Source organism: Lemur catta, chromosome 1 (assembly GCF_020740605.2).
Source record: "Lemur catta isolate mLemCat1 chromosome 1, mLemCat1.pri, whole genome shotgun sequence".
Lineage (NCBI taxonomy): Eukaryota > Metazoa > Chordata > Mammalia > Primates > Lemuridae > Lemur > Lemur catta.
Genome location: NC_059128.1, coordinates 84,590,762 through 84,798,337, shown reverse-complemented (window position 1 = coordinate 84,798,337; position 207,576 = coordinate 84,590,762). Strand labels below are relative to the sequence as shown.

The following is a 207,576-nucleotide window of genomic DNA, read 5'->3' as shown; positions in this document are numbered from 1 at the left end:
GGTTAATTGGTATGTCTAAATTGTCCCATTCCAGGCCGGGCGCGGTGGCTCACGCCTGTAATCCTAGCCCTCTGGAAGGCCAAGGCGGGTGGATCGCTCGAGGTCAGGAGTTCGAGACCAGCCTGAGTGAGACCCCGTCTCTACTAAAAATAGAAAGAAATTATCTGGCCAACTAAAAATATATATAGCAAAAAAAAATTAGCCGGGCATGGTGGCACATGACTGTAGTCCCAGCTACTCGGGAGGCTGAGGCAGTAGGATCGCTTAAGCCCAGGAGTGTGAGGTTGCTGTGAGGTAGGCTGACGCCACGGCACTCACTCTAGCCTGGGCAACAAAGTGAGACTCTGTCTCAAAAAAAAAATAAAAAATAAATAAATTGTCCCATTCTGGTTGAGTATGAGGGTGTGCCCTGAGTTGTTGGGGCAGGCTCCAGCCACCTGCACCCCTGAACTGGAATAATTGGGTAAATAATGATCTTGTTTTTATTAATCTTTCTTAAATGTATGTATAGCTCACATTTATTTCAATGTTTAATATTAGAAATGTTTTGACCATTTAGAAGTTTTGTGATGTTTTAGAGACCAGAAATATGCCATAGGAATTTAACTCTTGTTTATATCAGTTAACCTACTGTGAAATTGGTTTTGTTACACATCATTTCACTTAAAGTTGCAGATTCCAAGAACCTACGAACAACATTAAGTGAAGACTTACTCTATGTATATAATTTAATGCAAGGTAGAAAATACTACATTCTTTAACAGAGGAAGAAATAGAGTTCCAGGAAGTCTAGAGGAATGAGTTACTCAACCTTATAGGATAAATAGAATGGTAGATCAGGAAGAGTTTTAGAGATGACTTTAAGAGATGGGTTGCTGTAAGGGTCGGGAGGGTGAGGGAGAAACGAGGAAGAAGAGCATTTTAGATAGAAGAAATGTTATTTTCAAAAAGGTAAGGGGTTGGGAAAATAAGACCTGTATAAGGAAGTTTGGTTGGAGAACATGGCATATCAGGAACTTGATTTTTCTCCCTTAAACCTGTTCTTTCCTCCATTCTTTCAACGCGGTGAATGATACCACCATGCATTCACCCACTCAGGTACTCAAACCAACCTTGGAGTCATCCTTAGTTCCTCCTGTTAGGAGGCAGTGACCAACATCCTCCAAAATATACTGGATTTGTCAATTTCTCTTCACTGCTGGCACCATATCCCAAACCACTAATATTCCTACCTGGACAACTGCTATAGCTCCTAACATCACTTTCCGCTCCTGCTCCCTTGTCCACATTGTGCAATATCTCCCCACCCTCTATTTCCGTTCTTAGTGTAGCAGCCACAGTGATTTTTTAAAAATATACATCATATATAACCTCTAAAACCCTTGAAGGTCATTCCTGCCTGTGTTCAATAGTTGTTTCTTCTCCATTAAGCACTTCCCCTGGTTCATAGCTTATGTAGCTCTTTTCCATTCTCATTTCAGCTCAACTTTTAGCTTCCTTGGAGCTCTAATTATTGCATTGCATCTCTAGCACCTAGAAACAGTTTCTACATACTCAAATACTTCTTGAATGAATAAAGTGAAATGGAATATTAAGTGGGAAACCAGATTAAGGACTTGGATACAGAGAGATATTTGATTTTGGGTCCAGGTCTTTATACTCAATGTTTCTGTGAATTAAAAAATGTCAAAGAGCTTTGCTCTCATAAGCCTCACACATCACTGAAATTGGTTTACCTGATTTTCTATCATAAGGACACACTAAGTGTTCACTGCTTTTCTGCTCTTGTTTGTGATCATAACCTTGCAAGTATTCTGTATCTGATTTCCAAGGCCTCTTACTGCCTCATTGCCAATAACTTAGTAAGGCTGATTGGAGTACTGTGGGCCCCAGCTTTTCGGCATCTATACAAGCTAATATTTCTAATAATCTTGTCCATAAATGCAAGTCATTAGTTGAGTTATTACAGAAATCACCATTATAGAGCCGCTAAATTTTAATTTAAGGATAAAGACCTGAGGCAGAGACACCAGTGGGCAGCTTTTCTCTCAGACCAAGCCTATAAGTTACAGAATAGTAATTATATCTTCCTTAATTCTCAAACACTTTAGTATCAATATGAGAAGCTGCAATCACTATAAATGTACTTGCTAAAAGAAAGACTTAATATGTTATCTTTAGAAAGTTGGCAGACACTACTGATTATAAACATCTGACTTGAATACCTGTGAGTTAGGTCTGTGGTACCAGTGTTACCAGCCAGGATAAGAGTGTGGTTATAGGCAAAACAAAAAGTATTAAAAAACAAAGACACAAAGGAGGCAGGAGGGCAAGAGCTGGTATGATCAGCCTTGGCATGTCTTTCAAAGAATCAGTGGTGAGTGTCTAGATGTCAGGTGAGCAAAAGGGACACTGAATGACGCCAGTCCTATCCACAGGAGAGGGGTGAATGAGGTCATTTTCCAGAAGAGTATGAAGGAAAGAGGGTAGAGGTTTGAGAAGTGTGCTTAATGGTTCAGGAGAATCTTTACAACTTTGTAAAAGCATATATGTACATTAACTGACCTAGAAGAATCTCAAAATTCAAAAGTGGTTTCTTTGGGATCATTGCTTAAATTCATAACTATTTTTATAAGAGAACCGAATGGAGCAAATGCTGTCAAGCAGAAGGCTCAACCACGGGGTGAAGAACAATAGAACTGAAACTTGGTTCTAAATTAAATTCCTACTAGACTTCTTTTCTTGCTCCTTCCATCTTTTTAGTCAAAATTATGCTTGTATGTGACTCTGAAGTAAAGCAGTACAGAAGGACATAGTGAAAAGCCAAGAATCACAAAATAACACCTCTCTGCCACCAAGTTTAGTTCCCTACAGGGAGAACTACTTGGAATACTCAATCTATCTGTGTTTTTCTGATAGTTGCCTCCATATATCTCAACAGCATTTTATACCACTGTTTCTTGTTTTCGTAATGTAACTTCAGACATAAATAAATGACTGATAGGTGAAGATTTAGCTCACAGCACTTCCCACCTCTCTTTCCCACCCTCCTTCTAGTATCATAATATCACTGCTTTTCATTCCTTTATAAGCTTCCTTTACAATGTTTAATAATACAATTTCAACTTTATTTCTTATTCCATTTGCTGTATTTCTTGGCTCTCCACTGTGTAAGATGGCAATACTAACACCCTTATCATTCCCCTTAACGCTATTCCTTTCTTTCAATTTTTGTCATCTGTTTTTTTACAATTACGTTGTCAAGGTGGATTACACTGTCATTCTATTTTATGATTATTAGTAGTGCTCTCAACTTTATAGATTAATAGTTCACTGAAGATCACAGTTGATACTATGATTACATTTCCCTATATAGCTTTTTGTTTTTCCTGGTGATTCCAGTTATTTTTCCTCTTGTACTTTTGGCCTCTGTCATAGCCACAATTATTTTAATCTTTTATCATATCAAATATCTATAGAGTCTTCCTTTTGCTATAGAAAACTTCTCTGGAGGCCACTTCTCCCTTGCTTTGATCTGAACTTGTTGCTTTCTTATCCTAATAAACAGCTGTCCTCTTGAGACTTGGCTGCTCTCCTGAACCGAGTCCATTATTTTCTGGATTCCATGTTTGGCAACCATTGCTTTTTGCCTATGCCTTAGGTCAGGTTTCCTAGAAGAAGTAGAAGTCCTTTATTTAAAATATATATCTGTATTTGTTAGTTATGTATGCATCCTGTCTTTCCCTAACCTGTGGCTTGTCTTAGCTTGTGATATCTGTTAATACACTACTACTTATATTTTAGCACTTAAACATTATCTTTGAGAAAAGTGAATATTCCCCTCCCCCACATCATGTTAATTGTTCCATCCTCCAAGACAATAACCATTTCCATATAACACTGTTTTAGCACTTAATCACAATGCATTTTAAATACCTTCATTCAGTTAACCTCCCTTATAAAACAGGTATTTTACTATTTTGCCCTAGCCCTTAGCCCAGTGCCTGGCCAATTAATATTTTCTGGGAAAAAAATCTATATTCTTGAGATTATAGTTCACCCCTACTATACCACTCTATAATGGTCAGGGTTCTTAATCACAAAAATTCTGGCTTATTTAAGCAGAAAATGAATTTATCAAAAGTTACCAGATCACTTCCAAGACTGTTGGAAAGGCTGGAGAAACAGTGCTGTAAATCTTCCAGGAGCAACCCCAGAAACATGTTACAGCAGTGGTCCGATAATGGAAACTGCTGCTGCTGCTGCTATTGCCACTAGCAAACATTGAAAGCCAGGAGCCCGACTTTTATGTAACCACTGTTGTCCCCAGAACTTGCCCATCTCTGCTGCTGTGCTTCTTGGCAAATGGAAGTTCTGGGCAGAGCCTGTTTCCCTCACATTTGCTCACTTTTCAGTCCTAAGTTTTTTGTTTGTTTGTTTGTTTTGAGACAGAATCTTGCTCTGTTGCCTGGGCTAGCGTGCCGTGGCATCAGCCTAGCTCACAGCAACCTCAAACTCCTGGGCTCAAGGAATCCTTTTGCCTCAGCCTCCCAAGTAGCTGGGACTACAGGCATGTGCCACCATGCCCGGCTAATTTTCTATATATACATTTTCAGTTGTACATATAATTTCTTTTTATTTTTAGTAGAGATGGGGTCTCACTCTTGCTCAGAGTTGGTCTCCAACTCCTGACCTTCGAGTGATCCACCCACCTCTGCCTCCCAGAGTGCTAGGATTACAGGCATGAGCCACTGCACACAGCCTTTGTTTTTGTTTTTGAGATGCGGTCTCACTCCGTCACTAGGGCTAGAGTGCAGTGGAGTCATCATAGCTCACTACAGTTGCCAACACCTGGGCTCAAGTAATCCTCTTGCTTCAGCCTCGTGAGTAGCTGGGACTATAGGCACATGCCATGGTGCCCAGCTAATTTTTTAATTTTTTGTAGAGACGGGGTCTTGCAATGTTGTTGCCCTTGATTTTTCTTTATCAGGGGGCAGGGCTAATGTGGAAATTTTCCAAAAATATAGAAAAGATGACAGACAAACATAAATATGACAGGTGTCATACCTTCCTATACACCTCTTCTATATAACACTGCAGTATCATCAATCAACTACTTTAGTGTGTGAGAACTCCTGAGAGTTATAAAAATCCAGTATCTCCTTATTCATTTTGATTTGACATGCCTTAATCATTAAAAGAGGCTCTACACAGCACTACCCAGCCAGGTAGTACTGTATACCCAAATAGGTCAATACATTTTTATAGTTCTAATCTTTGAGTTATTATCCTTTCTGGATGACATCTAAGTTCATTTTGTTATCCATCAAAAATGCTCTTTCAGAAGTTACTCAATTCTTGATACAGCTTTCATTGGATCCTACAACACAACAGAAACAGCCAGTCCAGGGCAGGGAGTAAGTTGGGAGAGGCAGGACTAAAAATTGGATTAATAATGTCTTAAAATTGTGTAGCACAGTCCAGTTTCCAATATACTTTCTCATTTATCTTATTTGAACCCCTCAATGACAATACACATAAAAGTTGACTTTTTGCTGATTAAAAAAGATAAGCTTGGCCAAATGTGGAGGGTCATGCCTATAATCCCAGTGCTTTTGGAGGCTAAGCTGGAAGGATTGCTTCAACTTGGGGATTCGAGGTTGCAGTGGGCTGTGATTGTTGCCACTGCACTCCAGCCTGGGCAACAGAGCGAGACCCTGTCTCTAAAAAATATTAATACATACATAAATAAAAAGGGTCAGTTATTTTACTGTTGGAGTGAGAGTTTACAGAAAGCAAAAGCAAGGGGAGGAGTCTAGAATGATCCATGTGGTAATAAATTAGAGTTGGAGACATCATTGTGAACTCATTTTTAGCTTAATATAGACACAGGTGGCTACATATGGATGTGTGTACATACACAGGTTGGTATACCACATTTCCTTGCTGAGAGGGCCTAAAAGCAACAATACCCCAGTAGCAATGAGGCCCAAATCTTGGTTTCTAATACCATTCTCCAATGAAAGGCTTCTTAGAGAAATGGTTGATTCTAGGATTGGGTGAGGAAATATACAAAATGAGCCTGGAGCATCTCATAGTGCTAGAAAGTAAGGAAGTAATCCAAAACAAAATACACACAATGGTGGGGGTACGTCAAAGGGACACAGGAGCCAACTCAAAGAGCTCCCAATGGCCAAAGTTTCAACAATTTGAGCAACAAAATAAAGTTGTACTGGATTATAACTCAAGGTATAAAATAAATATCCCTGAGTCCATACTGACATAAATGATCGAATGAATGAATACATGGGGGAGATGACAGATATCTCCCATGCAGAAGAATTCTAAGTAATTTATGTAGCTGCTCATCCTCAAGGAGGCAGAGCATAACTTCTTTCAAAAGAGTACAGTATGGAAAAGGGGACTATAGTATCAATTTGCTAGAGCTGTGGTTTAGACAACAGAAATTTATTTTCTTAAAGTTCTGGAGGCTAGAATTTCAAGGTCAAGGGGTTGGCAGAGTTGATTTTTTCTGAGGCCTCTTTCCTGGCTTGTAGATGGCCATCTTCTCCCTATATGTTCACACGGTCTTCCCTCTGTACATATCTGTGTCCTAACCGTGTCTCTCTCTCTCTCTCCTTTTTTTTTTTTTTTTTTTACAAAAGTGTATTCTTAAATGTACATCAGACTTCAAGACGACACTTCATTTTAGCTATAGATGGCAAAAGATGTTATGGCAGGGAATACAGATGTTTAAATAGGAATCAAGGGTCACTATTGCCTTAGGCACAAGGAACACCTTACTTTTTGCCAGATTTCTTAATTCCACCTGTGGCCAGGGGACCCTTCCCCATGGCCTTCATGTTTAGCTCCGAGTTTCTTCTGCTCCTCTTTTTGTTTCTGCTTGAGAGCCTTATCTTCCTCGTCCTTCTCCTTGGTCTGCTTCTTGGGTTGTTTCAGGGGCTTTTTCTTGCCGCCTTTGTGGCCAGACACGCCCCTTCCCCAGACCCTGCCACCACTAATCTCTTTTTATAAGGACACCAGTCATACTGAATTAAGTCGGTTGACCTCATTTTAACTCAATTACCTCTTGAAAAGACCTTGTCTCCAAGTACAGTCACATTCTAAGGTACTGGGAGTTAGGACTTCAACATATGATTTTGCGGGAGGGGAAAAACAACTTTACAATGAAGAAACCTGATAAACACCACCTGAACCAGATAATCAAGGTCAGTATCAACAGTGATAAGTCATATTGATTGTATGACCTTTGATATGATGTGATGAAAATGGTACTTTAACTCTGTGTTCTTCCTCACAAAAACTTATAACCCCAGTCTAGTCAAGACAAATCCCAGTTGAGCCACATTCTACAAAATACCTGGCCTACAAGTCCTCAAAATTATCATCAAAAACAAGGGAAGCCTGAGAAACTGTCAGCCAGGAAGATCCTAATGAGACATGATGACTAAAATCTAATGCAGTATCCTGGATAGGATCCTGAAACAGAAAAAGGACATTGGGTGAAACTACGGAAACCTGAATAAAGTACAGAGTTTAGTTAATGAATCACTGTTGGTTGATTCATTGTAACAAGTATATATACTATATTAATATAGGATGTTAATGATAGGGGAAATGCTTGCAGAGTATGTGGGACCACTCTGTGGGACCACCATCTTTGCAATTTTTCTGTAAATCTAAAACTGTTCTAAAATAAAAAGTTTATTTTTTAAAAAAAAGAGGTCACTTGACTTGCTGCAGGTTAGAACCGGGACTAGAATCTAAGTCATTTGAATCTAAGTCATTTTCACTACTCAAGAGCTTCCACCCATCATAGCATACAATGGAGAAAAACAGAACATTGCCACATGGAAGGCAAGTGTGTCTGTGGTTATTGGAAGTCCAGGATGAGAGGGGCTAGTAAGTACTAAAAAATTGAGTAATTCAGGAAGATCAAGGCAATGTAAAGTAGGTAAGTGCTATGGAGTTGGGCTGGAAGGATTTCAAGATCCAGAAAAATCAACTGATTGAAGAAAGCTAGTATTGTAGAGCTAGGCATAGAGCTACAGAAGCTGGTCAGGTAGCAGGTAGTCAGGACCTAGGCTAGAAGACTGGAAAACAAAGGACCAGAGATCAGACAGACATTTTGGAACACACAGGATTAGACTCTAGAATTAGAGTAATAGACACTTGGAATAAAAATAATAGCAATGATAATAGTTTACATTTATAATACAGTTTACATATAAAATTTTCACATATTTATTTGATAGTGAATTAAATATTGTACCTTTTAAGTACAGCACTTTTTTTAATCCCCCTAAGTTCAGAGGTGAGGGGAGCTGGGATAGCTGGCTGGAGTCGGGGCAGTGAGGAGGGACAATCCAAGCAGTTCCTGATACTTGTCTCCCATCTTTCAAAAGTCTTTCGGTCAGCCTTACTCTATTCGTGTTTTGTTTTTCTGCTTCATAGCTTAGTTTCCTCATGCTGCATCTCCACATGTCCTTCAATCATAAATGATCTCCCATCAATCACCATTTGGATCTCTCATTGAGCTATTTGGAATTCTTCCCCACCCACTCACATGTCACCTATGCCCAGTACCTAGTCCTCTGAAACATTAAATATTAGGATATGTAAATGTCGATTAATGTACTATAACCAGTAACACAGCAGTTTGCTTCTGCCTCTAGAACTGGGCCAATCTTACAGAATTAGAATTACTACTGTATATGCCCACACAGCATGGACCACCCCTTCCCCTACCCTTGCAGCCACCCCTTGGAGTGAGCTCCCCCAGGCCAGGGACCTGAGAACTTTATCAACTTAAAATAAAATACACTGTCCTCTAGCTACTCTTTGAGCTAAACCCTTGGAAGTTGTATCTATTGCTGGTTTTCATATTTCACGAATGACAAAGTGCTTGGGACTGTGAATATATACATGTAAGGTAGAAGAGGCCCCACCAGGGCTTCCTGTTGCTGCTTCTGCTTTTAAGTTTGCTCTTTTTCTGAATGAGGTAAGTAAGGTAAGGTCAAGACTACAAAACTCTTCTCCTCCTCCTCATCCCCACTACCTTCCTCTTACTAGGGCCCCAAATATTTGAGTGATTGAATGCATGTGTTCAGGAATTATAAAAGAATAGTACCAATTTCCTTTTCTCTCATCATTAAGAAAAAGCATGTACATGTTTAAGAATTCTTTCAGTTTTTTTGGCTTTTTTTCTCAGTATACTCGGCATTTGTCAAGTCCTCAGAGGTAAGTATTATCTGAAGGGTGAGAAAACGGAGTGGTTACTAGCTTACCCAAGGCATGAAGAAAGTGCAAGGGGTGGAAGCCAGGCCTCCAAAATCTCAGTTCAGTGCTCTTTCTGTTCCACTGGTCATGACTATACATGTGTTCTCTTTTTATGTATGGATGTAGAAAGGGTGAGCCCGAGAAACATGAAAGAAATTTGGTTTTAGAATGGGAAGGAACAGAGACAATTCTGTAGGACTTTAGAATCTGTAGCCATTCCCTCTGGCGTTTCTGAGGAGACTGTGGGCCCGTGAGCAAGAGGAGGAGAGGTCTGGCCCCTTCTCCCTTCTCCCTTTTAGTGAATAGTCTTTCTTCAAATACACATGCCCCAGCGCACACAGAACCAGGAGTCCCAGCTGTGACAGTTGTTCTTGATAGAAATGGTCCCAGATTACCATGACAGGCACTGGGCACGGCACCACTTACAGTTCAAAGAAATGAGAAGCGAGACAGTAAAAGGAGGCTGGGATTAAAAATATATATATACATACACACACACACACACATATATGAGGATTATTCAAGCAGAAGCAAAAGTGAGGGTGGGGAGGAGATAGAGGGTGAAGACAGCATAGGGTAGGGGGTAGAAAGACCACTCTGCTTGATGTGCAGGGATAACCACTAGGAGAGTGAGGGCTTTGACCTTTTAATATAGAGTTAAATTGCAGGTATAGATTTTCCACTTAGACCTGGCATTTTCAGCTGGCATCTGGATCAGCTTCAGGTGGCACCATGAAGCCGACAGTGACCAGGGGGGAGCAGGACTGGAAAGAGAGCTGGGACAGAAGGTTACCTGCACCTCTGCAAATGCACAGGTCTAGGAAAAAGACACCTGGGCTGTCCCCTGGGGGTATCTTGTTTCAAGGTCGCTTAAGTTTCTGTAGCTTAGAACCGGCCCCTAAGCTCTGGCATCATGAGACTGCTGCAGATGTGTGGTGTTGGGAGTGACCTTGATGATCCATCTTCACCTCAAATTCCCGGTCCTGCGCTGCCCAGCTTTCATGTCACTCCTGTTGACAAGGCTACTCTGGAGTTCTAGGTTATTTTCCAGCCCTAAATCCGCTTCCTAGAAATGCCTGGGAGGAAGGAGAAGCAGCCTAGCAGCTCCTCCTAGTCGTTCACCTGGACACAGTGACAGCCCTGCCGGTGCTGCCCTGCCCCTGCCCCTGCCTCGGGTCGGGCTCCTCTTTACGGTCCAGGGCTCGCTCGGGGTTGGGGGCGTCCGGGGTGCGCCCCGTCCCCGGGCGGGCGTCCCGGGCGGGTGTCTGAGCCGCGGCGGCGCCGGCTGGTAGGCTGCTGCCGCTCGGTGCCCGCAGCCGATGGGAGGCGGCGTGAGCCCGAGAGAGCCCGGAGCAGCCGCGGTGGCAGCGCTCGGGCGCAGCCTCCTCCCGTTCCCACAATGCACAGGGCGGCGGCGGCGGCAGCATCACGGGCCGCCGAGGTGGCTGCGGCGGCGGCGGCGACCCCGAGGAGCCGGGGCACGCGGAGCGCTCGCGGCGGCTCGCGGCGAGCCCGGGAGTGATGGCGAGGCCCCCGCGGGCCGCCCGCGCCTGAGGCGCCCCGCCCCGCCCCGCCCCGCGCGGCGCGCCCGGCCCGGCCCGGCCCGGCCCTGCCCTGCTCCCCGCCCGCGCTGCCGGGCGCTTCCTAGTCGGCGCGGGCGGCAGCCCAGGCGAGGTGCGGCCTCCGCACAGGCGGGGGCGTCGGCTCGAGGGGCCCGCCATGGCCGCGTCGGAGCTCTACACAAAGGTAACACGCCCCGAGGGCCGGCGCCCTGGGGAGGGGCCCGCGCCGCCCGCCGCTGTCAGGCTGGGGGGGGGGGCGGGAGAGCGAGGCCCGGCAGGCCCTGCCCGCGCCACCCCTTGCGAGCGTTTCAGAACGCTCGGCGCTGCCCGCCTGCCGTTCGCTCTGGCACCTTCCTCTTTTGGGCGTTGGTGATTAAGGCCGCCGAGGGAGGCCTGTCTCCGGGGTCTCTCAGACCCCCTGCCACGCTTCTCGAGCTGGGGGCAGAGCAGGTTTACCAGTGGAAAGGGGGCCACCGTGTGTATTCGGTAGGGCCGGCCTGGCCCGGATAGCCTAGTCCCCCGGTCTGGCTGAGGAAAAATCCCCGTTGGTGGGAGGTGATGACCTGGTGGATCCGATGGTCTCTCTCGTGGGGACGCGCGCTTAAAATAACGTCCTGTGTTGGCATGCGGTGCCACTTCCACCGCCAGCCAACCTTTCTGTGAGGTTATTTGGATTCCTGCAAACGGTGGCCAGTGGATTTTCACCTTTAGCTGCCCGGTTGCAGATTGCTGCCCGGGGGTGGTGAGCCCCTGGGGAAGATGCCGCCAGATAAATGCGAGCTGATTCACAGGCTGGGATGGTCGGGACTCATTTGTCGATGGGAGTTTGCAACCTGCGTGTAATTCCGTAGAGCCTTGTTAGGCTCCACGTCTTCACCGTCCTCTAGGGCAAGCCTTTTTCTTCTGGGTTTAGTTTAAGGGAAGTGGCAGCCTTTTCTTTCTTAGACTGACACTAATACTCTCAGGGTCTGATAATCTATGAATGGCATATTTTGGAGAACTGTCCCTTTGAAGACTGTTCTGAAAATTTGTCTTGGACAGTGTATGAATGTGTGTAATCATGGCATTTAATACGATAGCTCATGTGTAGGTAAGCTTTTTGCCAACTCTTGATTACCTCTAATTCCATTTAACAGAATTGCCTTAATTTTTCAAGTTAGCACTTGCAATAGAATCTTCATTTAGGTTCCTGGAATCATTGATTCCAAATGTGACTCAAGTAATCCCAGGGATCAAGCTGCAGCATGTTATAGAGAAAAGAGGTCGGGACTGGGCATCAAGAGACATGGATTCTAGCGTGGACATTTTCACATACTGTGTGACCCTTGGGCAAGTCACTTAACCTCTCTGGTTCAGTTTCCACATGTGTAAATGGAGTTAATTATACTTGCCTTGCATTCCTTACAAACTGTTGTGAGTATCAAACTTTATAATAGTTGTGAAAGCTTTTTGTAACCTATGAATTTCTCTACAAATACGAGGTATATGATTAATTCCTTCAACCATGAAATGAGAAGCTTGCATTAAACATTCCCTGGGACCTCTTTCTTTCAAGCCTTAGATTTAAGAACTGCACAATTGGAACTTCTCTCTAAAATTAGTAATTTCTTTAGGCTTTTGTAGATCTCTAAGGTATGAATGAATATAACTGGAAACTGATTAAAAGTTACTCTATTATTATAACAAACACTTATGTAGTGCTTACTTTGTGCTAGGTACTGTTGTTCCATGTGTTTTAAAAGTACTAACTCATTTAATCCTCATAATAAACTTACAAAGTAAATACTAAGAAATATCAGTTTTTTCACTTGAAGAAATATCAGTCTGTAAACATTCTTTACTTTTTGTAGCCACTGACTCTGCCCACCCCTCTAGTGAGCAGTCCGTCTTTGAGCTACCTAATAGTAGGCTGCTTAAGTAGAGACTGATTGGATAATAAACTGTCGTTGGATTTTGGATCAACTTTTTTCCTCCCAAGATAATTTGGAAGAAAAAAATTGAAAAGATATGGTGATTTTTAAACTGTAAGGTTCTGGCCTTCAGTCATAGCTTTATCACAGTCTGTTTTAAAATTTGCCGTTTAGTCCTTGTAAAGACAAACTGTTGTAGACATCAGGATTGAAGTTGGGACTTACCCTGCTTTCTCCTAAATATACTTATGCCTTAGAATAGTTTGGTCACTTGGTTATTTGTTGGTTGATTCTTTTTGTGATGTGCCTTAGCTTAATGGCAGGCAAAAATATTTATGAGACATACTGTGTACCAGGTACTCTACTTAATGTTGAGCAGTTCTAACAATGAACAAGACACAGTCCTATCTCTCAAGGGGCTTACAGTCTGCTTCTTATATTCTTGACCCACTTTGAATCTACAGAGGCACAAATAACCTACTGTTACCTCAACAGCAAGCAGACAGCTGGTATGGTATTTATTAGTAGAAGTTAGGGAATGGGTTGCGACATGGGGAAGATTGGAATGATTCCAGAGACAAAAGCTGGGGTAGTGATTATTAGGGTAAGAGGGAAATCATTAAATGCAGTATCAGTGGATAAACACAAGGATCTTTCCCTTGTAGAGGATTACAAGGAAGGAAGTTCTGGGGTAGATTACAAGGAAAGATGTGTTAGTGACATGCTATAATTATGGTATTCAACATTGTGGTTAAATCTGAAAAGTGCCCTTTTAAAAAATGTCATTCAGATCTTAAAGGCAGATTTTGATGTGTGATACAGATCAGCTCCTATTACAGTGAAGGACAAGAGACTGTTCAATTTTTTCTTTTTAGCTAGAATGATAATGGTTTTGTCACACCAATTTAGCAGGGCTTCCATTTTATAAAATTTTCCAGCAGTATAAATATTTTAAGGTCAATAGCTAAGTTCCTTGTGTATAACATTTCTGGAAACTAACATTTTGGTTAAAACATGTTTATTGATTTTTTTAAATAACAGTTTTATTAAGATATAATTCATATATGATATAATTCACCAGTAAAGTATATTATTTCTCAGCTACTTGGGAGGTTGAGGCAGGAGGATTGCTTGAGGATAGAAGTTTGAGACCAGCCTGGGTAGCATAGCGAGACGCCATCTCTAAAAAAATTAGCCAGGTGTGGTGGAACACACGTGTAGTCCCAACGACTTGGGAGGCTGAGGTGAGAGGATGCCTTGAGCCCGAGAATTTGAGGCTGCAGTGAGTTATGATTGTGCCACTGCACTCCAGCCTGGGCAACAGATTGAGACCCTGTCTCTTAAAAAAAAAAAACAAAAACCGTATTATTAAATGGTTTTTAGTATATTCACAGAGTTGTATGTTGATTTTGTTTTTAGGTCCACCTGCCTTGCTCCCAAAGGAATTAAAGGCAGCTATGATATCTCATTGCTTCTTATTTTGAAAGTATTTGCTAGTCTTGACTTGCCAATGCTGCCAGTGGATATCTGTCTCATATATTACCCATAGATGCTTTTAGCAACTGTAAGACAAGTCAGCATTTGTGGAGCAGGGTTTGTCAATTAACCTAGAAGGATCACCAGCAGCAAAGTAATGAGTGGCATGCTAGTCCTCTTCACACCAAGTTCCCAGACACAATGGATAGCACCATAAATTCTGTTGAATGGTCAAGATTACCTGAATCAGTTTAATTAGGAGGCCTCTCTCTGCTTGTGTAGTAGGCCAAAAACCAAAAAACAAAAAAAGAAAAAAGAAAAAAATGGAGGTCCTCATGATGTGTTAAGATGCTGAGTATTATAACAGTGCAAAAACAGTCTAAAACCCCACATTTGCAAAGCCATGTAAACTCTCCTAGATGAAACAGCTTTTAGGCCAATAGATTGTATATTTGTAACCTTCCTTTCCCACCATATTCCCTCATACCTACAGGAGCCACATGGCCTAGATTTTTTCTGGGATAGTTCCACTTTTATACTCAATGCCATTGTCCCTTCAAATCATCAGTTCTGGCAATTCTGCTATTTTGGTGTTGAAGCTATGTTTCCCAGACTGCGTCTACCATCTTAAAGCTGTACAGAAATCTCATCTCTGATCATGTGCTGTGTATGATGTGGAGTTTGGCAAGCCTATTAGCTGTGCCAAGTCTTCTGTCATGCCCCTTCCATTCATATTTCCTCCTGATGTACCTAGGCCTGTTAATGACACTGTTTCTGTCCTAGTCCCTCAGGTTGGAGACCTCAGCATCTTTTCTCTTGTCTCTCACATTCTATTTCTTCTATATCAATTCTAATTTCACTTGACGTCTAGCTGACAGTTCAGATTCTGAACCCCCACTATCATTTTTTTCTCTCTTATTGACTCATACAAATTTATGTCTTATTATAATTACTGTATTTGTGTGTATGTTTACCAATCCCACAATACCATAAACCCCCTGAGATGCCATTTTTTCACTTCCTGTAGAGCCTAATACAATGTCTTACATAGAATAGGTGTTCATTGAATATTTGTTGAATGAATGAATACTTAAGCAGGGGAGGGACAAATTGAAAAAAATGGTTTGAAATTATTCGTCCACTTATAGGAAAGAGGCAGGGTATAAAGAAGTGGTTAAACAAGTAAACACATTTTCAGGCGTGTTGAACAGGATGAGTAATAGAACGGGGAGCCAGGGAGAACAAGAGAGCTTTCAGGAAACAAAATGTGAAGTGATGAGAGTCTGGTAGACGGGCAGAAGGTGTGGGAGAGAGGGGCAAATCTGAGAGACAGTTCTCTGAGATAGATTAGCTATAGGATGGGAAGGAGAGGGAATATTATCTAATGCCAGTAGCTCCAGCCTTGGAAACTGAAAGTTAATTCCTGTTTCATCATGAATTTTTACTGACTCTGGAACTTGATTGAAAGCTACTAAAAAAATACTCCTTTAAACTGTTTGAGCAAAGCAGAACGCCCATGATTTCCTCTTGAAATTTTTTACTATCTCTTGAAGTATGAAAGTTCTGTGTGTTGCCCAGTGGTTAAAAGATTATAAAGAGGTTCTAATTCTAATGAGAGTTGCTACTGACAGATAAATGGTTTAAATCATCCTGGTGCTTTTAGCTTTTTGAAGTAAGAGAAAACTGAAGGAAGGTCAATGAATGGGCTTCCAGAGATTTTGCTACAACTTCGGGGCAGGGGTCATGGGAATGCTAACTTTTGTTTAGGAGAATGTGGCAGAGGAGAGATGATCCCTCTTACTTTATTTACTTCTTACCTCAGAAGGTAATTTAGCTTCTGTGTTTTTCATTTAATGCTGAATTTTAACTCCATTGAGAAAACTTAGGGGCATTTGGCCCACCAAGAATAGACTGGGATTTATTTGTCTCCACTTTAGGCAATTCCTAGTGAAGTATTAATACAAGGTATTATTGGAAGTATGAACTTCTGGCTATCTATGGAGTACGGTCTGGCCTTAGGCAAAATATTATGTGCGAAGTTCCACTTCTCATACCCTTTGCCCTTGGGCACGTCCTCCATCCTATAGTGGTCTTCTCAAATACCTTCCACTTGTCTGTCTGGGGAGTTTGTCCTTCTTTTCCCTCTAGCACTGCCCCCTAATCTCTCATCAACTTTATTGAGGCCTAATTTAACATGCAATAAAATATCCATTCTTTTTTTTTTTCAAAGGCTAGTCAAGTGAAGCAGTGGGCATGGAGAAGGAACAAAGGAATCTGTAACTGTTTGTGATCAATTAGTTGTAAACACCACTGTATTCCGACCAGTCAGAATTTCCTCATTTTAAGTGTATAGTTTGATGAGTTTTGACAAACATATTACCATGTAACCACCACCACAAACAAGGTATAGAACATTTCCATCACTCCCAAAAGTTCCCTTGTGCTTAGCTTCTTCAATTCTCCAACTTATTTGAAGAGTTAATCGGAGTTGCACTTGCCCATTATGGCAGAAGGACGAATTTTTTGTTTTTGTTTTTTCCAAAATGCATGCTATGGTTCCACCTTAACCCAACCAATAGAAATACTTAATACAAAGGTCTGGCCTTAGATATCACTCCTATGGAGTTTCATTTTCAAGTAGGAGGTGGGAGAGGATGGAAAAGGAGTTGAGGTGGTTTTTTATTGAATCTTTCCTTCACACACTTACCACTTTGCCTTTGTTAATGTTGTCTGGCTTTGATGCTTTGTTTTCTTAGGGGGTTTTTTGGTGCTAAAATACCCTTTGGTCAAATTTGCCCTTTAACAGTTCCTCTTCCCCATCTATCTTGGTTGTAATGTCAGTCTGAGTTTGTGCTGAAACAGCTTAAGCTTAGCAGAAACTTATCCGTCCTTCCTCATGCTTTGGGCATTCTCCATTTCTCTTCTAAGCCCTCTTCGCTTGGAACTCTCCTTAATCAGCAGACATTAGCATTAAACATCTTGTACAAGGGAGGCTTTTTGCCAGTTGTAGAACATAGGGGTGATGTAATTATGTTTTGATTTCAAAATAATGGCTCCAGACTTGATTGAAATCAAGGGAGAAGTACATTATACATTCCTAAGTGATCCTGAGGACCATCTATCTACCTCCTTTGGCTTGAGGTGCTGTTGTGGCCAAAAATGTGAGCAAAATGCTAGACTGGAGGGAGCCTGGACACGAAAAAGTTTTGTCTATCTTTGGTCACATGTACAAAAATATACATTGTTCTGGCTAGGAATCCTGCATGTGTGGTTAGCGTTTCTACTTCTTGATAAATACACACTAACTAGAGAAATTTTAGACTAGGAAAAATAAAATGATTAGGATAGTGAGGAGGATAGAGAGATTAAAAGGGCAGAACTCTAGTTTAGGAAGATGAAAGTGAGCTGAGGTTATGGTGGAGTATTTGACATCAATAGTAGTTTATAACATCAAATCTCAGTTTAGTAGGGATGCTTGTTAGATATTGAAATAAATAAATTATATGCATGTCATTTTAAATGAGTTTCTACTTTAAACATTAAGTTTTATATTTTTGAAACTCATTACCTGAAGTTACGGTATCAGCTGAGATGTAGTATGTAAATAGAAAGGGCCTTGGTAATTCACGGATGATAGTTCTGACATACTGACTTACCAGACCTCTGTTTAACAGTGTTAAACAGTTTACCAACCAGAGCTGTTTTAGTTGGAAGTAACAGAAACCCAACTCAAAGCCAAAAAGGGTCTTATTTGCTTATATGACCTAAAAGTCTAGGCATGGTTGGAATCAAGTCTCAGACATAGTCTTTGGGGCACTGTGTCACTGACTCTCATGTGCTGACATTGGTTTCATTCTCCGGACAGCTCTTTCAAGGATGAAAAGATGGCCAGTGGCACTTGCAGACCATGTGCTCTTTCAGCTCTGGGCCTGGAGGAAGAGAGCTTGATAGAGGAATTCTGGTTGCCCTTCCTGGGAAACATGTGCCCTCTCTTTTCACCATTCCCTGTAGGCAGTGGTGGTGGGGGGGTGGCGGGCAATACCATGAGTGGTCAAGTCTGTGCTCAACCACCTAGAGGCCAAGGGGAGGACAGGACACTGTAATTGACAGTCCCACTGCAACCTCTTGGGATGGAGATTGAAGAGCTGTTCCCCGTCAGAAGGAATAGTCCTGTGTAGACAAAATGAAACAACTACCCTCAATTGATGTTCACTGTGAATAGGTCACCAAAAATGACAGTGACTGAATCTACCCCTCCTTTTCTTCTGATCTTTGAGCAGAAGAATGGGAGAGTTTTGCATGACCAGGAGGGCATTAGGTATCTTTCCCCTAGAGAATCATTTTTAATTGGGGAGAAAAGGCAGGGGGATGGAGAATCTATACAAGCAAGTGTTACTAATAGCATGTCAGAGATTGAAGATTTGAAAATTATTTTTATTGGATCTAATAAAGGGGCTATAAATTCCATATCACTTTTCCTGCTGATCTCTTTCTACCATATTTCTTCAGTATTTTATTTCCTCTTATTTCCTTCACATTCTTGCTTACATGCATTATTCTCTTCCTTCATTTTCACTCAGAAATAAGTTGCACAATTTCTTTTTATTTTTAAATTAATTTATTTTATTTTTGAAGAGTTAGAGCCTTACTCTGTCACCCAGGCTGGAGTACAGTGGCATGATCATGAGTTTACTGTAACCTTGAACTCCTGGGCTCAAGTGATGCTCCTGCCTTAGCCTCCCAAGTAGCTGGACTACAAGCATGCACCACCACACCTGGCCTAAATTGCACAATTTCTTATTGCCTCTTTTTTTCTGTCTGAGTCATCCCTTGTTCATCTCTGGTGGTGTTCTGTCCTCTTCTCCTCTCATCTTTCTATCATGTCATCTTCTTTATCCCACTACTATTTTATCTACCCACCCTTTATGCTCTGTTGTAATTTGTTATAACCAAACATACATACACACTCATCCCTATAATGGAATAAAATAAATTATTATAGAGTGGATGGGTATTTAGTAACTTAGATTGGGGAGGGTACTTCATTTGTACTTTGGCTTTGTTACCACTCCCTGAATCTGACATGATAATAGGAAGTAATTTTGTATGAGTTTGCATAACTCATTTTCTGCATATGTGAGTATGTGTCTGTTTCATACAATTAAATGCTTTTATGCTGGACTAGTTTTTAGACTAGTTAGACTAGACTAGTTCCGCCTTAATTTTTCAGCTTACCATTGCTGGAGTACGTATAATAAGATGACTAGATACTCCTTTAAAGATATTTACGATCTTACTTTAAAACGTTTTTGTTACCAGTACTTAACTTTTACACAAGATTGGTCTCTGTATGCTTAAACTGAGAAAAATCTTACTTCTAGTTTGACAAGAGGCATGCATAGGTTAGAAGGAATTTCTGGAGATATTTTCCATAAAATTAGGAAATATGTTATCTTAATAAGGAAGTTGGGTCAAAACCTATATTAAATTTTCATCAACTCAGAATGTACATTTCTTATTTTAGAAATGAAAAAGTGAACGCCCTCAGAGTTAATACTGCATTTTAACCCACTCTTACTGTTATACTCATTTTTTTTATCCTAAACCAAAATTTCTCAACCTCTGCACTATTGATAGTAGGCTGGATAATTCTCTTTTTGTGGGGGGGCTGTCCTGTGTGTTGTAGGATGTTCAGCCAAATCCCTGACCTTTATCCACTAGATCCAGTAGCACTCTCCTCCCCCTGTTGTAACAACCAATATGGTCTGCAGAGTTTGCCAGATGTCCCCTGGCACCCCCTTGAGATCCCACTACCTTAAGGCTTAGACTAGGGTAAGAAAAAGTAGGAAAGTTAAAAATAGCAAGAAGGATTAATTGGGAAAACTTTAATAAAAAATGATTGACTTATAAGCAACATTTTTTTCTGCTTATAGAAATGATACATTGTAGGGAATTTGGATAACACAGAAACATATAAAGGAAGAAAGTTAAAACAAATTAATTATACCACCCGGAGATAATCATTGTCAACTATTGATTTACTTCCTTAAGTCTTTTACCTGTATTCATAAGTGGTAATGATTTTTAAAATGATTTTTTAAACTTAATGTGTATTGTGAGAATTTTTATATCAAATATTCATTGAAAATATTGTTAATGGCTGCATAAATGTACATCATTTGGTTGTACAAAGTTTATTTACTGCTGTGCATTTTTCACTGTTAGAAGCAATGTACTATGATGAGCATCTTTGTACATAAATCTTTGCTTAGTCAATTTTAGAATCTGAGTCTTCGTGGCAAGAATTGTCATTTATATTTATGCAGGATAGGGCATTAACATTCATTTCATTTTAAAAATAGCACTTTTTATGTGCATTGCCTCAAGGCTGGGGTGACCAGCTGTCCCATTTCTGGGAGCTGCTTTCTGCCATTTAGTATTATAATACCTTTATTCTGTTTTGAGAACTCTTCCTAGAGTAGAAATATATAAATTTATTTCAAAAATTTGACCTTTTGGAAATCTAAACTGTTTTTCCCCCTGACCATTTTCATTATTATTGTTCGTATCCACTCTTCTTTTTGATCATGTATGAATCTGTGCCAGAGAAAATAACGGAATTAGAAAGAATTTTTAAAAGAGAAAACAACGTGAAGCTTCTGTCTTAAGGGTATAAATGATATAATTTTAATTTGAAAATTACCTGATAATATGTTACCCTTTCATTGTGGACATATTCTTCTACTTAGAACAAACTAACATTTGTCTGGAGTAGGCCATGCATTTGCTTTCAGGGGACGGTCAAGAACCTGAGAGTCCTTCGGCATCAACCTGCTTTAAAACAATTAGAATGGGGCAAAATGCACCCAATGCTAGAGGTAGCACCCTAGAATGGGATCTTTATAGCACTCAGAAAGTGTTTTGGGATTAGTGAGGCCTTCAGAGCATTGCTGTGTGCAGCAGCCCTCACAAAGGATTTGGTTCATGGCGGTAGCCACAAACCTGGATGAGGATTGAAGTGTGGAGCATTAAAGGTGTAGGAAGCTGAGTTGAAGACTTAGCATCCTTTGCTTTTCTCCCTCTACTAAAATCTTGATTTTTACCTTATTTAGTTGTTATTTGTTTTCTTCTGAAAACTGTGGCTTGGGCAAATCCATGACGCCATGGCAGTATAATTATCAAATAATGATTACTATTTGCTGAGGTCATAGTGTGGGCCAGACACTATTCTGAGGGCCTTGTTACATTGTTTCATTTCTTGGCTTCCACCCCTCGCAGTGTCCTGAAAGAGAAGCAGTGCATCGTAGCAGTCAGGGGCATGGATTCTACACCTAGAAGTTGGATCCTGGGTTAATTCAAGTTTTGCTTATTCACGTTCCTTGTGTCCCTGAGAAAGTTACTTCACCTCTTTGTGCCTCAGTTTCCTCATCTTTATAATGCTGATAATACCTACTTCATGTGGTTAATGATGACTAAATTATTTACTATATTTTAAAAATGCTTAGAATATTGACCAGTATACAGTAAATTCTTAGAAATATTAGCTGTTGTTATTGCTGCTGTTAAAGCTGTCATTCTCCTTTCTCTCTGGCTGCCTGGTCTTCTTCAGAAGCTTACCTACTTCCTATTCCACCTTAGATGTTGGTGGTCCTGGGTTCTGACCTTGACTTACACTCCCTCCCACTGTGGCCTGGTCCATTCTTGAAGAGTTAGGTACCAGCCCTGTGCTGATGACTTCCGAATCTGATTTCAGCCTCGTTACTCTCCCTACAAACAACTGCCTTATGGACATCTTCACAAGCATCTCAAACTGAGCATATTCAAAATTGAACTTGTTGTCTCTTCCTTCCCTCTTCATACCACTCTACCTGATTAATTTCACTGTGTCTTAGTTTCCTCATCTGTACAAGGGGATGATAATATCTATTTTGTAGGGTTGTTATGAGGATTAAATGAGATAGTTCATACAAAGCATTTAGAATAATGCCTGACACATATTTAAGAAATATTAGCTACTGTAATTGTTGTTGTTACTTGTTTTACCTGTCTGATGAATGGTATCAATACCCCTCCATTAACCCAAACCAAAAGCTCAGAATCAGTTACATTTCCTAGTACTGTTACTACTCTATTTTGGGCCCTTATTATTTCTTTCCTGAATCCTGAAACAGCTTCTTAAGCAATCTTTGTCTTACTTCCTATAGTCTGTTTTTTCATTCTGTTACTAGGGTGATCTTTGTAATGCACGTATCTGATCATTCCACTCTCCAGCTTGAAGTTCCTCAATGATTCCCTGTAGGATTTTGTCCTAAGAATAAATTTGTTAGTGTAGTGCTTCCTGAACTTTGGTGTCCATCTGAATCACCTAGGATTCTTGTTAAAATGAAGATTCTGACTCAGCAGGTCTGTGGTGAGGCACAAGACTCTGCATTCTAACAACTCCCAGGTGATGCCTATGCTGCTGGATTGAGGACCACACCTTGAGTAGCAAGGCTATAATGCACAGGGCTCTTCATGACTTGCCTTACCTCGGCCCACCTCATCTCTTATGTTTTTCTCCTGGCATTCAGGTCCTTACTTTAGGAGCTCATCAGATTTGCTTCTGCCTGATTTCCAGCATTCCCCTTGCCTGGCTTCCTCTGCTCTTCATTCATGAATTATTTCTTCCAGACCCCAGTGTGGCTAAGGTGTTCCTTCTGTGTGTTCTTATAGCCCACCCTGTTTATCTCTGTCCTAACACTTACCACACTGCATTGCAATTGTCTGTCTCCCATTTGCTTCTCTGAGCTCCTTAAGGACAGGGAAAGTATTTCATTTGTTTTGTTTTAATGACAACTTTATTGAGATATAATTCACATGCCATAAAATTCATTGTATAAAGTGTGTAATTCAGTGGTTCTCATTTGTTTTTTGACTCAGCATCTAGACCAGTGTTTGGTCTGTAGTAAGTACCAAGTCAGTGGTTGAATGAATTGAATGAATTAAATGACATTAAAGTGTCATTGGAAGGTTTTCTCTCTGTATTTTTTGAATTTAACATTTCAGCATTCTCAAAAAAAAGAAAAAAATTAGCTGGGTCTGGTGGTGCACACCTGTAGTCCCAGGTACTTGGGTGGCTGAGCCAAGAGGATCACTTGAGCCTGGGAGTCAGAGGTTGCAGTGTGCCATGATCACACCACTGCATTCCAGTATGGGCAACAGAGTGAGACCTTGTGTCAAAACAAACAAACAAACAAGCAAAAAAAACCAAAAAAAAATTCATTCAAATCATCATACTTATTTATTAATAGCTTTTCATGAGTTTTCTCCCTTCTGCCCTTCTTTTTGGCACCAGGGAAGGAACCACTTTTTTCTTCTCTAGGCACATTTAATGAATCATTAGGGATTGCTTATCTTAATTCTCCAGTTCTTCCAGTTGTTCTCTTTTTCAACCCACACTGTGATGAGCAGTACTGACCCAAAGCACAGATCTCAACACTCCTGACTGGTACCCAATCCCTTCTTCTCCCACCCCAGTTATCTACTGTAGAGCTCATTCACTCCTTAGCCTAGCATTCAGGACTCAAGTTCTTTTTCTAACCCTACTCTCTTGGTTTGATCTTTCCCAACACTGAGGTTTCTCAAACTTTATTGTTTATAGCAATTATCTAGAATGCTTTTTAAAATGTAAATTTCTGGGTCTTGTCTCCAGAGACTCCAAACCAGTAGGTTCAGAGGCCCTAGGAATCTGCATTTTTAAGCAACTCCATAATGCTGTGGTCCCCAAACACCGGGCCTCGGACTAGTACCAGTCCATGGCCTGTTAGGAACCAGGCCGCACAGCAGGAGGTGAGCAGTGGGTGACCAAGCAAAGCTTCATCTGTATTTACAGCCTTTCCTCATTGCTGGCATCACCACCTTAGTTCCGCCTCCTGTCAGAGGCAGCATTGAATTCTGCATTATGGTGAGTTTGGTGAGTTGTATAATTATTTCATTATATATTACAATGTAATAATAATAGAAATAAAGTGTACAATGATTGTGATGTGCTTGAATCATCCTGAAATCCTCCCCCTTGCCCTGCCACGATGGAAAAATTGTCTTCCATGAAACTGTTTCCTGGTGCCAAAACGGTTGGGGACCGCTGCCATAAGAAATTCCAATGCAGCTAGTTTGTGGAACCCCATTCTGAGACACTGAACCAACCTTGCCTCTTAATCCTGTATTCGAGCTTTGCTTGACCCTATTCACCATGTTCCATCTTGCTAAGATCCCCCACCTAATAAGTCCTCAATAAAAGTTAGTTGAATTGAATTATGTATTAAGTGGTGGTGGTGTGTCTTTTTAGAATCATAAGATGATATTACCATAGACATACTGTCAGCCAGTTTTGAGTTTGTTTCCCCTGGCTATCCTTAAATGTTTCACTTTTAATAGAATATGTGAGAAGACCTGGCACATGGTAGTGACCCAGTAAATCTTTTTGCTATTTTTAAAGGCAACTGGAAAAACTGCCTCCCTTATACTAAAATATAATTTAGAGTCTTTTATGGTGAAAGATGTTCCATTTCCTTTACTAATAAAAAGTGTGAAATAGTATAGGAAATGACTTGCAAAGTTACTTTGGGAGCTATTTTCCTTTTTAAAAAAGCTATTTTAAAAAGTATAAAAATAATAAATGTCCAGTGCAGAATTTTGAACAATTTAGAAATGCAAAAGAAAAAAATCACATATAATCTCAAATACTCTTAATATTTTGATGTATATCATTCTAGTCTTCTTTTTTCCTGTATATATTTTCTTTCATAAAATAGTTTATTTTATAGCAAGACTGTTTTCTCTAAGTAGTATATTGTGAAGATTTTACCATGCCAATACATACTCTTCTACAATATGTTTTTTAATGGCTTCAGAGTTCTATATTGCATTTGTCATATGTTACTCAGCTAGTCCCTTATGATAAATACTTCTAATTTTTTGACAGTTTACATTTCAGTTAAAGAGAACCAAAAGCCTTCATGTATTTCTTTACAAAGAAATCATTTGTAGTTATTAATGAATTTGACTATAGTTGCAAAACTCCCATTTTTCTACAATATTGGTACAAAAACTTGGTGATTATGGTATCAGTGTTAAGAAGATTAGTTAGATCTCAGAAGACTAAAAAAAAACAGGAATATCAAGGTACTCAGGAATAAATCCTTAAATATAATTACATATTTGGGATCTCAATGTGTGCCAGCCACAACAGTTTACTAGAAGGAAATTCTCCAGACTGTAGAGGTAAATTTTATCAAGATTATTAATCAATGGGCCAAGCAGATCAAGCTGTAGGTTAGCTCCAACTTGAGAGGACAAAGAATCCCTTCCTCTTCCAGTATTTTGGAAGCCATATGGCAGGATGAATTATATTATCATCTACGTATTCTAATGTCAGCTGAGGAGACTATCCCTAACTAATGAAAGCCACTTAGGATTTGTAAAGCCCTTGCATTCATATTAATTGGCTGGATAACTTCATTGCTCAGAAGCTGTTGGCTTTTTAAATGGAAAGGCTGACTTGTGCTACAGGGAGGAGAAATGCAGCAGAGACAGTTATAAAGAAAAAACACATTTACTGAATCAAGAGAAGTAATGTGGGAAATAATCTATGAAACATAAGATTGAGATATTGGAAACTCTGAAAATGTGTTTTTCACATAAGCCCGCTTGGTTTGCAAATTCTATAATTAAATGTTTCTTATAACAAGTTGAGTTTACTACTGAAATGTGTCTCGGAACCTGGCCAGTGGTCTTAAGGGGCCTGATTCTTCAGAAGAAGTCCACTTCCCTTGAGTCAGAGATGGCATTTCCTTGGTTTTAAGAGTTTTCTGAGTCTGTGTTGGAGCAATGCCTTAGTCTCAGGAAAGTTAGAATAATCTGTGGACCATTTAGAAGTTGCTTCCTCAGTCACTGCCCATGGGAATTTTTGAGGTTCAGTTTGTGTTTTGGACCTGGGACCTCCACTAGGGTGTGTTTAAGAAGGATCTAGACAAAATGTGTAGAGTACAGATTAACTGGTTGGATTGAGAAATAGAAAGTCTCATCTGAATTCATGAAAAATATAAGTAATGGGGACATTTGAAAGAAAGTTGGTGCCTGTTTAGCAAATCTGTAAGACTCAGTTGTAATCTGTGCCATTCTATACATTTGACCTAGATTCTTAAAATAATTCTTTTTGTGTGTGTGTGTGTGTGTGACAAGGTCTCACTCTGTTGCCCCTGCTAGAGTGCAGTGGTGTCATTATAGCTCACTGCAACCTCATACTCTTGGGCTTAAGCGATCCTCCTGCTTCAGCCTCCCGAATAGCTGGGACTACAGGCATACACCACCAGGCCTGGCTCATTTTTTTATTTTTTTGTAGAGATGGGGTCTTGCTCTTGCTCAGGCCAGTCTCGAACTCCTGACCTCAAGTGATCCTCCTGTCTTGGCCTTCCAAAATGCTAGGATTATAGGCGTGAGCCACTGCACCTGGCCAATAGTTCTGGTAGAGTTAAACATTTCATTTCCTGTATTCTTATTTGACTTGCTTATCTATTGGCTATTTTCAGGATTTTCTAAGGTGATTGTCATAGACTGTGGTGAAATTTAAGAACACAATGAGTGGAGGCCAAATTAATTATTTTAAAATACATATGAGTGAAACAGGTGGAGAAGTTCATTGTATTAATACATGATTCCCACTTGAAAATGGCTGCAGTGGGGTAGCAGTTAAGATTTTGTAATTCTGAAATTGCATAGATTGAGTTTATTCAGAATGTGGTCAATATGTAGACAAATAGAGCCTCAGCCAGAGCACTGGAACTGCTTCTGTGAATGCTTTTCACTTTAGTCAGCTTAATTCCTTAAATAGCCAGTTGTCCTTTGGTTTTCATTCTTCACTGTCATAGCAGTGACATCAGATGCAGCTGGAGCTTAAAGCAGAAGGATTATGTTAATTAATTCCAGTGAAACAAAAACTGCTTCAAATAATTAATGGAATAACAGTCTCATTAAAAGACCTTAGAGCTTTATTTCTGCCCTTTTTTTTTTTCTTTTCCAAGAGACCAGAGAAGGGAGAATGGCACAGATTGTTCACTTGAGACCATTTTAAGCTATTGATCCATCTTACAATCCTCATCTGATGGTTCTGATTTCAACATGAATCATTCAGGCCATGTAGTGATTTTCTTTTATTTCCTCTTGAGGCTGCTCTATGTTTGCCTTTGGTGATAGTTTTCAAGGAGAAGTGCATGAACTTTGGCTTGTCAGAATCTAAAAATGCCTCTATTTTATTGTTTTATTTACAGCTATCATATTTTAGTTTGAATACAGTTGACCTAGCAAGCTAACATTTGTATGTACAAGTAGGTGAGCTGCTGGGTTATTGGAGGGAGGAAGAGGCTTTGTATGTTCCCATCACTGTTTTCTTAAGCTAATCATGTTGTCAGCTAGTCTTGCTATTACGGATTTTTTGTTTGTTTGTTTGTTTGTTTGTTTTCTTCCGGATAGTTAAAGAAAGAGGCATTATTGGACAGAGATAGCCAGAGTTAGGGAAAATTAGGTGAAGGGACAAGTAGGAAGATCTTTTCCTATATGTAATCATCTTGGTTTTTCAACCTAACCTGAAGATATTTGCCTTTGAACAAACTATAGAAGAGTTTAATCCACTTTAATTTTAATAATAGATGAAAAGAAAATAGGAGGAAATTAATGTATAACATATGGCTTGTAATGTTTTGGCAGATAGAAAGATATGGATTTCATTGTATTGTTGAGAATAGGCTCAGGATCTTATGAATGTTCAGGAGCTAAGTTTCTGGGAGCATAATAATAAAGGTGTAAAGAAAAAGAAAGTAAAATAAAAATAGAAACATAAAAACTAAAAAAATTAAAAGCTGAGGAAAGGGAAGTTTGAGACTGGAGATTTGGGTATAATTATCCAAATGTGTGTTACCAGCTATTGGAAGGGTAAACAGAGTTATGTCTGGGGGAGGTAAACAGCTCAATAACTCAGGGAACTGACAGCATGCCTACAAATAATACTGGCCAGCATGCTATAGAAGCAGCAAACTCAGAGTAGATCAAACAGAGGAGGGATTAGAACACACAGGACAAATATATATAGATCTATACTTATGTTTCTACTTTTGTTTTTTGTGTATTGTCTTTGTGCTGTGATGTCCTTTTTCTGGGCAGTTTGTTTTGTCAGTTTAGTTGTAATTTTTATCTAAGCTTTTCTAAAACTAGCTACAAAATCTGTTTGAATTACTTGACTCTAGGTTTTTGAAAGATGTGACTGAAACAGCTTTGCTGCTTTAGGATTTGTGTAAACTATATGTACTATGAAAATAAGGTAGAGAAAGACTATAATTTATAAATAAGAATTACATTTTATAACTTTGAATGATTAACAAATACATAAAATAAGTAAGAAATACCAAATAGAACAAATAAAATAACAACCAGTAATGTGATATGGTTAAGAGTATGATCTCTAGAGTTAAGGTTGAGCTTCTCCCTGTGTGACCATAAGCAAATTAGTGAACGTACTTGCCTCATGGAGCAGCTGAGAGTGTGTATGTATGTGTGTGTTTATATACATATACACACATTTATATATATATTATCAGTACTTGACACATCTAATGGAGTCCATTAATGTTAACTCTTTTTTTTTTTTTTTTTTTTTTGAGACACAGTCTAGTTCTGTTGCTTGGGCTAGAGTGCCGTGGCATCAGCCTAGCTCACAGCAACCTCAAACTCCTGGGCTCAAAGTGATCCTCCTGCCTCAGCCTCCCAAAAGTGCTAGGATTACAAGCGTGAGCTACCACGCCCAGCCCAATGTTAACTCTTAAGTATATTGTTGGCTTGTCTATTTTAAATGATTTGTAAAAATCTGTTCCTTATTTAAAAAATTGTAGCCCTACATATATCTCCACTTATCAATTCTTAAAGCTTCTAGGTTTCAGAACATCAGTTATGCACACTAGTACAATTTTCCCCTGATTCTAGATAGGGTTTGGCTAGAGATGCTCTTTCGGTTGTAATCTGTCTGCAACTCAGCATTGTCAGCACTGTCTGACATAGCTGTAGTTTTCATTCCAGTCCCTTTTTAATGTCTCCTTTGTCAGCATTTTCAACTTTTTTTCTGCTGGAAAGGGGAACTACATTAGCCTAAACCTGGACTCTTAGAGGTTTTGCACCCAGTTGTAATTAACTAGCATAACTACCATTTTATACCTAATATTGACATGTGTCATAAACTGTTGCTTAAATCCCCAAAGCCAGTCCCAACCCCCTTTCTCTTGCCATTATAGAGGTTAGAAAGACAAATATGCTTTTTTAACTTCCCTTGCAGCTAGGGCTAGCTGTATGATTCAATTCTGGCAAATGTGATATAACCAGAAATCTTCTGGAGGACCTCTACAAGGAAAAAAATTGCTTCTCTGATAAAAGGAACAGAAGCAAGAGAACATTTTTTATGCATATTCTCTTCTTTCTTCCATCCTTAAGTATAGAATATCATGTATGGAATTGTGGCAGCCAATTTGAACAAATTAGAGGATTTGTTCAATTTATCCAGTGTTATTTATGCACACACACAAAAATACAAGTAACATGGGACTATGGCAGAATTTAGGAGGTGAAAGATGAATTCAAGTCATGCTTTAGACATTGCAAAACATGGGCATTAATATCAAATAATCAAGTCCTGGTCATAATTTCTGGGTTCTCTGGCTACCTTCTGAGTTCTTTCCCACCATCCTTATGGCTTTTTGAAGTTTTGCTTTCCCCAGGCTTAGAAACCTGAACATGGCAGAGGCAAGGATTAAAGTTTCAATAACATGGGAAAGGCTGGGTATGAGTAAGACTGAGTGGGTAGAAGACCTCAATTAAAGGATGAATGTGTAGAGGCCATACCACTCTTCTAGCCGGGTTGTTTCTAGGATATCCTGAGTTTATGGTAGCTTCATGTTCTTAAATTTCAGTGGGGGAAGGAAGAGAACACAATGTTAAAAGGACAAAGAAGGAGAAACAGCAGCCGCAGCTTTTGAAGGCCTAGAAAAATTCCTTGCAAGCATTAAAAGCCCCTTCAACTTTGGGGTTCACTTCTACCTTGTCTCTGAATACTTATTTGAAGTTTATGGTAAAGCCAGGCCAACCATGTGCTTAACATAATCCTGTTAAATTTTAGATTATTTAATGATAAGATGGTAAATGTTTCTATTTGGCATGAAAATTTAAAGTAGAGGTAGGCAAGAAAGAGAATACAGGTAAAAAATAAAAATATAGAGGACCCTTGTAGAAAAAAATAGTTAAGAAATTAAGAAAATTTGACCATATCAGGAGATAAACATGATAATAACATTTCCACTTAAAAATTGCTCTTGCTTAAATTTTTTCTCAATTTGGTTTTTATTCCATTCAGTTTCTTTGTTGTTTTTAAAATTTTTTTAAATTGATATATAAATAGATGTACATATTTGGGGGGTATATGTGATAATTTAATACATTCATATAATTTGTAGAGATCAAGTCAGTGTAATTGGGATGTCCATCACCTTAAATATTTGTCTTTTCCTTATGCTAGAAACAAATTATTCTCTTCTAGCTATTTTGAAATATATGATAAATTATCATAAACTGTAGTCATCCTATTGATCTATCAAATACTAGGTCCTATTTCTTCTATCAAACTGTATATTTGTACTCATTAATCAACCTCTCTTCATCCTCACTTCACCTCTGCCCTTCCTGGCCTCTGATAACCACCAATCTACTCTCCATTTTCATGAGATCCAATTTTTTAGGTCTCATATATAAGTGAGAACATGTGATATTTGTCTTTTTGTGCTTGGCTTATTTTACTTAACATAAGGGCCTCCAGTTCCATTCATGTTGCTGCAAATGATGGAATTTCAACTCTTAAATTTTATCATTTGCTGAGACTCACAAGGCAATGTCTCTTTTATATCTTTTTCATCATAAAAGAAGACATTAATCCTTTGTATAACTGAATAAATAAATCAAATTATTGTTTACCGGTGACACAATAAAAGAATTATACTTTAATGGAGGCTGACACATGTGAACCCCTACACACGGTCATCTGCCTTTTACATTTATCAACTAGGTTGGTAACCTCTGTGTCCTCTCACTGGAAGTTTTGGAAATAGCCTTCCTGATCAGACATTGCTGTAGAAGAAACATGGTCAGACGATATATTATTTCTGGTTCAGAGTAAGAAAGAGAGTTTGTAAATATACCATAAGTAAATATGGGAGGGCTGTAACTGCAGCACTATTAAAGATTCAGATCTTTTGTACAAGTGATACAGAGTAATTATGAGCTATATTTTATGTTTTCTCTTCTCTTTCTATAATATTTATTGTTCAGTGTTAGACCCTAAAGTGCTTTTGATCTTATTAGAATCCATTTTGTCCTATGTTTTGTGAATTTTAAAAAATTTATATTGGTTTACATATATAAATACTATCTTGACTGCAATTAAAAAAGATAATTAACAGCATCTCATATTAATATGGATAGATGTCCAGGATATATTATTAAGTAGGAAAATATGAAATGCAATATGTATATATGATTGTGTGTCTATGTATGTATGCCTATGTTAAGGAAGTTTGTACTAGATGGTTTAGATTCTTTAAAAGAGTTTTTTTAGGGGGTGAGATTATGGGAAATTTTCATTTTCTAATTTATTCAGTTACATAATATCTAGATTTTTATAAGCAATATATATTACTCATATAATAAAAAAAGCCAATATTTTCTTTTTTTAAAGTAGTGCAAAGATGTTGCGAAAAGACATTTTTGAGTTAACAGTTTCCTGACTGTATGTACAATATATGTAATATATTAAAATATATTTTATAATGTATTTAAAGCATTCTTTGATGCTTTCTGAACTGAGATGCCTCCCTCCTGATCCATTTTTGGTGTTGAGATTAGCATCTTAGATTAGGCATGAACTAAGAATATTTTTCAAGAGAAGGGAGAGGAAGAGGAAGAGGAATAGGAAGGCTGCCTATATGGCCTGATTTAGAAGGTACTAAGAGAAGGCTACAAATTAAAAAAATCCATAAAGAATTTCTACAACTCAATAACAAAAACCCAAACAGCCCTATTAAAAAATGAGCAAAAGATTTTAATAGATGTTTTTTGAAAGAAGATATAAAAATAGCCAATAAGCACATGAAAAGTTGCTGAACGTCATTAATCATTAGAGAAATGCAAATCAAAACCATGAGATATCATTTCTCACCTATTAGGATGCCTACTATCACAAAAAAAACCCCAAATAACAAGTATTGCAGAGGATGTGGAGAAATTGGAACCCTTGTGCACTGTTGGTGGGAATGTAAAATGATGCAGGTGCTATGGAAAACAGTATGTTCAAAAAATTAAACATAGAATTATCATATGATCCAGCAATCCCATTTCTGGGTATATACCCCAAACAATTGAAAGCAAGGCCTCAAAGTGGTATTTGTAAACCCATGTTCATGGCAGCATTATTCACAATAGCCAAAGGGTGAAGCAGCCCACATGTCCTTTGATGGATTAATAGATAAAATGTGGTATATTCATACAATGGAATATTATTTAGCCTTTACAAGGAAGGAAATTCTTTTTTTTTTTTTTTGAAATGGATATCACTTTTGCCCAGGCTGGAGTGCAGTGCTACAATCATAGCTCACTGCAACCTTGCAGTCCTGAAATTAAGTGATCTTCCGCCTCAGCCTCTCGAGTAAATAGGACTACAGGTGTGTGCCACCACACCTAATTTTTAAATTTTAATTTTTGTAGAGATGAGGTATTGCTATATTGCCCAAGCTGGTCTCAAACTCCTGGCCTCAAGTGACCTTCCTGCCTGGGCCTCCCAGTGCTAGATTACAAGCATGAGCCACTGTGCCCAGCTTCAGGAAGGGAATCCTGACATATGCTACAACATGGATGAAACTTGAGGACATTATGCTACATGAAATAAGCCAGTCACAAAAAAACAAATACTGTATGATTCCACTTATGTGAGGTACGTAAAGTAGTCAGATTCATAGAGACAGAAAGTAGAATAGTGGTTCTCAACGTGGATGAGGAAAGGGAAAATGGGGAGTTGTTTATTCGATCCAGAGTTTCAGTTTTGGAAGATGCAAAAATTCTGTGGATAGATAGTGGTGAGGGTTGTACAACAATGTGACTGTACTTAATCCTGACACTAAACTATACTTAAAAGATGGTAAATATATGATTTGTACTTTAACACAATTAAAAATAATAATCAAAAAAGGAAAATCAATTAATGATTCCGAATCTTCCCTTATAAACTTTTCTTGGGCATCCTCTTTGCAAATTGTTATTTTAAGAGCATAAATATCATTAATGTCTTATGGTGAACAAGAATCAGTCCTTTCTTAAGTGAGAATGAGATAGGTAGCTAGAAGACATACCTGGGAGATGGAGATGGAGGAAGAGCTACTTCAGGAGTAAAAAGGGCCAAGAAAAAAGGAGATACTTTGGGCCACTGAAAACAATTTCAGTTTTATCACAATTATACCTTGCCCTGGCTATGCCCCTACAAAGCCTAGAATCAAATAATGTCTCCAGTGTTTTTAAGAATCTTAAATGATATCTTACCTTAGATATGCTTTATGGAATTCCAGACTACATTCCTGAGCCGGCAAGATGTTAGTAGGGATTCATCAAGTCTTTACGGCTGCTTTTCCATTAGGAGTTAAAATGGATGAGTGTGTATTCACATAATAATCTTGGTATAGGGCTGGTATTTCAAAACATCAAATGAAGGCAAACGATAAAGGAAAAAATTGATAAGAATATAAATGATTTCAACTTCTAGACAACAACAACAACAAAATGCTCTAAATAACATTAATAAACAACCTTACAAAATAGGAAACTATTTCAATTATTTGGTTAAGGGCTCAATATCAATATATAAAAAAGTAATAAAATCAGTGAGAAAGACTAACACCCTAATAAAAAAATAGACAACACTAATAGGCAATTCACAAAAGGAGAACCTTAGCCTGTAAACATGGAAAAGGTATTCAATTTCATAAGTAACCTAAGAAATGCAAACTAAAATGATGAGGTATTATTTTTTTAACCAAATAAATTAATAAATATTTAAAAAAATTATACTTAGTGAACATTATCATAAACTGCTAGTGAGAGCAAAATCGGTTCAATCTTTCTGTAAGGCAGTTTTGAAATATAAGTATTATGCGAATTTTTCACACCCTTTGAACTAACAGTCATACTTTTAAGAATTTACTTTAAGGAAATAAGCATGAATGAATCATTTCAGTGCTGTGAAATAGTGTATCCACTTGGAGATAATATGTCCAGCAATAGGGAATTGTTCACATAGGTTATATCTGGACAAACTAGTGTCTTATAATTTTATCAGTCTTTTCAAATAATCACTTTTTGGCTTTTTTCATTTTTCTTTATTGTATAGTTATTTTCTAATTTGTTGATTATGTGTATGTGTGGGGGTTGTTCGTTTGTTTCTTTGTTGCTATTTTCTTTCTTTTTCTTTTTCTTTCTTTTTTTTTTTTTGAGAGAGAGTCTCACTCTGTTGCCCAGGCTAGAGTGCCATGGCATCAGCCTAGCTCACAGCAGCCTCAAACTCCTGGGCTCAAGCAATCCTTCTGCCTCAGCCTCCCAAATAGCTGGAACTACAGGCGTGTACCACCATGCCCAGCTCATTTCTTCTATATATTTTTAGTTGTCCATATAATTTCTTTCTATTTTTAGTAGAGACGGGGTCTCGCTCTTGCTCAGACTGGTCTCAAAGTCCTGAGCTCAAACGATCCTCCCATCTCGGCCTCCCAGAGTGCTAGGATTACAGGCGTGAGCCACAGCACCCAGCCTTGTTGCTGTTTTCTTTCTTCCACTTTCTTTGAGTTTAATTTTCTTTTTCTAGCTTCTTGGGATGAATGTAGACATTGGTTTTCAGCCTTTTCTTTTAATATATGATGCAAGGGTATAAATTTCCCTTACAACACCACTTTGACTATATTCCTCAGGTTTTGATATGTGGAATTTTTATTATCATTCAGTTATTTATTCTAATTTCCCTTGAGTGTTTTTCTTTGTCTCGCAGGTATTTAGGAATATATTGCTTCATTTCCAAAAATTTGGCAATTTTTTAGTTATCTTTCTGCTCTCAATTTCTAGCATAATTCTACTGTGAACAGTGAATTTACTTCATCTTGTGTGTACTCTTTGAAATTCGTTGAGAGTTGACATCCCAACCTCTCATCCTGTGTGCTACCAGCTGCTTTTAAGATTTTTTTCCTTTGTTTTTGGTTTTCAGCAATTTTACTATGATGTGCCTAGATTTGGTTTTCTTTTCATTTATTCTATTATGGGTCATAGAGCTTCTTGGATCTATGGCTTATTGTCTTTCATCAGTTCTGGAAACTTTTTGGCCAGTATCTCTTCAAATATTAATTCTGCCCTATTCTTTCTCTCCTTTTTTTTTTCCCTAGAACTTGGTTATCCATAAGACTATTTACTTTATTTCATATGTCTCTGATCTTCTTTTCTCTATTACTTTATTTTTTCTATCTTTTGTTCAATATGGTTATTTTCTACTGATCTTTTACTAAACAAATTCTCTCTTCTGCTGTGCATAATCCATCTACTGAATTCTTAATTTTGGTTATTGTATTTTTTTGATTCTAAACATTCTACTTGCTTTTTAGAAATAATTCAAATTCTCTGATAACATTATCAAACTATTTGCATATTTTTTGAATATGTTAATAAGATATTTTGAAGTCTGTGTCTGATCACTCCAATATCTGGGTCACCTGTGGGTCCTTTTCTATTGTCATTTATTCTCTTGGTTTTTGGTCATTTTGTCCTTTTTGCTGGCATGCCTGCTAATTTTTGATTAAATGGAGCACATTCTATATGTAAAATTATAGAGACTCTGGATCATATATCTTCTTCCAGAAATGATTTAATTTTCTTCTGGCAGCTAGATAGATAACATTGTCCACTTAGGAGTTGTGATGTTTCACTGTGTTTCAAGCTTTGTAAGAGCTAGTCAATTTCCAGTTTGCCATTCCTCTTAGAGTATAATGTTTTCAGGATCTCAACTGAAAGGCTGGGTATATTCACCAGATCTTTCTTCCTTCCTGGCTCTCAACTCCGTTTTTTGTCACTTCAGCACTCAGTTACCAAAATCTCTTCTTAGCTGTTTAGCTTCTTAGTGGTTGCTTTCTGCTTGGTTTCTTAGTCACTTTCCCTGCACATCCGCAGTTTAGAAACTGACCAAATAAATGCTCAAAGGGGAAACTGTAGGCAACTGGGCTCATCTTTGAGATCTTAGTCCCTTTAGTCTTAGAGTTTAAGGCTAGTGGTTTTTGTCTTCTTAGACCAGTGAGATTGCCACAAGTTCTGGATTAACACTTTCTGCTCAGCCACCACATCCCACAGGGTGCTGTGGCAAATGACCTGAGGAGAAAATGTAGCAACAAATACAGAGCTCACCTCAGTGCCGTGCTCCTTGGGATCTTGGCCACTCAAATCATGCTTTTTCGATTGGTCTACAACACCTTTAGTCTGTTGGTTTTTTTTTTTTTTTTTGCATTTTATCCAGCCTTTATAGTTGTTCTCAGAGAGAATGTGAGTCTAATACATGTTACTCCATCACATCTAGAACCAGAAGTCCTTTGTTGAGCTATTATAAGGGTCTGTTTAACTACTTATCTTATTTAAATGCACTAAGTATTCAGATGATTTGATATACACTTTCTTTTGAGTCATTTTAAGGAATCTTTCTAGTAGGTAAAGTAACAATTTATGAGCCAGAGCAATGGCTTATGTCCATAATCCTAGCACTTTGGGAGGGAGAAGCTGGAGGATTGCTTGAGGCCAGGAGTTTTGAGACCAGCCTGAGCAACATAGTGAGACCACATCACTACAAAAAAAAAAAGAAAGAAAGAAAGAAAAAATTAGCCAGGTCTTGTGGTGCAGGCCTGTAGTCCCTACTACTCAGGAGGCTGTTGGAGGAAGATTGCTTGGGTCCATGAGTGTGAGGTTACAGTGAGCTATGATGATGCCTGGGCAACAGAGTAAGACATCATGAAAAATATTAAAAAATTAAAAAATTATGAAAATTTTATTTCAGATATCCTGTCAATCATTCTAAAAATGCTCAGGTAGATAAATTCAGCAGAATCATTAACACTTCCCTAGAGCTGGGCACCTAGTACCTAGATAACAGATAACAAGAAATAACATTCTATCTTTTATTTAATCAGAATGTTATGGTGAAGAAATTCTGTGACTAAATACTGTAGTATTTGTAATCTACCATTAAATGATTTCCATTGGTAAAAAACGTCTGTGTATGTTAGTATAGAACCAAGAAGCCCCTTGGTCCCTTGTGTGTCTGTATGCTTTGTTCTGGTCCCCAGCCAGAGATTTTAATCTTATGTTTTTGGTTATATTAGATAACAGAATGTGGATGGATTGGTGAAAAGACTTCCCCACTAATAGGGAATGTTTTGATGATAAGTCATTAATGCTTTTTGTTTGGAGACCAAAGATAACACCATTCAGTAATAAACGTGTTTTTGTCACATGATAGAGGGAAGATGTTTGATTCTGTACTGTTGATTTGATCTAGTCCTCCCTGCCTTATTCTTTTCTGTCTATTACAGGTTGAACTGTCATATTGTAGAGTGTTAACATGAGGGAGTAAGCAGGGAAGCTTATTATCCTGGTAGTTCACCCTTGGGCTTTTAGTTGTTATTTTCACTCTTGTATGACACAAGCTAAAACATGGTTTCATAATATTTGTGTTTCAGATAATGTATTATTAGATACAGATTATTTGTAATTTCATAGGAAAGGATATACTTTTGCCTGTATTTTCCCCACCTTTTTCAGTTCTGTATACCCCACCAAAGTAAACCAAAATTTAATGGCATCCATGGATGTTGTGTAGCAGTGACTCAGAATGCTCAGGATCTCTGGTGTTTGGAACTTGTTGTCAAGGTTTTAGTCATGTTGAGGCTAATGTCTTCTAGGGTATAATAATATTGTATGAGCATGAAACGGGGTTAAAGAACACATTTTTGAAATGGAGGAAACAGTCTCCATTCTTTGTTAGTACGCTATGGGAAAGAGTGGCTATGTATATATTTTCTAGCTCAGCAATTAATGATTCGAAGTATAATACATCTGATTTGCAATGCTCTATAGGTTGTTTAAGATCAAGCACCAGCTATTTAATCTGTGGCTATAATTAAATTACTCTCAAACTTCTGGCTCTGAAATATAGTTTGCTTTAGACAAAAGACTACCTTTTCTATTTCTATCCTTTAGAATATGTTAACTGACTCAAGGGTCAAGGTTGAAATCCTTTTTCACACGTGGTTTGGGACAACCTTTCTTCCCTCAGACCTTGGTAGCAGCCTTAGGGTTCTATAAACTCTGGTTATCCCCATCAGCCTGCAGGCCCTATTGATTCACACAGCCTAAGCACTAGTTCTGAGTTTTCTCCTATGATTAAAAACAAACAAACCTTTTTATTATATGAAAATCTAAAACATATGCTAAAATAGAATAGTATAATAAATACCCATATACCCATTCCTGAGCTTCCACAGTATCAACTCATGGTCAATCTTATGTCATCTATACCCTCACCCATTTTTGCCCTCCCATATTATTTTGAAGCAAATCCCAGACATACTGTTATGTCGTCTCAAATATTTCAGTATTTATCTGTGCAGAAAAGAATTAGTATAGCAGGTTTGATTGCTATCCTTTGAAAGATCTGTTTACAAGGTTGGCCTTTGGCTGGTATCTGGGAATTTGGATTTTGGGAGGGTTCTTACCACCCTGATGGTAGCTCACTGTGCCTACGCTTTGTGCCACATGGTTTATGCTGAACATGTGCTTTCTTTCAGGGAGTCTGAAGTCTTGGTATGTAACCAGGCCTCAATAAAAACTTTGAGCAATGAGGCTCTAATGAGTTTCTCTGGTAGAGAGCATTGTCGCAACTAGTTGGTAGGGAGATAAAGCCCATACTGTATGACTCCTTGGGAGAAGACCCTTGGAAGCTTGTATCTGGTTTCCTCTCAGATTTATTCATGCATCTTTTCCCTTTGCTGATGTTGCTCTGTGTCCTTTTGCTCTAATAGATCTTGGCCCTGAGCCCTGTGAGCCTTCCTACCAAATCTCTGAACCTGGGATTGGTTTCAGGAGTCCCTGACAGAACATTTCTAATATAAGCACTTAATAACAACAACAAAATATATATAAAATATATATTTATATAATCACAATACCATTATCATACCTAAAAATATTAATAATAATTGCTTAATATCATCAAATATCAAGCCAGTGTTTACATTTCCAATTGTCTCATAAATGTTATAATCTTTTTTTACAGTTTGTTTGAATTAGGTTGAGATATTGCAACTAGTTGATACTTTTTATTTTAAGTGACCAGGTCTCATTCTGTCACCCAGGCTGGAGTGCAGTGGCATGATCATAGCTCACTGTAACCTCAAACTCCTGGCTCAAGTGATCTTCCTGTCTCAGCCACCCGAGTAGCTGGGAGTACCAGCACACACCACCACACCCAGCTAATTTTTTATTTTTATAGAGACAGGGTCTTGCAATGTTGCCCAGGCTAGTCTTGAACTGGTCTCAAGTGATCCTCCTGCCTCAGCCTCCCAAAATGCTGGGATTACAAGCATGAGCCACCATGCCTAGCCCTGATACTTCATTTAAGTCTCTCTTTATCCATAAGTTCCATTTCTATCTCTTTTTCTTTTCTTGTATCCTTGAAATTAATTTTGTTGAAAACAGTAGGTAATTTTTCCTGTATGGTTTCCCACACTCTGGCTTTTGCTAATTATATTGCCATGGTGTAGTTTCATGTGTTGCTCTGTAAATTGGTAGTTGGATCTAGAGCCTTCGTGTATGAGTTTTTGAAAGCCTAATGCCTTCATGTATCCTGGGGATATGGCTTAATTTCCATTTGATTAATGTTTGCCAAGCACATTGATGTGCTTGGATAAAAGGGGCTCTAACAGTAAATATCTTTGTTTTCACTAGCATGAGACTAGATCTTCTGACACTTGGAGTCTGACTCATCATACTTTGGAGAATCCAATCAAAAGTACATGACTTAGTGTTAATTACCTGCCTTTCAGGTACCAACCCTGGCAGACATCTCTGAGCAAAAACAGGCTTTAATTATCTGGTTTTGGTACAAGGTATTATGATGTAGGTAGAAATGTAGGGTTTTTTTCTTAAAAAATATATATATACTTATTAAGACTCTAAAAACATAAAATAGAAGACATCAGAACTATACTAAAAACTGTAGATCCCAACATGCATTAATTTGCTGTGCAATGAAATCCTTCCATATCTCAGTAACAAAGTTCTAATTAATGAGTTACTAGATTCCTCTTAATTCAGCTCTGTAGGAATAATCTAACAGCAAAGGTCCAATGTAGTTATCAGAAGTCATTTTTGGAGATGTGCCTTTTTGAAATGGCTGGATAGTTGGGTATTTAATAAATGTTTAGAATATAATTGTATCCTTTAAAAAATTTTGTTTTTAATTGTGGTAAAATACATGTAAGTTTGCCCTTGTAAACCAATCTCCAGAACTCTTCATCTAGCAAAACTGTAACTCTATACCCATTAAACAACTCCTTATTCCCCTACCTCTAACCCTTGGCAACAACAATTCTACTTTCTGTGTCTATAAATTCGACTACTCTAGGTACCTCATGTAAGTGGAACCATATAGTATTTGTCTTTTTGTGACTTGCTTATTTCATGTAGCATAATATCCCCAAGGTTCATCCATGTTATAACGTGTATCAGAATTTCCTTCCTTTTTAAGGCTGAATAATATTCCATTGTATGAATATACCCCATTTTGTTTATGCATTAATCCACTGATTGACAATTGGGTTGCCCTTACCCTTTAGCTTTTGTGAATAATGCTGCTATGAGCATGTGTGTACAAATATCTCTTTGAGACCTTGCTTTTATTAATAATTCTTTTGGGTTTCTACCCAGAAGTGGGATTGCTAGATCATATGATAATTCCGTTTAATTTTTTGAGAAACCACCATACTGTTTTGCATAGTGTCTGTACCATTTTACATTCCCACTAACAGTGTGCAAGTGTTCCAGTTTCTCCACATGCTCTTCAACACTTGTTATTTTCTTTTTTCTTTTTTGTAGTAGGCATCCTAATAGGTGAGAGATGGTATCTTGTGGTTTTGATTTGCATTTGTCTAGTGATCAATGATGTTCAGCATTTGTCATGTGCTTATTGGCCATTTGTATATCTTCTTTATATACTGCTTAGAATGAGAACTCACAGGAAATATTACAAAAATATGTTTCATAGCTGGATGTGATGGCTCATGCCTGTAATCCCAGCACTTTGGGAGGCAGAGGCAGGAAGATTGCTTGAGGTCAGGAGTTCAGGACCAGCCTGGGGAACAAAGCAAGACCCCAGCTCTACAAAAAATTACCTGGGTGTGGTGGTGTGTGCCTATAGTCCCAGCTACTTGGAAGGCTGAGGCAGGAGGATCACTTGAATCCTAGGAGTTTGGAGCTGTAGTGAGCTATGATGCTATGATTGCACTCCAGCCTAGGTGACACAGTGAGACTGCATCTCCTAAAAAGAAAAAGGAGCTTCTTTTCTTTTACTCTCTCCCTCTGTCTTTTGGACCCTGGTGGATATTATGTAACAAGAGCATCTGCCTGATCCATAATTCTTCTACCTCTTAATGTTTTTTTTCCCCCTGGAGAATTTAATAAAGTTAAATAAAGCAAGGGACATTTTTGCTACAGAAGTACTATGTGGGAGTTAATAATTTGTAAATACATGACTGTTGAAATGACTGTAATCCAAGCTACTTGGAAGCTTGAGGCGGGAGGATCGCTTGAGCCCAGGAATTTGAGGCCAGCCTAGGCAATATAGTGAGACCCAGTCTCAAAAAAGGAAAAAAAAGAAAAGAAGGAAAGAGAAGAAAGAAAGAAATGAGAGGTAATCAGAGGCCTCACCCAAGGTTATAAAGTTTTCTTACTATTTGTATTGCCATTATCTAGTACTGCTAGAACCCAAAGGGTGGGCTTTTGGTAGATAGGTCATCTCTGGAGACTGTTTAAAGTAGAGCTGTTTAGAAACAAGGAAGTGAGGGGAACTCTTGCCATACAAGTAAGCTGGTTTCTTCAGTCGGCCAAGAATGATGGCCAAGGATAATACAAAACTGAAACCAAGAAATGTGGTAGTGTGTAGTGTAAACCTATTTTAGCACACTGGTCCATACATTCCCTAGGTAAATAGTTTTATGTCATATGACCTATTTCTCTTCTTTGAAAGCTCCTAAATTTTTAATATTGAGGTAAAACTCATATCACAGAGTCTTCTGAAAAGATATTTAAAAAGCATTCATACATAACACAAATACTGATTCGTTACTTTCTTAAGAAAGCCCACATCTCCCTGCTGACATTTGAGACTCTGTCTCCTTCACCTGTGTGTCTAAGGGTTGGTGTGTCTTTGTGGGGAATCTTCCACACAGCCTCGGTTGTAAACGTCTGATGACTCCAATGGGCATGACACTGGTCAGGTGTGTACCCTTGGCCTTTAGAATTGGCCCCCCCTCCTCTTAGCCTTTCAGTGAAGCAACAAACCGGAAAGTAAAATGCTGTTTTTCTTTATAACATCGTCCTTATTTTTACTTTCCTATGTGTCATTTCCTTTCCTTTTTTTCCTGCTTTTTGAGGAATTTTATCTATGTGACTACAGTATTTTTTTTAAAAATTTCCAAAAAGCTTTTGCTTGATTTCAACTGGAAAAAACTGATTTTTGGAATTTATTAATGGATCCAGTCTCTTTAAAACTGTGAAGAAAATAAAGCAACTAATTTAAAAAGATGGCCACCGTGAAAAGGTATTAACAGTATTTGAGCTGAGGTTTGAATTAGAAAGATATAATGCAGTGGAAAGAGAATGAAACTTGAGGCCAGACATTCTTGAGTCAAATCCCGCCTCTACTACTTAACTAACCATGTTTTCTTGGCCAGGCTACTTTAACTCACCCAACCTCAGTTTTTTCATCTATAAAACACAAGTAATAATGCTCAATGATAGGGCTATGAGGATTAAAATGGACATGGTTCTTTGACCTCCTTTTGCTGTGAATCAGGAAGAGGGTCCTGGATCTGGCAAGCAGAGAACAGACTATGCTGTTATCCTCCTTGTTTATCTGCCCCCAACTCCCAGTTTAATGCAGAACTTTGCTCATAAGAGAGACTCAATAAATACATACTGAGTTTGATTTGACAATGAACAAGATAAATACAGAAGAGGAATGGTATTTAAACAGCTTATAAAAATGAGCTGGGCGTGATGGTGCATGCCTGTAGTCCCAGCTACTTGCAAGGCCAAGGTGGAAAGATTGCTTGAGCCCAGGAATTCAAGGCCAGCTTGGCAAATAGCAAGACCCTGTCTCCCAAAGAATACAAACAAAAAATTAAAAACAATTTATAAAAATTAAAAAACAATTTACCACAGAACTGTTGATAGAACCATGTCCTTGTGACTGCTTGTTTATCGTGAGAAATAGTAGCTTAAAATAATTTTATGTAGTTGCTTAATGCCAGGGTCTTGAAATCATTTCTAAGGTTCAGCCTAAACAATTTATTATAGTGTTTCCAAAGGAGCAACATTTTGAGCTGACAAATAGGTTTGCTAGTTGTTAGAGGAAAAATTTAAGAAATTTAATTATTTATCATTAATTAGTTAGCATTATCATAATGCTATAAAACAGTGCAGCAATCTTTATTTTTGTCTTTTCTATTAAAGTTGTGGGGCTTTTTCAACCAAAAGTTTGTGTGTTATTTATTTTTTTATTTTTGATAGTCTACCTAAAACCCACTCCTGTTTCTGGCTATGATGTCTAAAATTACATTAATATAGTAGAAACATGTATAGTTAGTACCCATACAAGAGGTTACTTTATAAATCTAAAAAAATTAAAAGTGTAAAGATTATGCTGATTTATATTTTTCTTTTTATTTTCTTTCAATAACATTGGTCAGTACTAGCTAGGGTAACGATTTCTAAACAGACCTTGTTCTAGATTTCAGTATCTTATGATCTAATCAGAGGTCTCATGTAGAGATCAGCTGACTTCTTTTAAACAGGCCACTTAACTCATGTGACAGAAAACTTGAACTCTCTAGGATTCTAATTGTCCCCTTAATTTCCATAGTATCTGTGAATATGCACTACTTTGTTCAAATTCAACACCCTAAAACATTTTTTGACATTAGAAATGACTTATCACCTGATAGTCTTTTTTCACATAATGAATTCTTTATTCCCTTTTAAAGACTATCATTTACAGATCATCAGTAGAGAAGGGGTAATTTAAAGTATTAAGCACTTTAGTATCAGTTGAAGATTAATTAGAAATGAAAATCATAGCTTTCTAGCTATGAAAATTTCTGTAATTATTCAGCTGTGCTTCTCTGTTTTTTATAATCACTCAAAAAGAAGAGACAGTTTATTCAATTAAAAAAAATACTGAAATCAGAGGATATTTGGAGGAATAAGGAAATACTTGAAACTTACAGTTCTGTCTGCAAAGTTGTCTTGTCAATTTAGGAACATAAAAATGTACTCTGTATTCCCTGGTATCTCATGTTAGGATCACCTTGGAATATTTAGATCTGCTAAAGCCTGTGAACACTGAAACAGAGATCAGGATTAAAGTTGATTTCATCTCCCGCCTTGTCTTTTTCTGGTAATAAAAAGAACTAGAAGGGCAAAATGCTTTCCTCCACCCTCTCTGGCTACTAGAACAGATCCACATTCTTATTTTCAAAAAAAAAAAAAAAGGGTGTGTATATGTGTGTTTTTTGTCATGGCTACCCAACTAGCCAGGGCCTCTTGTGTTCTGCTTCTTTGCATTCTAATTTGAACATATTTTTCAGGAAAATGTAATGTGTAAAAATCAAGGCACACCTATAATATGTTCAACTAGCTGCAATTACCATAGAATATTTTTGGTTTTGCTTGTATAGTTATTTAGTGAATGAATCTAATCACCTTAATTTTTCTTAAAATGAGGCTCCAAAGATTACTTACCGTTTTTCCTGGCCCACTTAGAGCTCAGCAATTCTAGTGTTCACCAACATATATTTGAAAAGAGATCAAGAAAGTGGTCCCTCCAGTGCTTTTTGTTTTTGAGACGGGGTCTCCTGATGCCCAGGCTAGAGTGCAGTAGTGTGATCATAGCTCACTGCAGCCTCAAACTCCTGGGCTCAAGCAATCCTCCCACTGTAGCCTCCTGGGACTAACGGCATGCATGCCACCAGACCTAGCTAATTTAAAAATTTTTTTTTGTAGAGACAAGGTCTCACTATGTTGCTTAGGCTGGTCTCAAGCTCATGGCCTCAAGTGAGTTCAAGAACCACAAGTAGGGCTGTTATAAGGGTGTGAACACAGCCATAAGTTAAGGAAAAAAATTCGTCTATATAATAGATTCTTGCAATGATGTCTTTTAAGATCTCATTTGCTTGATTAATATACCTCAGTTCCTAGAATGTTGGGGAGTGGGACATGCTTTTCAAAATTGTGGATGGAGAAGGAATGCTGAGTGCTGAGAGTGGGTTTTTCAGGAATGTCTAGGTGTGTCCTGGCTGCTAATGGCCTTGCACACATACTTTTATATCGCTCAGTCTCTAATGCCACCCAGATGTCACTTTTTCCATTCCCTAGTCCTGAAACTTCTGAGCCATTTCTGCTATCATAGTGTATCATAAATGAATTCACAGAGCTTGCTGTCCACAGTCCCTTCTAAGGATGACTGTACTGCCCCCACTTGGGACTCCTACTGAGAATTCAAATAATACAGCCAAGCTGACTGGATCAGAGGAGCTCTTGACCCAACGACTGCCCACCCACAGGCTGGTGAGGGCCTTTTGATGTGGCCTGGTCTCAAAAGGGCAGACTAAACAGAGGTAATAGTATTAAACAGAGCCATCAGATGTTCTGTTTTGGGAATTGCAAATAAGGAGTATAGAAAAGATAAACCAGAGAAGATTGGTGTAGACACGTTGACAATAATGCCTCCATTAGCAGTGGTATATCAGAAAGGCCACGAATTCCTACTGCTGAGCTTCTGGGCCTGCCTTGCAACCAGTACTATGCTTCAGTTATTGCCTCTGTGAGACTTGACCCTTCTTTGGTTCCTCATTCTTTTGTTTCCCTAGTATTCTAGATATGTGCCCTGCTTATTCTTCACATGAGTGAGCTTAAGTGAGTCTCAGCCCCTTGCAACCACAGGAGTCCTTAGATATCGGGAGGAGCCAGGAACAGGTAGGTGGTCTAAGGGCACCAGGGACCAGAGTCACAATTTAGGGGCAAGGGATGAGGAACCTCTGGGCTTCAGGCTCTTAGTCTTAAGCTGCTACAACTTCTATACTAATGGATCAGTTTCACTTTTTTTTTTTAATAGACTTTATTTTTAGAACAGTTTTAGGTTCACAGCAAAATTGAGCAGAAAGTACTGAGTTCCCATATACCTCTGCCCTCCCCCACAGTCTCACTTTTTATTTAAAAAAAAAAAAAGATACAGCATGAACAGAAAATCAATGTTAGTGATATCAAAAGGATAAATTTTACCTTGTTGAGTTTTGATGTAAGTGTGATGAAAAGGTTTTAGAATTTATAGCCGGTAGTTATGGTATCTGCCTCCCTTATCAACCTCATTGCTTCTGTTTTCTTATAATTATTGAAAACCTACCCTAGCCCAGCATTCTTATGTGTTTCAGTATGTTCAATAAGGAGTTATTAGAGTATGGATAATGTTGACTCCTCTTTCTCCAAGCTCTGGGTATCTTCTTCCCGCTTTAGCAGCAGCAAAGAACTCAAGCCCACTCACAAAAAACATCCACTAGGAACATGAGTTCTATTCCCTCATAGCTCAGGGTTTCTCCCATGTGATGCCATGAGGAAGGCCAGGTAGAGTCACAGATACTTGGTTTATTTATGTTGGGAGAGAAAATATGGAGAGAAAAATATGGACAGTGGGAGAAAAAAGAGATGGTTGCTATGTCCAAGAAGTTCTGAGCTCACAGACCCTGAGCGCACCCCCTTTCATTTTTCTCCGTATGATCTTGGCCTGTGTCTTCCATGCAGACACCACCCTAGCTCTTTTCTCTCTTGTGATCATAAGGATATCACAACTGTCTAGCCACTTCGTCTTTATTATGCCTGGGTCTCCGAGTATCATGCTGAGTGAGCCGTATTCTTGCTGACTGACTTATGGTCTTATAATCCTACTGATGTAGAATAATGCTGATTATTTTCTGTTTCTACTAACAAAATGAATATATAAAATATGCCCAACATACATAGCCACATGCTTATCCCTTTTCCTTGATGAAAGATGTAGCCTATTCTTTCATCAATGACTATTGAGTACCTACTATGTGCCAATCCTTTCATGATCTGAGCTCTGGGAATCTCTCTAGCCTCTTCCCATTTCCTGCTACAGTGATTCTAAACTACTTGTTATTCCTCACACATATTTCATCCTGTTACACATCTTTATGCCTTTACTCATGTCTTTGTCTGGAATATGCATCCCCCATTTGCCTGGTTAGCTCCTATTTGTCCTTCTAGCCCCAATACAAGTATCTCTTCCTTTAGGAAGCCAGTGTGTGCCCCATTCCTTTGCTCAAGGTGGGCGAGGTTTGCCTCCACTGAGCTCTCATGGCACCTTGTGCATACCTCCATCACAACACTTCCTTCATCATATTGACAGTGTCTGTGTGAGTCCATCTCATCAGCAGAACTTTGAAGGGAGGGACAACATCTTACTCATTTTTGTTTCTGCAATTCTTAGAACATTGCATGGAATAGAATATACATATAATAACTACGTGTGCAACCAGACAGAATCAGTTACGGTATAAAGTCAAATATTAATAGAAAATCTTGTACAATCTCTAGGCAATTTTTGTTTGCATTAAAACTATTTCTCTTTTTTGTAGAGATATGGTATTGCTATGTTGCCCAGGCTGGTCTTGAACTTCTGGACTCAAGCAATCCTCCTGCTTTGGCCTCCCAAAGTGCTGGGATTACAGGCGTGAGCCACCATGCCCAGCCCAAAACCTATTTTTCATTTCTAGAAACCATTTGCCCAGATCTTCAGCAAGGACATTTCTAGCATCTGTTGCAGCAATATGTCAATCATGACTTATAGACACACCACCTGGTTTTTATAAGGGCTGACTGGGATTTTGGCAATGTGGATAAATGTACTTGAACCTAATGCTAGTCCTAACCTCTGAAGTTAGTCAGTGGACATGATTATGAAGACCCTACAATATCTTATAGATCTGTTAGCTTTGATTCTGAGTGGGGAGGGGAGCCAGAGAGGGCCTCAGGGGTCAGGGGATCCTAGATCTTGTATGGGCTCTGGTCTGAACCAGCTTTGCTCTTAGAGCTTTAGTTTCCTCTTGAATGAGGAGTTTGGACCAGATCATCTTTAAGCTCTCTTCTGATTCTGAGAATTTACACTCTCAACAACTGTAGGGTTTGAAATAGTTAGGGGTTTCCTGGATAGGTTAAAAGCTGAATATAAGTAGATCAAATTGTAGATGATATAGTTGAGGTGATTTGGGTTTTAGCTAAAGACTTTGTAGTTGTTTGGCAATCAAGTTTCCATGGTGATTGATATTTAGTTCTTATTTCACACATGAAAAATCAAATAGACATGCTGTAGAAAATTAAAGCTGAATTTCTTTTCAGCTTTATTGAGGTATTATTGACAAATAAAACCTGTATATATTCAAGGTGGTACTAGGTGAGGATGTGGGGTTTGGGAGAAAGGAGAGAGTATTGATTTAACAGTAACTTTCAGAGATCTCTTTACACAATCTTCACTTCCCTCACAGGTGCAAATAGGCCTTCTTTCATAGCTCTCTCCTACAAAGAAACAGTTTTTATCTCTTCAGGAGCAAAAATTCAGACCAGTGGAGAAGAGCAAAGCCATGCTGAGATGGAGTCCCGGCAAGGCCAGGCCCCCTGTCCAGCTCTGGTCTCCCTTTCCCAGAGAGATCATACAGAGGTGTGACTCATTCATGACTGGGCAGAATGATAAATGTTCATGGCTGGCTGTGGTGGCTCATGGCTGTAACCCCAGCACTTTGGGAGGCCTAGGTGGGAGGATCGCTTGAGGCCAAGAGTTTGAGATTATAAATGTTCAAAATGTCAGGGACTTTCAGCATTGTTCACAAAGAGTGGAAACTACAAATGATAATCTGTGAATTCCAAGCCACTATATTATGTGGGTATGTAAATATATTTTATGAATATATATTAAACAAAGATAGGATCATGCAATGATAATGTTTTGCAACTTGCTCTTTTTTAATTATAGTATCTTTCCATATTAGTACATATAGACTTACCTTTTTTTTAAGCATTCCATCGTATAGCTATACTAGAATCTATTAATTATACATTTGACCCATGAACAACATGGGTTTGTACTGTGTGGGTCCATTATGTGCAGACCTTTTTCATTAAACATTAATATATTGGAACATTTTTTAGAGATTTGCGACAATTTGAAAAAATTCACAGATGAACTGTGTAGCCTAGAAATATCAAAAAATTAGGAAAAAGGTATGTCATGAATTCATAAAATATGTGTAGGTATTAGTCTATTCTATCATTTATGGCCATAAAATATATACAAATCTATAAAAAGTTAAAATTTATCAAAACTTATATAAGCGTAGCTAGTACATGATGCCATTTATGGTTAAAAGAAATGTAAACAAACATCAAGCATTATTAAATCATAACTACATAAAATTAACTGTAGTACATACTGTACTACTGTAATAATTTTGTAGCCATCTCATGTTGCTATTGCAGTGTTGCTGAGTCTCCACTTACAATGCCATGTGATGCTAATCACCTCCACCTAGGCACTTCATCTCTCCAGTAAATTGCACATCACAGTAAAAAATGATCTCTCAAGGTTTTGATGTATTTTTCATTGTGCTTAGTGCAATACTGTAAACCTTGACTAACACTATGGTACCCATGTGAAGTGCCACTAGTGATGCTGGAAGTGCTCCCAAGAACCATAGAAAAGTCATGACATTACAAGAAAAAGTTGAATTGCTTGATATATTCTGTAGATTAAGGTCTGCGGCTATAGTTGCCTACCATTTCAAGATAAAGGAATCCAGTATAAGGACCAATGTAAAAAAAGGAAAGGAAAATTGGTGAAGCCATCACTGCAGCTATGCCAGCACTCATGAAAACCTTACACTTTTTGTAAATACCTGTTTATATCATATAAAATGCAGCTTTTATGTAGGTGCAAGATTACTATAAAAAATGTGTACCGGCTGGGCATGGTGGCTTACACCTGTAATCCCAGGACTTTGGAAGGCCAAAGCAGGAGGACTGCTTAAGGCCAGGAGTTCAAGACCAGCCTGGGCAACGTAGCGAGACCCTGCCTCTAAAAAAAAAAATTAAAACATTATCCAGGCATGGTGGCGTGCACCTGTAGTCCTAACTTCTTGGGAAGCTGAGGTGGGAGGATCGTTTGAGCCCGGAAGTTTGAGGTTGCAGTGAGCTATGATTGCACCACTGCACTCCAGCCTAAGCCACAGAACAAGACCCTGTCTCATAAAATAAAAAAAAGCATACCTGTAGACTATAATATGAAAAAGTGAAGTCATTATATGACAACTTAAGGTAAAAGGAAGGTGAAGGATCTAAAGGTGAAGAATTTTATGCTATCAAATGATGATTTGATAGTTTTAGAAAGAAGTTTTGCTTTAAAAATGTCAAGATAACAGGAGAAGCAGCTTCTGCTGACCAAGAGGCAGCAGATGAGTTCCCAGATGCCATTAAGAAAATAATTGAGTAGAAAGGATATCTGCCTGCACAGGTTTATGTTTTTTTTATTTTTGTTTTTTAAGAGAGTAGGCCTTGCTATATTGCCCAGGCTGGCCTTGAACTCCTGGACTCAAGTGATCCTCTTGCCTCAGCCTCTCAAGTAGCTAGGACTATAGGTACACACCACTGAACCTAGCTGAACAGGTTTTTAATGCAGATGAAAATACCTCATTCTGGCCCTTTCCATCTAGCGGCAGCCATCAGGTATGCCAAGATGGGCGTGTACAAGTACATCCAGGACCTATGGAGGAAGAAGCAGTCTGATGTGATGCACTTTCTTCTGAGGGTCCACTGCTGGCAATACCACCAGCTCTCTGTGCTCCACAGGGCTCCCGGCCCTACCCAGCCAGATAAAGTGTGCAGACTGGGATACAAGGCCAAGCAAGGTTATGTCATATATAGGAATCATGTGTGCCATAGTGGCTGCAAACACCCAGTTCCTAAGGGTGCAGCCTATGGCAAGCCTGTCCATCATGGTGTTAACTAGCTAAAGTTTGCTCGAAGCCTTCAGTCCGTTGCCCAGTATTGAGCTGGACGCCACTGTGGGGCTCTAAGAGTCCTGAGTTCTTACTGGGTTGGTGAAGATTCCATGTACAGATTTTTTGAGGTTATCCTCAATCCATCCTATAAAGCTATCAGAAGAAATCCTGACACCCAGTGCATCACCAAGCCGGTCCACAAGCACAGGGAGATGCGTGGGCTGACATCTGCAGGCCGTAAGTTCCACCACACTATTGGTGGTTCTCACCATGCAGCTTGGAGAAGGTACAACACTCTCCAGCTCCACCATTACCGCTGATGTAAGTAATGGTTGGGAAATTCATACCTAATAAACAATTTAGGATGGTTATATCTGCTTTTTGTCTGTTAAAACTAATCTGCAGATTGTTTTATGAATACTTTGTCAAATTATGAAGTTAAAAGTGCAATAATATTTGAAGACTCTAAGTAATGGTGTAACTTGTTTCTAATAAGATAAGCTTTTTTTGTCTTTGCTTTATCTTATTAGGGTGTTATATGTCAGTGTTTAAAACATGCTGTGTGGTATAAATAGGTGTAAAATGAATTATTTAAAAGAGAAGTGCTAAAAAAAAAAAGAAAATACCTTATTCTGGAAAATAATGCCACAAAGGACATATATTAGTAAGGAAGAGAAGCAAGCACCAGGATTTAAGGCAGAAGGGATAGGCTAACTTTACTGTTTTGTAAAATGTAGTCTGGTTTATAACCAGGACTGCCTTTACCTATAAAGCTGTTAACCCCTGAGTCTTGAAGGGAAAAGATAAACACCAGCTGCCAGTCTTTTGGATGTACAATAAGAAGGCATGGACAAAAAGAAAGCCTTTCTTGGATTGGTTCCTTTGATACTTTGTCCCTGAAGTCAGGAAGTACCTTGCCAGTAAGGGACTGCTTTAAAGTTCTTTTGATACTGGACAGTGCCCCTGGCCATAGAATCCCATGAGTTCAACACCAAAGGTGTCAAAGTAGCCTACTTGCCCCCAAACACAATGTTTATAATTCACCCTCAGATCACAGGGTCATAAGGACCTTTAAGCCTCATTAAACATAGGTATTCTATGGAAGGGATTGTCAATGCCATGGACGAGAACCCCAATAGAACATTACGAAAGTCTGGAAATACTACAACATTGAAGATGCCATTGTTATAGAAAAAGCTGTGAAAGCCATCAAGCCCAAAACAATGAATTTCTGCTGGAGAAAACTGTGTACAGATGCTGTGCATGTTGTAAATCACCAGATTTACAACACAGCAAATCATGGAAATCATGAAAAAGATTGTGAATATGACAAAAAAGATGGAGGGGTGAAGGGTTTCAAGATACGGATCTTGGAGAAATTTGGGAGCTAATAGACACCACACCAGAGGAATTAACAGAAGACAACTTGATAGAGATGAGTGCTTCTGAACCAGTGCCAGACGATGAGGAAGACGACCTAGAAGAAGCAGTGCCAGGAAACAAACTTACATTAGATAATCTGGCAGAAGGGTTTTGCTTATTCAAGACTGCTTTTGACTTCTTTTACGACATGGATCCTTCTTGATACAGGCACTGAAACTAAAGCAAACAGTGGCAGGATTGGTACTACATAGAAACATTGTTAGAGAAATGAAAAAAGTCAGACAGAAATTATGATGTATTTCCATAAAGATAAACTGAGAGTGCCTGCCTCTCCTACTTTCTCTTCCACCTCCACCTTTCCACCTCTGTCACCCCTAAGTCAACAAGACCAACTCCTCTTGCTCCTCCTCCTCAGCCTACTCAATGTGAAGGCAAAGAGGATGAGACCTTTATGATGATGCAATTCCACTTAATGAATAGTAAATATATTTTCTCTTCCTTATGATTTTCTTAATCACATTTTCTTTTCTCTAGCTTACCTTATTGTAAGAATACAGTATATAATACATGTAACACAAAATATGTGTTAATTGACTGTTAATGTTATCGGTAAGGCTTCCAGTTGCTATTAGTAGCTATTAGTAGTAGACTTCCAGTGGGCTATTAGTAATTAAGTTTTGGGGAAGTCAAAAGTTATATGCAAATTTTAGACTATACAGGGGGTTGGCACTCCTAATCCCTATGTTGTTCAAGGGTCAGCTGTATATTATTATAGTTATATTTAGCCTTTGTATTAATATATATGTATATACTAATTTAACCTTTGTGTAGTTTCCAATTTTTCACTTTTACAAATACTGCTGTAGAACATTTTTAGAAATAATTATTTGTATTTTTGACTATCTCATGGGAAAAAATTCTTTAATATGGACTTTCTGAGTCAGGATATGCATATCTTAAAAACTTTTGGTTTTATTATAAAATAGTACTTATTAAAAAATATAAAATATAGAAGTACTTTAAGTACATAAAGTACAAAATAAGAAAATTGGGAAAAAATGAGTATGGGGAAACTAACTCTATGATGTTTTATAATAAGAATTGAAAGTAATTTTAGGTGTGGTAATTTTGCAATATTTAAAAATTTTGGTTTTTTTGTGTTAAGAAAAATACATAAACTCATGGATGATTTTTTTTTAAAGTGAGAAGCCACTATAGAAGAATAAAAAGAAATAATATCCTTCCTTAGTCATTACAGAGAGAATGAAATTCTTTTTTCCAGAGAAGTCCATGTTGGCCTGCTAGAAGGGTGTGGTCAAGTCTCTGACAGGATGCCAGCTCAACATCTGGGGAAAAGGCTGAGGCACAAGTTCTTTTTGAACTTCTGTTTGCTAGTGCTGCATTTCTCTCTCAAAATACTCTTTCAGCATATACAGTTGGAATAACTCTTGCTCAAGAACAGATGTCCTTTAGTTCATAAACTATGAGATTTTTACAAGCTAAAATACACTTGACAGTCAATTTTGATTTTTCTGTTATGATCTCCATTGTCTTGTCAGTTTCTCTCAGTTCTAATGAGAACCTCTGACCTCTCAATTCAATTGATCTTCTCTATCAATTCAGTCATACTATTATATTTAACACCTTAGAGCTGTCGTAGTTGAGGGAGGCAAAGTATACTCTTGGTCTCTTCAGAAGTTTGGAAATAGCTGAGTAAGAATTTCATAACCTCAATATCTAATTATTTCTACTTCTTAGTTCTCTGTTAATTTGTCTCACCATGGCCAGCAGCTGGCTTGGGCCTAATACCACTTCCTCTGGGGTTCTCCTTTTCCTTTAGGATGCCTCCAGGGCGCCTTCCTCTTTGATACTTAGCATGCATCTAGTTGTGCTTTCAGTATATCAAATGAACAAATAGCCTTATATTTTTAGCCTAACCTGTTACATATATTTAAAACATTAATGCTACAAAGTAGAAATTGTGGGTTTTGTTTGAACAGTTTTTATGGGGTTTCTGCTGAACAAAGCACTGAGCAAAGAGATAGGTAGCATATAAAATGTAAATAAGCATTACTAACCTGGAGGACCTTCATGTGTATGTATGTTCTGTTCATCACCTTCAAAACAACCTCCTTTTGTGAAATGTTGTTTCGCTTGGGCAAACCAGCCTGTATTTTAAAGCTTCGGTGACTGGATTACTGTTTTTCACTCATGTTTGTGGTTGTTAGCTAATTAAATTATTATTTTAATATTATGATGATTTGTTATTTGTTAATAATTGCAAAAACAAAAATTAACCACTACTTAGATTTTAAGTATGTTCTTTGAATGTTATATTATTTTCCTTTTCACAAAACATACACATTGTTTTCACTTAGAAATATATTGTGAACACTTTCCTTTGACCATACATATTTTACTTGCATATATTTTATGATCACATGTACTTTATGATATTATTTCATTTTTAAACTGTGCTGTAATTTCCTTAGTTTCCTTTTGTTGGTCCTTTCAGTTGTTTTCTTTTTCTCTTTTCTTTTAGAGAAACAAATTCTGTTATTAAAATCTTTATATAGTTTAGATAACTTCTTTAGGCTATCATCCTATAAAAAATTACTTGTAAGACAGTTTGTACATTTTTAAGGTTTTTGAAAAAAATGTGCCAAGCTTGTTTCATAGCAGAAATGCCATGAAGATTTATACTCTGGAAGGCATTGCCTAAGATTTCCTAATTCCCCATCCCCTTGCCAATATTGTCAAATTTTTTATATTTTCTAATTTAATACTTGAAAATGGTACCTTTAAAATTTTTTTATAAATTTATTTATGGAAGGAAAGTTATGAAGTAAAGTTGGTGTTTTTTATTTTTTTAATTAATATTTTGTACATATATTGGGTACATGGGATATTTTGATACATGCATAATTGTAATGATCAAATCGGGGTATTTAGGATATCTATCACCTCAAATATTTAGCTTCTCTTTGTGTTGGGAACATGACAATTCTTCTCTTTCTAGTTATTTTGAAATGTACAAGTTATTGTTAACTATAATTTCCCTAATGTACTATCAAATACTAGAACTCATTACTTCTGTCTATATTTCCATACTCCTTAACCAACTTCTCTAATTTTTTGTTTCTATTTTTACTTGCCTAATTTTTTTTCTATTTTTTAATAGAGACGGGGGTCTCACTCTTGCTCAGGCTGGTCTTGAACTCCTGAGCTCAAGCAATCCACCCACCTCAGCCTCCCAGAGTGCTAGGATTACAGGTGTGAGCCATCGTGCCTGGCCTGTATGTCTTGTTTTTTTTTAATTTGTTTTTTTAAAAACTTTTTTGTAGAGACGGGGTCTCATTATATTGCCCAGGCTGGTCTTGAACTCCTGGTCTCAAGCAATCTTCCTGCTTCAGCCTCCCAAAGTGCTAAAATTACAGCTGTCATTCACTACACCTGGCCTGCTTCTTTTTTTGAGAAATGTCTGTTCGTATCTTTTGCCCAGTTTTTAATTGGATTATTTGGGGTTTTTTGGTTTGTTTGTTTTTGTTTTTGTTTCTTTGCAATTGACTTGAGCTCCTTGTATGTATTCTGGTTATTAATCCCTGGTCAGATAGATAGTTTGCAAATATTTTCTCCCATTCTGGGTTGTCTCTTCACTTTATTGATCGTTTCCTTTGCTGTACAAGTTTTTACCTTGATGTAGTCCCATCTGTCTATTTTTGCTTTTGTTGCCTGTGCTTTTGAGATCTTACACAAAAAAATCCTTGTCTAGAGCAATGTCTTGGAGCATTTCCCTGATATTTTCTTCTAGGAGTTTTGTAGTTTCAGGTCTTATATTTAAGTCTTTAATCCATTTTGATTTGATTTTTATATATGATAAGAGATAACGGTTCTAGTTTTATTTTTCTGCATATGCTTATCAAGTTTTCCCAGCACAATTTGTTGAAAAGAGTTTCCTTTCCCATGGTAAAATCTTGGCACTTTTGTCAAAAATGAGTTGGCTGTAAATGCTTGGATTTGTATCTGGTTCTCTATTCTATTCCATTGGTCTATATGTTTTTATGTGAGTACCATGCGAATTTGTTTACTATAGCTTCGCAGTATATTTTGAAGTCTGGTAAAGTGATGCCTCCAGCTTTTTCTTTTGCTCAGGACTTCTTTGGCTATTTGGGGTATTTTGTGGTTCCATATAAATTTTGGAATTGTTTTTTCTATTTCTGTGAAGAATGTCATTGGTGTTTTGATAGGAATTTCACTGAATCTGTAAATTGCTTTTAGTATTGACATTTTTACAATATTAATTCTTCCAATACACACACATGGAATATTTTTCATTTTTTGTATGTCCTTGTCAATTTCATTAGTGTTTTATAGTTTTCCTTGTATAGATCTTTCAGTTCTTCAGTTAAATTAATTTCTAAGTATTTTATGTTCTTTATAGCTATTATAAATGGAATTGCTTTCTTTATTTCTTTTTCAGATTGTTTTCTGTTGGCATATATAGATGCTATTGATTTCTGTATATTGATTTTATATCTTGCAACTTTACTGAATTTATTTATCAGTTCAAACAGTTTTTTGGCAGAATATTTAGGGCTTTCTAAATCTAAGATCATGCTGTCTACAAACAAGGATAATTTGACTTCTTCCTTTCCAATTTGGATTCCCTTTCTTTCGTTCTCTTTTCTGGTTGCTTTGGCTAGTGTGATGTTGAATAAAAGCAGTGAAAGTGGGCACATTTGTCTTGTTCCATATCTTAGAGAAAAGGTTTTCAGTTTTTCCCTATTTGGTATGATGTTAGCTGTGGGTTTGTCATATATGGTCTTTATTATTTTGAGATATGTTTCATTTATACCCAGTTTGTTGAGAGTTTTTTTAATAAAAGAGTGTTGAATTTTATCAAGTGCTTTTTTAGTATCTATTGAAATGATCATATGGTTTTTGTTCTTGATTCTGTTATTGTGATATATCATGTTTATTGATTTGCATACGTTGAACCATTCTTGCGTCCCTAAGATGAATGCCACTTCATCATGATGAATGATCTTTTTAATATGTTGTTGAATTCAGTTTGCTATTAATAGTATTTTGTTGAGGATTTTTGCATCTATATTCATCAGGGATATTGGCCTCCAATTTTCTGTTTTTTTGTTGTGTCCTCATCTGGTTTCGGTATCAGGGTAATGATGACCTCATAGAATAAGTTTGGAAGTATTCCCTCTTCAGTTTTTTTGAAGCATTTTAATAGAATTGGTATTTGGTCTTTAAATGTTTGGTAAAATTCAGCATTGATAGGAGACTTTATTGTGGCTTTGATCTTGTTGCTCTTTATCGGTTTATTGAGTTTTTCTATTTCTTCATGGTTCAATCTTGGTATGTTGTATGTGTCCAGAAATTTGTCCATTTCTTTTAGATTTTCCAATTTATTGACATACAGTTGTTTATAATAGTCTCTAATGATTTTTTGTATTTCTGTGGTCTCAGTTATGTCTTGTTTTCTGTTTCTGATTTTATTTATTGAGATCTTCCTTTTTTTTTTCTTAGTCTAACTAAAGGTTTGTTGATTTTATTTATCTTTTCAGAAAACCAACTTTTCATTTTGTTGATCTTCTATATTTTTTTTTAAGTTTCAATTTCAATTATTTCTGTTCTGATCTTCATTATTTCTTGCATTCTAATTTTAGGTTTGGTTTGTTCTTTTTTATTTTTATATTTTTAATTTTTAATTATGGGTTCCTAATAGTTATATATATTTATAGGATATATGTGATATTTTGGTACAAGTATACAATGTGTATTAATTAAACCTGGGTAATTAGAATATCCATCACCTCAGACATTTTCTTTATGTTAGGAAGATTCCAATTCCACTCAGGTTTGATTTAGTCTTGCTTTTTTAGTTCTTTGAAATGCATCATTAGGTTGTTTATTTGATGTCTTTCTACTTTTTTGATGGAGGCCTTTATTGCTATAGAATTCCCTCTTAATACTGCTTTTGCTGTATCCCATAGATTTTGGTAAGTTATATTACCATTTTCATTTGTTTCAAGAAATTTTAAAATTTCCTTCTTAATTTCTTCATTGACCCATTGGTTATTCAGGAGCATGTTGTTTAATTTCCATGAGTTTGTATAGTTTCTGAGGTTCCTCTTCTAATTGATTTCTCCTTTCATCCCATCGTGGTCAGAAAAGATACTTGATATGATTTATACTTTTTTGAATTTTTTGAGACTTGATTTTTGGCCCAAGATATGTTTTTTTCTGGAGAATTTTCCATGTGCTGATGAAAAGAATGTGTATTCTGTGGCATTTGGGTGAAATGTTCTGTGAATGTCTGGTAGGCCTACTTGGTCTAATGTGTAGTTTAATTCCAATGTTGCTTTGTTGATTTTCTGTCTGGATGATCTGTCTATTACTGTGGGAGCAGGGGTTGAAGTCCCCTTTTATTATTGTGTTGTAACTTATCTCTCCCTTTAGATACATTAATGTTTGCTTTATATACTGCAGTGCGCCAGTGTTAGGTGCATAGATTTTATAATTTTTACATCCTCTTGCTGAATTGACTCCTTTATCATTGTATAGTGACCTTCTTTGTCACTCTTTACAGTCTTTGGCTTGTGGTCTATTTTATTGGATATAATTGTTCTTGCTCTTTTTTTGGTTAACACTTGAGTGGAATATCTTTTTCCATCCGTTCACTTTCAGGCTGTCTTTGTCTTTATAAGTGAGGTGGGTTTCTTATGGGCAGCATATAGTCGAGTCTTATGTTTTTATCCATTTGGCCACTGGATGTCTTTTAATTGGAGAATTTAGTCCATTTATCTTCAGTGTTATTACTGATAAGTAAGGACTCACTATGGCCATTTTTTTGCTTGTTTTCTGGTTGTTTTGTAATTCCTGTCTTCCTTTCTTTCTCTTGTCCTGTCTTCCTCTGTGGTTAAGTGATTTTTTTCTGGTAGTTATGTTTTAATTCATTGCTTTTTATTTTTAGTGTGTCTAGTATAAGTTTTCACTTTGTGGCCACTATGAGGCTTACAGAAAACATCTTATAACGAGTTATTTTAAAGAGAGAGATTACAACTTATTTCAGTTCACAAAGAAAAAAACTAGAAACAAACAAGAAACAACCAAAAACAAACAAACAAACAAACAAACAAAAAAACTTTCCACTTTAACTCCATTCCCCCCAACATTTTGACTTTTTGTTATCTCAATTTCCATATTTTTTATATTGCGTATCTCTTAGGTTGCTGTTGTTATCATTGTTTTGATAGATTTGTCTTTCAGACTTCACACTGGAGTTATGAGTAGAATGCACTCCGTAGTTACAGTATGAGATTATTCTGGGTTTGTCTGTGTAGTTACTTTTATGAGTGGGTTTTATATCTTTAAATGTTCTCTTTTTGCACATTAGTGTTTTTTTCTTGCAGGTTGAAGAACTTCCTTTAGCATTTCTTATAAGGTAGGTCTGGTGGTGGTGAATCCTTTCAGCTTTTTTTTGTCTGGGAGAGACTTGATTTCTCCTTCATATTTTAAGGATAACTTTGCTGCATACAATATTTTTGGATGGCATTTTTTTATTTTAGCACTGTGAAAATGTCATCCCACTCCTTCCTGGCCTATATGGTTTTTGTTGAGAAGTCTGTTGCCAGATGAATTGGAGCTCCTTTATATGTTATTTGCTTCTTTTCTCTTGCTGCTTTTAGGATCCTCTCTTTGTCCTTGATCTTTTAGGGTTTGATTATTATATGCCTTGTGGTACTCTTATATTGGTCAAATGTGTTTGGTGTTCTCTGACCTTCCTGTATCTGGATACTTATCTCTTTCTCATGTTTTGGAAAATTTTCTGTTATTATTTTTTTGCATAGCTTTATGCCTCTTTTTCTTTCTCAAATACCTCTTGAACACCAACAGTTTTTAGATTTGGTCTTCTAGGTAATTTTCTATATCTTGTAGGTGATCTTTATTCCTTTTAATTGCTTTTTCTCCTCTGTATTTTCAAATAGCTTTTCTTTGAGCTCGCTGATTCTTTCCTCTGCTTGATCCATCTGCTGTAAAGAGCTTCTGCTGAATTTTTCAGTTCAGCAAATGTATTTCTCAGTTCTATGATTTTTGTTTGATTTTTTATTATTTCAATCTCTATGTTAATTTTTTCCTGTAAAATTCGGAATTGATATTCTATGTCATCTTGGAGATCTCAGAGTTCCTTTAAACTGCTATTTTGAATTCTTAGGGAGCTCACATTTTGCTGCCTCGTTAGGGTCACTAGCTGGTTCATTGCTTTATCTGTTTGGGGAGGTCATGGTTCCCTGCCGTTTTTTGGTGGATGTACATCTATGTCTTTGGATTGAAGCATTAGTTAATTGTTCCATTCTTCTCTGTCTGGCTTGTTTTTGTTTTTATTGGATGTGTTTGCTTAGAGATTCCTTGCATTTACCTGTTAAATTTCTTTTTGTTTTTTCTGCTAGATCTCTACCTCTTTTGTGGCACTAGATGGTACCTTAAGCTCAGGTTTGCCTAGGCTCTAGTAAACAATGCTGCCCTTCTGAATGAGGGAGTTCCCAAAGGGGATATCCTGGGAGTATGTGACAGCTAGCAAGGGGTTTGTGCCCAGGGGACCTGTGGAATGTATCTGCTATAGCCTGGAGCTGCTGAACAGCCACTCTGATTTAGAGTCTCCTTTGGCTGAGTAAAAGACCAGAGTTTCTAGGGCTGGTGATACCCTTTGTCTCTGGCTGTCCTCAGGGATATTTCTCCCTTCAGACACTTGTGAGGCTTCCTGTGGGTTGAGTCAGGGACAGGTCTCCTGCCAGGGAATGCAAGATGGTGGGGAAGATGATTGTCCACTTCAATGTCACTTTTTTTCCAGTATAAAAACTATGAGTTGAAGGAAAACTTTTCACATGCTTGGTGCCAGAAAGATTGAGGGGAGGGGCAACATGGATATGGAAGTCCAGTTCTCTTACCATCTGCTTGGAGATTTTTCACTTCTCTGTGGTTCTGGGAACTGTTTCATCCTTGTATTTGAGTTCTGGGAGGTAGCTGGTGATGATCTCCGCACTGTCTGTTTGTTTTTGGTTTTCTTTGGGGGGAGTGAAGCCACCTTGTTTCTATGCTACCATTTTGGAGAAGAATCTGCCTGTATTTACTCAATTCTGACATGTACCTTATTTTTACATTAGTTATGTATCTTATCATTGATAGTGTTTTTGATCTGATGAAATTTGACATTCATTTATTCAATAGGTAATTATTGGGCACCTATTATAGATCAGAGACACTATGTTGAGCCCTGGGCATCAGTTTTAGGCAAAGCAGACACAGTTCTTATCTTTATGGTTTTTGTAGTGGAGAAACAAATACAAGGTTATGTGAGAAAACATTAACAGGGTAGCTTAATTAATTAATTTTTTTAAATTTATTTTTTGTAGAGACAGGGTCTTGCTATGTTGCTCAGACTGGTCTTGAACTCCTGGCCTCAAGCGATCCTCCCATCTTAGCCTCCCAAAGTGCTGGGAATACAGGCATAAACCACCACATCCAGCTATGGGGGAGCTTTATTTAGTTGGAAAGGTCTTTCCAAGTAATATACTCAAACTTGAAATGTGTAGGATAAGCAGGAATCAGTCAGAAAACAAGTGAACTAGGGGTTCCAGGTTAAGAAATAGCATGAGAGACAGTCTTGCGACTTGAGGTAGTGTGGATTATTTTAAGCAGTTAAAGGAAAACCAGTGCGGATGGCCCTTTATTGGGTGGAGAGAAGGACTAAGCAGTGGGGTGGTGGGGAATGTCATGAGATGAGGCTGGTTCTCCAAAATCTTCTCAAGGACAAGTGCCAAATAATGCAGGGCTCTAGGGGGTTATGGGAATGTTTCATCCCAGATAATTAAAAGGTTTTAAGCAAGGGTAAAACATCATCAGATTTTTCCATTTCAAAAAGATTACTCTGGCTATTAAATAGAGAATGGGGGAGGGAAATCTCGACGAATAGCTATTTCCACCGTCAGTGTGAATTATGGCTAGGACTTGGGTGGTGGCTGTGGAGCTAGAGAGAGGGGGACCAAATCTAGCTATATTGCAGGTAGGACTTAGTAATAGATTTGATATAGGGGTGAAGGAGAGGGTAGTACTAAGGATCGGTTTTCTCCCAAGAGCAATTAACTTGCTGAGTAGAGGTACCTGTCTGTTACTGAGATGGGGATGCTACAAGGAAGGATATATTTAAAAGGAGGTGGGAGAAGAGTTCTGTTTTGGACTTGTTGAATTTAAGATGCTTATGAGACATCTAAATAGAGATCTTAGGCAGTTATGTGGATCTGGGGTTTGGAGCTCAATAAAAAGGTCTGGGCTAGAGATAGAAATTTGGGAAAAAATTGGTACTGAAACTGGTGACAGTGGGTGGTATATATTGTAAATACAAAAATAATAGAGTCGGGTGGGTTGGCACATTCCTGTCCAGCTTCTCCAGGGGCTGGGGCAGGAGGATCGCTCGAGCCCAGTTCAAGACTAGCTTGGGCAATATAGTGAGACCTTCCCAGAAAACCTTAAATAATAGTGCTGTCTAATCATAGGAATAATATTGATATAATAAGAATAGCTAACGTTTATTGATAGCCCTCTATATGTTAAACACTATTTGAGTACTTTACCTATATGACTGATTTAATCTTCATAACAATTGTATGTAGTAGGTGTTATTATTACCCTTATATAGGTGAGGCACAGGAAAGCCACAGAGCTAGTAAGAAGCAAAACCCAGAAAATCTGGTCCTAAAGCCTGAATTCTTAACACCACATTAAAAGAGAAAAGAGACTTAGCTTAGAGGTTTGGGCAACTCTAACATTTACAGGTTGGATGGAGAAGGCAGAGCTGGCACAGGAAACTGAAAAAGAGTAATTCAAGAGGTAGGAGGGGCCGGGTGCAGTGGCTCACGCCTGTAATCCTAGCACTCTGGGAGGCCAAGGCGGGAGGATTGCTCGAGTTCAGGAGTTCGAGACCAGCCTGAGCAAGAGCGAGACCCCGTCTCTACTAAAAAATAGAAAGAAATTATCTGGACAACTAAAAATATATAGAAAAAATTAGCCGGGCATGGTGGCACATGCCTGTAGTTCCAGCTACTCAGGAAGCTGAGATGGACGGATTGCTTAAGCCCAGGAGTTTCAGGTTGCTGTGAGCTAGGCTGACGCCACTGCACTCTAGCCTGGGGCAACAGAGCCAGACTCCGTCTCAAAAAAAAAAAAAAAAAAAAAAAAAAAAAAAAAAAAAAAAAAAAAAAAAAAAAAAAAAAAGAAGTAGGAGGAACCATGAGAATGGGGTGTCTTAAAAGCCAGGCAGAGTGTTCCAGGTAGGTTGCCAAGGTTAGTTGTCAAATGCTGCTGAAAGGTGGGCCCTTAAAGGACACAAAGGCACTATATGGGTGATGAGGATAGGGAAAGGGTTTGTGGACAATGTGAGTAAAAGAGAGGATGGAGGAACCAGCTGTTTTGATTTGTTAGAGGGTGGAGCACAAGGCCAGGAGAGGTGAGGGATGAAACTGAAACAAGTAGGCAGGGGCCAGATCATGAAAGACTGGTAATGAATGTGCCCCAAGTTAGCAACAGACCTAGAAATGTCTGTTCCCAAAGCTGGGGAGCAACACAAAGCCTGTTATAAATGGAAGAGAACTACATACTGGTGCCTGTCTATGATTTGCCAGGCACTGTTTTGAGCACCTCTTCTATCTTCTCACATATGTGTTCTTTGATGTTTAATTCCGTGATTCCTTAAAACTTACCATGTGGAGACATTTTACTTAAAATAAGAAAATTACCCGTGACCTCTTTCATCACTAATTCATTTATCAGAGTGATAGATATTCTATGTAGGGGGAAGACATCTATATACAGAGGCCTTTACATATTTAACATGACTCCCTTTTTATACTTTTCTCTGAATTGGAAGCAAGTGTTGAAATTGGTAGGAAAATGTGAGTTATTTTGCTTAATTGGGCAACTTTGCTTACAATCAAGAGTAAGTAATTCGATGGGATTGTGTTTTTCTTACTCTTCCTTATGTGTCCTGAGTATTTTTAAGGCAAAGATCATCCTGGGTTTGAATCCTGCTTCTATCATTTATTAGCTGAGTGACAGGGGCAAGTTATTGAACCTCTCTCAGACTTTTTGTTGAACGAGAGACTTCTTTAACAATTATAAAACATATTGTAAGAATTAACTAAAGGAAAGGAAAGTTAGGACTTTTCTTCATCCTAATCAAACAAAGTCTTCTGATGAAGAGGATCAGTATGATTCCTTTCCTTGTTGGTGATTCTGTTTTACCTTCGATCATTTTACTTATTTAGAATTTTGTAATTTATCCTCAAATACTAGTAGTCAATGATAGATGGAAATAGTAATTTTTCTTGATGTGTATATTAAGATTCTTATAAAGTGACACCTAGTTCTGAAAATAATCTTTACAAGAATATTAAAGAACTGCAGTGTCTAGAACTATAAATTCCAAAGCTCTGCCATCTGACATAAAATTCTAGAGAAATAAGATTATTTAACTTTTGCTACTTAATGGTGACAAAACATATCCAATAATTTGCAAGTTCTTGTTTTCTTCATAAATTTAAAATAATTGCAATGACTGGTGGAAGCTGACATGAATTTGATTTATTTTTAAACCATACACACTTCATGGTACATGCAAGGTAACTTAAATTAAAAATCTTAAATCAACCCTATCATTTTGTTCACTTATAGAAGCTCATGACCTTGGGATCATTCGTTTATAAAAATTTTAGTCTTCAGTACCCTCAGATTGTTTTTTTTTGTTATTCACTAACTTCATTTTTGGCAAAGCCCCATTCTGCCATTCTGCATTCAGAGGCCCTTGGAATACTGCACGGTGAATGCCAGGCTGATTGGCGTGGCTTTGACTTGTTGCTTTAGATGAGACAATTTTTTTTTTTTTTTTTTTTTTTTGAGACAGAGTCTCTCTCTGTTGCCCGGGCTCGAGTGCAGTGGCATCATCATAGCTCACAGCAACCTCAAACTCCTGGGCTCAAGTGATCCTCCTGCTTCAGCCTCCTAAGTAGCTGGGACTGCAGGCATGCACCATCATGCCTGGCTAATTTCTCTATTTTTTGTAGAGATGGAGTCTCACTCTTGCTCAGGCTGGTCTTGAACTCCTGGGCTCAAGCCATCTTCCCACCTCAGCTTCCAGAGTGCTAGGATTACAGGTGTGAGACACTGCACCCTAGATGAAACATTCTTAAGATTCACCTGATGACATGGAACAATTTAATAGCTGTTTCCATTATGATACCAAGAAGAACAATTTTGGGATGGGGGAAGGGAGTTTCTCTATAATGAAATCTACTGTTTTAACAAGGGGGAGTGTGGTGGAACAGAAAGGATGTATGGCTTTTAGAAGTACTGAACTCCATCTCTTCCATGTTGAAGGTCTTAAGCCTTAGTATCTTGTTAAAATGAGTTAGTAGTGGGGTTATTGTGATGATTTGAATGAAATTTGTATCTATAACACCTGGGCCTCTACCAGCACACAGAAGGTGCTCGATAAATGTTAGCTGTCGTCCCTTACAAACCTTTGGTAAATCCTGTCATGCAGAGCTGCCTGAGCAGTGCCGCTTAACAGTGGCCTTTCTGTGAGGCTGCAGCAGGGGCACACACACTTCTGCTCTTCACTTCTCCACCCTACCCGGAATGTATCATGTGTTCAGCACTCCCCACCCCTTATCCTCTCTTCCCCTCAATTTTAGTGTGACCTCAAACCCTGTTCCAAACCCTCTGGCTTTCCTTTTTTCCCACCTATTCCACCCCCACCCTTTGCTGCTCCAGGAGATAGCTGGTGGAGGTGGTGGTAGCAACATTTCTTTGCCTTCTGAGTGAGAAATTTGTAGTAGGGTTGGGTGTGGGACTGGATCTCTGTTCTGGAGGTCAGGGGTAGCTTCCACCCTAAACACATGAATCATGAAGGGACAAAGTTGTGGGTTTGTTTCCTTACTTCTCTGCTCTCTACATGCCTGACTCTTCTTCTTTCTTTCTCAACATTTCCTGCATAAATCAAATGTCTAATGTTTTGTGCATCTTTCTATTTCTGGAAATTACAGAGCTTTTTCAGAAGATCTTGGGAGGGTTTGGCAAGACCAATAATTCTCTTAGTCTATCCTCTTGAAGGCCAAGAACATTCATAAAACAAAAGCTTATTGAGAAATTATGGGCAGGTCCTGTGTTAAGCTCTGAAGAGACAAAGGTGAGAAAGACATACAGCCCTCCTCTCAAGGAGCTCACAGTTTCTGGAGATAGGCTCCCAAGCTCATCATTTAGTGGGATAAGGATTCTAGCAGGACGAGGTAACAGAGATGTTGAGAATAGAGGGCCAAATGATAAGTCAGGAAAGGCTTCTTAGAGGAGGTGGCACTTAAACATAGCTGTCAAGGATAAATAGGAGTCTGCTGGCCCAAAATGGAAGAGATTGTGCTCCAGATGCAAGAACTAGCTAACGCAAAGGTATAAAAATGTGAGGCAGTGTGGTTTAGGGTACAGCAAAAGTAGTGAGTAAAAAGTTGGGGGGAATGAAAAGTTTAAGAATATGTTCCATTGAGGGGTTTCAGTAATATTAGTAATGTTCTGTTTCTGAACCTAAGTGATGAGTATATGAGAGTTCATTATATCATTCTTTCAATCAACAAATATCTGTTGTGTGTGTGTATATATATATTCTCATGTATTATGACATTTCACAATAAGTTTAAAAATACATACAATTACTAAGAGTGATAATTTTCTAGATTTCCTAGTTTCTATAATAATTTTTGTTTCCTTTACTTTGCTTTTACAATAGTAGTTCCCAAATTTTTTCACCAAAAACATGCCATAAGGGCTAGATGGATTACTTAGAATCATATGGAATATTGACGTTAATGTCAGGTTTCAGAGGAAGGCGTATTGATGATGATTCAAGATTTCTCTCCTACTCCAGTTCGTAGCTCAGAGGGACACATAGTTTGTATAATGAGCTTGTTAGAATTGTCACATAAAACATTCATTTTTGCAAACATTCACAATGGGGTATCAAAAATGAACCATGGCAGATTCCAAGTTGCCAAGCTGCTTATGATTCAGTAGGAAAGCTAGGAAAGATGTGCATATGTGCTATACGAAAAGCAAGTAATGTATTAATACGTGGGGGTTTTGGGGGAGAAAAGAGAACCACGAGGGTCAGAGTCTTTGGATTTTGAGGGCTAGTCAGTTACTCTGTTAGTGATGTCAGTCTTGTTCTCAAAGTGTCTGAGGCATCAGAAGCAACTGCTTTTGGTGCCCACACCTCAGGGTTCCTGGGCTGACAAAATGCAAGTTAGCAAAACTTCCAGTGAGTCATCTGCATTAATCAAGGACTTTTTCAGTGTTGTCATTGTGCTAGGATGCTAAAAGAAAGATGACTGGTGTCTCCTTATACATGCAGGGATGGGTGTAACCTCCTAGACGGTGGGAAGGCCATGCTGGGTGAGCCAGCAGCACTGTTGAGTACCCCTCTCTGATGTGTACCAGTGCAAGCATGTTCCTGAAACCCACCTTTCTAGTGCTCTTCCATTAGACTCTGTCAGAATTACCTCATCACTGCCAGGCAAGCCTTGTTAAATTGTACTGTGGAAGGACAGATGGCTTTTATTTTCCTTGCAAGCTATTATGCAACTTAAATCTGTGCTAACATTATTTTCTCAGATTTAATGATTATAAAATTTAGCCCATCTCTGTTTTGTTTTTACTCTCGTATCTAATCAGCTGGTTCATTTGAATTGTCACAAATCTTTGATGTATGTTTACATTTTAATTTTACCTATTTAAAATTTTTTTTCACATTTCTTCCTTTCCTACAGCATTTTTTTTTTTTGCTGTAATCACAGTAACCCAATTCCCAAGCCACTGTTTTTCTTTCTCCTACCAGTTGCTACATCATTGTTTACTCTTTCTTTGTCTACTACTTCATGAATCTCCCTTCTCTAAGCCTCTGATTCATGCCCCATCTCAATCATGATTGGTGGCCTTAAACCATCCTGTGGCCTCATGGAGAATCTTGAGCTAAACCTATAGTTTGCCTTTCATCCAGATTTTCTCATCTCTTTTCCTTCCCTTGCCCTACCTCAGTCTTAAATAAAATCAAAATATATGTGCTGCTCACCACCTGTGAGCAAGGAACTTGACCAACCTTAGAGGGGATTCAAAGATGGTTTTGACAGAGTATATAGTCTGGTAGGGGAGGTAGATAGATCTATAAATAACTAAGATGTCTTAATTATTTGAGGTATCACAGTTGAGATATCTAAGGGACTTTTACAAGATAATGAGGGACTAAAGCCAGAGGAGTATGAGTGAAAAGGGGAAATTGCAAGGGAGCATTGCAAGAACGCCTGACATAAGCTAATCATGACAGAACTGAGTTACGTGACAGGGGTCCTTCCCTTGCCTTGCTGGGAGCTGTGTCCAGTTTGATTCACTTTGGCCAGGGTTATCTTTTCCAAACTGTTTCTGTTTCACCAGGGGGCCCCTCAGCAGACTTAGTGAGCAAGTGTCCACTCCTGTGTCTGATTCCTGCCTGACTCACTACCGTGTCCCATTTCTAGGTTTCTCATGTGATCTAGGGGCTTTATCTTCCTGCCTTCCTTCCCCCAGTCTTCACACTGCATGTGACTGGACAAGTTTAGTCTTATTCCTCAGGGCTTCCATGTCTATTTTCATTGGGGCTTGGAGGATGAGTGGGAGGTAGAGTTGGAAGTGACAAAAGCAGTAGGAAGAGGCATGTCAAGTTGAGAATTCCCTTTGTTTCAACACCTAAAGTATATATCCCCAGATTGACCCAACTGTGGTATAGTTGTTTCTGCATAGTCGCTGATCTCATTGATTAAGAAGAAAAAGAACCACAAAAAGGCAATGTTAATAATAGAATGGTTTCTAAACTATTTCTCCTGGGATGCTTTCCCAAGAGATAAGGCAAAGGAGAAGTTCATTATCAGGGTGGTATTTGGTGTTTAAATGTCTTGCTTCTGGTGAATGTGAGGGCCTTAGCCTCCCTCTGCTTATCTATAAGTGTTGTTGACATCGATCTCTTGGACATCTAGCCTTTGGCAAAGTACATACTCATTGAAAAATACCTGTGGAAATCTGAGCTGGCTTCAAGTCAACTGACACAAAGGCACTTCTTTCTAGATTTAAAGTCACCTCATGTTTAGGTGCATGTTAGTCATGCTTCTGAAAACTCTCTTGGACATATCTTCCTTTTTGTACTTTCATCAGTAAAGGTAGTAGGTCATTTCATAACTGAACCACATACATATTTATATATCTTTTCTGGAAATAGCAAATACTTCCAGAGAAAGTTAAAAAAATACTGGCTTTATAAAGTGAGCTTCAGAGTGGGAACAGTTGGTACACAGGAATATTTATTGAATGAGTAAGATTTTGGTAATATGTACAGATATTACTCAGGTTATATACTGTGTACTGGGGGAAAAATTATAAAACAAATTTCAGTAACATATTTGATGTATGACATTAGGAATCACTTCCTATGGAAAAAATACTCAGTAACAATCCCACCCTGTATTCATGCATTGGTTTATGCCTTTCATGAAGTTTCTATGTGTATAACCCTTTGAGATTGATCCCCATTTTACAGTTCCTGAAGTAAAGGCAAAGGCCAACATGGCAGTCTTGGATTAGAACCTGTAGCCTTGGGGGAGCAGCAAGATGGTGGACTAGAAACAGCCCACCCACACTGCTCTCAAGGAGAGGATTGAAAGTTGCAGGTGGATTCCTACCTGTAGACGGGCCTTCTTGTAGAGAACACTATGAATCATCGAAGAAGTGACAGAAGACATTCAGAATGAAGGAGAAGGTGACAAGGCAATCTTCTCAGCAAAATCAGAAGGTACCCCTTGGGGAAGGACAGGAGGAAAGAGCCCTGGGGCTCCATGCTTCCCCCATGGGCACTGTGGCCTGAGCTCTGAGGGGGCCCCCAACACCACCACAGACCACCAGACTGATCAGGGAGCTAGCTGGAGTTTGTGCAATAACATTATATCAGAGAGTGAGCACAGCAGGGACCTGGTGGCTCCCATTCCTGGTTACTGCAACTAATGCCATTCTGAGCTCTCAAGTCTAGAGCCCCAGGTCTTTACAGGCTCTGCTTTGCCACAGCTGCCTCTGCATCACGCCAGCTGGGCCAGGGAGGGAGCAGGGAAAGCAGATACTCTTGTATACTCCATGACTGGGAGCCGAGCACCCTTCTTCCTCACAGGGGATCTGAGCAGAACAAGCCCTACAGATGCCACCTGAAAAGCCCTATGATGATTGCCGGTACAGGACCTTGCAGGAGGAGAACCCTGGCTATCCAGTGGCCTGGCCCTGTGGCCCCATTCCCAAGACCCCAAGCTGCCTCCCAGCCCCACAGTTCTGCCCCCATGGTTCTCACACTGCTCCTTGGCCCTGCAGCCCTGGCTCTGAGGCTCCCCTACTACTGTTAGGCTCTGAGGCTCTGCCCCTGAGGCTCTAGTGCTATTGCCAAAAGGTGTGGCCCCGCCACCCTGACTCCCTTTGGTTGCCAGTTGGGACCTGTCCCAGTGGTCGCTCCACCAGGGACCTGCTAGCCTCAAGCTGCCATTGCCCTTGGACCTGATTGGAGTGAATGCCTGCAGCCCTGACACCCACAACCACTGCCTAGTTAGCCTCATTCAGCTGCCACTCTCACTGCCGGAGGGGAGACCTAGGCAGAGCAGTCTCCTGCAGTACCAGCTTCCATGGACAGGGACTTGCCAGCCTCTAACCCGAGCTTCCAACAGCCACCTGGGGAACAACCCACCACTCTACAGAAAGATCATACAGCATGGCTTGGACTGTGACAATCACAAGGGAACAGGACAACACAGGAGAGCTATATTGCAGGATCTCAGTGTATCTGCCCCTCTCCCTGCTGTGTGTTCTAGAGGATGTCACAAATGTGCCATCTAGAGACCTCTCCTTCTCATTTGAATTGTAGAGTAGAAGAGTTCCCAGCAATGGAGAACAGGTACACTGCAAGCCTGTCTGCCCTGAGCTGGGAGACGAGGTTTCAGATGAGAAGAAACCAGCAAAAGAACTCTGGTAACACGAAAAAACAAGCTAGTTCGACACCCCCAAGGGATCACAGTGGATCTACAGCTATGCACCCCAACCAAAAGGAAATTGCTGAAATGTCATAAATGGAATTCAGAATATGAATGGCAAATAAGATGAATGGGATTGAAGAGAAACTTGAAAATCAACACAAAGAAGCCAAAAAAATATTCCAAGATATCAATGAAAAAAATGAAAAAGTCTCTAAACAACTAGACAACATAATAAAGGCTATAACAGAACTTAAAGAAATGAATGAGTCATTTAGAGAGTTTCAAAATACAGCAGAAGGCTTCAGCAGCAGACTAGACCAAGCAGAAGAAAGAATCTCAGAACTTGAAGACAAGGCTCTTGAACTAACCCAATCATTCAAAGATGCAGAATAAGAATGAACAATCACTCAGAGAAATATGAGACTATGTGAAGTGAACCAATATACAAATTATAGATATTACTGAAGGAGAAGAAGAAAAAGCAAAAAGCATTGAAAATATATTTGGGAGAATTATTGAGGAAAACTTCCCTGGTATTTCCAGAGATTCAAATATCCAGATACAAGATGGTTATCGAACATCAGGAAGATTCATAGCAAATAAGACATTTCCAAGACACATAGTCATCAACTTGGTCAAAGTCAAAATGAAGGAGAAAATTCTACAAGCAGCAAGATGAAAGCAACAACTAACCTACAAAGGAAAATCCATTAGGCTAGCAGCAGACTTCTCAGCAGAGACCTTAGAAGCCAGAGAGATTGGATCCCCACTTTTAGTCTTCTTAAACAGAACAACTGCCAGCCAAGAATTCTGAATCCTGCAAAACTAAGTTTCATAAATGATGGAGAAATAAAGACTTTTCCAGACAAGCAACCACTGAAGGAATTTGTCACACCCAGATCTGTCCTACAGGAAATACTCAGAACTGCTTATGCAAAGATATCAGCACAATGGATACCCACCAATGTAAAAAACACCCAAAAGTTAAAGCTCACTTTAATTTTCTTTGTCTTATAAAACACAAGCACAAGAGGGAAATCAAAACAAGGTATTATCTAATGTGATGAACAGAACAGTATTGTACTTATCAATAATAACACTGAATGTGAACAGTATTAACGCCCCACTTAAAAGACATAGACTGGCTGAAAGGATGAAAAACACACCCCAAGTATGTGCTATCTCCAAGAAACACATATAACTCATAAGGACTCGCACAGACTCAACGTAAAGGGATGGAAAAATATTCCACACAAATGGAAACCAAACATGAGCAGGTGTAGCCATTCTCATATCAGATAAAATAGACTTTAAATCAACAATGGTAAAAAAGACAAAGGCGGTCATTATATAATTGTAAAGGGAAAAATTCAACAAGAAAACATAACAATCATAAACATATATGCACCTAACACAGGAGCTCCCAGATTCATAAAACAAATTCTGCTAGATTTAAGCAAAGACATCATGGTAGCATTGTAATTACTGGGAACTTCAACACCCTACAGACAGAGCTGAACAGATTGTTAAAGCAGAAAATCAGTAAAGAAACAATGAAAAAGGGGACTCTAGAACAAATGGACCTACCAGACATTTACAGAACATTCTACCCAAAAAACTACTAAATATACATTCTTCTCATCAGCACTTGGTACATTCTCCAAGATTGATCATATTTTAGGCCACCAAACAAGTCTCAGCAAATTTACAAAAACCAAAATCATACCATGTATCTCATCAGACCACAGTGGAATAAAAGTAGAAATCAATTCCAAGAGAAACACTCAAATCTACACAAAGTCTTAGAAGTTAAACAACCTGCTACTGAATGACCCTTGGGTGAGTAATGAAATTAAGATGTAAATCAAGTAATTCCTCAAACTGAATGACAAAGGGAACACAAACTATCAACATCTATGGGATACAGCAAAAGCAGTCCTAAGGGGAAAGTTCATAGTCTTAAATGCCTACATCAAAAAGATAGAAAGTTCACAAATTAACAACCTAATGGCACATCTCAAGGAACTAGAAAAAGAAGAATAAACCAAACCCAAAGCCAGCAGAAGAAAAGAAATAACAAAGCTCCAAACACAACTAAACAAAATGGAAGCCAAAAAAATAATACAAAGGATCAATGAAACAGAAAGTTGTTTCTTTGAAAAGATACATAAAATTGATAGACCTCTAGCCAGATTAACCAGAAATAAAAGAGAGAAGACTCAAATAAGCTCAATCAGAAATGAAAAAGGAGACATTACAACTGATACCCCAGAAATACCAAATGTTATCTGTGAAGACTATGAAAACTTCTATGCACACAAACTAGAAAATGTAGAGGAAATGGATAAATTTCTGGAAACACAACCTGCCAAGCCTGAATCAGGAAGAAATAGAAATCCTGGTAGACCAATTATGAGGAGCAAGATTGAAGCAAATCTCCCAACAAATAAAAGCCCTGGACCAGATGAATTCACAGTCAAATTCTACCAGACCTACAAAAAACAGGTGCCTATCCTACTGAAATTATTCCATAACATCAAGATGGAGGGTATCTTCCTCAATCCATTCTAAGAAGCCAGTATCACCTTGATACCAAAGCCAGGAAAGGATGCAACAAAAAAAGAAAACTACGGACTAATATCCCTTATGAATATAGATGCAGAAATCCTCAACAAAATACTAGCAAACTGAATTCAACAGCACATCAAAAAAGTAATTCACCATGATTAAGTGGGTTTCATCCCAGGGATGCAAGAGTGGTCTAACTTATGAAAATCAATAAATGTGATTCACCACATAAACAGAAGCAAAAACAAAGACCATATGATCATCTCAGTAGATGCACAAAAAACTCAATAAAATCCAGTACCCTTTCATGATAAAAACCCTCAAGAAACTAGGCATAAAAGGAACATACCTCCAAATTATACAAACCATATTATGACATACTCACAGCCAACATCATACTGAATAGGGAAAAGTTGAAAGCATTGCCCCTAAGAACTGCAACAAGATAAGGATGCCCGCTGTCACCACTTCTATTTAACATAGTACTGGAAGTCCTAGCCAGACCAATCTGGCAAGAGAAGGAAGTAAAGGGTATCCAAATTGGGAAAGAGGAGATCAAACTATTCCTGTTTTCTGACAATATGATCTTATATCTAGAAAACCCTAAAGACTCCACCAAAAGACTCCTAGAATCAATAAATAAATTCAGGAAAGTCTCAAGTTGTAAAATCAATGTACACAAATCAGTAGCATTTCTATACACTAATAAAAGTCAAGCTCAGAGTCAAGTCAAGATCTCCATACCATTTACAATAGCTACCAAAGGAAATAAAATACCTAGGAATATCCTTAATCAAGGAGTTAAAAGAGAACTACAAGGAGAACTACAAAACACTGACGAAAGAAATCATAGATAACACAAACAAATGAAAAAAATGTCTCATGCTCATGGATGGGTAGAATCAACATCATTAAAATGTCCATACTGCCCAAAGTGATTTACAGATTCAGTGCAATCTCCAGGAAAATACCAACATCGTATTTCAGATGTTGGTATTTTTCTAGAAAAAATAATTCTATGCTCCATTTAGAACCAGAAAGAGCCCAGATAGCCAAAGCAACATAAGTAAAAGGAATAAATCTGGAGGCATCACATTATCTGATTTCAGATTATACTACAGGGCTATAGTAACCAAAACAATGTGGTACTGGTATAAAAGTGGAGACATAGATCAACAGAACAGAATAAAGAACCCAAAAATAAAACCATCTACCTACAACAAACTGATTTTCAACAAAGCAGACAACATGAGCTGGGAAAAGGAATCCCTATTCAATAAAAATGGTGTTGGGAAAACTGGTTAGCCATATGCAAAAGAATGAAACAGGACCCCTATCTCTCGTTATATTCAAAAATTAATTCAAGATGGATAAAAACTTAAATGTAAGACATGAACCATAAAAATTGTAGAAGAAAATATAAGAAAAACTCTGATAGACATCAGCCTAGGCAAAGAATTTATGACCAAGACCCGAAAGGCAAATACTACAACAACAGAAATAAATAAATGAGACTTAATTAAATTAAAAAGCTTCTGCTGCCAGGCATGATGGCTCATTCCTATAATGCTAGCACTTTGGAAGGCCAAGGATTGTTTGAGCTCAGGAGTTCGAGACCAGCCTGAGCAAGAGTGAGACCCCGTCTTCACTAAAAATAGAAATTAGGCTGGGCGCAATGGCTCATGCCTGTAATCCTAGCACTCTGGGAGGCCGAGGCGGGTGGATCGCTTGAGGTCAGGAGTTTGGGACCAGCCTGAGCCAGAGTGAGACCCCGTCTCTACTAAAAATAGAAAGAAATTATCTGGCCAACTAATAATATATATAGAAAAAATTAGCTGGGCATGGTGTCGCATGCCTGTAGTCCCAGTTACTCAGGAGGCTGAGGCAGTAGGATTGCTTAAGCCCAGGAGTTTGAGGTTGCTGTGAGCTAGGCTGACGCCACGGCACTCACTCTAGCCGGGGCAACAGAGCGAGACTCTGTCTCAAAAAAAAAAAAAAAAAGAAATTAACTGGACAACTAAAAATGTATAGAAAAAATTAGCCTGGCATAGTGGTCCATGCCTGTAGTCCCAGCTAATCTGGAGGATGAGGCAGAAGGATTTCTTGAGCCCAGGAGTTTGAGGTTGCTGTGAGGTAGGCTGACACCTCAGCACTGTAGCCCAGGCAACAGAGACTCCGTCTCAAAAAAAAAAAAAAACCTTCTGCATAGTGAAGGAAATAATCAAAGTAAATAGGCAACCTACAGAATGGGAGAAAATATTTACAAACTATACATCCAATAAAGGGCTAATATCCAGAATCTATAAAGAACTCAAGCAAATCAGTAAGAATAAAACGAACAACCTTTTAAAAAGTGGGCAAAAGACATGAACAGAAGTTTTTCCAAAGAAGATAGACAAGTGGCCAACAAACATCTGAAAAAATCCTCAATATCACTAATCATCAGGAAAATGCAAACTAAAACCATAATGAGATACCACCTTACCCTTGTCAGAATGGCCATTATTAATAAGTCAAAAGATAATAGATGCTGGTATGGATGCAGAGGAAGGAACATTTATACACTGTTGTTGGGACTGCAAATTAGTATGACCTCTACGGTAAACAATATGGAGATTTCTCAAAGAAATAAACATAGACTTACCATTTGATCTCGCAGTCCTTCTGCTGGGTATCTACCCAAAGGAAAAGAAGCCATTTTATCAAAAAGATACCTGCACTTGAATGTTTATTACGCCACAGTTTTCAATTGCAAAGATGTGGACTCAACCTAAGTACACAACAATTCTCGAGTGAATCAAGAAGATGTGGTATATATATACCATGGAGTACTATTCAGCTATAAAAAGAAATGAAATAATGTCTTTTGCAGCAACTTGGATGGAACTGGAGACTGTTATCCTAAGTGAAGTATCTCAGGAATGGAAAAACAAACACCACATGTACTGTCTAATAATTGGGAACTAAACAATGGGCACACATGGGCACAAAGAGATGTAAAGGACACTGGAAACCAAGAAGAGGAGAGTATGGGAGAGAGTGAGGGATAAAAACTTACCTATCGGGTCCAATGAGCACTCTTCTGGTGAAAGCCTTGACTTAAGCATTACACAATATATCCATTTAACAAAAACACTTGTACCACCTTAATGTTTTAAAATTAAAAAAACAAACCCATAGCCTAGTTCAATATTCTTTCCTCTGCAAACTGTTCAGATAAAAAGATTGTATATGTCTGTAATAATAAAAGAAAACTATAACAGGTGAATTTTCAATCATACTGCTTATATTCAATTTAAGGGGAAACCTTTTATTCAGAGATTCTTTCAATAAATTCTTACTAAGTGCCCCCTGTATGTCAAGTACTGGATTTAGTGTTGAACAACAAACACATACATGGAGCTTATGTTCTAATGAGGGAAGAGAGACAATAAATAAGTAAACAAACAATAGCATAACAGTAAGTAATTTCAGATAGTAATAAGAGGTCTAAAGAAAATAGAGAATGGTAGTGGTAGTTGAGGGTGATTTCAGCTAGAAGGATCTGGGAAAGCCTCTCTGAAGAGGTTTTCATTTGTGCTAAATTCTAAATAATGAGAAAGAAGCAGGCATACGAAAATCTGGGAGACGCACATTATATTACAGAGGGATTAGCAAAGGCTCTAGAAACATGAACAAGACTGTGTTTCTGAATAAAAAGGTAGATAAGGGCCATGCGCAGTGGCTCACGTCTGTATTCCTAGCACTCTGAGAGGCCAAGGCGGGAGGCTTGCTTGAGTTCAGGAATTTGAAACCAGCCTGAGCAAGAACAAGACTCTGTCTCTACTAAAAAATAGAAAAATTAGCTGTGTGTGGTGGTGTGTGCCTGTAGTCCCAACTACTTGGGAGTCTGAGACAGGAGGATCACTTGAGCCTAGGAGTTTGAGGTTGCAGTGAGCTGTGATGATGCCACTGCACTCTACCAGCAAGATCTCAAAAAAACAGCATGTTCTCAAAAAAAAAAAAAAAAAGAAAAGAAAAAAAAGGTAGATAGGGGTAGGAAAGGACAAGTCATGAGGTCCCTTGTAGACCATAGTAAGAGGTTTGTAATTTACTATAATTGCTATTTTCCCACTATTTTATTATATAAAATGATGGTGATACTATGTTGTAGATTGGTACTTAAATATCTTACCTCTGGTGAGCATGAGGTCATTTGCTTCCCTTTACTTGTTTGTAAGTACTGTTAAAACTTACCGGTTTTATAGTCTTATTTGACAAAACTGAAAGTCAATAACCCCATGTCAGTCCTCAAACTTTTTTTTTTGAAATCCGGTAGTCTGGGCCGGGCGTGGTGTCTCACGCCTGTAATCCTAGCACTCTGGGAGGCCGAGGCGGGTGGATCGCTCGAGGTCAGGAGTTCCAGACCAGCCTGAGTGAGACCCCGTCTCTACTAAAAATAGAAAGAAATTATCTGGCCAACTAAAAATATATATAGCAAAAAAAAAATTAGCTGGGCATGGTGGCACATGCCTGTAGTCCCAGCTACTCGGGAGGCTGAGGCAGTAGGATCCCTTAAGCCCAGGAGTGTGAGGTTGCTGTGAGCTAGGCTGACGCCACGGCACTCACTCTAGCCTGGGCAACAAAGTGAGACTCTGTCTCAAAAAAAAAATAAAAATAAAAATAAAAAAAAAGAAATCCGGTAGTTTGGAAACTTTCATGCTATACTGTAGCAGCTTCCCAATAGGAATACTTGAAAATCTTTGTCAGTAAAGAGGTTAACATACTATTCAGGCAGTTGCATGCTGACATGTTTTTCTTATAGGAGACATTTAATTTAAATTCTCTTGAATATCAGATCTTCTTCTACTTTTCTTCACCCACTTTCTTTTTGTTCTCTTTCTGTCATCTATAAGTCCATCACTAGATCATATAAATTTCTCTTTTATTTGGGAATGGCCTTGTTACAAGTTTCCAGAACTTCTTTGTGCCCAGTGCTTAGAATATCCGTTATATTATCACAGTTCAGCAGAAGTAGCCCCATATTTAAAATACTCAAATCCAAATGTTACTTAAACTTGTCGCTCCAAGTAAATTAGTACCCTAGTCATTATTAAAAATGAAATCTAGAGGTGAATGTACATGAAATGAGGATACAAATACAGGCGATAGGCCTGGTTCAATCTGGCCCATACCAGCTGTGATTATGTCTTCCCTTTGCCAACTGAATCTAGGATATCCTGTTCTCATATGTGACTTGTTCATGAAAATGGGCATTAACGTTTACTGTACATGTTTTGAAGGGAGATTTCTTCCCGGAGAGTCCAAGCAATCATAAAACACTTCTTCGATGTGCTATTTGAAGGATTCATGCAAGTTAACATATTTTGTTCGTTTTCTTCAAAATTGACCGCTTAATCATCTGGCTTAAGTCCAGAGAATATCTAGTTGAGGCTAAAGATATGCTGCTTTAGGAATCCCTGAGGATTACCATGCTTCTTTCATGATATTGAGGCCATAGGAGCCAAGCTTATTGCTGGCCAGATGTACCATTTTTACCATTTGCTACTCATCTTTATAGAATAATGGAAGCCAAATTCTAAACAGCAGTGTTTTTTCCATTTTTGATTATCAGCGGAACCCCTTCTTCGAAGAAAATTCCAGACACCTACTACGTAAAACAGCTCTGGCTCTAAGCCACAAGCTTACTCCTCTCCCTATCATAATGGTTCCTGAGGGATATCTGAGAAAGCAACAAAGCTTTGCAGAGCACAGGATAAAAACTACAATAAAAAATTTAAATAAATTATAAATCCTGACATGAAAAGATGGCTGTGCTGCTGAAACTGACAGAGCCACTATACTGGAGCTTCAAAGATAGAATTTATATGTATACTTTTACCTAAAATTATATTTTCAGGTGGCATTTATTATGTAAAGCAAAGTCAAGCTTTAATTGTAGCTATTTTTTCAGAACACACTTTTTATATAATTTGGGAATGATGGTGCTACTGGGGCTAAAATACTTTTCATGTACTATTTTAAAAAGTAAATTTCAGATTGGTCTAGATTTTTCTTCATAAATTATTTAATTATAAATAAGGTTATAATATGTTTTATATATCATTGTAAAATAATTAATTTGCTAGTTTGAATTTTTTTCTTTTTGTCTTGCAGTTTGCCAGGGTTTGGATACCTGATCCTGAGGAAGTTTGGAAGTCAGCAGAACTGCTTAAAGATTATAAACCAGGAGATAAAGTCCTCCTGCTTCACCTTGAGGAAGGAAAAGTAAGAATTTCACTTTCATTTATTGTCATTGGCCTAAGGTGAAGGGAGTTCAAAAGTGTAAGTTTACTTTGACTTACTGAAGCCTAATTAGAAGTTAAATTTTGAACTAATCTAAAATTTTTACTTACTAAATTGATAAAAATGGCAAACTCAATTTCTGTCCTAATAGAATTATCAGTGACATAGATTAGTGAAATTAGCAGATACTTTAAAAATCTTTTATTTTGGCCTATGAATTTATTATGGTTTAGAATCAGGTTTAGATTCACATCTAATGATAAAACTCTTGGACTTATCTGGTGTACTAAGGGGAGTTATACTGTTTTTAAAAAGAGGAATGATGCAGGTTTTAAAGATTCATTGGTAGCAGCACGGAGGATGGATTTCAGGAGAGCAAAACTGAGGGGAGGAGACTGGTTGGGAAATAGGCAGGGAAGAATTAGGCCAAATTAGGAGGGCTTTGAATGCCAAACTAAGGAATTAACTTATTCAACATTTATTGGTCATCTGCTCTGTGTTAGGCACAACATTAGGCACTTAGGACTGTATTTTCTCATGTTGAGAAAATAATCACTGTTTTCCAAATAAGGAAGCCAAGGCTCAGAGACATTAAGTAGTTTTGCCCAAGGTCATGCAGCCAGGAAGTGACCTTTGGAATTTGAAGTGGGATTTGAATGTAGAGTTTCTGACTCTCAGGTAAGTGCTTGTTCTATTTGACCAGTTAGATTTTTGCAGATGGTCTAAAAAGTGAATGGTTTCAAGATATACATCTGACAGATAGCCATGCTTAGTTTTCAGAAACTATTTTGCAATAGTTTTAGACTTACAACAGAGTTGCAAAGGTAATAGAGTTCCCATATACCATTTACCCAGCTTCTCCTAATTTTAACCTATTATGCAACCAATATAGAATAATCAAAATAGGACATTACCATTAGTATAAGACAATTAATGAACTACAGACGATTAGGATTTCACCAGTTTTTCTACTAATGCCTCTTTTTGTTTCAATCTTGGGTCACAGGTTACATTTTAATTGTCTTATCTCCTTAGTCTCCTCCAATTTGTGGCAGTTTCTCAATCTTTCTTTGTCTTTCATAACCATGGCAATTTTGAAAAGTACTGTTCAAGTATTTTGTAGAAAGTCCCAGCAGCTGTTTCCTCATGGTTAGGTTAAAGTTATCACTTTTTGGGAAGAGTGCCATAGAAATGATGTGATCATCTCAGTACATCATATCAAAGGGTCTGTGATGTCATTATGTGTCATTACTGGTCATATTAACCATGATCACTGGTTAAAGTGATGTCTGCCATGTTATACATTGTAAAGTTACTGTTTTTCCCTTTGTAATTAATGAATGTCACTGTTTGGAGGGGAGATATTTTGAGGCATGTATGTATCCTGTTTCTCCTTAAACTTTGCCCGCTAATCTTAGTGTTCATTGCTGGGTCTTGATCACTGTGGTATTCTAATGATGATTCTCCATTTCCTTACTTCCTTCTACAGTCATTCATCCATTCATTTATTTATTTTAAATTTTAATAGATTCAAGGGATACAAGTTGAATTCTGTTACATGTGTATATTGTAGAGTGGTGGAGTCTGGGCTTTGGTGTACCCACTACCCAAACAGTATACATTTTACCCCATAGGTAATTTTTTTTATCCCTCATTCCCCCCTTCTACATTTATTAATTGGAATTCTTATATGGAAGTATGTTACTTCCTCCACCATTTATTTATTGGTTCAGTAATTTATTTTATTATGGGCTCATGGGTATTTCTTTTATTCTTAACTACTATCATTATTTATTTTATTACTCAAATTATTCCAGCTTTGGTCATTGAGAGCTCTCTTAGATTAGTTCCTTTGCCTTTTTGACAGGCCCCCATCCTTTTCTTTTATTCTTTTCCTTTTTTAATACAGCACTTCCTTACTTTCTGATATCATAAGATACTTATCTTATGTTTTCCCTATCCCCACTCTGGTACATTTTATTGGAGGATGGTATTTGGCAACCCAAATCTGAGCACTAGGTGTGCTCATTGCTATTGGAACGGAGCTGCTTCTAGGCTCTCTTAGCATACAGAGCTAGAAAAAAATATATGTATATGTGGTTCCTGATATGTATGCATACTATGCTAATGTGTATATACCCATCTATACTTATTTCTATGTCTATGTGTATCTATATATTTTTAAAACCATGATTTAATAGTGATTCCTTTTTCTCCAGTCCAATGCCACAGGGTTTATTCTATTGTTCTCCCTTTGCTTATTTATACTATGACTTCTTTCTTTGGCCTTTGTTATCTGCAATATATTACTTATGTGTCATACATGTAAAGTTATTTTAGAATTGCTAGTCTATACCCCATGAGAAACAAATTCACTGACCAAAGTACAATGTTGATATTTAATTTTATTAATCCTTAATTCTTAAAAAATCCAGAAATAGAATGATATATTTTATAAAAGTCTAGGAGTAGAAGATAAACAAGAAGAATAAATATTATAAAATTCACCAAGTATCCAATAATCATTCTCCTTTTAGGAGCTATAGTCACTTAGGGTTCTAGAATAAAATAGGGAAAACATGGCTTTTGTAATATTAGAAGAGTACATTTATTTGATGATTTCCAGTGATTTCAGAGGAGCAAGTTATATCCATTTTAAGCCTAATTCCAAGAAGGAAATTTCTTGGAATGTTTCTAGAACATGTTCTAGATGATCTTCCCACATTTTATAATAGTGTCTCCTCTAATATCTCAATTCCAACTCCTTCCCACATTCACCACCTAACAACCCCATCTACTAATGAAGACTAGGAAGAGAATTCTGGGTTGGCTTTCTGCCATTCTAGAGTCTTCTGGTTAACACCCCATGATGAACTACATTACTAATTAAGCCATGAAGATTTTGGACATTTCTAAAGATTCCATGTCCCCTGGGGCTCACTGTTGTTCAGACCTAACACTATGTTTTCATGTTATTAGGGGATAAACATTGTATTAGTAGATGAGTAGAAAAGGAGAATTTAGTGCGGAAAATATAAAGCACTCAGCTGGGGGCAGCAAGGGAACAGGCAGTTGTGTATTGACAGGGCCAATGCAAGGACTGGTCAGCCACGGGGAAGGACATTATATCCAAAGAAACAGTCAGAGAGAAATGCTGTGGGGCAGATTGTAAATTTTTCTCTCCTTTAGCATAATTCATTCAAATCTACTTGAATATTTGACCCCTGTATGTATCTTTAATATTAACAAAACTGTCTTTTTACAAACCATTTTGTCTTTCTTTACAATTAAATTGCATTTTTTTCCTTTTCACTTGTCTTATGTTATTTGCCCTCAATACATAGTTGAGTGACAATTTCCATGTTTGACTTTGCCATAAAGCCATACTCTTCGTGACTTTAAAGTGAATAGTACTTCTTAACTTTTGGGACTAGGCGCCTTGTTAAAACCTAATGAAAACTATGAACTGTCTTTCCCCCAAAAGTATACATATATACATGTATATACATATATGCACATTTATATACACATGTGTATACACAAAGTGTTACACATAATTTCAGGGGATTCTTTGGTCTCTCATGGTTCAGGAGTTTCTAACTAGTTACCACATGCGAGGCATTGCATCATTTAATTTTTACCACAAACCTGAGAACCCATTTTACGAATGAGGGATTTGGGTTAAATAACATATACAAAACCACATAAAAATAAGTACCAGTGTTAGCATTTGAACCCAAGTTGATTGGACCCTAGAGCCAAGTTCTTGACCACTCTTTTATATTGTCTGTTACTTATCATAGGTAAAAAGAGGTGGAGGGGGAAGCTCATTTAAAGATTAAAAACCTGTAATCAAATAACTGGACAAAAAAAGTCTAGGCTGTGACTTCTCAAACTATATTAGCAAAATTTGTTAATATGTCTAATGAAAAAGAAGGCTCTCCATATTGTTTACATTTTCATCAGTTTCTGTGATATTGGAATGTGCTAGCAAAAGAACACATGTAATAGCTGAGAAGCAAATCGGGAATAGGAAATAAGCAAAGTGTGTGGGCCTGTTTCATGTTCCTTGCCATGATTCATCTAGATGCTGTATTTTATGCATTTTCAGGATTTGGAATACCGTCTAGATCCAAAGACCAAGGAGCTGCCTCACTTACGAAACCCTGACATACTTGTTGGTGAAAATGACCTCACAGCCCTTAGCTATCTTCATGAGCCTGCTGTGCTCCATAATCTCAGAGTCCGCTTTATTGATTCCAAACTTATTTATACATATTGTGGTAAGTATACTTTGCTTTCCGAGTGGACTGTGAACTCTTTCCTCTAATGAACATACATAGCCATGTAAATATTGTGCGTGGGAAAAGTAGGCTGTGGTTGAATTTTCTCTTAGAGACAAAATTACTTCAGAGTTATCAAAAAGATTTACCACTATTGACTAGCCAAGCTGCCATTTTATGCTGAATACACTCACTTGTGAACTTACATAATTTTGCTCAAAATAAAAAGAACTGGGCCTATTTTTGGATTTTTTTTCTCCCACAGAAGTCATATGTCAGATTTAGTACTAAATTCACCAATTATTTTCATACCTTATAAAAACCACTAGATGAAGAGTAGATGTCCAAGGACTTTCCTTAGGAGCAGGTTCAGAAAGTTTAGTGTTGTCTTTTTCTCAATTACTTTAGCAACACGGGACTGACTTGACTTGTGGTAGTTCGTCTTGCTTGTTCCTGCTTGCTTGGGCCCCTGCTCATTGCAGTATTAGCTGCCAGCCGCCCAGCTCATGATGCTTTTTATTGCTTTTAGAAATGAAGCATGTGCATGTGTATATAAGTTTGTGTTCCTTTCTCCTTCTCAGTTTGTTCTTATTCTTATTTTCTCCTTCCTCTCTGGCTCTTTTTTTTTTTTTCACTGACTTTTTATTTTTCTTTCACTAATCAGTTTTTCCTCCAAAGCTTAGGTCTGGATGTCCACTCATTTTCATTTAAGTTCATTTGCTTGGCGCACCCTACTCAGTGTTTGTCATTTCTTCATTACTCTTCTGTTTTGGACAAGAGCAGCCATATTTTCTTCTTAAAAAAATTTACATCCTTTACATACTTCATATTAACTCTTCTTCTTCTCTATTAACAGAATATTTCATTTTCTCAATTTTCATTTTTCTTTAATTTCTTTTTCTTTTTTTTTTTTTTTTCCAATTTATTTTTTTCTTGCATGTATGTTACCTTCTCAGTAAAATCTTGCCTGGCTGTCTGATCGAAATTATAAACACCTCCTTCTCCTTCTTACTATCTTCCTTCCCTATTCTCCTTTTTCCTTATACTATTTAACCTATGATTATACTTATATATATTTTTTTCTTACTTATCTTGTTAGTTGTGTGAATGTAAGCTCCATTTGTCTTTTTTGGTTTACTGTTGTAAACCCAGCACTTATAAAAGACTTGAAACATAGTTGGAGCTGAATAAATATTTGTTGAGTGAATGACCTAATTAAATTAATATATACCTACCTAAATATTTTTAGGAAACACAGAAAAGTATAAAAAAGCAAAAAAAATTACAATGTAATTCACCACTGAAAAATAACCAGTATTTTGTTGACTAATATCCTTTCTATGTATATGTGTAAGAGGGTATAAGTACATATAAAATTGGAATCAAAGTTTATATATAGTTTTGTATTATGTTTTCCTATGACATTTAGTAATCTTTAAAAACATGATTTGTGGTGGTAACACAATAGTCTGTCATAAGGATGTAACAAAATATATCACCTACTCTTCCTTGTATTAGATATTTTGTTTCCATTTTCACTGTTAGGAAGGACATTATGATAAATATCTTTATAAAAAAAACCCTTTGTGTGAATTTTTGATTATTTCATTTGGATAAATTTTTAGAAGTGGAATTTTTTGATTAAATATAATGAAAATATTTAAAGTTCTTATAAAATTGCTACATTGTTTTGAACAACCTAGTCCAGTTTTTAAATGGTGTTTTAGTTAGCACTATGTATAATGGGTTCAGAGGCAAAGTGTATAGTACATTTTGATCTTTGAATAATTTATTAGTTTAATAGTAACTAAATTGAAATGAAGTTTTGTTTTAACTGTGAGTCTCATTTTACCAAGTTTGATATGCCTATTAGGATATCGTTGACTTCTTTTTCTTTCTTGTCTACCTATCCCACTCTGCCAGGTATAGTCCTAGTAGCTATAAATCCCTATGAACAGCTACCTATTTATGGAGAAGATATTATTAATGCATATAGTGGTCAGAACATGGGTGATATGGATCCACATATCTTTGCAGTAGCGGAAGAAGCGTACAAGCAAATGGCCAGGTTGGTGGACACTTGCATTGTTATTTCATGGCTCTTAGCATGTGACAGTTCCTTCTTTGCTAAGTTACAGATATGTTAAAGTGAATGGCAACTTGTAAATAATTATTAAATAAGCAGCCTTGGCCAATTTGTCTCAGACAGCCTGAATTATTATTAAATATTAAAATACTCTCACATTTATAAAAGGACATGTAGTTTTTAAAAACTACCTTTGGAATCTCATCATGATCCTGTACCAGACAAGGATGTTATGTTTTACAGATGAAAGGATTAAAGTTTAATGGTATTAAGTGACTTGCCCCATGTCACTCAGCTAATGAGTGACAAGCTAGAACTAAGAGGCCTCCAAGCAGGAAAAAAATTTATATTCTAGAAAATTAAATCTAAAAGACACTGTGAATTTTAATGTTAGTATTATTTGACAGGGCATCAGTGATTCTGAACAGCATCTGCAAAATATCTCATAATAACAGTGGAACCCTAATATTTTAAGGGTGGAGAATGGGGAAAAAATGGTACTTTCAAGACTATATTCTTAATAATATGATATAACGTAAAACTGTGGATGCAAAGAAGAATAGTATATGTTTAACTCACTTCTACAGCCTATAAAGCAGAACTCACACAGTAGTAATATTCTCCAGGGATTGGGGTGGGGGGCAAACTCACAACTAATGGTCACGGTGTGCATTGTAGAGGGGAAGGGCATAAAATGTAACCAAAACGTTTGTATCCTTATAATATCCTGAAATTAAAAAACAAAAAAAAATATGGTATGGGGAACCCTCAGGCAATTAATGAAGCAGAGAGAAAACTAATACAGCAGAGGTTTTTATTTTCTCCTCTCCAGCCAGGAAGAGTGTGCATGATTGGACCAGTGTGTGACAGAATTTTAGAACTGTTTCAATGACAGAGCCCATGAAGTCATTATGCCTTTTGAATAATAAAATAATATTAACACTAATACTTCTAGTAGCAGCTAACAGTTATTATGTGCCCTCTCTGTACAGGGGATTGTTTAATTGCTTTTCATTTATTAACTAATTTTATCCTCATAGCATCTTTCAGAGGTTGGTATTATTATTAATCTTCATTTTACAAATGAGAAAACTGAAGCACAGAGAAATGGTGTGATTTTTCTAAGATCACATAACTAGGAAGACCAGTTTTCAAATTCCATGGTCTTCTGACACTATGAAATATTAATATATTAAATATAAAATAACCAAACATAGTTTAATGCTACAAAACATGCCATATTTATGCCAAATTCTGCTATAAAATAGTAATGAGTGTTCAAAGTTTAAGAAAAGTTATTTTTAAGCTTAAAATTGAGAAATTTCCACCTATAATTTTTTTCCTTAAGTTGGAACAGATTACCAGTATTTAATTTGTATAGTACTGGAGCATTGCAGTACAACTTTGGCACCACTCAGTACAACCTGAGAACTACTGGGCAGAGAGGAAATCACATGGAGTGCTAGACTCTAAAAATAGTCTCTGAAAATTTGGTAGTGCTCAGAGAATTATATGACTCCTTGGAAAATACTATTCTTAAATACAAAAGCATGGCTCTTACCATCTTTGTTACTGGTAATCCACAAATAGTATTAGATTTATATGAATATTTCTGGCTTTTTGACCTTAGATTTACTGCAATTTCCTGTTATTTACCCCTTTCATTGTTACCCACTGTGACTCAATCGCTCAATGTGATTTATTAACGGAAGATTTGTTTGTCTTTTTCCCTTTGCTTAGTTTTCTCTTTTAGGCAATTTTAAAATACACTTCAGTCAGTTATGGTATTATATTTGTCATTTATATGAATAAATTTATACCCGTAAAGTTTACCACAACAGTTAAGTAGACCATGTCTACTTAGGCTTACAGTCATATGTTGATGCTGCATGATCATTTCTTGCTATTTTTTTCTTGCCAAATGAAGATGTTATCTTTATCAGATATGAATCCTGGTATTTCACATTACCAGCATTCCTAGAGGCCCCTCACATCTTCAGGGAAGGTACAATTCAATTCATCCAGCAGGGATTTATTGAGCACCATCCAAATACCAGGCACTGTTCTGTGTATGGGTAAACACAACAATGAACAAATCTGACAAAATAGACATAAATTCCTAACCACGAAGTGAGGCATGATAAACAACAAAAATAAATAAAACATAGTTTGTCACATGACATTGTTGGATGATTGATAAAACTGAAATATAGACTGATTAGGTAATGGTATTATATCAATGTTACATTTGCTGATTTTGATCACTGTGGCTATGTAAGAGTATGTCCCTGTTCTTAGGAATTATACTCTAAAAGATGTAGGAGTCATCATGTCTGCAACCTGCTCTCAAATGTTTCACCAAATATTAGAATAAGAGAAACAGAGAGATTAGTAAAGCAAGTGGATAAAAGCTGAACAATTGGTGACATTCCAGCATATATGGAAATTCATATTACCATTTTTGCAATTTTCTGTAAGTTTGAAATTATATTAAAAATAAAGTTATCAAAAAACCAAAAAGAACAGACTGTACTGGGACAAGGGTAGAAGCCAGGAGACTAGTTAGGAGGTTATTGCATTGATCCAAGGAAGAGGAGGAAATTAGTGGAGATGGTAAGAAGTGGATGGATTCTGGATATATTTTTAAGCTAGAACTGGCAAGGCCTTGCTTATGTGAGGTATGAGAGAAAAAGATGACAGCAAGGATTTGGTGTGAGCACCTAGAAGGTTGAAGTTGCCATTTACTGAGATGGAGAGGATGGCAGGAAGAGCAGGTGTGATGTGTGTGGGATGGGGGATAGGGAAGAGGGATGGAATTCTATTTTAGATCTTTAAGTAAGGTTGAAATGGTGTTTTAGACATCTGTCTTCGAAGCACAGCTGACACTAGTGATTCTTTCTAAGCAGATACATGTTCAATGACAATGGCAACAACCAAGATTCTTGGCTCATGGCTCTTTTCTAAACATGTTATTTAAAATAATGTCCTCATAAAATACCTCCCTAGAATAGCCTCTTAATTTTACCTGTCCTGTTGACTTACAGAGGAGAAAAACTCAGTGGACTGCCTTGTCTATTTTTCTCCTCATGTTCTTGTTTCACATTCTTGCTAGTCTTTTCTCATGCTAGAACTGACTGTTCTCTAATAACTAAGTCACACTATTATTTTTCTTAAAACATCAGGGATTTTTTGTTTTGTTTCCTTAAAACCAGGTAGTATTGATTTCTTTAAGTTGCTATATTTTCTCTCTACTATGAATGGTAGAGTAAATCAATTGTATTAAGTTTCACTTGTAAGTTTTCTTAAAATAAGTTAGTTATATGCAATTAACCTTGATATAGTGAAAAAGATAATTTGTATTAGTTGCGTCTCTACCAATAACTAACTATATAAATGTAAATCTCCTGATCTCTGTGGGTCTCTGTTTTATCACCTGTGAAATGGGACAATTTCACTAATGGTCTAGCTTTACATTTACAGTATTCTGTGGTACGCATTTGTTATCTGTATGTTTGATGGAGACACAGCATTTTTCTTCTACTTTCTTCCATGGCAGACCATGGTAAGGAGCTATGTGGAAAGCAGAAGGAGCATAGTATAGACTTTCCCCTGGAAATTGGGAGAGGTGGGGTGCAACAACCTAGCTCTGCGCTACTATGCAAGTCATCAGCCTTGGATACGCTGTCTAATCTTTCTGTATTATTGTTTCCCCCCAAAAAGAAAAGATAATGTCTGTTCTGCTTACTTCAGAGGTGCAAATTATATTAGATGATAAACACAAAAGCACTTTGAAAAATACTAAGTAGTATTCAAATATAAGCTGTTCTATCATCATAATAATCATCATTACAGAATGTCATGTGTGCATTCTCTTTTCGTGGACTTTAGCTTCTCGTCCAGTCTTCCTGACTTTATTGCAGGCCTTTCCTTAGAGTGGCCCCTTCTTTCATTTGGTTACGTGGTCTCTGAATGTGCCACTGTCCTGAGGTTCACTGGCCAAGTGGGAGGTGGCTGTTATAGATTATAAAATCTCTCCTGTTAGCAACTGTGACTCAGCTGCCGTGTGGTGCCAGATGTCCTATTTATACGAATAGGCTTGATGTAATACATGGTGCCTGATAAGGAAAATTTTATATATGGTATATAAAGATGGATTAACTTATATTAATTAATAGCTACCACTTTTTGATGCCCATTAGGGGTCAGGCATGTTCCCCCTAATCCTCATTATTTTCTTGGGAGCAGACAGTATCACCCCTGATTTACAGGTGAGGAAACAGGAAAGTACCCTGTTCAGGCTATAATGCTCATAAATGGTATCTGGGAGCTGAGATTTGAATCTATCTCTGAGACTCCAAAATCTTCTTTGTCATTTAATTTTCTTACTTTCAAATACCTGGGCCTATTCAAACAGGTCTATTCCCTCAAATTAACATTATGTAGTTTGGTTTCTGCATCTTTTATTCAGCCTAGAATATCCTTCTCTGTGCTTCTGTGCTGCTTTTTTTTTTTTTTTTTTTTGGGACAGAGTCTCACTTTGTTGCCCGGGCTAGAGTGAGTGCCGTGGCGTTAACCTAGCTCACAGCAACCTCAAACTCCTGGGCTTAAGCGATTCTACTGCCTCAGCCTCCCAAGTAGCTGGGACTACAGGCATGTGCCACCATGCCCGGCTAATTTTTTCTATATATATATTTTTTAGTTGGTCAGATAATTTGTTTCTATTTTTAGTAGAGACGGGGTCTTGCTCTTGCTCAGGCTGGTCTTGAACTCCTGACCTCAAGCGATCCACCCGCCTCGGCCTCCCAGAGTGCTAGGATTACAGGCGTGAGCCACCGCGCCCAGCCCTCTGTGCTCCTTTGTCTGGCTGATTTATATTTATCTTTCATGATCCCACTCAAGTTTTAATTTCAGACCACCCCAGCTCATAGTAAATGATTCCTCTTAGCATTATTTATTATATGAGTATCTCAGTCTGTTTTATGCTAGTGTAACAGAATACCATAGAGCGGGTAATTTATAATGAACAGAAACTTATTTGGCTCACAGTTCTGGAGGGTGGGAAGTCCAAGGTTGAGCGGCCACATCTGGTGAAGGCCTTCTTGCTACGTCACCCCAGGGTAGAAGGTGGAAGAGCAAGAGAGAGATGAGAAAGGGGCCAAACTCATTCTTTTATCAGGACGCCACTCCTACAGTAACTAATCCATTCTTCAGATAATGGTGTTAATCCATCCATGAGGGCAGAGCCCTGAGGACCTAGTCACCTCTTAAAGGTCCCACCTCTCAACACTGTTGCATTGAGGATTAAGTTTCCAACACATGAACTTTGGGGGATACATTCAAACCACAGCATTGAGCTACTCACTTGGGACTTGCTGAGTACTATCTACCATGTAAGATTGCAGTAGGAATAAAGTACAATATGAATTAGAGCACTAATTACATTAGAGTATGTAAAAGTTATAAACAAATGTAATTGTCTATTTCTATATGGCATCTTTATATATTGTATAGGCTCTGTACTGATGGAACAGAAAGCTCAGGTTGACATGAGATAATCTCACAGGCTTCTCACCAGGAATTGAATGACCTTAGCAAATCATTCTAACGAATACTTGTTTTCATTCCCTGAATAGTCTCTCTGCCTCTCTACAGTGCAGCTTTCAACAGTGCCAGCACCCTCTTTTATAGTAAATATTTATACTTCAAAAATAAAGCTAAAATATTGTAATTGTTAACTCATTGTCTGTTTTTCAACTTTAGGGTTTAAGTATTTTCTTCTTGAGACTAATTAAAAGTAGAAATCACGGAGAGACAAGAGAGCAGAGCAGCTTGATTTTCACGAGTGATAATACAGAGAAACTTCGCATCTGTCTAATGAGAAAGAGGGATTAGGGTCTCAGTGATGCCACATCTTTAAGTGAGCACAGTAAAAACACAGCTTTGGAAGAAAGCTTTTTATTATGCTAACTTAATATTTTCTGTCTTTAGCAAGGGATCAGATAAAGGGAGAGACAGATTGTTTGCCTGCAAAATAGTAAAACTCTAGATTTTGTTCCACATGAACATATTTACTTGTAAGCTAAAAATTTAGACCTAGTGCTGGTATACTTTATCAAGGCACGTGGCAACACCCAATGGATGGTTATCAGAGAATTAACAGTAACATGGGTGGAAATACTAAATTGTGTTCCGTGTTAGGAACACAATGCTGAGGCCATCATTACTTAGTTTCCTCATTAATAACCTGGATGTAATTGAAAGTGTGCTGGTTAAGTTTACAGAGGTCAAGTTAATGGTCTTGGAAGATATGTATAGTATTCAGCATGACCATGATAAACTAGAGAGAGTACATTTTTAAGGGGTAAAGTTCAAAAGGAAAATCTATAAAATAATATGTGTTACAAAATGAAAACTTTATAGCTATAATGAAAGATTGGACAGACGAAATAGATATGTGGTCACTGATGACCATAAAAGGAAAATAGATTAAAACGTAACATATCTCTCTTTCATCCTTGAATAATTCTTTCCTGGAGTTTCAGGTATCTCTACATAATTTAATTCCCATTTTCTTCTTCCCACACAGCATGGTTTTCTCCTAATTATCATATAAGACTCAATTCAGGCATTACCTTCTCTAGAAAGCCTTTCTTGACATCCCTGTATCACATCTCCTACTAGTTCCATGCCTTTCTTTATATTCATAGGGTTCTGGGTAGACCTTTTTTATAGCAATTACTCCCAACTGTATTTTAACTATGTACTTTTTTAGTCTCCCCTAAAAGGCTATACTCTAGGGTCTTTTATTTCCATACAGTGGTTGGCACATTGTGGCTGCTCATTACATGTTTGTTGAATGACTGAATGAAGCAGTATTTTTTAGTGGGAACTTTTAGTTCACTTTAGAACCTCTGGAATCACCACTGACTGAAATAGGTCAGAAGAGCTTACCTCTACTCCAAAGCACTTAGTACTCAGGCTATTTAGAATTGCATTTGAGGCCTTTGAGAGGACTGGCCAAGCCAGAAATCACAAATCTGTCATTACTCTCTTTTCCAGCCAAACTGAGTTATCTGCTTTTTTCCAACTTCTTATGATTCTGAGCCTTTATTTATGTTATCCCCTTTTCCTGCCCTCCCCATTCCTTGCTTGCTTTCTCTTACTTATTTTTCTAGACCTTGCTCAGGTGTCATCTCTAGGGAACCTTTCCTGATCACCTATTTCTCCTCTCAGGGCACCATCACATGTATTATAATCTTGAATTACTGGCCCATCTTTCCTATTAGACCACTGTCTTAGACTGTTTTCTGCTGCTGTAACAGAATATCACAGACTAGGTCATTTATAAAGAACAGAAGTTTATTTAGATCAATGGTTCTGGAGGCTGGAAAGTTCAAGAGCATGGTGCTGGCATCTGGCCAGGGTTATGCCATGGTGGAAAGGCAAGTGAGCATGCAAGGCAGAGAGAGGGCATTGGGCTGAACTCATCCTCTTATCAGGAACTCACTCATGCAACAACTCGCTCACTCCCACAATAACAGCATTAATCCATTCATGAGGGCTCCTAATCACCTCTTAAAAGCCCCACCTCCCAATACGATCACACTAGCAATTAAATTCAACATGAGTTTTGGAGGTTAAATTCAAGCCACAGCAACCATTAACTGCATGAGAATACAGATCATGGCTTATTTAACTTGTATTTGAATGAAACCAGCCAGCAAATGTACTATTTCTTCTCTGGCAATGAGGATACCTTAGTAGGAGCTGGAATTTGTGGGAGATACCATTTTATGGATCGTTAGCAAGTAGGCAATTTGAAAATAGTTTTGTAATTTTAATTAAGTAGAATTTTCTTCTAAATTCCTCCGCTGTGACTCCAAAGAATATCTCCTTTCTCTTCTGAGGTGGTTGACAATGGTACTGTAAGATAAGAAAGTAGTTCTCTAGTAATGAAATAGTTGGTTTGAGATATGTATACACCAACAAATTCAGAGAACCTCTACTGCAGACTCATCCTTGGACGTGATGCTTTCTAATTTAATACTTGATATCTTCTTCCTCTCTGTTTATTTTTAGTTTATAAGTAGACATTCTTATTAGGACATACTACTCTATGTTTCTTTCCATGTTGTTGCATGTATTAGCTAGCAGAAACTCACTGCGCCTCACCAATGAAAACAGGGAGGAAATAATTTTAATCACATTCTGAAGTGGGCAGCACTGGCATTTACTTTTCCTTGTTTTCCAGAGATGAACGGAATCAGTCCATCATTGTAAGTGGAGAATCTGGTGCAGGAAAAACAGTCTCAGCTAAGTATGCCATGCGATACTTTGCAACTGTAAGTGGTTCTGCCAGTGAGGCCAATGTTGAGGAAAAGGTTTTGGCCTCCAACCCCATCATGGAGGTAAGACAGCAGCATCCTTGGCTTTCTTACTATATTCTTTTGTTAAGAAACATGCTCAAAAAATTGATTGATATAACAGATGTCAGCCACTAAAATTAGGAAACTACTTTGCTACATGTCAGTAAGAAATCTAGGAAAAGTGAAAATCAATAAGTTAGGCATTTTGAGTAAAGCCCAGCTGTAGAGGAATCTATTTTAGTCCATACTCCTGAATTTTTAACCTGCCAACTAAATTGTTGTCTCTAAATACCAGGCTGCAGTACTTCATTTTCTAAAGTCTCTTTCTTAGTTAATTCAATCATATCTATTGTTCCTTGTACCAGAAGTACAAGTTACTCATTTCCCCCCATCCTGAGTTCTTATTTATGCTCCTTCCAAAACATAGGATTTATTATGCTCAAACATGAATTGAGTTTCATTATTCCTTTACCCACATTTTATTTTCTGTACTTAGTCTAACCTGTTCAGCTATAAATTTTTATTATTTTCCAGATTTGAACGTAAACTTTGTAAACTTTGTTGTTGTTGTTGTTCTGTCAAGCATTTCACAATCACACAGCTATAGGTTAGTAAAAGAAATTCAGTAACTGTAAGTTTTTGAGAGGGGAAGAACTATGAAAGGCTATATTAGTAATTTAAAAAGTCAAATAGATATACAAAGTAGAAATACTTATGCCAAAGAAAATGGAACTAGTTATATGAGAATTCTAGTATTTTAAGATTTATAACTGGAGCACTATTTGTCTATTAATACAGTTTTAGGGAAGTTATACTTGTGTAAAAAGACCCATGAAATGGAGAAAAATAAGTTTCATTAAATGGAGAGAAATTAGTTTGGACGTGCAGAAACCTTTCTTGTTAGAAATTCAAGTCAGCATTTTTTATTCCTGTCTTTTTCCTTTGTGAAGTCTTATTTGTCACCCAAACACAGATGGAGTTAAAACTGGCCTGGTGCACCTGTGGTACAAGTGGTTTTTGCAATAATCTGTCTAGAGGTAATTGTGCCTGGTTTGCAGTGCTGTGTGTGACACTTCAAAACAGAATGCTGTGATCCCTTCTCTATAGGGCTGCCCTCTAGAGCAACAAGACTTCTATTCTGGGGATCGAAAGACAAGAAATGATGGGGAAGTTGAGAGGCTTCCTGTGCTGGGCGTGCTATGGAAAGAAAACTGGAAAAGTTTTCTGAAATAGCATGGACAGGAAGAAACAGATGTTTGTGTCAAAAGAGGGTAGTGAAGATTTTAAACAAATTTAAGGTTTTTGAAATAATTTAAGCTACAGATACAGTGGTGGATGCCACTGGTGTTGATATTGGGGAAATAAAATCTGTGGAGCCAGTTTTTGGTTTGGGGTCAGAAAACAATAGGGCTTTCTTTGCTTCCTACCATTGTTTTGACTGGTTTTGGTCATAACAACAGATTCTTGGTATTTGGCAACCATTCAGACTATTCTAGTTCCTAATATTAGAATATCCTAAAGTTTTTATTGTGATGGCATTAGGGACTCTCATTTCTTCTAGGCCCGAACCATATATTATTATACTAAGATGTGAAGTTGTCTTGAGGATCACTTAAGTCTGGAATGAACTTTCTATAATTTTTCAAAAGTTGAATGAACTATTTTATGACCCCTTTCAAAAAACAGCTTCATTGGATTTTCTATAACACAGATTTGAGTTGTGTTAGTAGGAATGATATAAAAAATTTGGAGTGACCACTGTCTTAGTCTGTTTTGTGTTACTATAACAGAATACTTGAGGCTGGGTAATTTTTAAAGTAAGAACTCACTTACTGTAGGAGAACTGTACCCAGGCATTCATGAGGGATCCACCCCATGGCCCAAACCCTTCCTACTAGGCCCCACCTCCCAACACTGCCACACTAGGGATCAAATTTCAACATGAATTTTGGTGGGACCAAATCATATTCAAACCAAAGCTACAGATGCTACTTTTAATATGCAGTTATATGGAATATGTCTTATTTGCTGGGATGAACAGAAAAGGATAAAGGGATCAGTTATACTTAGCTACTTCTATGTTATTGTTTAGTCTATCTACAGGAATTTAGATTAAGAAAAATTTGGTAAAGAATTAGAGAACTAATTTGCAACAACTGCAAAAAAGGGCATCTCAATTTGAAAGACTAAAATGGTATATGGAGCTGAAGAATGTTGTTAAAGGGTTTACAAAAACACTGGAAGAAAACATAGGTAAAATACTGAGTACATAGCATAGAAAACTTGTAGCTTTAAACCTGCTTCAAGACTATGTCTCCATATCAGAGCCCTTTACTGTGATGTCAAGAAAGAGATATCTGAGACCGGCTGCAGTGGCTCATGCTCATAATCCTAGTGCTCTGGGAGGCCATGCTGGGAGGATTGCTTGAGCTCACGAGTTTGAGACCAGTCTGAGCAAGAGTGAGACCCTGTCTCTACAAAAAATAGACAAACTAGCCAGGTGTGGTAGTGCACACCTGTAGTCCCAGCTACTCAGGAGGCTGAGGCAGGAGGATCACTTGAGCCCAGCAGTTGGAGGTTGCAGTGAGCTATGATGATGCCACTGCACTCGACTCTATCTCAAAAAAAAAAAGAGAGAGAGAGAAAGAAGGAAGGGAGGGAGGGAGGAAGAAGGGAGGAAGAGAAAAGGAAAAAAAAAGCAAATAGAGAAAGGGATATCTGGGTCTCCAATGATCTACCAAAACTCCTCATTGGATAATGAGCTTCCTACATGGTTAACATCACAGCCCAGTGGTTAAAGGGATTTGCTCATTATCCTTTAGAAAGGAAGCTCCTCATCCCTAGCATAGGCTTCTTTTGCAAACTATTAATGATGTACAGAGAAATGATTCTTTTTACTCTATTTTATCATGTTTTCTTTTTTCCTGGAAATTTTCATTACAAGATGGGAACAGGGAAGTTTCTCAGGGCAGTCTGGATCTTAATAGTTCTTTTTTATCTTCAGTAATCAGCATTGAAGATTTTCATTTCCATTTAGTAAAGAAAAGTAACTCATGAAACATTTCATTAAAATAGTACAATCAAGATTACAAAATTTCTTCTTTCCTTTGTCAATTTCTTGCTGATTAAAGTGAAAATAGTACTAGGGAGTCTGTTGTGAATACAGTACTTATAGGGCAGAGGGAGTGATTGGAGGAGTAGACAAAGGGTAGCACTTATATATAGCACCTTCTTTCTCTACAGGTTCAGAGCTTAGAGTCCTATAATTTTATTTTTTAAAAGGATTCTAGAGCTCATTCATCCTAGTCAGTGTTTACACTTGAGGACATTAATGCTCCTCAAAAAGATTAAATTATGGCAAGTTGGTAGCAGGGCCTGATCTGACACCCAGGTCATCAGACTTCTATTTCACTTCTTCCTTCTACCATTCTTTGTCTATGTTTAAATACATTTTTCTCAAAGACAAAAGGGTCTACTTCAACCCTCGCCTACTCACTGCTTCTTCTCACAGTATGTACTATTGTTTTGGCAAGTTGACCACTCTGGCTTCTAGTCTAAGTACATGGAGAGAGATGCCATATGGAAGGTAGGAAAAGAGTTAGGGAAGGAGGAGAAGCTGCGGACCACCCTTCCCCAGTTTGTTTAGTTGCTGGCAGCAAAGTGCTTAGGACAGTACCTAGTAAGCACTCAAGAAACATTACTGTCGCTGCTACTTCTACTACAAGCAACCTTTCATGTACTGTTTGACAGAATACATTGTGTTGAGAGAAAATTTTATAATTAATCTACTTTTCTAAACAAAGGTTTTCTAAACAAAAATAGTGGGAATGTATAGAGATTTTTCCTGTGTTGTTTTATAATATCAAGAAGGGTAATATCTGAGTAAATGTCTAGATAGTTAAATTATCTCAGACTACATTAGATTATTCTTTAATTTTGCTGGGAAGATACTCTTATTTTTCTAGAAAAGCATTTAAAATATTAATCTAAAACATAGCAGTGTCCTCATTGCCAAAACAAAATAGGATGATATCTGCTGTCTATTTCAGGAAACAAAAATACTTTTTGCTTGATTGATCAGAGAATCTAATGTGTTGGCTTTTATGGCTATGTTACTACTGTTTTCATCACTTATGTTGTATTGCTCTTTTAAAACTCCAGAGTATTTTCACATCTTTCTCTCTGCTGTGGTTTTGATGTACTAATCCTAACACAGGCTTTGCACAAATGAAAAAGGTAATCTTATATGAAATTAGCTTATTAAACATTTTATACATTATGTAAACATTGCTTTTCTAAATACATGCCTTTTTTTTTGTTTGCCTTAAAAGAAAAATTTATAGAAGCATGTTACCTAAATCAGAGAGAAGACACATACCATTGAAATTTTAAAGGTTACATAAAAAATTGAGCAGCAAGTTACATTCTCTGCATTCTGCAGCAGATATGTTACAAGTTAGATACAGCTATTAAAATCCAAAGCCAAATTTTACTTTCTCCAGTTTCTGAAAATGGCATTTAAAAAAATATATATTTCTTTATTTAGAAATGGGTCTCACTATGTTGCCCAGGCTGGACTCAAACTCCTGGGCTCTAGCAATCCTTCTGCCTCAGCCTCCAAGTAGCTGGGACTACAGGACTACAGGTGCATGCCACTACGCCTGGCTGAAAATGGCATTTATATTGAGTGGGTAATACTAATACTCTGCTTATAAACAGTCTAACTGGACCTTTGTTGCCACAGGATAAGATGATAGAAAGTCCTGGTTAAAGAGACCCTGAACACCAGAGCAACATTTCCAGGAAAATATTAATTTGTTTTAACCATCTTGTTTACATAAAACCAATGAAGTTTTTCAAAAACCTTGATGGTTAACTAAAAGGCTTGTGCCTTGGCAGTTCCCAACCCCCTCTGTCTCTTTATTTGCTGGCATGAATGAGTATGTTTGGATACCTCAAATTTTATATGAAAATCTCTCAACCTCTGGGCTTAGGTTTGCTGTTTCTGAAAATCATTTTTGTGATAATAACAAGACAAATAATAACTATTAGTGTATATATGTGTGGTTGTGCAGTGGGAAAAGCATATACCTGTATCTGTTCTTAACAGAATCAGAATCAGAATCAGTGTTGTTGTTTGGGGAGAGGGTTTGTTTGTTTGTTTGTTTTTAAGAGACAGGGTCTTCCTCTGTCACTCAGGCTGATGTTGAACTTCTGGCCTCAAGCAATCCTCCACTGCAGCCTCCCAGAGTGCTAAGATTACAGGGATGAGCTACCACGCCTGACTAAAAGAATCAGTTTTAAAGAGTTGTGTTCTACTTTGTCCTTTCTTTCCCTGAACAAACTCTGTAAATGTTATGTTGTGAATTGCATTTCTAAAATCTTATTTTCTCTCTTGCTTCTTAGTCAATTGGAAATGCTAAAACAACTAGGAATGATAATAGCAGCCGTTTTGGGAAGTATATTGAGATTGGCTTTGATAAGAGATACCGAATCATTGGTGCCAATATGAGAACTTACCTTTTAGAGAAATCCAGAGTGGTGTTCCAGGTAAGCTGGGCATGTACATATATATACTTGTGTTAGATTGCTGTGTAATTGCACAGCCCATACTTGCTGGTCTGCATTTTCTTTCCAGATACTCTTGGGCATCTTGTGACAATATTACTACAAATCATACTTGGACTGAAGCATGTAAATGATGCCTGTTACGGGCAGGCAGATACGCCTTAGACTAATAATAGTCTTTGGGACTGGGCACTTTTAGGTTTAATGGTTTTGACTCTTTCCTGCAGATGCTTGTAAAAAAGCTTAGTTAAGAAGAGGCCAGGCGCAGTGGCTCACGCCTGTAATCCTAGCCCTCTGGGAGGCCGAGGCGGGTGGATCACTCGAGGTTAGGAGTTTGAGACCAGCCTGAGCAAGAGCGAGACCCCGTCTCTACTAAAAATAGAAAGAAATTATCTGAACAACTAAAAATATATATAGAAAAAATTAGCCGGGCATGGTGGCGCATGCCTGTAGTCTCAGCTACTTGGGAGGCTGAGGCAGTAGGCTCGCTTAAGCCCAGGAGTTTGAGGTTGCTGTGAGCTAGGCTGATGCCACGGCACTCACTCTAGCCCAGGCAACAAAGTGAGACTCTGTCTCAAAAAAAAAAAAAAAGAAGAGGTGCTATGAGTTTAGCCTTGTTTCTCATATTTCCAAATGATAAGGAAGGTATTGGCCTATGCCTTTGACGAATTATAGTTTGAACTCAGTTCAAGAAAAAGAAATTATCCTTGTCCTCTTTCCTTTCTTCTCCTTTCTTAGATTATATTATTTTTTTTACAATACATACCTATCACATAGGATAGTGAGGGTTAAAAATCTTCACAACCCACTTATGAATTTCTATCATAAAACACATTCAGTCACATCTGTGTAGGATTTGCATTCAGGCATATGCTCTTGGTCCTTTTTGACCTGAAAGTGGGAAATACTATATGTTTACAACAGTGGCAGGCATATATTTACAGCTGTACTAAGGGAGTATGGATTTATCAGTGGAAAACTCCCAGTAAAGGGCTCCTATTGACCCATTGCATGACTCATGCTGTGAGACCTGGGGTTTCAGTAGGCCCTTACTTAACTGGATGCTCACTGCATTGAGGTTCAAACACCCCTGGCACTGCCATGTAGCAGTGCCCACAATTTCCATTGCCCGACTCTGTTATGGCTTTGGAAGCATCTGGGACGTGGCAAGAGTCATGAGTTGGGCAGCCTATAGCTACCTTGGCTTTGACTTTGGATTATGCTTGATTTGTGGCCTCCTTAAAATATGATACTTGATTTGTATAGTAAAACAGTAGTCTATTGTTCTAATATCTGGGTACACACAGACCAGTGTTACTACACCCATGGATATTTCTATAGGTTTTTTTTTTTTTTTTTTTTTGAGACAGAGTCTAGCTTTGTTGCCCGGGCTAGAGTGAGTGCCGTGGCGTCAGCGTAGCTCACAGCAACCTCAAACTCCTGGGCTTCAGCGATCCTCCTGCCTCAGCCTCCCGAGTAGCTGGGACTACAGGGATGCGCCACCATGCCCGGCTAATTTTTTCTATATATATTTTAGTTGGCCAGATTATTTCTTTCTATTTTTAGTAGAGACGGGGTCTCGCTCTTGGTCAGGCTGGTCTCAAACTCCTGACCTTGAGTGATCCACCCGCCTCGGCCTCCCAGAGGGCTAGGATTACAGGCGTGAGCCACCGCGCCTGGCTTTCTATAGGTTTTTTTTTTTTAAAAAAAAAGCATCTAGTTTAGTAGCCAGAAGAAAGAATAGGTGAGACATAGGTAGATCTAAGAGAAGATTGAATTTAAATAATAGAGAGATTTGATTAATGGATAAATGAGTTAGTGGATAAAAAAGACAGACTTTGGTCATTCTGGTGAACAAAGGCTAGTAGTGCTTAATACAAAATGGTAAGGCCCACTCCTTATTGTCGTGTTAAAAGATGTTAAAGCAATTCTAGCTGCTTCTAGTCCCCAGGGCTATAGAATATTGAGGATATTTGATATGTCAAAATGAATCATACAGTCAGAAAAAAACATACTTGGTACTGTTCTTCATGTACAAAGATGACCAAAGCATTTCTGCAGACCCTCCTGCTTTTCTAGTTTCTGTGCACTGAACCACTGGACCTCTTATGTAATCATGCTCGTGATCATTGGTACATGGTAATTTGTTCAGTGTCTTCTGTCCCTGTAATAGGTTTTCTCGTCCAGACATCAGTCCCTTTTGGGCATCAAACCTGACCTTGGCCTTAATAATACTATTCTTAACCAACTGAATATACAGCAGAATTCAAGAAAATGATGATAGAATATTAGGGTTTGGTTTTATGTGAACAATATTATTGCAATTATAATTTTTACACATATATAGGAAAAGACTCTTAGGAAATACTAAAGAATGACCTTAGAATTGTACATAATTTATTTTCTATTTTATAAAGTAGTTATTGATTTTAAAATATATAAACTAAAATGATATGGAGGATGTAGTTGCATTTATGGATTTTTTACAAACAACCACAGTAGATGGTCCTGTCTAAAATATGACAAAGATGGGATTATTCTTTTTCAAAGTGTTATGAAGACCAGGAATCTAAGAGGTTCCATTAGAAAATAGTATTGAGTATTGTAAAAAAATGGTGTTAGCTTTCTCCAGAAGCACTGATATCTTATGACTGTGGCCATATATCGAGCTGTTCACTAGTTCCAAAAGCATTGTTGTTAGATATTTTATGTTGAGCATGACCAACACATACATACTGACATATGTGCATATAGACTACAAATCATAGCATTTAATAATTGTAAATAAGTATTAGTAAATTTGGGAAAGGGCAATTTATTTCTGCAAGATAATTACATATTACAATTTTCTTTTATGATAGAATTTTTTTGAGTTTAAATTAAAGTGCTATAATTGACAACTCTTCTCATTTCAAAGGCGGAAGAGGAGAGAAACTACCATATCTTCTATCAGCTTTGTGCCTCAGCAAAGTTACCTGAATTTAAAATGCTGCGATTAGGTATGAATATGACATTAGATATATTGTGCTAGTATTGTTTTCTGTTAATTTCTGAGTTCCTAAACTTACTTGTGAAAAAGGAGCTTATCTCATAGTGAACTATTTATGGATAAAATGTATAAAAATCTGCAGTTGGCTACAAAAAATAACCTATGGGGGAGTAGGGATGGAGTGAATAACTATATAAAGGATTGGCCTTGAAATAATTTAAGATGAGTGTTTAAGATCTTGTTTAAGATGGGTGATGAGTAAGTATATAGGGGTTCACTATATTAGTCTTTCTACTTTTGTATATGTTTGAAATTTGCCTTGATTAAAAGAAAAAAAATTAAAGGAGTTTATCTGATGGAGGCCTGTAAAGGTTTCTGATGAAGGGAATAAAGTGTTTGAAGAAATTATTCTAGCATGTAGATTGGAATAAAACCTTTAGGAAAGGACTATTCATTTTACCAATTAAGATAAATAAACTGTAAACATTTCACTCAATTATTTAATTTTGTTTTCTATTAAAATATAATTGAAAACACAGGCTGCCAAACTCCAGACCCTGTACACTTAACTGTGCTATCACTACTTTTAATTCAGCATGTACATAAGAGAAGTCAAGGCTTTTTCATAGGCCAAAAAACTTTTATTTTTCTTCATTGCAGAAAATGCAGATAACTTTCATTATACGATGCAAGGAGGCAGTCCTGTGATTGAAGGAGTGGATGATGCAAAGGAGATGGCACACACCAGGCAGGCCTGCACTTTGTTAGGTAATGTAATTTTATTCTTGAGCTCTTATGAGGAGTAGCTTTTTGACTGTAGCAACCTTCATTTGGAATATTGGCTTGTCTTTGTATTAATGGTAAGTATAGCTGGGAGATTTAGTATTCTATACAGAACACATTTCGACAGCAAATGGGCACAAAGTGTCTTTTTGGGGTGACGAAACTATTCTAAAATTAGATTATAGTAATGGTTGCACAACTTTTTAAATTTACTAAAAATCATTGAATTGCCCACTTAAAATGAGTGGAAAGTATGTAAATTAGCCTTCAATAAAGGTGTTTAAAAAAACATATTTGAGCTATCAGGGGAGGTAGGACTATCTGTAACTCTTAAATTTTTATAAAATCTCAATCCTAAAGCTAAATGAAATGAGTTCCTGTACAAGTTCACATTTTATAGGTTTGATTTGGGTTTTTTGTTTAGTTTGGGGTGGAGGGGGAGTCGGCTTTTTGTAGGCGGGAAATGTGGCTGAGTTGGCATGGTAACACCGCATTGTATTACATGTAGTTTATTCTAACACTGTTGAAACAGCTCAGATATCATTATCTTGTTTCTGGGATTTAAAAAATGTTGTGTCTACAGGTGAATAAATTAATCTTTAGAACTATAGTCTACAAGTTTTAAAGACAAAATTTTTTTAATACCTCAGAATATAAATAACTCTAAAATGTTATGTTGGTATTTTGAGGAGTCCCCTTGGGTGAGTTAATTTAACTTAAAAGCATTGCTAATCAGGACCACGGGGCTTACTAGACATGCACGGTCTTTAGACCCTTTCTCAAACCTACTGAATCAGACTCTGTAGTTTAACAAGATCTATTAGTGATACATATGCATATTAAAATCTGAAAAACACTACATTACTTTTAGGGCTAAATCCATAAATAGAAAATTGTGAATTTGAAAAAGCCATAATGTCGAAGATGACAAAAACATTCATTATGAGGCCAACTCTCAGTTATACTGTGTAAGATTACATATCTGGAAATAATTTTACTACTTCTATTTGCATATAATTATTTCTAATATTCTGGACATTGTTACCTTATTAAAAAATGAAGCCAAATCTGAGAAAAGCCAAAGACCATCCTGCCTTCTCATTTTGCCTCATCCTTCAGGTTCTGCTCTAATGCTGTATTGTTATGTTTGGACTCTCACTCATCAGGCTGGGGCACAATACCAGCCTGAACACTTCTAATCTTGGGATATCTTTGGCTTCCACTTGGTGTGTGGTTAAAAGAAGTAATTAAATAATCTGACTTAAAACAACCTTTCATTTGGAGTAGAGAGAAATGGTAATAATATTAAGAAAAAATTCTTAAGTCCAATGTGTGGAAATGATGACAATAATTTGTTTAGCACTTACCATTTGTCACATAGTATATTAAGTGTGTTATGTGCATTATCTAATTTAATCCTCACAAACACCCTTGGAAGTATTTGCTATTTTTCCCATATCCCAAATGAGAAAATGGAGGAATAGAAGGGTGAAGTTACCTGTCCATGTGAGTTGGTAGGTCAGTAGCAGAGACAGGCATTGAGCCCAGATTGGTCACACTCAACAGCCAGGCTATCGCCCATGACTGCCTAATGTGTTAATGTCAACAAAGGTGAAAGTACTGTTGTTAGCTATGACACATTATAATGAGCATAACATTTGGCAATGTTTAAGAATTAACAATAGGCTTAAAATTGTCTACTGTAATTTTTCAGTTGCTATCCTGAAATTAATCACTTGTTCATTTAATCTATTGTTTCAGGAATTAGTGAATCTTATCAAATGGGAATTTTCCGAATACTTGCTGGCATTCTTCACTTAGGCAATGTTGGATTTACATCTCGAGATTCAGACAGCTGCATAATACCTGTAAGTTCAGAACGAGCTTAGTGGGATGGCAGTTTAATTCTGTTTTAGTTTTATAGATGCTTTATAGTAGCAATATAGTTTGTCTCTCTATTAACATTATCAGAAAGATAATTATCAAAGAGATATATTATCCAAAGGAGAAGCATGAACTGAGAATAAAGAAATATGGATTCTAATCCCTGGTACACAGTGATATTGTGTGTGTATGTGTGTGTGTGTGTGTGTGTGTGTGTGTGTGTGTGAGAGAGACAGAGAGATGGATGGATAGATGAAATTAGTGACTATGATATACATGGCTCTACAAGATCAGAAACTCATAGAAATTAGAGCTATGAAGGAATATATCATGCTCCTGCTTAAATCCTTCAGGACTGCCCCTGCCTTCAGGAACAGGCCCAACACCTTATTTGGCATGACATGGGAGGCCCATCATGATCGGCCCCTGACTTCCTATTCAGCTCCTCTCTCACCACTTCTCATTCTTCACACTCCAGCCATTTCCATGCCAAGCTGCCTCCCTCTCCTGCCTTAGCTCAGATTCTCTCTGCTGGGGTAGGTTGATTGCCCTTCTTCTCTGGCTAGCTCTTAGGCACTTCTAACATGCAGATCTGGTAGCATCTCTTCTTAGATACATGCTCCCCCTTCTGCTTTCCCTTATAGTAGCTCAAATCACATTGTTCTGTAAAGGTCTCTCTTGCTTGCCTTTACCCACTAGGATTTCAGATCCTTGTGGATGGAGCCATACTATTTATTTTAGTATTCTTAAGGCCTTAATTTAGATGGTTTTTATTCAACTTATTCTTGGTTGCCTTTTTTGGATCTATAGCCCCTTTTGTAAAAACAGATTATCTACTCCTATAAGAAAAGAATCTATTCCCTGCCTTTTCTGTATGTAGTAGTTTTGTGCTACATAGGATGTGTGAAGCATAATGTCAAATAAATGACTTTATGATTTGAAGAGAAACTGTATTCAATATTTATCTATTAGTCAAAGGGCCAAGATCTAGATAAGCAGGGAGTTTGGTTTACAGAAATCTTGATCCTCATGGATTCCTTTATGGATAGTTGATGTGTAATTTTCCTAAGCCATGGTTCTTAATTTTAGATGCATGATTCCCTCCCCACCCAACCTCTTCTCCTAATGGCATTTTTTTAAACACAAAATGATGATTCTGATTTAAACCTTGGTTTTTTTCTAATGAAATATCACTAGCCTTTTTAAAAACAGTTTTGTTGAGATATAATTTACATAGTATACTCATTTAAGCTGAACAATTAAATGGTTTTTAGTATATTCACAGATATGTGCAGCCATTACTGTAATCAGTTTAAAATATTTTCATTACCTCACAAAGAAACCCAGTACCCTTTACTTATTGCTTCCTTATGCCCTCATTCTCCCAGGCCCCATGGTTTCAGCAAAACCATGAATCTATTTTCTACTGCTATAGATTTGCCTATTCTGGACATTTCATGTAAATTGAATCATAAGTATTCTTGTGACTGGCTTCTTTTAAAATCCATTCATGTTGTAGCATGTATCAGTGCTTTATTCCTTTTTATGTCTGAGTAATAGTCCACTATAAGGAGATACCATATTTTGTTTATCCATTGGTTAGTTAATGGATTTTTGAGTCATTTTACCTTTTGACTATTATTAATTAATGCTACTCTGATCATTAGTGTACAGGATGGATTTTTAAAAAATAAACTCATTGATTTCTGCATCACCATCTTTGCCCATGTCAACTTTCCCCAAATGTCAGGATTCTCCTGATCAGGGAAGTCATCATTAATGTTAAAAAGTATATCATTTCACTATGAGTCTTCCCTAAAATTTCAATGTACTGTTTCGTATTTGAGATGTATAGACATTGTTTTCTTGAAGGAAGAGTACTTATACCTTATGAGACTTGTCCAGAAGTTACATCTGTCAAGTTCCTCTTAGAATTCTGTGATTGCTTTTTTCTAATCAGCAATTTGTTTATTTGATGATAACTATAAGTACTTCAGTTTCACTATTTCGGGTAGGTGGAGATTAAATGAGCTTTCAGTGTTACTGGTAAAACATCTGTTTTTGATAGTTCTGCCCTACCTTGAGGATACCTGCTGAACTTAATGACTTTGAGGTTTGGTTTTCTTAGCCAAGTGGGGTGCAGAAGACAGGAGCAAAGCACAGGACTATAAAAAGGGTACCACAAAGGAGAACCCCCTCCCTAACCTGAGATCCTACATGGGAAACTAGTCATAAACTTGCCCACCACCTACTCCAAGAATATAAAGAAAAGTTAATCTGACCCACACTTGCTGCTAAGTGTTTCCTAAAAATTTGTAACAACAAACTGACCCTCACGCATGTTCCCAGCCTGATTTCATGGTTCCTAGAAGGTCCCAAAAAGCTACATACAGAAAACTAAGCTTAAATTGATGCTGGGCTGGTAGTGAGCTGAGTACCTGACAGAAGCAAATGCAAATCTACTTTGGAGGCTCAACCTTCATTCTAGGCCTCAATGGGAAAAGTTACAGGAAATATTGGCTCACTGCTAAATTATGGGCATAGATAGGCACAAAGAGATGTAAAGGACATTGGAACCCAAGAAAGGGGAAGGGTGGTGGTAGAGTGAACGGTAAAAACATACCTATCGGGTACAATGAACACTATTCTGGTGACGGGCACACTAAAAGCCCCAGCTTAATTAAGCATTATACAAGGTATCCATGTATCAAAAACATTTGTACCTCCTTAATTTTTGAAATTAAAAAAAAAGAAATATTGACTTGTAGTAAAAAATCACAAGTCCTACAATAAAACAAAATAGAAGGAGCTAGGAGAAACAACAGCAAAATCAGGACTATAACCTACTAATAAGGACAAAAAGAAGTTAACAGCAGATTTGACACAATTAAAGAGAAAACAGATGAGCTAGAATAGAAGATAGATGTGAAGAAATTATCCAAAATGCAAGATAGGACCAGAGATACTTAAGAGAGATGAAGGATAAAGTACTAAAGTCTGATTTTAATCTAATGAGAATTCCTAAAGGAGAGAAGAGAGAGAATGAGGCAGACATAATATATTCAAAGAGATAATTGCTAAGAAACTTTAGAACTTGTGAAAATGACTAAACCATAGATTTAGAAAGTCCAAAAAATCCCAGTTAGGGTAAATAAAAAGAAATCCACCCCTAAGCACATTATAATGATACCAAAGACAGAAAAATCTTAAAACAGAGGTAAGACAGATTTCCCTTGAAGAAATACCAGTTAATCTGATAGTTCACTTCTCAGCTGCAACAGTAGGAGCCAGAAAACAGTGGGATAGTATCTTCAATATACTTAGAGTAGAAACTATTTAGTTAGAATTGTATATCCAGTTAAAATATCTTTCTAGAATGAGGGAAAAATAGAAGCATTTTCAAACAAAAACTTGTGAGAATCTGTTACCAATAGGCCCTCACTAAAGGAAATATTAAAGGATATAGTTTAGGCAACAAGAAAGATAGAAAATCTAAGATTCAAGGAGAAATGATGAAATAAGAAACTAATAAAATGTGACCAAATGTAGATAAAATTTGATTAATCAAAATAATAATTATGATAATAATGAATAGTACCAGGGATGGGGGCTCATGCCTATAATCCTAGAGACTTGGGAGGCTCAGATGGGAGGCTTGCTTGAGGCCAGGGCTCATGACTAGCCTGGGCAACACAGTGAGACCCTGTCTCTAAAAAAAAGTAAGAAAAATTAGCCAGGAATGGTGACATGTGCCCATAGTCCCCGCTACTCAGGAGGGTAAGGCACAAGGATCGCTTGAGCCCAGAAGTTCAAGGCTGCAGTGAGCTACAGTTGCGCCACTACACTCCAGCCTGAGGGATAGAATGAGACTCCATCTCTTCAAAAAATAATAATAAAATAATGAATAGTGTATTGTGATGGGGAAAGGTAGAATTCCCCACAAGACATGTATTAATTACAAAGGGAAAGATAGTTATCTTTATAGTAGAGAAACCTGGCAGACATTCCCTTAACCATGTGATCACAGTTGACATTACCAGTAATGGGACCAATCATTATTGCATAACTTCTGATATGATGCACCAAGGAGAGTGCAACATCAAAGGTATAACCCAAATCTAATCATGAGGCAACATCAACAGACCCAAATTGAGGGACTCTTCAAAATTGTCAAGGTTATGAAAGACAGAAAGGCATGAACTGTTCATATTAAATGAGACTAATGAGACATGGTAACTAAATTTAATGCATGATCCTGGATTTTTTCCTGGACCATAAAAATTTTTTCTTTTTCCACAGAGGACATTAGTAGGCCAATTGGAAAAAATTGAATTAGGTATGCAAGTTAGATAATGGGGTTGTTTTGTTGCTAATTTTCTGATTTTGTTCATCATACTGTGGTTATGTAAGATAATGTCCTTAGTTTTTAGGAAATGCACACTGAAATATTTAGGGCAAAAAGGGCATTGTGTTTGCAATTGACTGTCAAAAGATTCTGAAAAAATAATGTGTATTTTTATGTGTGTAAAAGAGTGAGAGAGAAGAGAAAAGCAAATATTTAACTTTTCTCATAGTTTAAATTAGTTAAAAATAAGAAGTTAAAGAAAATAAAGTGAATTGCCAATTCCCCCACCTCCCGCAAAAAGATAAAACTAAAGTATTGGATAACAAAGCACATAGGTTGGGATAGGGTATTTGGAGTTAGTGTTACTTAATTACATTTTGTTAATTATGTAAGTTAATGCTTCTATTATAAAAATAGTAACAGAAAGTAAACCTTTCAAACTAATAGAGAAGAAAATAAACTGAAAAAAATCTAAACATAGCAAGAAAGAGGTAGAAAAAGAAACTTAGAAAAGGTGGGACAAATAAAAGCACAATGGATAGATAATTAAAAATGGACTAAATGCTCCAATTAAAAGACATGGATTGTTAGACTGGTTAAAAAATTCAAATACGCACTTTTGAAAGAAGTATTCCTAAAACATAGAGGTACAGAATATTTGAAAATAAAAGGTTTAGAAAAGACAAACCATACTAGCTAGAACAAAACTGGCAGAGCTATTATATATCGATATTGAACAATATAGATTTTGAGGCCAAAGGCAGTACTAGAGGGAAACAGAGTCACTTTGTAATGATAAACATTTTATTCACCAGGAAGATGTGATAATTCTAAACTTGTATGCACTTAATGACATAGCTTCAAAATATATAAACAAAAATCACCAGAAACCACAGGAACAAATAGACAAATCTACTATCATAGTGGGAAATTATCAACTTTTCTCAATTTTTGTAGGTGAAGTAGTCCAAAAATGAGTAAAGTTATAGAAAATTTGGACCAAATGGTTAACAATCTTGATCTAATAGAACACTATGGTAGCAACTTTCAAATAGAATATGTTTCCAAAGTGCTGATCTACTTCTCAATAATGTCAAATCATATATACATATATATAATACATTTAAAATGTATATACATAGCTGCTTATTTAAAGAAATTGAGCTAGGCTGTTAGCAGTGGTGCTGATTTGTGTCTGAAGTGATTACTTGGGAGGAAGGGGGATGAAGAAGGAAGGGCCGTTTAAGGGAGAAGGGTCAGGGATGAGAGAGTCAGGAGACCCAGGATCTCATGGCAACTCTGACATCAATTGGCCATGTGATTTTTAACAAGCTATTTGTTCTCTTGGATTCTATTTCCTCCTTTATCAATTAGAGACCACAATGTTCACCCTGCCTATTCCCCAGGAATGTTATCTGATTTAATAGATATTAATACATATCAGTGAAGATGTTGAAAAATAAAATTCACTAACATGGATTAAATTAAACAAGTATTTATTGAACACCTACTCATGCAAAGCTCATGGAAGACATTCTAGGGAATACAGGGATATGTAAGTCACTGAAGAGATTCTAATCTAAGAAGTCTCATAAATAACTATCAAGTTTAAAACCCTTCAGTGCCCTCCCACTGCTCTAAGGATAAACACCAGCCATGGTGTAGTCTCTGCCTGTCTCTCTGGCTTCATCTTACACATTTTCTCCCTCACTCAGTTTCCATTCCTCCTACTGGTGGTTTCCCTTCCACCACAGAACTTTTTACAGCTGTTTCCTGGGCTTGGAAAACCCTTTCCTTCTTCTTTCACCCAGTTATCACCTTCAGTTCCTTTAGTTCTCTGTTCTATTTCTGAAGGCAACTTTCTCCTGCCTGGCTTGATAGAGCACACTCCTCTCACATGGACTCTGAGCATAGTGTCCTTCTTTGTGGTAGTCTATGTTTTAGGGAGCAATAATTTGGTTAATATCCACTTCTCCTAGTGACTGTGAGCTCTAGGAGGGCAGAGACGATGTCTGTTTTTATTTTCTGACACATAATAGGCACTCAGTAAATGTTTGTTGACTAGCTGACTGATTTTCTGATTGACCGAATGAAGGCTTCCTAAGAGAGTTACAAACAAATACTATAAAGAGTCAAAGGAAGAGGTAATTTTTGAAAAGAGTCCTAGAAGAGATTGCAAAATGCCACCTAGATGCTGGTTTGATGGATGAATGTGGTTATTATTGCTAATCCACTTTGAATGATCTTGGTGTTTATTATAACAAAGAAATTGCTGAGTTTTATTTGTTAACTCTTTGTTAACATTTTCCAGGAAATTCTTATTTGATTTATCTGGTCATAGGAAATAACCCATTCTCTTTTGATAGCCCAAGCATGAACCTCTCACCATTTTCTGTGACCTCATGGGCGTGGACTATGAGGAGATGTGTCACTGGCTCTGCCATCGGAAGCTGGCTACTGCCACAGAGACATACATCAAGCCCATCTCCAAGCTGCAGGCCACGAATGCCCGTGATGCTTTGGCCAAGCACATCTATGCCAAGCTGTTTAACTGGATTGTAGATCATGTCAATCAGGCCCTCCATTCTGCTGTCAAACAGCACTCTTTTATTGGTGTACTGGACATTTATGGGTAAGTATATTTAGCTTGCTGGTCTTCCAGAGAGCATTTCTTTCTAGGATGTATCTAGTAACTCTAAATGGGTATTAGATTCTGTCTCCTTTTAGTAAAGAGAAGGGAAACCCTGCCTATGACAATTGAAGAGTAACTTAATGATGATACAAGTCCACGTTGCTTAAAATTTAACTAAAAAAAAATTAGTTCAAATCTGTAGCTAATTTACTAAGCTAGCAGGTGGAATTATTGGTTTTCAGACTCTCACGTGGTAAATTATCACTGAATTTCTAAGTATATAATTTAATTTACTAGTTTGCTTTCCCTGAGTACCTTTCTTTAACTGGTAAAACCTTTCTTGCACATTTGTGCTTGTTTGGTACCTAATTTTTCATCTTCTGGTTCAGCTTTTTGAAAGAACCTATGAGATCTCTATTTTTATTTCCCTTCTATGTATGTGGCTTTATCATAATTCTGTTATCCCCATTAGGGGTGGATGAGTCCTCTAAAACTTGTAGTGTTGAACATCTCTGCATGATGGGGCCTTTGAAAAAAAAAACCTCTCTGTGGTTGGCTGATGCTCACTTGCTGGGTACATATTTCATGTTACTGACTTGTAAACCTTTATCTTCTATGAAATCAACTTAAGTGTCCATCAGTGGATGAGTGGATAAAGAAAATGTGGTATATATATAGATATATATATACACCATGGAATACTACTCAGCCATAAAAAGGAATGAAGTCATGTCTTGCAGCAACATGGATGAAACTGGAGGCATTATCTTAAGTGAAATTTGGTTCAGAAACAGAAAGTCAAATACCACATGTTCTCACTTACAAGTGGGAGCTAAGTAATATGTACATATGGACATAAAGAGTGAATATTAGACATTGGAGACTTGGGGCGGAGGGTGTGGGATGAGAAATTACCTAATGGGTACTACATACACTGTTAGGGTGATGGTCACACAAAAAGCCCAGACTTCATCACTACAAAATATATCCATGTAACAAAACTGCACTTGTATACCCTAAATCTATAAAAATATTAAAATAAATTTAAAAATTAAAAAAAAAAAACTTTGTCTTCACTGATGTAGAAAGATTCACAATGCTGGGGGATTTCCCATTTCTTTCTTCCTAATGTGCACGTGTTATATATTTTTAAAACGCTGTTTGTTCCTTTTCTTCCCTTCCTATGTTATTTTTTGCTATCACAGATTTGAAACATTTGAGATAAATAGTTTTGAACAGTTTTGCATAAATTATGCAAATGAAAAACTACAGCAACAATTCAATATGGTAAGAATTTTCTTCCTTGAATAATATTCCGCTATAAATTATTCTCTTGAGTTCCTACTCTTTGTTTAAAGCCTGGTTCCTGAAATGAAGTTGTGAATTATAATTCTTTCATGGGGTTTAGAAAAACTAAATTGCCGAGGAACTGATGATTCATAAAATGATGCAATATTAGAAAAATTTTTTATGATCCAGGTGGAATGCAAGGTCATCTTTGGATTGCTGTCTGATAATTATGAAAATTTAAGGCAAATAAATTGAGAGAAGCAGGAAGTGTGTTAGGTAGTAGCATAGGGAGTATGAACGTTTGAGCCTAGGGATATCCTTCAGTTTGTTATTCTGTGGAGTTAGGACTATCTTAACTCCTATTTGCTGTATTAGCAAGATGTCAGAACTAAAAATCAGAACTTTACATATTCTCTTTTCAACAGCCAGAGACATTCACTGAGACAATGGCAGTGAGAATATTTTGAGAGTAGCTTTCGTAAAGTAGTAATATTAAATATCTTAGAGAATTATCATGATGGAAGATTTGCACGTGCTTAAAAATGAGGGGCAGTAGACTGTAATGGTAAAGGGCACAGACTCCAGAGGTGAACTGCCTGGGTTGGAGTCTGCTCTGCATTGGTTTCCAGGAAACCTTGGGCAAGTTAATTGACTTCTCTGGGTCTTAGCTTCCTCAGCTGTAAAATGGAGATGATAATTGTTCCTACTGTTTTATGGATTAAATGAATTGGGATATGTCAAGTGCTCATCATGTGCTGGGCACAGTTCTAAGTGCAAGATTAAGGATAGTTATTAGTATTGTTGGAAGAAGATATTAAAAATGAGTCACCCATAGGAATTGGAAGATAGAAGAGAGCTGAAGGGCAGGAAAGGTGCCTTTAATATCCTCATCTTATGAAGAGAGAGGTCAAGTGGCATGATTTATAGTTGATGAATGAAAAATAGAAATTTAAAGACAAAGTTTCAAAGTCAATAAAAATCAAAAGAGGATCTGAAAATGGTAATATTGGGACAATAACAGAGGAGCAGTGGGGAAGGTGGTATGTGTAAATTTAGTCTCATTTATCACAAAATCAATAGATAATCTTTCAGATTGAAATAAAAAAGTACTGGGAATGATTGTATGTGGAATAAATAACATAAAAAAAGAGAATAAATAAAAGGAGAAAGTAGCTGATAAGCATATTCCTTAGAAATATGTAGGTAAACATCAGAAGCAATAGTTAAGGGCATTAAAAATGATTGCCTCTAGGGAGTGAGACTGGGGTTGGAGAGAGATGGCACAAGGGATTGTTGGTTGTCATTATAAAATCTTTTAGATTGCTTGATTTTTTAAAATATTGTATATGCTTTGAAAAAACTTGAACCATCTTTGTTTAAGCAAATTAAGCTGCTTATCACAGTGAAATAATATAGAGGTGCTCTTAAAATCTTAGACTTATAACTGTTTCCATAATATGATCGGTGTATATTTCACCTCTGTGTAAGGAACGTTATAAAAACCTATCAGAAACCAAACTGAGCATTATCATTTCTCAAGGTTTTTCTGAATTTCTTAATACTTTAATCAACGCCACAGCCTTCCACACTTTCTTGGTATATTTCAGTATGAAGTGACTGGAAATATGAGGAACAAATGCCAGCCACTTTAGGAACTGGCTAGTTTGTTTCTTAGGGGCCTCACTGTCTCTGCATCTGTGTTTCGGTCTCTTGTTTTTCCTTCTCTTTCCTGCTTCCTTGTCTCTATCCACCTGTTTTTCTTTCTCCCTGACTTCACGCACACTTCCCTGTCCCCATACTGCATCTTTGCTTCTCTGCACAACTGCTCCGCTCCCTCTACTATTAGATGACATATTCTTTCCTTCTAGTCGGTATATATTTTCTCTACCTGAAGGTTTCTGCTTCCTCACTCACTTCAAACTACCTGTGAATTCAGCAGTGGTTGGAATGCTCTTCCCATCCTCTTAATTTGCTTAGCTCCCATTCATTTTGGCTTCTTTCGGTGTCAGCTCCCATTGCTAATTGCCTAATTATTTCCTTGTTTCCCAATTCAGATACCTGAGAGAGAGAATCTGATTAACCCAGTTCATTTTTTCCATCAGAGATCTCTGGCCATAGAGTACCTTCATGTACCCATACTGGTTTAGTCAGCTATGACTAGGAATGTGGGGTCTCACAGTAAAGAACATGGCTGCATAGGGCTGCTCCCTGCTCTGGGGCTGTAGGTCGGGGAAATTAGCATGAGAAGCACTGTGATAGGCATGTTTCCTTCTTGGAAGCTTTGCTGTATTGACCAAGGATCTCTTGCCATATTGAACCTTATGCCCATATTCTTTGACCATTGAGCATCCAAAATTTTTGAGACCCCATGAACTTTCCAAACTAGATATAGAGATGGCATGAGAAATAAGCTCTATTTATAAAGTCAAAAACAGTGCTTTTGTTGTCAGTGTGGAGACTGCATATAAATGAATGACATTTTAAAAAATGACAGAGCTCATTGTTTTTGGAAGATATTGGTACCATCAGTCAGGGCATCCTGCTGACATATGGTGCCCTATTTGCCTTCTCATTAATCAAAAGAACAGAAGAAATTTTCTTTCTAACTAGCATGACATAAATATTCATATGGATGACCTTTTCCTACTAAAGCGTATTATAGCAGGTTAGACTGTAAACACTGCAAATGAGCCAAGAGTGATATTACAGTAAGTATAGTATAAAGTGGGAAAGTTCCAGCTGCATGAGGAGAGTATGCATCAGAAATCTGGTAGCACATAAGTTTCATGGGGCATGAGGTCCTATATGGGTTGTCTGGTTATAGCCACAAAAGGCTAGTCTTCCTAGAAAAACAGTAATATGTATAAGAGAACCAAAGGAGACAAAAAAGACAAGTAAAGGAAAGTGGTGGTCATTAGCATCTGTAGAGACTAGAAGTTGTGGTGTCAACCACACTGGCTGGGCAGTGCCTTGAAGCAGGAGCTGGACAGTGGTTGGATTGCCCTTCCCATTTGGGCTAGTTTGGCTCCCATTCATCTTCAGAGCTCAGGTCACAAAGGCTTCCCCAGGGAAGCCTACCCTGACCAGCCTATATCCAAACTAGATGAGGACTCTCATTCCCATAACTCACATTACTTTCCTTTATAATATTACTATAGCTTGTAATTATTTCTGTCTGCCTCTCCCGCTCGTCTCCAAACTCCGTGAGGGCATTGTCCACATCTATGTTGTTGACCATGTGCCGTGACTGGCTCATGGTATATAGTCAATACATATTTTTGCTTAAATAAGGGAATGGAGATGAGAAGCGATGGTGAGGATGGCAGCTGAAGTCTTTGGCAGAAATATCAGTGGACTGGTAGTGGTTGCACCTGCTTGCAGAATAGGATGTAGAATCCAGAAATGTGAGTCATAGATTCCCTGACTGTAGAGAATAATCAAGGCAGACACAAAAGAGCAACCATTATCAAATTTTGAGATGGAGTCCCACTCTGTCGGCCAGGCTGGAGTGCAGTGTCACTATCATAGCTCACTACAACCTCAAACTCCTGGGCTTAAGCAATCCTCCCACCTCAGGCTCCTGAGTATAGCTGGGACTACAGGCATGCACCACCATGCTTGGCTAATTTTTAAATGTTTTGTAGAGACAGAGTCTTGCCGTGTTACCCAGGCTGGTCTCAAACTCCTGGCCTCAAATGATCCTCCCACCTTGGCCTCCCAAAGTGCCAGGATTACATGCCTAAGCCACCATGCCTGGCCCCTTTATCAGCTATTTAAAACATTTACATACCTAGATTTACTTGTTCACCAAGATTCCTGTATAGCTGAGGTTTTACTGTCTGTGGCTTTTATTTGTGTTCTCTCTGTAAGTCATGCTTCTCCCATGAGGTCGTTGTTGCTGGAAGCCATGAACTATCTCAAACTATGTTGGTATCATCTTAGTGTTTCTTATAAATATTGCTTTTTGACCATATTCTTTATTATAATGATCAAGTAATGATTGCTTTTTTCTTTTTCATTTCAGCATGTCTTCAAATTAGAACAAGAAGAATATATGAAGGAACAAATTCCATGGACGCTCATAGATTTTTATGATAATCAGCCTTGTATTAATCTTATAGAATCTAAACTGGGCATTCTAGATTTGCTGGATGAGGAATGCAAGGTAAATATGATTTTCTGGGGTATGTATTCTATCAAAGCAGGTGTATCGAGGTCAGCAGAGAAGTGGGTTCAAGCAGAAATTCATCAGTATATCATGAGATGCCATTGTGGCAACAACAGGGACATGGGTCATGCTAACATTCATTCTGAAGGGATGCTAGACTCTAGGCATTCTAATTACAAGTGAAACTAGGAGAATTTCCCTTCTCTTTTCAGCTAATTCTAAAAATCTGTGAAAATTTGACATGAGATACAATTACTACGAATTTTAGTCGCATTTGCTATTAATTTGATTATATGTAGTACTTTTTGTTCGGTGATAGAATTTATTTAAAGACATGCAAGAAATTGAGCGAAAAGAACTATTTTGATTAATAGTTGTTTTTTATTACTGACATATGATAAGGATGCTTTAATATTTAAAGATGCAGCATGTTGGGAAAAATATTGAATCCCCAGCTTTACCACTAACTGAGTGATCTTAGGCAAACTTACCCTTTCTCTTAATTTCCTTTTAGTTTATATGCAATAAGTTACAACTGACCACAGGTTGATCCTCCTAAGCTTCCAGACATTCTACCACATTAAGGATGCATGTAATGCGAAGGTGCTCAACCTCACTTGAGATTTTAAAAAAATGCAAGACAAAGCAAAAATGGTATACTGCTTATTGCCCATCACATAGGCAATTTTAAGGCTGGGCATGGTGGCTCATGCCTATAATCACAGCATTTTGGGAGACTGAGGCAGTAGGATCACTTGAGACCAGGAATTTGAGACTAGCCTGGGCAACATATTAAGACCTTGTCTCTATGAAATATTTAAAAAAAAAAAAAATCACGGGGCATGGTGGTGCTCAGCTGTAGTCCCAGCTACTTGGGAGGCTAAAGCAAGAGGATTGCTTGAACCCAGGAGTGCAAGGCTGTAGTGAGCTATGATGGCTCCACTGCACTCTAGCCTGGACAATAGACTGGGACCTTGTCTCAAAACAAACAAATAGGTGAGTTTACCTATGTTACCTTTATTTAACAGAATTTTAATAACATACACAGTAGCCATGATATTTTATCTTATTGTGTGAGGTTTTTATTGTTTTAAAAGCAGATCAAATGTTTATTTGATGATTCCTGGAATAGAGAGATTGAGTTGCTCGAAGATGGGACTGGATCGCCATGGAAAAGTCTCAGTCATGTTCTTCATTAGTAATTGGTTTTTGGCCTGTAAGAAAGAAATTTGGAAGGAATGAGTTCCTAAATTGAATATAAATGTTCTTAGGTAATTCCAAAAAATGGTCTCTTTGCAGCTGATGCATTAGCAGGTTTTTAGTATTCACCTTGTTTTCTTTCTTTCTTTTTCCCCCTGAATGTAGATGCCTAAGGGTACAGATGACACTTGGGCCCAAAAATTGTACAACACACATTTGAACAAATGTGCTCTCTTTGAAAAGCCTCGTCTATCAAACAAAGCTTTCATCATCCAACATTTTGCTGACAAAGTAAGGAAGCTTTATATTTTGTTTTTTTTTTTAATATTTAAGTTAAATGTGCAAAAAAATCAACAGTCAAGAGGTATAGGGGCTTCAGTTCAAGAAGGCTGGATACAACTAGATAAAACTAGTATGCGCCTCTCCCACAGAAAGCAATCAAAATTAGTGAGTGGATATTCACGTTTCAAATAGATAGTCTAAGAGAGAACACTGGAATTCAACAGGGAAGTGATAGGAATTGGGAAAGCAGAGGAGTGGGAAGTTACACACCCTGCTCAGCCGGGATAGAAGGAAAAATGGGAGAAGCTCCCTGATGTGGGGAAAGTGTGAATGAGAGATCCCTGGGGTTCCACACTCTTGCCAGGGACCTTTAAAATTCTAGCTATAGGGATCCCTTGGACCCTCTCTGGCCCCCAGGCTAATGCAAGGAGCTGTCTAGAGAGTGCACGGTAGCATTGCTCAACACATGCAGTCACACAGGCTATTGAGCTCTGTGTTATTCAGACAGCCCAGATCCTAGAGGTCTCTGTCCTGCTCAGGGGACTCCACCATTGCTGCCACAGCAGCAGGACCACTGAGGGAGCAGGGAGCCTGAGCACTTTCGTATGCCCCTAGGACAGATACTGCTGCCACTGCTGAGGGAGGCAGGTGCAAACCCCACAGCAGTTTGCCTTTACTGAGAGGAAGCTGCCCTCCCTGGTGACAAGTTCATGAAACAACTGCCCTTCCCCCACCTGAATATTCCTGCTGAGACCCGAAGCCATTCTGGGAGCCCAGCCCCAGCAGTTTGAGCCCCCATCACTGCCCCACCAGGCCAGGAGCAAGCTGGGAATCCAGGTGTTTTTGTATGCCCCAAGGACAGAGACCACTACTGCTGCTTAGGGAAACAGGTATGAGCAGATCATGTACCCCACAGTGGCCTGCCTCCACTGAGAGGAGCCCACCCTCCCTGGTGGTAGGCCTGAGGCACCACCACCCTGTCCCCATCTGAGCATTCCAGCTACAGCCTGGTAGTTCCATTCTAGGAGCCAGTCTCCAGAGGTCTGCGTCCTATATACTCTGTACTGCCACCCACTAATCCCACTGACAGGGACCCACCCTCCCTGGTGTTAGGCCTGTAGCACACCCACCCTGCCCCTACTTGAGCATTCTACTGGCCACCAAGGGATCACCCTGCCTCTCCCTATCACAGGGAGGCCTGAGGACAAGTTTGCCAGCTCAGTCCTGAGTCTGGTCCCCACAGGACTTGAGCACACTGTCTAGGGGATTGGGGATTAGGGATTACCTAACCTAGTCCATCACTGCTGGCACCTGAACACTCGTCCAGGGATTTGAGGTCGGGCCAAGCCAAACTGGCAGCAACACCACAGCTTGTACTCACCTGGATGCACCAAAAGGCAGGGCTCCTCTGCCTCTCTACACAGAACAGCAGTGTTCTCCACAGAGAACAGGCAAGCCAGAAAGCTGTCTTTCTGGGGTTGAGGAAAGAGGTTCTGCCTCAAAACCATTTAGGCAGAGAGAGAGGGAGGCATTTTTTGCAACTCTCAGCAAGCAACACTGGGGCCTGGAGATAGATGACCGTGTCTTAATTAATGGGACAGGGTCATGGTAGAGAAGCAGATTGTGTTCCTGCCAGCCCAAGATGTGGAGCTGGTACAGTGTCCTCCCATGACCACTATGGAAACCTCAACGCAACTGACCAGGAGTCCCAGTCACCCCACCCCTCCATTACCCAAGTCAGGGCTGGAGACTGTCCTCATCTTTGGTGTATCTATGGACAAGCTCGATGGTCCAGCCCCACACAGTTTTGTCCCTCCATCTGGGGCTGAGCAGGGAACTTAGGGCACCAGGCATTCCACAGACTAGTCCATCTCCTGAGACAAAAGAGAGTAAATACCCAGTAAACAAAGTTCAAACACATACTGACTGGCTTCTGTGGCATCTGGCTCTTACCTGTAAGTGCCACCTACTGGCCCTGAAGGTTGAAATGTACTGCCTAATGTAATACTGCTGTCAGAAGGGCATAGTGCTAGAGAAAGAGATAAGTTTCCTAAGACCTCCACAGTTGCAGTCCCGCAGAAGGTAGTGAGGCTACTCACATGCCCAGTACATCTCTGCTACCATCAGCATTTCAGAAAGCCACCACACAAAGGCTATGAATTCCTATGACCAAGGAAATAAAGTCTTTCCCAGATAAGCAAATGCTAAGGGAATTTGTCACCACTAGGCTGGTCCTATAAGAAATACTCAAGGGAGTTCTAAACATGGAAATGAAAGGTCAATACTTGCCATCATAAAAACCCATGAAACCTTAAAACTCACAGGTCCTATAAAAACAATTTCACAATTGAAAATACAAAGCAGTTAGGTAAAAATTAACATTATGACAGGAACAGAACTTCACATATTAACTTTGCATGTGAACAAACTAAATGCCTCACTTAAAAGATACAGATTGGTGGAATGAATAAAAAAATCTAAACGTCTGTTACATTTGAGAGAATCAGTTAACTGGTAAAGATTTTTGTAGACTTAAGATAAAGGGGTGGAAAAATATTCCACACAAATGGCAGTCAAAAGCAAGCAGGATAGCTATACTGATACTCGATTTAAAAAAAAGAGTTTAAATCAACAACAGTAAAAAAAAAAAAAAAAAGACAAAGGCCCTTATGTAATGATAAACAGATCAGTTCAATAGGAAGATATAAACATCTTAAATATATATGCACCCAACACCGGAGCATCCAGATTCATAAAACAAATACTACTAGACGTAAGAAAAGAGACAACAGTACAGTAATAGTTTGGGACTTAAACATTGACAATACTGGACAGATCATCAAGGCAGTAAATCAACAAAGAACTTAAACTGGACTCTAGAACAAATGGACCTAACAGACATTTGCAGAACATTCTACTCAATAATTGCAGATATACATTCTCATCAGTGCATGGAATGTTTTCCAAGATAGACCATATGTTAGGCCACAAAGCAAGTCTCAATAAATTAAAAAAAATCGAACTCTAACAAGTATCTTCTCAGAATACAGTGGAATAAAACTAGAAATCAATTCCAAGAGGAACACTCAAAACTATACAGATACATGGAAATTAACCTGCTCCTTAATGATCTTTGGGTAAATGATTAACTCAAGATGGAAATTAAAAAATTTTTGAAATGAATGAAATTAATGACAAATTATCAAAACCTCTGGGACATAGCAAAAATGGTGCTAAGAGGGGAGTTTATAGCATTAAATGCCTATTTCGAAGATTGAAAGATCACAAAATAATAACCAAATTGCACCTCAAGGAGCTAGAAAAATAAGAACAAACCAAACCCAAAGATAGCAGAAGAAAAGCAGTAACAATAATCAGAGCAGAACTAAGAGATCAAAATTGAGACCATATAAAAAAGCAAAAGATCAACAAAATGAAAAGTTGGTTCTTTGAGCTTATTTGAATTTTCTTTTTTTTTGGGTTAATCTAGCTAGTGGTCTATGAATTTTATCTTTTCAATCAGAAATGAAAAAGGAGGTATTATAACTGATACCACAGAAATACAAAAGACAATCCAAGATTACTGCAAACATTTTTTTCATCCACAAACTAGAAAACCTGGAGGAAATAGATGAATTTCTGAAAACATATAACTTCCCAAGCTTGAATCAGGAAGAAATAGATATCCTGAACAGACCGATAATAGATAGTGAGATTAAATCAATAATAAAAAATTGCCTAACAAAAAAAAAAAAAACAAACTCAGGACCAGATGTGTTCATAGCTGAATTCTATCAGATGTTCAAAGAAGAACATCTGATACCAATCCTACTGAAACTTTTCCAAAAGATCAAGAAGGAGGGCATACCTCTTTAATTCATTCTAAAAGCCATTATCACCCTGATACCAAAGCCAGGAAAGTATGAAGCAAGAAAGGAAAACTATAGACCAATATCCCTGATGAATATAGGTGCAAAAGTCCTCAACAAAATATTAGCAAACCAAATCCACCACAATCAAGTTGAGTTTCATCCCAGGGATGCTAGGATGGTTCAGCATACACAAGTGTGTAAATGGGATTCACCACCTAAACAGAATTATTAATAAAAACAAAAACCATATGATCATCTCAATAGATGCAGGAAAAGCTCAGTAAAATCCAGTATCCCTTTACACTAAAACCCTCCATGAACTAGGCATAGAAGGAACACCTCAAAATAATGAAAGCCATTTATAACAAACCCACCACCAACTTCATACTCAACAAGGAAAAGTTGAAGGCATTCCCCCCACAAACTGGAACAAGACAAGGATGCCTGTTTTCACCACTTCTATTCAACATAGTACTAGAAATACTAGCCAGAGCAATCAGGCAAGGGAAAGAAATAAAGGGCATCCAAATTGGAAAAGAGGAAGTTAAATTACCTCTCTGTGCTGATGATATGCTCTTATACCTAAAAAACCCTAAAGACTCCTCCAAAAGATTCCTAGATATGATAAATGAATTCAGTAAAGTCTCAGGTTATAAAATCAGTGTACATAAAGCAGTAGAATATCTATATGTCAGTAAACAACCAAGCCAAGAATTCATCCCATTTACAATAGCTGCAAAAAATAAAATAAAATACCTAAGAATATATTTAGACAAGGAGGTGAAAGATCTCTGCAAGGAAAACTACAAAATACTAATGAAAGAAATCATAGATGGCACAAACAAATGGAAAACCATCCCATGTTCATGAATTGGAAGAATCAATATTGTTAAAATAAGCATACTGCCCAAAGCAATGTATAGGTTCAATGCAATTCTTACAAAAAAAAAATTAGGTGATTAAGTATGAAATGTCTAATTTCCTTAAGTACTAAGTTTGACAGTTGATATCTCTGACGTTTCACTTTGACACTTCTTGTTTTATGTTTATTGTGAAGGTATAGCCTCAGTCTTTCAAATGCATGTTTAGGCTTGTGATTATCTTTTACATTTTGTTAGAGCAATTTTTGTGAAACCATGGATAAGTCAAAAATTGGTGTTATTTTCAAATATGAGTTCCATTGTGGAACAAACGCGGTGTAGACAGCTGGAAATATCAACCAAGTGTTTGGGAAGGATGTGGCTAATAAATGCACAGTACATCTATGGTTTGAGAAGTTCCATTCTGGTGATTTTAATCTTGGAAATGAGCCATGTGGGCAACCTGAGACCAAAGTGGATATTGATGACCTGAAAGATGTAGCGGAAGCGAATCCATCTCAGCCTATGCGTGAATTAGCAGCAAGGTTTGACATTACTATTCCAACAATATTGGACCATTTGAAACAATAGGCAAAGTAAAGAAGTTGAATAAATGGGTTCCTCATAAAGTAAACGAGTGTCAGAAGAGAAATAATCTCGAAGCTTACCTTTCTTTGCTGTCACAACATAATGGTGAACCATTTGCATACCCTATTGTTATGTGTGATGAAAAATGGATTCTTTTTGACAATCACAAGCATTCAGCACAATAGTTAGATAAAGATGAAGTGCCAAAACGCAATCCAAAGCTGAACGTTCATTAAAAAAAGCTAATGGTGTCTGTTTGGTTGTCCAGTGCTAGTATTTTCTACTACAGTTTCATGAAACCCAGTCAATTGATTATAGTGGATGTACTGTAACCAATTGGATGCAATGATGAGGATGCTTGTGATTAAGCAGCTGTGATTGGTCAACAGAGACAGGCCAATCCTCTTGCAAGACAAGGCTTGACCACATGTCACACAAACAGTACTGCTCAAACTACAGAAACTGGACTTGGAAACTGTATTTGATTCACCATATTCACCAGACCTTGCACCAACTGACTACCACTTGGGGTACTGGTGTCTACCCCAAGAGAAAAGAAGTTATTATATCAAAAAGATATCTGTGCTTTCATGTTTATCACAGCACAATTCACGGTAGCAAAGATATAGAATCAACCTATGTGTATACCAACTGATGAGCAGATCAAGAAAATGTAGTATGTGTGTATAAACACACACACACACACACACACACACACACACACACACACACACACACACACACACACACACACACACACACACACACACACACACACACACACACACACACACACACACACACACACGGAATTCTACTCAGCAATAAAAAAGGTTGCAGCAACCTACCTGGAACTGAAGGCCATTAGCCTAAGTGAAGTAACTCAGGAACAGAAAACTAGATACCATATGTTCTTACTTATAAGTGGAAGCTAAAGTATGGGTACATATGGTCATATATGGTGCAATAATAGACATTGGAGACTCCAAAGGTGGGAGAGTTGGGGGAAAATGAGGGCTGAAAAAAATACTTATTGGGTACAGTGTATACTATTTGGGTGATGGGTACCCTAAAAGCCCAGATCTCACCACTATACAATATATCCATGTAACAAAACTTATACTCCCTAAATATGTCAAAATAATAAAATTTAAAAAATTTTTAAAAAGAGGTATTATCTATTTTTTTTTGTTTGCTGATGCTTGCATTCTTTAGGACCTTATAGGAAAAGCAATCTTTAGTTTTCTCTTTCTTTTGCCTAAATTGAATGATATACAAAATAAATATGGCTCTGTAATCCTCCATCAATAATTCTTAAATCCAAGAAACTGTAAAAACCAAGTCTTTTTATACTCCAGTTAGTGGCTAAACCTGATCTCTAACCTGAATTATTATAATATAAGGTTATTTGTAGTCTTTCTTTATCCTAGTTAGGCTAGATATTTACATATTTCAGTGTATACATATTAATGTGTTTGGTTATAGATCGCTGTCTTAGACCCTGCTGGAGGTATCAAAACATGGTGTATCTCTAAATGCCTGAAAAATTTTGAGTTCTAAAGCATAGCTGATCTCAAGGGTTTCAGAGTAGAGATTGTGGACTTGCATCACCCTCTGTGAGTGATTCACTGAGTCCTTTCTAAAAGCATGCTATCTTGCTGCTTCATAAGTTCTCTAGTCGACTTAGCAAATCAGCAGCCATAAGACTAATTTATATTTCAAGAAGGTTGTAGGGTAAACTTTGGGGTAAGCTTCCTGGGGTTCATTTTTAAGGAGACAGGTGGAGTCAGCCTTGGAGGAGCTCTTTATGATCAGGATGAGAGAAAAGGATCTATTTCTTATGAGTCTGTTTACCTATGAATTGGGAAGATCTTTTAGGCCCCAATTACTCAGCACTACCATTGTTCCCTAGGAAAAACAATATTTGGAGTGTTTTACTCTAGAGTTAACACATTTCTTACCAGGAATGGTACTGGTTTCTTATAAAAGACTGATGATACTTCTTTACTGAGAGCTGGTCATATAGCTTGATCCTAGTAAATATTTTTGTTGTTGATGATGATGATATCTATTGAAAAGTTTTATCAGTTAAGGAGATTTTTCCATGTGTTTTCAGGTGGAATACCAATGTGAAGGCTTTCTTGAAAAGAATAAAGACACCGTTTTTGAAGAACAAATTAAAGTTCTTAAATCAAGCAAGGTAACCATGGATAGGCTTACTCTAATCGAGATATATGCAATAACATGTTAATTACTTAAGCACTAGCTTTTTAACAATAATAATGATTTTTCTACCAAACATCAGACTTACTTTTAGTTTTTAATTTATCATATATAGCAATTACCTCATGTCAGGTCCTGTTCTATTAATAAATGTCTTACAAATGTTAACTCATCCAGTCCTTATGATGAGGTGGTATTATCATTACTTTCATTTTATGGTTGAGGCAACTAAGGCACAGAGACTTCATGGCTAGTGAGTTTTCAAGCCAAATTAAAACTCAGTCCATCTTCCTCAGAATCTATGCTTTTAACCAGTGTGCAATGTTGTCTTTCAGTTTTATGTGAAATTATTGCCTCCACATTGGTTGTAGACTCTTTTATGCCTTTGTGAGAGATGGTGAGAGAAAACAGTTTTTCTGCTGTGTCATTTTGAAGGGAAGTTCTAGAAACATGGCCTTATGACTCCATCCAGATGGAGGTTGATCTCTGGATCACCAGTGTGTGCAATTCCAGGCGTGGCCCAAAGCACTTTGAAATTATTTTTCTCAGGCATAGATACTAGAAACACTGCTTTCCAGTGGGAAAAGAGTATTCCAGATGGCAAAGAATTATGATGGCTACGCATTTAGGTTGATCCCTACCTCCACCCTTTGACCTTCATCCCGAAAGGGTGGGGAGGGGAGTTCAGCCCAGGGAGCAAACCAGGAAGCCAGTTACTTAGTTCAGCAAAATGAATTTTCAAATATTCAGTGAAAAAGTAAAAATCTTCATGCGACTCTTTTAGATTACTGACTGGCACTGTTTGTTTTTCTGGTTTATTCTAAGAGAATCCCTGTAACTTCAGTGGAATGGTATATGAACATTTTGACTCTTGTTTTTGGAATAAAAACTTTTCCTTTCAGTTATTTTGGTAACATTAAGATCATATAAAGACCAAATCCCTTGAGTCCTTTCTGAGTTTTAACCCTCTGAAAATAATGAGTCAAAGTATCTACAGCAAAATCAGGGGTTTTTTTTCCCCCTCTTAATTTAACAGGCACTGGGCATTAATGCATCCTAGATTTTAGGATTGATATGTGAGAGAAAATTTCCATAGTGCCAATCCTTGGGTATTTTTCAGTTAAAGATCTTTATTATTTTGATTTATGAATAGTGATAAAAACCATGAAGTTCTAGTGTTATCACTTTGCCAAAGTAATTTAGCTTAAACAGAACACTCACAGGTTCTCATTCTTTAGCCACCTTTAATCTGTTGTCTTTATTCTGACTTAATTTTCTAATTGGCCAGTGGGTCTTTAATCATCAGAAGGTATTTACCTAACATAGCTTCAAGGCCTCCTCTGCTCCCAGTCTTTGCAGAAACCAAACCTGGGGGTGTGAAATTTATAATTTCTCTATACCTAATAGAAGCACCTATAACATAGTGTTAATTTGTTCTCTTGGAAGTACTAATTTTAGAAGATTAATATTTGTGTTAAGTGTTGTGAATAGAATTCTTTTTTTGGTAATACAGTGTAGGGTCTGTTTGTGTGTATGTGTGTTTTGTCTTTTTTTTTTTTTTTAATTTTACAGCCCCTGGCCAAACTTACAACTTGAAAGAATTATAAAATTAATAGAAGGTGTCTTATTTGATATTTTTCCACCATCAAGAAATTTTCTGCTGCCACATGTAATATCAGTAAGCACATAAATAAATTGGAACTTGACTAAATACTACTAAATTTCAATTCTACCACATACCATTACAATGAATCTTAACCCCTACTTTCTGTCTTGCTGATTAAAGAGGAGAAGCACAATTCATCTATTGAATTTATGCCTTAGATCTCTCAACTATAAAGTAGCATCTGGATAGTGTCTACTTTATGGAGTTGTTGAAAGGATTAAACAGGTTGTATCAAGCCCTTAGAACAGTACTTCATGCAGAAAAACCTCTTGCTGAATAAGGATGTTGTCATTAATGAGATTATTTCCAACATCTTCATGAACCTATTACTTGGATTCTGCTGGGGTTTTTTTCACTATTTACAAGACATATAAGTTCGTTCCTAAGCAAGTCAGAGCCCTGTCTTAAGAACAGAAGATCAAAGAAATAAGATGGAACGTCCAGGCATATCTGCCTATTTATCTCTCTGTCTGTCTATCTATCTTTAAATAAAATTGGCTGCAGTCAGTGGGGAATGGATAAATTTTGCAATAAATGATTTAAGAAAATTGGGATTCAGTAAGGTAAATGAGATAGGCAGAGGTACCTGCACCTGTGGGAAGTTAGGCACTTAATCAAATATTTAGGTACTATCACATCATAAAGTAGTAAGTGCTATAAAGGAGGTAAGACAGGGCAGCAAGCTAGAGAGTGACTAAGCTTCGACAGGGGCGAGGTGCTGTGTTGGCTGGAGTGATCAGGAAAACCTCTGTAAAATTGACATTTGGGCTGAAACATGAATAACAGGAAACAAGGCAGAGGGAAGAGCAAGTGAGGAGAGCTGAGACTGAATAAGCAGGTTGTATTAGAGGTAAAAAAGAAGGCTGGTGTGGCTGGAACGTGGTAGGTGAATAGGACATGTAGAATGGGTAGACAGGGACCACTTTATGGAGGGCGGCTTGCAGACTTGGTGAAGAGTGTGGATTTTCTTCCTGTTGCAGAGGAAAGTGTGGAAGGTTTTCAGTTGAGGAGTGACCTGCTGCTGTGCGGAGGTGGATTTGGGGCAGGTGGAGATGGGGCCGGAGTGACCTAGAGGGAAAGATGGATGGAGATTGTAGCAGTGGAACTGGCACGTAGTTTGTGGGTAGTGTTGACAGCTCTTGTTGATGGATTGGTATGGAGAGTGAGAGAAAGGGAGAAATTGAGGGTGACTTTCACCCTGTGGCCTGAGGTAATAGACGGATGGTGGTGCCATTTACTGAAGTGAAGATGGGTGGAAGACCAGACTTTGAGAAAAATATTCAAGAGTTCTGTTTTAGCCATGTTTTGCTTGAGATGGCAATAAGATAGCCAAGTGGGCATGTCATTTTTAAGGTTGGAAAGGAAAGTCAGTAAATCAGGGGGGAAGTGAGAGAAGGTGATAGAAATGTGGTAGTCTTTAGAAATACTAATAGGTGGCACTAAAGCTATGAGACTGGATGAGATTACCTGAGAAGAACATATAGATAAAGCATAGTAGAGCTGAGGCCAGAATCTTTAGGCATTCCAACTTTTAGAGGCTAGACAGAGGAGAAGCCAGGAAAGAAGTCTGAGAAAAATGGCCTATGAGGAAGCAGGACACTGCCTAAAGAAGAACTTATAAAGCAGTTTCTGATACAACCATTTAAAATATACTTTTTTAAAAAAGAAAATTCAATGTAGAGAATTTAAATTTATAATTTCTGTGTAGAGGAAGCCACACCAGGCATGCGTGTGTGTGTGTGTGTGTGTGTGTGTGTGTGTGTGTGTGTCTGTGTGTCTGTGTGTGTGTGTGTGTGTCTGTGTCTGTGTCTGTGTGTGTGTGTATTATGAACTCCGAAAACTAAGCCATTTTCTGGTATATGTTGTAGATGCTAAGTTAAATTCACCTGCTGCTGAATGTGATACTGCAGCCCAACTCTATTAACTATTTCACACAGAAGAAAGAAAAACAAAGTTTAAGCAACTTCTAATGTACAGCCAGCAATTTATTTGGGAATAAGACATCATAGATAAGATTCTGGAGTACATGGCCTATTATTGAGCAGTCTAGCATCTTAACCCCATGCTGAGTTTTCAAATCAAATCTATTAGGAACTTTCATTTTTCTTCTTTGGAACACAGCTTTAACATTGTAATACAAGATAATGTTAAAATATTTATTTTCTTCTTGGTTTATAGCCAACCATGCTAGAATATATTAATATTATTTATTCTGTAAAGCAAGGAATATATTCATTTGTACAGCAAGCAACCATTATTGGTATGTTATACACATCATGAATTTCTAAATTACTCTTTTGATTTTCTAAATTACTCTTATGATTGATATACACATTAATATAATAGCAAATGAAATTATATCATTTTATTTCTTAGTGAAAGAACTCTCATAGAAAACTATTTTTTCAAATTCACCATTAAGGAAATTTTAAAATAGGAAAATAAATATTTTTCTGGAGATAGTTTGACATTATTAGACAAATAATTGCTAGTTGAAAACATAACTACTTAGAATTGATTTTATTTATATGGGATGTGGTACTGTTATAAAAAGATGTACACATATCAGATGTTCCTGTAGATTAGTTTGAAATCTCTTTTGTTTCATAAAATTTCTCCCAGCTATGTTGACTAATACCATCCACCTATTTATTAAGTATGAGATCTTTTAATAGTCTTTTGTATTGCTAACCTAACAGAACACAAAATTGATTACAGGAATTATGTATTCATTCAAGTTATAAATTTCTTGAAAACAAATAGAAAAACTTACAGGATAAAGGTAGAGTTTTTATACTTTTTTTCACAACAATCCAAACTATTTTCTAAAAATTATTAATTCATGATTTTTTTATTATATAATATTATAGAGATGTTCATAACACCCTTCCTGCTGAGATTTTTCAGTGACATTTTGAGTCATTGCTCAGCACTTGAGTGAGTGGGTAGACAAATGAAGCAGGTGGGAATTACGCTTGAAAGATAACTGGCAAACCTGGACTAGTGTTTTTCTCCACCTGATGATAAACCAGTTTGTGGATCTGAGGTAATAAGATAGATAGGACTTTCAGTTACTATTTTGCTCATAAAATAATTGTAGTTCAAAACCAGTATTATGTTTAGAGTGGCCCTTTCATGTGAATTAGGTTTTCAAGTCGGAGGGAAGTTGTTTGTTTCTGTTGCCCCAGGCTAGAGTGCAGTGGCCTCAGCCTAGCTCACAGCAACCTGAAACTCCTGAGCTCAAGCCATCCTACTGCCTCAGCCTCCCTAGTAGCTGGGACTACAGGCGTGCACCACCATGCCCGGCTAATTTTTCTACATATATTTTTAGCTGTCCATATAATTTCTTTCTATTTTTTTTAGTAGAGACGGGGTCTTGCTCTTGCTTAGGCTGGTCTCGAACTCCTGAGCTCAAACAATCCACCCGCCTTGGCCTCCCAGAGTGCTAGGATTACAGGCGTGAGCCACTGCGCCCAGCCTGAGGGAAGTAGTTTTGATTTTGTTTTCCCCAAACGTGGTTGTAGAATTGTTGCATTTTCCACCTATAGTTCTGTAGCATTTATCTCTCCTTCCTCTCATAATTTTGGCTCTTAACACAGGTATTGATGGTTTCTGGAATGTGACTCCGACAGGGGGTTGCTTAAGGAAGGAAGTCTATTTACTGAAAGTCTATGATGTTTCTTCTGTGAAGGTGTACATTTGAATTTGGGTTTAGAATGTAATTTCCCTTCGCTGTTTCTGACTCAGTTTAAGATGCTACCAGAACTATTTCAAGATGATGAGAAGGCCATCAGTCCAACCTCAGCCACCTCTTCAGGGCGCATACCCCTCAGCCGCACGCCTGCCAAGCCTACCAAAGGCAGACCAGGCCAGATGGCCAAGGAGCACAAGAAAACAGTGGGACACCAGGTGAGTTCAGGGAGCCACTGCTGCTGTGCTCCTTCCCCTCTGGCTCAGCTGACGCCTCGGGTCTTCCTTCAGCCTTTGAGGTAGGATTCTCAGGTAAGGAGATGCTAGAGCTTTCACTGTGAGATCACATAACACGATCCACTCAAACTTCTCTCCACCCAGTTTTAGACCTGTGACTCCGCATAAGCCTTTCCCAAAATTATAATTCTTCTAGTGCATATCATCTCTCTTAGACCACTCCTGTCTTTGTTTTGCCTCTGTAGTTGTACAGAATATGGTTCAGCTCCCTCAGTGCAGGAACAGTGTCCTCTCCTTTCTTTGATGTCTTGTGCTCTGTGGGAGTGGGAAACATTACACATATGCTTAATGCCTGAGCAAGGTTAGGGGCTTTGGATGGGAAGCTAAGTGCTATTCAGCTTGTTTTCCTATGCAAGGGACTGTGTGCCCAGGGTAGATAGGAGAAGGGCCTGACATGGGTACACAGCCTTCAGTTCTGATCCCGTGTCCCTAATGGTGACTCTTCTCTGGTTGTGCTTTCCCATTCTCTCACCCATCCCCTATATTCTAAGTCATCTGCTACTTTTTTCAGTACCTAACAGCAAAATTCCCACTTTATTTGATTAAGTGGCCTTAGTATTCTTAAAGCGAGGTTATATTGTTAGTCACATATGACTGATCTCAAGAGCTCACAGCAGGAAGCTACAGAAACCTATATTAAAAAGGGGAGTAGGGAAAGGGGGGTAGGAATAGAGAAAATATATATTTAGCAGAGTAAGCACAAAAATGGTAAAGTTTAGGCAAATTTTAACTGAAAGCCCTTGCATTCTTGTTTAGTAGCAATTCCTCTTCTGAAGATGGGTCAAGTTCATAGGTGGCAAAGTCATCTCCACTGGTGTCATAGGAAGAGAATTTTAAATTGTTTTATATCATCTTTTACTTTTGACAAAAGCTTGATGCCCCTTTCTGCCCCTTTTCATGCAGTTCCGAAACTCCCTTCACCTGCTTATGGAGACACTCAATGCCACTACCCCTCACTATGTGCGCTGCATTAAGCCGAATGACTTCAAGTTCCCATTCACGTAAGTATTTCTCAACTACTGAATAAAAAAGGGCCCACATCTCATAAGGAGTGCCAAACCAACATAAGGAAAAAACTTGGGGTAAATCTTCATGTTTTACAGAGGGAAACTACTAGTTAGTAGAATTTTTTTCAGTTTTTGTTTCCTTTTGAGAATGTCAGAACAAATTAGCAGTTAGCCTTCTGAGGATTTGACAAGTTGAGGTTAACCAAGCATTTCTAGTTCTGTTTTCTGTTTTCAATTTACCTCAGTTCAAGATTTTCCAGGGCTTTTTGTTAATTTGGGTATTAGTTAAAACCAGAGCTACCTTGGATAAGGCTGCTTTGGCAAAGACTTACCTGCTGCTTTTCAACTGTTGAAACCATCAGAGAATGTCTTCTTTTACCAACATTTCATCCTACTTCAAATACCATGTATGAGAAGAGAATGAATCTTTCTGGAGGCTTTTTTCCTGCCAAAACGGAAATATTTCTCTAATTTTAAAAGTAATATATGTACATTACAAAAACAATTTTTAGGAAATATAGAATAATATCACAATAAATGAAAAAGCATCCCTCGTACCCGGAGAAATAACTGGTATTAACTGGCATAGGTCCTTCTTGACTAACCAATATCCCTTCCTTTCCTGTTCCACATGTGTGCTGGAGCAGGGAGGGGAGGAGGGGAGGGAAAGACACAGACACTAACAAAGGGAAGGAACTCATGCTGTAATTGCTGTTTTGTCTCTGATTTGAACTTAATAGATTGTGGACACTTTCCATGTTAGTATATAGAAATCCACATCATCATTTTAATGAATGCAGACTATCCCAGTGTATAGACATACCATCGTTTAAATTATTCCCTATTGGTAGCCATTTAGGTAGTTCCTAGTGCTATAATAAACATCTTTGCCAAACATTTTTGAATATTTGTCTGATTACCTCCTTAGGATAATATATTTCTAGAAGTGGAATTTGTAGGTCAAAGACAGGCACATTTACCAAATAACAACTCCCACCCCTACTCCACAGTGTATGAGTGCCCTTTTCACTAACCCCTGCCAATCCTACTTTGGAGATTTTGCCTTAGATTGGAGGGCAGTTCTGAAAGATTGCCATCCTTCTATCCTCCTCATCATCCAGAAGTCCTTTCTGGAGGAAGTGGGAAGCAGGAAGAAGCTGCCACACCTGGGCCACTCTGCTGGACAGCCCTAGGGACCATGACCTTCCATCAGCCAACTCCATCTCCCACCACCAACAGAAAACCTGAAAAGATAGCACAGGAAAAGGCTTGGATAATAGCCCAGAGCTTAACTATGGGAGTAATAGGAGCAATCATCTGGCAGAAGAGAAACCTTTCTACTTCCTCTGTTAATATCAATTTAACTTTGAGATGCCATTTATCTAGTGAAATAAATATAAACTGTTATACAAAATTAAAACAATTTTCATTGATGTGAACACTACATAAATGCTTAGTATGTACACATTAAAGAGTTTTTAGAACACCAATACTTTCTTAAAAAAATAACTGAATGAGACATACTTAATTTGTCCTTCCTGTTAGAGAATTCTTCAGGGTTAGTCAGTCTTTATTCCAGGGGAGCTATGTGTGGTGAGCGAATGAATTTTGAGAATTTCTAGTCAGGCCAAGCCATATGAGTGTGGGCAAAGTTCAGGGAAATTTTGTGTTTTTTTTTAAATATGCTAACTGGACTTTCTCATGACTTGGTGATATGAACCACAGGTAATGTTTATGGCTCTTTATTTCTACTATTAATTGTGTCCTCTCCACTCTCATAGAGTTTTCCATTTTGATCACTGCTCCAACTTTTGAATGCTTTCTTTTCTGATTTATCCATTTTGCTCTTTGCAAAAGAATTTAAACCCAGACTGAGGAGAGTAATTTGTGGCTGCAGCTACGTTCTTGTTGGATTACTGACTTTTTGTTTTTATGTGTAGGTTTGATGAGAAGAGGGCAGTGCAGCAACTGAGAGCATGTGGTGTCCTGGAAACCATCAGAATCAGTGCAGCCGGTTTCCCCTCACGGTGAGCCTGGCATTTTTCAAATGTAAAGGGATCCTAATGGGAGAGATTGCTAGTTCTTTAAATAAGCTGATAATGGTTTTCTTTTTTATAGGTGGACTTACCAAGAATTTTTCAGCCGCTACCGTGTCCTAATGAAACAAAAAGATGTGCTGGGTGACAGAAAGCAAACATGCAAGAATGTGTTAGAGAAACTGATAGTGGTGAGAAAGATTTCACTTACCTTTATCTGCACAGATATTGGCCAAAATCCTGTGGTTTTGACCTTTGAAAGCCCTGGAAATTTCCATGTCAGATATCACTAATCCAGGTTATTTGGGGGTGAGATGGTGGAGGGGCACACGGTTGTAGCTTACTGTGCTTAGGATGCTAGAACTAGTGAGGATGATGGTCCACTGTCAGGAAAACAGAATTTTGAGGCCTGAACCCAGACTTGAGACACATTCCTTTTAGAGAGTTTGATCATTATTAATAAAAATTTACCTAGTACTTACTTACGGAAGACACCATGTCAGATGCTGTGTGATTAAGAAAAAATAAGTCTTGTTCTCAGGTAATGTAGTCTTTCCTGGAAAATAATGCATTTTAAAGATAAGTATGATATACCTTAATGTCTATATCAAATGCTGGGTGAGTGGGATAAGAAATCAGAGGAAGGCAAAGCCATATCTAGCTATGGGTAGGAGGAATAATTTCATTGAAAGAGTTATGTTTTGAGTCAGGCCCTGAAGAATGGATAAGATTGTACAAAAGTGGAAGGAGGCTGGGCATGGTGGCTCATGTCTTAATCCCAGCACTTTATGAGGTCGAGGTGGGAGGATCACTTGAGCCCAGGAGTTTGAGACCAGCCTGGGCAATACAGTGAGACCCCATCTCTACCAAAAAAAAAAAAAAGGCCAGGTGTGAGTGGACACATACCTTTAGCCCCACCTACTTGGGAGACTGAGGTGATTGGATCACTTGAGCCCAGGAATTCAAGACTACAGTGAGCTATGATTAGGCCACTGCACTCTTGCCTGCATGACAGAGCAAGACCTTGTCTCAGAAAAGGAAAAAAAAAATGGAAATAGAATATTGCAAGGAGCAAGATGTGAAGAAGTAGGAAAGCATAGGATTAACTTAGAAAACAGCAGTTTTTGCAGTGTGAGATTTGTGTATAGGATAGTAGAAAAATGGTTAGGAAATGTAGGTTGGAGCTGTAAAGAGTCTTACATACCACACTAAGGAGTTCTCAAACGTTATTTTGCATCAAAATAACCTGGAGGTCTTATAAAAACACAGATTGCTGGGCCCCTCCATCAGAATTTCTGATTCAATAGATCTGAGATGGGCCCAATAGTTTGCACTTCTAACAAATTCCCAGATGATGCTAATACTGTCTGAGGACTGACTACATTTTGAGAACCACTTATCTAGGTCTCAGAGAATTTAAGATTCACGAAAGGTTTTAAAAAAAAATATTTTCACTTATTTAACACTAGTCTGGATAAATTACCTCACTCTGAGGTAATTAATGATAATTACTCACTATTAACTAAATGTAGTACCCCTTCCTTGGTAATGATATTTTTTTCTTTGAAAGAGCTAAGGCCATTTTCTTAGTAATATTAACCAAAAAAAAACTAATGCTTTTTGAGTTTGGCCCAGCTCCCTTCTAAGCTGGGTTCAGATGGAATGTAGAGCAGAAAGTAAGAATGGTGCTACACCTGGCCTCCTCACCCAGGCCACTCCAGCCCGGACGGGGCTTTGCAGGAAATGTAAGCAGATGAGGCTGAGAGGTGGAGGCAAGGTTTATGTGGGGTGGAATGGGAGAAGCTGAGGTGGGAAGGGGGTTGGTGGGGAGTGAACCACTTTCTAGCTAAGGTTCCTATACCAACGTGATTGATTTAAATTGAAATAATTTTAGATTTTTTAGATATATGTGGAGGTTTCTGATTCTGGTTTCATGTACAAGGTAGGAGATACCTGCTTACAGTGAAAAGTGATTTTCTCTGTTTTTGCTTAGAATTTTAGATCACAGTAGTGATTATTATACATAAATTCTATTCTTTTGATATGAGAATGGTTAATAATTTGCATGCTTCTGGATAAGGTGATCACAGTGCAGTAGAAAGGTGCATGTATGTCTGTGTTTATGGCCCAACTCTGCTAGTGCTCAAAAGTCAATATGTACTATCAATGATTATGTTTTTGTAAAAGCAGTTTGAAATTTGTAGGGCTTTAGACACATTTATAGGGTTTTGTTTGTTTGTTTTCAGATACTGTTGATAAAGCCAAGAGATTAGTGTTTAGAAACTTAACTCCTTGTATGGATACCCAAGAATTTTTTTGTTTTGTTTTGTTTTTTTAATTTTATCTCGTATACATTCTTCACACTGGTGTTTTTGTCCCTTCAGCTTTCTCATGGAATATACAGCCTGATGTAATCCTAACAGCCTGGGTCAGTCAGAGAGAGTGTCAGCATCTCCATTCCCTTGAGATGTTTAAAATACAAACAAGCAAATAATAGCTGCCTATAACCCACAACCAAGTTTTGGGCCTCAGATAATAATTCCAGGTAGAATAATTCTGGACAATAACTCTTAAACTTCAGTTTTCCTTAAAATTCCTTCTATTTGCTCAACTTGCATAGGATCAAAAATATGGCACCATTAGTTAATTGCAACGTAGCCAAAGATTTAGCTAATAGATTCATCCCTTTACTGACTCTGCTTTTAGACATATTTTTTTCTCTTTTAAATTTCATGTATATGGTCGTTATTTCTGAGTATACAATTTCTTCCAAAAATAGGACCAGGACAAATACCAGTTTGGTAAGACAAAAATCTTTTTCCGTGCTGGTCAAGTGGCCTATCTAGAAAAACTGAGAGCGGACAAACTGAGGGCTGCCTGCATCCGGATCCAAAAGACCATCCGAGGGTGGCTGCTGCGGAAGAAGTACCTACGCATGCGCAGGGCGGCCATCACTGTGCAGAGATACGTGCGGGGCTACCAGGCCCGATGGTAGGTCTCCTGGGGACCAGTCCACTGTAGCTCACAGGCCCCTACAGTTAGGGTGCCTGTCTAACTCATTGTCCAACTTGGACAGTTTTGAGTGGTCACCCTACTAGATAGGGCAACACTCACTCTTCTTAGTTCCCAGGGAAAACAAATTAACTCATAAGATAGCTAAATATAATAAAATTTCACTTACCCTTATGAGTGATTCAGATTCATCTTCAAAAATTTATAAATTGCTGTCTCTTTATATCCTAAGAATTTTTTTTATACTTTTATGTAGGGCTTGAAGAAGTCATATGTAAATTAAACCAGTCATGAATATGAGCTAGTTAAGAATGATGCCATTGAGGAGTTTTGGGGAGCAATTAACTGAGAGGTTCTGGAAGAGAATTACATTTTAGCGTGATTACATATTAGGATAATTTTAATTTAGAAGTATAAGTAGAAATGAATTAATGATGAAGAACTTATACTCTAAGGATAGCATTTATACTCTAACAGATAGATTCAGAAAAAATATGGTACGTTAACAATAGCTAGATCCAAGAAAGCTGGCGATAAGTAAGTATGGGATTACTGTATACACCAGTCTGCTATGTAAAGGGGACACTGCCTGGGGTAATGAGTCCTGTCCTAGAAACAATGAGCTTTTATGAACTTTACTTTCTTTCTTGTAAAATCTGGCAATATGGGCCATCCCACTTTGCATGGTTAGGGAAGGCTCAAGTGAGATAATGAATACAAAAATACCTCAGGAAACTATAAATTGCTATGCAAATATAAGTAAATATAAATGTTGATTTTTATATACACATTATTGGAATAATACAATGGAGGTACTACTTCTTATGCCTAAGACATTGACACTCCTAAGTTTCTACAGCATAAGAATACATTCCTGCATTTTTCTGATTCCTGACAATGCACCACTACTTTCTTTGACCAGCTATGCTAAGTTTCTGCGCAGAACCAAGGCAGCAACCATCATTCAGAAGTACTGGCGCATGTATGTGGTCCGCAGGAGGTACAAGATCAGACGAGCTGCCACTATTGTTCTTCAGTCTTATTTACGAGGCTACTTGGCCAGAAATAGGTATCGCAAGGTGAGGCATTATTTTCAGCTTTGTTTATTCATTCCATTAACATTAGGCAAATTCCGTATCTGTACAAAGTACCACAGGGGCTACAGTGGATGTAGGAGCTGTACGGAGACAACCAGCAATTGAAATGTATTTTAAAATATTAAATAATTATATGATATTTGTTAACAAGACAATGGAAAAAAATTTACCATGGTGAAAAGGAAATAAATTATAACATTAATGTGGTTAAAACTGTATTGACAAGGATATGATGCTCCAAAAGTTTTTTATCTAGCAATAATTAACATGACTGTAGTGAGTCACCAGATTAGTTGTAATCATTACCTGTGACAGTTGATGAAAGATTTTTAATCTCTGTCATTTTGGCAAGGTTACCTTCCCGTTTTCCTCAGTACTCTTCTTATGAACATCTGAACTGGGTTTTGAGTCCATTGATCCAGCATTAGCTATCTCTGGCCAGTTCAGGCTCCCACCGTGACTGGATGCAGTGGGAGTGGCAGGTTAGAGGCTTGCTCACATATAGGACAGTAGCCACTCCATTAAAGCTCCTTCTAGCTGTATTTCAGGTCCAAGTTTCCCCTTCATGGATTTGTTGGTGGGGGGGATAGGTCTTAAAGAGGGTACAGGTGTTCTTTAATTTCTCTGACTCACTGATGGAAATGAGATTGAAAATGGAAACTCTGATTATATGCTGTTTCCATTTGACTAAAATTACAAAAATGGAACAATGTCCGAAGTTACATGGGGAGAAGCAAATGGAACAGAAAAATTGACGTTAATAGCTTTGCCACTGTGTGCTTCTTGAGGTTTAAAGTCTAAAAGCCTTCAGTTTACCAGCACTAAATCTCATCCAGTTGCTCCTCAGTCAACTGGATAAGACAAAGGCCTCCTTCGGGATTGTGATGTTCAGTGAGAGTTCAGAACTCCCCACCTCAGTGCAGCGTGATGCAGTGGCTGCACTTAATGAGAGCTGAAAGCTGCCTTAGCATTTGAAAAACAGCCCAAAAAGGCAGGCTTGAGTTGGCTGAAGATACTGTTCAGGTCTCCTGAACACCTATGTTTATTTTGTATCTGATGGTCTAAAACTTAACTACTTATTTCTTGTCTGTGTCTTCAAGGAGGGCACTTTTTTAATTGTTTTGTTTTCAGGTACATAACCTAAAAATAGGAATTATTCTTTTAATGATTTTATTAAACTGCTATCTATTTGGGTAGATGGTTGCAGAGATTTTTACATCTTAAAAGTTTGGTAAGAGATATTTTGTGTCCATTTGTGACCATCGTTAATAAGTACTTAAGTGCATGACATTTAAACATCCTTTAGATCATATAAGAGTTATTTCATAATATCACATACTCAGAAGGAGTTCAAGATGTTTCTAGTTCAACCTTTCTTCAAATTCACGAATTTCTTCTCCATCTTTCCTAGAAAATGTTTATACAATCTCTTCTTGATAGTCTTTAGTAATAAAAGAAATTCATCTCATAAGGCAACTTTTTTGGTGTAAGTTGTTTATAAGTTTAGGGAAATATCTTGGTTTTTTAAGAAAATATAACATCAAAAGTAAGATTTGTTTATTTCACATCTTCTTACTTTTAGCTTTCTTTTTAAAGCCCATCCCTCCCACCTTGAAATCCCTTAAGTGGATTCCTGCTACATTTGAAACAGCAATGGAAAATCCTAAGATGGTATTTCCCAAATATGGCAAACATGAGTGTCATCTTTTTGTTTTTGGGAAGTAAATCAATAATCAGTAATAAACTTTATAGTACCCCAAGAGTTAGCCTCCATGGCCAGTTTGCTGCCCACACCCACGTCCTCGTCCACAGGCCTAATGCACTGTGAGGTGGTGTCAGCAGCAAGGGTGGAGGGGAAGTCTTTTATTCACAGGGTGCCTGGTTCTGTTGATTTTATAGAGGATCAGCTGTTGCTGAGAGAAATCATACACCAGTAAGAAACCTAACATATTTTTTCTTTTTTTTAAAATTGTTTTTCTTTTGGTAATTTGGTGCTTTTTATTTAGACAGCTTCCAACTATATACTCTTCTTAGAATCATACATATGTGAATGTAACACATATTGTTATGTGTTTTTCAAATCACCTTCTGTAGTCTACTTTTCAAGTCATTTTTAAAATAATTTTGTACTTTCATATAATATATCTGTGATATGTATAATCCACATAATACATTGTGGATTCAACTTTTGTGTCTTTTCTTTTAGGTCATGTATAGATTCTTAGCCTGACGTAGGCTGATAAAGTTGAACTTTGAGTCTATTCCAGTGTCTGACATTACTTGACCTTACCCTTTTCTGCAGATACTCCGTGAGCACAAAGCAGTCATCATTCAGAAGTGGGTCCGGGGCTGGCTGGCTCGCACACACTACAAGAGGAGCATGCATGCCATCATTTACCTTCAGTGCTGCTTCCGGCGGATGATGGCCAAACGTGAGCTAAAGAAGCTCAAAATTGAGGCTCGCTCTGTGGAGCGCTATAAGAAGCTCCACATTGGCATGGAGAATAAGATCATGCAGCTACAGCGCAAAGTCGATGAGCAGGTATATTTTAAAACAGAGCCCTAAAAGTGGAGCATGCCTAAAGAAATCCACTGCGATTGTCTTCAATATTGTTTCTCCTTGACTTTACCCTTAAGTCTTAGCAAAAAGTAAAATAATGATGGTAATGAGCATGGAAATGATGAGCTTATAAGTTAGATTACAATTGTAAGGACTAAGGCAGGAAATTATTTTTGAGAGCATGGTTCAAATTTACTAATGCTCCAAACCTTTATGATCAGGAGTCATATTGTACTTTACTTTGAAGAGCTCTATCACCATTATTATTTATTTGCATTTGGTATTGTGTTCGTTTTACAGATGAGTTGTTTAGCATTGAAATGGCAAAAGAAGCATGAAGATGTTTATGCTTCTAAGGAACTTGCAGTCTATTTGCAGAGATACAAGTTTGATTACTTAGAGGTAGTTAGTAGGTAATATTTTAGTACATGCAAATGATATAAAGGTAATTAGGAATATATAGTCCGGGCATGGTGGCTCACGCCTATAATCCTAGCACTCTGGGAGGCCAAGCCGGGTGGATTGTTTGAGCTCAGGAGTTGAAGACCAGCCTGAGCAAGAGCAAGACCCATCTCTACTACAAAATAGAAAGAAATTATCTGGACAACTAAAAATATATAGAAAAAATTAGCCGGGCATGGTGGCGCATGCCTGTAGTCCCAGCGACTCGGGAGGCTGAGGCAGAAGGATTGCTTAAGCCCAGGAGTTTGAGGTTGCTGTGAGCTAGGCTGATGCCACGGCACTCTAGCCAGGGCAAAAGAACAAGACTCTGTCTTCAAAAAAAAAAAAAAAGAATATACAAATACTAAGGAGGGCAAAGAAAAACAGGGATCAGAATGAAATGGTACTCATCAGAAAGATTTTCTGAGTGGGAGTGGGAAATTTTGAGGTAGTAAACAAAAATTTGTAAGAAACTTGTGGTTTTGAGGCCATTTTATCATTCTTGTGCATCACTTACTAGTATTTGGTTTTTGCAGCACTTTGATCTATTTTCAAAAGCAAGTATAGATTCTCCTGCTTTGTATTAAGAATCAGGAAATTAAGAATTTTCTATGTCACTCACCTTGTGACTATGAAATCATATCTGTATTACTCATCATGTAAAGCAAAATTAATTGTGCCTGTTTTCTTCTCTCTTTGTGTCATCAAGAGGGTATTGGTTGTGTTCTTGCAAATGTTGTGGTTACAATTTTGGTTAGATACTATATCAGTGCTATTATGATATAGCATGAATATGATGAATAAGCGTGATTTTCTTACTAAATACATTTGATGATGTGTATACTTATTGTTACTTATGTGTGTGTTTAAAGAACAAAGATTACAAATGCCTCATGGAGAAACTGACCAATCTGGAAGGAATCTACAACTCTGAGACTGAGAAACTACGAAGTGACTTAGAACGTCTTCAACTAAGTGAAGAAGAAGCTAAGATCGCCACTGGGCGGGTCCTTAGTCTACAGGAAGAAATTGCTAAGCTCCGGAAAGACCTGGAACAGACTCAGTCAGAGAAAAAATGCATTGAGGAACGTGCAGATAGGTACAAACAAGAAACAGAGCAGGTAGGAACTATGTCCATGTCCCCATCCTTACATGGAGGAAATATGCTGCCATCTTGACCCTGGTCCATGTTCCTCAATGTTGGTTTTAATCGAAGATATAATACAAATTTCCATTGGTTTACTGTTCATTATTACTGTTTCCCAAGTATTTCTCCCACGTGATCAGTGAGTAGGCTGTAGGTCTTTTGGCAGAACCTTTGACTAACAGAGGCAAAGCAATATTTTAGGAAGAGAGTTAGTGGCCAAGTACCTACTGCATGTTCTTTTTTTAAAACATGTAGGTCTGGATGGAGTATAGATTCCTTTTTTCCAGTAGGTTTAATGTGATTAAGAAGCAAATCAAACAATGAACTGTTAATACCTGATAGTCATGATCATTAAGGTTATATTAAGAAGTCCAAGCAGGAGAAATCCAAATGTCTGCATGATGATCATGGCTAAGAGCTGCTATGCAGGTAGAACCCACCACAATGCAAAAAAGAAAAAATGCTTACAAATTGATCAGTGCTTCAATGCTACAAATTTGTATCAACTTATATCAAAACTTTATTAAGTACAGAAAACATTAACATTCTCAAGTAGCAGTGAGAGGTACTCTTAAAACATAAAAGTACCTCAACATTAGGTTTACTGGAAAAAAAGTAATTGGTTTTCAGAAATTCTACTGGTATTACCATCTTTATATGAAAACAAAGTTGACTGTGTCAGCTATAACTGCTGGCAAGCTTTCTGTACTGACTTCTGAATGCTAGCAGCAGCATGTGCAGAGAGAACCTTAGTGAGAGCTTAGATGCAGTTCAGTTAGAATAGAGTAACTAGTAAAATTGCAGTCCCTCCATGGTATTCAGGGTCCCAATAAAATAATTCCTTCTGTATTTCTGGTAGATCTGGACTCTGTGTATAGAAACAACCATGCCACTATGTAATGTTTTCCTTTTTAATGTGCTGTAGTTTTGACGTGGCAAAATTGTTCTCTCTGAATTTCAGTGTGTATTCTAAGGGATAGTCTTAAATTTTTAAGTTCTCTTTTCTTCCTTTCAGTCTCCTGAGTTTATAGAAGCTTTCTAGATTCCTCTGGTTGTGTAGAGTATTTAAGCTTGGTAGAAAGAGTATCTTTTCCTCTACAAAGCCAAGTTCTTGCCTTTTTTAGTCTGATAGAATAGTATATAACAGATTCAGAGTGCTCCTTTCATTTTGTTTCATTATCTTCTACTTTCCACAGGGAAGGCTATATGCACTACATCAATCCTTGCGAAGGAATGTAGTGATAGGGGAGGAAGGAAACTATTTTACTGTGACAGCCAACTTCATGGTCAGGAAAATGACATTCTCAGTCAGCCTGATCAAGGAGCCCAGAATTTACTAGAGCTATGGTTCTTAATCAGGAGCGTGTATCAGAATCTGCTGGAGAGATTTTAAAAAAGGGATCTATCCAAGCTCTCAGAGTGTGGGCTAGGCATGTGTATTTTAAAAAAGCACCGCAGGTGACTGACTGCACATCCCTGCCAAAGAGAAGCTTCTTTTCAGAGCCTACAGAGAACTCCAGCCCTTTTACTGAGAGTAGGTGTTAAGGCCCTCTCAGTACAGAGGGAAGAGACTGAACCATCAGAAGGCTTACCTTCTGGACTGACTTCTGCTGTGGCACTGTGTTGCTATCTAACTTTCTTGGCCTCCAGGGATCCTTTAGTCACAGAGCCCTCTTTCCCTGTCTCTGAACCCCTGACATGATGAGAGATTTGCCTGCCATCTTTCTCTTTATTATTAAAGCTCTCGCTCTGAGAGTTCCTTGTACTTATGCTTAGAGAAAGGATTTTAGATTTCACTCATTGCAAACACATATTTTATTCCAAAGATGAACTGAGTAAATTATGTACTTTGCAAAGTTACCTTTTGATTTTTGCTTCCTGTGAATCCTGATCCAGTCAGAAACTAGAAAGTTAAGGGTCAGTGCTTTTTTTAAAAACTTGTGGTAAAATACACATAACAAAATTTACCACTTTCACTATTTTTAAGTGTACAGTTCTGTGACATTAAGTATATTGACATTGCTGTAAGGTCAAAACTCTTAAAATGAGATGAAAGGAAAACTGTTTTTTCAAGACTGACAGCAGGGAGTGTCAGGTCTTCAGTGAATTTCCCAAACTAAAACGCCCTCATATCTTTCTTAACCTCCTTGATCTCTCCACTTGAATCATGGGTACACATAAGCTTTGCGTTAAGGTGCTCAGATGAGAAGGTAATATCATTGCTTCAAGAGTAAATGATGACTAGATGCCAGGAAATTGCTTAATGTTTAAGGTATAAAGTAAAACACCACCACCACCATTCTTGTCCTCTAGGAATTTCTAGTCTATTCTGGAAGACAGAAAAGTAAAGCATTTATAAGGGCTGTAAGAGGCATATATAGGGTCTTGCAGTAGCCCAGAGATAAAAACATCTCATTGGAGGGAGTTTCCAGGAAGGCTCTCTGGAGGGGATAACACTGGAGCCAAGTTTGAAGGGTGACTAGACACAACTTGGCAAAGACATGAGGTAAGAAATGGTGGAAGCAAGAAGAAACTGCTGCGTGGTCTCTAGGCTTAACAGTTAGGCTTCTTCTGTCCATTAGCGCCATCTCAGTTTATTGTTTCATTTTATAGCTGGTATCAAATCTGAAGGAAGAAAATATTTTGCTGAAGCAGGAAAAAGAAACCCTCAATCACCGTATTGTGGAGCAGGCTAAGGAGATGACAGGTAAGGCTCATGTGAGCCCAAACCACTATAGCCAGCCAACCTCTTAGCAAAGTTTTATAAGTTACAATGTTATTTTATGAGTTACAGCATTGCTTAAAGCTTAAATATTTTAAAAAGTTGAAGCTGTCCTCAGTAAATATACAAAGTTTCAAGAGGCAAGAGTTCCAAATATTTTGATTGAGTTAGTTGGTAAATCTGATCTCTCTATGTACAGCTGTGAGCTAATGTTCAGTCAAATGTCATATGTAATTTTTTAAAAAATTAATTTGTCCTTCATGTATGGCTTATAGGATTCCTATTGATTTAATAAGAATTCTTGAGCTAATATGTAAATGTATGTATATATTGTTTTTACTTATTTATTTTTTTGCTAAACCCAGCAGATGTTACTCTTTTAAGATTCACCATTCTTTGCCACCAATCTAAAAAAAACACTCTAAATTTTTGAATAGAGAACTAACTAGATGTGAACATTAATTCTACTTGCTGTTTGTTGGGTAGATTAGAATGGTGATAAATTTACAAAAAAATCTATATATATATATATAAATGGAATGAAAAGATATAGATCTAAACTATAGTAATTCATGGTAGAAATGGAAGAGATGGGTTGGAATGAGGATATATGAAAATAATCAACAGAATGTTATCATTTTTATATGGTATTCAGCAAAGACAAAAATATTCTAAAGTTTTAAGATGAAGTACCAAAACAATGATGGCGTATTATTGGTAATGAGAAAATTGAGGAAAAAAGTACCTGTTCATGATCAGTTGTTAGAGTGCTAAGTTTTGAATATCAGTTAGGGTCTCACCATGGAGGTGTGCCAAAAGCAAATCCAGATTAAAGATTAGAGAGAAAATAAGAAATGAGCCTGCAGGTGCCCATTAAAACTGTGGTGGTGAGAAAGCCCTCTGTGCTTTTCCCTACACTGCCCCTTCCCTCCCAGTTGAAGGAGATGATGTAAGGGCAAGAAAACAAAACCCAGAATTAATGAACATACCAAGGGATAAGGTGAAGAAAAAGAAGGTAGAAAAGAAAATTAAGAAAGGAAGTAGAAAACAGAGTCACTGAAGACCTGGAAAGAAGGCTTCTAGGATGCAGAATGTGAAGGAAGGATACAGAATGCTGAGAATCTTCTAGGAAAATACAAAATGTTATTTGAAATTGAACTATATAAGAACAAAGAAATAACATGAATTTGCCTAGGGAAAATTTATTGGTAGTCTTGGAGAAGCTTCTGCAAACTGGTGAGAATAAAAGGCAATTTGAAGAATGTTTTAGAAGAAATTCTTTCATTCATTCATTGACAAGTTATGAAAGCCCTACTTTAGGGAAGCACTATGGTGGGCACCAGGGAAGCAGTTCTGACAAGACACTGGCAGCCCTTGCCTCGTGGCGCTGACAGAGGAAGGAATGGTGAAGCAATAGAGCAGGCAGAGCAGTTAAGATTTAGCCACAAAATATAAGGATAACATGGAGTATAGTGGTAGGAAGCTTAATGTTATAAATGTGACTGGTTGGCTCATGGAGTTAAAATGAATAGCCAGGATTTGAGGCTTTGATTTTGCTTTATCTGCAGTCGGGGGCTAATCTCCAATCTCCAGACTGTGTCCTAGCCAAATGCAAGCTATTGCAACTGAGAGGGCAGAGTGGGGTGGGTGAGTAGAAAAGCCAGGGTTTCCCCAGCAGCAGCACATAGGGAATGACCAAGAAGTGCACAAGTAAGATGACCAGGCCTGAGCATTTTATCTGGTTAGAAATGGGGGAGTGATAGGACAGCAAGGGAGTTCAAAGTACTAGAAAATTGGAAGATAGAACCATGGGACTAAGATGAACTGAGAGAGGCTCTGTAGAGTAGGACAGCCAGGTCCACTGAAAACTTGCCATTTCCTTGAAAAATACCTCTGGCTTTTTGAGAGAGTACACTAATTTGGACAAAAGAATTTTATGAATACCACTGGAATAAAAAATATATATACTTAATAGTTACTAGACAGTGACTAGGAAGTTTTTCAAGGATGTGCTATAACCAGTATGTGAACTATCGGGACTAAGGCTGTAGTACATGGAAGAACTCAGTAGTTCACTTTATTTCCTTTTTTGGTCATATTTCCCTACATTCACTAAGATACTCTTCATAGATCATAGTGGTGCTAAATTAAAATCCCTTGCAGAGAAACTAGAAGTTGGCGTACGTGTTTACAGTCTTACACTCTGTGGAGCCATCTTTGGTATGCATATCCCTCTTCTTTCTCTCAGAAACTATGGAGAAGAAGTTAGTAGAAGAAACAAAACAACTGGAACTTGATCTTAATGATGAAAGGTTGAGATATCAGAACCTTCTGAATGAATTCAGTCGCCTAGAAGAACGATATGATGATCTCAAGGAAGAGATGACCCTCATGGTGGTGAGTCAGACGCTTTATTTTTCCTGAGATGGGGCCTCACTTTGTGGCCTAGGCTGGTGTTGAACTCCTGGGCTAAGCAATCATCCCGCCTCAGCCTCCTGAGTAGCTGGGCCTACAGGTACACGATATCACACCCAGCTACTTTTTACCTTAAATGAAAAACTTTAAAGATATACAAAAGCAAATAGAATAAGTAGAGTGAACTTCCATATCCTCCATGTACCCATCACCCAATTCCAAAATGGTCAACACATCTCTACCTCCCATTCCACACCCCACCCCACCCCATCCAATGGATTGGATTATTTTAAAGCAAATCCCAGAAATCATATAACTTTATTCACAAGTACTTCAGTAAAGTCAAACACTTTAAAGACTGGACCATAAGGTAGTATAATGTCAATAAAGATGGACTTTGTTTTATATATCAAATGGCTTAAAGTAAAATTTGCATGTAAAGCAAATATTTATATAATTGAGTATTTCCCCCACTGGTTCTTATTATTATTTCAAAGATATATTTCTATAAAAAGGAAATTCAGACTCTATTTATAATAAATTATCTTATCTATTCTAAGGACTTTTCTGCATTTGCCATTGTACCTTTTGTACTGTAGTTTGCACACCCTCCCTGTTCTGCTTATCCTGCTATCAGGAAACAAAGAGTTCCCTAGCTCTCTCATTCGCTGCAAGTATCAGCCTTAAAGGTAACCTAATGGTACAAATGGCCAGAACTGTTCTGAAATAATCTCTTATAAAAAGCAAGATAATTTGATTTCTGTGGGGTAGAGTATTTGCTTCAAATTTTGCTTCTATCTGGATCTGCTGACAAAGTTCTTTAAAATGTGACACTTAAAAAGTCAAAATAAAAAAGATTATGTAATGCAAAAGAATTGTTCCCATCATCTTTCAGATAAGAAAATTTTGTCTAAAAGAGGTTAAAAAGCTAGCATAAATCTCATGGTGGAGTATTATTTCAAACCTTACTACTCTACCCTGATTTATATGTGATGACGAAGACAAATTAGAAGTAGAGGAGCAAATCACTGTTATCCATATAACTGACAAATCTAAGGACCCTTATCAAACCTTTCTTCCTTGATTGCCATACTGCATTTGGCCCACCGGAGGCCTTTTCTCTTCACATTCTGTACTTCTGTAACCTTCTCTAGCATCCTTTTCTTCTCCTTTAACACGCATGTTCCTCATGTTCCAGTCTTCTGTGTATTTTTATTCACTCTATTTACTAGATAACCATGCCAACATTTATAATTTATCTGTGTTTCAGTTATAGTTAGAGGTAAGCTTTGTATCCCACTGGACGTTTGTGAGGCCCCTAGTTATTCAGGATGTTAATAAGTAACATTGGAAAAGAAATGATTCTGAGGTCAAATAAACATGGTAATCAACCAGGTTAAACAAAGACAAACAGATTTTTCTTCTACAGAATTTCTAGGATTCTTTAGTACTATATGCCTTATGAATCTTAGAAAATAAAATGAGAGAAGCATGTGCCATGCTTCTCTGATCCCTCTCTGAGCATATTCCAGAGACATCTGTGAGGTTGTGGGTCTTTTTGGTCAACAATGTAGTCATCTCCCTAGAAAAGGCCCTCCAGCGATGGCCATCCTCCAGCAGCTCAGTACAGCTCCTCCTTCCTGCTAAGCCAGCCTCTGCCTGCTCTCCTGCTGTTCCCAGCAGTGCTCCGGGGTAGTTTTAGCTGCTTGATTTCTTATTTTTCAGTCATTATTCCTCTCCCTGGTATGCCTGTGACTCACTGTCATTCCTCTTGGGTGACACAATTGTCAGAGGAAGGGAAAAGGAGAAAGCAGAGGAAGGGAGATCAGAACTTGTTTGCTTCCTGCTCAGCTCTGCACTAGTTCTCATTTCCGAGCTCTAGATACCATCAAGATCATAGCCTTTACAGAGAATATTTGCCAAGAATTGCAGAAATTTGGCTTTTTAATTTAGGACAATTAAAATATTAATGACAATATCTTATTTTAATGTTTAGATAGAACTTCATAATTAACAGATGGGTACTGGGCTAATGTTTCACTGACACCATTCTGCAAATGGAGCTCTCACTGCCGTAATCCAGAGCTAATGAAGTGTTTTGCTATAAATAGACTCCTCAGATGGACGGAGGAAACTTTAGGAAGAGGAATGATAGACTACTTCAAGAACTTCCCATAATCTATGTGATATATGGGCCGAAGAATACTAGTAAGTTTATAGTGTCACTGATTATCAGGCTCTAGAGTGGTTAACCCTAGTACAAAAAGTGTTATATTAAATAGAATTTTTCTCCAAAAACATTGAATTGTCCAGGGAATTTAGGTACAGAGGCAATGAGGAAAACACTAGGATTTTCAAGTCGACAATGAAAAGATAATGAGGCAAGAGAATCCAGGCTTGTGAAGTGTTTAAAGGTAAACTAATTGTTTAAAGATAAATTAATTTTAGAGTTATGACGGAATCCAGCATGTCAAGAATGGGGGTCATTAGTCTTGACAAAGAGAATAAAACAGATTCTGGAAAAGAAGGAATTATGGGAGAAATGACAGATAAGGAGAAGAGGAGTGAGATGCAGATCTCAAAGGAGAACGTGATGGTCGAGTCAAGTGTATGTTCTTGTAATTGAATAACATATGAACAGGGAAACAGAATCCTAAAAACTTGGAGAACAGAAAGATCATGAATGAGGAGGGTGTTGAGTTACTACAGGGCCCTTAACAGTCATAGTAGCAGCAGTGAACATTAATCAACTGCTTGTTGTATGCTAGGCTAACCGCTTCATTGCACACTGCACACCTCACATAAACTTTATGAGATAGTAATTATTGTCTCTTTCTTCCTGATAATGAAACTGAGGCCTGGAGAAGTTAGGTGAGGTGCAAATAAGTGGCAGAGCTGGGATTCCTACCTAGTTCTCTCTTGTTTCAGACCCAGAGCACTCAACCATTACCCTGTATCCAAAAGTTACTTTACATAGCAAATAGCAGCATCGCTTTTATTAATACCTTAAGGTGTTCATTGTTTAAAGATAGATAAATGTGGGAAAATAGAGATCTCTCTCATTTTTAACATGCTTATTAAAAATCTTCATCCTGGTATTTATCTTGACGTATCTATTTTCCTTAATGATATAACCACTTTATTAAATAAATGCCATCTCATACAACTGTGGGCTTGGCCTGGGAACTTTAAGAGTGCCTGTGTATAGGAACAGTAAATATGAGTGCCTTTGACTTCGTGTGTGGTGACTCTCCCCTTTAATGTGCACCCCAGCTTCTGGATAGTTAGTTCCAGAAGTTCTGGTGTTCTTGGGTCTTCCTTCACATTGGAGTACAGGTTGGCCTGGTCTGGGAGACTTTCAACTGCCCCTGGGTAAGTCTGCTTTTTATAAGCCTGGATGTTGGAAAGAAAGAGACAAAGAAGCCCTTTGTGGCTTCCAGCTCTTTTCCTGCAGCTGGTAGAAGGAGTAAAGAAAATTGGACAGATCAGAAAGCTCTCAGAGGCCTTTCTGAAGCTCTCAGGATCTGTAACCATGGGAGATTTAGGCCACTGAAACTTTCCGCCTTACCTGGAGTGAGGGTCACAAACTCAACCTTTCTATTCCTTCTTCCTTCAAGTGACTTTCTAATATCCTCTCCTACAGAGCGAAGGGGGTAGTAATTGTTTAACTTTTCTATTCCCCATAAGCTTTCTGAACACTAATTTCATAGGTATCACCTGTCATTAAAGTGTCACCAGCCAGGCACAGTGGCGCACACCTGTAGTCACAGCTACTAGGGAGGCTAAGGCAGGAAAATTGCTAGGAGTTCAGCCTGGGCAACATAGCAAGACCTCATCTCTACTTAAAAAAAGAAAAAGTGCCACCTGGACTGCCTAAATTAATAACCCAGGGATCTTCAGAAGATTTTTAGAGCAGGTTTCTCACCTCCCATGTACTGCTTACTCTAGCAATTTAACTTCTTGTGTAAAAGTGACAGAAATGATAGCTACCTCTGTGAACCCCTTCCACCGCCTTTTTTTTTTAATTTATGCCCAGTTGTCATGTAGTAAAATGATTATGCATGTTATTAAATACATTTTATGAACTTTTTGGTAAGTTTTATTTGATTGCAACACTAAAGTCAGTGCTTAGATGCCGAGACATCAAACCTATGCTTTACCCAGTGTGACTGACCACTCAAAACTCTAAACACATAAAGGGGACTCTGCCAGTACTCAGGTGATTTTCATCTGGGTATTTGGTTTTGCAACTATTTTTGTCATGCCATGCTGGTGTACCTCTTTCTTTTTGAGGAGGTGACCTTTTTGTAATGATTTGGTCAAACAACATGGAAAACATCATTTGAGCATCAGTACAAGAAGACAGTGGGGATTAGAACCAAGTCAAGGCAGATGCTGTCTTAACTATGCCTAGTTGAATTATGTTTTGTTAATTATACCTGGGTTATTTGCCTTGCAGAATGTGCCTAAGCCTGGACACAAGAGAACTGACTCCACCCACAGCAGCAATGAGTCTGAATATACCTTCAGCTCTGAAATTGCAGAAACAGAAGACATGCCATTGAGGACAGAGGTACATTTTAGACATCTATCACTAAAAGTAGGATATGACCATGCTGTTGTTAGCAGGGAGCATTCCCACTGCAGAGCGGACTCCACTTGCCCATAAACTTAGCATTTGTGTCAATTGTTTATTCTTCATAAGCGACTTGTGGATACATACTTCTCTTATATACATATTTATGTGCACATAAGTGCTGTGTACATACATACTTATTACATATATTTTTGTCAATACACATTCTAATTTTAATTTTTAATGTAACTTTGATGGTGAGATTTTTCTTTTTTAATTCCCTCTTTGATATTAGCATATTCTGTAGACAGAAAATACAGCCTATTAGGAATTTATTTCAGACTGAGGTAAATTATTTAAAAAATAAACCCTTTGTCCTTAAATATTATAAAAGCCATTGCCCAAGACTTTAGCAAAACTCAAGCCTCTGTTTGATGCTAGTTTTTACCAATGTAAGTTTCTTCCACAAAAATGCATGGAAAATAGTTCAGAAATCTGCCTTAATGTTTTGTGTATGCATTATGACATCAAAATGACATATTACTGTAACTCCAAAAGTACAGTGACTTTGAGTTAGAGTATCCCCAACCAATTTTCAGATCTTCTTTTCAAATATGATATAGTTTCAATAATGGGTAATTCAGGCACAACTGTTCTATTTTTATATCATATTCTTTGAAAATGGCCAAATCAGAAATAGACTGCGTCTGGCAGAATAGTTGAAAAAAAATTAAATGATTCTTTCCTTTCTTGTCTTAGTTCTACTTAAGAATGAAGAGTTTCTGCCATCTCATTCTGTTAATTTTGAAGAAAAATGTTACATAATTGGAATATCATCTAGTTTCAATTATATATACAAGAAGGCTAATAAGTATTTGTTCAAATTCACAGCTTGTGTCAGAGCCAATATTCTAACTGAGGCTTGTCTCTTTGGAGTTCATGTTCTTAGTGACCATATTCTACTGACTTCCATCCAGGAATTCTACACTGCAGTTTCCCAATCCCAATATTAGGCTGAAGCCCATGAATATGATGGTATGGCCAGTATGTAGCAGGACAAAGGTTTTTCCAATTATCTATTGTTATACAATAAACTATCCCAAGTTTTAATGGTTTTAAACAACAGCAATTTATTATTACTCATAATTCTGTGGGGTTTGACTGGGTGTTTCTTCTGCCTCATGTGGTGGTGGTCAGAGTGCCTGCTGTAGCTGCATTCAGCCAGGTTGCTTGGCTCTCTTCCTTGGGCCTGTCCAGGGAGCCTCTCTGTTCAGCAGCAGGTGGGTGGGTTCTAGGGCTATGAGAGTGAAAAATGCCAGGCCTCTTGGAGCTAGGCTCGAAACTGGCCCAGTTTCAATTCTGCCACAGTATGGTCAAAGCAAATCACAAGGCCAGTCCAGATTCAAGGAGAGGGAAATAGACACCATCTCTTGACAGGAGGAAAGACGTTGAGAGGAATTGTTGGTGGCCACCTTTGGAGAATAACACAAAGTTAGGCTTATGAAGATTTCAAAATTATGACTTCTAGGCCTTTGGTGGATATGCAGGTTTTAGGACTGCATCCTGTTGATCGCAGTTGGAGTACTCATTCCTAGTAGTCTGAGGGAAGCACATTTACAAAGTGTCCACTTCAGTGTAGTAGCACTTGAACAGCTCCTGCTCCGTGAGAGGGGGAAGCCATGACTAAAAGGGTGTTTTTGCTGGAAATTATTCTGTATTAAATTCATGGCAAGGAGGGCTCATGTTGATAGTTTTGTTTGAGGACATCACATTTTTAAACTCAAAAACTCTTATATACTTTACCTAATTTTTACTAGTAATGGTGTTTGTCAGGGTCTATACTCTTTTCACTCTACTCTTAAAGTTTTTTTCAGATTCTTATAGATCTGGGTTGGTAAACTTTTTGTTTCTAATTCTCACCTGTTTTCTGCTGAAATTTTCTCACATTAAGAGAGAGACCAAGGTGAGATTTAGTACAATTTTCACTTCTTTTGAATAATGAGTGTGAATTGTGCTCTACAAATCACAAAAAGATCTTGGAGTATTGTGTTCTGTCCTTCATGTGTGACCTAGCAGTAGGTCACACACCAGAAGTCTTTTCTCAGTAAAGGGGAAGGCATTTCACTGAGCAAGTCATGCTTGAGAACAGCCCCTTGTAAGGACATGCATCTGAAATGTGGCTGGCTTTGGTTAGGAGAGGGCTATTTTTATAATAGGACAGACTCAGTAACTCTTCTCCTTGTGACTGAATCCATAACTGTAGCCTCATTGTTTCTTTGCCTCTGTTTCCTCATTTGTGAAGTGGGGATGTTATTACTGTTACCTTTTAGCAATGTTTTGAGTATTAAATGAGTTCATTTGTATAATACACTTGAACAGTGTCTGGTACATAATAAATACTTAATAAATAAATGTTTTTGCTCTAATAAACAGGCTTTTAGTGATCACCCTACAATTCTGACTGGATGTGGCCAGGATCAGAAAGGTAGAGGTGGAAATCTATGTAACTGGTAACAGAAAAAGATTTATTATCAGAAGGGAAGTTGGGTGGGAGAGAGATACCAGCCAAAGACTGTGACTGGCTATGAATTTCTGCTTCTAAATACTTATGATTTCCAGGTTTGGATTTCTTTCTGAAGCTATCTCTATGATGGCCAGGTTTACAGATTGCCTCCTTAAAGACATAAGGAAAACTTTCAGCTCTTCTATGTACAAAGTAATGCTTTTAGAATCTGGTACCAGAAAAATAATAGGCCCACTCTTGTTTAAGATTTTTTTTTAATTAAAATAGGGTGGTGTCTTTCAGACTTTTGGGAACAGAATTCCAATCTCATCATGTAATAACAGCAGATTTTATGTAACAAAGAAATTAAAACCTGTGATTTGTTGTTCACGAGTCATGATGGCTATTGCTATTTCTCTCTCCATTGCTGTTTCTCTCTGGAGAATTCGCCTGCCAGCTCCACTTGTTTTGCAGCCCTCCCACACTTCCAGAATCTTCATGGGCTGGTTTACATTGTTCTGGAGCCATTGCTCCTCCCTGCTTGGTCGTGCACCTCTTTTGGTAGCCATTGACTGATTATCCCAGTTCTGCCTCCTGCTCTCGAGCACCCTCATACTTGTCAAACCCAGGGAAAAGGTCATCATAACTTGCTCAGCTATTGTTAGGAATAATGCCAGAATGGCTGCCAGACCTGTAGTGGTAATTTTGTGAATAAATTCTATTATCTTCTTGATTTTTTTTTTCAGACAACAGATCAGTGTTATTTTTTAGGTAAGTTTCAAAGCTTCACTCACTTAGAAAAGCCCCAGGTGACAAAAGTCTTTACTAAGAAAGGAAAACAAAACAAAACCCAGAAACTTCTCTGAGCCAGGTGGCCAAGTCTTCCTTCTTGCCCATGTGGTATGGCAAGGACAAATGGCATCTCTTTAATTAGATGTGTCATTAGGGATAAGAATGGGTACCATCCAGAGCACTCTTCAATAATTACCAATCTTTATGTCTCAGGTAACTTGGCATTTGTCAGATGTTATCTTTTGTGTTCTTTGATTTTCTATTTTAATATTCTTATTCATAGAATTTTGCTCTTATCTAGCAATCAGCAAATTCTTTATTAGTATTTGCTGATATCTAAAGAGTTATCCCATCCCATTTTAATAAGAGGATTCCTTTGAAACAAAAATGCCCGTTCAAGGTTCAAAGGAATGATTTCCAAATGATGACATTTTAGGTGCAATGGATAAAGTATTATATTCATTTGTAGAATTTCTAATATAGTATAAAAAAAGATTAAATAAAATTTTCAGGAACATGTACATCATTAATAAATGAGCAAACATTGAACATATAAAATAGAACATTTAAATTATAAATAAGTTAAAATATAAGTATTTAGCTTATACTTAAATACATAGGACATATAGAAATGAATTTTTATATGAATGAAATCCTATAATGATGTTGAGACAAGATCATATACCTAAACTTTTACTGTTGAGTATTACAAAGTACACAGTAAGAAAAAGTCCAGGTATAATTAATTGTGGGCAAATGACCTTAACTATCTGTAAGTGCCTACTTCTTAGTTCAGTTGATTCTTCTTAGGTCTTTTTGAGAAGTGGAATAGCACTGAACTCAGAACTACTCAGAAATCATAAAAGGCTGGGCACAGTGGCTAACACCTATAGTCCTAGCACTTTGGGAGGCCACGGTGGGAGGATCACTTGAGGTCAGGAGTTCAAGACTGGCCTGAGCAACATAGTGAGACCTGGCCTCTACAAAAAATTTTTTGAAAACTAGATGGGCATGGTGGTGTGTACCTGTAGTCCCAGCTACTTGGGAGGCTGAGACAGGAGGATCTCTTGAGCCCAGGAGTTTAAGGTCGCAGTGAGATGTGATGCCCTATCTCAAAAAAAAAAAAAGCATTCATAAAAGACCAAAGGTAGCTAATGAATATAAAATCCCTGAAAATATAAAAATTATTCAATCTTGAGCTGGGCACAGTGCCTCACACCTATAATCCTAGCACTTTGGGAGGTTGAGACGAGAGGATCACTTGAGGCCAGGAGTTTGACACCAGCCTGAGCAAGAGTGAGACCTCATCTCTACAAAAAATAGAAAAATTAGCCAGGCGTGGGTGGCACACACCTGTAGTCCCAGCTACTCAGGCAGCTGAGGCAGGAGGAGGGCTTGAGCCCAGGAGTTTGAGGCTGATTCTAATTCTTTAAATCTATAGGTGTATAGCAAAAAGACTAGGCAAAAATAATGGTTTTTCTCTGGATATGGGATTATGCCTGTTTTGATTCTTTGTACTTTTCTTATTTCCTACATTTTCTACAAAATCTTATTTTGCTTTCCTATCAGAAAAGCAAAAATAAACATTCTTTTCATAAAATGGACAATTGAAAAGATAAAAGATTTGCTAATCTTTAAGAATTATACTTTCTGACCATTTTGTTAAATAAATCAGTTATTGTTGCTGTTCTCCATCTCCTCACTACCTCCCCCCAACAAAAAGAGACTCTTTATTCTCTACATTAAATCTAATGATCTCATTATTTATCTTATCTTATTAAATGTTAAAACCCAAAGTAAACAAGATAAAACACTCTCAGAACTTCCATGATGATGGCTAGTTCTTTCTATTTTTTAAGCTTTAATTAGTATATCTTTATGTATCTTAGAAGTTCTCACTGTGATTCTGTTTTGGAACCAATTGACACACTTTTAAAATACTGCTAGGTTATCCTTCAGTTTGCTAATAGATATACAGTCGTACCTTAATATTTGTGGGGGATTGGTTCCAGGACTCCCTCAGATACTAAAACCCAAGGATACTCAAATCCCTTTATTTTTTTTTCCTTCAAGTATTTGAATATCTATCAAGTTCCTTATATAAAATGGCCTAGTATTTGCATATAGCCTATGCACATCCTCCCATGTACTTTAAATCATCTCTAGATTACTTATAATCTAATACAATGTAAATGCTATATAGTCGTTATACTATATTGGATTTTTATTTGTGTTATTTTTTATTGTTGTACTGTTATTTTTTACCATTTGGGGCTTTTTCAAAACCCCGAATATTTTCCATCCGGTTGGTTGAAAACAAGGATGTGGAACCCGCAGATACAGAACCCACAGATACAGAGGGCTGATTGTATATGTTTCGGTTTTCAGTTCTTAGTTTTCTCTATCTGATCTCAAAATATTTATGCTGGCACTTCACCTTTTCAAAAATCATTTTTTCTGACTGCAGATGTGTGTGCTTATTGTAAACTATTCAAATATAGAAATGTACAAAGTTGAAAATGAAACTTTTCCACAGTACCTCCTGTCCTCCAAGATAACCACTATGGCCTTCTAGATTTTTGTATGCACGTACAAGGTGTACATTTAAAAGTCACGTATACTTGTGTTTTATTAACAAAAATGAGATCATAATATATATTTTGTCCTATAGCTTGTGTGTTCACTTAATACTTTATCTAGGGCATATTTATCTGCTCACATAGCTCTATTTTATTCTTTTTAACAGCTAAAAAATACTTCATAGTTTGACTATGCCATAATTTATTTAAGCAACTGGCCTATTGACTGACATTCAGGTTCTTGCCGGTTTTTATAAAACACTGCTGCAATGAACATCTTTTTCCATTTATCTTTGTATACTTGTGTAATTATTTCCATAGGACTAATTCGAAACATGGATTTGATAGGTTAAAGCGAATACACATTTAAATTTTAATAAGTACAGCTCAATTGCCCTTTTAATAGGCCTACTTATACTTCCACCAATAACATGAGACACTCAGGACATTATTAATCTTTTCTATTTTTGCCAACCTGATAGGGCAGAAGTAGTACCTCACTGTTTAATTTGCATTTCTCTAATTGTTAGCTAGGTTGAGCATTTTTTTGTGTATTCTTTGGATGTTTATGTTTCTTCTTCTGTAAGTTTCCCTGTTTTTCTATTGAGCTATTCATCATTTTCTCATTGGCCTGTATGTCTTCTGGTTTATCCTGACCATCTTGGGATTTTTGGGGTTTAGGAGCCAAGCGAGAAGAAGGTACCCCTGGACATGTCATTGTTCCTCAAGCTCCAGAAGCGGGTCACAGAGCTGGAGCAGGAGAAGCAGGTGATGCAGGATGAGCTGGACCGCAAGGAAGAGCAGGTGCTCCGCAGCAAGGCAAAGGTGCGCAGTGCCGGCCACCCGAGGAGCTGAGGCTGGGGCTTTGTGTCATTTCTGCAGCCTCTTCCTTAATGGGAACTCAGCCTAACCTAACCAAGCAGCGTTTGGTTAAAGTCTGAGAGCTAAACTCTTCACTGTTTTCTGTAGAACAAGTAAAAATGTGACAATTAAAATATAAAGGTTTCACTTTATATTTTCCCTAGGAAGAAGAAAGACCACAAATTAGAGGTGCAGAACTGGAATATGAGTCACTCAAGGTAAATGGGAAGTTTCTGCCCAAGACTCTGAATGTTATATTTTGGCAAGAGACCCTCTCAGAGCCTCTTTCTCCCAGAGAACATCCTTAAGGCTTGGAGGTGGCACCAGAGGTCCTAGCTTAAATTCAGGCATTACTTCTAGCTTTGTATTGTTTCCTTTTGTAAATTCTGTTTCATATGTGCTAGACTTCAGTTGGAACAGGAACAGGAGAAGAAGCTGCCGTTGGAGATTCTGGTAGTAAAGGACACGGACTCTAGCGTCAGGCTGCCTGCATTCAAATGCTGCATCTGTCGCTATCCAACTGGGTGGGATGGGGCAGACCAAAGATGGGGGCAGGAATCTGCTCTCCAGATCTTCTGCCGCACACAAAAATGGACAAACAAAAACATTCTCTTTAGTGTGAATGAAGCCCAGAGTCACAAAGTATTAGATTAGTGGTTCTTAAAATATGGTCCCTGAACCAGCAGGGTCAGTATCACCTGGTAACTTGTTCAAAATGCAGATTTACGGGCTCCATACCACTAGACCAATGGAATCAGAATCTCTGAGGGTGGGGCCCAGCAATCTGTGTTTTAACAAGACCTCCAGGTGATTCTGATGCACATGAAAGTTTAGGAAACACTGTATCAGCACTTACACATCAAGGTAAAGACATGTTTTCTGTTACGGAAATGAGCAGTGCAAATCTGATTAGCAGTTGGTGGGAGACTGAGGAAGGCAAGGAACATTCATTTTCACAAAAGAATAGGTTAATTCACAAAAGAAGGGTTACATATTAAACCAGAAAAAATAGGGACTTTAAATAGTTTTAATATAATACATTGAAAGGACTGATATGATGCTATCAACCGAGATTGCTTCTCTGGGAATAAACAATAAAATATTCAGTCTTTATAGACAAATGTCTCACTTCCACTATCATCAGGACCTGTGTCCTGTGCACAATAAGGCATCATGGTGTTTTTAAATGCCTGTCTGCTTCAGTGTTTCCCAACTGGTATCTGGTGACACTTCTGTTTTAGTGTCAATGTCTCTCTATTCTGGGTTCCCATTGCCATTGTTTGAATAGGATATGGAGAAGGCGGTGCTAACTGGTGGCACAAGGGTAGCTAGTAGTATGTGAAAGTATGGAGGTGGTAAAGGATGTGTATGTCTGTATGGATGGTCGAAGGAAGAGGCCTTCAGCCTCTCCTCCCATCTCCCAAGGCTCTGCTTGCAACTTCACAAGCATATCACACAGGAAAGAAGTTTAGGAAAAATACATTATTTGTTGTCATTGAAATACTAAAGGAATTTTATCAGTTTAAATGATGTGGTAAATTTTTTCAAAACTAGCAGTTAAAGGCCTAAAATTCCAGTGGTCTTTCCATTCTGCTTTACAAAGGAAATAAGAGGACACTACTAAAGATTATAGGGATCCACCCATCTGAATCACTCATTAGAAACACCCTGACCACCTGGATCCTCAAATTTGCCCTTATATTTTCCTACGAACAAACCTGAGTTCCTTAGGACTGGCTAAATTCACCCCAGGCCTGTGAACACACCCTGGGCAGGCCAGAATAAATTCAAGTCTGGAATTTGCGTTGATGAAGCAAACCATTATTGACCTTGCCCAATTCCTCCTGATGTAAGACTTCCTTAATTAGCAGAGCAGAGCTTCCAATAGAACCTAGGAAGACATACATTCACTAGGGTAGCTCTGACAAACTTTTCCAGCAGAATTCTTCTACCAGCTTGAGGGAAGTTGAGCATTTCAATGTAAAGTCGGGGATGACACCAGTGTTCTTTTCTTTGTCTCTTCATGCAGCGTCAAGAACTAGAATCAGAAAACAAAAAACTGAAAAATGAACTAAATGAGTTACGCAAGGCCCTTAGTGAGAAAAGTGCCCCAGAGGTGACGGCTCCAGGTGCCCCTGCGTACCGTGTCCTCATGGAGCAGCTGACCTCCGTGAGTGAGGAACTCGATGTCCGCAAGGAGGAAGTCCTCATCTTGAGGTCTCAGCTGGTGAGCCAGAAAGAGGCCATCCAGCCCAAGGTAAGCACAAGCACATGGCTGGAGTAGGTCTTTGGGGGCTGGCCTCCATTTCTTCTTATCCTTTCCTTCCCTTCAATTAATAATGAAGCAAAACACTTAAGAGAATTTTTAGTCTCATTGAAGATTCATCATTTAAAAAAAAAATCCCAGTGTTGTTTTAAAACTGTTACAAATGCCAATTGCAGTGAGCAAAAAGTGAGTAAATCCAAAAGATCATCAATGTTTCATGTCTTACTTATGAGTTTTAAAGTTAATCTTCTGGTAGTGATCTGGCCACAAGAAATTTTGACCTGAAATGCAATTCTGTTAAATACAAAAATCTACAAATTGTCTTGTTGTGGGAGACATTAAAAACAACTTTAAAATTATTTGTTGAAAATAGCTTGTTTAATTGGAAAGGTAACATATGCAGAGGTTAGAAATGAGATCAGTGAGTGGCGGTTACATAGAGATGATTTCTGCTCGCTTCAGGCAGTTGTGTTTAATAGGGGGAGCTGTCCCGGCTGGGAGGGGCTGTGTTCAGGGATTCAACAGAAAGAACCCCCACACTTCGGATATAGATGGCCCTTTGAAGTCCTTCCTTGCCTTGAGGTAATTGGAGACCTAGTGCTGCATATGCTGATGAGAAATGGGCCTTTTTGTCATTTGCCATCAGAGGCAATCTGAGTGATTATCACGAAAATCTGCCTTGTCTCACTGCCCATGTGCATGCAGCAGAGTGTCACCAAGAAGTGAGGTAATCAAGTAACATGTCATATAAAAAATATCTATGGGCCGGGCGCAGTGGCTCACACCTGTAATCCTAGCACTCTGGGAGGCCGAGGCGGGTGGATTGCTTAAGCTCAGGAGTTCGAGACCAGCCTGAGCAAGAGCGAGACCCCCGTCTCTACTAAAAAGAGAAAGAAATTATCTGGCCAACTAAAATATATATATAGAAAAAATTAGCCGGGCATGGTGGCACATGCCTGTAGTCCCAGCTACTCGGGAGGCTGAGGCAGTAGGATCGTTTAAGCACAAGAGTTTGAGGTTGCTGTGAGCTAGGCTGACGCCACAGCACTCACTCTAGCCAGGGCAACAAAGCGAGACTCTGTCTCAAAAAAAAAAAAAAAAAAGAAATATATGTATATATATATGTGTATATATATATATATGTATATATATATATATATATATATATATATATGGTGTATATATAATGAGCTGGATGCCTGAAAAATCCGAGAGTACTTCTCTTAGAAAATTTGTGCATGCGGTTTAGATGATGTACCTGGCACATACATTTGGATTTGATAAAGGCAACTCACACCTGGCATCAATACGGATTCAAAAATACCAAATTCTAAAAACAAGATACGGACTAAATAATTTTTGGAGGAAAAAATCCCAGTAACAAGTGCAGTAATGTAAAGAAATTGGCTTCCTTATTTTGAAGCAAATCGCAAGCCCCTTAAGTCTGAAATGAGAAGAGGACTCTCATTTTGGCTTGGCTGTGTAGGTCTCACCTTTCCCTGGGGCTGTCTCAGTTGGTCCCCATGGCTACCACTGTGGCTGGGCCTCCGAAAACAAGGCTCTGCATGTTAGCTTGAGCTGTCCCAAACCAAGATTCCTTTCCCTGGTTACCTGGTGATAAACTGGTACTTTTTTTTTTTTATTTTAATTGACCAATAATAATGGTATATATTTATGGGGTACAATGCAGTATTCTCACAAGAAACTTTAGTGAAAATTAAGAGGAAAGAGAAGAAAAATGAATCAAGGGACATAAAAACAATCTAGCTAATAGACCACATAGTCACAGTATCATATACTCTCACTTACCCAACTCACATACCCCATGTGACAACTGCTCTCCTGCCCCTAATGGGCTGGCCCTGTCTAACTGAAGTCCATGCTTGCTCAGCTGCCAGCCTAATCGAGGCAGCAGTCATGTTCTCTCCTAGGAAAAATGCCCATGACACTAATTAAGATCTTTCAGACACCCCTGGGCGATTTGTCTGCTCAGTTTCAAGTCAGAGACATCATTTCACAACTCTTTTGCTGGGCAATGGTGAGCAACACTCTTTGAGCGAGGGGATGATTCAGCCCAGACAGGTCTAGTTTATTGGCTCCACCTCCAGAGTATTCTGGGAGACTTCCCTTGGACAAATGGCCTCTTAGTGGGACATTATTTTAACTCTCACAGACCTAGGATAAGACTTTTATCCACATATATGAACAGGGGCATCATTTTCTCACATGCTCAAAAATATTTTACAACCAAAGAAAACCACAAAACAACTCAAAAATAATTTCAAGCACTTGCCTGGAAATAAGAGTCACCATCACATAAACATAAATTAACGTCAACTTTATGCCAGTTCCAGGTATGTTAATTTATTTAGAGTTAGTTTTAGGAGAAACAACTCATGGCTATTTTAAAGTTAGCTTTTATCTATTATCATGGGGACTCATTGGTGGAATTTATTCATGGAACTAAGGGTTTATTGTTTTCTCTATTTTTTGTGCTTGCTGACTTGTGATTTTCAGGATGACAAGGTAATTACAAGGTTTTTTTCAATTTTTAGTGAATACTTACATTTAATCCTAACTTTAGTTTACAAGTATATCCCCATATTTGCAATTGATGCTTTCTGACCACCAAGTCTATTTTTATATTTACAAATTAATTTCCGATTTGATTCCTTCCTATTTGGGAAGTCAGTGGGGTAACAATGGTTGTAGTAGGTTCATGTGTAGATTATAAAGGGCACTCCATGACTTCTAATTCGTAGTCAGCTCTGTGACTCACCGCAGTGGTGATGGGAGGCATCCACAAGCTGGAGAGGGAAGCCCTTTACTTGGAGTGCACTCAAGAGTACAGGCTCTCCTGTGCTCTCATTTTTAGCCAGCTGTGGACTTGGCTGAGGGGGAGGGAGAGCCTGAGGAGCTGAGCACGCCATTCTTTGCTGCCACTTTTGTCTCCCTGAATGTAGAGTCTATAGCTAGGATGAAAAGTGGCTCCTAATGAGGTTGCAAAGTCGAATTTCTCTACCACGTCTTGTTTCAGCTATTGAGTGAAAGATCTTACTGGGATTTTCCTACATGGTGCAACCCTTTTAGAACTTTAATGTTGGCATTTAAAGTTACTTTGGAACTGGTCTCTAACATCATAATATTTGAAGTGGATTCAATTACGTCCACTTCATTGTGAGACCTGACGTTAGAGCAAATGTTGACTGAAGGAGTAGACATATACTATTTAGACAAATAGAACAGGCTACTGGGCTCTAACATATATTATTCTTCAGAAGCTATAGAGCAGTGATTCTTATCTCTTACCCTGTTCTAGAGAGACGAAGAGTAGCTGAGTAGATTTTGAAATTACATTGGTTATCAGGAAGATTAGACCAAACGGGGAAAATTAAAAAAAAAAAATGTTGGCAAAAAATTTTATTTTTATATAAAGTCATTAGTAATTCTGACCTGCCAGATGTTTATTTCAAAAGCTTATGTGCCATGCTATATTGTACCAGAAAGATGTGAATAACAGCAGATGGTAGATATTTAAAAGAAACTAAATGCTTCCTATTTACATTTATCTAAAGATGTGTTAAAAAAACTTTTAATTTTGCTAAAGTATATATCATATGAACGCCACCTTGTCTGTACTGAGTTTTTAATGGAAAATGAGCTTTATGTCAAACTTTCAGTGTTTTACAGGGTCATTTATTTCTAACTGGTCTGGAAGTGGTAGAAAAAAACAGCCTTATATGTTCCATTAAATAGTTGCCTGGTTACTTTTCTAATGCCATGTATACTATATTATATACTTATACTATATATATGTACATATATTTTTTTTCACATAATGTTAAACATACATCGCCCATCAGTGATTTTGTTTACAGGGCAGTGGTACTCTAGAATCTCAACACCTTGGTAGTAGAGTGTTAGGGATTCTCAGGAGAGAAACTCAAGCTACGTCTTTCTCTGAACTGCCTGGGCCAAACTCTCCTCTGTAGTTACAAGGGGCAGGGACAGATGCTCTGGTGGGGCACAGGTGTGATGAAGCACATAACTCCCCTCTAATTGTAGGAAAGACGTATATTATATGTGGTCCAAAGCTTTTGAGTTGAATCTTAATGCGGAAATGTGTCATTTCCCCCTTCAGAATACAATGACAGATTCTACAATACTTTTGGAAGATGTACAAAAAATGAAAGATAAAGGTGAAATAGCACAAGCGTACATTGGTTTGAAGGAAACAAATAGGTAAGTTGATCATTCTTCTATTTATTTTCGTTTAATTATATTGATCTTTAGCCTTCGGGCCAGCCTCTTATACAGCCAGTCACAGTGTTTATGCATTGCTTTATTAGACATCTGCTGGCCTTCAGAGGGAATCCAAGGTTTCCAATGTATTCCCAGCTAAAATCTCACTTTAATATAAGGTAATATTATTGATGAAAGGTGTCAGGGAAAATGTTCTTACATCGAGGGAAGATATTTTTCTATATTTATGGTCTTAGCCTTGAGGGGCTGCCTTAAGAAGAAAACCACTTACACAGTTTGGACTGTCTTGGGTATCACTCTCATGTGTTATTCAGGGTAGTTATTTGTGAAGGTTTGTAGGGGCAACTGCAGCTTTGAAGAATTGAAACTTAGTGTGAAGAGAAGCGGTGAGTTATCTGGAATCACATCAGTGTTGGCCACGTAACTCTAAAAGGGTACCGTGACTTCCAGGATGGGAGAATGAAGGCTCATACCTGGAATTCCCCTCAGCCTTACTGCCACCCTCCCCGCCAACAGAGGCTTAGTGTTGTTGAACTCTGAACGTAAAAGACTATATGCTAGACCATTTTGAAAGAACATAGGCAGCAATGATCACAGAGAAAGATAATTCTGAAGATATATCTTATCAGTGTACAGTCTAGGTTTCTTGATGCATAGTATCAGGATTGGTATACATAAATACAAACTAAAGAATATTGCTATGCAAAAGTAAGGTACAATTGGCCCTCCATAGCCTTGGTGTCCCCATTTGTGGATTCAACCAACTGAGAATTGAAAATATTTTTTAAAAATTGTGTCTATACTGAACATGTACAGACTTTTTTCTTATTATTCCTTAAATAATACAGTATAACAAATATTTACATAGCATTTACGTTGTATTAGGTATTGTGAGTAATCTAGAGATGATTGAAAGTGTACAAGAGGATGTATGTAGGTTATATGCAAATACTACTCCTATTTCTATCAGGCACTTGAGAATCCTTGGATTTTGGTATCTGAGGAAGGTTCTGGAACTGAACCCCCCAGTAGATACTGAGGGACAGCTATACTTCTTATCTTCTTTTATAGACAAGGTTGGAGAATGCTTATAAGAGTATCTTGTTAAACTTAAATTTTAATTAATGAATGTGAATCATAAACACATGTTATGTCTAAGAATGTGCTAGTATAGAAAGAACTATATCCACTCAGCTGTTCAATCACCAGATATGTAGCACATGCCTACTTCATGCCAGGCCCTGTGCCACACACTGGGAATAGAGCAGTAAGCAAAATAAACGCAGACCCTAATCAGCTGCTAGAGAGACAGCTCAGAGGGTTTGGGCTTTATTCCAAAAATAATGGAATCCGTTGAAAGGTTGTAGGTAGGAGACTGATGTGATGAGATTTGAATTTTAGAAAGCTAGCTCTGTCTGTTATGTTAGAGAATAGATTGCAGTGGAACAAGGTTGAAAGCATAAAGACCAGTTCAGAGGCTATTACCATAATCCAGTGAGTGATTATGGTGACTTGGGCTTGCTTGGTGGTGGTTAGGATTAAGAGAAATAGGACACTTTGAAATATACATTAGAGGTCAGCGAGCCTTGTGGTTTACTGGATGTGTGGGTGAGGGGCAGGAAATCCTGAAGGGTGACTCTGAGGTGTCTGCTATGGATACTTGGATGTGGTGATACCACCTTGTGATTGTGGGCCTGGAGTGTGGGGAAGATGCTCAGTAGATTTACGCATATCAAATTTAAGGAGCCAGGGAGAAAACCAAGGAAAGAAGTTCATTAAGCAGTTGAATATATAGATCTGTAGCCAGAAGAGATATGTAGGCTGAGATGTAAATTTTGAAGTCATCAGAGAATAATAATACGATTGAAACCATGCAAATAGATAAACACTCTAGGGAGAGATAAACTCCCTAGATGGAAAACAGAAGAGAATTCTCTCGAATTTGTGTTGCATAAACATAACAACAACAATATAGCAGGAGTAAGAACCTGGACTCTGGAGTCAGATAGCCCTGGGCTCCACTACTTACCACCTGTATAGGTATCTTACTTCTAAGCCTCTGTGTCTTCCTCTGCAATGTGGCAAATGATTTACCTTGGGTTACTGGAAGAAGTAAATGAAATAGTACATGTGAAGGGATGCAGAACAGCCTCTGACACTTAGCAAACACTCAAAAAATATTATTTCTATACCGTAAATAGAAAAAAACTGTTATCAACCTTATCATAATTATTAATTATACATATTTTTAATAAAATATGATGCATCTCTAAAAGCAGTTTTAACAAGTCTTACAATTAATTTTGCACACAAAATATCTTTTAAAATTCATGTCATAAAAGCTGAGAACTTTGGACATGTTCTTATTTATGTTGCTCCTGTAAGAATTTTTAAAACAAATTTTTAGCTGGGAAATCAGATTTTATTAAGCTAAAACAAGTTCCTACCCAGAAGACTTAAAACTTCATTTTAAAAGAGACTGTAAAGATTACTACACGAAGACAGTAGCTGAAGTTTTTGTTCTATCTGTGTGTCATGGTTAGCCTCTAACATAATACATGATAAAGCACTCTGCTAGGTGAATAAATTGTTTAAAATAGAACCTCTTTCTCACCTTCAGTCGTTTCTTATTTTGCAGGAAAAGTAGCTCTAGATCCTTGATTATTTTGCTTTAATTTCTACCCATTTACATGTGGTGTTACGTTACTCATTTTTTTAATTAACCAAAAGATATTTTTGTGGTAATGTCATAAAGTCACCTGTAATCAATAAAAAGTCTTCCCTTATAAAATATTTCAATACTCTGTGCTGTTCTTGACGGTCATCACCTCATTGCCACCCCGTGTCCCTTTGTGTTTTGCATTGTTACTCCTTTGCATGGAAGACCACCTGCCATGGATTACCATGAGTTGAATGAGGATGGAGAGCTGTGGCTGGTTTATGAAGGGTTAAAACAAGCCAACAGGTTATGTTTATCTCCTCAAAATGGAATGTTATTAATTTGTCGCTTTCCTTACTAACAGTGGCCTCCTGACTTTAACTCCTGTATTTCTTGTGCATTAATTGTCTTTCCGGGTAAATTAGTTTCAGTAAAACTTAGAACATTCAGCCAAACATCTTCTTAAAAACCTTCTTCACTAAGAGATACTATTACAGCTAAAATTGATTGATGGTAAATGTAAGAGTTGCTTTCCATAAATGAGTGATGCTATCTAGAGTTCCCTTCAGATGCTAAAATTTGTGAATATCTCTCTCCAGGAGTCGAAAGAAAAACAAAATCTTTCAACTAGAGCACAAACTATTGGGGGAGAGATTAAAACTTATTACTTAGCAGCTTCTTGTTTGGAATAAAGATCAACATACAGTATATAGGCAATGCAACTACATTCAGTGTGACCATATTATTATCATGCTGTCTAAAAGCAATATTAAATGCATGATTTGGCACTCTGTGTGGTTATTGTGAAATTCAAATTTGTGAAACAGAAAATCAGAAGGGGTTTCCTGCATTGCTGCAGTTCAGAATAATTACCCAAACTCAACATGTTAAATATGTTTAGGGGAAAGAAAATAAAATTAAAACAGCAACACCTTTCTTACACAGATACTCAACTGCTCTAGCAACATTTGTTTCTTAAAAAATCTCATAAAAATTCCATTTTAATGATTAAATTTTAAAAATAATATGTTCATTCAAGGGGCTTCTGCTTATCCTGTTTTGTTCTAATCATAAACCATTGTCATTAACTTTGGGGTGTTATCAGTTCAAATCCTTTTGACATTTTGTAATCGCTAAAATGTTTTTAGTCTGCTGTTAACAGTTTGCTTGCAATGGCGGCAATAAGTTTTACCCAGCAGTTGGCAACCAAGGGGATTAGAATAAAAGAATGTCTTTTCTACCTCACGTTAATTAGTTCTTAACCGGAACTTTGTTTTGTGTTTGGAAAAGGAGTGAATGTAGAAGCAGGGGTGCATGGTAAAGGGAGGATGCTGACTCTTGTGCTCACTGCCAACGCCCTGGTCTGCTCTGTGGGCACAGCTGCTATGCGTTTGCTTGCAGAAGCAATAGCTACTTTGTTGCTCCTATTGATATTATTTATGTTCTAAAATCACGTCCTTTTAGGATTCTGTTACTGATATGTAAGTTTATGAAGAGAGAAATGACAAATTTAAAATATATGTATGAAATTTCAGAACTATCTGTGTAGATTTGGGTAATTCAGATTTTGGGTATATTTCAGAGTTGTGACCTAGCCTCTCTGTCCTTCAGATACACGAGTGAAATATAAAAATGAGATTCTGGTCCCACTGTCTCCGTGGAATTAGTAGTAATAACTCTGTAATTCTTAAAGGCACATTTAATTAGATTGAGAGTTTGTAATCTTGCCCTTTATAGTGCAGTTATTTTATGTGGCAAAGATATAACTGTGTTTGCCAAGTTAAATGCTAGTCTGTAAATGCAAGTCAAATTAAATCTGTCTTCTAATTGATTTTTTTTAAGTCATCATTTGCTATGAACCTTTCAAAAGAGCTAAAACTCTCCTGTTTCATAGGGCCTCTGAGATCTTAATATGATTCAGAAAGACACAAATGTGAGAGCATTCGTTTCCATTTCTGGCCCTTGTTTGGGTTTCTTGACTTTTATCCAGTCAGAAGACACACGGAGTCTAAAGAGTATCTGCTTTTCTCACTCTTACAAGCAAGCACAAAGCCTTGTAGCTATTAGGCAGGGACTGGGAGTGTCATCTCCCCTTCCTACTTGTGTGGCTTCTCCACAGGCTCCTGGAATCCCAGCTCCAGTCTCAGAAGAGGAACCACGAGAACGAGGCCGAGGCCCTCCGTGGGGAGATCCAGAGCCTGAAGGAGGAGAACAACCGGCAGCAGCAGCTGCTGGCCCAGAACCTGCAGCTGCCCCCGGAGGCTCGCATTGAGGCCAGCCTGCAGCATGAGATCACCCGGCTGACCAACGAAAACTTGGTAAGGAGAGGTGCCCCGGCCCACACACTCCTTAGCAGGCAACGCCTAGCACTGCCTGATGTCCTAGTTTCTTTTTGATCAAACATAGCTTTTCTTTGCTGGGAAAAAGGTACTGCCTTTCACTTGTTACCCTCTTACTCCAGCAGAGACAGAGTAAGGAAAATATGAATATGTTAGTAGACATGAAAAAGGCATGTGCACAGGTTGTGTTTCTCACAGAAGGCTCTTGAGCGTCTGAGCATTCTCAGACTTGACATCGAGGGTCTGGAAGACAGCCACCGACTGCACGCTGGGCTGTGACAGCCTGGAGGCTCGGGTTGTCTGCTTCCTCTGCTGCAGCTGCAGAGTCTCTGCCATTCTGGAAAGTTTGTTATGTTATTGTCACGACAGAGACTGGGGACAGGCTTTGTTTACCAAGAAGCCACTGAGTCCTCTTAGCCTCCATCTCTAGAAGACAAGTGGGGGTTAAGAGAGTCTAGGTCAGGAAAGATGGTTGGCAGAACTGAGCAAGGGCTTTTGAGTGATGCTGGAAGGAGCGCCCAGGTCAGGGAGAAGGGGAGTTAAGAGTAAGATTAACACATTTTCTATTCTTTCTAGCAGATCTTATATAATAGTGAGGAGACTTCTTTTTTCCCCTTGCCAGATTCTGAGCCCTGGCATGGAGTTCAAGTTTTTTCTTTTCCTTTTTCCTTGTTTCTTTTATTTTTTTACCAAAAAATATTTTCTAAAATATTTCTTTCTCAGCCACATAATAATTTTTCTTACAGATTTATAGTTTTTAAAATCTATTTAAGTTTGACAAATATTTATTATATTAAAAATCATTGAAAAGTTATAATTCTAGGTTTTTGTATAAAATCTATATTGTAGTGCCTACCTGATTTTGAGAAAAATTATTTAGGACTGGTGGTGATTTGTGTCTTTTTTTTTTTTTTAGTTACGGTTTTTAATGACTTATAATAAAATAGTATTTTCCCTGAAGATTTAACAATCTGAATCATTCTTCCATTACCTTACGTTACAAATAGTTTCTAGTGTCATTTATTTAACCATCTTTTACATGAATTAGAAACAAACCCAAAGGTCTTGGTTTCCCAGTCTGCCTCTCTGAATGAGGCTGCATCGTGGGAATGGGGGAAGAGGGTGAGGGCAGTGTTCAGATTGTTTCCAAAGTGACTGAAATCTCACTAATTTGTTGGGAAAATCTTCTGAATCATAAAATAATTTTGAAATGTCATTTTATTACTCTCAAGTATATTGTTGCCTAAATTAAACTAACAATGCTTTGATGACTAAGTATTGATAAATGTACTGAATAATAACAATTGATTGATCAGCATATAAATTCTGTGCTTATAAATGATTGCCTTAAAATACAAGGTGAAACCGTGAAATAAAGATGCTTCTGGGTGGCAGATTTCCAGAGTTTCTTCACTAAATTGGTCAAGCATTTCTCTTGCAACTTTGTTTGCAGTATTAATTTTCTTGGCAATTCTTCATAGCTAATACAAAAATAGGCTAAGCCCCCACATTCTAAGCTGGTAGAGTCTAGTTAATGAGTTTGAGTTTTGGGAAAATACTTTGTAGATCAGCTGCTTCTCCTGCCATTACACTGACTACTAACTCAGGAGGATGGATACAAACTTAAGCATAGGAAATGATGTACTTTTTCAAAATCATTGTTTCCCAATCTTAATTGTGCATTTCTTTAGGAAACACTTGAGCAGAATATTACAGTGGACCTGAACTTAGTGTTCTTAGAAACTCCACCTCACATAACATCCTCCCACCCACCTACCCCTCAATACAAACACAAAAATGATTTTCCTCCCTCCTCTAATGAACAGGTTTCACAGGCCTCCCCCACGCTGCCTTTCAGGGAAGAAAGGCACACAGCCTCTCACCAGCCTCTCCAACTTCACACAAGAGTGCAGACATTGCCATTATTCTCACTTTCATTTATTTGCCTTCCCTACTCTTCCACTGCTGCTGGCAGCGAAAAAAGGTGCAGCAATTTGTGAGCATCATGTACAGGAGAGGCTAGGAGTAAAAGGCAGGAAGGAGCTTGAGTGAAATGACAACCTTATCTGGGCAGTGTGTTCACCTGCTAAATAATGGCATCTTGGCCACAGCCTGTTTCCTTTAATCACGACAGAAATGTCTGTATATATGTAATTAGAATCATCTATACTAGGAAGATAAAAGGGTAATGGCAGGTGACAAATCAGAGCTTTTGAGTTTATACACTTCCACTGTTTGTGTGATAAAATATTTTAAAATTGATTTTGCTGAGAGGTAGCATTGCCTTCAAAGACACAGAGAAAAATAAATATCTATTGTGCCTGTTTTTTCAGTATTTTGAGGAATTATATGCAGATGACCCTAAGAAGTATCAATCCTATCGGATTTCACTTTACAAACGGATGATTGTATGTAAAACCACAGTGCTTTTCCTTTGTCTTCCTTGCTACTTTTAGTCCTCTGTAACTGAAGAGCACACTGCTGCCTGCCCCTTCCCAGGAAGTCTCTTCAAAAACTTTCACAAAACTTATTTCTCCCCACAGCTGTCTTTTAGCCAGTGGTGTCACCTCTGTCAGTGTCCTGCTGCGTCCATTGTCACGTTTGATTTGTTATTAACACTAGGCTTACAGTGTGATGGAAGCAAAATGTGACTTGGAAAGATCAAGTAAAATCCAAGAAGCACAACTTAACACTTTGAAATGTTAGCAACTATTCCCTTTGAGTCATTGGCCTAGTATCTAAATCCACTCTTGTCTAAACTGGAGAATGAATAAATATTTGTATTTGTAATGCTTTTCTTCTCCATAACTTGAATAACAACCACACACTTCACTGACTCATTTTCCTTCTAAGCTCTTTCTGAGCCTTCTGTTGTCCACTTTCTTCTTAATTATTCAGTTTTTAACTATGCCTGTCATATGAAAGAATTCCTTATTAACTAGAGAGCCAACAATCTCAGACTTCTTTATACCCTCCCCCTTAACTGTACTGCTTTTGTTTTCTCTATTTGCGTAAGACATTCATAATTACCCCCCTTTTTTTCCTTTCCTTTCCTTTTCTTTTCTTTCTTTCTTTTTTTTTTACTTTTAGGGACGAGGTCTCACTCTGTTTCCCAGGCTGCTGGAGTGCAGTGGCACAATCATAGCTTACTCTAGTCTTGAACTCCTGGGCTCAAGTGATCCTCCAGAGTATCTGGGATTACAGGTGTGAGCCACCTTGCCCAGCTTCCCTTCTTCTATATAAGCAAAATTATATCACCTGCAAGATTTTGTAGGTGTCTTATGCCACCTACCATTTTGGTCCTACCTAGGTCAGCAGACCACTCTTTATCCTGTTCTCTAAGAATATTTTTTCAACTTACCTTTTAATTCCCAAAACTTCTAAACATTTCTGAAGTTTTGGGGCTAATTTTAGCATCTCCAGAAGGGTGGGTCTCATAGAGACAGTGCTTCACATACATAAAGTGTCAGTCCCTACCAAAGTTCAACCATTCTTAAATCTTTCCGCAAAACTTTTTGTGTATTCATCAAAATTTATTTTTAGTCCCCCTTTAAAAGAAAGCATTCCACTGGAATAACAATACGTTTAACAAGCATGCAATTGTTTTTCCTACATGGAGTCTACTAGAAAAGACTCCACAGTGAGCCTGCTATCCATCATGCTGTAAAGGATTTTACTGCATTTTATATTTTAACATTTGGCTTTTATTGTAGCTGCATTTCCCATGCCTGCCAGTTTTAGCCAAGTGGTGGCTCCACCAACGAGCTTTTCTGGAGCTTTATGTAAAACTAACAATGTTGTTCCTGTGATTTTGTGTCTGCTTTCCCTGAGTGCGTTTTAGAAGGCCTATTTTGATCTTTCTGTTATTTCTCATTTTGATCTTCAGGATCTAATGGAACAACTTGAAAAACAAGATAAGACTGTCCGGAAACTGAAAAAACAACTGAAAGTATTTGCCAAAAAAATTGGTGAACTAGAAGGTATTTAAACATGTTTTTATGACAGTTACTTGAATCTTGGTTTTGTCTTACTCTACGAGTGGCCTAATAGGGGTTTATATGCAAATATTAAGGATAATAACAAAAATGACTTTCAGCAAACTCGACCTCTGTGGAGTGGAAATTTCCATTTCTCTAGATGAGGAAAAATGTTCTTTTCATTATAATAATAATAATAATAATAATACAAAGGGAGAGAATTCATTCAGCAAGCATGTAATGAATATTTTCTATTAATATGTTCCAGGCACTATGCTAGGCAGTATAGCATAGAAGTTAAGAGCATGGATTCTGGCATCATGCTTCTTGGGTTCAAATCCTAGCTCTCCTACTTATTAATCATATGATATTGGGCAAGTTACTGAAACTCTCTATGCCTCAGTTTTTCCACCTGTTAAATGGAAATGATGATGGTATCTAATGATGATGGTATCTACCTGACATGGTTTATAAGGATCAAATGAGTTAATGTATGTAATACACTTAGAATAGTTCCTGATACATAGTAAACACTACATACAACTTAGTTATTAGTATTGCTGTTATTTTTAGTATTAGGGATGCTAAGATGAGTAAAACAGAGTCTGTGTCCTCAAAGAACTCACAGTCTAACAGAGAAAAAAAGAGAAGTAAGTAAGAAAAATATGAATTATGATAATAAAGAAATAAGATTTTTTCAAAAATCTCATTTCTATATGACAGGAAAACTCCTTGAGAAATTATCAAATATCAGTTATTATTACATACAAATGAATCTGGTTTTGAATTCTTATATGAGAATTTGGACTAAAACCAAATTCTAAGCTCATTCTAACAGCTCTCTCCCTGCTCAAGAGATTGTAGAGACACTCTATGGAATTGCCTTCAAACCTCTGTGACTGTTATCATTTTGCCTAAAAATGATACAGCTCAGCCTGACTGCCCATCTTATTCTCTCCATATCACTTTGCATAATTCTTGCTTGGCTCGAAGGGTAAAGATTCCCCATCACTGGGGATGTTCAAAGGGCTCTATTATGATTGACTCTAAATGAGGTTTTCATTCCCTCAACGTGCCAGGCCCTGCCATAACTATTCCTTCTGTTTGGTCTTCCTGCTTCCCCTGGGCAAAGTTCTGCTCATCCTTTGAGAGCAGAGTCATATGTTACATGCTCAAGAGCAGTTTTGCCTGATCGCACAGGCAGACGGTATGGCTCTGCCCTCTGTACACCACAGCTTGGCTCAAATTTTTTGTGGTTTTTCACTGTGTCATATTTTTAGCAGTTTTTCTGTTTGAATTACCGTCTTCCATAATAGACTATGAGCTTCCCAAGCATAGGAACCACCTCTCACTTCCTCTTGTTTTCATAGCACCTAGTATAGTGTCTGACCTATCATAATCATTCCATGTTTGTTGAGTGAATAAATAAGTTTCAGAAATATTTAGAACATGGCAACATGGATATTTACTGTCCACAGGATATCACTCCCTTAGATATAAAAATACTGAAATATTTGTTTAGAAATCAGAAACATTACTTTGTAGTCATATTTTATATATAATCTTTTAGCATTATATGATTTATATATTACATTAAAACTTTTGAACCTCCAAATCACACGCTCCCACATGGGCTATAATGTCTATTGGTAGAACTTAAAGAACTTTCTGTACCTAACTCTGCACTAATTATATCATGAGATGATAATTAGACAGCAGAGTATTTTCTTGAAAGAAACTGATTTTAAGGGTATTAACTTGTGAGATTGTTTATTTCTTAAATTCCTAATGGTTCCTTTGCCATACTTTAGTAAATTTTGGTAAATAGAAAAGACATGCATTATTTTATATTTTTAAATCAGCTTTCTTTGATATGTATATTTTTAATTGAAGAAACAGGTTAGAATATTTTAAGATTTTACTGATTTTAAGCCATTATCAATCAGAAATCAACTTCATCACTTAAACTATCCTGATAGCTATAAAGCTGTAAGTAGCACTTGAGAATAACAATTTACTGATTAAACAAAAAAGATGTACTAGTTCTTAGGAAAAGTGATATTTTGAGTTAAATGATACATATGTAGAGGATAAAATGAAATAGATTTATGTGACTTGGGCACTTGCTGAGTACAGTATCCTTGCTTCTCCCCCAAATTAGGGAATAAAGGTGACAAGCTCTTTTAACACTTTTCTCTTCATCCCTGTATCTCCCTGTTATACAGAAAATACTGGCAACTTTGTACAACAAAGCCCCTTATAATAACTAAGAGTTTTCTTATGTTTTTCTTTTCTTTTTTTTTTTTTTTGAGACAGAGTCTCGCTCTGTTGCCCGGGCTAGAGTGCTGTGGCATCAGCCTAGCTCATAGCAACCTCAAACTCCTGGACTCATGCAATCCTCCTGCCTCAGCCTCCCGAGTAGCTGGAACTACAGGCATGCGCCACCATGCCCGGCTAATTTTTCTATATATATTTTTAGCTGCCCATATAATTTCTTTCTCTTTTTAGTAGAGACGGGGTCTCACTCTTGCTCAGGCTGGTCTCGAACTCCTGAGCTCAAACAATCCGCCCGTCTCGGCCTCCCAGAGTGCTATGATTACAGGCGTGAGCCACCGCGCCCAGCCATGTTTTTCTTTAAATATATTGCAGCACACTTAAATCCTTTTAGTTTAAAATAGCACGACTCTTGCCTCCTCCTGTGGGCTACATTTAATTAAGGGGACTGTTTTAGAAGCAAACAAAGACTTTTTTTTTTAAATGCCAACATATATCATTTTTAGCAGAAATTATGTAGCTAAATGGAGAGTGTTTCAAAATTTGATCTGTTTCGTGTTATATTTTGTTCCAGGAGTGAGTATTCCATCTCAATTTTTATAGGATCAAGAAATTTAGACCTGAAGGGATTCTAGAAATCAGTTAATTATTTCATAAGAGGAAAAACTAAGGCCCCAAAATTTTAAGTGACTTACCCAACATCTCAGCAAGTTAGGTGGCAGGATTAGAACCCAAGCCTTCTGAGGGCCACTGATTTCTCTCCTTTGTATCATATTTTCTTATAGAATTTCTCTACTTAATATGAATTTATCTGTCTCAATTAAACCTGAGATCAAGATCTTCCTGGTGCCAAAGTGAGGGAAAGTAAATTTTTTAAAAACCTTCCAATTTCCTTTCCTTTTCCAGGACAAAAGGTTCAAGAATATTTTTCCTTTAAGCATATAAAGAATCGAGAAAATTGGCTGGGTATGGTGGCTCATGCCTGTAACCCTAGTACTCTGAGAGGCTGAGGTGGGAGGATCACTTGAGCGCAGGAGTTCGATATTAGCCTGAGCAAGAGTGAGACTCCATCTCTACTAAAAATAGAAAAAAAATTAGCCTGGTATGGTGTTGCATGCCTGTAGTCCCAGCTACTCAGGAGGCTGAGGCAAGAGCATCACTTGAGCCCAGGAGTTTGAGGTTGCAGTGAGCTGGGCTGACACCATGGCACTCTAGCCCAGGCAACAGAGTGAGACTCTGTCTCAAAAAAAAAAAAAAAAGAATCTAGAAAATGAAAATAGATTCTTGCTTCAGGTCCTTCTAGAATTGTGTCTATATTAGATAGAGTGTTGGACTAAGTGACCACTGTCTCAGTCCATTTGTGCTGCTAAACAAAATACCTGAGCCTGAGTAATTTATAGAGAACAGAAATTTATTTCTCACAGTTCTAGAGGATGGAAGACAAAGGTCAAGGCACCAGCACGTTCGGAGGGCATGGGCTCTGTTTCCACAGTGGCGCGCCTTGTTGCATCCTCTGAGGGGGACAAAGGCTGTGTCCTCACAAGGCAGAGGGCAAAAGGCCTCACTAGTTCCCTCTAGCCCCATTTGTGAGGTCTAATTCCGTCCTTGAGAACAGAGCCCTCAGGACCTAACGTCCTCCTAAAGGCCCCACTTCTTAATGCTATTGCATTGGGGATTAAGTTTTAACATGAATTTTGGAAAGGACAGAAACATTGAACTATAGCAACTGCCAAGGCCTCTTGAGTGTTTAAAAACTGGGGTGGTGTCCTGGCTTATCTCTTGCAGCACTGTATTTTCCTCATGCTACATAAAGGTTGACGTGTTATTTTAATTAGTAGGTAATATTGCTAAATAAATCAAGGTTATGTTGAGCTGATATCTATAGTTCATTTGTGACCCTTTATAAAGACTAAGTCCCCAGGGAGAATTCAAAGGCAGAAAGAAAAACTTTTGAGAGTATGGCAGATTTTTTCTGACCATTTTATAAAGAACCAAAAATATCCTGGTTAGAGATTTTGCAAAAGAAAAGAGAAGCTTTCTTTTAAAACATAAACTCTCTTAGTAAAAATGCTCACCATATTTTATAAATTCTATGAACATTATGTACCTAAACAGCCTAGAGCTGTGCCTAGAGGTATATAAGGTTTCACATTCTAACATCTCAGAAATTGGGGTGTGTCTTACAATTGTTGATGGGTTAATTGGCAATGTTTTTTCTTTTTTAGTGTTATATAAAATGGTATATCTCATAATCAATGGCATCTTAGATTTGATCAAATCAGTAGATTTAAAACATCCTCTTTGGGTTACATGAAGTCCAAATATGTGCATTTATTGATAAACCCAATATCTTGAACTTGTTTCCTCCCAATCTACCCTTTTGGAATTATCTCTGTGGCTTAGAGTTACTAGTAACATAGATGGCAGGAATTTAATGTTTTGTTTTTTTATACACAGCAGCAGGTTCACAAGCTATAGAGGCCACTGTGTGCTGCTTCAGAGGTGCTCATGGTATTGTGTTTAAACTGACTCCAGAAATAATTTATATAAAACTAAACAGTTTGAGTATCCTCTTCTCTTGTATAGAAGAATACGTTTTATAACTAGTCCTGTGGCTTTCAGACTACAGTCATGCATATGAAACACTAGATTATGGTATCTGTCCAGTTGCAATCTGACCACTCTTTAGACATCATAGTGTTGCTGGATGGTGGTGACTTTACCTAAACCAAATTTTCGGCGCTGATAGTCCCAGTGTGTGACGCTGCAGCATGGGGTGGACGGTGTGTCACCAGGTTCCGTGCCACATAAGCAAGAGCACTGGCAGGTATTGATGTTCTCTGTGATAACCTCTTCCTGTGGAACTGGCTTCTCAGAACTAACCCAGGAAATTGCCCAGAGTGACACAAGAAGCACTACTGTTACCTCTTGGAGTCAGCAACATTAAACTTTCTAATGTTTTTGCATTTAATCTGCATTTGATTTGACAATAGTCTTGGAATTCGAACTTAATCTGCACTTAAATAGATTTCTTAACTGCTCCCCCTTCCTAAGGATAAAAAGATAAGAAACCTGCTTCCTGGCGTGTATCTCCACAGTCACCCATAATAACTCATATGTTCCCTTTCCTTTCCTTGTGTTTCCCATTCCATTCTCAATTTTGAGATGAAATTGGAGACTTTTTTTTTTTTTAACCTTTAGCATAATTCTCTTCTAGCTGCTGCCATTGACAATAGAGACCATTTTTAACATCTGAAAGTGTTGTTAAACAGTGGTCGTTGAACTTTAATGGTCACAACTTCATGGTAGAATTTTTAGCATTCTATTAAAAAGAAACAAACAAAAAAAGCAATAACATTTAGGGAATTGTTAAATAGTGGTGTTTTATCTGCTCGTGATTTCTCTGAGAATGAGGGGTGGCAGGAGAAAGTTAGATCTTTGCCTTACGAAGCCTTTGTGAAAAATCATGCATTTTCACATCAATTGGAATGAAGAAACAGTATTATACCAGATATCTTGATGTGGTTTGCACTAATTGTAATGATACATTTAAACTAAATGTTCTTTTGCTTTTAAATGACTAGATTCATAGAGCTAAAGGGAAAACAATCTTTTATATTCTTGCTGCCCCTTTGTAGAATAATGTTTTTTCCTACTGTGAGTTAAAATCTATATATATTTAACCATTTCTGATTGGTTTCAATTTGTTAACAAATATGTTAAACCACTTACTTTTGGGACATTTAATATCATTAGAAAGTTAACCTTATTACAAAAAAAAATTAAAAGGTTTTGAATCAGGTAAATTTATTTGATGTTAATTGTAAGAGGCGCTAGTGGCTGTTAGAATAACATTACCATATAATTTTGCCATCTAGCCACTCAATTTTAGCAGAAAAAATATTTTAAGAGGGGACAATTAAGTAGCAAATATGGCAAGTTTCTGTTGTTACGGAGTTCATTCAAAATTATATGAACATGGAACCCTCTCATCTTTTCTATCTGGAAAATATTGTATTCTCCTTTTTTCTTCTCATGAAGTGGGCCAGATGGAGAACATATCTCCAGGACAGATCATTGATGAACCTATCCGTCCAGTCAACATTCCCAGGAAAGAAAAGGATTTCCAAGGAATGCTGGAATACAAGAAGGAAGATGAGCAAAAACTTGTTAAGAACCTGATACTGGGCAAGTATTTTTTGCATGGGATAAAAGGCCTTTCTGGTACACGTTTCAATGGTTGGAAAAACTAGTCACTAATTTTTGAAATATTCAACATCAAAGTTTCTTTAGTCATCCTTACATACTGTGCATTATAGTGCTGCACTAATGTCCTGACCATACCATGTCTTATCAGTCAAACTGCAGGGACATGTGTCTAGGACCGACCTAAGGTTCCCTTGAGGCCAGGCCTTCTCAGCCCTGGCTGCACATTAGAATAACCTGGGAAACTTTTGAAAAGTACTGATGTATACCCCACACACACACCAGACCAATTAAATAAAAATCTCTAGGGAGAAGAGCGTGGTGATGTCTGGTGCTTTTTTAAAAACCTCTCAAGGGATTCTCAAGTATAGCCGCAGTTGAACACTGCTGCTCTAGGCTGTTTGGGTTCCTGAGTTTCTGTTTTTTCCTTAGTTCCCTAGAAAGGTTTACAACTAAATATGTTGAGGACAACAGTTCAGTAATAGGGAAGAAACAAAAGAATTAAGGAAAAGATTCCAGCAAAGGAAGGACAGGACAGAACAAATAAGATGGGAGTGGAAGAAACATTTCAGAGCAGCATAAAGCCTTTAAGATTGGGTGTGAGCCCACTGGCTCTGCAAGAAGACTTTTTAGAGAGTGGCGGTAAATGACTAGAGAGTGCACACACTGTAAGTTGTGAATTAAAAAACCTAAAAACCTCTCCTTTCAGCCTTTGTATAGCATTCCTCCCCCCAGGTATCAGAGTGACAGCAATGTGACTGGCAGTTACACCTGATTTAATGTTCCTAGCATTAATTTGGTACTATATATAGGTGCAGAGGTGCTTAAGTTTCAACATGATCTTCATTTTGGAAAAATGTTAAGGAGCCACTGGTTTTTAAGCATGGAGTTAAAGATTCATCAATTTAATAAATATTTACTGAATCCTACCACGTGCCAAGCATTTTTTAGGTACTGGTAATGAACAAAACAAAGTACCCATTCTCATAGAGCTAACATTCCAGAGGAGAAATAGAGAAAATAAAATAAAATAATATATAATGGAGTAAAAAGAATAAAGAGTGAAGGCAGGTATACTGGTTTATATAAAATTGCCAGGACTTGGTAAGGTGGTCTTTGGACATCATGCTGATGTCTGAAGAAAGAACATTTGAGGCAGAAAAACAGTACGTGCACGGGCCCTGGGGTGGGAGCATGCCTGGCACATTCAGCCAACAGCAAGGAGGCCCATTTGGACTGTGGTAAGGATTTCAGATTTCATAAATAAGTGAAATAAGCTGCTTGGAGGATTCTCAGAACAAGAGTGACGTGATCTGACATACCTTTTCTCAAAGAATGACTTGTGGTGTGTGGAAAATGCACTACTGGGCAGCAGGGGATAACTCAGGGAGGCCAGTTAGGGAGCTGTTGCAGCAATCCAGGAGATGACACTGGCCCCGACAGGGCTGCAGCTAGTACAGGCAGGAAGAAGTCGTTGGATTTGGGTTGTATTTTATAGGTAGAGCCAAGGGGATTTGTCGATGGATTGGATATGTGGTGTGAGAAAAAGAAAGGAATCAAAGAGAAAGATGGTGTCTATAACATAAGAAACTGGAAGACTGGAGCTGCTGATTACTGAATGCAGAACACTTCCAAAAGAGCAGGTTCCACAGGGAAGCAAGAGTTTGGTTTGGGAGAGGCTCAGTTCAATGTGCCTGAGCAGAGATGTCAAGAAGGCAGTTGATTAAAAGTCAGGGCAGTAGGTATAAATTTGGGAGTTGTCATTATATAGGCATGTCCCCACACTCAAGAATTTCTCTACTTAATGAGCTATAAAAATACCTTTGTTTATATGACCAACTTACCTTGAATGATTGAACTCTTACATGACAACTGTGCTTTTATATCTCATAATGCATGCCTCATGAAGACTTTCAGCGTTATGTAAGAGTATTTTTCCCTTTTTCAGAACTGAAGCCACGTGGTGTGGCAGTCAATTTGATTCCAGGATTACCAGCATATATCCTGTTTATGTGTGTTCGACATGCTGACTACCTGAATGATGATCAGAAAGTAAGGTCATTGCTGACATCAACAATTAACAGCATCAAAAAAGTATTGAAGGTCAGTTCATGTTCAACAAAATTCTCATAATAAATGTTGATGATGACAGAATCTGCACAGAGGTGCTTTTCCTTCCTTTGACTTTACCTAAGTTGCTTGGGGTTTTATAATTATTATTTTTATCTTATTTTATGTTTTAAGAAGTTGCTTGTTATGAACACTTTCCAGCCTTAAGTGAAAACTTCCACTGGAGGAAACATTCTTTCTTGAACATATTGATATGCCTTCTTTCAAAACAGAGCTCAGGTTGATCAGTAATCAAAATTAACTTGATATAATTGTATTTAATTGTGTAGTAAATTAAGTTTCTTTATGGACAGAAATAATTTGCTTTGAAGTTTACTTGGAACTAAATTTAAAATATTTAATATAAATAGGAAACATGATGCCAAAGTTAAATTGGTTCAATAATACTTGAATTCATTCATATAAAAAGATGTCTGATAAAACATGAAAAATTTTCTTCTAACTTTTCTTCCCTTTGTTCTCCAACTTGCCCCATAATTTTCCCAGTTACCTAAAATGCCTGGTTCCATGTGAGAAGCAACACACACAGATGCTAATGAGAGAGGAAAGACTTAGAAAAGACAGAAAAATTATATAACCAAGCAGAAAGCCCCACATAACTCAGTAATCACTGAGTCACTGGCATAATCCTCCTCTTGACTCTCTACAGAAACAATGAACATCATATTTGTTTTAAGTCAGGTGTTTCTGTGGGGAGCTAAGGTAGTGTGCTGTAGCTACTTTGCTTTCTGAATATTGAACTTAATGGGAACTTTTAGAATGAAGTTAAGTGGATAGTTACCATACCTAGTGGACTCTCTCAAATCTAAGATGTCTTTCATAAACTTTTTTTTTTAATTGTGGTAAAACATACATAACAAAATTTACCATTTTAACCATTTGTAAGTGCACAGTTATGTGGGATTAGTTATATTTACATTGTTGTAAAACCATCACTACCATCCAGTTCCATAACTTTTTTATCCTCCACAACTGAAACTCTACCCATTATACTAACTCCCCATTCCTCCCTCTCCTAGCTCTTGGTTGTAAACTTTTGACAAATGCTGGTTCTCAGTCAGTTCCTATTGTGCAGATATTCTATGTAATTACATTCTACAGTGGTTACTAAGGCATGGAGTTTCTGAAATTTTCACATTTAAAAATTGATTAATATCTTCCAAATATAACTCATTTTATTTTTAGTGTATTGATACTATACTGCTCTTAGATTATGAATTTTGCTACTTTTTAAATCAACTACTACCAAATCATAAAGTTTTCTCCCTCTCTTCTTTTTTTTTTTTTTTTTTTGAGACAGAGTCTTGCTCTGTTGCCCAGGCTAGAGTGAGTGCCGTGGCTTCAGCCTAGCTCACAGCAACCTCAAACTCCTGGGCTTAAGCAATCCTACTGCCTCAGCCTCCTGAGTAGCTGGGACTACAGGCATGCGCTGCTATGCCCAGCTAATTTTTTCTCTATATATTTTTAGTTGTCCAGATAATTTATTTCTATTTTTAGTAGAGACGAAGTCTCACTCAGGCTGGTCTCGAACTCCTGACCTCGAGCAATCCATCCGCCTCGGCCTCCCAGAGTGCTAGGATTACAGGCGTGAGCCACCGCGCCCGGCCTCCCTCTCTTCTTAATTGCAAGAAGTTATGTATCATTTAACTATTATACCAAATTGTTTAAAAATTAAAAAGAATCTGTACTAGAACATAACATTCTTTTAATACCATTTAAAATTAATGTGCATGTGTCTCATATCCCTGTTTTGATTTTAGCAACTGTTTTTTTGCTGTGGACTCTAAAACAGCATAACTGGCCAAAGATGTATAGAGAATCCATATAGTTTTAGCTCATAGCTCATTTTTTATCTAAAAAAAAAAATCAAAAACTGAAAATATCTTTAAGTTCAACTTAATGGTTTTCTCTATGAGATAAAGAACTAACTTTGATTTATTGTATAATTTTGACCAAGTACAGTTTGTTCATTGTAAAAATACTATTTTGGCAAACTCAATCTAGTAACTTCTTGACTAAAGAGTTGGCATTCAGTTTTAAATTTTTTTAATCTCCAAAGAAGTGAATATTCTTTTATATAGAGTATCTCATTTTCATGAAGACAGAGGGCACCCTTAGTGTTCACACTGAAAGCAATTGTTTTTACATAGTTAATTTGTTTAAAAGTGGTTTAGCAAAGTCTAGGCCTACTAATGAGAACAAATGTGGAATAAACTCTTCTCCTTAGATTTTAATCAACTTGTCTGGTGACTCTTTAGTATAGATGCAATTACAAGTGTCTGGCTGTGGCTATTCCAAAGATCTCTGCAGTTTGACTTGTCTAGACATCAGCAAAGACAGTCTAGATAAGTGCTTTTATGACCTGCTGCCACAAGCTGGCCTGTAGCTAGCATTGTCTCCCAATCTGTATGTGTCAGCTCAGCCCAGAACCTCCACTAGGAACAATTGTAATCCAGATTTTTGGAAGGGGTAAAGTTATTTTTAGTCAAATCTGCACTTAAGCCATAGGATGATTTTTTGTGTTTGAGAGTATCATAAAATTTTATTTACTTTCTGGCAATCCTCCTAAATCTGTCAAGGTGGTCTTGAACTCCTGCCCTCAAGTGGTCCTCCTGCCTTGGTCTGCCAGAGTGCTAGGATTATAGGAGTGAGCCACTGTGCCCAGCCAGGACGTTTTTCCTGAAGTCTTTTTAGGAAAATATTTTCCAAAATTTAAGGGCTTTAGTTTGTTTAGTACTTGCTTAAAGAGTTAAATTTTATTTATGAAAAAAAATGATCTTATGAGAAATCTATCTTTCCTCATGATTTATCCTGCTAGTACACTTACTGCATAAAGTCATTACCAAGGAACCAAAGGCAATTGTTCTCATACAGCTTCCAAGAACCCAGGTTTTGTTGTGATACCGTAGTAGAGTTATCGAAATATATGGTATCATGCAAAAAAAAAATGAGCTTCCAAGGTCATTTAATGTTAGGCACCTCTCCCAGGTAAACTATTTTAGGTTTTCCTATGCAAGGTTTTCTAAGAGAAGGTATAGGCAAACATTGATATTTCTGTGACTTCCCATATCCAAACTGGGATTAGTTCATCCAAATGGTTTAGTTTACAAATTCGTATCTTCCCAAGTATGTCTACCATTCAGGCCCTGGGAAACATTCTGAGCCCCAGTGTCTTTTCAGGCACAATGAGCCTCTCTTTTCTCCCTGCCACTGTGGCCCAGTCCTGGTGAAGAGCCAACCAGATTCCCCCCCGACTGCTTTGTGCAGACTTCCTCCATCCCATCTCTGAGTCACTGCTCAGAAATTTATCTTACCGTTGACAAGATTTTTAATCTAATCTGGGTTTAAGTACTTCAAACTCTTTTTCATGTTCCTTATTACAATACTGGTTATTCCCTTTTGTGCTTTTAATTCTTTCTGATTCCCTTCATTAACCCCAAGGGTAATGAGTTTGGGTCAGCTGTGGCTTGTTGAATTTTTTTCTGTTTAAAGAGGGGACAGCTAAATTAACATCAGCTTAATTTTCTGGTGGCAAGAAAATGGATACCCAGCAAAGTAACAACCAACCAATGAACCCAGTGGCTGAAATTCTGCTAGCAATAATGTGAGACTTTACAACTGCAATGTGATTTATTTTTATAATTGTTTATAATGATAACTGAAACAAATGGGCCTTTTGGTATCTGTTCAGTTTTTTTCAGGTTGTTATTTCTCTAAGAAAAAGGTAAATTTAGACTTATTCTCTCTTTCAGAAAAGAGGTGATGATTTTGAAACCGTTTCCTTCTGGCTCTCTAACACATGCCGATTTTTGCACTGTTTGAAGCAGTACAGCGGAGAAGAGGTGAGAAAACCTTGATTACACAACCAGCATGCTATACTTTCCCTGACCTTTTTAAGGAAAATTTTAAAAGCACAAAATGTTTAACCCTTTGTTAATTTAGAAACCCAAATTCAGAGATGGCTTGGAACTTCATTGCTTGTTTGATGTTCATTATCTATGAAACAGTAAATGGGAGAATGACATAGTTTCCTCCCTCTGAGAGTTTATATTATGAGAAAGCACAGAAAAATAAAACTGGCATCAGTCAATGAATAGTTACCAGAAATGAAACTCCATATCAATACGTTGAAGTGAGCTTTTCAAGAACCAGTATCAGAATATTGAACTATTTAAAGAAATTAATCAATTTGGTCCTGCCACAGTACATTAAAGGTGATCAAGGATAAGACAGGATCAGAGATCGTGTCTCTTTTGATTTGTCGAAAAATCTACATTGCTTTTCTTTTTAAGGATGTGTTCTTTAGTTATTTGATAAACTTTAACGTATTTCAAAACTATATAAAATATTAATAGTTACTATTTATTAAGGGCTGCTGAGTATGTATCAGATAACACATACTATAAATGATGGTATTTATGTTATTTAATTCTTACAACATCCCTATGAAATAGAAATTATAACCCAGTTTTACAGATGCGGAAACTGAAGCTCAGTGAGGCTCATTGATTTGCCCAAGTCCTCTCTGCCGTAAGGAGGAGCACAGCTGGGATTCTAGGTCTGCGCACATCTGGGGGCCTGTGGCCCTAACCCACTGCCCTCCATGCCTCCCCGGCCTTTACCAGGAGGGCAGCAGAGAAGCTGATCAGTAGCACTTTCTCAGCACCCAGAGGCAGACGACTGTCCTGGCAAATAATGGAAAATACAAAGATGAGCAGAACATGATCCCTGAGAAGGTGGGACTGTTGGACCAGAATCCCCCAGAGGGGCCATCAACCATGTCCTGTCAGTCCCCACTCTTAGACCATGTCATTAATTAGGTTGTAGGGAGGCAGTCTCTATAAAAATTGGTCTATTTCAAGAAGATTATGCATAAGACTGCATTTAATGAACTGAAGTTGAGAGATTAGTACCTTAGATAATTTAGTGTTTGGCAGTAAACCTGCTGTTTCACAAGTAAACACTCATTTTTTTTAAGTTCTCCCAACTTGTTTCATTGACATTGCTATTGGAAAGCCTTAAATGCTAGATTGCCAAGTTTAGCTATCATTCAAAAGCTAGTAGGAAGTGGGAGGGGGGGGTATGATGGAAGCAAACACACACAGAGCAGCACTGGAGAATGATTATCCTGGCATTTTTATGTGGGATGGATGAAATTCCTTGGAGAGAGGAACAGAGAGCATGAAGATGCTGGTCAAACAGGAGACAGTTAAACAGACAAAAGAAACACTTTACTCCATGCATATCATTGACTTTGCCTTATGACTCCAGGGCTTTATGAAGCACAATACATCTCGCCAGAATGAACACTGCCTCACCAATTTCGACCTGGCTGAGTATCGGCAGGTGCTGAGTGACTTGGCCATTCAGATCTACCAACAGCTCGTTCGGGTGTTAGAGAACATCCTTCAGCCAATGATCGGTAAGGCCAGGCACTGCTGAGCATGGCAGCCTGCGGATCACGTGCCCATCAATAAATGACCACCAATGAGACATGTTCTGGAGCATGTGTTTCATATGTATTCATATAAATACATGAATTCATATGCATGTATTCATAAAGTAGTAAGTTACAGGCCTAAAATTAGCTAAGGATTTCCAGAAACCCAGCCATAGCTAAAGGATGCATCAAAATCACTGCTTTGACATAACTGAAACAGCAGTATCTGGCTCCTCCCCAAGGTTTAATCCCCTCTGCCTTAAGGTTGGGTTATGCTTTATACCCAGCAGTAGACTAGGACACTCCTACTTAGGCTTCCTAGGGCCCCAGCTAAAACCAAGGAGGCTTGGGAGGATTTGCACTTTGTCTAATAGGCTGCAGTGAGGTAGCCTGGAAGGTAGTGTGGCAATAAAGACAGTCTCACAGATTTGTCTCAGACATTCCATGTGAGCCGTAAATCTCATGGCCCCTATGGAATTGTTAAAGCCAATTTGGTTTAATGTAGTAGTTTTCTCACTGGCTAAGCAGCCGAGGGGTGTGGTGTGTTTCTATTTACATGTATTCAGCTAAATGTGTGATTTCATGTATCTCTCTATATGTATGCATTCATTCTGTATACTCAGATGGTATTTTTTTAATTTCAAAATATTAAGGGGGTACAAATGTTTTAGGTTACATGGTTCATTTTTTTTTTTTTTTTGAGACAGAGTCTCACTTTGTTGCCCTGGCTAGAGTGAGTGCCGTGGCGTCAGCCTAGCTCACAGCAACTTCAAACTCCTGGGCTTAAGTGATCCTACTACCTCAGCCTCCCGAGTAGCTGGGACTACAGGCATGCGCCACCATGCCCAGCTAATTTTTTCTATATATATTTTTAGTTGGCCAGATAATTTATTTCTATTTTTAGTAGAGACGGGGTCTTGCTCAGGCTGGTCTCGAACTCCTGACCTCGAGCGATCCACTCGCCTCGGCCTCCCAGAGGGCTAGGATTACAGGCATGAGCCACCGCGCCCGGCCCATGGTTCATTTTTGTAATGTTTGAGTCCTGGCTATAGGTATGGCCATCACCCAAACAGTGAACATAGTACCCATTAGGTTGGTTTTTCCCCATCCTCCCCATTTGATTTCTGCTGAGTTTTACTTCCTTCTGTGCACATGTGTGCTCATCAGTTAGTTCCAATTTAATAGTGAGTACATATGTGATGTTTGTTTTTCCATTCTTGAGATACTTCCATTAGGAGAATGGTTTCCACTTCCATCCAGATTGTTGCAAAGGTATTAATTCATCTTTTTTATGGCTGAGTAATACTCCATGGTATACATATACTACATTTTATTAATCCACTCATGAATTGATGGGTACTTGGGTTGATTCCACATCTTTGCAATTGTGACTTGTGCTGCAGTAAACATTAGAGTGCAGATATCTTTTTGATGAAAAGTCATCTTTTCCTTTGGGTAAATATCCAATAGTGGCATTGCCAGATCGAATAGTAGGTCTACTTTTAGTTCTTTGAGGAATCTCCATGCTGTTTTCCATAGAGATTGCACTAATTTGCAGTCCCACCAATGTTGTATAAGCATTCCTTTCTCTCTGCATCCATGCTAGTATCTATTATTTTTTGATTTTTTAATAAAAGCCATTCTAACTGGGGTAAGATAATATCTCATCGTGGGTTTAATTTGCATATCCCTGATGATTAGTGACGTTGAGCATTTTTTCATATGTTTATTGGCCAATTTGTCTTTCTTCTTTTGCGAAGCTTCTGTTCATGTCTTTTGCCCACTTTTTTTTTTTTTTTTTTTTGAGACAGAGTCCAACTTTGTTGCCCAGGCTAGAGTGAGTGCCGTGGCGTCAGTCTAGCTCACAGCAACCTCAAACTCCTGGGCTTAAGCGATCCTACTGCCTCAGCCTCCCGAGGAGCTGGGACTACAGGCATGTGCCACCATGCCCAGCTAATTTTTTTCTATATATATTTTTAGTTGGCCAGATAATTTCTTTCTATTTTTAGTAGAGACGGAGTCTCACTCAGGCTGGTCTAGAACTCCTGACCTCGAGCGATCCATCCGCCTCGGCCTCCCAGAGTGCTCGGATTACAGACGTGAGCCACCACGCCCGGCCCGCCCACTTTTTAATAGGGTTGTTTTTTTCTTGCTGATTTGCTTGAGTTCTTTGTAAATTCTGGTTATTAGCCCTTTATCAGATGTGTGGCTCACAAATATTTTCTGCGATTCCGTAGGTTGTCTATTTGCCCTGTTGATTGTTTCCTTAGCTGTGCGGAAGCTTTTCAGTTTGATCAAATCCCATTTACTAATTTTTATTGTTGCCATGATTGCCATTGGGATCTTAGTCATAAATTCTTTGCCTAGGCCAATATCTAGAAGAGTTTTTCCTAAATTTTCCTCTAGAATTCTTATAGTTTCATGCCTTAGATCTAAGTCTTTTATCCATCTTGAATTGATTTTTGTGAGTGATGAGAGGTAGGGGTCTTATTTCATTCTTCTCCACATGGCTATCCAATTTTCCCAGCACCATTTATTGAATATGGCTTCTTTTCCCTGGTGCACATTGTTGTCTGCTTTGTCAAATATTAGTTGGTTTTAGGTAGGTGGTTTTATATCTGGGTTCTTTGTTCTATTTTTATGCCAATACCATGCCCTTTTGGTTACTATATAGCCTTGCAGTATAGTTTGAAATCTGTTCATGGGATGCCTCTAGAATTGTTCTTGTTGCTTAAGATTTCTTTGGCTATTCAGGCTCTTTTCTGGTTCCAAATAAAGCATAGAATTAGTTTTTCTAAATCTGTGAAGTATGACTTTGGTAATTTGATGGGGACCGCATCTCTCAGTCACTTAACTGCAACGATTTTCAGTGTGAAGTTCTGGGGAAGCTGTGTTTAGCAGAAGGCCATGGCCTTTGCTCTCAAGGGGCTCCCAGTCAGGGAGTGGACATCTCAAAAACATTCTAGGGGAGGCATAAGCCAAATGCTATGAGAGCACAGTAGGGGGAGCAGCAGTGCCACAGATGAGAAGACTAAGTCCTGGAGACTGAGGTTAGCCCAAGTTTCACTGCTATTTTTGGGAAGCCCAGTTTAAGGAAGGGCCCAGCTCTCCAGCCGCACACTAATACCCTCTCCCAAGTCTTCTTCCAGACTATTCAGCATCCTGTCTTTCTTACTATTTTGCCTCTGGAGCTGACATATCATGGAGAAAACTTAACTTTACCCTAACCACTACCTACCTCTCTCAAAAACCCACCCAAGACACCATACACTTGTGCTATCACAAGAATACTGCTTATTTTAGAAAATACGCCATTAAGATTACTTAATTTCATGGAAAGTTTTTTTTTTTTTTTTTTTTTGGTTTTTTTGTTTGTTTGTTTGTTTTTTGGTTTTTGTGGGGGTTTTTTTGTTTGTTTGTTTGTTTGTTTTGAGACAGTGTCGCTTTGTTGCCCTGGCTAGAGTGAGTGCCATGGCATCAGCCTAGCTCACAGCAACCTCAAACTCTTGGGCTTAAGCGATCCTCCTGCCTCAGCCTCCTGAGTAGCTGGGACTACAGGCATGCGCCACCATGCCCGGCTAATTTTTTCCATATATATTTTAGTTGGCCAGATAATTTCTTTCTATTTTTAGTAGAGACGGGGACTCGCTCTTGCTGAGGCTGGTCTCGAACTCCTGACCTCGAGCAATCCACCCGCCTTGGCCTCCCAGAGTGCTAGGATTACAGGTGTGAGCCACCACGCCCGGCCCATGGAAAGTTTTTGAATTTAAGAATTATTCCTTCATTAAAGTTTAAAATCCAGAAGCCCTTTTCCGGTGAAGTTCCTTTTCTTTCCATTTTGGTACTCAGATCATTTTCCTGAGTTGAATGTATGTGTGCACATGAAAACAGGTTATCTTCCAAATCTTCTTCTCTAACAATTGAAATACTCTTGCAGTCTCAGGCATGCTGGAGCATGAAACAATTCAGGGCGTGTCCGGAGTGAAGCCCACAGGGCTAAGAAAGCGCACCTCCAGTATTGCTGACGAGGGCACCTACACGCTGGATTCCATTCTTCGGCAGCTCAATTCCTTCCATTCAGTCATGTGTCAGCACGGCATGGACCCAGAACTGATCAAGCAGGTGGTCAAGCAGATGTTCTACATCGTGGGGGCTATCACCCTGAACAACCTCCTCCTGCGGAAGGACATGTGCTCCTGGAGTAAAGGCATGCAGATCAGGTGAGCAAATGCCAACACCTGTGACAGCTTCTTTTTGCTGCCCAGCTGGCCTGCCAGGTTGTGGAGAGCTGATGACTTGTTTGCAGTCAGTGCACCTGATGTCTGGTGCCATGCGGCCAAGCGGCAAGGGAGGAACTGGCATGGAGCCACTTTCTCTTGCCTGGCTGGATTTCTGCAGATCTCCCTCATTATTGTGCCTTGTCTGTGCCTTACCAACAGGTTCTCACATTGCTTGACTTGCTTGATAGGAAACCCCGCTCCATTGTGAAGCTAACTTGTTTGAGGGGGTGAAGAGATGACATAAAAATACACGAAGATGAGATAGCCGCTTTCTCTCTTTTTGTGTGTGTTTTAATTACACAATAAGAAAATATTAAATTATAATGAAGATTTCTAATGTTTGAGTGCTCTTAGAAATATATTTTGGCAAAATACCTTTTTGTACTTATGGCAACAAGAACAGGTCTTATATATCTTTTATTAACATTTGAAATATACCTCCTCGGTATTTTAAGAAAATCTGTACTTAATTTTATGCCTGACTACTCCTCACCGTAACCTCATTATTATAATAGACTTGATTATTTTTTGCAAATATTTATTTTATAACAACTGGAATATTCACCAGGAGGGGGGAAAAGAATTTCCACTACAGAAGTCTTTAGTTACTCAATCTCAGGAAACCTTAGTGTTCTTTTCAGAACATTCTGACCCACATCTAATCAGTTAACTTTAAGAAGATAATGCTATCCATTCAGGTAGTAACTTATTATCTATAAGCTTTGCTTATAAATGTGAAGACAGCCATTGTAATATCAAAATGGCTTCTGTTTGCCTGATGACTAAGTTCTGATTGGGGTCCATTCACCTCAGTCTTAGTTTGAGAACAAGTGTCACTTGGTTGGCCACCTCGTGAAACCTCAGCATCTTTGCAGTTTCTTGTCTTTCTCCCTATTTGAAGTCTTTGTCTCTTCCAAGGGCCCTCTCTTGCCCCTCTCTCCTTCCATCCCTCAGCTCCCTCAGGCCACTACCTCCATCTCCCAGGTGAGGCACACAAGGGAGATCTGGTTATTCAGTTACCTCATTTGGAGTTAGCTTTAAGGGAGAGAGAGTGCTTTGAGGATTATCAGGTCTCAGCCCGCAAAAGGGACCCATCTCTGAAATTGTAAGAGAGGCTAGAAAGTGTTTTCTGGTCAGCTCACCAATAAGGATAGAGCCATATTGTATATTCTATTTTATTAATTAGCAAGTCTTACAACTTTTGCTATTATGCCTCCATTTCTATCTTTCATTAAAGAGAATTATATTCTCTTGTCATTTAATCTTATATAATTATGATTATAAACCTCATGACTATTTATAATGATAAATTTTTAAGCACAGCTGATGAGATTTAAGAAAATTGAACAAAAATACTGCCTGTCATTTTAACAGAAAATCCTGACAAGGCCACATACAATTAAAACATTGATGACAACATTCAGGAAATTTGCATTGTGTCTCTCATTCTCCCCCCCCCCTTTTTTTTTTTTTTTTTTTGGCAAAGGTATAACGTCAGTCAACTGGAAGAATGGCTACGTGACAAGAATCTGATGAACAGTGGAGCTAAAGAAACCTTAGAACCTCTCATTCAGGCTGCTCAGCTTTTGCAAGTGAAAAAGAAGACAGATGATGATGCAGAAGCTATTTGTTGCATGTGCAATGCTTTAACTACTGCCCAGGTAAAGCAACTTTCCCTATTATAAAATAATTTAATATTCATCAAAGATGATCTTTAGAGAAGTAAAGTCTTCTAGTTATTGCTGTGTCTCTGAGCTGACTTCATCTGTGTCAGAGCACATATATGTCTGTACAGATCTCAAAGGAGATTTTACCAGAAATTAGTACTTTTTAGTGTGAGTCTATATTTAATATTCAGCAAATATTTATTGAATGCCTACAGTGTTCTGCATAATGGTGCAGGCACTGGGATACAACCATAAACAAAACAAAGTCCCTGCTCGCATGGGATATACACTCTATGGAGTTTATAGTCCATAAAATAATTTTCTATATTATTTGATAATTGAATGATTTTTTTAGACTTCTTTTGTTTAAAACAGGTAACTCTTGTTCCTTCAATTCAACAAATGACTAATTGAGCTCCCATCTCAAGGTACCATACTTGTCACTGAGGGAAATGCTTCAATAAAGTATCTCCCCCAGCCTTTAAGGAGTTTGCAGTTCAGTAGGGAAGGCAGAGATGTACCCAGCTGACTCTACCATAGAGGTTCTAATAAGGTCTATAGTAGGAGGTCTAAAGGACTGAGGGGTGATAACTGACTGTGTTCAGGGATGGTCCATTAAGCTGGGCATTGAATTTGAGGAAGTGAGAGGATGGGAATGGCATTTGAGAACAATGGCAATAGCATGAGGCAAGGCACAGTCTCGAACATGCCCATTTTTCTTCTGCCCAGGCATTTTCTTAGACTTTCTTACTGGTTATCACATATTTCATAACATAGATGTCTTTAGTTCTGTCCAATGCAATTAAAACTCAATAAGTAGATAATTGGAAACAAAATTTGCAGCTTCTTAATGCCGAACTCATATTTACATAAATTCTTGCTAAGAATAAAGCAGAACCACACTACTGAATAACGATCTTGAGATTTCCCCCCCATTTTTGCCACATGTGGAGAGTGGGGGAAGCCTGACTTTATACAAGAGTTTGCTGTCATCCAACTTTTAAAGAATAACTTCAATGCTTTAATTCACTCTAAGCATTAATTTCATAGAGTGAGGTAGACCTATAGTTTATTTATTTAGCAAATTTTATTTAACAAAGTGGTCCTACTTTTCAAAGTTCTAATACTTGCTTCTGAGGGGCTAATCACTGATTTACTTTGTCACTCACAGACCTGATAAACATGCCCACTTTCTAATTCACATCTCTCTGGTGCTTAGTTTGTTCTTTGCCTGTAGACCAGCACTGTCCTGCATTTAATTTTAATTTTAATTTTATTTTAATTAATTTAAATTTAAATAGTCACATGTGGATAGTGACTACTATTGTATTAGACTACTATTGTATTGGACCGTACAGCTTTAGACAATACTTTGAAAGTGGAAATATTTTTCTATCTTCTATGGACAATGATTTATTTTCATTAGAAAAGAGACATGACCATTTTACAAAAGAAATTAATTTGACTTTTGTTTAAAGAACTTCATACCCTCTAATTAATTGGTTAATTTCTTTAGAGGTTTTTGTTGTTATTCATGTTATTAATTTATAGTAACTTACCTTTCATAAAAATAATGGTTTTTTAAAAAAACAATCAAAAATATATAATTCTGTTATTTTTTAATATGGCTAGATATGTATTTGTATATTAAGAGAGCAAGTTGCAGAATAGTATTAATAGAATGAACCCCATTTGTATAAGAATAACATAAGCTAGAATGTGTATAGAAAGTAGCTAGATGGATACTCAAGACATGGTAAACAGTTGCCACTTTGGGAAACTGGGAGGATGGGAGTGGGGCACTCTTATTTTTCTATTTTGCATTGTTTGAATGTTTTTCTAAATACATATGGCTTCTTAAAATATTATACAAATATTACATTAATACATTCTTGTAAAATTCAAATACAAAGGTAAATATGCCCTTCAGATCAGCTCCTTCTTCCCTCTTGTCCCAACCCACCCCTGAGTAGAATTGAAAACTATATGCACAGATCGTTTTAATTTTCCACGTTATAGGTACACAGTGTGTATTTGATAATATGCCAAAAACTTTGATCATTTCATTTCTCACAGATTGTCAAAGTGTTGAATTTGTATACTCCAGTTAATGAGTTTGAAGAAAGAGTCTCTGTATCATTTATTCGTACTATACAGGTAAGAGCTCCTGTCTTTTCTTTTTCTTTGATTCAACAACAGTCTTTTGAATGGAAAATTTACAATTGATTGAAGGATAATGTGTTTTTATCTTTTATTATATTATTTTGTCTCATTGTACTATTTTGATAACTGTTTATTCAGAAAATGAAGTGATTTTAAAACAAAGATTAACATTCTTCATTAGCTGAGAATTTTTTGATAGAAATTTTGGCAGAAAAAAGTCTTTTAGATTCAGAAAACTGATACTCTGTTTATTTTCGTTTTTCTTCATCGTCTCAGATGCGTTTACGAGACAGGAAAGACTCTCCTCAGCTGCTCATGGATGCTAAACACATCTTTCCTGTCACCTTTCCTTTTAACCCATCCTCCCTCGCACTAGAAACCATCCAGATTCCAGCCAGCTTGGGCCTGGGATTCATTTCACGGGTCTGAACATGATGCCCAGGCAAACATTGACAATACGTTTCTTGCCTGAAATAAGAACACATTATTTCCAGTAAGCTACTGAAAATACATTTTTAAAGAGAAAGTACTGATTATCTCCAGAACAAGAGATTAGTAACTGGAAATCTCCCTTGAATGCTTTCATCACCTTGGAAACAAAGATATGCTCCTTTGTGTTGTATTATCTTTACAGCAACACTCATCCTTGATCAGTTAGGTACCCTGAGTCTAAATGCAGGTGAATGATGGAATGAAGGGAGGGAGAGAGGAAGGAGAGGAGGAGGAAAATGTGTCTTCAGCTGCCAGCATTTATTTTAAATCCTTAACACTGCATTTAAGTGGTATAAAAAACATAAATTCCTTATATGAGCTGTTGGTAGGAAGGCACCAAGAAAGAACCTCCTTTGTACTAAACAGAAGAATTGAAAGAAAAGTCGCCCTTGAGTACATATCATATCAGTTTAGGAATCAATTGTGTTGATATTGTCAAACTGGATCAAGAAATAAACTGGCAATATGTAAAGTAATTGGTCAAGTAACTTCCTTATTTGTGTCACTATGATATAGAGATATTAAATGAATGTTGGTTTGCTATATAGCATAGATGTCCATTTACTGTAGCTTACTGAGCATTTTAAATTGCTGCTATATATTATCTTCTTAAAATGTAAGTGATATTCTTATTAGGCACTACAACAATAAGCTCTTTTATCAACTGTTTACAATTCAATCAAATCACAGTTTTAACTGGATTATATGCAAATATCTATGGATTCACCTGCACAAGTAGAAGACACTGGAAAGTCATGTAGTAATATGACAAAATGCTTGACACTTAGGGGTAGGATTAGACCAAGTGGCTACGGTTGATGTCATTATTTATTCAGGATATGTTACACTGATGTGCTATTAATTTCCCGTGGGTGGATATTGCATCAGGGTACAGTGTTATGTGAAGTGACTTATTTTTAGTTACCACATCTGATTCCTGCAGTGCATATTTTCAACCTCAACAACTTTTCTTTCTTCTTCTTAATTTATTAAGAATAAATTTCAGTCACTATCTAGAAAAGATTGTCAGAATATTCATGATTCAGATCTTGAAACATTGATTATCCTATAAATTATACAAAGAAGGTATATAATATTTAATTAATGATTCAGTTTTTAGGCTTTGCAACTTCTGTAAATGTTCTCAGATGCCACTAGATACTTTAAAAAGCATCATATTAGCAATATTTTAAGAAAACTTACATAAGGAAATATAAGAAGATTGTTGAATTTGACAGAGGATTTGGTTCTGTAAGACCCAGATTCTATAAGTTTTCATTCTGAAGTTCTAATTAAACATACTCACCATTTTTTTCTAGAAACCTTGTACAACAAATCCTTCAGGCCGTGCAAAAGCAAATTCTTAGCTTTCATTAGAAACGCTGGTTCTGAGTTACGATCATAGATTATATAACTTAACTGTTAGATGGTCTATAAAAATGACATATCTTATTAAAATATGTGCAATATTATTTATAGAAGTCAAACAGTTTCAAATCAGTGATAAACATTACTATTAAAAGATAAATACTGTCAATTTATTTGGGCCTCAGTTTCCTTGCTTATAAAATAAGAGGGCTGGACAACTGATTTTTAAGGTCCCTTCCGCATCTAAACTTCTCTCCTCTCGGCATTTGGATCCTAGAGAAAAGAGCTGCAGCTAATCAGTAAGTCCATCGTCTGGTGGAGAGAGAAGTGTGTGGTTCCTGTCAATTCCGTAGGATTAGTGAAATGTAAAATTACAAGTTTGTGTAGCCGCAACCTCTCTCAAACGTACATGATTTATGTATATGCTTTAAAAAGTCCTACTATATTTGTATTATTTGAAAATTCATTAGTTTAAGTCAGTTTTATTACATCATGTACTGCTTTATTGAGTTTATTTATTTATTTGCAATATCAACCAAAAACACTACTAATTCAATCAGATTCTCCCAATTTTTCCTGGTTGTCAATGTGGTTTTCACTGAACAATTAATTCATAATCATGTGGTTAGTACTGACTGTGTCAGAGTCTAACAGCATAGATGGGACATGAGGGGGGAGTTGCTAGGGAAATACAACCATGGTAGGCTGTCCACCTCAGCCCTGGAAATCCTCCCGGACCCTTCCCCCAGCTTAGTCCTGTGCGGTGTGACCCACGCACTCCCTGAATCTTGTCAGATCTTCAAGATCACTCTGTAGCGCCCACTGCCATGCAGCCCTTTTTCTTACTCTAGAGAGCCCATGTCCTGAAGTGTCTCTGGTCTGGGCCTTTACCTCTCTCCTGTCTCCTGTCTTTCTGCTGTCACGTGTTGGAGCCACTGTTCCACACCTGGGCCAGACCTCCCACTGCTGCCTTGTGCCGTTTCTCCTGTTCCAGTGATGGTGGCACAAAGGTTGTGCTACTCCAGGGCTCCAGCTTCCTCCAGGGCCTACCCAGAACCCCAGACGGGGATCTGAATTAACTTCTCATGGTGGCCTAAAGATTGTTAGTCATGAAAAGCATACCCTAAAACCAGGGAACCCCAGTACATGACTCTGGTATACTACTTTCTTAGGTGCACGAGATTCTGCTGACTGTGGGTTCCCTTTGACCAGCTTGAGGATTGCCTTCCCTCTGTCCACACTCTCTCACTCACCTTCACACACACACCCCTGCCAGCCTTTCCCCTGCCCATGTAACCATCTCTTCTCCTTCCCTCAACTTGCCACGTATCCCGTCCCCTGCAGACTTGCCTGCTGTTAGTGCACTGAAAGCAGGTGGATGGAATCAGTCCTCAGTTGCCCCAGCTGGCCCTCCTGGTGCTTATCCTCAGGCCAATCTTTGCACAAGTTCTTGTTCTCAATTCTCTGCAATACATTCTTTAACCTTATCGCTAATTGGCGTTTTCGTAATTCCTCTGTGCCACACAATAGCAATTCAAAGGCAGAGATTTTAAAAGCCACCACAGTTCTTTGTCTCTATAGTCCCCTCCCCACCGACATTACATACAGACTCACCTGACGTCTTGGAACACAAAGCTAAAAATTAAAAGTAGTTTCCCTTCTTGTAGCTTTTTTTTAGGCTGAGGCTTTGATCTGCCTGAGAGTAACTCTGAAAGGAGGGAAGATGAATATGAGATAAAATCCTCAAACGTGTAGCTTCACGATTACTTTGGAAGTTTTGAAAATTTCCATATACCTGACACTTCTTTCATTGGATGCAAAAGTACCAAAATACATTCCAAAGCCAACTGATAGGAGATTTGGGGGATTTGTGTCAGTTTGGATGATTTACTTTGTTATTCCTTCATTTCAGTGCGTAATTGAGAGTTGGCCCTTTCTGGGTGAGTAATTCTGTGTAATATATATCAACTCTTTTAATAACATAGTGAGGGAGCTATGAAAATATTTTATTAGAATTTCAGTGTAGTGATTGTTGTGAGAAATTTCCTGGTAACCCAAGAAAAATGGTTACAAGCCACCATCCTGAGAAGTCCTCACAGAATATTCTCTTTCTCTTTCTCTCTCTCTCTGTCTCTCTCTCACAGAGTTGCCAGTTCATAGAGTTCCTCAGCAGGTATTGTTGAGGGGCCTCTGGGTGATGTCAACTGCTTAGGGTAAAACAGACAGCTACGATTAGCGTGTGACGCTGACATGGTCCTATTGAAAGTAGTGCAGAAACAGTACCTGTGTCCAGATGTGCTTTCCTGCAGCACTCTCCCTCTGTGTTACCTCACTGCACCCTCACAGCAGTGTGGGTGGTAGATAGGGTGGCTTCTGCAGTCATTCACTGATGGTAACGTGAGATAGAGATAATATGGTTGGTCAGTGACCCTCCTGCAATCATAGAGCCCTACAGCGGTTGCACTGTCCCATACAAAGCAGTGGCAGGGTGGGCACATGTGAGGCAGGAGGCTTTAAAAAGTCACACTTTTTAAAGGAGGTCGCGTTTTGTCCCTTCTAGTACCCGTGGGCTCTCTAGGCCAGCAAGGGGTGCTCTTTTTCCTTATCAGAGTCGGCAGCTGGCATGTGGGAACTGAGCAAATGATGAGTGCCAGATTATTTGTTCTAAGGAGACCAAGTACCCAGCGCCAGTTGGTTTTCTTTTTTATCATAGTTACCTGCTATAACTAGGCTTGACTTTTGTCATGAATCGGTGCTCACTGGAAGGGTGCGCTACTCTGTGGTTAGGCATTAATTAGTAGCAGCTGTCTCAACCAAAAAGCCAGGAAACAGTGCAAGCCTTTCTAAAGTTAAGAGGAAGGTCACTCTCCACACACCCCTCAGAGTCCCTGTTACAGCCATCAGGTGAGCTGCACAGCCGCAGGCCACCCTCCCAATTTAGGTCCTCAGCACAGAGGAGCCCAGGCCACTGGGCACCTTCTGAGGGCTGTCCACCGGACAGACCACCTACAAGTCAATGTGTATTTGGACACGACGGTGTGTGCATGCTGCAGGTGTTGACCTTGGAGCTAGGAGGTGTGCCGTGTGCATGCGTGTTACAGAGGCTCTGTGTATTGCCGTGGCCTCTCTGTGGCTAAGTGCATTGTAATTTGTTCTCAGGCTGTGCTGTGAGGGCCGCCTTAACCCTTGCTCCCTTCCCTTCTAGAGCTGCCTTAAGTTCTCCAGAACTTTTCCTCTGTGAGGGGTATCTTGCCTGGAAGGATATCTTGCCCTGTTTCTCAAGGTTTTCTGAAGGTTTTGATTGGGGGTGGCCTCCAACCACTAATTCCTTTCCCCTCTTCCTGCATGACTCCCCTCCTCCTGTCACTTTCTCCTTCCTTTCCTGTCCAAACAGGGATTAGAACTACAGGGCAGCAACAATCTCAGAGCCAATGTAATGTCAGCTTAGAAAATGTTCCTGAGTTAGTGGAACTCTGTGTCACAATAAGCAAATTAACATATGGAAGAAATACAGAGATAGGCTAGATTCTTGGTAATACTTCAAAGTCTTGTTTTCCACTAACCTTTTCTTAAGAAAGGTAAAGGGTACAACTCTAAAACTTTTCATGGACGTTCTTGAAAAAACAAATTTTAAGAACCCTACATTATAAAAGGTTGAGTAAAAACAGGAAAGAGTGCTATAAGTTCTAATCCATTGTATTACCCTAAATTAAACAAACCAACTCAGAATTAAAGTAGATTTCTCAATAGATCAGGAAATGAAAAATACTATGTAAAATATCTTCCAAAATGCATTTTATACATTTTTTATTTTGTAATTTGATCTAGCTAAAATGTTCATTAGCTTAACTTGATAGGTATTATTGGATTCATAAAATGTCTGAAAATGACTATCATTTCCTTAGTATTGTAATGCTTGAAATATTTGAAAGAAAAATGATTTTTTTTTTTTTTTTAGTTGAAATTGGTATATATAATTCAATGCTTGGTAAGTCAGTACATTTTCTTGCATTTTTCAGTCACCAGTTTCAAATATCTTATTGTTACCATTCTGTTATAAAATTTTAGCCTACATTTCAGGCTTTCTAAATCATTTGAGCCATTATGTTTTTCTAAAAAATGGTGAGTTTTTTTAAAAATATGGATATGTATGTTGTAATTTATGATTCCTAGTTATGTATTTTTGTAGGATCGCAGAGTAACATTGAGTTTTTTGTGTCTTTGGAAAATTTCAATTGCTCTAACAGTGTTGCACAGAAATGAGCTCATGACATCTAACATACTGTATTTTGTTAACTTTATTTATTAATTTACTATGAAATGGACATGCCTTTTAACTATGATGAAATTGAACATTGCAGTTTTTTGTATATTTTCCCTTGTTGGGTCTGGAGAAGGAATTCTACTTTGATCTGCATAGAAAAACATGATATCATCTTTGGAAAGTTCTTAAGTGAAATGTTTACCCATTAAAAAGGAAGCAGAAATACTTCTGAGAAGTGAAAGGCATTATCAACTAACTCTGGTTTTAAACTGAACCCATTCTAGCATATCTTATGTGAAATTTTTAAAAATAAGTTAATAATTCACCTCATATCAACGAAAGCCTTTGAAACATGGGTTTTCACTAGATATCACCTAGTGCTAAGATAAAAACCAAAACAATATCAGAATGACATTTATGCTCTAAATTTGTAGTTGTCTAATATTGTGCTTAGTAAATGTGTGTCATTAATGCTGTATTCTCCTAGCTATTATAGAATATTGTTTAAATAAAGATATGAATATAAAGGGTTTTTGTCAATGTCTTATAAATAAACCTCCTGCACATTGTAAAACATCAAAACAAATTGTTTTCCTGCAGACTGGTGAATGTAAATATAACCTCTCCTTATGAGAGTATTCTAAGGAGTCTCAGAAATTTCAAAGTTGGCAAGTTACTCTTCTATACTGGAAAATATAGTGATATATATGATGAATGGAATTGGCAAACACTGAAACAAAACAAGCAAACAAAAACAATTGAGGAAAAGGAAGCATCTTTTCTTCAAGAGGAAGTTATGCCTAAATATATCGGAATTCTTTGCCAGAGAAATAGACATAGCCAAGGGGCATTTGATATAATCTACTTATAATTTCAAAAGATTCAGGATGTGATTTATATCAAAAGTTCTACTTCTAATAGAGTAGGAGAGTAGACAAATTTTTTTACATTGAAGAGAGATCAAAGAAGTATGTAGATGTACTTCTCTGGATAGAGAAATAAAGAGCAGGGTTATTCAGATCTGTGATTGAATTAGTCTCAGCTTCATTTATAGTAAGAAATGAATACAGTCATGCGCCACATAACATTTTGGAGCAATGATGGATGGAATATATGATGGTGGTCCCATAAGATTATAAGACAGTATTTGTACTGTACCTTTTCTGTTTAAATGTGTTTAGATACACAAATACCATTGTGTTACAGTTGCCTACAGTATTCAGTATAGTAACATGCTGTGTTAGCCTAGGAGCAAGAGGTTATACCGTATAGCCTAGGTGTGTAGTAGGCTACCATCTGGGTTTGTGTAAGTACACTCTGTGATGTTTACACAATGATGAAAGTGCCTAATAATGCATTTCTTAGAGCATATCCTTTTCAAGTGACACGTGACTGTACATGGTTTTTTGTGTAGATTATACACTTCCTACCTCCATATCATAACACATTTATTCGTTCAACTCATTTATTAAGCACTTTTATGGGTACCATGACAGGCCCAAGAAATATAGCAGTATCCAAATTAAGTTCAGTTACTGCCCCAATAGACTATAGTCTAGTTCTATGGTCCCCAACCCCTGTTACGAACCAGGCCGCATGGCAGGAAGTGAGTGGCAGGCAAGTGAGCGAAGCTTCATCTATATTTAGAGCCGCTCCCCATCACTGGCATCATTGCTTGAGCTCTGCCTAATGTCAGCGGTGGCATTAGATTCTAATAGGAGCATGAACCCTACTATAAACTGTACATGCAAAGGATCTAGACTGTGCACTCCTTAGGAGAATCTAATGCCTGATGATCTGAGGTGGA

The 207,576-nt window shown here is 37.9% G+C and overlaps 1 protein-coding gene and 1 pseudogene across 5 annotated transcripts; both read left to right on the top strand.

The window, feature by feature from the left end:
* Positions 1-10,934: 10,934 nt before the first annotated feature.
* MYO5A (myosin VA) lies at positions 10,935-206,296 on the top strand. 5 transcript variants are annotated; one of them, XM_045529431.1, is made up of 41 exons: positions 10,935-11,046; positions 81,033-81,143; positions 85,273-85,444; positions 87,368-87,512; positions 95,782-95,938; positions 101,303-101,446; positions 104,382-104,463; positions 105,114-105,221; positions 106,998-107,104; positions 113,832-114,097; positions 115,303-115,384; positions 119,412-119,552; positions 120,921-121,046; positions 128,474-128,557; positions 133,994-134,155; positions 135,137-135,234; positions 137,181-137,267; positions 137,359-137,467; positions 140,056-140,267; positions 141,211-141,367; positions 143,688-143,927; positions 145,259-145,507; positions 148,147-148,240; positions 150,504-150,652; positions 155,130-155,243; positions 161,802-161,945; positions 162,146-162,199; positions 164,011-164,238; positions 168,389-168,489; positions 171,395-171,475; positions 173,289-173,487; positions 175,842-175,916; positions 177,395-177,488; positions 183,801-183,947; positions 185,914-186,068; positions 189,848-189,937; positions 191,367-191,517; positions 195,473-195,755; positions 197,302-197,476; positions 199,559-199,639; positions 199,922-206,296. In XM_045529431.1, exons 1-41 carry the CDS (start codon positions 11,020-11,022, stop codon positions 200,072-200,074), a joined length of 5,634 nt encoding a protein of 1,877 aa, XP_045385387.1. In that variant the 5' UTR covers positions 10,935-11,019; the 3' UTR covers positions 200,075-206,296. The 5 variants fall into 5 exon arrangements, with proteins under 5 accessions (XP_045385387.1, XP_045385381.1, XP_045385400.1 ...); XM_045529425.1 differs by lacking the exon at positions 10,935-11,046 and adding an exon at positions 70,987-71,092; XM_045529444.1 differs by lacking the exons at positions 10,935-11,046; positions 171,395-171,475 and adding an exon at positions 70,987-71,092.
* LOC123622851 lies at positions 51,504-52,097 on the top strand (annotated as a pseudogene).
* Positions 206,297-207,576: the final 1,280 nt, after the last annotated feature.

Bases quoted from the DNA above. Each gene is read 5' to 3' on its own strand.
- MYO5A (XM_045529425.1), top strand. From the start codon at position 71,048: ATGAAGGAGAAGGTGACAAGGCAATCTTCTCAGCAAAATCAGAAG. The intron at 101,447-104,381 runs GTAAGCTGGGCA...CTCATTTCAAAG, and splicing joins AATCCAGAGTGGTGTTCCAG to GCGGAAGAGGAGAGAAACTA. The intron at 121,047-128,473 runs GTAAGGAAGCTT...ATGTGTTTTCAG, and splicing joins TCCAACATTTTGCTGACAAA to GTGGAATACCAATGTGAAGG.